The sequence below is a fragment of the Cyprinus carpio genome, chromosome B22, assembly GCF_018340385.1.
Source record: "Cyprinus carpio isolate SPL01 chromosome B22, ASM1834038v1, whole genome shotgun sequence".
Lineage (NCBI taxonomy): Eukaryota > Metazoa > Chordata > Actinopteri > Cypriniformes > Cyprinidae > Cyprinus > Cyprinus carpio.
In genome coordinates, this window is record NC_056618.1 from 34,506,238 (window position 1) to 34,767,244 (window position 261,007).

Genomic DNA, 261,007 nt, shown 5'->3' on the forward strand with positions numbered 1-261,007 from the left:
ATTCCTTAGATGAACTGAAGATAAAATACTTAAATCTCTCAGATTTGATTAAACAACGCACAGCAATTACCAGCTCAAATTACTAACAGATTGACTTATTTCTGTCACAAGTATAAGAAGTTTAATGAGAATTACACCAGTTTAGATGCAATGTTATTGTAAAATGCTATTATTTATTTATTATTATTTGTTTGAGATCACCATCATGGAGATCAGGGTTTGCTTCAGCTGGGCTCTTGACCCTCGTCTTTTGTTGAGGTGCTTCTTCTGCAGCAATTGCAGTTTTTTTTTTCAGAAAACCTTTCTGCATTGATAAAATGGATGAACATGCCTGGCTTAATAACAGTCAAACGACTGCATTAAAGTGACTTAACTCAACTGATGTCAAAATACATTCAAACAAGTCGAATAATTAAAATAAATTGAAATACTGTTGTTGTCTTTCACGTGCCGAATGTTGATGTTTAGCAGCACATAAATATTGCTGTTAACGTTTGGTTAAAACATTTTTTTGTGTCATTTATAAGACATCAACATTTGGCTTATGAAACACAACAATGGTGACATGATTCATGCCAGCATACAACACACATTCATGGCTCCCAGCATGCATTGCTGCATTTTTATTTATTTATTTTTTATTTTTTTATTGTCACCATTGTTGTGGATTGTATGACAACAATACAAAATACAGCGTTTTATTGTAATCGTGTTACTATAATCACAGTAGCACTGCTGTATAAACACAGTACTTTATTGTATTAAAAAAGCAGCACATTATCTGTGTTACTTGATATATATTCATGGCAATTAGTTGCCAAGAATTACTTGTAAAAAATTACAATACATTTTTAACAGTGTAATTATTATTTATTTTCTTTTGGGGTATTTTTTTGTGATGGAAATAAAAAATGCTGTGTAATATATTTATTAGGACATATTGTGTCAAATATATCTTTACCCTTGAAAAGCACAATGCAGTTTTTTTTCTGTGTTATATAGTTTTGGTGTCTACACATTGAAGTAACCCCAGAGGATATTACAATAAATATTAATAAATACTAAGAAATACTTCAGTTGTTCTCAGACTAAATTAACCACTGCAACAATTTATCCCATGGTCATGCCATTTCCATAGAAAATACATTTGTTGTTTATGATAATCAGTTTATTGCCAAAGCATGACATTTCAGGATACAAGCAACAGTATCCAGCAATATCAATATCTTTTTGCTTATTTGAAGGGGACATGTCTTCCCTTTTCATTCTTTTACTGTTACACCTGTCGTAATAAACAAACAAACACAAACATGTTTGGTGTCTACTGAGAAGCATCACAAGATACTCTGTGGTTCTCCAGCATGTCTACTCCCTTGAGTTGGCTCTCCTTCTCCTGCAGATCAAGATGGTTTGACCAGTTCTGCAATTTTTTTTCTTGCCAAGTCAACATGGCTTCTTTATTCGCGCTTAGAAGTCTGACGTCCGTGTCACGGCTTCGTGTCCAAACACTCTATCAGATACCGCGAGAAGCAACAAAGGTGCTAATATACACTCACATTGGTTTGAGGGTCATCTGAGCTACCCGAAAACCAGCTTCATCTTGTACAAGGAAATCCACCAGTAAAACACAAATGGTGAAAAATCCTAACCTTTAACTCCATATCGAAATAGATGGTAGTAAGATGATGATATTAATATAAATAAATAAATATAAAAATTATTTGTGTTTGGGACACTTTTGAGCATAGAGACTGTAGTGTACACCGTAAGTTTGAAAACGTTTAGCTTAAATGATTAATATGAATAAACAGTGCTAATAAATGGCTGCCGAGGTAGTATTCTTAAGTGAAGCTGGCGGTTGAGTCTTGGACCGGGAAACAAGCGCTTCCTAAGCGTCATCACTTAACAACTGGATTCTTAGATGTCTAAAAAAGAATAAGATGTTGACATTACTTAAATTCCTGGGAAACTGCACCCTTATTTGACACAAAAATAACACTCTGGATTCTGATAGGGAAGGTGCACAGTAAGTAAAAAGTTTGAAGTACCTCCTAATGCAGGGGGTGTCCAATCTTGCTCCTGGGTGTATCTCAGCAGCACACCTGACTAGAAATTTCTAGTAGAGGTCTGCAATGGGGCCCACGACCTGCTGGTGTAATCGAGCTGGGCTCCAGAGCTAATCTCCTTTTATTGTGCCCATATACCGCAGAGCACGCACTGGGCTATTGTATGCGAAAAACTGTTATATTGATCATATTATAAATATTATAGGCTACATAAGCCTATCGATACACAAAACATACATGCGCGCATTAGCATACAGGTGATTGAGGCAGCTTTAAGAGAGAAAATGCATATTTATGTATTTTATAAAATTTGTTATAAAGAGTTTTGGTTAAAAGAGTTTTTGTTTTTTAATAGTAATTTAAAGCTTTCTATCAATATATTTAGCAACACTGTGAGGCTAGTATTCACTGAGATTCAGTCAATCATTGTGAAGCGCTCCTGGCCGAAATTACAGAAAGCATCCTGTAGGCCTATGTATCCTTTATTTTATAAAAGCACAACATTTTGTAAAATAAAAAGTAGACCCTTTACAGTTCAGTGATGTATACTCTTACCTTTATGAGCAAAAATTAAAGCGTCGGTCGCCTATATGTCCTGTAAAGTGCACTTTAGCTCTCTCACAAACGATTAGATATGCATCTAAGCGCACATTTATAGGCTATAGGTTAACCTATACATTTAAACTAACATTGTGATATGCTTGAAGTGTTTTATATCTATAGATTTTATTCTAGGCAAGTTGTGATGATTTGAGAAGGCTAAATTGATCAAACATATGATCAACTCACTGTCTGCCACTTGCCGCTTGGTTATACTTTAAAATAACAAAAACTTATATTTAACAAACAAATAAATGCTCCAAACATTTTCTAAATTAACTTAATAAAAATGAAATATAGCCTAATCACTCTGCATACAAAACTGAACTATTTTAGCTGAAACAGTAGTATAAGCTGTTTTGAGAGAAGGTGGGGAAAAAAAGATCATGGGTCGGATTCGGGCCAAGAATTCTGAAGAGCTGTCGGACCACGGGCCGGACTAGGGCCTGAGCGCCTCGGGCCAGGGCTGGGATAGGGCCTATAGATCGATATTTGATGCATCTCAGCTTATCACAAACATGGAAGCATAATGCCAGGGTTTGTTCATGATGCACAAATATATGAGTCATTGAGCTGAAAGTATGAATTATGCCACTTTACTCATGACTGTGTTTATATTCTAAAATTAAAACACAGTTGCTTGATTATTGAAGAATAAAGGCTAACTGCCCTCTCTGATTATTTTTTCCTGACACTGCACACAATTACAATTTAATCAAACCTACAGCACAACAGATGAAGGCCAGGTTTGATCCTGAACCCATTAGACCACAGAGAAGGCAGAGATAAAATTTCATAATTAAGACCTCAACATTAGGAACATTTTGCTTATAATTTTATTTTTATATCCTCAAGAGGAAAAACACAAATTAATATTCATGAGGTGAGAATATGAGGTTGTATTCACGAGTTCTCGGTCAAATTTCAGCAAATTTGTTCGTAGGAACGGATTTCGGGATTCATTTATTCTCTTTATAAACAGCGCAGTTATTTACGAACGGTTCGCGAATCGGTTCGATTGAATCACTTAAAAAGAACGACTCGTTAGCGAGTCGCCCACTGAACTGGAAACGGAGCACGTGATTCAGCGCCGCCTGTCGACCGACCGCAGATCACATCTGCTCCACATTTTTCTTCTTCTGAAGCGAAGCTCCGCCTCTGACCATCGCAAATCTGTGTATGTGAGAGATGAGCAGCAGCAGAAAGCCGTCCGGACCGTGTGCATGAGAAGTGAGGTCCTCGACCATCGCAGTCCAGCTTGAGCGTCGGTTCGGTGATGGCCGCGGCTGTGGAGAGAGGAGGGGTCAGGGTTCATGAACCCGGGCGTCGGTGCACCCGCTCCCGCACCCGCCGCCGCTGCGCCCGGAGGATCAGCCATGGCCGGAGCTGGGGGCTCGGGCTCGGGTGCGGCGGGTTTGGGTCCCATCATGCCTGTGCCTATGAATTTATTTGCAACGTGGGAGATTGACCGCTCATCTCCAAGCTGTGTTCCCAGGTACATCAAACCTAATGCTATAGTATATGTGTGTAAATAAAGCTTCAGGACACTAATGTATTTCTTTGCGTGCATGCTTTTCTGTGCATGCAACATGGGCTTTAACTTGCACATGTTATGCTGAAGGAGGACAAAACAAAAACTCGTGCATTCAGTGTTGTGATGGTGATGTGTTATGACACATATAAACATTAATATATGTTCATTTCATGCACATTTATGTTGGCAAGTGTCTCTATAAACACATGAAACATCAATAGTTGACCCGATTAATGTGCATGTTTTGTAAAGCGGGTCACAACAGATCAGATTCATGCAATGTTGTGATGCTGGAAAACATAATATTTGAATACATAATGACATGTGTCAGAGTGTTTATAAAGGTGCTTTTCTTGTGTGTTTAGTTTGGTTTATATACACAGAAAATCACAATCACACAACATGTTTTGGGTGTCATATATAACACACCCACTAAAGTTAAAAAGCATGGCAAAGACATGGCAGTGTGTTTTGGATCATGCTTAGTTTAGATGCCCTGAAAATTGACTTTCAAAACCTGTGATCAGCAACTATAGGAATGGTTTTTTAGTGCCTCATTTCAATATCTTTCTTCAGATATATGCCATCAACATGTCATTTAGTCTCATCGTAGTGCATTAATATAATTTAAGTGCAACTTTGATGAAAATTTGTATTGTTTTGTTTTCAAAATGATAATGGAGCATGTTTTTTAAGAGCCTGTGTTAATTGCATGGAAGCCTTTTAAGTCTGAAGCAATCTGTGCTCTCCAAAAGCCCTTTTGTATTCATTACAGTTAAATCAATGCAAATTTGTGCTTGTTATAATGACCATGAGTGTCATTTGTTTGTAAAAAGATGCATATGCATATTTGAATGAAGTTAGTCACCATTATTATCAGTTTTCAGTCATTCAGTTTTCAAGTACGATTCTATTGTCAGTTTTTAACAGTTATAAATGCTGCATTACATGATTATAGCTGTTGTTGACTATGTAGAAAGCCAGCATATCTCTTAGGTTTTGATAAAATCACTTTTGGCATTCTTGACTTGTTTGTAAGAGCATCAATATTTACAATATCAGTATGCTATTCCATTTTCTCTTTACCCAGTGAATTCATGATGCTTTTTGTCCAAATGACCCAAACCACATCCTGTATTATGAATTTAAACCCAGTTCTTCAGGGAACATCACCATAACAGAGAAGTTAAAAGATTGGCATGATGCTTTGCACATTCAAGGCTATTAGGTGATTCTGTCAAAAACCTCATTTGAGCATTACATTGACATTGGTCATTGAAAAACCTGTTAATGGACCAATTCTCTCTATTAACTAGATGCTTATATTAGCATGCATATTACTAGCATATTGGCTGTTTATTAGTACTTTTATATTACATACACATATTAATGCCTTAATCTGCATTACCATATTTTAGCTCCCTTAATCCACCTCATACCTAAACTTAACAACTACCTTACTATTAATAAGAGGCATATTAGCTTACCGAGGGAAAAGTCAGAGTGATACATGTGATACATCAAGACAGTGATGTAATTGTAACGTCAGTATCACCAAACATAAACTTTTATACAAAAATCTGCTCATGGATGCTCATTTGTCAATACAGTGTTTCATTTGTACTGAAATGAATTAAGCCACTTAATGAATTTGCTTAATTATGCTTTGTGTCAAATATTTATGTAGTAATTGTGCATTTGTATATTTGCAACATTTTTTATTTAAATATGTTGCATGTGTGGATGTGTGCCACCTCTCTGTTGTTGTTTTTTTCTGTTATTTGGATGATGGTTCAGTACAGCGAGTAACTGTCGTACTAAAAGCAAACCTTGGTGGCACATTAAGCTCCACAGAGAGATCCGTGAAAGCTCGTGGGACCAGATTAATCAGTTCGGCCCAGATGTGTCTCGATGGCTTTGGTAATAAGAACAGGATGCTGCCTGAGACTCAGGGATGTCCCTCAGTGATTCACAGCTCCAGATCTGACGCTGCGGGCATCCCTCGAGTCCCTCTCAAAGAAAGGGCAAATGTGAATTCGGCTCAAATGCCAAAGCTGTTTGCTTCATTTGTTCTGCTTTTTACAAATGCAAGATTTTGAGAAGTGAATATGGTAACATTATTTTACGGTGACATAATTACATGTAGTTACTATAGTAATAACAGTAAATTATGCATAAATACAAGCAAATTTTGAGAAGTGATATGGTAACATTGTTTATTTACATGTTGATTAATATTTAATTACACTGTAACATGTTAATTTGTGGCCACAATATCTTTTTTCCCCTGAATCGGTTTGAGCTGTTCTCATCTTCTCAGCTTTCTCAAAGCTGCTATAAGATTTTTAAGGAACTTGTTTACTGGAATTGAATTAGATCCATAATCTTTAAATTCATGTGTCAATACAATGTGTGTCAATACAATTATATATATATATATATATATATATATATAAGTGTCAATACAATTATATATAAATTCTTATTTTTTCCCCACTATATTACACTAAACCTTAAGATCATTGTATTAAAGTGACCCTATTATGGGTTATGAAAGGTTCATATTTTTGTTTGGGAGTCCCCAACAACAGGTTGACATGCATGCAAGTTCAAAAAACACTTTCATTGTCTTATAATATGCATTTATTTTTACCTTACTTGTTCCAACCACTCCCAGATGCATCACTCACCGATTAATTTTTTCCAAACCCCTTGCTTTGCGTGGCTAATCTGCGCGTGATTGGTCCTGATTGGTTTCATTTCATCATGCCTGTAATGCCTGATAAAGCAGCGTTTGTGAGCACAGTGCTGCTTTGTGTACAGGATTACTGGGGAAACAGCTATTTTTACCGCTCCAAAAGCGGCACCTAGGGGCAAAGAATGAATTTGCATTTTCATTCAGACCAAGTTTTCCCGGTTCGCGTGGGAAAATAAGTTAAATTACATTATGTTCAGGGTCATATTTAACCTTAAAACAATTTTGAGCCATCGGAAATACTGTTGCTTGGATGTTTTCTTTGAAATTGTGTGACTTTTTCCTTTAGTGTTGTAAAATTAGCTGCATTAGCTGAGGTGTTGTGGAATGTGCGTACTGTCAGACCTGTGTTCCTGTTTTGTTTTGTTTTGCTCCCCATGTGCTCCCGTGGACCCAGTTTCCCCGCGGTTTGATTGTGTTCATTTGGTTCAGGTGTGTCTGCCTAGCATCCTCGCTTAGTCTTGTGTATATATTGTGGGTGTCTGTCTGGTTTCACACTTAATTATTTGTTCTGGATCGGGGCCAATTACCATCGCACCGTCGACCTCCCAGACACCACTGGACTGAGCTGGAGGGAAGGTATCCTCCGGTGTCTGGAGAGTGTCCGGTCCCGATCCAGAACCAGCTCTCCTCCTCCGGTGTCTGGAACTGGCCTTCTCCTCTCGTGTTAAAGCCCGCCGGCTGCTCCAATTTCAAGCCCGCAGGCGGATTCACTCCCAAGTCCTATTATGACAACAGCTATCTTCTTCACCTCAGCCCAAAAGAGGAGAAGGAGGAGGAAGAGACTGTTGTCAACCCTGATCCTCTCTCCTGAGTCCGCTCCAGAATGCTGTCTAGAGTCCAATCCAGAATGGTCGCCAGAGCTCAACAGGGAGCCCACTCACATCACAGAGCTTAACAGGGAGCCCACTCATGTCACAGAGCTCCACTGCCAGCCCACCCAGTCCACTGTGCTCAACAAGGCGTCCAACCTGAGTCCAACTTGAGTCTCCTGATTCTCCTTCGCATCCATTGGTTCCATCCAGCTCTCCTTCATCTCCTGAGTCCCCTTCATCTCCGTTGGTCCCATCCAGCCCTCCTTCGGTCTCCTGTTCCCACATCTGGCCCAGGGAGGGCCTCAGATCCCGAGTATAGCCCGGAGAAGGCTCCTGTCCCCACATTCAGCCCAGAGAGGGCTATTGTTATCACATCTGGCCCAGAGAGGGCCTCAGATCCTGAGTATAGCCCAGAGAGGGCTCCTGTCCCCACGTCCAGTCAAAAGAGGGCTGTTGTTCCCACGTCCGGCCCAGGGAGGGCCTCAGATCCCAAGTATAGCCCAGAGAGGGCTCCTGTTTCCACATCAAGCCCAGAGAGGGCTCCTGTCCCCACGTCTAGCCCAGAGAGGGCTTTTGTTCCCACATCTGGCCCAGAGAGGGCCTCAGATTCTGAGTCTAGCCCAGGGAGGGCTCCTGTTTCTGAGTCCAACTCAGAGAGGTCTTCGGTTCCCGAGTGCAGCCCAGAGAGGGCTTCAGTCCCCAAGAAAATTTTGGGGGCTAGAGCATCGTCGTCCGTTGGCCTGCGCCATGGTTCCACGGGGGTGGCCACCACGCCATGGTTCCCCCTGTACTGCCAGCCCATGCACCTGGCACCCCTGAATTTCCTGCTCTGCCATGACACCCTGAACTGCCTGATCTGCCATGGGTCCCGGAACTTTCACTACCACCCTGGAGGCCTCCCATCCCATAAAAGCCTGTCCCTAGAGGCCTCCAGAGTGCCCACCCCTTCCCTCTGGAAGTTAAGTAGGCGAGGAGGCCAGCCTTCTGGGAGGGGGGAGGTAATGTCAGACCACTGTGTTCTTGTTTTGTTGTGATTTGCTCCCCTATGTGCTCCCCTGTGACCCAGTTTCTCCGTGTTTGATTGTGTTCATTTGGTTCAGGTGTGTATCCTCATTTAGTCTTGTGTATATATTGTGGTGTCTGTTCCTGGTTTCTTGGTCTGGTGAACGTCTTTCTTGTCCGTTTATGGTGCTACATGTGTGTTCCTGCCTGCCCTGTGTTACCCTTCTGTGGATTAATAAAGACTGTTCTTCGTGAATTCTCCTACGTCTCCACACTCCTTCGTTCCTCACAGTAGCAACCGTGACATGTACGAAATGTCTGTAGCGATTGTGAATTAGCGGCACCTGTGAATGCAGGTGCACAGACCCAAAATTAAAAAAAAATTATTTAGTCATGTCAGTTTCTCAATTGTTTTATATGGGTAATTATGCATTTATTAGATGTGTTTTTATTTGAGGAAATGTACACTGCATTGAAGGCACACATTTTTAACAATTCTTGAATGTGAATTTTGCTGGGAATCTAACCCATTATCTTGGCAATAATAATAATAAATAATTAAAAATTAATAAATAAAAATAACATTAAAATAAAATAATTTAAGTTTTAAATAATAATAAAAAAAATACAGTACAGTTTATAATATTCACATTTTGTGAAAAACTATTGTTTTAAAAAGTGTTTGAATTTAATCTGGTTAATGAAGAAGCAGTTTAACGTGTGCTGTCAGAGTTACTTCAGTCACAAACGAATGCTATTGTCATTGCGGTGCAGTGTTTCTAATCATGTCTTGTATCATGATGTTTAGTGCTTCATAAAATAGTCAGCAGTACCCAGTCCCAGTCTCTAGAAGGACACTCAGCTGCTGTATAGGGTGTACAAATGACGCAGGGCAGCTGGAAGTGATTTATTGATTCCTCCCCCTCCTTCCCTCATGTCCCCCCGCTTAAGACAAATTAGTGTAAACCCAACCAGGCATAGATCAGGCTGCTGTAATTAAACGTGGCTTCCAATCAGTTCATGCAGCCAGTAGCATGTCAGTTATTCATGCTCGTTCATTGGGCTTTAATTGGTGTGGGACTCCATGCAGGGTCATTATTTCTGATGAAACGCCAGCTGATGTCGGCAAGGTACATGACGCACTCTTTCCCAGAGATCCATCACGGTGGAAATGTATCACTGTACCTCTTGAAAAACCATTGGTTTCTATTTTGCAAGGGTCCCTCAGGGAAATTAGCTGCACATTTCAGGCCTATTTTTCTTGGTTAAAACCACTGATACACACTGAAAGGGACCCGGGGCATCAGTAAATGTCAGAGGGAAATGGCTCAGTGTTTCTTTCATCCGTACATGAATGTCTGTAAGTTATTGAAATATAGAAAACATCATCTTTTGTGTTCTGCAGAAGGAAGAGAGAAAGTCATACAGGCTTTAGACATGATGTTAAATGATGGGAAAAAATGTTCATTTTTGGGTGAATTATCTTGGGCTGCTACTGCTGATAATTGTTTTCTTGTTGAATACGCTTATAGATTATTTTTTAGTCATCATTGATAGGAACTAGAATTGCACAAAAACATGCATAAATGGCTGTAGATGCTTAGCTTAAATATATAGGCAAGCCAGTCTTTTATCACAGATTTAAAGGAACTTATTAGTTTCCAAAGCTTGCTTAGCATCGGATCTGTGATTAAGCCTGCTGGTTTCCTCATATTGGATGGTTTGATGTCTTTTTCACTGTACTCTTTTTTTAAAGAGAGGTCACCTCGGTATCTGTTGGCTCAACGGGAGGTATTTTTAATTAATTTCGAGTGCCTCAGGACCCCTGCTGTGTTATTTTGCTGCGTTTCTTTTCTAGGGTTGCACTTCGATACCAAGTAGCTAGTTAAAGCCAAACATTCTTAGATTAAAATGCCTACAGCTAAACTTCTCTCTTCCTTTAATGACACGTAATGAGAAGTGTTTCCTAAACCTGTTGTCCAACGAAAGAGAACACTATAACGTAGGGCTGCGGCAATTAATCGTAAAAACGGTTTTGATTTCGACGATTCATTTCAACGATTATGAAAATACAATAATCGAGATAAAACGACATTAAGTGCCCCATTCTGCCCATTTTTGTAGCGCTGCGTTTTTGTTCCTCATTAAAAGCCCAATTTCCCATGCAAATCAGTGCAATCATGTAACATGACTTTTTGTAAAATGGGACGTTAGCTTGATTTATCGAAGCATATTTATATTCATGTTTTTAAAAGCGTGAAAGAGAACTTGGCGCTTGCCCTCAGGAAGAGATATGCGCTCAGAGACGGAACTGAACGCGGACATGTAAAGTCATCTTTTAGCTCAAGGTGCACGCTTAAATGGACAAATGCACGCAAAAATGTGTCGAAATGCTGCTTTAGTAATTAATCATGTATACCTTCTTCAGTCATGTAATAAATTAACGTAAAGAGTTGAGAATGAAAATATGCGTGTGATTGTTATTTGTATTTTGTGTAGGTCTTATATTGAAGTGGGCAGCGGGATATTTTCCTGCTGCGACTTTGTCCTTATTAATCAAACAACTAAAGACAAATTCACACACTGCTCTTGAGTGAAGGATTTTTGTAGCTTTAAGAAACAAAAAGTTTAATTCTTACAGTGAAGACTATGCTGTTTTATTTTACATTTGATTATTAATTTCTGTAGTAGGCTGTAAACTGCTTGAGACTTGCATACAAAAAAAACATTAAAGCACAGTTTGTTTCATTTGTATCTTTTTATTCTATTGTATTTGTCCTTTGCTTTTTTTTTATTACTGACAGTTTAATTATTTTCAATAATTTTAGGACTTTTTGTTTGTCTGTTTGAAATTCCGCTGGTCTCTACAATGTAGATGTCATAGCAACCTTATTTACAGGAAATACATATTTGATATGTATAGCTATCTTTAAATAAATCACTCATATAAAGTTTTGGTATTTTGTCCTCATAATAATTAATAGTGGTTATTATTTTTTTTGTAATAGTGCAGCCCTACTCTAATGTTTTTACTCCACAACTGCTTCCTTTTGTGATCTGATGTGGCTTCTTGTCACAGAATGAGGCAGAAAATATGTTCTATACTGTAAAAAGCATATGGTAAAAAGACTATGTCGATTGGCGATGGATGATAAATATACTTAATTATGATGAAAATACCAAAGATGGCTTGAATAACACAGATAAACTATACATTGTTGCTGTCGAGTGTTTATTGTCTTTGTTTTGATCATTCAAAACATTTATATCTTCTGTTTACTCAGTTACAGCGATAGCAATGTCTTTGTCCATATTAGGGATTTCTTGAGTCCTATTCCTTCTGTGAAGCATACGTGGAGTTTCTGGGTGAGGGCGCTCTCTGGTGTCCAGTATGAATGAAGCATTAATTAAATGTGTTTACAGAAATGGACGTGAAAAAGTGACGTGACATACAGCCAAGTATGGTGACCCATACTCAGAATTGGTGCATTTAACCCATCCAAAGTGCACACACACAGCAGTGAACAGCACACCGGTATGAGTCTGGAATTTATCATTTATGCTGGCAAGGCCCGAGAACTAGCAGTTGGGGGTTCGGGTGTCTTTGCTCAGGAACACCTCAGTCGTGGTATTGCGGCCGGACTGAACCCACAACCTTAGGGGTTAGGAGAGTCAAACTCTCTAACCATTAGCCCATGACTTCCCCATAGTGCTCAATAATGGGCAATCCATCCTATTTTGGGGTATTTATTTTATTTATTTATTTTTTAAGTATAAGCTCAGGCACCGTTTAGGCACTGGTACCATTTTAAAAGTATCGATTTGGCACCGGTATCATAAAAAACCCAACGATACCTTAACGCTTACTCTTCCCTCATCAAGCTCAGACAGCTGTAGAGCAGCCATCACTGGATAATGCTGATATGCTGGTGTATGTTTCTGATGAATTTTGGCATGTTCTGCCTTGGAATTGAGATAAAGCAGCATTTGTTTCTGATGTCCTGCTAAAAAATCATATGGTCCAATGTATTAAGGCAGACATATATCACATTACAACCAGAACAACACCTCTTGATAAGACAGCAGAGTCATTATATTTTTATGCATTTACTACCTGGTTAGTGAAGTTACCCAGTGAAAAATGATTTTCATATTATGGGGGAAAGTAAATTGTTTAGGTACTTTTAAATTTGCAGTATTTGTCAAAATGTATATGGTTTTCTCAAGTGAAAAATATGTTTTACAATGCAATTTTACAGGTATAAAAAACATAATCATATCATATTACATTTTGGCATAACTATTGTTAGTAATGTACATGGGGGTGTTTTAGAAGTTGTAATTTTTGTTGTTTAGTTCATATTTATTGCTATTATTTTAGTTATTTAGATATTTGTAGTGCGTTTATTTACCACGATGGTGTTTTTGTACTTGTGTGTATGACTTTGAATGAATACTGCTTATGTTTTTAAGTGATCAGGCCACTTTATAATGAACTCTAAGAATTCTGCCCCATGTGTTATCATGGTGGTTAGCGCAGTAGCCTACATTTTAAACTTAAAAAGCCTATCTTGAAGTTTGTTTAAGTAGATTTCATGAGGGTTTTCAATTACATTACTGCGTGATTGCTAGGGTGCTGTGAGTGTTTGCTAGGGCATTTTTAGGTAGTTTCTGGTGTATTATTGGTGACAGTAACTTAGCAAGACTGTTCTCACAAAGTGTTTTCAGGCCATTGCTATATATTGTTGCTAGGGTGATCGAAGTAATTTATAAGGAGACTGAGATGTGAAAACAACACTAGTTTAGATAAATAGGTTTTACAATCTTGTCCTTTCATATGACTTACTGAGTGAAATCAAAAGAGACACAGTGTGTGTGTCTCTGGGGGGCAGCAGGTTGTGCTCATGTGTTTTGTAGGGTCCTGGTGTTTTCATGCTGCATGCATCGAGGCTGCAGAGATTGTGGGCTGATGTGGTGAGGAATTAACTGCGTTTGTTCTCTTCCCCTCCTTTTGTTCTTTTCCTGTGTCTGAATGCATGAAGGCATGGTATGCATGTACACTACTGTTCAAAGAAGCTTGGGGTTAGTAGATTTTTTTATTATTAATTTTTGAAAGAAATTAATATTTTAATCAGCTAGGATGTGTGTTAAATTGTTAAAAAATTATAAAGAAAAAAAAAAATATTTTTATTCATCTAAGAATTTAAAACTCTTCTGTTTGGTCAGAAAAATGTTTAATGCTTTTCTAAGTAATGTGAGTTAAGTGAATCAAACTCCTTCCTTTTTTTCAAGTAACTACATTTTGTTTTTTAATTTACAAGAAACTAAGTGTGAGTTTAACTTTCAAAATGAGAGTTAAATTACAAAGTAATACAAATTCTGATGATGAAAAAAGGAAACACCTGAAACATTCAGCAGCACAACTGTTTTCAACATTGATAATAATCATAAAAAGTTTCTTAAGCAGTATATTAAAATGATTTCCTGAAGATCATGTGACACTGAAGACTGGAGTAATGATGCTGAATATTCAGGTGCACATCACAGAAATAAGTTACACTTTAACACATATTTACATAGAAAATAGTTATTTAATATTATTTTAAAATATTACTTTTCATTGGTATTTTCAGTATCAAATAAATATAGCCTTGGTGAACATGACAGACTTTCAAAAAAATTGTAAAAATCTTACCGATGACCTCAAACTTTTTTAAATAGTAGTGTAGGATGTGGAATGCATTTAAGTTTTTCTATATGGGTTTGAAAATTTGGTAACTTACTTTTAGATTTCAGGGGAACAACACTATTTACCATTAACTAGTTGCTAGTTAACTATATTGGCTGTTTCATTAGTACTTATAAAAGGACATATCAATGCCTTATTATGCATGAGCATATTCTATATCCCTTAATCCCCTACACAACAACTAAACATAATTACTTACAAAAACTAGCTATACTTTACTATCAATAACCAGCAAATAAGTAGTTTTATTGATGGAAAACTTAATAGTAACTACTCTGTGCCCAAATCTAAAAGTGTTGCAAACTTTTTAATACATAAACATTTTCAAGAATCAGTTTAAAACCTAGTGACAAAAAATGCCAAAATTATTAAATATTTTTAAGAGATTTTTTTTTTTTTTTTGTTGTTGTGTATGCATGTTTCTGCATGCTAGTCTGACCAAATGACATTTTTGGTTGCTGTTGGTCTCACCTACATTTACTTGGTTTGGTTTGGCAGTGAAGCAGTTTTGTTTTTTAGAAATAATACTAAACGATAACGCCAACCTACTTCTTAAAAAAGGCGTATTTTATTTAAGCACATTTTCTTCATTGTGATATCAGAGCGGCGATAATAGACTTATGGTTTGAAGTAATACTGGCCAAATATATTGCATTTATGGTAAAACTGAAATATACTTTATAATTCCCATTGAAACTTGTAAATTGATGAATTTGCAATTTTGAAGCACAATGCAAAAAATATATTAACTTTAAAAGTAATATTGAAAAACACAATACATTATATTAGTCCTACACATCAAAATGTATGAAAGTAGAACTTTTTAATTTGGCGTGTATTATTTAAAAAAAGGCAAATACAGTTTTTTTAGAATATCGTTATAAGATTCTGAAGCACACTACACAGTGCTCATTCAATATTTAATTACACTTCTTTTTTCACAAGGTCCAAAACAGAGTTACAGTGAAAGCAGGATTTGTCCCATCAGTCAAGACATTTCCTTCAGGAAGAAATTACCACCACTTTCATCTCTCCCACCTTCTCTCCTCCCTTTCATCTGCTTCTCTCTCTTCCTCCCTTTATCTATCAGGAGTCACTCAGGAAGATATAGCACAGGTTTCTCTCTGAATCTACTCCTCCGCAAGTAGTGGAAAATTACCCACTTGAGCCCCCAGGGCATCGCTGAAAGCTGAGGCTGACCAATTAGCAGGGAGAAACAGCCCGGCGTGACAGTCCTGAACTTTGATAATTTGCAGTAAAGTTACAGATCACTGTGAAAAAAAACAATCCAAAAATATTATGCTTTATAATTAGGGCTGATTCAGGCTGAAGTATGAGAACATTACTGAGGCTTACTTCAGCAAACACCTCTAAAAATACAATATTATAGCCATTCTTGATAGTCCTACACTGAATACATAATTCTTGTCAAACAGGTAAGACAGGCCGGTTTGTATTATGAACTTAATTTGAGCATTCTGCCATGTTTTTTCTGAGTGCTTTTATTAACACTTTGTGGAATATTTTTAACTGGTTTCCTTTATTATTGACATGTTGTGAGAATGTGTGTGTGTGTGTGTGTGTGTGTGTGTGTGTGTGTGTGTGTGTGTGTGTGTGTGTGTGTGTGTGTGTGTGAGAGAGAGAGAAGTGTGTGTGTGTGAAGCATTCTTAGTTTTCCATAAGAAGAGTTTCCTCTTCAGGAAAGAGGCTCCCATGTAAGCCACTTCCCTGTGACTGTTCAAAGCCATCCCAGCAGTAGTTTATATATTTATTAATACACGATAATTAAGTCAGTGGTGAGAGCGGTGAGATTTAGCACTTAACAGACGATTTTATTCAAAAAACAACACATCTGAACAATAAAAACAGAATCCAAATCCCCTCGCTGAAAGCGACACGTTGCTAAAGTGTTCTGCTAAAGTCAAATCCACTGCATTAAAGCATTAGATAGATAACATAGGAGCTTATCTGCATGGACAGTTAAAGTGACAGTGGAGTCACTGCAGTAGCGTATCGGGAGGGCTGAGATAAGAGCAGAAACTAATGCATCATTCAGTAGCCTGATGGTCTGAGGCACAAATGCTGGATGAGTTACACACTGGAAGTCAGGTTTAGGATATGAATAATGACGTTTCCTTTAGAAAAGCACCACCAGTAACAAGCGAGGAGCACACAGATACATTCCTGTGACTCAAAGAGTAGGTGTCACAATCTGCCGCTACTGTGAAGGGAGCGAGGAGGCGTAGGGGAATTCTTGGAACAGTCTTTATTAAACCAAAGGAAAGCACACGTAGCAGAGGGGATAGAGCCGAACAATACCGGAGCTGGACATTGGAAAAACACAGGGCTTAAGAAACAAGGAACCAATGGGACACACCTGAAATCAATGAACATAATTGACACGAGGGAGAAACTGGGTCATGGAGAGAACATGGGGAGAAAAACACAAGACACGGGAACACAGGACTGACATTGAGGACATGTATGTTTGAATGCAGATCAAGTCACTCTGGATAAAAGCCTCAAAATGCACATCATATAAAATGCATAATAATAAATGATGATAAAAATATGTTGTCAATAATACTATGCATAATGTAAATGTAATAATAATAATAAATGTGTATAATGTTTGTAAATATTAATACACATCAGATGAAAAGGTGGTACATCAGCATGTAAAAGTTAAATTTCTATGAAATTTGATTTACCAAATGCATAAGTCAAATGTATAATAATAATAATAATAATAATAATAATAAATAACAACAACGCTTATATTCTTATTGTTACTATACACACACACTTATATTGTTATTTTTTATTATAATGTATGACAGCACATTGAGATTATTCATAATTATCAAATTATGAAGATGGTACTCAATTTGTACTCAAATTGTATGTTATTATAGTAATAATAACATAATACAACAATCATTATTTAAATTACAATACATTATTTTGGTATTTTTTATATAATATTATAGTATTTGTTAATATTTGTATACGTGTGTGTGTCAAATGTCAACACAAATATAGCAAAACCAGTCAATTTTGACTTTATTGGAAATTTTATACTTTTACCCATGAAAAAACAAGCTAATGTATAATAATGCAGAAGAAATTACAAGTGTTTTGAAAAATGTTGAAAATGCCTGTAGTTTAGTATGAGGGGTAGGTTTATGTCTACTTTATGGTAAGGTGCTAGAAAATACAGTTTGTAAAATAGACCCATTGCGCCTATGGAGAATGACCCAATAAAACATGGAAACGGAGGTGTGTGTGTGTGTGTGAGTGGTGTGTGCTGTGTACGATGTGTTTGAAGGAATTATATTTTATCTACACGCGACAGAGAGATCAATACCAAGAGAGCAATACCCTCCAATACCATTCCAGACTGCACTGAAAAACACAAACGACCGATGCCGTGAGATCCATGAAGATCACCATCACCATCTGTGTCACAGCAAACAGATACCTGTGTGTGTGTGTGTGTGAGGAGGAGATGAGAGAGAGAGAGAGAGAGAGCCATCACCTGGCATCCTAACACTACAGAGCGAGTGAGCTGCTCTGAAAGGAGGAAGCTGTATGGCTGTGGGACTGGGAGGGATTAAAGAGATATTAATAAAAGCAGGCGTTAATTGTTTATGAGCCGGACCGGAGTGTGAAGTGAGGTGCATTTAACACCATGCACTGATCAATAGGAGATGTACACGGGCGGCTTTTACTGCATTATCTTCCCCTTGGTTCATTCGAGCAGAATATTGTTGCTGTTCCTCTCTAATGACCATTGTGAATCTATTCAAAAGTAACATGACAGGACTGTCAAGTCAAAGTCAAGTCCACTTTATTTAATAGCGCTTAAACAAAAAAGATGGGTTGTGCAAAAGAAACGGAAACAACATTAATTAGAAAAAAAGTGTGTCAATAATGAAAAATGACAAGGTTTAAAGGACAGTTCATCATTAACTTAAGTAGATTGTCATCATTCAAAGCTCAGTCGTTTAATAGTATCTGGTGGCAATCTTTGCAATCAACGCGTCAACGATACCGCTGTAAAATGAAAAGTGTCCCCAACTAAGCACAACAGCGGCGACAGCGGCAAGGAACCAAACTCAATCGGTGACAGAATGGAGGGAAAAAAACCGTAGGTAGAAACAGGCCAGTCGGCTACCTCATGTCGTTTCAAACCTGTAAGATCTCTGTTCATTTTCAGAATTTAAGATATTTTCATGGGGAAATTCAGAGTTAAGTCTCTGACTAATTTCAACAAGGGCATCGCGCGTAGAGAGCTTACACAAAGTGTTTTAGAAGTGTGTGGCACAAGGAACATTAGAAATTAATCCAGATGCAGTCAGATTATCACACTTTCTCTCAGTGTCAGAGCGAAAACCATAGCTCCATTAGCCATGGATAAACCTTTCACACTTTTGGAAACCCACTCCCCCCTAGCTTGGTAGCTTCCTATGAAAAACTCCTGTATGGTTTCCAGCACCCACACCAAATGCCTTATCTTAATGTGGCACGCACACGAGAAGACAACCGGCTCTCTTTAGGTGATTAAAATGTTATATTCACGGCGCAACACACAGTCAGAGCCCTGCCACGACTGAAAAAATAAGAAAACTACAACAAACCTTTAGGGAGCCATTCATTTTAAGAGACCAGAACGGAGGCTAGTCGTTTTAAGATTTTAACCGTTCCCTTTAATCAGAACCCACTGATTTACCTAGTCTTGTGCATCATTGATCAATTTCAAAAGTAATTGAGGTTGTTTATGTATGACTGGATGTTAAGAGGGAACATACATTGCGATAGCGCACAGCACAATGTTTTTATTTAGAATTTCACCGCTGAAGGGTCAGTGGCATATGCGAGAGAAGGGACTGTTCCATGGAACAATACATGTGGTTGTTAGTTTTCCCAGCACTTAGTTATTGTTCTAGAAATCATGGATTCGTTGCTAGGACTAAGTGGTAAGGGGCCAATATATTTGGGTAAGCAGATCGTGTTTGAGCTTTATATGGAGTTGATATTGTTCAGCATTTCCCGTGGCATGCACGTGCCCTCAGATTGATCACGGTAGTAGTCTGTGGGATGAGTAACTGCTGAACGTGCAGACAGAGAGGGTACGCTTCTGCCACTATTACTATGCCGTGCTAGAATTGCACAGCCAACAAGTGTTAAACACATTACTGATGAAATTCACTATCCATCATAGCATCAGAGGACCAGAAGAGCATGTGTGATTTGTCTGCACAATTTGCAGTTTATTCAATACAAATGTTGGATGGAGGTCTAGACACTCTAGAGCGGGTTGTTTTTTCTGGGTAGGCCGTGTTCATTATGCATGTAAGCGCCGTAGGAATGTCTGGGTCATTGTAGCTTTGAGAGTGCTACGGCAGAGGTATGCACCTAGACAAAAACCCGTAGGCTGTTATGATGCTCCAAAGCCGTGGGCGCTCAAACGTGCGGACTAATCATGCCAAGGGAGGGGTGTTTACGCAAGCAGAAGAGCATCATTCATTGGGCACGGTACTATTGACTCAGTTAAAGTTGCTGCGCAACTATCACCGATAGGCACGGGAATGTGAAGTAGTGGCATCGTTATTGGGTGCGGTGTGTTTGTATAGGTTAGAAAGGAAAGAAAAGATCTGAAAAATTTTGTAATCTAGAGATTTATACTGCCATTGGCCCGTGATTCTAGGACGATTTTACAATTGTAAGGAAATGCCAAGTGGCAAGGAAGATGCGAACCCCACCACAACACCCCTCTTCAACCGGCCACTCTTTGCATTGTAATGGCAAGTAGTGGACAGGCTACTGAAGGTCTGTTAACACCAACCACAAAAATGTTCACATGAAAATCGGTTCAATTTTCTATGCACACAGAATCACTGTGTAAAAAAAGCAGATGGACAGGAATGAAAAAGCATATTTCCCTGTAGGTGGCGCCTTAGAAAAGCATGAAAATGATACGACCCCATGTTACCCTGAGGTACACAATTTGAAGTGTTTAAAATTTCTTGCATTGAGCAGACCCTTTATCCAAAGCGACTTTACAGGCATTTCAGGCTATCAATTTTTACACTTCACTGTCCAGGGAATCGAACCACCAACCTTGCGCTTCATAACGCCATATATGTAGCTCACCTTCTTGAGACTACATGGAGCACTCAATTACAATTAAAATGGTAAATCCAACAACGAGAAGACATTATTACGTTTACTCTTTGGAGTAAGCTATGGGGTATTACGGGTATTTTTTCATTCAATGTGTTCAGTTGGCAGGCGTTCCTTTTTACTAGTAGATTATGATCAAAAATAGTTTCAAAGTAAATCCTTTTCAAAATTTTTCAAAAGAAAGTTTTTTCAGTGTATACAAAATAGTGTGAAATTTTCCATTTTCACACTCTTGTCACGGACAATAAAAAAATCAAATCAAATCAATTTTTTTTTGTTTACAAACAGCCGTTCAGATTTATGTATTCAAACAAAGTATCATAAAAACTGTTTTCACAAAAAAGAATAAATAAAACACAAGAATTATAAAAAAAAAAAAAATAATAATAATAATAATATTGATTTTTTAGAATCGTAAAATGGTCCCAAATACCTAAATACAAAAAATAGCAAAACTCATTTTTAAAATGCCAATTTTTTAGCAGCTGGCTTTCTAATTTCCAATTAGAATATAAGAAAACAGAAATGAGTTGGGTTTGGTCGTGAATAGGATGATTAGTTCAGTCGCCCCGTCTTAAGTTCTTACTGGAGCTATGTAGTAGCTGGTCATTACGCGTGTTGGTCTTCTGTCCTGCTAATGTGATTTCCTTAGTGTACACGCCAGAGGAAAGGCCTAATCAAAAATCTCTGCATATTACAGCCATTCACTCACTTTGGGGAACAGACACGACTTGAGTGTTAGATTTTGAAAGGTCAGTCTGGGTTGTCATAGATTGGCATTACTAGACAGCCTGGGTTCCTGACGTTTATTTACCAAGATAGTATTCATTATATTTTTATGTAAAAAAAGTGTTCGGGTGGGGCAGGCAAGGGGGGTTGTCGTTGCGGGGACTAGTAAGGAGGAGCAAAAAAGGTGCAAAGGAAAGCCAAGGCGTGGGCAGGGGGAGACCAAAGGGGGCGAAGGGGCCAGGTGGCAGCACAGGTTGCCGTCGACAAGAGAAAGCAAACAGGGAGTGGAGGGGGGGTCAAACAGCCCTGGGCAGAGTGTAGGTAGCAAAGGAGCAGCCAAAACAGGGGAAAGGGGGGGAACGAGAGGCAGCGTCCAAGGCGGATAGCTGGTGTAGAAACAAAAGCAAAAAAAAAAAAAAAAAAGGAAAAAAAAAAGCAGAATAAAGAATACTGAGGGATGGGAGAAAAGCGGGAAAGCTCCCAAGGACCGAAAGAAAAATAGGCAACAACGCATGGAAAGGCCAGGGGGAGGGGGGCAGCTGGCGGGAGAAGGGCATGATGAGCATAGAAGAACAGAAAGGGAGGGGGGTGGTCCGGGGAAGAAGAGGAGTGCAGGGGCGCCCCAGCGTCAGGTGAGGGAGCGCAGGTAGAGCCTGGGCCATTACGCGGGTTGGTCGGCGGTCCGGCTAAGGGGAGGTCCTTAGGGGGCAGCCAGAGGCGGCCCTAAAAAATCGCGGCTAAGTCCAGCCGTCACCAGCCCACTTGGGAAAAGACCACGACCTTGAGTGTGCTGGTTTGAAGGTCAGTCGCGGGGCATACGATGCGGCTCAGCCTGGTTCCTGACGTGTGGATTTCCCATGATTGGTTAGTATGGTGGAATGGTAAAAAGATGTTTTGTTAAAGAGTTGTAGCAACAACTAAACCATAAACTAAATGAATCAAATCCAACTCAGGATGTGAAAATCGTAAAAAGGAAGGCAAAGGTACATAGAGGTGGCTCATTGGGCTCGTTATCTATGAGCTGACAAAACTACAATCCCATAAATCATTGTGAAGGACTAAAACGGAGGGTCTAATCTGAGTGTAAAGAGATGTTGAATAGTTGCATCATTGCGTGCATGTGAGCCTTAGCGGGTGTGGTAAGTGATGTGTGTGTCATGATTATCGCTCTGTTTCGGCTCTGACTTTATGCGAGATACTCTTCCGATTATGGGGTAATGTATTTATCCCCCACCCTCTCGAATGCCACTCTTACACACAATGTTAAAAAAATTGAAAGACTGACTTTTTAATTCCCAGTCTACTTTGAGTCTTTTCTTTAAATGAGTTTAATGATATCTTAAAAATAACACCGCGTATGAGAAAATACTGGGAATTTTACTTTGGAAACCAAATGAATTTTTAGATGAGGTCATGGTTGGTCAAGTGAGAAGAAGTCCCACATTAATGGGTAATCCCACAGATTCACACATTTAAAGCGTAAACAGTAGTTTAAGCTCTTAAAATGATTGTGGTGCCAAAATAGTCGCATTGTGCCAGCCGATGTGATTTCTTTAGTATCCATTAAATGAACGTTATGTTTTACTCGCTCAGCACGTCCAGGGTTCTTCTGCTTGACGGAAGTTCGCAATGATTTCTTTAAAAAAATTATTAGAGAACATATACCATTTCCTTGCTAAGATAGTATCTAATCAGGAACCACTTTGTCCACATAGAAGAAACCTTTTTTTGTGAATGGAATGTTAAAGGTTTCCGCACGGGAAAACCAGTGCCGTAATAAAGAAGCTGTTAACATATTGTGTCTGCAATGTAAGCACAAAAAACAACTCCCAAACAAAAAAAAAACTGTTCGCATAAACGTCACCAAGTCCATACTTCATGCTCAAGAGCTCACACTAGCACCATACATATCACACTTTGACGATATCTTATTGCAATAATCTATGTTTGTGATAGTCTTTCATTTGGCTACATTTTGCTGCACAAACCCTGCCAGTTGGCCTAGCTTTGGCGCCGTATCCGTTTTTATAAGCAGGGTTTATGACAGGATTCACACAGCGAACATTAATTTTCTCATGTGTCAGCAAAGCGAGCGGCTTCTGCCCCCATCGCTTTGTAAAATAATACCTTGTCCAAAGCAACTTGCGCCCCCCCCTGCAACCTCCCACAGCCTTCAGCCCACAACTTTAGCGATAGGCCCATAATTCACTTTCCTGTGGCACTAATCACCGCCACACGCAACCAGAGGCCACAAGGTGGTTTTGACGGCCAGATACAGATTCGTGTCGTTTGTAAGCTGTAATCATGCTCTCAATCTGTATTCTTCACATGCGTCCAACTCTTAAGGTGCTGCCGAGATTACGTTCACTACTCCCTCTACGCGTCCTCTTGTAGACGGAACAGATACTCTCCTAAAACACACCACACACACACACTCGCCTCCCTCTGAAACGGTAGAGCTTTTGACTTGTTTGTCAGGCAGGGTGTACAGACTAATACTCAGTCGTCATGTTGTCGGCGGGCCGTGTTATTAAGATCTTCAGCTGCGGCTATTTTACTCTGCCATGACAGATTTGGTACCAATCATAACAATCCTCTGATTCGCTTGTCGCCGAATTATTTCAGAAGAGTATCACTCATTTAATTACTATTATGGCTGCTGTGTGTCTGTGTGTGTGTGATGTGTGTCAGATTCGGTGACTGAAGGCAGTGCTGCTGCCTTGCCATCTGGCCTGATGAACCCTACTGCGAGCCAAAACACCATCTCTTTTAAGCTTATTACAGTCGGGAATGCATCCGCGGAGACAACCTGCTGTTCCGCTTGTCATAGCCCCAAGAGTCTGCGCTGAGATTAGCACGCCGCCTCCCCGAACACAGAAAATGAAACCCCGCACCGAAGCGCTGTAGGAGTCTATCACACTATTGCGGCTAATGTAGGCTACTGCAGCCTGCCTCTAAATGGGTTTGCTTCTGGACCCCTCCATGACCCAGAGCTATGAATGAGGGATTCATGTTGCATGGTTTTACCATTTAACTTCTTAAGTGTCTATTATACAGTCCTGTGGTATGGTCTTTACTCGCCGGTGAAGTGAATTAATTGTGATTAAATCAAAAGTACCAATAAAATGAATTTAAAGGATGAAATTACTCATTATATTTTAAGTGTATCACATTTTTGTCGTTATTATGAGCGTCTATTATACGGATTTTCCATTATTGTTGCTTTGTATTATATTTTTATGTTATGCCTAATGGGTGTTAATCCACGGCGCGTTATATCAGGCGTACCTTGTTTGTTACTTGAAATAAAATAAACCTTATAATAAACTAGCTATAACGCGCTTAATTTAGTTTAACTTTAATGCCCCACTAGAATAACTATTACTCATAATGAATAATAATAACTAATATATACATAAAAAAGTAATTAACTAATAAAAAATTACAGAAGCCACACTCAACAATATTATTTGTAACCAAAAATATAAAATATAACGATAAAAACTAATTCAAACTATTTAATTAAAAAAATAGTATATATATAGTACATACCATAATCAAAACAAAAAAAACCTTTTTTTGTATCAATAAATTAAAAAGGCAATACAACAGAGTACTTCTCATGATATACAATACCATTCAAGTTTCGCGCGGGCATGTTAGTTTTCTCGTTTTGTGAAAGATAAGAAATTACTAAATTTTTTATTTTAACAAGGGCGCCATTAAAAATTTAGCCGAAAAAATGACAGTCAAGAAATCGTATAATGCTTACAAATAGCTTAACTTATTTCAAATAAATGTTTGTTCTGGAACCATTTTATTTTACTTTAATCACACACTCGTTGTTTCCTTTTTTAACCATTGCATAATTTAATCATGAAATGTTTCTTGCATCACCACAATCAGCATATTAGAATGATTTCTGAAGGCGAATCCACTGTTGTACTCTCTGCAGCCTTTTTTTTAGAATGCACTTATTTCAATACTGCTAAAGCCTAGCTTGCCTTGACTGAGCTAATCTAATGTTTGTATAAAAAGCTCCTGTAATAAAAAAAAATGCTGACGTTACTTGCATTTGCACTGAAGAGCCCGGTCGAGCCAGAGCAAGACTGCCCCCAAACATGATCTAGCATCCATGTGCCATCAGTTGCGATGTACTTAACTATATGCTTTCTTACACCACTGCTTATTTTAGCCCCGTTGTGTTTATTTTGATCTATAGAGATGGAGAGCCCCCACAGCAATATATTTACATATTCCATCTAAGATAATTCCAGCCAATTATGGCGCGTGGGCTTGGGCTGTCCGCTAACAGTAAACCACTTACTACAGGTACTATCACCAACTTCCTTTTCTATCCCTAAACAGCGGAAGGTTCTCAAACCTGCCCTCCTGCTAGGCAGGGTCACTGTCCCTTGCAGAGTTTAGCTAGCTTCAGCCCTAATTAGAACACACCTAATACCAGCATAATCAAAGAGCTCTTTTAGACGTACCCTTCCGCTCTTAAACTTGCACTGTGTCAAGACTAAAATCTACAAAGATGCTCTGCCCCCCCTCCCCAGCAAATAGCCGATTGGACAACCCTTTGCTCTAGAAAGAGTTGCCGTTAGTATATCAGGATTAATGCAATTCATGGAAGCGAAGAGTGTGCCCCTCTTGTCTAGGTACGTTCACATTGCTCTGACATGTTGCCTGCAATCATATATTTTATCGTCCTTGCTATTACGGGTCAGCAGGTAGATGATGCTCGCCCATGTTTTTGCGGCTGGCTCAGATGGTATTGACTGGGCATGTTGGTCGCATGAGGAGATGCCGCCGCCTCCATCAGCACCAGCCGCGCAGGTCCAGGTGTCTTATGTAAGACCGTGACACTGGCATCCTGAGTAGACTGCAGCCAAAACAGTGAATGCGCCGCTGTTTGTGCTTTCTCATGATCTCTGGCATTGAATGTTTGGGCGTGTCCAAGGGGTCTTTTCATGCCACAGGGCCTTTCAATGACCAGCGCTGAATTTGCTTCAGTCCGGGCGTGGTTTGTGGTTCTTGAGCTGACCCCGCATAAACGTTTCTCTGTGCCTGCTTCCAGTCGAGCCATGAATGAAGAGCATGAGAGGTTGATTGGGACTACAGACAGAGTTTCATATCCAGTTAAAGGGGTCACTTTATGGAAAACCTTGATGATGTCCTTGATATTTACACATATTCACAGAGGTGACTCTACACTGGAAAAAAATGTATGATTTACTTTCAAACAATTGTCACTGAGAAATTGCTAGTAAATTTCACAGTTGCTGTGCAACGTGGTCATGAAAAGTTATAGTTTTTATCGTTTTTTTAAGTTTTTTGGTGTTGTGGCAAGTAATCTTAAGCCATTAAAATGCAATCAGCAGGGAAAGAAAACAATTTTTTTCTGAGAGACGTGAGATGCGCCATTGAGTTATTTTTGCTGCTTTATAATCCTTGAATGGTTAAATAGCAGCTTGCACACCATTTTGAAAAAAGAATCCTCAAAGAAAAGCACAGTAAGTCTTCAAGCAAATGGCTGAGAACAAAAACGTGTAACAGTATAAGCAGCTCTTAAAGTGACAGCAGTCTAATATTCCTGCTGTCCGTCATTCATGTTAAATAAATAACAAAAGAGAGAAAATTTCACTGCTCAGTGTGTTTGTGATTTTTAAAATAAAAAATAGGTCCAGAAACAAATAGATATTTCCTTTAGTTATTTTCATAGTTAATTGTGCCCGTTAAAATGTACAAGCTTTTGTTATTTTCTCAGTTAATTTTACTGCTCTGTGGTGTTTTTTCTTCAATTTAATTGCACAATGCACATTAGGTCTGATTGCAGAACAGTAATTTAATCATAACTATAATTATATAGGTAAACCACTTGTTGTACATAAATCTTTTAACAGCAATGAACTGACTTTTAAGTCACATTTTTGTCATCTGAAATGTGCTAATGAAATTATATGTACACACATTTGTAGGTTAAGAATGAGAGAGACACTGGAGGCCTAGTGCTTCTTCTACAGGCTGCTAGTTTTAACTTTCCTTCAAATAAAGTCGTACAAGCTTGAATGTTTAAACTACTTGTTCTTTTATAATGAAATGGCCACCAATATATTTTATTTTATATTTGCGATTTAGTTTGTGCTAAAAAAAAAAAAAAACTTTATTATTAAAACTTTTAGATTTACTGCTCATTTCACAGGTGAAGGGGTTAACCAATCATAACAGGGCTCATTTACCTAAAAGGTCTTAACAGGTCTCAAAAACAACCCGTTTTAACTCTAAGTTCCACAAAGAGCATTGAAATCCTAATGCAAAAAATTATGGCAAAAGAAAAAAAAAGAGTGATGTATTTTCAGATCGCCTCATTAGATGGGAGTCATACAGGACAGATAAATCGGTGTGTGCGTGGTGTATGGGTGTTGTGAATCTCAGGAATGAGCTAATTGACAGACCTCATGGTCTCCGTCGCAATGGAATGTGTAAGGTGAAGATAATCTCCAGGGATGAAAGTGTTCAGACTGGGTGGTATTGATGACGTTCAGAAGGCTCCTTTCAGTATACAGGTGCCTAAAACTTTTCAGACTTCTGAAATACATGGTTTGTCATTTCAGATTTAACAGAAAACATTGAAGTGTAGCCATGCGGGAAAAACATTTTGATATTAATGTAAACAGATGATTTCAGTCTAAACACACTACATTTTGTAGCCACTTGAAGGGCCATGATGAATTGTGTAGGGCACAGCTTCCTGTCCCTAGCCAAAAGGCAGCTATTGAGTTCCAAGGATCAACACTCAGGACACCAGGAGTAGTATTAGCTCCCAAGAAGACCATAGAATGAGTTCATACTCCTGCGTTAACGTCCCTGAATTCCACCACACATATAGGGGGCCGCCAGACAGTTGTTTGCTTGAGCTAGAAACACACCTTTGAGGTCAAGTGAGGTCTACCATTGGTCAGACAACCAGGAAGGCCCTTCACCCCAAACTCACTTCACGTTGTTGTCGATTAGATGACATCATGTCACTGTCTAAATAAAAAGATGCAATGTTTTGAAAGCATCATAGGTAGTACCATATTCTTCAGATGTACTTTGTCCATTGTCTGGTTCTATTTTCTCTCCAGAAGTGAACAAAACTGATAGAAATGTCTACCTAATTGTTTTTGAAAAAAAAAAAACAAGAGTGGCGTGTAAACTCTGCGGGTCTCAAGTAGATTATTTGTTGCGGTTTTAATCTCTTTCTCTGTTTCTTTTCACATGTGAAACAATAGGCCATGCGTACGTTGTTGGCATCTTGTGGACAAAGACAATTATCGCCAAACAAAAAAAAAACCAAGGAGGTAAACGCTACACTGTAAAGTAATGTGCCCAAAATATACGTAAGTTTTCATGCTACTTGCTTAATGTATGTTTCTGAATATACATCCTTCCAAAGTAAAGTTTATTTGATAGCTTGTTTGAACACAGTTTTTTTTTCGGCTCAACACAAGGACAATTAGAAAAGGGGTTTTTTTTTATCTTTGTCAAAGTGTCTGCGCTATTTCTCTCCAGAATTTATGGGCAATAAAAAGTTGTTGAATCGTGCTAATCACATTTGCACATAGTTACTCATCAGTGGGCAGGCGTCTATTTAGTGTGTTTATAATTGTTGTTGTTCCATACTATTACCTTTTTTCAATTAGTGACAATTCAGTGGCTGCCACCTTGTGGAACAAACACTTAAAAGAAAAATCAAGGTCCAGATAGAAAAACCAAAAAAAGTGCATACAAGTGCTAAAAACTAGTGCAATTCAAAGCTGAGTAATCGACGATTAATCACGACTGTCTAAAATAACAAGTGTGTGTTTACATAAGTTATAGGGGTGGTGTACCTGTGTAATATTTATTATGTATTATATGAAATTACAATAAACAAACAATGCTCCTGCATGTATATTTGAGAAAAAAATGTAGTATGTTCTTCAAATATTTTAATAATAATATTAATTTTATGAATATAAACTATAGTGTGAAATATGTAAATGCACATATATTGTTTTCAAAATACTAAATATGTGTGTGATAATTCATATTAATATATCTTAACATAATAAATACACAAAGTACACACATATATACTGTATATGTGAAACAAAATGTTTTATTTTGGGAGCGATTAAGCTTTGAACCTCACTAGGTAAAAACCTATAAGTATATTTTGGGCTTTACTTTTGCAAAAGGCTTTACACTTTTTAACTGGCAAAAACGGTTTTAAAATATAGATCCTGCCTTTTATGTTCTGTTTAGTGTCATGGCTTTATGTAACAAAGATTGATTTATTTTTGCCACCTCTTTGCCTCCCATTGACATCTCAAATATGCTAAATGCATTGATTGCTGACCTTGTAATACATCGACACATGAGCTTTTGATAGGCGCAAGCACTGTTAATGTTTTGTTTATTTACAGTGGTTTTTGCACAAATTTTGGAGCATCTACATTTTAAAGGTCATGTGAGCAGCCCTCACAACTAAAACCAGATTGAAGCAGATAATTCATAACTGGGGACTAATTTACTCATGTGCGAGACTTGTGACTCGGGCACCAAATAATCCCTTTCTGTCTCTATCTGTCTGTCTCTAAGTTGTGCAGCCTGACGCTAAAGAAGCTAATCGTACTGAAAGAGCTGGACCGTGAACTCAGTTCTGTTGTTATCGCTGTCAAGCTACAGGTAAAATGACACCGTTACTATGTTACTTCTGTGTATGTTCTGGTCTGTCGAAGGTGGAGTGTGTCGCTCAGTGTTTGATATCACGCAGGTTTAGAGCTTTACACAAGGCACTGTGGTAACTGTGAGCTGTTGCCAAGGCGACAGCTTGCTCAGTGGGAAGATAGGATTGAACGCAATAAGATGGCATGGGGGGGGGGCTGAAGAGGTGCATTGTGGGATATACTGAGGGGGTAATTTCAGAGCACTTGGAGGCCCTTAGCATTCCACATAGGTCGCTTTAGTCACACGGTTTGTGTTTGGTATTTTTATAAAGCTTTAACTGTTTAAAAAGAGAAATATTTGTAGCCTACTTCTATCTTATATATATATATTACTAAATATAAATTTTTGTAGGGAAATGGCAAAAAAATGCCAGACTCAAAGCTCAGAATTGTTTTTCAAAAAACTGCAGCGCAGAACTCGTCCTAATAAACAGTTTCCCAAGCCGACTTGCTACTATTTTTTGGCACAGCGTCTTAAAAACATGGTTCATACCATGTCCATCTAGTGCATTTACACACACCGAAAAACTATGGAAAAAGTTGTGCATTGGAATGGAAAAATGCATTCTGTGTGATAAACATTTTAATTTGAATGAACGCCTGTTAATGCATCTGTTCTGACTGACATTGGCATTTGCATGCCGTATCTGCAACAGATTTCCAATCTGGTGTCCCAATCTTTTTCCATTGCATTGTGAATTTTTTTTTTTTTTAAAGGTGTCATATGATGCGGTTTCAAGTTTTCCTTTCTCTTTGGAGTGTTACAAGCTCTTGGTGCATAAAGAAGATCTGTGAAATTGCAAAGACTAAAGTCTCAAAACCAAAGAGATATTCTTTATCAAAGTTAAGACTCTGCCAGGCTCCCTGAAACGGCTCGTTCTAACACGCCCCCACATCTCTACGTCACTGTGTGGAAATATTTGCGTAAAGCCGCCCAAAGTGTTCACGCAAAGAAAGAAGCCGTGGTTTCAGTAGCACAGTTAGTGTTGAAGCAGCATGTCAGGGAGATACTGTGTGTATCTAGGAGAAAGCAAAAGCACTTTATTTGGCCTTCAGAAAGTATATGCATTTAGGAATCTTTAAGATTATTTACAACAGAACAGCAGTGCATTTTATGGACGACCGTTTCGTGAACCTTGGAGAGGAGGTGATTCTGACTTTGCTACGACAATCTGGCGCTTCTGAATCAGCTACTGGAAGTATGTTATTAGTTTAAGTATTTGCTACTGACTGTTCAAATGTGGAGTTTTGCGCAGCATGTGTGTGTGTGTGTGTGTGTGTGTGTGAGAGAGAGAGAGAGAGAGAGAGAGGGTCACACAGTGGAGTCAGCTGTCTTAAACGTCCGTGGCTTGTGTACTACAAACACATAGGAGCTTGATCACTGTTTCTGCACGTGACTCTTCCCCTTTCGGGCTTTTACTGATGGTAAAACTAAGAACATTATTAACTTTTATTACATTTATTTTGAAAGATAAAGCTTGTGTTACATTTCCGACGAGTGCTTGCGGTGTTTGGCCAATCACAATGCACCAAGTACACCCGGCTGCAGCCTGCAGATCGTGGCGGGGCTGCATCTGGGGCGGGGCTACACGTGTCGCCCCGCCCCTTACCTACTCTGATTGGTTCGATCTTCTTCATAGACATACATGATAGGAAATGTGTGTGTGTTAGTGTAGGACAGAGTATGTTGTTTAAAAAGCTAAAAACGCTATGCAGTTTTACAAAGCCTTCATTATAATGCAGAGAAGAAAAAAAAAAAAAACATTAGCCTGTAACTCGCCATGTCCCTCAAATGATTGTTTTGCTAAATTAAGCTGATCTTTAGGCTAACAGACGAACAACCCACTAATTTTAATAAATGAATTGGGTTGATTATCCACAGTGAGAGGATCAGGTCTTCAGATAGAAGAATTAATTATGAATTAAATCATTTTTGAAAATTTGATTATTTCATATCATCAGAGTATGAGAAAGGAAATGAAAAGGATGTATCAGTATTGTTTTAATTTTATTGTTATAATTATCTGTCATGCAGTTGATAAATGACACCGCAGTAGTCTGCTGTGTGCCATTTACATTTTTATGAAACTTTAATTTTCTTTACTTCATCACATAAGCATAGACTTTTCCTCCCCTTTATTTCAGGAAAATATGCTGCTCCTCATTCTTTTAAAGTGAAGAAATTGAGAAACTTTTATTTCTACCGGTAAACTTTTATTTCTGTTTTATTTCTACTATGTGTTTTTTGAACATTAAAGCATGTCAACATATTCTGTTACCCTAAATACACAAAATAATGATCTTTAAAAAAGCATCATATGACCCCTTTAAAGTTTTTGTTGACATGATCATAACTGCAAATGAAAAAAAAAATTATCAACAAACCTGAACAGTCAAGAAAATTAAGAGTTTTTTTAGGGTCATTTTCTATTTTGATATTATTGTAAATTATTATGGTCATGAAATGTTAATTCACAGTTAAGCATGATGATATACTTTAATCTTTCCTCACAGCATGGATATGATCTTACATGTCCAAAGATATAATAATTGCATGTATTTGCACATTAACTTTAACTATCGAGGTAGTATTTGTTGTACTGCTTTTAATTTATGCGAAGTTGAATAAAAATCACTGTATTGCTACATTGTGTAACAGAAATGAGAATATAATGAGAATCACATTTGAGAATAAAAATCAAGTGTAAAAAACATGTGCAATACAGTAATGAGAGTTTAGGGAGGGAATGTGCTTAACTCTGATGAAAATAATGTCACTGAGTGTTAGTGATATTTAAAGATTTTCTTACACCGTTAGATTTCATTCCCAACAGGAAGTGATTCTGTCACTCATCTTGTGAGGATTAGAACACATCCTCTTAGGTAACATGAAGTGCACTTGTTTCGCCCACTCCTCTCTTCCAGATGGAAGGTTTTAAACAGGTTTACAGTGTGCTCATCAGACACTGAAAATAAAGGTTGTGTTATACTCCCAAAGCGGCGCCTCAGCGATTAAAATCATGGCTGTTCTTCAGAAGGATAGAAGATGGGTTTCTGACAGATATCTCATTATTTCTCCTCGTCTGCTCACTGAAGTGTCCACTTTGAACACCGAACCATTCACAGCTAGTCTGCAGGCCGGACACAAGCAGCCTGAGCATGCATTTGCTTTTATTCAGAGCTTGTTAGTGCAGTCTCTTTGTTTGGAGCTCAAGAAACAGAAGGCTTAAATGTGCTTCTGCAGAGAAACCTTGATGGATGTATTCTGTGGTTTCCAGAGACCTTCTTCACATCATGCTCGTAGTTGGACAGTAGCCTTCCAAATTGACACTACTGAAAAATCACTTCCAGTATTTGTTAATTTGCACATCTTTTGTATTTAATTTATGTGCATTCGACTGTATTACTGTCCAAAACAGCAGGCGGCAGGCTATCTGAACCAGAAAGAAACAACAATCCGTAATTTTGTTTAAATAAATGCAGCCTTGCTGAGCAAAAGAGACTCCACACTTGAATGTAGCTGTTGGCCACTCTGCCAGTGTTTAGTTTAGATATGTGCATTAGACATTAAAACCCCTTATCAGTCAACCAGTAGTGATTATCTGTTTGTGTGTATGTGCATGCATTTCAGGTGAGCTGGCAGATGAATGTTAAAGCAGGCGTCTCTGTTGTCTAGTTAGTATGACAGCTCATATCCGTGACTGGCCTCTCAGATGTGCCTGCAAGAGGTTTGCACCGAAGCGAAACGGACAGAAACAAGGAACACAAATTATTCAACTCGTTCAGTATGACTGAGTCATTTTCTCTCTTGTTTAATGCTTTCACTGACAAACCATACAGACGACATTTCAATTTACAAGTAGAAGAGACTGCGTGGGATTTATTTTCAAACTTTGCTTCAACATTTGACTTGATTTGCTTGAGGGTGCATCAGAAGTTTCTTCTGTGATATTTACTGAATGCACGTGTTTGTAAAAGACAGAGATCAGACAGATGTCTTTCCGTGTCTTCAGGGCTCAAAACGCATCCTGAGGTCGAATGAGTACATTCTCCCACCCAGCGGCCTGATGGAAACAGACCTGGAGCTCACCTTTTCCTTACAGGTACATCTGTCTTCTTATACTGTATGTGTGTAACTGAACATATGCTGTGAAGCATTATAGTTTCATTTATTAACAGAAGTTTTAGTACTCTTTGCATGGAGTGTTCACTTCATTACCCTTTGTTTCTTCCGAGAACTCTCTATGTTTTTCCTCGGTTTGGGTCAGATATCCGGCATTTATAGCTGACACTTTAAGAGTTGCTTTGACAGGAAGTATGAGTGAAGATTTCATCAAATAAAGTGTGTGTGCTAGCGTTGTCACGATGTTGCTGATAAAAATGATGAAATCTCAAGCAACAATACGCTCAAATCACTGTTCTGTTGTACTTCCTTTCTTTAGTACCCACATTTCCTGAAGAGAGATGCCAACCGGCTGCAGATCATGCTTCAAAGGAGGAAACGCTATAAAAACAGAACTATTCTGGGCTACAAGACGCTGGCCGTTGGTGTTATTAATATGGCTGAGGTACGGCAAATCAATCACACAACCCTGGTGCCCAGTTCATTGAAGCTTTTGCCAGACTGACCTCTTTATTTCACCTTATCCAGTTGCAAAGCAGTTCATACTCACAGCTTTCATGTAAAGTCAATATGTCAACTTTGTTCTCTCACATCACACATTAAAGGAGCCATATGCATTGATATCATGGTGATGGATTGGCTATTTTTGCCACAAGTGTTGGGGAAAGTTATTTTTTAAAAGTAATGCATTATAATATTGTGTTACTCCCTCAAACAAACCTTTCAGCAAACTGTTTTTTTGTGCAAGTGAAATGAATAAATGCATGTTCACATTTAGTCTAGAACTACAGCAAGCCATCATGTACACACAGCACACACAACGCCTCTGCATTTATTATATATATATATCATAATTGTCGATTATTCTCTTGAAATTGTAATTGCGATTATTAATTATGATTATCACAATTACACTGAATGATGTTTATTCCATTGTTTGATGCAACTGCATGCCATATTTTTATATGAAAATAAGCTGAAAACGCTCTAACTGAAAAACTTTGTGCTTTTCTCTAGTATTAAGCCTCAAATGTCAACTATAAATTGGATTGGTTTCTTTAAATCATAAAAAAAGGTAAAAAAATATGAATGGTATTATAATGTTATACTAAAACTAAAATTAAAATAATGGGAAAAACCATTAAGATAACATGTAGAAAGAAAAAAACGCATCTTAAGCATGCAGAATAACATAAGTGGACTATGAACGATTAATTGCCACTGTGAACTATTACGTAATTGTGGCATCCATAATTGTAATCGTGATTAGAAATTTGATTGATTGTGCAGCCTTATTATACATTATATATTCTTGATTATAATTTTAACTTTATTGTGTTATTCAATAGTATTTTCAAGTTAATACATGTTGAAGGTACTAAATGACAACTTTGCAGTCACATTTTTTAATTGCATTTGTAATGACAAAGCAGTGATTGCGAAGTTTGAGAAAGTAGCTGTTCTAAAACTCATTAGAGTGCAAATATGGTTGAGTTTTCTGAAGTATTAGGTGGCTATTCATTGCTAAAAGTATGAAATGAATGTAAAAATGTCATTCTCTTTTGTATTTGTAAGTGTTTCTCCATTTGGGGTCACTCATGTTAATAATGATTAGAATGCTGGAACACTTAATGACTAATATGTCTTGTTCTTTTGTTTCGAGACAATTATTCTTAAAAAGGTCTAGTGTATAGGAGTGTTGGGGGCCTTTATGTGAGCGTGGACCTACTTGTGCATTTTATTCAGCTATTTAGCTTTCTGTCAAGGCCTGCAATCAATCACGGCAGTTTCACCCCCGCAAATTCCAAATTCCTCTCTGCCGAGATTCCAGCGATAATCATATTCAATAGAGACTCAAACACAGAAAACACTGAACATAGGGGGACAGTTCATCTGTCCAAGAGGTCGATTGGGAATGCAACCTTGAATGGACAAAAAACTGAGGCTTTCAGATGGAGCTCATGAGCTGGAGTTAAGCTGAAAGGACAAGAAGGCGTCTGAAGAATTCTGACTCTTTTGTCCATGTGTTACTTATTTCTGAATGTTTATGTTTAAAGGTGATGCAGCACCCGACAGATGGAGGCCAGATTTTAGGTCTCCATAGTAATGTGAAGGAAGCACCGATGCGTGCAGCAGAGCTGAGTGTTTACTCACTGTCGAGTCAACCTATTGACCCAGAGGACGGCAGTGGTCAGCCAGAGACAAAGGCCAAAGCTTCAGGTGATTCACACAAATGTATCAATATATTACAAAAATGTGTTCACATTTAATGCAAAGTGCTCTCATGAAAATCTAGTTGGTGCAGGCTGATTGGTTTCTTTGAGCCAATGAGCTTGCTGCTCAATATTTAAATACTCGGCTAGTGCTTGCTGTAGCAGTCACAGTGTGCTTCAGATACCCTCCACCTCCCCCAGCTCCACCTGTATAAATCTGCTATGGGATAATTTAATGTATGTTATATATGGGGATTATTTTACTTGCTCTGCTGCAGCACATAGAAAATCTATTTCAAGCCCTAACACATTAACATTGCCATGTATATTACCATACTAAACTCTCAGAGAGTTGTCTTGACAGAACTGTTGTTGGACGAATTTCTGTGTGCAGTCCAGTCATTTGAATAGGAATCCACACATATGCGAATCACGTTAGGCTGTGCATCATACATCGCTACAGTACTTGTACAATGTACTTTTTTGCCTTCGAAATTTCACAAAGGTAACAACATCTAAATGGCAAGGAGGGGAATGCATACAGGAAAAATCTTTAACCACTACACTAAACCACCCCATATACCCAGTTGTCCTTGCAATTGCATAACTGTACAGACCACAATATTCCATCAGTGATTGGGTTTGTTTTTGTACAGTCATTACATTGACTTGAAAGATACTAATGGGCAGTTTGAGTGCATTAAGCTGCAATAAAGATAAAAAGTCCCCCGGAAACACTCTGTACCACAAAACATCCTCCCATCCATCATCTCAGAGCATATACAAAGAAAAAGTGACTGATGCTGCGGTACATTAAAAGGGAAAGTAGCTTCAGCAGCTCAAGTGTTCTCAAATTGGAGGAATAAAATTGCTACATGTTTTGAATGAATCATTTCAATGCTTTGTGTTTTTTTCTTTTGGATGTCAGATGGTACTGAATGCCAGAGACTTTTGCTGCATTAAAATGTCAAGTACCGTAGGGTCATTAAATGTCTCTTTCTCTTTTAGACCGTTCTCCAGATATGGATAACTATTCTGAAGATGACGATGATAGTTATTCGTCAGAGCAAGAGGCGAGTGATGACGCTGTTCAAGGCCAGGTCAGGAGTTCTCACCAACATGTCTTTAATATATCTTGCTCTAAAAAAAATAATAATTTCAAATTGGTAATTCCCTGTTTTCTGCTATGACAGTGCCAATCTGTCAATATCTTTGGTCTTATTGGTGTTAGTTTTCGCATATGGGTTAACCTTTAAACAGTACTGCATTGGGAGAATTTACCTAAAAAAGAATTCCGTCCACTGATAGCATTGGTTAATGGCTGATTAAACTAGATTTTGGGTAGTAAGGGATTAAGAAGCTGGTTTTTGCAATGTGTGGTTAATTTAATATTTTGCCCCATTTCTTTAGAAAAGGATCTCTACCTATCAAAAGCATCAGATTTCTTGAAATTCTGTTTTAGGACCTTTATGATGAGGATGATGATGTTCAGCGGAAGCCGAAAAAATCTAGGAGAAAAATGATCAGAACCATATCTATGACCCGGGTATGTACACATATACTCGCTCTGCATTTGTCCTGGGGGCCAGAAACAAACATCTGAGTACTTGCAGAAAGTAATAGGACTCATAATCGAGCTCTGGGGAACACCATTTGTAAAACATCTTTGTATACCAGAGAATACAGTTTTGCTAACTGACATAATAACAGTGCCAATAGCTGATATGATTCAATTGTTATATACTATATCACTGTAATATAATCCACCCTGTTCTCTGTTTGTTTCTGCATGCAGGCATGTTATCACTGCAGTACAGTTAGATGACCCTGCCTGTTATCATAGATTAATTGTCTTGATACAAGTCACTTCAGGCAGCTACCTGATAGAAACATAGATAAGTTGGCTTTGTGTCCAAAAGGTGGTGTTGGGTTCAGTGTTATCTAGTTCACAGAAGGTCATAGAAGGTGATGTTCTAATCCTCTTAAGCAAAGCTCACCATCAGGAACACAAATGTTAACCCAGGATCAATGTGTAAACTAGAGCGACACTAATATACATTTCCTTACACTTTTCTGAAGCACATTTTTAACGTGTCTGACTACTACTGTATGTACTAGCATTTAAAGTTAGTTATATGATACAGTGCACTAATTGTGTACATACATGATATTACACTGTAATTATATTTACAAAATACCTGCATTTAATTACATCTATAATTAATTAAGTTACATCCATAATTGCACTGTAGACTTTACCCCTACTCTTAAAATTAACTATACCTGCCCATAATTGCAATTGTTAGCAGCAAGATTGTTTAGCAATGCAACATAAGTTTGTTTTACCTAACAATTTACAATTAACAAGTTAAAGATGCCTAATAAAAAGTTGGTTTATGCCATTTATTTTTCCATTTAGTCTTTTGTTTTTTCCCTATTTTACTGTCTCAACTAAAACGCATGCCAAAAAGTACAATAATTTTACTGTTTTATGTACCATACTTTTTTCTACTGTTATTATAACATATAGTATATAGTATAGCATTGAACAGTTGCATTTTAGAAGTTCTTGATGACACATTCTCTCAATTTCTTTATAGCAACCCAATTTCAAGCAGAAGTTTGTTGCTCTCCTGAAGAGATTCAAAGTATCTGATGAGGTGAGAATTTTTTTTGTCTTTCATAAATCACAACAGAGAGAATTACATGTTTGCCTGAAGTTCTATACTCTCCGCTCTCTATTTTGCTGTCCTGTGATTTGTCATCACAAAATCACTTCAGCCATGAAATTCAACCTTTATAAAAACAGCCCTGGGACTTGGCAATGATTGATATTGTGGCTGAAATGTGAGAGGAGCTTTGATTTTTGCAGTGTAAGATATGATGTATATCACTTCTAAAACTAAACTTACTGCTTTGCTCTGAGAGGACAAGTTATGGGGTCATGACTTAGGACATACATGTTTCTAGAGCCTGCAGGCAAGATTTAAGTAGCTTTGTGGTCTCATTGTTAGAGTCTAAGCTTGTTAGTTGATAGCTGTTTGACTTTTTGGCTTCCTTGTCCGCTTGCCTTGGCTGCCACATTCCGTTATCCAAACCCTACAGGAAATGATCCAGATTTATTTGGCAATCAGTCCAGCAACTTCCTGATTCAGGGTGATGACACAGATTTGTTACATTGGCAGGCTGTTCCCATGAGTAGCATTGCCAACATGGGCTTGTCAATGCAATAGCTCACTTTGGGTGTGTCTCAAATATGTAGTGTATTTCAAAACACCTGTGACATCAACCTCTGATTGACATTTGAAAAAATGACTTCACTTTTGGGGATTTCCAACAGCAGTTAAATCACAGCTTTCCGGTTACTTTTTTTTTTGTTGAGAAAACATTGACCATAAACACCTGTGACATCAACCTGCTGCGGGGGCTGCAGCCCCCCCCGTCATAGCATCAGCCCCCCCTGGTGGGGGGCTGTGGACTAACCTAATATTGTACTTAAAAACGTGAAAAAAATACAAATAAAAAAATAAAAAACCAGACATAACAATGTGTTTAATGTGGGATTAAGATATAGTGTATAAGATATAAAACTAATGATTAATTATTTTAATATTTCGTTGATAAAAGACTAACCTAGCCTCCTCAGGAATGCTTCCGTCACCGTCAGAATAATGGCTTCCGTCAGAATAATGGGCGTTTACTAGCCGCTCTCAAGCGCACGACCGCATGCATAATTTTGCCACAAAGAACCGGCTGAAGAAATGATTATGAATTTGTCAAAAATAGCAAGGAGACATTTAATTGTTTATTATTATAAAATGGTGTTTTCTGTGTCGCTGCAAAGACGATGCGGACTCGCCATGAACGCCAGAGAGAAATGCACATTTCATATGGATTAGGCCTACATATTCAGAGAGTAGCCTATTTATTTTTCGTTTTGAATATTTTCGTTTAAAAGTAGACATTTTTAAGCTTTTTATAATAGATAGCCTATATTTCTCAAAACTGTCTGTGAGGCACAAGCTGAGTTTCTGCGCCCTCCAGTTCACGTGCAATACAAGTGATGTGCCGGCACCTTATTACATTGTCTGCTAATATATTTGCTTGTTTATTAAATACAGGCAATGGGTTGATAAAATATTGATCAAAATTAAGATACAATTTATACAAAACGAAAATCTTTTAAATAGAGTCTTTCTACAAAACAAAACTCAATAAAGTGGTCAAAATCATGTCTTACCCACTCCATGTCTCATAGGCTATTGCGCATGATGTATCATATCTTTCTCATGCTGCATGCTCACTTTCATAATAAACATTGATTAAAAATAAATAAAAAAAAATGTACATTAGCCTATAATATTTTAAACAAATATGAAACCAAATATGTTTTCTTTAATGGCTACAACACATAGCCTAAACAGTACAGAGATTTTTTTTTTTTAATTTTTTAATTTATTTATTTTTATTAAACATCAAAGTACAGGTACATCAGGTACAATTTTTGTGTATAAAAACAGTAACAATCACGCCAGGGGAGAAGACTAGTAGAGAAATTTCATGTCGTCAGTCACAACATAATGACGTCACATATTTTCCAACCCAGCCCTCAGCCCCCCCCGCATGAAACAGCTTCCAGCGCGCCTGTTGACCATCGTTCATAGCAATACAAAACATACTATAACATTAATTTGATGAGTAAAATCAATCTTTGGTGTTTTGCTGGTTTAAGTTGGTTTAGCTGGTCTCCTGTCCTGGCCAAGTTAGTGTTACGCTTTTTTAAGAAGGGATAGTGGAGCAAAACAATGGTAAAAAAGTCTGTTTGTGGGCTGGCACATTTTAAATCAGTGTCCACTTATAAAGGACGGATCCAGCTGTGAACACAATGCAGCACTTAAGATGTAAAAAGAGTGAAATTTGTTTATTTTATTACCTTGAAAAAGAAGTACAATAGTGTAAATTCTTATAAATTCTCATTATTAGGATGATCATTCATATGCCCCCTTTACTTTCAGACTATTCCTTATCCTCTTTCTGTCTGTTGTTTACTTTTACACAATGAACTTCTTTCTGTCTTTTAGTCTCAGCTGCCTTAGGAGATGCATTTTATGGTATGAATGGGTCATTACTGGTGATTGTACTGTCCTGTGAAAATTCTTTCTAAGAAAGATTGCACTGAAAGCCTGGTTTTTCAGCACATGCTGACTTTTTAAAATGGGCAAATCACGCTCAAGTCACATTTTACTAAAAAAAACAAAACAAATAAACGTATTTATTATAGTAATTTGTCATTAACTATAATATAAAATAATGTAATGTTTTGGCATAAATTAAAGGCAGTAGATCATATACTACAATTAAAAAACAACCAACAACAAAAAAAAACTTTATTTTTTAATTACGGCAATGATCAATTAAAAAACAAACAAAAAAAAAATTGTCATGAAGTCAGTTTGGTTTAAAATGTGACCTGATCATGTTCTTGTGAGATTTACTTACATTTCATACATATCTACAATTGATTTATATTTTGCTGGCTCTAAAAGGTCTTGGACTCAGACCCGGTTGATCAGACGCAGGAGGTTGAAGATTTGGATCTTCTGTATGACAGTCTAGAGGTTTATAACCAGAGCGACAGTGGCCCAGAGATGGAGGACAACGAGAGTCTTCTCAGCACTCCCAAACCCAAATTAAAGTAAGAGTCGTGAGTCATAGCGCTAGTCTGATGCATATTACACACAAAAATGGCAAGCCATTTTCAAAATCACATCAGATTGGTTGGCTTAAAGCAATTTGCTTGCTTTTTGTCAGTCCACTGGGAAATAAAGTCATGCAAAATTCCCTGGCTGTTATAAAGAAGACTTCTAAGGAAGAAATGGTGCATTTGACAAAGTTGCAAATTTCATGTAATTAAATCTTTGACAGATATTCAGAGTTTAGTTGGAGACAATTAGTAGCAAGCAAACTAGATATCCTTGTGGATATATTTCACTATGTTAAGTTCTGTAAGTTATTTCAACTTTCCCTTTTTTCCTTGGCCGTTCCTACTTCTAGATGCTCTACTCTTATTGATAATCGTCCACTGTCTTGTTGACTCTTAGTCAAAGTAAACGACTTCCAGTTGCTCTGTCTTTGCAAATCGCTGCCAGTGTAAACACCTCTTAAAGAATACTGAGGACAACTTAACTGATACTGGATCGTTGACCATGAAATCCAATTCTTGGCTCTAAGACTTAACGTGTGCATGTTTTCCACTCAAGCCATTCTTTGAGGGAATGTCTCACTCCAGCTCACAGACGGAGATCGGCAGTTTGCACAGTCAGAAGAGCCAACCGAGAGAGCCAACCTCCACTGTACGTCTGACATTTTCAATACTTGTATTATCAGTATTATTCTGCCTAGAAAAAAAGCAAACATAGAGCATGTCAATGTTGGTTGTATATTGTATATTTAATATAAATTTTCATCATTTTTCCCTTATAAATGTAAGCAAAGTCAGGTCAAACTCATCTGTCACAGTACAGATCATAATCATAAATCATAAATCAGTTTTGACAAAATGAGATGAGAAATTCACTCCCCTATAAAATAAAGTACACAGTCTTGTTTTCCTCTAATTTTCAAGTACTTTTTGCATCAAATCTAAGCTTGTCGTGTTGTGATTGATCTCAGAACTGCTTTGTTTGGTTAATTTCTTGCAACTCTTCATTAAAGATTTTTGTTGCATCCCCTACCCTTGTAGAAAAGAAGTGCACTTAATTGTGCACTTGTAATGTACTTCAAATCTTCAACGTATATATTTTCACATATAATATTAATGATATAAAAGGCCACTTGAGTGTACTTTTAGAGAGTACACTTTCAAGGACTGTTTCTTAACACTCAGTGACAAATGATTTAAGAATCGTTGTTTTAATAATCTTTAAAGAAGCACACTTATTCTGATGTGTTGTCTAACATGCTATAGCACATGTAAAACACTTGATTATAATTTGAACTGTAATGTGTTATTCAATATTATGTTTTAGCATTAATATAATTTAAATGTACTAAACTGCAACATAATTTTTACAAATGTGTAATTAAATTATTTTTTAAAAACATGACATGACAGTTTTGCATAGAAATGACAAAGTATATTTTTGTTCACCATAAATATTTGTCAGTACATTCAGCATCACTTTAACTATATTTCACTGTCAATAGAATTATGAAATTACATTTAAGATTAAGCTACAAAGAAATTACATATAAATATTAAGATTACTTAAGTCCTACATAAGTGGGCCAAAAAAGTACTCCAAAGTTCAACTAATTAAATTTAATATAATTTTAAGCTATAAAACATTCTTATTTAATTGCAATTAGCATGCACTTAAGTGCCAGAAAACATTGCATTCAGTTCATGCTTAAGTTCTTTTAAAATATATTGCTTCTAATATAAGTAATAGTGTACTTCTCTTTCAGAAGGGTCTGGAGGTAATGGGAAAATACTTGCAGAACCAAAGCATGAACCCTATGCTCACTACTGTGCTTTGTTTCTGTGCATGTATGTGTGTTTCAGGGTGGCGATCTGTTAACAGTGGATAAAAACAGGGTAATGGGTGGCAGAAATCCGGATGACCCTACAGTGGTGGACTCGGCAGCTGGGGTCAGTGACAATTTCTGCATTTCTATGTAACATACAGCAATTTTTACACAGCTCTCTGAAATACTGTAGAAGATTGATAACTGTATAGATATATAGGTGATGTAGTTTATTTACTTTTTTTTATTCTCTTGATTACTATTGGTTCTTTCTGTCCCTATCAGTTCACATCTGTTTAAAGGGAAGAGTAACAGTGTGTGAGTGTTTAAATGTGTTTACTGCCCAGCATCACCACAATAACAGCCCTAATGAGGCACTTTTAGAGAGATGGGAGGAGAGAGAGACAGAGCCAACAAATACAGTGCATCCATGAGGGACTTTAAAATGTTGTGCAGTAGGGTACATGTTATATTATTCTGTGTAGCTGGGATAGAATTAAAAGATGGGTCACAAATTAGAAGTACAAATCGAGGATTTGTAAAGAAGAATGTCGGAGGTTTTCAATATAAACCAAGAGGAGACTGGTTTTCCTTTGCTGTTTACAAAACTTGGTTCTTGCGAGACTAGCATATTCTCACTGGAGTTTACGCTACACCTTTGTCCTACATAATCCACTGAAACGGCACTCTCTCGTGAAAACTAGAGATTACTTTTTGTAAAGTTTAAATATGAATTTTTGTTTGCCGCATCAGTTCATTTCAGAAGGCCTTTATTAACTCCCTGGAAACTATGGAGCACTTTTTATGATGGATGGATGCACTTTTTTGGGCTTCAAATTTTCAACAGCCATTCACTGGCATTATAATGCTTGGAAGAGCCAGGACATTATTTAAATATAACTTTGATTGTATTCATCTTAAAGAATAAAGTCATATACACCCAGGATGGCTTGAGGGTGATTAAATAACCGGGTAATTTTAATTTTTGGGTGAACTATCAATGTAAGTATCAAAAGTAAAAAGACAAAAGCAGACATGTCCATATTCAAGGATTTCAGTGTTTTAAAACAGTACTTTTTACAGAAGAATTACTTCACAAATAATGGACAGTCATGACCTAAATATGACTTTTATTTACTCCATCAGTCACGTGCATGTTCAAGCTATCTTAGACATTTTGGCCAGTAAATGAGTTGTTGACTGAACAACAATTTCAGTCAGATCAGTCTGATATGGAAATGAATCGCTTACTGTGATCTGTGAACCAATTTTTCAGGTTCATTTGAAAGAATCAGAAAGAATCAACATCTCAGAAGGGGTGAGTTCTCCAGTTCAAAATAATGAGGAATGGTATGTTTTTATGAAATAAAGTGAAAAAAATATTATGCTTTGGAATGTAGAGAAGCAAACGTTTCCCAAAATAAAAATAAAAGCACAGATACTTGAAAAATTTACTTAAGGTAACAAAGTATAAATCCGCAGTCCACTGGTTAACAATAACAACACTACTAATGAATATTAAACTTAAGCATCTAGCTCGTAGATTTCAGATTCATATCTATAGACTGGAATATCATATTGTAAGACTTGGGCCAGTAAGCAACCACTTAGCAATCATTTAGCACACCCTAGCAACCACTCAGAACTCCCTAGAGTTGTGATGTCAAGTTTCATGCAACCAATCAGCGGTCACATTTTCTTCAAACAAGAGAAAAATCCATTTTATGTTTAGTAGAAGATGCTCTTCATAAGGGCCATCCTGTTTTTATTGTTTTTGTGCGCTGACTGTTGATAATTCAAGGCTGTGGTCTGTGTCGCACACTTAATCAGTCCTAACAGTATCTAGTGTGTTGAAGTCACACACACACACACACACACACACACACACTCTCTCTTTCAGACACATCCACATCGCAATTCTGCTTTGTGGCTAAGTGGCCGTTGCCACAGCAACATGAGAATTTTCACGGCCGCGCGAGCCCTTGAAGAGAGTGATACATGTTCCCGCCTGATGTTTATGTCTCCATGCAGGAGCTGGTGGAGGACGAGGCGGGTGGCGGCGTGGCATCATGTGAAGCCAGCATGAGCTGGGACATGAGCGCGGAGAAATTAGCAGGAACAGTGGGCAAACTCTGCAAGGCTGAGTCGCAGACTCTCATGTCGCCTAGGTAACACACGCGACCTTCTATTCTTGTCTTCCTGTTTTTACTTTCCATCTGTTTCTGTTGCAACCTCCCACTCTCAAAGTCCTTTTTTTTTCTGTCTGAACTTAATTAACTTAACTTGTCTTGAATTTAATAATAGACCTAGCAGATGTTCTTACATCTGGGTGTTTCTTTAACTACAGAGGGCAAATGTTTAGTGCAAAAACAGTGCAATAAAAATTTTAATGTGAATAAACTGGTGGTAATGCATCTGTCCCTATGGACAGGTTTTATTTTGGCATGTTTTTTCCATTGCACTGTGAAAAACTCTGGCCAACCAATAAGCTTTGCACTTTTGGTCACATGCCCATGTTAATTTCATCAGCGAAGACTATGACCCTGTCCCAAATGGCACCCTAAACCTTCACGGTCTTCCTCTGAGTCCACACTTTCGTTACGTAATGGCGCTTTGACTGTCGGGTAGAAGTCTGCTGCAGAGCTCGCCCCGGAGCGGGCTCAGCAGAGGTGCGTATCAAGGGCGCAAAGGGGGCGCACGCGAGCACTAATTTTGAATGCTAAAATGATTAATGGGACACCCTACGGTCTCGTGGACTTAACGGACATGCGCACATGGCAGCCATTGTAAGTCCGCAAGACCGAAAGTGCACATGAAGTGTTCCATTTGGGACAGGGCATATGACGAAAAATGTTCGTTGACAAGCTTTTTTTTTCATGACGAAAATGAGACGACAATAAGGTCAATAAACGGTAACTATGACAATCTCAACATGCAATATAATTGATGATAAAAACTAGACTAAATTGTAATTAAAAAAATATTTTTTTGTTTTGTCAAAAAATGAGGAGGCAAATATTGCGGACTGCTGTGTAACCGTGTAACCATTATACAGCATGATGAAAAAATGCTCTTGATTTGACACAGGACCAAGACTAAGACTAAATTAATGCTGCCAAAATTAACACTACAAGTCCAGAAATGCTACAGTTGCATAAAACTATGATTTGGTTGACGCTCACGAACAGACTCTATTGTTAAATAGAATTTGAAGCTTGCTCTGTCTTGTCTTCCTGTGATAAGTTAATGTCAAACAAAGTTGTGCAATGTTTTGCATCCCAGAGATGTTTCTGCTTTAATGTAAGCACCACCTATTGTCAGAGACTGACAATGCATTTGCATTCATTTTTTTTTATGCACTGGTCTGAACAGACGCATCATAAAATTGAAAATCTGGTCAAATGTTTGTGCTGAACATCATTCATGCTGGTGGCAGTAGGCCTTTACTGAACAGTAAAATTAACAGATTACAACTTTTTCTCACATATATATTTATAGATGCCATTATAATTTTTCCTTAGATTTTATTGTTTTACCATTGCCTCTCTGTAAAACATGAAATCCGTAAAACATGAAAATCTATCATAAAAAAATATAAGCCAAACAATAGACAAACTTTATTTAGATAAAACTTTCCACAAATTGCAACTGCAGTTTTGTCACCCCAACCAACAGTTTTGCCCTAATAAAATTTTATATCGAATGAACCGGTGGCAGTTTATCTGTTTAGACTAACACCCGTATTTGCATGCCAACAATTTACAAATAACTTTTGTTTCGCCCTGCAAAAAACTCTGAGCATCCAGTAAGACTGGCACTTTTGGTCACATGCCCAGAGCTGGTGCTGTTGCATAAAACTACAATTTTGCCCTGAAAATTGGAAAGTCACAAAATGAAACTGAAGTAGCAAAACATCTTTTCTTCAATATTGTGATGTACATCAGAGTGAAATGGATATTGGAAAAACAGGACGGGGACTTTGTTCTATTCATCAGTTGTTGATTGAATGGATATGGATCAAATCCGAGATTGCAGACAGTTGTTGAAAGGAATGGGTTTTAAGTAAACTAAAGTCTGGTGCAGAATATGTCACCACAGAGAAGTCTGTAGATCGAATGCAGTCACATTCACGATAAGATTAATATCATGCATTTACCAAATAAAGTAAATGTTTATTTCATGCCGACTTGAAACCAGCGAGTGTGAAAAGAATGTTTTAAGAGAGTTTATTTTCTAAAACTCCACAGGACTGAAAGTGCTCAGTTGAAGAAACGCCCATCTGTTATATTTCTCTAGTGGTCCATCACAACATCAAATCGTCTGTTCTTCCATGCAGTTTTCTAGTTGGTTGTTCTCACAGGCCTCTACTAGACGGCATATGTGTGTGTTTGCAATGGCTAATGAGCTCATTAAGACTCAGTCCCCGAGCGATGGGCTCACAGATACTTTAGGAAATGTGGAACGCAGTCGTGCATCACGGACTCGCCTCTTTTTAGCTTCTTTCTGTGGTGCCTTGGGAGGCAGAAGATGCCACAAATTGTGATGCACGATCAACTCTGTTATTATAGTGCTACAGATCTTAGTTCAGACTGAAATAACAACTGTGAAGTGTTCTTCATCTGAGCTGAATATTGTATATTTATATCCAATCCAGTGGGTCAAGACTCCATCTAGAACCAGCTACAATGTTTTAAAGCAGACCTTTGCGTGCAGCAGGTTTTAGCTTGGTTTTCCAGCTTGACAAAAATGTCTTGCGGGAACTATAATAACTAAAAACAGCAATGCTAATATGTCTTTCTCCTTGTTGGGTGGCCAGTAAAACAGACAGTAAGCTGCAGCGGCGTCCGCGCAGCACATCCATGAAGGACAGACAGAACTCTAAAGCTCAGAGCGATCGCACCAGCAGCATCGAGAGCGAGACCTCGCCAGACTCCAGGCTCATCACACAGGTTTGTGTAAGTGTGTGTTTGTGTCTGCCGGGATAAGAATTAAGGAAATACTGATAGACTGATTTGTGTACACGAGTGCTCATTTTCTGACCTGACGTGCTTTCTGTCGCAGGTCCCGAGGAAATCAGTGTACGATCAACTCAACCAGATCCTGAACTCTGACGAACATCTGCCGGAGAATATCATTCTCATCAACACTACAGACTGGCAGGGACAGGTGTGTTTTTAACACTGCTTTTCACACTGTGTCTCTGTCTAGTTTTCCAATAAAAGTACTAAAACATCCTAAAACAACATAAAATGTAATTGAGAATCAAAACCGTGTAATGAGAGAACACTTTTCAGAGAATTTATCTTGTATTACGTAACTTTTTTCTTACCGTTTTGGCAAATAATGTCTTGTTTTAACCGTAAACCTTGCTAGATTTTGGTACATTTGGTACATTATTTTCCTATTATGTTTTGTAATGTTTCTTCTCAAGAAAGCATATAATTTTGATGTTTTGCGAATATGTTTCAATATTTTTAGTGGACAATGAAAATGACCAATTAAAGTAAAAAAATATGTTTTTTTTGTGTGTGTATTTTAGTTATTTCATAAAAAGGTGCTTTTGTAAAATCAAGTTTAAAGATTTTTAGCAACTTCTGTAATCAAGTAAGTAAATTATTTATCATGCAAGTTAGTGGATTAGTGTTTATTAGTATTCTACAATGTGGATACAATGATGACTTCAAAACAGTAACAGTGCAGTAAGAGGGTTATAATTATAAAAAGAAAAGAGGAGACTTGTCCTTGATTTACTTGTCTCAGAGTTCACTTGATTTATTAAATAGTACATTATTTTAATAAGAGATGGTTATTATGGTAACAGGATTGACGCATTAACCTGGGCATATGAACTGTTTTTATCACTTGTCTTGTCTGTTTGGATTTATGTGTCCTTCCCTGAGGCTGATGTGTCCCGCAGGGATAGCCATTACGTACATCCCAGTCCTCATTACTTGTTTTCATTCACTTTAGTCTCTTTAGCATTCGCACTAATTCCCTCGTGCTGTTTTTTGAACTGTGAACTCTGTTTCTGTGGCAGTATATGAATGAGATTCTTCAGGAGCACAAGCAGCCTATTGTGTCCACCGTCTCCCCCGCAGACGTTCAGGCCGCCTTCAACACCATCGTCACCAGGATTCAACGATTGTAAGCCTCACTGTGCACTCACCACACACAAATACATGTCTGTGAGAACTTGAGCATGATATTTCGCATCTCTCTCATTTTGGTCATTGTGTCAGCTGCAACTGCAATGCACAAACACCACCCACCATTAAAGTGGCAGTGGCCGGCGACCAGAGTTACCTCAGCACGGTCCTTCGCTGCTTTGTGGAGCAGCTCGCCAACAAGACGCCCGATTGGTTAAGCTACATTCGGTTTCTAGTCATTCCTGTCGGTAAGCAGAATAAAGTATCTGAAGCACGTCCCAATAATTATCTCTCAAAATATCTTCATTTATTTGTTTTATTTTTATATATATATAGTAAAATATGCTAATTACAATGGGTTTTATAGCTGTTTTTCATATGTGACCTGTGCTGGCAAAATGAGTCAGAATGCGCTACTAATTCTAAAACAGATAGTTCCGGTCCTTGATTCTGATTGGTTGAGCCACGTTCGAAGCTGTTACACTACAAACATACACCTTTGTTTACTTCTGTGTGTTGCTCGGCAACCACTTTTTTTGGAACCACAACTTTTTCTGAGGAACTACATTGTTTGGTGGAAGAATACTGTTTTTATTAATATCATTACACTTTATTTGCTCGGTTTCATTATTTTGGGAAAGCTTACTAAATTTATGGAATAACCGTTTTATAAAACAATAAGCCCCAAGAAGCTGTGGTTTACAGTGAATTTATAACAGCTAAACAAACAGCTATAACAACGCCCCTTAGCTGTTATAAATTCACTGTATACCACGGCTTCACGGGGCTTATTTCCTATTTTAATATAGCAATAATACTTATTTTGAGCTACAGGCAAAAAAAGGTTAAAAATTTTGGTCGAATTTGAGGCTTTCACAAAAAATGAGTTAATTAGGCCCTTATCTAGCAATCCCAATGCTCCAAAGAGTAATTAAACATCTAAAAGTATCTTAATTTGTACGCTTTCTGAGAGGAGTTTTCTTCTCGCGCAGATTGACATCTGAAGGGCACACGATCTGCATAAATATACACAAATACACAGAATTACAGTAGTCACGCAGACATAATCTGTGATGTCTTAAGTGAACGTTTGGGGAACTGTTGGGGAAAAACATCGGATGTGTAGCATTATATCAGATCCGTGCAGTACACTATGTCTTAATGTCTTAATGTTACAATGTTAATCAGACAATTAAAGAGTGAAAATCCCGCTGCTCTTGATTTTGCTTTTGTAGTTTTAATAATCAGTTTGTAATGAACACAAGTGATTTACTTTTTGTTTCTCGTACATGAATGTTTTTGTTTAGATGTAAACGGAAAAAAGTAATACTCTATACACTTGTTTCTTTCTTATATTGTTCTCTTTTTTAGATTGTGCTATATTGTCACCATATTTGGTGTTTAGTGAGTGTTTATTTTGGACTTTGGTCCGATGTGAAAGACAGCTACTTAATTCTGCGGTATTTCTTCAATGTGAGCAAAATGTACTTTGTTTTTGATCAGGCTGTCATCCACTGGCTAAGTACATCTCAACATTTGACAACAAGTTCAATAACATCTTCATGGACGCCGGATGGAGGGACGTGTTCGGGAGGCTAGAAGCTCCTAATTCAGGTTAGCGAGTCTGCTAATATGGGCTCTTCACATGATTTCTTTGTTATCTGATTTGATGCTGGTTCTTAATCTGTGCGATGTTTAAAAATGTCTACAGATAATATTGATGTGGCCGGACGTGTCTCGCAGTATCTGGCTGGAGCCAGCCTCTCCCACCAGTTCCCTATTTCTGAAGCAATGCTCACCTATAAACAAAAAAGGTATGGTCTCGTGATATGTGTGCATGGAAATATGTAATTAATGATGTGGCGTGCGTCAGTTATGCTTAAATGTAGTGTATGTTTGTTCACCATCTGGCCAAAACACAGTTGAATAAAGTGTGTCCTAATCCAAGAAGTCTAAAGGGTTAATCTTACCATATTTGCCAACATGTCCAAGCCATATTTTACCCCAAATTCAAAAGAAAAATATATTAAATGATATTTCAGTTAAAGAAAATTAAGGTGTTTTTTTAGAACAATTCTTTATTACAGTAAAGAATGTACTATGTACTGAAAATCATCACTGACAATTACAAAAAAAATTACAATTGTGCAGATACACTGCAGCAATGAGGATTTAGGCAATACATAATGGACCTTAAATGCAAAACCATCTTTGTTTTAATGCAAAATATAAATTCTTATTCGTTTTGTTTTTGGGGTGAAATTTTTGTTTTTGACAAGGACATGTTTTATGAGATTATATCAATATCGGCAATTAGTCCATAAAGTAGATCGAACAATCAGTTGCACTTGCATTTTCTTTTTTTTAATTATGTCACTCGTTTGTTTTATCTGGTTTTATTTTGTCATTGAGACGTGGACGTGTGTTGGGGATGGCGCAGTAACGGTTATGCTTTGGTCTTTTGTTTTTGCCTTCAAGAAGAGAAGTTTGTATTTTGATTTTTACATCAGGTACCTAATCATGTGTTTGGGTTGACGTTTTAATGTTTGCTGTGGTTTAAATCACTCATGCTCTCAGTGTGTTAACCTCACACACACCTGTCTGCGTGACTGCTAGTTTTTGCTCACTGTGTGTTTTTCGTGTTCATAATCCAGTCTTTTTGTGTCTTTAACTGATTCAGTTTGGTTTGAGTTTAACAGGTTTGGAGAAAAGAGATGGGGACGAACTTTGAAAAGAGACGAGTGAACTAGGGTGGTTATAAATGTGGTTGTTGCTTGTGTCCAAAACGTTGGCTAAATGCCTTCTTATTAGAACAGGTTTTCGAATGATTTGGGAATAAAGGAACAGAGAATCCTGTTTTACCACTAGCAGACTGTGCTAAATTAGTCAATATCCAAATATTGGATGAATATCAAAGTACACGCACACACTGACTGGAACATAAATCTGTGATAGTCTAAAGAAGGAAGGAAGAAGGAACCAATTATCACTTTGAAGCAGAACAAAATAGAGAAAGATGAAGGGAGATATAGAGAGAGGGGCCCAGGGGTACAGAACGTGATAAAACACCTATAGAGAGGCAACCAAGAGAAATGAATGAAGTGAGAATGGACAGCAGAGATTGTTACGCCGCAGGTGTGTCATCAGACCACATTAAAATATCAACAATAACTCCAACCCATCATTTTACAGTTGCATTAGCTGACGCATCAGAGCAGAGACTAAAATAAACATTAAACAGTGTTCAGAACCCAGTTTATTTCTGAAATGTTGTGCATGACATGTTCTAAGTGAAATATGACATTCAGCCAGGAAAATAAATGTTGATTTCACTCACTGAGAATTGATTAGATGTGCTTGAACTCGCATTTTACAATTTAGTTTATGCCCTTTGGCCAAGCAAATCGAAACTTATTTTTATGTATGAGCAGTTTTATGTTTGAGCAGTTTGCTGAAATCAAAGTCATGTGGTGTGACCAACTAAACATGCATGGAAAAAATTAAACAAAAAATAACACAGGAAAACATGTTATAGAGAGACTGACTTTTTATTCAGGTCAATAAATCTCTTAAAATACCAAATAATTATTAGTTAAATGAATATGATGTCTTGTGGTGCTACTCTACACTAATTTAATATTTAATAGTAATTCATCATTTTAAAACGACACTTTTTAAAAAGAAAAAAGTTATGATTAAGTTGTATTTAATGTATAAGGAAAATGTTCTTAAATATTTAAACTTTTCTTAAAAAAAAAAGCAAAGAACCTGGCACAATTTTTTTAAAATAGGAAACTCTGATGGTGTGTGCATACCAAAAGCAAGTGAATATTTGCATCGCGTTATCGCTCTAGATTACTCGTGAGATTTTTTACGTGTCACTTGTGCAAATTAAAACATCTCGTAATGCTCTCCTCCATTTTCTGATCCAACCAGACTTGTCAGTAAGCTCTTCGCAGATTGACTTGTGTGACAGTGCATCATGTTAATTGAGTGACGCGGTTGAGGCATACGTTGCGTGTTCACGGTAATTCAGTTAATTCAGGTAATTTGTGCGAGTAGATTACACACAAAGTCAAATGACTTTATATGTAATCTACGGAGCCCCACACATAACATGCAAGAAAAAATCAATAAATCGTGTGCACGATTTACTAATTCGTTCACTCTATGTACTAAAACGTGCACACGATTACTATTCCGTTCCCCCGATGTGCTAATTCGTTCCCTCGATTTGCTAAATCATGCACACAATTTACTAATTCGTTCTCTTGATTTATAAATCGCGTACACGATTTAGCCTACTATTTTTGCCTGCATGCCATGTGCGGGGCTCCATAGTAATCTACTTGCATGAATAATTTATTTTGCTTTTGGTGTGCTCACACCATTAAAAGACATTAACCCAGCTGGTGGAGTTAAGGTTTAATTTTTTTTACGTTTTATTCGAGACAACTCAAGTAGATGTCTGCAAGCAGAGAGCTTTCTCGGTTGTGATTGGTCATTGTATATGTTGGTCAGACATCCCATCTAAGTAGGTGATTCTTGACCTAAAAAAGCTGCAGTGTGGATCAGACTTTATGCTTATAGTCAAGTCTGGCTTCAGGAGAGGAGTTCAGAATCTTGGAAGTTCCTTGTGTTCTGGTTTCTTGAGTGTTAGAGAGCAGCTTAGGCGCTTGGGAAGAGTCACAGAAGATTAAAAGATTATATAACAATGAGTTCAATAATGAAGCGCCCCCATAGCCTGCGGCCTTACACCCCCGATTGGTGGAGGATGTAAGAAGCTATCCCAGCGTCCTCTCATGGCATGAGCCCTCACACTCACTGTGGCCTCACAGCACTCTGTCCACTAGAGGGCACCACTCTGTGTCACACTATCTGATCTGACACCCCCATTCTCACCCCCCCCCCCCCCCCCACACCCTGACGACTTCACACGCATCTCTCAGACCATCCACCCTCACTGACAGCATAACATTACACGTCCTGCCAGCCCTGTGCTAACCACGCCCTCCTGTTTGACCTCCACAGCCCTGATGAAGACTCCTGCCAGAAGTTCGTCCCATTCATTGGGGTGAGAAATGCTTTCTCTTTCACTTCCTCTCTGTTGTTGTTCTAAAATATCAGCTGCGCTTTACACAGGTATACTTGGTTTTCCATTTACAAAAACATTAGAGGCACATACCCCATGTTTGTTATAGTGAGAAATGTGTTTATATGTATATTTCTTATATTATTTTAATTATAAATAGGATTAATCGCATCCAATATAAAGGTTTTGTGTGTGTACTGTATATATTTATTAAGTATGCATATATATATATATTATATATATATATATATATATATATATACAGACACTTTAAGTATATATTTTGAAAATATTTACATGTATTTACATGTTTATATTCATATAATTTATATTATATATTTAAATATATTATATATTTTTATATTTATATTATATATTTATATTATATATTTAATGTATAAACATTTTTCTTAAATATATACATGCGTGTCTGTATTTATATATACATAATAAATATACACAGTACACACACATATATTGTGTACACAAAAACATTTATTTTTGGATGTGATTAATCGTGATTAATCGCTGACAGCACTAATATATATATATATATATATATATATATATATATATATATATATATAATATATTATAATATAAAATAATATATTAGTATCTAATTTTGCCTACAAACGTTTAGCACCACCAAGTTATCTACTTTTATAAAATGTTGTTTACGTAAGGTTTATTACAGGAAAATAATGAAACCTCTCAAATTTGTATTCAGAGATTTTTTTTTTTTAAGAATTTTTATGTGTGAGGCATTAACAATATGTTCTGCAGTTGTACGTGTAGAAAACAAGATTTTACACAGCCATCATTTGTGAATTTTATGTTAGTTTTTATACCAAATTTGTTAGTTGTAGTGTAGAGAAAATGATGTACCAGTTACTGTATATTGTATATTCTGTATAATGAAATATTTGCAACAGAATTGTGTAAACACAGACTTCAGATATGCTACATACATTATTGTCACACCTTGTCATGATTATTTATGACGTTACACCTATGTATGTATAATGTGTACATATCATTAATGTAATAATATGTACATTTCCAGTTATCTTCTATATAGTTTTTCAAACCAATTTTGTATAAACTTGGATTAACTTTTTTGATCAAGAACAAGATGTAAGAAATCAGTTGTTATGACTAGCGGTTAGTTCCATCATGTTAAAAATGTTTAAGCCTCGAGCATTGCATTGTGGGCTACAGTTTTGTGCACAGTGCTGGATGTACAGTATATTGGGGGTATTCTGTGCATACGAAAAAAATACTACAGAAATGTCATTTAGGATGTGTTTTCTTGCAGTTGGTGAAAGTGGGGATTGTGGAGCACAGCTTATCTACATCAGGTAGGATTTACTTGAGTCAGGAACACAATGAACACAGTAACAGCAGTGAAACATGACTGATGTGTGTGTGTCGTCTGGCAGTGGACTCTGATGATGCGGTGATGGTGGGCAGTGTGAACATGCTCTCCTCACCTCCAGCACAGACAGGAACACCGTACGGGAAAGACGTGACCTCCACCCCTCCGTCATCCCCCTCTGTTTCTGCCAGTCTCTCTGGAGCAGGGTACGAGAAACTGTGCATGTGCTTGTGAAAATGTAGCATAAGAATCCCGATTGGTTTCCCAGACAGCATATCGTAAGCAAATGAGATTGCATGAGTCTAATATGACCATTCATCCCTAAAGTTATTCCAAGACAAAAATGAAGTGTTACCAACTTCAGCGCAACATTATGTAAACCATTTCAATGAGAAATGAGGTTGGAAATAGAAAAGTATCAAACACTGTTGCATTGATAAATCGACGTGAAACCCCTTACTGTACATCTACTGCACACTTGTATCTCAAACATACGTGTATGCAGTTCTCCAGGAACCGGTGGGGAGGTGATGGGTCTTCAGGTGGACTACTGGACGTTACAGGGTGCAGAGAAGAAGAAGGAAGGTGAGAAGAGAGACGTGGGGATTAAGAACACGCTGAAGAGCAACTTCCGCTCGCTGCAGGTTTCCCGAATCCCCAACGGAGGGGAGCCCACACCTCCTCCTGGAATGGCCATGACTGTTGTCATGAAGGAGAAGAACAAGAAAGGTGTGTTAAAATGAGCTGCTGGCTCGTGAAGCGTCGAAAGCGGTTAATTTGTCTGCCATGTGCTGTTACTGCTGCTTCACGTCTGGTTTCCTTCTACTCTCAGTGATTTTCCTGAGCAAGAAGCTAAAAGAGAAGGATGTGGACTCTAAGAGTCAGGTGATAGACAGCATCAGCAGACTCATCTGCACCGCTAAACACCAGCACACCATGCTGAAGGGTAAACCAACACACAGACACAAACCTGCACAACCCCCAGCACATAGTGAAGCTCGTAGTGAGAGTGTCGTTTGTTGGGTGTACTCTACTACCACCCTGTGGTCACTAAATGTGATATTTGTTGTGAAACGTTGCATGGGTCCTTATTGTGGGATGTAACAGGTTTCTTTTATAATAATAGTTTGGCTTGCTTAGTTAGGGACACTTCATTTATAGTGATATCGTTGACTTGATTGCAAATTATTGCACAGATACTATTTAAACTGAACTGAGCTGCATGATGACATCACTGAATTCAATGATGAACTGCCTTTAATTGAAAAATTAGTGTTAATAATGTCATTTTGCATCATTGACACACTATTTTCCTAATTAATGTTGTTCAGTTGCTTTGACACAATCTGTATTGTTAAAAGTGCTATATAAATAAAGGTGACTTGAATTGAATAGTAAAAGTTTGGGATCAGTAAGAGATTTTTAAGACATTAATACTTTTATTCACCAAGGATGCATTAAATTGACCGATAGTGTCTGTAAATATTCTTATAATGTTACTAATAATAAAAATGTTGTTCATTTGAACTTTCTAATCATCAAGACATGGCGAAAAAATATCCCGGTTTCCACAAACATATTAATTACAACTGTTTTTGACATTGATAATTATCAGAAATGTTTCTTAAAGGATTAGTTCACTTTCAAATAAAAATTTCCTGATAATTTACTCACCCCCATGTCATCCAAGATGTTTACGTCTTTCTTTCTTCAGTCGAAAGGAAGGTTTTTGATGAAAACATTCCAGGATTATTCTCCTTATAGTGGACTTCAGTGGCCACCAAACGGTTGAAGGTCAAAATTACAGTTTCAGTGTGGATTTAAGTGGCTATGAAAGGTTTGAGGTTAGGAATTAGGGTTTCAGCTAGCGAAACGATCGACCATTTAAAAAAAAAAAAAAAGTGTATGCTTTATAAAGAGAAATGCTGGCCTTGCACTGCTCTGCGATGTGCATCCACGACACGTACTAACATTGAGAAGGTCACGCTTGGCGCAGAATCTTAATGTCCCCAAAGTCTTTAACAGTAGGCTATATCAAAAGTACTACATGTATATTTCAACATGTATTATTGTTGTGGACTTTTTTGTCAGCCAAACGGTTGAAGGTCAAAATTACAGTTTCATCTGTGTTTGTTTATCAGTCTGGCTATGGCGCCGGCTACAAAAGCAAGAGTTAAATTTAAGGTGATGAGTAATGAATTTGGGCTCAGGTGGTGGTGATGTGTTTCCCATATATTTACTTATTTGTGGCACGCGCCACAATATCAAAATTGACCGATTTTCCAAAAGGCTTCGTTGAATAAACATGAGCACATACTGCATGTTTAAAAATAAAAACGAGGCGCAGGTGTTTTTATATCACTGTATTTCTGAAGGAAGACAATCTTCTAAAATTTTCGATGTCATTTTCATTTCATCTTGCATGTCTGATAAAGCAGCGTTTGTGAGGTCAGCACTGCTTTGTGTACAGCTGTTATTGGGGAAACCTCTGTTTCTTCCGCTTTAAAGCACCTCCTGCCAGCAGAGAATGAATTAGCATTTTCAATAAGTCCATCTGATTTACGCAGTAAAAATATTTTGCTTGTTATCAAAAATAATCAACAATAGAGGGACTATTTAGCTGTTGTTATTGATTCTATTTGAAAGTCTACCTGAAGTTAAGTTAGGGCTACAAAAGCGCGCATGCCAAGTGAATTTTGTTTATGTTGTTGATGTTGAGTAATATTTTTTGTTAAATTGATAATCAGGAATCAGGAAATTTGGTTCAATCCAAAGTTCTGGCTTGAAACTCTAGATGGCGCAGTCCGATAGGTCTAACTCAATCTGACATAATGACATCATTATCACAGGTGCAGCTGATTGGTTGTCTCCTGTATCAGCAGCCAATGAGCTCGCTGCTCAATATTCAAATACTCGGCTAGTGCTCGCTGTAGCAGTTGCAGCATGCTTCAGAAACCCTCCACCTCCCCAGCTCCACCTGTATAGATCTGCAACGGGTTGATCATGTATGCTGTGGGGGTTATTAATATATGTTATATGTGCAGTAGAGGTCGACCGCTATGGGTTTTTCTTTTATGGCCGATATTTAGAAATCAGGGCAGCCAATGGCCGATATATGATGCCAGTTTTTTTTATTCAACGAAGTATAAGCCTTTTGGAAAATCTGTTTGTGGCTGCAGTTTTGATATTGTGACGAGTCGCCACAAATAATTAAATGTTTGGGAAACACTGGACACTGCTACAAGTCAAATGGCCATTGTCATGTACATTGCATGCCAGTCCCTCATGTGACAGAAATATGATTAAACATATTTTGGTAATATTCTACTACTAGATTTGGTAAACTGAAAATCTGGTTTAGATGTGATTGTTGTGTGTTTTTATAGTAATTCTGCATTTGCTGTTAGATATATTTTTGTGTGACTTCTCACAGCAGTCATTTATATCGTCGTCTTTGTCTCTGCAGTGTCCATCGATGGCGTAGAGTGGCACGATGTGAAGTTTTTCCAGCTGGCCGCGCAGTGGCCGACTCACGTGAAACACTTCCCTGTAGGAATCTTCGGCTACAGCAAGCCCATGTGACCTGCTGCTGCTTCTTCAGCACGAGGGGAATTTACGGATGTGGGATAAAACAGACAAATGGATTTTCCTGTGGAAATGGTCAAATTAAAAGCCTGTGTCCTTGACAGAAGTGTTGTCCGTGATGTTACTTGTCATTTTTGTTGCTTTGGCGGTGGAAGGATCACTGGCGTGTTTGAAACAAATGCTGTCTTTTATTTCACGGCAGCTTCAGTTTGCACTTTGTTGGGTTAGAGTTTGTTATTATTATTTCTGTGAAATTTTCCTTGTTGATAATTGTTCTGTGTACAATATTATAGGGTGGGATTTATGAAGTGAGCTTGATTGAATTTGCATTTAAAACGTTTGATAATGCCGTGTTAATATTTACAGGCGGGAAAGGTTAAAGGAATAGTTTGCCCATCTTAGGACGGATTTGTGTGAGGATCAGTTCTCCGTAGCTCTTAAATCTCATTCTGTGCCAGTTTTGATGTCTGTAAGTTGATGATGACAAAAAAAAAATCAGTTTTGGGTGAACTGTTCCTTTAAATGACAAGTGGGAGGGGTTCAGATGCAAGTGGGAGGGGCCACAGAACTGGTGGGAGGAGTTTATGTTACTGTTCATTGAATGATTTTAGCCTAGCTGTGAATTCTAAAGGGCACGTCCTTTAAATTTTAGTAACGTGAATACTTTTAGATTAAGATTAAGGTTATTTAATACAGTACTTTATGATTTCGTTACCTGGATGAATATCAAAGGCGTGTTGACGTGGACTAGCGTGGTGCTTTGGTATTTTGTATGAAGAAGGCAGCTTGTGTGGGTTCAGCCTAAAGTGAGATCTCAGTTTGTAAAATGTTAAATGCTTTAAAAAGCCCTTTAAATCGTTTTATTCCCTCTGTGTGGGGCGATGAGCAGATATTTTCACTTTTTACTCTTTTAACATTTCTACCTGCCATCTCTGATCGTTCACGGTGACCGTGTTACCAGGTGTTTTTAGAAAGGCTGTGTCTTTGTGTTGCATACAGGGTCCAGTTACTGCCGGCTAATAAGGGCTCAAACTACAAGATTGTTGGGATGATAAGAGGACGTCCGGTCCAACTTTTTGTAACTTCTGTGGTGGATCTGTTCATGTTCTTTCGCTCTTCAAAAGTCCTTTTACAAAAATGGCCTGTTTGTAAATACTGAGGGAGGGTGAGGGCTTTACCTGTGGTTGTATCTGTGTGTTCGAATGTGTGTGAGAGAAAAAAGATAATTTTTTCAGTATTAATTTCATTGAGTTTGCTGTTATGGCTTGTGGCGTTATTTTACAGCCAAGCGCAAATATAGTTACAATGCGCATAAAATCGATGTATTCGTGTCTTTCATGAACAGAACTGTTACTGTTCTTTTCATTCTATGTTTTAACCAAGTTTTTGTTTTTTGAGGTGGACTGCTGAGGTTTGTTCAACCATTTCGGGCCTCTGGTTGTTTTTAAGCACTACTTTTAGGGCAACGTGAGAATTTAAATCTTTAAAACCGAGAGAACACTAATATTTGATCTGTCTGTTACAAATAGAAATGCAGACATTTGCACAAACCGTATTTTTAAGTTGGACAGTATTGATTTTGAATGAACCACTGAGGAAAGCTTCTCTGTAACGTGTGTACATAAACGTACAGTATACTGCCATTTCATATCCTTTATACTGGTTTGAATTGTCATACAAATACTAAAATGATTTTAACCATGGCCGCATTGTGATTTTTTAACATTTACTATTTGTTTTTCTATTTCCCTTTTGAAAGGAGTTGAACTCTTTTATAGGCTTTTTTTTGTTTGTTTGTTTGTTTTGTTCAGTTTTGTTTTCAGACATTAATGAAAATAAGAAAGTGAACCGGTGTGTTCTGTTTGTTGAGTGCACAGACGAAAACTTTCTTTTTTTTCAGTATTTGATAAATACTTGCTGGAGGATTGTGCAAATAAATGACATATAATTAAAATAAAAATATGTTTGTGTTGTTTGTTCTGAAACTGAATACATTAAGTTTTTAGATTCAAGTATTTTATTAATTCTAGAAAATCTATCTAGTTTAGATTACTAATACATTATTTAACCTTTTATGGTAAGTATAATGCTAGCTGTTGAGAATTTCACATTAAAGGGATACTTCACCCCAAAATGAAAATTTTGTCATTAATCACTTTGTTCATCTTTGGAACACAATTTAAGATATTTTGGATGAAAACCAGGAGACCTGTGACTGTCCCATAGACTTTTTGTAAGCTAAGAAAACAAAAATAACGACTTTATTCAACAATTCCTTTGTCAACAGTCTCCTCTGTGTCTCTCATTATCACTGTATGCTCTTCTGTATCATCCGCTCCACAAGGATGCGCTGTTTCTACGTGTATTTAGCTTTGATTTGACAAAGGAATTATTGAATAAAGTCGTTATTTTTGTTTTCTTAGCTTACAAAAAGTGTTCCCGTCGCTTCATATAACCCAGATTGCACGTCTGATGGCAGATGGAGTATTCTGACGAACACTTTCATACCTTTTATGGACCTTGACACTGTTATTTATTTGGCAGTCTATGGGACAGTCACAAGCCTCCCGGTTTTCATCCAAAATATCTTAAATTGTGTTCCGAAGATAAACAGAGCTTTTACGGGTTTGGAACAACATGGGGGTAAGTGATTAATGACAACATTTTCATTTTGGGGTGGAGTATCCCTTTAATGTGCATTCAGTAGTATTCTAGCCTAGCGTTAGCATTGCTGTACTTTAAGGTGTTAAACGCAGCACTGCCATCTATCGATGAGAATTATCATAGTTGTTTCTTGAGCTTTATGTGAATTTCACTGATACGGGTGAGTTTTAAAGAGTGGTGCACACAATAAATAATTCCCTTATCTGTCCAACAACCAAAGAAGCCACTTGGGCATCTCTATCCAGTATTTTCTACATTAAATCTTCCCTTGTTGTAAGGATTACCAATGTTTACGCTCATCTTTTTTTCTTTGTAGTTCTTTCTGACTTCTAGCTTTAGACATTTTCAGCTTCCTGATCAAGATAATAACAGTGTATATAGTCCACTGTCTTCATTTTTCACATCACCAAACATTACTAAGAAGATCTTGCTGTGTCTATGTATTATTTTAGGCTGTTTAACGCGCAGTGTTGGGCTCGTTACTCAATAAAATGTTTATATATTACTCATTAGTTACTCCTTTCAAATGTAATATCATTACTTTACCTATTACTCCCAGCCAACAGTGATTAGTACACTACCAAAAAAATGAGAACTGCATCATTTTTGCAGTCTGTGATTTGTTTGTATAGACTCTAGCCTGTGATTCATGAATGTTAATGAATAAAATGAAGAGCACCTACAACTGATTCTTATAGCACATTTATAAATATGTATTTATTTGGTTTCATATGTCATCTGTCAATGTGCCTCTTTGTTGATACTGGAATTCCTGGAGAGAGTTGTCTCCTCACAACAAGAAGCTCCCTGGTTTGAATCCCAGCTGAACCAAAAAGTCTTTCCTTCAGATCTGGTTTCTCTCATAATCCAAAGATGTGTGAATTACAGATGCAAGGGGTGAGTGAAGATTTGTATATTTTCAAGGGCCAAACACACACTTGGCAATTACGAGTGGAAATTACATTGAAATAATAGTCTTTTAATTTAATGCATCCTGAAACAGTATAAATTATGTCTAGAAGAGACCTTAAATTATGTTGAAAACATGTCCACAATGACATTTGAACTAGGTCCCATGAACGTCTACAGCCCTGTTTAAAAATGGCACACATTATGAAAGCAACCCGCACAGACACTTTTTATTTTTATTATGTCTGTATTTAATGTAAGTGTACACCATTCAGATGACTCTCCATGAAACACAATTTTTCTAATGTGTGAAACTTAACACCTGCTAAACATCTTTAAAGTTTTTGACAAAACAGACCCAAAGGGAAAAAAAAATAATGTGAAAGAAAAGGAATGTTTACTTAAAAAAAAAAAAAAAAAATCTTAACAGTTCTTTATTCCTGTTTATTTCTATCCTTACATTTTATTCCTTAATTAAAGTCACGTTTAATGTTATATTTGATACACAAGCACATGAATCTTTATCATGTGTCATCTTGTACTGCATTGTTATTAAAGCAGAGCTCATCCTCACTGTTGAAGCTAAAATGGGACTGATTTTTTAGTCCTTTACATAGAATATAGCCGTGTGTGATTCTTTGGCACACATGAATAATCAGTTTTATCTGTGTTAGGCCTACTGTAGTCATTCAGTAATTCCAGCTGCATCTTATTAAACAATTTCGAATTATGAAATAACTAACCGAAGTTGTGTTATTGATCAAAAAATGGCAGATAATGAAAATGATTCGCTGAAATTCCATTTCAAAACTGATGCACAGAGCTGTCACGTGTCAGCTTTCATATTTGCTCAAACCAGCTTTTAAGTCACGCGCGCTTCTGTGTTCTGCCAACAGATGGCACTAAAATCAAAATAAACTGTGGTCTGACGTCACCCGTCACAATTCTTTTCAGAATTATTTAAATACCTTTCTACTTATGAGTTATATGATATGATAATTGAGTAGCAGTGTGAAGTAATAGTGGCAGGAGCAGAAGACGATAGGAAGCGATGTAAATCTCATTTATGTTTTTCTTCTAATAAAAGATATACTAAACACACTGATTGTTGACTACGTGTAATTCCAGCTCCATGCGGACATGATTTATCTTTAATTAAATTTATCTGTAATTAATCTGATTTTTTTTTTTTCTCGCAAGGCCTAACTTATGAATATTCATTATGTGACGTTTGGCGTTGCTCGGCAATTTTCCTGAAATGTCCAGTGACACAGACTCAATATTCATAACCGAGTCTGTAGGTTACATTGCCAGCTTCCTACCGTCGAAGCGCCACCCACTCACAGCATTTCAGCCAATCAGTAAAGCCCGTCACGCTACCTTATTAATATTAATGAGCCTTCCCTGTAGTAGGATTGGCTGAGCGCAGCCGCAGACACCGGTCCGGTACTCGGTGCTGCTGACCTCTCCTAGTCCGCTTCTGCACATGGGATGTGTTTTCTCTTAGTTTGGCCTTGATTTAATACGGTGTCGGACATTAGAGCAGTGGACGCAGCGGTGATCGTAACAGGTATGTTTTGATATGTTAATGAGCATCTGAGAGGGTCTGTAATGATACACACAGCGTTGAGGTAATCATTGCATTTGCACTGTCATGTTCAGTTTGCATTTACATGTGTGTGTTGTGTAGGGAAATAAGGGCTCTGCGGATTTGTTTAACCGCGGTTTGCTGTGGTAAGTTAGTGAACTAGTAATATCGAGTGTGTTGTGTGATGAGGGCTGTGCTTTCTGTCATAAACTCAGATGATTGTACAGTGACCTACGGACTGTGTCTCACATGCGTCAGCAGTTACACATCATTCAGGACAACACCCCATCCTCCTCACACTCATCCCATACATATACACACCTGGAATACACTAATACAGCAGATCTAATGTGCATACTTTCATACTCAGTGCAGTGCAGCAGAGGTAATGTTTACTGTCTGTGACTACACCCTGTACGCGTAACTTCTGTGAGATCATCACGCAAACACGTCATTTCTGCTGCTTGTGGTGTTCTGACGCGTTCTTTTAGAACCTCTGTCATTACTACAGGAAATAATAATAATAATAAATTCCAGGTAATTAGAAAATGACACATTCTAAACAAGATGCACTGGATACATTATAATATAAACACTCCTAAATATAAATACAATAAATAAAACAACATTTGAATAAAGAGTAAACACTATACAATGATTCTTTATGCATTATACAGTGATATGAACAGCACTGCGATATAAAACATTTATTTCTGAATCAAAATTCAGCTTTGGAAGATGTAAATTTGTTTATTTGAACAAAACCGCTTATTAATATTTGAAAAATGTACGTCTGCCTTTTTACAGTAAAGTGCTGCAACAAACAATGCAGGAGCATACGGAGAAAACATAAAACACACACCCACAAATTACAAAATGACACATTATAATCAAGATACGCCATATATGGTAAATTCAACAAAATTTGAAAGAGTAAACAACAATTTAAATGGCCAAATTCTTTATGTTTTAGGGACATATTATAAACAAGATACACTATATATATTTTTGAAATATTATAAAAAAGTTTAAATGTATATATTCTTTATGTTTTAGGGACATATTATAAACAAGATACACTATATATACACACACATACACACAGAGAGTATATAATTCTATGGATTTAAGATTAGGATTTAAAGCTATATTCTGAGTTGATCTCAGACTGTCTTGTATCTCACGTTTTAGAGCGTTTGTCTGCAGACACGGCCACTCCTCACTTCAGCAAACACTTCATGTCAATAATGCAGTCTAGATAAGAGCCACTTACATGACACGCTCGCTCGCTGTTATTCACAAAAGTCAGCGCTGCACAGAATGCGAAGGTATTAATGTGTGCTGTTTAGTGTCTGGTTGATCTGAAGATGCTCAGTCTGAATTATTCTGAAGTCATTATTAGCGGTGTCTGCAGATTTGAAGTTGCAATGCTTTAATTGTCATTATTTGAGGTGTTTATTGTCGTTTAAGGTAGTTCATATCAGCACTGCAATGAAAGTGCATTTCATGCATATGCATTCATACACTGAAATCAAGTTTCTTGCAAAATGAACTCCAATTAATTCTAATGTAAATTTCACATTTAATCAATGTGCTGCTTGCCTTTTCTTGGTAATTATTTGTGAAATTTACTAGCAATTTTTGAGTCAGAATAGTTCGAAAGTAAATGCTACACCATTTTTCAGTGTAGAATGAGTTAAATATACCTCTATGTGGTGAGCATGTTTTCTAACATGTATTTTTAAATTAAAATTCATTTTGGAAGTGAAACATGCCCTGATATCATAATGAAGAAAAAGCTCTTTACAATAATAATAATAACAAGCAGTTCTAACTTGCAATGAAATAAATACATAAATATTCCAAGAATGCTGCTTATTAATATTTGAAAATTGTTTGTCTGCCTGTTCGCAGTAATTTGGTGCAACCAACGTTCAGAAACATACAGAGAAAGCATAAAACAGGAAATGATATCACATTTCTTTTTTTGTCAAGGTCTCAGAAAATGGGACGTTTTTATGACAAGGCAAGGTTAGTTCACATTATAAAATGTCATGTGGTGCGACTCCCCAGAATCTCATTATATTTATGAATTAAAAATAAAATGTGCAGTCTCGCATATATCCAAGTTGCAGGGAATTTAAGTTTAAACTTTTGTTGAAAATAGAGAAAAAGTATTTTGAAACTGTGTAAGACCAATATGACTACCACTTTGTGTTTTACGTGCAATTTTTCCTTTTGTAATTTTATAAATTCTTATTTGTCATCGACCCGGATACATTTGAAGCGTTCAGGTAAGGACTTGCCTGTACTATGCACATGAATCACATCTAGCTCTAGCCTTTTTATTAAATCCAGAATACTGAGATATTCAGGAAGCACTGACTCCTGATTGGTGAATCACAAAGCTGACTGTAGAGTAATAATGGAATTTTTCTGCATTATGAGAATGAAGACTGTGAAATTAAAATATTGTCACAATGCATCTTCATTTTCTTTATTGTAACATGCAATGTTTACAGAAAACAAGGGCCATTTTTTAGTCATAATTACATAAAACTGAACTAATGCTGTTAGTTGTAATAGCACATCCACCTTGTGTTTTCCATCTCTCAGATTTCATATATCTGAGTTCTATTTCTGTTTCATTGTTGCCATGGATATTGGAGAGGGATGAGCGGTTAGTTCAGTAGAGTATACATGAATACATTCACTTACTCTGAACAGATTTTAAAACACTTGCCAACTTTGTAAATGGTTAAAGAGAAAAACTGGCCATCGTATACAAACGACTGCGGATCACACACTTACAGACTTTCAGGTTGTTCTAAACTCGATGACGAACTCACAACAAATGAATGAAAACAATGTGTGTAACAAAACTGACATATTTGATCTCAGATGACTGGAAATATCTAAAATATCTGTGACCATCATACACTATGCAGTTTCCTGTGAAATCTTTCAACTCCAACTGCCCAAAATCCACTGACTCACTATGACTTTTAGCAGCTATAGCGTTGACTTGTCTTGACTGTAAATTGGGGAAAAAATCTGGACAAAATATGTGTAGTGTTTTCAGCCTTAAATTTTCCAAACTTTAAAGGAGTAGCTCACCCAAAAATGAAAATTTGCTAACAGTGAACACTCTCAGGCCATCCAAGATTAGGATGAGTTTGTTTCTTCATCAGATTTGGAGAAATGTAGCATTACATCACTTGTTCACCGATGGATGCTTTGCAGTGAATGGGTGCCGTCAGAATGAGAGTCCAAACAGCTGATAAAAACATCACAATAATCCATTCGTGAAGCAAAAACCTGCTTGATTGTAAGAAACAAATCCATCAAGATGTTTTAACTTTAAATGGTTGTTTTTGACTATCCATAATAACCCTCCGTCCAGTGTAAAAGTGAGCCATCTCGCCTGAATCAGAAGAAGAATATTTTGCCCAGAAGTGATGGTTGAAAAGTCTTAATGATGGATTTGTTTCTTACAAACACACAGCTTTTTTCTTCTCAAGACATTAACTGATGTCTGCAGTGCTGAGAATTACTTGTGGATTATTGTGATGTTTTTATCAGCTGTTTGGACTCTCATTCTGACGGCACCCATTCATATCCATTGGTGAACAAGTAATGCAATGCTACATTTCTCCAACTCTGATGAAGAAACTGAAGATGAGCCCTTTTTTTTGGGGGGGGGGGGGTGATCAGTTTCTTTTAATGTTGTAGTTTACACAAAAGGCCTCAACAGTGGGGATTTTTATTTCTAACAGCTGTGCCTTGTCTTGGTTGTTCCTTCCTGTTAAATCATTAATAGATGACTAGCAGCAGAGCAAGGTTTAACTTGTAAGTAAATGATTTTCATTGTGGGAATGAACAGGTAAAAGGGATAGTCACATTAATCAATGACATGATTGTGATTGTTTGGATGTTGTGTGTGATTTCATCACACTGTGAAGCCTGTTGAAGCGTTATAGAACATCTGTTTGATGCTGTACATTAATAAATGATTATTAAAAGACAGAAAGGACTACTATCCGTCATGTGATTGGTCAGTGTTTTGGATGCAAGGCTTTATTGATTGAGTGCGATCACATGACCTGCTGGAGGCTGAATGGATGAGTATTACAGCATGAGACTGATGTTGTCCGGGTGAAGTGTAAATGCTTTACACCCAGCAGATTTTAAAACTCAAAGCTACTGTTGGGACAAGTTTGGTCAAACAAGGGATCCAAATAGGGCTGTCACAATCATGAAACTTGGTTGAATTATAGCATGACTGATAATTTATAATTGTTTCCTTTCCACATTTATTTAAGTTGATGTTTAAGATTGATACACAAACATGAAAAGATGCACAATATATTTGTGCCATAACAGCTATATCACAAATTACAATAACAGTACTTCACATTACAAATCTAGATTGTTTTTGCCATCGTCTAATGCTTTAACATGCTCCATTTTCTGTTGCATTATGTTTTCAGTCAGTTGGTCTGTGTTCATGAGTTCCCTTGCTTAGTCAATCATCCTGTTCACCTGTTGTCTGAATAATTATCTCATTAGTTCCCTTACAAGCCCTCAGTTCTCCCTTAGTCTCTGTCTGTTCTTGTTTGTAGATTGTGCTTTTTTCCTAAGTTGTTCCTGTTTCCTGTGCACTTGTGATTAAAAGTATTTCCTTACTTCTCCTTGTTTAGAGAGTTTCTACTTTAATCACATTACATAACAGAAGAACAGACCGAATGCAGCGTTTTTCTTTCTTTTGCTTTGGTCCGTTTTTTTGCTCCTCACCCACGGGCCTGCCCACCATTCAGCTGCTCTGCCTGGAGCAGAAGGACCGTTCGCTGGGGGACCATACCAAGGACTTTTTAGATCTGGCATACATAGCAGTTGTTACTTTGCATTGTGTTTTTTTATGTTAATACATATCTGATCGTGCCAAAGGTTATTTAATTACAGCGTCTCTCTCTCTCTCTCTCTCTCTCTCTCTCTCTCTCTCTCTCTCTCTCTCTATCCTCACTGTGCGGTAAAACACACAACAGACAAGCACTGTTATCTGCAACAATTTCTATTTGGCCTCTCCTCTCTAGTGACATTGCAGGAAAGAGCGTGCACACACTTTACAACACATATACACATTATATATAATATAATACAAAGTGTAAATAATAATAAATATTTATGAAAATCCATGTCATTGTTATATAAAATAATTCAAAACAGCATTACAGTGTTTCTTGGATGCCAATTAACACACCCTCGTGTTAAAACACACAAACAGACAAGCACTGTTATCTGCAACACTTTCTCTTTTGCCTGTTAACCACAAAATATATGTTTAAGTACACCAGGGGGTCAACCACAAAACACAATGATGCAATGTCCATTATATTATTAAACTAGAATATATGTCTTTAGTATGCTTACAAAATATACACATTAATATAGATATAATTATATATACACATCTATATATATATATATATATATATACACCTACACATATCTATCTATTATTTATCAATGTATATCTATCTATTCACATATTATTTAATCGAAATGCTATTTCCACCCACCTCTGAATCTCTTGAGTCTCCTCTGGTTCCACCCAGCTCTGAATCTCCTGAGTCTCCTGTATACATCTGTTGCCTATGATCCAATTGTTTCTGTTTGGGTAAATGGTTCCTTCAGCTCTGCCTTGGTCAATCGTTGACCTTCCTCCACCACCGGATTTCACTCCCCTGGCTTTGCCTTGTCCCTTCATTCCTCTGGCTTAATCGGTTTTATTCTTTTACTCTTTCCACCGTGGTCTTCCGGGTCTCATGAGCCATCAGCTCCACTGTGGGCCTCTGTCATTTCTCTCCAAGGTTCCTTCCATCAAGTAATTGTCACCATGGCTCCTCCCATCTTTGATTCCGCCCTATACCTCATTTTGGCTGACCTCTGGTTCAAGATCTGGCTCCTTCTGCTCCTGGCTTCTCCATGGCTCCTCCCACCCTCCTGTCCCTCATGGACTTATTTATTGGACTTGGTTTTGTTTTGCTCCCCCACCCTCCCTCCTAAGCTGGACTATTTTATGGCACAAGGACGCACCTTCTGGGAGGGGGATCTGATGTAACATGTATACCCACAATAGCCAATGAGAGTGAGCAAGCGTCACTTACCAGATGTTGTGTGCCTCTATAGCTGAAATTTGGTAGCCACAAACATACTACGAAAGCAGAAGACATCACCAGTATTCTTTTTTATGCTTTCTTTTCACTGTGAAACAGCGCGTGATGCATACTGAGAGAGCGCTTTTCATTGTTAATTTTCTTTTATTTGTTTTTTGTTTTTTTCTAGTCACGTTTGATCTCACAAGTCTCCGTGAGATCTCGTGAAATCGTCCCTACAGTCAACAAGTGTGTGGTCTTGTGGTTTGGTCGAATCATCTAGTGTGCGCATTCAAAGAGTTATACGGCTAAAAATTGTTTGAAACTGTCTTCATGTCTGTGGTCTCCCATAGTTTTAAAATCAGTTAAGATTTGAAAATTCCATTCTCATTTGTAGATTGTGTTTTCCTCCTAAATTGTTCCTGTTTCCTGAGCACTTGTGATTAAAAGTATATTTTCTTACTATTCCACATCAAGAGAGTTTCTACATTAACCACATTACGTAAAAAATGCTTAATCGAAAAAAAACTAATAAATTAATAATATTGTTAATGAAGTGTCATCTTTAGCACATCTATACTTGAATAATAATTTTTCATGATGCTGTAGAGTCTGACTTATGATATCCTTTACTTTTTGTATACATTGGAAATTACCTTTTTTATATGTAATGTATGTTTTCCTAGCAATAAATACTGTTTGTCAAATTTTTCTATAAAGGTTTTTTTATATGTAATGTATGTTAGTTTTTTTGACATTTAGGCACACAATAAATACTGTTTGTCAAATTTTTCTATAAAGGTTTAATGCATTGTGATTTAAGTTCACTAATAATGAAGTAAAATGAGATATAATTGAAATAATTCATACGTCATTCCAAACCCTCAATTCTGCACCTTTTCCTTCACAGAGCATGTCCACCATGGTTTACCCACATGAGGAGAGACTAGAGAAGCTGACGCAGGAGGAGATCATCTCCAGCACTAAACTGGTGATTCAGGGTCTGGAAGCTCTCAAGAGCGAGCACAACTCCATCCTGCAGAGTCTGGTGGAGACCATCCAGTGCTTAAAGAAAGATGAGGAGGCCAGTTTGGTTCATGAGAAGTCCAACCTGCTGCGCAAGTCTGTGGAGATGATTGAGCTGGGCCTGGGTGAAGCGCAGGTGAGAGATGATGACAGTACAGGGTGCGAATTTGTAGAAAGTCAGCATCCATTGCTGAACTAGTTAATCATGTAAAAATATTACATTACCTATATTACATATAAGGTGATGATGGCCCTGTCCAACCACCTGAATGCAGTGGAGTCAGAGAAGCAGAAGCTGCGTGCTCAGGTGCGGCGGCTCTGTCAGGAGAACCAGTGGCTGAGAGATGAGCTAGCCAACACCCAGCAAAAGCTCCAGAAGAGCGAACAGAGCGTCGCACAGCTGGAGGAGGAGAAGAAACATCTGGAGTTCATGAACCAGCTCAAGAAATATGATGATGGCGTCTCTCCAGAGGTGAGTGTGTATGGGGTGGATCGTCATACTAGCACAAGAAAAACACCAAATTACATCATGTTGCATTTTTTTTCTTTTGATATCTATTTTTATTTTTTTAAATATTGTAGGAAATAATATATGAAAAGTTTACACTGCAGAAAGAAACTTCATCGTGCTGGTTCTACCTCCAGTGTCATTCTGTGTTATTATTGTTTACTAAACCTAAAACTATAAAAAAATATTATTAATTAACATTTCTCACTTATTGAAATAAAGTAAAAATAAAATAAAATACAAATATTTGATAAAAAACGCCAAAATAAGAAATTTTTCCCTGGCAACTAAGTGATATTAAGCAAATTTAATTTGAAGTACTAAAATTAAATTACTTAAACTAAAATTGAAACAAAAATAAATTAAAGCCATATATATATATATATATATATACTATATATATATATATATATATATATATATATATATATATATATATATATATATATATATATATATATATATATATGACAAGTGTGTGTATAAAATACAAAAGCACAACAACATTTTTTAAAACTTAAACTACAATTAGAAAATAAAAATAATACAATTGAAGCTAAATCAAATATTAATTTAAATTAAATTAAATTAAATTTATGCATTTAGCAGACGCTTTTATCCAAAGCGACTTACAGTGCATTCAGGCTATTGATTTTACCTATCATGTGTTTCCGGGGATCGACCCCCAACCTTGCGCTTGTGAAAGCAATGCTCTACCATTTGAGCTACAGAATCAAATATTAATAAATACTATAGCAGTATATAAATAAAAAAATAACACTGGTGCTATTATTTATTATTCATATTGTTACAGTCCTTTTAAACAAAGTTAACTGTTGTTATTTTTCCCAATATTATTGTTATTACTGTTATACCAAGAATCCAGTATATTTTGTTTATATTCTAGAATATATTTGGAAAATATGCTATAGAGCATATCCATCCATCCATCCATCTATCATTTTCAGTTTTTTTTATTCAGTTTAGTTTCAGTCATTTTGTTGTGTTTTTAGTATTTTTGTTTTCTTTTACAATATATCTATATAGTTTTCAATAATTATCCTTTCAGTTTATTTATTCTTTTATAAAACTTTATTTTATTTAAAGTTTATGGTTTTATTTTTAGATAACTAAAATAAATCTGGTGTATCCCTTGAATTGTTTTGATCTTGAGTTCATTTGAATACATTTAGAAGTCATTTACTAAATTAGAAAACTAAATTACAGTGTTTTTGGTGCAAGAACCCATGACTAACATTCTAAGTGGACTTCTAAATGAATAAAAGAGGAACTTTTCTGGCTTAAATCTCCTCTGCAGCAATAGCCTGTCTTTTCTTGGGAAATGAGCCGTGTCCTTCTTCCTGTAAGTGTAGCCAGCCTTGATTTTTTGTCAGTTTGAACGGATGACTCTGTTTTGCTGGATGGAGATGTTACAAAGAAGATTTTCATTGTTACTGCGTGATGAATTAGTAAATTGTATTCCTTGGCAAACAGAAGGTTCTCTCCTTTACTTCAGTCCAATGTTTTTCATTCTTCTCTTTCTGCATTGGAAGCATTTGAAGACACTCTGTCTGTTCAAATGACAGTTGCCTCCAGCTTGTCATTTATATTTCATGAAAGGATGTTTCATGCAGTTACTGTCTGAATTAATGGAGCCATTAACAGCTCTAAAGACAGTCATGCATGGACAGATGCAGCTGACTCTAGAAATGATTTAATATATAAGACTAATAGTAACAGAGCTGCACAGACTGTATATAAACAACAATCATACTAAATTGAACAAAAAAAAAAAAAAATTCTTTGATTTTGTTTTAGGAAGAGAAAAATAGTGAGACTCCCAGAGATGCCCTGGACGATTTGTTTCCCAATGATGAAGACGACCAGGGTAAGGAAGTGCAAAAATTATACAATAATCACCCTAATTCTGTAAGGATAGCAAAATCCACATTACAACTTGTAGTGTGGACTTGTAGTGCTGTTCACTTTCAGAATTTTTTATTTTATTTTATTGTTTTTCAGCTGATGAATAATTTTTAATTGGATTCAACATAACTTGAACCTGTTACCTTTTAATAGGACATTGATTGCCTTTTTCCTTAACATATATTTTAATTTCTATCATATTAAATTAGGTGTAATTCAAAAGCTTCAATGTGCTCAAAAGTCATCCTGTGGAAACTGTATTTTAAATTGGATGCTGCTTTACCATATTTTTCTAATCTTAAAAAAACTTATCGGTGGAAAGGTCTGATACTCAAGGTTCCATATTTGGCAACAATTTTGTAATAAAAGTGAAACGTGACAGATATGTAATCATTTGTGACAGGAGAAAGCATCAAAACCTAAACAAAATCTCCCAGGAACTTACATTTTTGTGATATCAACTTCAAATTCGGAACTCAGCTTGTTTAGACATATGGCTTTGATTTTCAGAGTCCAATTTATTTTGTAAAATATATGTTTTGTATAAAATGTAAAAAATGTTTGGTGCACTTTCACTTCAGCATTAACCCGCTGAGTATTTTCTTTAAAAAGCGACCAAGCTTTGGTCAGTGTTTTTTTAAATTGCGACTGTGGTTTGGTAAGAGAATTACAACCATTTAAGTTCAGTGCATTTTCACATCTATTGAGGGTGACAGTTAACAGATTTTAAACAGCTCAAGCATCAAAAGAATGCTATGGTCGTTAATATAGTTATCGGTATAGTTGTTCTTGGTGTGAACAGGCGATAATGCTTGTTAGCATTTAGCACTACTGACACTGTGTGACACATTTGATGTGAACTTGGCCGTCTCATTACTTTTGCATGTCCTTTCAGTCCTTTTGCATTGATGTGTGTGGATGCCATGTTGGAGTACTACCCAATAGTCAATGCGGCTCTACGTTACCAAACTGTGGATTTGAGGCTAACCACAAGAATGGCATTTGAGACAGAGCTGGAGAAACCAAACAATTCATATTTTGGATATTAAGACTGTTACTCTCTGTCGCCCCCTTCAGTCTCACACCGTCACAACAGTGCCGCGCTTGCTGCCGCTCAGCAGGGTGGGTATGAGATCCCAGCGCGCCTCAGGACCCTCCATAACCTGGTGATCCAGTACGCCGCTCAGGGCCGCTACGAGGTGGCCGTGCCTCTCTGCAAACAGGCTCTGGAGGACCTGGAGAAAACCTCTGGACACGACCATCCTGATGTGGCCACCATGCTCAACATCCTGGCTCTGGTCTACAGGTGCGTGTGCTTGCTCATGTGTAGGTGCATGTCCTTAATTACTCCACTCCCATGTCATTACAAACTTGTATGTTTATAGTTGCACCAAAAGATATGGAAGCCCGTTTCCACCACTGAATAAAAAATTCAAAAAGGTATTTGCAACTTTTTATCACATGTGTGATGCATCATTAAAATGGTCAACATGGCTATCTTTAAAAGTGGAGCAGATGATACAATCTCGCGACTGTGTGTTATAAATTTTTTCTCAGAATTGTAAGATATAAACTCGTAATTGCCAGTTATAATGTCCTGAGGAAAGTTATAAATTCTGAGGAAAAAAATAAACTATTTTTTACAATTGTGAGTTTACATCATACAATTGTAATGAGGAAAGTTATAAATTCTGAGGATCTCGCACTTAACTTTTTTTATATTTTTATTCAGTGGCGGAAATGGGCTTCCATAGAAAGAGGTTTGCCCACTAGACCTACTGAAATAAGCATCTCAAAATAAGACTTTGTTGCATTTCTTTTTACTCAGGGACCAGAACAAATACAAGGAAGCTGCTCATCTCCTTAATGATGCCCTGTCAATCAGAGAAAAGACCCTGGGCCATGACCACCCAGCTGTAAGTGCAAAAGAACACATATACACACTAAAAACAGGGTGAATATACAGTCGTGCTTGGGATACTATCCACTAGATTTGCTACTAAATGTCTTCCAAGATTCAGTGGCTTGAATGTCTTGCAAACCTCAAATCAAGAAACTAGTTCTACGTATATAGACCTATGGGAATGATGCTTTTCACATAATTGAGTAAAGCCAGGCAATCAGATTTTTTGAGAAAGCTTTAGTTATATGTATGACAAATGGTCCATGAACAGTGCATGGGTGTTCTGTCTGGATCCACACTGCACCCTGTAATAATCAGTGTCCATATTACATGACTAATCTAGGTGGCGGCTACCCTCAACAACCTGGCGGTCCTGTACGGAAAGAGAGGGAAATACAAGGAAGCAGAACCACTGTGCAAGAGAGCCTTGGAGATCAGAGAGAAGGTACTCTCACAAAAAGAATAGTCTTCTGTGACTATTCAGCCATATTGTAATTATATCTCTTTCATTGCTCAGGTGTTGGGGCGGGAGCACCCAGACGTGGCCAAGCAGCTGAATAATCTGGCTCTGCTCTGTCAGAACCAGGGGAAGTATGATGAGGTGGAGTATTATTACTGCAGGGCTCTGGATATCTACGAGAAAAAACTGGGACCTGACGACCCGAATGTGGCCAAGACCAAAAACAACCTGGTGAATATAATCAGCACTCACGTTTGAAGAACAAATCAGACTCATGCATTGTTAAGAGATCTATTTAAAAACATTTGTGACCCTGGAGCACAAAAGCAGTCTTAAGTCTCTGGGTTATATTTGTAGTAATAGCCAACAATACATTGTATGGGTCAAAATTATCCATTTTTCTTTTATGCCAAAAATCATTAGGATATTAAGTAAAGATCATGTTCCATGAAGATATTGTGTAAATTTCCTACCGTAAATATATCAAAACTTAATTTTTGATTAGTAATATGTATTGCTAAGAACCTCATTTGGACAACTTTAAAGGTGATTTTCTCAATATTTCGATTTTTTTTTCACCCTCAGATTCAAGATTTTCAAATATTTTTATTTCAGCCAAATATTGTCATATCCTAACAAACCATACATCAATGGAAAGATTATTTATTTTACAAAATTGACTGGTTTTGTGGTCCAGGGTCACATATTGTACTTCATCTATAACCTTTAATAGAAATAATTGTACACATTCCTTTTTTTAAGGGTATGCCATCATTGTAAAATTGCTTCTTTATTATTTTCCCTGCAGGCTTCATGCTATCTGAAACAGGGCAAGTACAAGGAAGCTGAGATCCTCTACAAAGAGATCCTGACGCGCGCCCACGAGAAAGATTTTGGATCTGTAGATGGTACGATCATTGCTTGATTATGGCTCTTCATGATTCATTAGCTGACAGCCTGCATGCTTTCTCACAGAGGGGATCTATTTTCTTTTTTGGGCAATGCTATGAAACTGAACTGTTGTCATTGCGGAATGATACGTATTGTGACCTCACCAGCCGACCCGTGACTCTCGATATCATGATCTTTCTGCACTCCTGACCTCTGGTTTACTGCCATTCACAGAAATCCAGGAGCAAACACAACTGATAAAACATCCGTAAAACATAGGATTAATACACACTTTAGTTTTGGGACTAAATGTTACATGTATATATGTTTTGCCGTGAAGATGAATTGATTTTCAAATATGGACGCTATATTAGTGAACTGCTTGCCTGTGCCAGGCAAAATATTCAATGTGAATGTCTCAAAAATAAATGCGAAAGCAGAAGTGCACAGAACTTTAGTGTACGAGCAACTGAACAGATGGTTTGTATCTGTGATTTCCCTCTCTTTTACTTGGAAGTTGTACAACTTTCAGGTGACGCTTTATGTTGCGTCATTTGTGACTCTCTTTTATTTTCAAAGTCTCATCCTTTTTTTGTAATTTTATTTTGTGTTCTTTAATATCAGAAAATTGATTATCCCTTCAGAATAGGCCGATTTGTGTGTTGTTTATATGATTTTGTTGATCATTTTAATGTTGATTTCACACTTGACTTAAATAAATCAACTTGATTGATTTCTTCATTTTTCTATATTTTCTGTTCCATATGTTCATGGCAAATTAATTTTGTGCCCTTGACATTTTTCATACATGTTCACCTGAAGGACTATTGGTAAATGACAAAACTTCAAGAATGTAGTTATTGTTAGATCCCATATGTATGAAAGCCCATTTCCGCTACTTAAAAAAAAATTTGCATAATTGCGTAATTTTTATCTTACAATTCTTTTTTCCTCAGAATTGCATGATATAAACTCACAATTACAAGTTATAAAGTCAGAATTGTGTGATATATACACATAGTTATCGCATAACTTGCAATTCAGACTTTTTTTGAGTTTATATCTCACGATTCTGACATTTTTCTTGCAGTTATGAATAATTTTCTCAGAACTGTGAGATAAAAAGTCACAATTGCGAGTTATAAAATCCAATTTTGAGGAAAAAAGGACTGGCTATTGTCTTACAATTGCGAGTTTATATCTTGCAATTCTGACTTTAGAACTTGCAATTATGAATTTATGTCTTGCAATTTTCAGAAAAAAAGTCAGAATTGCGAGTTTTTGTCACACAATTGCGAAAAAAAAATCAGAATTACAAGTTTATTGCACACTATTTCGAAAAGAATTTTTTTTTTTGAGTAATAAAGTCCAATTCTAATGAAAAAGACTGGCCATTTTCTTACAATTTTGAGTTTATATCTTGCAATTCTGACTTCATAACTTGCAATTGCGAATTTATGTCTTGCATTTTTAGAAAAAAGTTTTATCCCACAATTGGGAAAGGAAAGGAGTCAGAATTTCACGTTTATATCACATAATTAGGAAAAAAGTCTGAATTGTAAGACAAAAAGTAGCAATTACCTTTTTTATTTTTATTCAATTGTGGAAACAAGCTTCAATACATAGTGATTTTAACAAGTATAAAAGCTAGCTATGAAACTCCTATAACCTTTGTAACCTAAACCTAAAACTGTAAGAGGAACCCAGTCATATCTAGAAACTAGAATATCATAGAACCACTATTCAGAGTGCCTTAGAAACAGCTTAGCAATTCCCGGGCTAGATTTATATATATATAAAAAGATAAATAAATTAATAAAAATAATTATGCATTTACTGTAGTAACTATGGTATTTGGCAGTTTTTACCATGTTGCATTTTTGTACTGGCTGACTACAGTAGCAGAACTGTTTCTCTGTGTCTGCAGCTGAAAATAAACCCATCTGGATGCACGCTGAGGAAAGACAAGAGAGCAAAGTAGGTTTCAGCCAGCACGTGTGTGTGTGTGTGTGTGTGTGTGTGTGTGTGTGTGTGTGTGTTTGTGTGTGTGTGTGTGTGTGTGTGTGTGTGTGTGCGTGTGTGTGTGTGTGTGTGTGATTGTCGTGTGTGTGAGATGATGTAGTGGTTATGTGGAGTGATGATATGGTTTGTATATATTGTCATTTTGTTGTTTAGATATTTTACTGAAAACAATTCTAGCTTTTTACAAACAGTAACAATATCCAGAGGAAACTAATCCAAACAACTGTGAATAAGGATTGCATTGCAGTCATTTCACAGATTCTCACTGGGGTTTAGCTCGAGTAGGCCACTAGAGAACGGTCACTTTCTTGTCCTTTATGGCTGTTTTGCTGTTCTGATTAGGGTTACTGTCATATTGAAACTCCTGCTAGGTTATCCTCAGTCTGCCAGTGTTTTGTATTTTTCAGTCCTGGCTGAAAATAAATGCCTCAACACAATATTTCTGCCTCTGTATCTTGTTCTTTGGCTGGGTTTCTTTAGACACATTGTCTATAGACTACAAATTAATTCCCTGTGCTTTTCCCCAACCTGTACTGTAAATGTTTTGAAGGGAGGTTGTGGCTGACTGTACCCAGTCTATATGTATTTACAGCAAACACAGTTTCCCTGCCTGGATGATTGACAGCTGAGAAGATTTTGAGACTTCACTGTATGTCTCTGTGTGTTTTCCTTCTCTTCGTTCTCTCAGGGAAAGTTGGCAGATGGGAATCATTATGGGGAATACGGCGGCTGGTACAAAGCCTGCAAGGTGAACAGGTGAGAAAATCAGCTACAATTACCCAAACGTACCTGCCCCACAGCTAAAACAGTTTAAGGGATGTTCTGGAAAGTTGAATACAAGATATGTTAGGACTAAAGATTCATTAACTAACCTCGTCTGTTTCCACTCCTGTCATGACCATGGAGAGCCAGTAAATGGTCATACCTTATGTAAAAGGACATAAGGATATTTTACATATGAAAAGGCTCTTATCATCGTCACGATTAATGGTTATTATATTGTGCTTTACACTTACAGTTTTAAGTTTAAAATCCGCAAATACTTCATAGGCCTTTAAAAAAGGTCAAAACAAGCAAAAAAAGTGTTCTTGAATATTTGTTTAGACTATAATGTACTAAAGTTAAGCATATTTACTCGTCTTACTCACACAAAACTAACTGGACATAGTGATGGAAAAAATATGGCTTGTTATGAAATATTAGGAAAAATTATATTACAATTCTTTGCTTTTGCTCCAAAATTTGTGCGCTCTCTCTCATAAAAGTATTCCGTTCCCCAGGAAATGCTGCGTCTGCTTGGGGAAAAAAAATGCAATAGTCTCTTTTTTGCAAGTGCTGCTACTTTCTTCAGAAAATGCAAACCTAGTCTGAATATTAAGTGTGTTGGGAATTATATGAGACTGTGTTTTTTTCATACACAGCCCCACGGTGAACACCACGCTGAGGAACCTGGGCGCTCTGTACCGTAAGCAGGGGAAAATAGAGGCGGCTGAGACCCTAGAGGAGTGTGCCACGAGGTCCCGCAGACAGGTGCAACATCTGTGAGAATCATAGCAGTGAATGCTGGGACACATGATGTCTTTATAATGTGCGTATGTGTGTGTGTGTGTGTGTGTGTCTGTCAGGGAGCGGCAGTGGATCCTCAGAGAGATGGAGAGAGGCGGAGGAGCACTGTATCCATCTCCAGCGTGAAGTACGACTGCAGCAATGACACTGGAGAAGATGGCAGTGTGGAGTGGAATGGAGTGAGTTAATAATGTCTTTGTCATGTTAAGCTGCTTTAAGTGTACGGAGCCCCTAAGGGGACATGGTGATGAAAAAAATATTAGATGGGAGGAAAAATTATACTCTAATGCTTCTGCATGCTCTCGCAAAAGTATTGCATTTCTCATAGAAACTTTGTATTCTTTGTATTGCAAAATGCAAGCTTACTGCATTCCCCTGAGAAACTTTTGCATGTCTCGTAAAAATTTGCTGTCCCTTACAAATACTGTTGAGTTCCCCAAGAAACTTTGCATTTTTCACAAAACGTGTGTTCTCTTATGAACCGTTCTCTTGCAAAAGTATCGGGTTCCCCCGAGAAATACTGCATTCTCTCGCAAAACATTTGCGTTCTATCTTTTTTGCACAAGTGTTGCGTTCCTGCGAGAAACATTGCGTTCTTTGGCAAAAGTGTCGCGCTCCCTGAGAAACTTTGCATTCTCTCGCACAACATTTGCGTTCTTTGGCAAAAGTGTCGTGCTCCCTGAGAAACTTTGCTTTCTCTCGCAAAACATTTGCGTTCTTTCGCAAAAGTGTGGCCCTTCCTGAGAAACTTTGCCTTTCTCTCGCAAAACATTTTGTTTTGTTTCTGAGAAGTGTCGCGCTCCCTGAGAAACTTTGCATTCTCTCGCAAAACAATTGCGTTCTTTCGCAAAAGTGTCGCGCTCCCTGAGAAACTTTGCATTCTCTCGCACAACATTTGCGTTCTTTCGCAAAAGTGTAGCGCTCCCTGAGAAACTTTGCTTTCTCTCGCAAAACATTTGCGTTCTTTCGCAAAAGTGTCGCGCTCCCTGAGAAACTTTGCATTCTCTCACAAAACATTTGTGTTCTTTTGCAAAATTACATCCACTTTTCTAAAGGGAATACAAACATTTTGTGAGCTAATGCATGCATTTCTTGGTTGAACGCAGACATTATGCGAGAGAACGCAAAAGCATTGAAATGCACCGTCCACCTCATTTTTTTTTACCATCACCCTGTCCTTTTAGTGTCTGTGTAGTAAGTGTTTTTTTGGAATAACACTCCAAACTAAAATGTCCTTGCGATCTGACAGATATCACGTATTCGCCAATCAGAAATAGTCTGTATACCTGTCATTTTTGGGTTGGCTAACATATCTTTGTTTTGAATAGTGGCAAATGGCAAAAGTTAGTATAGTTGGCAAATTGGTGTCAGAGTTAGTACATTGTTGAATTTGCTGACAGCATTACACCATACTTGCATTCTTTCTTAATTGATGATCCTTGTCCTGTTGTAAAATATTCAAAAGTACGGAGTCCCAAGTTTTAAATTTAAGAGGTTACGAATTAAATTGTGGCCACATTGTACTAATTTGTTCCCTCGCTTTAGGGGGGCGATATTTGGTCACAATATCTTGTTTTTGTCATATGCGGAGCTCCATACATCAGTGCATGTTTTTCTCATATGTGACCCTGGAGCACAAAAGCAGTCATAAGTAGCGCAGGTATATTTTGTAGCAATAGCCAACAATACATTGTATGGGTCAAAATTATTGATATTTTTTATGCCAAAAATCATTAGGATATTAAGTAAAGAGCATGTTCCATGAAGATATTTTGTAAATTTCCTACTGTAAATATATCAAAACTTAATTTTTGATTAGTAATATGCATTGCTAAGGACTTTGTATAGACAACTTTAAAGGTGATTTTCTCAATATTTAGATTTTTTTTTTTTTTTTTTTTTTTTTTTTTAAATGTCAAAATTTCAATTTCAAAAAACTGACCCTTATGACTGGTTTTGTGCTCCAGGGTCACATATGTACAGTATGTTCTGTAGATATTATTTGATTAAATATTAAATAGTATTTATATGATTAAATATTCATCATTTGAATGTGTCGTAAACACAGAGTAAAGCTTGAATTGCAAAACAAAATGATTAACGCTTAGACTCCAGGGATACAACAATAATGCTGTTTTCTGGCTGTGGGATTGACTTTTTTTTTTTTTTTTTAATGAGATGGAGACAGCCTGTGGTGCTCAGTGCTGCATTGCAGCCTCTTCAGTGTGCCAAAGTGGCCATAGTCCCCTGCTGATGTCATACCCTGTGTGACATCAGTGATCTGTGGCTCACTAGCGGCAGTCGTTCTCTCCTTACCCACAAACCCTCATCACTGGCACTATCATTACATTACTACACCTATGATTAACAATTACTGCACAGCTATTTTTATATAATGTCTTCTGGACCATATAATTAAACATCTGTGATTATAAAACAGCAGCGAGAGCCAAATCAAGAGTCCAATACAGTCGTATTCCAGAAGATAAAAGTCCATTCATTTTCTCCATATATATTTTTAACTTATAATGTAGAAATCTGCCTACCATGAACTAACATGATGTGTGAAACCAGCTTTTGAAGAAACCAGTGTGACTTGCATTTCATATCCAAAGTGTGTTTAATTATAAATCAACCTTAAAACATTAATATATACTAACAAAACAAATCCTTACAGTGTAAATCAGGTTAAATCTTGAGATACTAACAGATTTGAGTGTATTCATGTGCGTTTATGAACTCCCTCTCTCTCTCTCTTTCTCTCTGTGTGTGTCTCTGACTCTCTTTCTCTGCATTAGGCCTAAGCTCTCCTCATTTTCCTCTGTCTGCTCTTACAACAAATCAGATCTGATGTAAATGGATTGCTCTCTTCCGGGTGGAGTGTGTGTGGAGAGAAGCCCAGCACAGCTTTAACTCTTGCTAAGGCTGATGGGATATCATCTTACATTTCCTGTGTGTTCTCGCTCTCTCTTTCTCTGATTCTTCCAAACACGGACTGATGTTCCTCCTCGTTCTCTGCGATGTCCGTTTTTCTGTCTGCATTGTTAACTGTGCTACACTGATTTATAATCTGTAATATACAACCTCAGTGAGACACACGTGTGAAACTTATGAACAAGCCAAATGAAAAGAAATGAGAAATTAGGTTGTCGTGATAGTTAGGCACACTTCTCCCCCGTAATGTCAAGAAAATTCCCAATATCATTACAGTAATGTAATAAAGATTTTTTAAATGTTCTTGAAAGAAGTCACTTATTCTCACCAAGGCTGCATGTATTTGATCAAAAACACAGTTAAAACAGTGAAATATTATTACAGTTTAAATTAAATGTTTTCTATGTGAACATCTGTTAAACTGTAATTTATTTCTGTGATGCGCAGCTGTATTTTCAGCATCATTACTCCAGTCTTCAGAGTCACATGATCTTCAGAAATCACTCTAATATGACGATTCGCTGCTCAGGAAACATTTCTGATTATTATCAATGTTAAAAACAGTCGTGCTGCTGAATAGTTTTGTGGGAATCACGATATACTTTTCAGGATCCCTCAAAGAATACAAAGTTCAAAAGAACAGCATTTATTTGAAATATAATGTTTTACTTTAAGTCTTTACTGTTGCTTTGATCAATAAAAACCCCTAAACTTTTGACTGGTAGTATAACTACAGAACAAATAATATAAATACTTCAGTATACTGTTATATTAACTTGTGTTATATTTAATGCCTGCAGATTGTTTAGCAGATATTTCTGTTAATGAATACACAGGTGCCTATTGTAATGTTTAATCTTGCAAAAGGGAAAGTGTATATGGAAACACAATAGAGTCCAAAAAAGAGTCTGCTGATGATTTTGCATTCTTTACCAAATTAATACATTTCTTTTATTTCCCAATGATATCATCGTCACAACAATTGAAAGGTTAAATTGGAAAAATTAACATGTATTTCCAGAACAAAGAAAGTTGTATAGTTTTGAAACAATATGAGGGCGAGTAAATGCGAGTAAATTCATGCTAGTGACTTAAAAGTAGTGCAGAATTTTAAAGATCTCTTCTTCATTTTCTTTAATGTTTTCTTAGTTTTACTTTTATATCTTTGTTTTCAGATTTTATGGTCTCCAACTTTTGGACCTTGTTACATAACTCATGTTATAGCACAGTAACCGTTCAGTTTATTTATCTTTATTTTATTCAGACTTTAAAAATACTTGAAATAGGTGTATTATTTGCTGCTCACATTTTTTTTTTCCCACTCATAATCATGTTTAGTTTTAGTTTAAGTGTTTGGTTGGGTATGTGTCAAGTAGGCTAAACTCATTCTTCATTGGCTTTTGTGTTGCCAAAGACATGTGACTTTAAGAAAGGACAAAAGTTCAGACTAATCCTGCTCAGTATGCCAACAGTGAGCTTCTTCAGAAACTGAAGCTATTTTTGCAATTCCGTGTGGTTTTGCTAATGGCATAGAAATTACACACTTCATCTTTCAATGTATTACTGTATGTGTTCACATTCAGGATTGGTGAATAAGTGCGGCTGTAGCAAATTCTTCACTGTAGTCGATTGACTGCAGATTCATGGGATATATATATATATATATATATATATATATATATATATATATATATATATATATATAAATATATATATGACTCTTTCTGTACGCTGATGTATGTCTTCATTAAGCTCGTATGACATCTAACCCAATAAAGGCTTGGAATTAGTGGCCTGGCCTCTGCCTGTGTGCATGAATGTGAATTATGAGTGAATGTTTTATTGGAGGCACACACGGTGACCTAGTTTCTGTCACTGACAGCTTGTGTTTGCCTCAGTTTTCTTCACCATGACAGCACAGATCATGGATGAAAGAAAAAGCGAAGGGTCATTCCAGGTCTCAAGGGCGTATATGTGTGGTTATACATCTCGATGTTATCATGATGTTGGATTTAGCATTTGAGTGAAGACTGTTTGCATCGCTGAACAACTCCAAAACGGCAGTGTGTAGCTCAGATTAGATTTAATGCCAACCCAGTCATATGGATTGGATTTCCACATCGACAATTAAGCAGTAATGCTATAGTTACTTACCCTAGTAAATCTTAGTTGCGTAACCTGAGAGCATGACGTGGTGTTTCTGTGAATACAAACACTTCCTGCCATCTGCTGGTCTCAGAGATACACTGCAATGCTCCAGATCCTTTCCAGTATGAGGTATTTTAACACGTTGGATATCATTGCTAATATGAGAGCTAATATATTGTCTAGGCTGATAACTCAGCCAGGATTCAGAGATTATTAGGCACTCAGTAACCCTGCTGGCCTATAATCATGCACAAATTGACTGATTAACAGAAGTATGAATTCTCCTTAGAGTCAGTTCAAAGATCTACCAAGTAGCAAGTGCTGAAGTGATTTTATACTTAAGTAGGCTGACCCATAGGTTAGCATCACCGTGGTTCCCTCAATAAAAACGCAATAGTATTTTTCCACTGACTTTTGTATTCAGTGTACTTTTAAATTACAATATTCTGTCACTCCATAAAAGTTTTTGTTTACATAATATATTATATGCGTGTGTAATGTGTATATTTATTATGTATATGTAAATACAAACACATGCATGTGTATATATGTTGAAAATATTTACATGTATTTACATGAATATATTTATATTAATATAACTTTTATGTTATATAAATATATTTAATATATAAACAACATATTTTTCTTAAATATATACATGTGTTTGTGTCTATTTATATATACATAATCAATGTACACACATATATTATGTAAAGAAAAACTTTTATTTTGGATTTTATTTTTTAATCGCGATTAATCGTTTGACAGCACTAGTTTTTATGAAAGTAATTTATTTTGTTACTTTTTGCATGACTTTTTGTTACTTGAGCTGGGCTTGCTTGTTTATTTTTAATAACAAAAAACACAAAAGTTCTATTTTTGGTAACTGTAAAGGACCTTTCACACCAAAAGTGAAATTAATAAGCCTCCGGCTGAAGGAAGTTCCTCTGTCTCTGTCAAGTCAAGTCACCTTTATTTATATAGTGCTTTTAACAAAACAGATTGTGTCAAAGCAACTGAACAACATTAATTAGGAAAACAGTGTGTCAATAATGTAAAATGACAGTTAAAGGCAGTTCATCATTGAATTCAGTGATGTCATCATGCAGCTCAGTTCAGTTTAAATAGTATCTGTGCAATCATTTGCAATCAAGTCAACGATGTCGCTGTAAATGAGGTGTCCCTAACTAAGCAAGCCAGAGGTGACAGCGGCAAGGAACCAAAACTCCATCGTTGACAGAATGGAGGAAAAATCTTGGTAGAAACCAGGCTCAGTCGGGGGGCCAGTTCTCCTCTGACCAGACGAAACCAGCAGTTCAATTCCAGGCTGCAGCAAAGTCAGATTGTGCAGAGGACTCTGCACTTTTGCCTGATTTTTCTGAACACAGGACAGGAGATCTGTCAGCGAATAAATGGGAAAACAAAGTTACTTGTGTTACTTATTTGAAAAAAATAATTTTTATATTTTCTTGTAAATTTAAAAGTAATTCATTACTAAACTAGTTACTTGAAGTAAAAAGTAAGTCACGTTACTTGTAATGCGTTACCCACAACACTGTTTATATTGTTGCAGATACTCTGTAACCAGCAAAAGTTCATCAAAATAATCACAAATGAACACAACTTTAGACTAAATTCAGTAAAAACCAATAATAACGAGCAAACTATGAGCAAACTACACCACAGTCAAATGACTTTCACGTCATTATCACTACACTTCTGAAAAAATCAGTTTCTTTATTTAAAAATCTACAATTTGAAAAGTAGGAGTTGAAACCGTGCGTGAGAGTGTGAGTAAAGTGAGTTTACCTGTCTGGCGTGATGACACTTAATGTCACCTTTTAGCAATTGCCAGTTTCAAGACACATAAAAGCTTTTTAAAAATGAAGAGTGGCTGTTACTGTTGTGTTTTATGTTGTAGAATATAACATAAAAATATCTTGAGCTTGTGTTCACCACAGACCTTGTTTCAGGCATTTAAAGGGGTCATATGATGTTGCTACACAGAACATTATACTTTGTGTATTTGGTGTAATGAATTGTGTTCGTGCCATTTAAAGTTAAAAAAAAAACATTATTTTGGACACAGAGATTTAATAATCTTGCAGGCTAGCAGTATGCTGAGCAGTTAAAGAATAAGACACTTTTGTTAATTTGCCATTATATATAATTTAAAAGAAATTAATTGTTGTATTTACGAAGTTAATATGACGTATAAATCAAATGTGTAGGTTTTCTAATTAGGCACTGGATTGAATACCCATAAAAGGCCTCTCAGGCAATGAAATCTCTAGGACCCAAATGTATTTCTTAATCTGTAATCTGTAAAATGGCTTTTGTCTCGTTTACGTCATAGTCGAATGTTTACTGATTGCTCTAAAACCGAAATCTCCAGTGCTAACTCACTGCAAGGCACCAAAAACATACTCATTTTTAAATGATCAGATACTCTCATTCTTTGCAGACACAACTATAATTGGTTGACCCTGAAAAGTAAACACCGTAATGTTTGTTTGAGGATCCTAACAAGCCTAACACAGCTTGAGCATAAATTGAAAAACACACAGCAACAGTTTTAACTCGGGCCTGTGTTTGCGTTCAGGACGGTTCTCTCAGGAGAAGCGGCTCTTTCGGGAAGCTCAGGGAAGTCCTGCGCAGAAGCAGCGAGATGCTGGTGAAGAAAATCCAAGGAACCATGCCACCAGAGCCTCGCAACACAAAGTGAGACACACAAACACAGCGATTCATGACCGTTGAACCCAGCTTTAGCGCCTGATACAGTACAGTGTTGTTCTTTCATGTAAACGAGTTGTTGTTCATCCCTCGCAGCATGAAGAGAGCCGCGTCCCTCGGTTACCTGAACACTAATGGAGATGAGGACGACTCTTTTCAGGTGAGCTGCTGTGTGAGCTCAGGGTTTAATTTGATTTGTTTTAAAGGAGATTAATGGAGTAATGCTGATTTGTCGGTCGTTTCGTCACAGGGTTCGGGAGCAGCGAGGACGCTGAGAAACAGCAGGCCTCTGAGCTCAAGCACAGTGGAGCTGTACAAAAGCACAGACCAATGAAAATGCACGCATGTTCTGACTCATTTCTCACTCGATTTGTAGGCTTTGGTTCATGTGATTTCAATCATGAGCACTTTTGGCTTTACACACTCATATAAATCATGCATGTTTCTTTTTCTTCAAGGAATAGTTCATCCAGAAATGAAAACCTGTTATTTATTCATTCTCATGTGGACCACAAAAAACACATTTAACTAACAGCTCTTTTTCCGTAAAGTAAAAGTGAATGGAAATGGGTGCCTTCAAACTCCAAAAACAACAAAAAGCTCCATAAAACTAACCTACTTGTGCACTAAATCCTTCCTAAGTCATACTGTACAGACCAGAATATGGAAGCTTGTTTCCACCAGGGATTTAAAAAATAAATAAAAAGGGTAATTGCAACTTGCGAATTGGAGTTTATATCTCACAATTCTGAGAATAAAAAATCAGAAATGTGAGATTAAAATTCATTATTCATAAACAACCCTGAACTTCAAGATGTAAGTATGCAGCTTTTGCAACTTTTTTCTCACAAATCTTAGGTTATATCTCACAATTTTGAGAAAAAGACAGAATTGAGTTGAATTGATCAGAATTGCAGGATGAAAAGTCACAATTAATCTTGGCGGGAAAGAAAACAACAACAGTATTGCAAGATGTAAATTCAGAATTCCAAGAAAAAATAAAAATCAAAATTGCAAGAAAAAAAATCATAATTATCCATGGTGGGGGGAAAAAATCTGAAATTTAAGATGTAGCCTAAACATGCAGCTTTTGCAAAAAAAATAAAATAAATAAAAATTCTCGCAAATCTTAGTTTATATCTGACTGTTATGAGAAAAATAGTCAGAATTGCAAGTTGCAAATTCAGAACTGTGAGAAAAGTCAGAATTGGCAGATAAAATTCACCATTGACTTTTGCCTTGTTGTGGACAGAATTATGAGATGTAAATTTAGAATTCCAAGAAAAAAGTCATAATTGCAAGATAAAAAGTCGCAATTAACCTTGGCAAAAAAACAAAACAACAACCTGATTTGTGAGATGTAAATCAGATGTGTGTACGGATCTGAATTATGTAATGAGTGATTTTATCCCCAGTGGGAAAGAGCAGAAATCCACCTGGCTCTTTCTCTCAGGTATTAAATATCCTTTTGACACATATTTAGCAGTGAAATCTGACCTCCGCTGACAAAACCCCACAAGAAACCTGGTGCACGAGCATTGTTCACCCAGAGCTCAAAGAGGTGTCGTGTTCCTCCTGACCTGATTCAGTTTTATTCCAGTCGCTCATTCATTAAGTGATGAATATGTCCTGATTTATAGGTAGAGCCCCTGTGTGTTTCTGTAACTGTGTGTGATGTAATTTTTTTTTACTCTGTTCAAGTTTTAAAGCAACCATCTTGACATTTTTTTCATTGCAAAATTAACATTTGGAATACATATGGAATCTGTATATATGGAATTTGAATATATGTCATTTACGTTTATTGGGTTGATATTTGTACTACACGAACCAAGCTTTACAGTCCACATGTGTAATTGAAAAGCCTGATTCATTGGCGAACAGGAGCTGTTTATATTAAAAAAGCTAGTTCTCCTAAGGTCTGTGGTTTCTAATCATTTCATGCGCCTTTGTCCATGGACTTCTCAGGGTTCTGCTGCTTAGACTTGTTTGTCTAAAGCATATAAGTGTGTTTTAGAGCACTTTTTTTTAGAGAGAGAGAGAGAGAGAGTCATTTGCCTGTTCAAAAAGCAGATACTTGTATGAACTTCCACTGTCTGATTTGGCTTGATTGAAATAAAAGGTTTAAGTGCAATGTCCATTTCATTTCTTTTATGTCAATAGTTAATTTTGCTCATCTTCTGGTCTGGGCAAGGGTAGAGCAATGAAAGTATCCCTTATAACGTCTGACATATGACTTAATCCAAGGCAAAGTTATAAGTAAATAATAAGTGTAACCTCCTATTTAATGCTTCAGATTTAAAAGGCTCAAGAAATAATTGTGGTAATATGGGAAGGTGGAATATTGGAAACAATCGGCGCTCACCTAAATCCCTGAAAACTACTAAAGCCTGGAATACACTACGCGATTTTTGCTCCGATTTTCTGCTGATTTACAGTCTGGGAATCACGTAACGTTAATGTGAAGCTCACAGATCTGATTTTTTAGCTTTGACTTTCTGACTTTGATTCCATCCAGTCGGAGGAGATCAAACATATTTGATATTTTGAACCCATTTTAGAACTGATATTGTTTTATTTGTCACGGGTCTCCTAGCAACAATGCACACATTTCTGTGTGAGTTTGTTGTGTTTGGAACAACTTTAAAGTCTGGTAGTGTATGATGTTAAGTGTGTGATGCCCAGTTTTCATTTGTTACTATTTACAAAATATGATGCCTAAAAACCTGTTCAGATTTTAAAAGGCATCTACTGTATTATGGCCTTAAAAATGCTGTAATATTAATACCAGGCCAGTAGTTGGCGATGTTACAATTTTCTAAAATTTATTTTCACAATTTTCGAAAATTCATGTTTTCGTAGTTTAAACAGAAGATAATGCTATTGTTTTCAAAAAAAACTTGCATTTCGAAAACCCCAAAGTTTGCATTTTCAGACCCGCAAAACACAGCTGACACATAAATAAATAGCCAAAATGCAAAATGTTTTAAAAAAAACTTGCAAAATAAATGCAAAATGTTTTCGTTTTTTTGTTGTGTTGTGTTTTAAGCATCTTCCCTCTCATTAGAGACAGAATGGACTCTTTTCACAAGACTGTGATGCGTGTTTCAATGGTCATCAGCATCGTAAATTCGCGAAAGTTTTTATATTTAATTTTTTTTAATTTATTTACATTATAACACTATACTTTGTATTATATCAACTTTGCATCAAATTACAAAAAAAAAGAAGAGTTAACGCTAATTCAAGGGGGTTTCTAATGCAGCGTATATGGGCAAGAATTTAACATCGTTCTTTCTTCTGACCGCCGTTATCAGTCTCTCTCTATTTATTTCCTTTTTTTTAAAGTCATGAAAACGCTATTGCGGAGTTTTTTTGTTTTTTTTTTTTTTTTTTTTGCTATTTGAGCAAATGGGAATGCAAAAAAAAAAATTAGGCTATTTGTGATTGTCTCCCATTCACAACTTACCCAACTATGATGACTTCTGCTGCTGAAAACCCCCGAAATGTGAAAAAGGGCTATACTAAAATCTATAATGAATTAATTAAATACATTTTGAAAAGTAAAAAAAAAAAAAAAAAAAAAAAAATATTACAAATGTAATCAAATTTCAAGTGATTCAATAATTGAATACAGGTTACCTCATTCATTTGGTCTTGTGATCTCAATGTCTGCCACATTAATCAACCCGCTCTATGAAGAATTAAACAGCTTTTATATAATAGCCATACAGTCTGTACATGATTTAAACCTAATTAAAAAAAAATAACAATTTGTTTATAGCTAAACCTATTTTGAGGAAGAAACTAAGTGCAGAAAATACCCACATCACCATTTAAGTTGCTTTACATTTTTGCTGACTTTAACCACACCCCTTTCTCTAAAACCCCGCCCACATGTCAGCCACTCTTGTCATTCGTGTTGATACAGATGTGTTTGATTTGTCTCGACAACTATTTAAAAGTGTTTTCAAGCGAGTTCAAGCGAACATTGTATGCGTGTTTCCCCAACAACAGAAGAAATAGCTCATGGACGCGGTTAAACATATACAAAAAATGGTGTTTGTAAACGTGGGGCAGCGCATGATAGAGCACTCCTCCGCGCATGCGCAGTGCGACACTGTGCGATCCCCAGCGCTTTAAGCTGTGCGGTGCGTTTGTTGTGTCTGCTGGTAAGTAGGTCATTATTAATTATCATGATAATACGTTGTTTTCAATATAAAGTCCCAGCCCAAACTATCGATATTATATAACGGAAGTGTTAGACGTGTGTAAAATGTGCGCTGGGCGTCTTTAAAGTAATGTTTTCTACATTTCCCTTTACTGAGCAAACCGGGCGCTGGATGTGTATAATAAAGTGCATTGAAGAATGATATAGCGAGGTTCGTGTGCAAATCCATCGCCGCATTTCTCCTCGGTTTTTGGTGCATCTGCAGTCACACGCTGTTGCGTTCGCATCCGTTCAGTCTCGGTTCATGTTTTCACATTATTCGTGTTTTACGCACGCAACACTCACACTGCAGATTGTCTGGATGAAATGACTCAAAACTGCAAAACCACAGTCACATCGAGAAGCTCTCGACGAGGCCTTCTCTCGGCTTCTTATTTATTATGCTTCCTGTTTCTATGATTGCTGCTCGTGTTTATTATCAAAACCTGCTGTGCTTGTGCACTGATGCACCTGCGTGGGTCCAGTCAAATGCATCTGAAGCTGTCGCGAGCTCAATGGATGTATGCATGTGTTATTAGGTCAAAACAATAGAAACACTGTTGGCACTTCCTAGTGGTGCTATCAGTGATTAAGACTGATCATGCACGAGCCTCATGCCATGCCAGTGCTTTTACAGTGCACGCTGTGCTAGTTTCCCCCAGTAATAATAGAAAGGAGAAAAAATATTCATATTAATATGTTGCTATTAATAAGCAGATTAGACTAGATTTTGTTAGTTAATGTTAATATTTACTTGATAGATTTAAAAAACATTTTATTTTGGTGTTTTGACATCATGCTAGATGTCATCTAGATGATTAAAAGTCCTCAAAACAGAAACTTGTATTATTTAGAAGCCTATAATTTATGCTTATGCAAATGAAACATTTTCATGTATATTTGCATTTTGGTTATGTTGTTAAGTTTGGATTCAAGAAAAAAAAAATAAATAAATAAAGGTACACTGTGCTGAGTATTATATCATGTGATAAAATGTTAGATATAACTTTCAATTTCCCATGGAAGCTTGTTTTCACCACATAATTTAAAAAAATGTAATTGCATTTTTTTTATTATTATTATTAATTTTATTTATCACAACTCTGACATGATACCTTGCAATTCAGATTTTTATTTTTTTCTCAGAATTGCAACTTTTTTATATCTATTTTAAGAGCCGCCTAATTTCATGGATGGATCTGTCTGGATCACCATATAATATTTTTTAGAAATATTTTGGTTCTGTATATTTATTTAAATGCACAAAATCATGTTACTTCCACAAAATGCATTTTGTAATTCAGACAGACTCTTTCATCCATAAAACCAGGCCTGGATTGGACACTGAGAGCAGATCGAGTCTGGCAGATTGATGATTTAATACCCTGTTAGTATACAGACAATAAAAACCATTGCTCTGATAAATAATGGTCGGTCTTCAGAGCTTCCCGATTGACTTGCAGCTCCACAGTCCCTCTCCGTGACACTTGTCAGAATGGCTCTGATCTCCATCGAGGACCTCGCCGGACTGGACGATGAGCAGGTGGACGATGACATCACCGACAGCGCCGAGCCAATGGATGAGGAGGAGGAGGACAGGATGTACGCCCACTGGCAGGCGGTGGGAAGGACACACCATGTGTCTGTCCCCAGAGGTGAGGCAGTGCTGACAGAAACACATCTCCATGGAAACTGGCTGATCTAGATCGATGTAAAGCTGCTTTCAGACCAGTGACGTGACTCTGGTTTTTGTGTAGAGATGAGGGGACCCATTCAGGAGATGACGAGGAGGAACCAGACCTCAGAACGAGAGCCAGTGCCTTCTGTCACCGTCTCCAGACACGAGAAGGTAAAATCAGCCCACTTGTGCTGCTCCATGTTCACTGGACATTACAATTAGGAAAATGGCATCACTTCCACTTTGAAATTAATCAGAGATGATCACTAGATTGTTTCACTAGAACAACTGTACGGGTTTCTTTAGGCAGCGGCTATTTGCACTGAAGTGAAAATAACGATAGATGCTATTTACACTGTTAAAATAACAGGATTTTCTATGTTTATACTCATTGCAAATATTGGCAGATATCTGCACCTCAGTATCGTAGTACATTATAAAACAGTATGCAATAATAACATACTGAGCCTCATTTACGAAACAAATGTTCGACAGAAAATTGGGCGCACGGTTGTTTCTACGCAAAACTTTGAATGCATTAACATGGACGTGAGTGGTGGCTACGATCAAATCTCATGTCTGGTCTCAGAAAGTTTTTGAGTTACCTGCACTTGCAAGCAGCATAGTAAATATTAGGGATGCACCGATACACATGGACGTGAGTGGTGGCTACGATCAAATCTCATGTCTTATTTGCACAGCTTTTTTTTTTTTTTACAAATATTGGGTACAGAGACAGAAGAAGAAGAAGATTCATGTTAGATGGCTTCATTTAGCAAACAGATGTTTCCTTCACTTATTTCCAAACTTAATTATAACTGTTAAAATGAATTGTATAAGCTCTTGTTACTTGCACTGTTCATTTTAATGGCGCAGTAGAGCTGCTCCATTGCAGCAGCTCAATACTGTAATCATAAAACATTTTCCTAAAATAATGCATGGAACCATTCATTATTATACGAGTACGTGCATACTTTTTTGGTGATGTAATTTGCGCCATGCGCACTGTACTTTGTGTATATGAATAAAAAACAATTTTAAAGCAAGCTAAACATGCACAGCGTGCACACGTTTGCATTGGTGCAGAATGAGAGAGTCTGCTAGTTTCACATTTGCTTTAATCGTGTATGCTTGATGTTTAAAATAAATTGTTGTTTATAGTGAATGCCCCTATAATTTTTGTTTGTTTTATATTTATGATTTAGTTTCAATCCAAATGCATGCGCTAATGGAATGAACAGCAATCAACAGAAGTACGCGCTCTCTGACACGCTCTCTTTACAGTCAAATAACTGTAGTAACTTGTGCACTGTTTTGCTTGCTTGCTTGCTTGCTTTTGACATATCCGGCCAAACTACAAACTTTCCAGTGATGTCTGTGAGATATTGACTCCACAATCTGTGCAGCCGCGCGCTCAATCCACTCAGCGCGCTCTGATTATCAGCCGGCACACATCCGTGAATATTGAATGTTCAACATTATATTAATTACTTACATGTACTTCATAGACATCCTTAATCATTAATAACTCTATTCTGCTCTCTGTTGTTCTGTTGGCAGTGTTTCTTTTTCTGGACACAGCTCTGTTCACACGCTGTGTTGGTATCAGGACATTTTTATGAGTACAGAAGCGCAGTATCGGGTTCTGTTGGCGTAAATGTAGTGGAATTGTAGAATTGCATTTTGTTCATTTTTATTTTTCTGGCCATCAACCGAGGCTTAGTAGTCGATCGTTAACCAGTAAGATTAGTCTTTTTTTTTTATATTGTTTTATATAGGGCTTTAGCTTTATATGCACAAATAGCAGCTTAAACAAGACCATGAGGATGTAGTCATCGCATCATGCACCTGCAGCACTTCTGTGAACAGAGAAAAACAGAAATTAAGCCTAAAAAAGGAATAAAATAAATTAGGGCTATGTTAGGGCAAACAAGTATAGGCTATGTTCATTTGTGTGACACTCTTAATGCATTTTCTTTATTTTCTTTATATCTTCATGTGGTTAAATCCATCTGATCACAGGCACCTCACGCACACACAAACAACATTAGTTCTAGTGTTGCCTGACATTTCAGCCATTCATCATCAAACTAAAATGCAGTCAACCAAACATAAACGTTACTGTTTATTTAAAAAGGTCTGCTGTAGCACCCAAACAAACATTTTTGCGCATGTGAAGGATTTTAAACAGATATTGGAACATGAGTGAAGTATAAAGCCATGTTTAGGCTACATAATGAATAATAGTTATGCAAACAAATGTTACAAATATGGCAAAAATGGAAACATTAGGATTCTTGTGGTATGAGACAGGCTCGTGAGCCCAGTGCCGTTTCAGTTTTCCTTGACATTTGTATGCTGTTTATAATGAATGCCTAACTTGTTTTATTTTAACATTTTATAACTACTTATTTTTCATTCTTGAACTGTTCTGAATACTGTTAAATTTAATATATTTGTTGTAGAGTGAGGGGAATAAGCTATAATGTTTATATTTAGGCTACCAGTATTTTAATATACATATAAATTATTAATGTGGCCAAATAGTTTGCAACTACAAGTTTAACGGGTGTTTTTGGAGTAAGATCGATTTCTCTTTCATGAGTTACTACTACTTTTTGGCTGGGTTTTGTTTCTCCGTGTCGTAAGCTTTAGGGGCGAGGCTTCTAAACCGGGCTGTTTTTAGGGGCGTGATATTGTGATATTGATTTCACGATTGTTTTCATGCCGCCACATTTGTGATCGTTCGTTCGTTGGTATTGTGAGATTGGCATACGAATGTTTCATGAATCACACATGAACCCTGTCATAAGCTAGTTTGTGCACACATATATGCGCTCGTTTCTACGTTAGATTGATAAATGAAGCCCATTGAGTGTAAATTGAATTTTAATTAAAATGATTAAATGGATGTATTATTTAATTCAAATTATTAAATGTATTGGGACACTAAAGCCCTCCCTACACCTACCCTAATCCTACCTGATACTTAATACAACTTTTCGATTATTTCCTTCATTTTTATGGAAAATAAATGCTTATGTGATATGAGATTTGAAAAGGGAGAAAACAAAGTTGTGTAAAAGGCAGATTCGAACTTGGGTCGATCGCGTCAAAAAGATTTTTGACCTAACAGTGCGCATTATTTTTGTACTTTGAGCACTTTGACTATTACTCAAGAAGCATTGACATATTTAGTTGTTATTTAATGATTTTTACTAAAAAGACTTGTTTAAGTGTAATTGTGTGTGTGTGTTTGTGCAGCTTGGCGAGGTCTTGTACGAGGAGAGAGTGTATCCTGCAGGAAAGTGGGCATGTGTCAGTAAAGCAGACACGCTGTATGAGCAAAGCATCTCCAACGCTTTCATGAAGCTCATGCGCTTCATCTGCAAGGAGAATTCAACAGGTACACTTTTAACCAGCAAACTATCTCAAGTCGTTTCTTTGAGACCCTTGCCTTTTATTGTTTGTTACAATTTAGTTTTCTGTATTTTGTTTAAAACTGGACATAACTTTAAAGCGACTGTATGTAGTGTTGTGTGTCTTACAGTTCACTCTCTTAAATAAATGACTGTCATGATTACAGTGATAGCTGTAGCCTACTCATGCTGCCGTTAAACAATTAGCTTTTTTCTGTGTAATTTCATACCCAACCAACAAACTTTCCCAGTCATAGAACAGACGTTTGGGAAATAAACCGAAGCCATTTGCCTTATTAGAAGTCAGTGGATCATCAGAATGACTTTGAAACTGATATTTCAAGGTAAAAACTTACATACAGTTGTGATTTACATAAAATGTAGACTGGTCAAATCTGAAAAGTGAGACTGATTACCTCTTGGCTAACTGCTTGTTGGTCAAACTAGTTCTTAAGACACAGTTTTATCATAATGGATGTGTTTATGCAACTCTTTCCTGGTATGTCACAAAAGTATTCTCAGGTGTGGTTAATAGATGAGTTTTTCCTCATGATAATAAATGTCACATTTACAGTTGTTTGACCAATTATCGCAGGCGAAATCCATTCATTGCAATAGGAATCCATGCAATCTGGAAATTTGCATGAGGGCAAAAGATTTCTGCATGTGGATTTTGCAGTGGGTCCAATTTGGTCACAGATTTGCCACGTTGACCAGTAGAAAGCTGTTTGGTTTGGAAGTGATGTCAGTTTTAGCTGTGCTTCATACATTCCTACACTGTTGACTGTATAATAATGGACCTTTTTAGCCTGTGCTATTTTACCAAAATCACACCATAAGACTAGAGTTAGTTAAAAATCAGGTGGACTGAACTCCAAAAAAATTTACATTTAAATGAACGGGCTAGAAAAACTATGACTAAAGTGGATTAAAAAAAAAACTGATTTTAATCCACTTTGAGTTCATATTCACACAGAAATTTTGATAATATCATCACACCTTGAATCAAAATCAGGTGGAATAAACTCCAAAAATTGTGAATTTAAATAAATAAGTGCGCTAAAATAACTATCATTAAAGTGGACCAAAAACCGAATCCACTTTGAGTCCAGATTCACACAGTAATTTTGTTAATATCACCACACATTACCATTAGTTGAATCAAAATCAGGTGAACTGAATGCCAAAAAATGTCAATTTAAAGGGGTCATATGATGGGATTTCAAGTTTTTCTTTCTCTTTGGAGTGTTACAAGCTCTTGGTGAATAAAGAAGATCTGTAAAGTTGCAAAGACTAAAGTCTCAAAGTCCAAAAAGATATTCTTTATAAAAGTTGAGAGTCAACCACACCCTCCTAAAACGGCTCATTTAAACACGCCCCCACATCTCTAAATCATAATGTGGGAAGATTTGTATAATGCTGCCCAAATGTTCACGCAAAGAAAGAAGGCGTAACCTTTATTCTGGCTGTTGCCGCCGGCGCCATGTCGTGGAGACGCTGTTTGTTTCGTTGTGAAAGCGAAAATATTAGTTGGTCTTCCAAAAGAGGACAGAACTATAAATCAGTGGTTAAGTTGTATTTACAACACAGTTCCAGAACAGTTCAACCCAAATATTCAGATGTGTGCTGCACATTTTGCGGAGGACAAGGACTGTTTTCTGTGAGAGTAACCTACAATGCTGGTATCTGTTTCTATAAAGTGGGGCAATTCCAAATTTGCAAGGACAGTCTGGAGCTTTACAATGCCGGCACTGAAGTATGTTTACATATTTAAAGAATTTGCCACTGATGATTCAAACGTGAGTTTGGAGCAGTGTAGAGTAGCACTTGTTGTTTGTTGTTTCTCTGATCACAAATGCAGACATGGTTTTATGTTTACGAGGTGCAGTATATGTAACACAATGTGTAAAAAGACAGTATAAGTCATTATAATCAGTAATTATGTCCCCCCTGGATGCAACAAATGCCTCGTTTGTAATGGGTTTTATTATAATTGGCCAATCAGAGCACGCCTCGCTTTTCAGACCGATAAGCTTTGTAAAAATCAGTGTGTTTCAGAAGGCGGGGCATAGAGAAGCAACAATAATGCACAGTATGTGGAAAATAATGTTTTTTGACCCTTAAACCGTATAAACACATTTCATTACACCAAATACACAAAATAATGTTCTTTTTAGCAACGTCGTATGACCCCTTTAAATGAACAGGCTAAAAAACTATGACTAAAGTGGATCAATAAACAGATTTGAATCCACTTTGAGTCCAGATTCACACAGAAATTTTGACAATATCACCTAAACAGGTGGAATAAACTCCAAAGATTGTGAATTTAAATAAATAAGTGGGCTCCAAAGATTTTTAACCAAAGTGTTTAAATAGATTTTTGGGTTTGATTTGTATCAAGATTGTGTGTTTATGCAAAAAAGGGCTTCTTTTGAGTTCATTATGGGTATGAGTTGTGTGTGACCCCTCTTATAGCATGCATAGTTTCTATTACAATATTCATCATGATAATCACAATCATCGTTTCATACAAAACAAGCAGTTTCCCAGTGTGCTCAGTTTAAGCCCTGTGTCTCCAGGACGGTACCTTGGCATGACAGTACCTGTTGTGAATGAGATTACGATGGCAGAAGATGGTACTAACTTCATGAAGGACGTGTTGACGGCATATTATCTGCCCGCTGAGTTCCAGGCCAGACCCCCAGAACCAACCGATCCTGATATCAGAATCGTTCACAGAGACGCGATCCGCGTCATAGCCAGGTACACGACCAGACCAGACCCTTGGAGCCCAGTCTTTTTCATTAGCAGTGCCTGCTCCAGAATGATTATAGTTGAACTTTTCTTCCATTCTAGGGTGTTTAATGGCACCACAACGGAGGAGACCATCTCCCGTCAGATCAGCATCCTCTGGGAGCTTCTGGGCAGCTCCGAGGATGTTCTCCAAGACCGCTACATGGTAGCCGTGTACGAGAATCCCGGCGTACCCCAACGCAGAAATGAGATCTGGTTCATTCGCCGTGGCTCGTGAACCTTTCGCAGCTCGCCTGTTAAGCCAGTGGAGATGTTTGAGTAGCTAAATGTCTCGAAATGAAGGGGCGGAGCTTGTCACAATCAAAACCCATTTATCCTTTTGTATTGTTGTGAGTGTGGTGCAGAAAACATTTATTTTTAATCGGTGAGTAGAGAAACTGCAGCTTATTACACAACTGATACAGATTACACACTAACACTGTATTATAGCCTGCTGCTGATTTCAGGGTCAACACATGGAAGAGATATCAGTGATTGACCTGGCATTATTTTTTAAATCTGTAGTGTGAAGATGATTCATTACGCTTACTGTGTTTTCTGCTTGATTTAAATGTAACACACTACTTGAATTCACTTTCATTGTTCAGTTTGTTTTAGTGCGGAAAATTGTTTTTGCTAGGTTTTCCATCGTGCCCTAACGTGGAGTCGGCAATGACTCGGATATTATGAAATTCACACCTGTGAACCGTAAATCCTTCAGTGATGGCATTTGTAGTTCGTTATTTGCTTTATGTGCTGATAGAGAAACTGGTTCAGTTTTGAGATCTGCAGCTGGTATTAAGGTTCAATACATTTACAGTTATTGAAATTTTAAGTAGTCATTTCAATTTTGTGTTGGAAAACTGTTGTAAATTAAAATATTTTTTGTACTTTGTGTAACAGACTATCAAACCATTTATCAGACAATCATCAGCAAGAGCTTTTCTATCGCTAAAACTCAGAATCTTCTACATTTTTATCGTATGGGCCAATTAAATTATTAGATATTAGTAGAGTATTCCAGTTTAAAGCAGTCATTTGTCACAAAATGGCAGTAGTATGTTTTTTTTTTTGTTTTTTTTACGGGTATGCTTGTTGATCTTGTTTCTTAAGATGGAGTCTTCAAGTCTAGTATATCTAAAAACTGCTTTTTCTCCAAATGAATGGGACCTCTGGCAGAATATCCCCTTGCAGCAGTATTGTATCTGAGCACTATTTGGACTCAAGGATGTAACTGCATTTACTTATCAGTGTAAGTTTTTTGTTGTTGTGTTCTATGTAATATTGTACAAACGTATGTAAATCATCAGCACAACTCTTTAAAGCACTGTTTTGACATTTGATTCCTTGCTTTTGTGACACTGATGGCTTAGGTTGTACTTTTAATTGATGTTTGCCTTGTCGAAGTATTTTAAAACTTGCACACTCCCACTCAAGTCTGTATAATAATACCAATAAACTTAAAAAAAGAAAAAAGTTGTCATATAAATAATTGCTTAACATGCTTTGCAAAAAGTTTAATAATTGTATATAAATAAAAAAAGGGTTTATGTAAATGCTGTTTAATTGTTGTGGAACAACAAGTTTAAAATAATTTATATTTAATTTAATTTGCTACGCTACTTTGCAACAGGACTCTCAATTTTGGCGGGCTGCAATTCCATTTCTCACCACACATTTACACTGAACACATGTGGGGCGCTGTTGAGCTCGACAGGACAGCCCTTAGCCCTGATTTGGAGAGGCACAGAGGAGAGAAATTGTTGAATAAAGTTGTTATTTTTGTTTTCTTCGTGTACAAAAAGTATTCTCGTCGCTTCATAACGTTACGGTTGAATCACTGATGGCTGATGGAGTATTCTGACGATGGTTTTCATACCTTTTCTGGACCTTGACACTGTTATTTATTTGGCAGTCTATGGGACAGTCTCAAGCCTCCCGGTTTTCATCCAAAATATCTTAAATTGTGTTCCGACGACGAACTAAGCTTTTACGGGTTTGGAACGACATGGGGGTAAGTGATTAATGACAATTTTCATTTTGGGGTGGAGTATCCCCCAGTAACATGATATTTAGCTCCTGGAATGTGATTTTTTCCCGGGGGAATCCCACCAAAAAATGGGTATTTTACCCCCAGAAATTTGTATTTTTATGTTTTGCTGTGAAAACCTTGCAACCCTGGCCCCCAGCACTATAGCATTACACATCCTAACGAAGACACGCTAAATATTATGATGTCCTACTCACTTTTTTTTTTTTTTTTTTTTTTTTTTTTTTTTTACTTAAAATGGTCTAGAAACTCTGAAAAAAATATTTTTTGCAGAAACTAAACTGATTACAGTTCTTCATTGAACTTCATTCACCACAGGATGTCTGGTAAGAAGTGTAAAATAGATGTGAAAAGGTGAGTATTAATAAATAAACAGTGATTATTTGCATGCTTTTACAAATGTATGTTAGTTTAATAACTTGACTATTTCAGTCTGTGACCCACCATAATCACCTAATGGATAAAATTATGAAGACATTTGAGAGGGTATTACATAAAGTGCAAGTAGAGAGCACACTTTGCACCCGGATGAACTACTATTTCGGATGAGATTCTGAGGTACACATTTGATGGACATATCCCATGAGGCCATGGGAGAAGAAGATTTGTGAATGCTGTAGGTCATACTACAATGAAAACATGATGAATGTAGTACATTCAGAATACATTCATAGTACACACATTATATAGAACATAGTTTTTATGGTCGCCAAAGTAGTTATAGATTCAAAAGAAGTAGATGCATGTAATCACACACATCATGTAATCAATTACAATTGACAAACAAATGAATTTTTGTCTGCTGATGTTTCATCAGCTGAAAGACTCATTAAACAACAGTACGATCCATTAAACACAACTGTGGTGCTACTCTGACAAAGCTTTATTACTAGACTAGAGGGCATCTGGGTGTGGTGAGACGATAACCAATTACCCTGATGCCACTCGGGACAGCCCTGAGGAGCACGCAGGGAGTTGCAAACCAAATAACTCCAGATCATAAATTCAACAACCTACCCTGTTCAACATTGGGGTAGAAGGATTTTAGGGAATCACTGGAAACTTTCCGATATTTTTTTGAACATTATGTATTTTTAGAGCGGCCAATGTTAACTGTGAAACCAATATATTCTCTTCAGGTTCGTGCATGGAATCTGCAAAAACCTTTGGGTGTCTCTGCACAGGACAATCCAGAACGACTGTCATAATCTACCATCATGTTATTATTCTACCGTCAGGAGAAATATGAAGGCTAAAGCTTTCAGTAAAAGAAAATATATATTCCTGAGCACTACCTGCAGTGGAGTAGATTCTGCACATTCTACACGGTGAGTGATGTCTGAGTCTCAAATAAGCTTTCTCTTGTCAGAGATAAAGGAGTGGATGATCGTAGATCCCCTTGTAGATGACTGTCAGCTTCACTGGTGCAATAGTGAGCAGGTGAGCTGTTAGAAGAACAACAGGGCTCCATTAATTCAAGGTACCCTAGGTAGTGTAGACTAGAATCTATGGTAAACCGTATTAGCCGGATCAGCCTTGGCAACCACATCTGACAAACACTCCCATGCGTGAAGCTGCAGAACCGGGAGCGCCTGTTTTCAATCTCCACACAATCCCAAAGGTGACACCAAAAGTGCAAACTTAGCTTATTCTCTCACGTAATGATCTAGCAAACTAACTCCCATGGTGCTCTGCCTAAAAAACCTGCTCGTTAGTGCTTGTTTGGTACCAGCAGACTGGGACCAGCATAGCCGTGATGGAAGAAATGCAGCTTATCAACTAGTTCCATCATTCTGTTTCAGGAGATATCTTCATGCACTAAGACCGCTTATCTGAGCAGCGAGGAAACAAGTCAGCTGCATGAGTTTTGGACACAGCCTTCATGTAAACATGCAGAAAAAAGGGAGGCTAAATATTGAGCAAGTAGATCTCTATTCATGTGTTTCCATGCTCTCGTTTTATTTATATGACAGCAGTGTTGCCAACTCATTTTCAGGGGAAGTTGCTAAAGGAAGGTTGATTTGTTGTTAAAAGCTGCTAAACGACATTGTGACATCATTACGTAACCACGACGCAAAATTGTCACTACATTTGATAAATAAATTTTAAAAACATCTAATTTTGTCGCTAGGTGCTTTTGGAAGAAAAAGTTGCTATGGTAGTCTGAAAAGTTGCTACATTTAGACAAAATTGCTAAGTTGGCAGCACTGGTTGATGCACAAAGGAAATAGGTTATAAAGATTATATAAAACTAGAAATGAACTAAGCATGCAAAACTAAGCATGAAAAAAAAATCATGTTTTATTTATTTATTATTATTATCTGTTGTGGTGGCTCTGTATGTTGTCACTTTGAGAAAAATCTGAGAAAAAAATATTTGTAAAATGTACCAAACATAAAGTTGAAAACAATGCCGTATGAACCATTCATGTTAAATATTGTCTGAAACATCCACTGAGAGGATTGGGAATTTGAGTCTGGAAAAATATGGAATTTTGACATTTTGAAACTGTGTAGTAACGCTGTGATGGCCATATATGGTAAAACACCTTTTCAGTAGCCAGGTGGTTAATAAAGACAGTTTTAAGTAATAAAATTACAATGAACTACAGTACAATACCACTGATTCCGAGTACACGTGTGCAGCAAACCAATGTCTCTTTCCAACAGAGGGCAGTCGTGCTGAAGAACCAATGTCTTTCTTTTGAGCAACTGTGTTACTTCTGCGGCTGTTTTAAATAACGCTGAATATAATGTTAATACATTGAGTCGCTTGAACTGAGTGAAAGTAGGATGGTCTCCGCTCCCCTTCCTGTGTCCCGGTAGAGCCCACCCACCCGAGAGAGAAACACGACTCCTGCGCTCACACAGACCTCAAACACACGCTCAGAGGGGCTCTTTGTCTCCATTTCGAGGAGATTTCTGCTGGATTCAGCATGGAGCGCCTGACACCTCCAGCCAACCCCACAGCTCCACACTAACGAGCACGCGCTCCCGGAGGACGCGCTTTGAGCGTTTATACGACAAAACCACAAGTGCAATAGATATCTGTACATACATGAACTTTTGAGCCTTTCATTTATACCCGTCGCTGTTATCGACTTCAACCATGGGTTTATGGGCGAGGAGGCACGAGCGCAAACTCACAAACGCCGAGAGTGTTTTCCTAGCGTTCACACTGATCGCCGAAGGTAAGAACGCATCTAATGTGTTACACAGTAACGTTACATGTATGTAGTTTTGCATGGCTAGGAAACTTCACATTCACTTCTCTTCCGAATGCATGAATAGTTTAGACACAGATGCGCGTGAAACTATCAGCCAAGGCGAAGTTTAATTCGAATCTGGATTTTTTGGAGTTTGATGCGAGTTTACACAAACTTTTCAAGTCATTGTGTTAGCAGATGCAAAGCTTAGAGGGAAAAAATGTTCCAGTGTGTTACCACTGAACTAAAGGATACTCGTGTTTTTTTTTTTATATGAATGAATCAATCCACACCCCTTTTCCAGAAACCCAAGTACAGTAAGGGCTGAGGAGGCCTGTAAAATAACACTGGCATAACAGTCTGTAAGAGGAGAACCAGGTCTGTCTTTTTTATCTGTACTAGATAGCAGTGCATACTTGTAGTCGGCTAAGTGAACTTCATGAGGCACATCTATCATTTAGGCAAAACACGAGCTGAATATCAATTGCATCAACTTCGACTCCTTGAATATTAATTAGGTCAAGTCAAGTACAGGTTTATTCAAATATCCACAGCTATGCAGCATGTAATTGAAATTCCAGAGAGAGAGAGAAATAAAAGAGATATGCTGAGTAAATGAAAAGTATGAGTCTTGGTGTATTTATATGTAGAATAATGTTTTACTTGACTTAGCATGGGTTCCTCGGCGACCTCCTCCAGGAGGAACAGTCCCATCTGTGTGGCCTTTAATGAGATATGCGTGGCCTGCGCTGGAGCTTACCTTGAGGGAGTTTTGGGGAGGTGTGGGATGTTAGACACGAAGCTTCTCTTTTGAGGACCGTAAAAAGTGGTACATGATGTTCTGTGGAGTGACCCATGAGCTGAAAGAGTTTTCTGTTTGTGTCTCCTGATTAATTGAGCTCATGAAATGTGGCCACGGGAGTGTTCGTGTCTTTCGTGAAGAAAAAAAAAAAAAGACAATGAGGATATGGTTACGTGTTTTTTTTTTTTTTCTGGAGTTTCTAGATCCTACTGGATTTGTTGTTGATTTTAGATTTTTAGAGTTTAACTTGCATACTTGCTGCTTGCTCAGAACTACAGTTGTAAAAATCTCTTTTTGATGTCCTATAGGGACATTTATGTATTTGGGAATTTTATTAGTTCAACTCGAACTATGCTTTCTAAAAGGTCTACTGATTATTTTTTGCGTAATTTTGGAATTCAGTCAAAAGATCCATTAGGATTCTTCGATTAAACACTCTTAAAACTACAAGTTCCAAATAGGGGTTGATGCCATAGAAGAACCATTTCTGCTTCCTCAAAGAACCTTTACATGAGCATTTCATTTTAATAGTCTAAAGAATCTGTTTTCACTATAAAGAACCTTTTGTGGTTCCACGGTTGTTAAAGGTTCTAAATGGAACCATGGATTCCAATAAAGAACCTTCATTTTTTAAGAGTGAAACAGAAATTCCGATAGCAGTTTTTGACTGATAGAGATAGCTTTGGTCATCGTTGGAGGGAGGGACAGCCTCGGGGCCCATTAAAGAGCCTGCAGCATTTGCATGAAGACTTTAAAGACAAAAGGGTGGAGGGTAGAGACATTTCGCAGGTACTTGAGGGCACTGCTTGATCTCGGGATGAAGGGGACCCATCTCCTGTCTTTCATATGCTAATCACAGACAGTCTGGGAAGAGATATCCCCCGCTATGCAGCGTGAAGGTGTGACTCTGTGACTATCAGGACTATTTGTTTATTCAGTTATGTTTTAGTTGTATCTCAGTTGCTGTGTTGTACTGGAATCTATTTGATTGAATCTTTTTTCCATAAAATATTTGAAATTTTAGTTTTTGTAGTCGTGATCATATTATCATAATCATTTACTTCATGGTCTTTTTAAACGTCACTCCAACAAGAGAAAAGGGAAAACAATGTCTCATAAATTATGAATGAGAGGATTTGAAACCTAGTATTGTAATTTTGTCTGACTAGTCCAGAAGTTTTTGACAGAATCAAGCACAGATCTTTAAGCAAAATGATCTTTATTTGAAAATATTCATAAGATTCTAGTTGTTCTGTAATTTACAGTAGTTCTGGCTCCGTTTGGTAGCCTTTTACCGATACTTACATTAATATTTAAGGCATTTCATAGTCACTTATTATAACGTTGTTTGTTTGTACTTCGTTTCCATTTGCTATAAATGTAGTATTTTGAAGAGTAAACTACTAAAATGATCAGTAGAGCTCAAAATAAACATGCCCTTGCCATATTTCAACACAAAAACAAAAGAGAAAAGAAATTATATTTTGAAAAAAAAAAAGCCAAATTTTGAGGAACATTACAACTTTTGTTTTACAATTAAGAAACTTGTCAAGACAATGTTCCCTTAAATTTGTTATAATCAATAAATTTAAATATAAAACATAATATTAAAAATTCAAATTTTGAGGAACATTACAACTTTTGTTTTTTTTTTTTTTTTTACAATACAGTACATTAGAAAATTTGTTATAATCAAATAAATTTAAATATAAAACATAATATTAAAATTCTACCATTATGTATGATTAATTATTTTATAGTATTTTTATTTTTTTTTTTTTTATTGTTTTTTTTCTTTATGTCATATTTATTAATTTTATTTATTTTTAATTTTTATTTATTTTTTACGTGGAAATAGACATTGTTTTCATGGGACAAAACCATGTGTTTTTTTTAAAGAATGATTATTGTTATCTTCTTCAAGTCCACATCAGGCCAAGATGAATCTGCCGCCTGTCGTCACTTAGCGAATTTGTTTTGTGTTTTTGGAGAGCTATTTTGTTTGATCAAGTAAAAGAGAAGAGCTGAGCTCCACAGGAGACGCGTTGATGGAGACAACAGCTGCTTTTCGGCCGCTGACACTCCTGAGACGCAGCGCTGCCTGTTAGACCATCACAGTATAGCATCTCAAGGCATGCTTTGAATGCAAAATGGTACTATTGTTGAGATCACACGGGTCTTCAGGAAGTTCGCACTCGTTTAAGAGGTGAAGCCTTTTGTGATGTTGCTCATTGTCCTTTGTTTGTAAGTTACTGTGAGGGGGTGAAAAGACACAAGGAGTTATATTTGTTTGCTGTTTAAGCATGTGCACTTATTTCCACATTTATAGAATAATAGTAAAACCATCAACACTATGAAATATCTCCGTTTTTGGACAGAAGTGCTCCCTGCATCACCTTGAATAAACTCAGTGGAGGCCATGTAAAGCATGTCTCAACTGGTTTGGGTCTGATTAAACTTCTCCATATTCCCAGTGTTTGGCGTCTGGCCACATTGAATCGGGGGGGGCAGCTGACAGCGTGCCTGTTTGATCTCTCTCTTAATTAACTTCTGTAACGACAGCCTCTGAGATGCCTTAAAGTCGCTCTCTCTGCTGCCACTCTGAGTTAACATTTACACTACAACGATGTAGTCAAAAACGGAAAAGTTTTTGTGTTTTTAAAAAGTTTCACGTATACACGACTACGTTTTCAAAACGATTCCCGTTTACACATCCGGCCAAAAACACTGTATTACATATGCCAGGCCAGTAGTTGGCGCTGTCACCTTGTTAGTAAACAGAACCTGTAGGGAAGTGACGATCATATGATGCGTCTCTGCTGTTGGTTGTAATATTGGTGAAGTAAATCCACACTTCGCTGAAGAAGCGTTAGCAAACTCTTAAACAGCAACAACAGTACCATGTACTCAGCCATTGTTGTGTATGTTTGTTCGCACTTGCCTTTGAAATTGATACGTACGGCGCATATCTACATACCTAACATGTACTACGCATGTGCATAACGTCACCGTTTTCAAAGATTCCTGTATTGGGTGTTTACACGGAAACGATAACGGTGCCGTTTTCAAAAATTTGCTTTTTCAGTCCCCAAAACGTCGTTGTTGTGTAAACGAACAGACAAAACATATAAAAAGTTTCCAATTTTTGGCAAAAAACGTTGTCGCGTAACCACTAACACTGCAAAATACATAAGTTGTAAATTAAACACAGAGTGTTGGAGTATGTTTTACTAGGATATACCAGTTTTATACTTTAAATTGTCATGTTTAATTCAATGTGTTATTTGCCATTTCTTTGCAGTTGTGAAATTTGCTACCAATTTATAAGTGAAAATTGTTTCCACACGACATTTTTGTGGGTTTAAAATAGCAAATCTGGAGTTTGTGTTTTGTTTGAGCTGTGAAGTTTTAAATGTTAATCACATTTGAGGTATTTAGACTGTTTTTAGTCAAATAGGCTTTTAATTGCTATGTTTTGTTTTTTCTCAATGCAAATGTCCCTTTATTGTGGGGTTGCACATATTATGCAAATTTTACTATGTTGACTGGTTTGACATGCCAAAAGTTAAAAAATTGGAAAAACAATTGGAAAAAAAGAAAATTAAAAATAACTTTTCAAGCTCATTAAACATCTATTGTAAGTGGGTTAAACCCAAAATAGTGGGATAGTTCAACTAAAAATGACAGTTTTGTCCATCCGTTCACCCGAAACCCAATCACGTTGCAGAAGCAGCTGTCTCCTCTACTGTAAACCATTCGAGTCACGGGTTTTGCCAAGTCTTAGCCAGGATTCTCCAATGGTTTTCACAAGCTGTTCTTCAAAACCGTAATTCCATCATCAGGGAAATTTGTTTGACCAAATGCAATTATCTGCTCGTGATGCGTATGGCATATGTGAAAGTTTCCGTAAACTATATACGTAATCCCCTTAAAGTTAAACAAATAAAACTGGTTTTCCTGATCCACAACATATTCATTGCAAGTGTTCTGTGAGTTTGGGTTGGTTTTTGGGTGAAAACGGTCATATTTCATGGCAAGATGTAAAAAAAAAAAAAAGAAAATACACTGCCTGTATTTGCACCCATTACGTTTTTTGCATTATTACAAATCCATGACAATTAATACAATTTCATACTTTTTTTTTTTTTTTTTTTTTTTTTTTTTTTTTTTTTTTTTAAATCTTTGACAATTAATACAATTTCATACCAGGACAGTTAAACAGGTTTTCATGCGGTAATGCAAAAACATGGTAGCACTTTACATTAAAATTCTATATTAGTTAACATTAATGTGTTATCAAACATTAACTAACAATGAAAAATACATTTGTTACAGTATTTATACAGTTTTGTTAACATTAGTTGATAAAAACAGAACTGCTCATTAAATAATATCAACAGACACAACTTAATAATGTATTAGTAAATCTTGAAAATAAGATAAAAAGATAAAGATAAAAAAAAGTAATCTGATTACATCCATTACGTAACGCATTACAAGTTACATAATTAGGTTACTTTTCAAAAAAGTAACTGTAAAGCCTCCCATGTTGAGGCTTTACAGTTGCCAAAAAAAATTAACTTTTAGGATTTTTGTTATTAAAAAACAAATAAGCAAGCCCAGTCCTGGTGACAAAAACGCAACGCAAAAGTAACGTAATGCATTACTTTGTTACTTTTATGGAAAGTAATGCATTACATTACTTTTGTACTTTTATATAATACACACAAAATGTTTTTTTTTTTAATGCTTACGTCAGGTTTTTAGGCCAGAAGTTAAACTGAGGGGTTTGAGTGTGTGTGAAGTTGACTGGTGAATTCTGGCGAGCTCTTGGGAGCGCGAGTGGTTCTTGTTAGTTTTGATAGGAGAATGAGAGTGATTACAAGAAGTGCATGTGCTTTACGTTACATTGGCTGGCCCTTCCCCCATTCTGTATTTAGCTGCATTCCCCTCCTTCACCACAATGCCGCCCAGATGATATTTAATGAGAAAAATGTGTGCATATTCCTCAGATGGTACCATGTGCTGCTTTCTTCCCTCTGATGCACAAATCTTCGAATCATTAATAAACGGGACTTCGGCCTCATTTAGTTCATGTTTAATCCAGAAGTTCGTGTTTAGTTTGACATTCCGCAGGGAAAAGGTTTTGTTTCATCCAAACAATAGCTCTGGAGGTTTGGTTTATTTCACTGTTTGGCTGTTTGTTGTATTGTGTCTCGTGTGTTAAACAAGCTCTGTTTGTGTTAGGGCTCCATGGCGTCTCCTGAAACGCTCGTCAGACGCCCCTGTTGTTTAGAGTTCGAGGGCATCGCTGCAAGTGTGTGAAGCTCTCCTCATGTTCCTGTAATCTCAGAGAATGACTAATTGTATCACATTCCCCTTCTCTTACTGTAAACACGTGGAGGGTCACAGGAGGCTGTGGGACGTCCTGAAGAGATTGCATTGTGCTGTGACCCCCCAGGACGGGATGCATTCCCTGAACGAGTGCTTAGTCATGAACTTGGACTCCAATTAAACACATATGCTCTTCCTTCTCATTTTGTGCATTTGGTTTATTGATGAAGACAAGTTTATATGTTTCTAATGCTGGTCAAGGATTTTGTTTTTCACAAAATATTTTAGCCTTTCTGACACTAAAAATGTAAAAGGCTGTTTTTTTTGCAACTTCTACATGTAAATGGCCTACATTATGATTGGCTAACCTCTTAACAGACTATATGCATGCTTTTTGTAAGGCCTAAATGACACTGCCTCATCATTTTATCTATGTCTGTGGATGTATTCAAGGATACATTACAAATGCAGTTTATATGCACAATGACTTTAATCCTCCTCTTCTGTGATGGCTGTTTTTAGTTTCTAAAGTCAAATCCATTTTGGTATTGTTTTGAGGGGAGTAAAGTCAAAAATGTAGAGTGCGATATAACTATAAATTAAATTTCTAAAAAGAAAAAAAAACTTGGCATGAAATTAAACCTGTATTAGTATATGAGTGAAAAATTAAAATAACTGTTTTATAGTTTATTAATATTTGAAAGTGAAAAAAAAGGAAAGAAATGTGTGCCAAATCAAAGTTCTAACCTAACATGTAGAAACATGAAATATTATATCCTGCAGATCTTTATGACTGTGTGTCAAGGTCAATAAGTGATTGTAATATAAAAATAATGAAAGTTGTTATTTTATATGTAAGTTGATGTTATATTGTATACGTTGTAAAATGTCATGTTTTGTGACTCCCCAATAACATAATGTTATCTATGATAAATAATTCATGACATTTGTAAAACTAATTAACGAAATAAATACTTAAAATAACATTTTAATATTTTAAAATATATTTTAAAGGCAAATAATTATGATCTGTGCACATTTAGGATATAAAGAAATTGTTAATGCTTTTTTATTGGTTACATCACACATTTTTAGAGTCCTTTACATGTAAAACTTTCTTGGAAATGGTCGTTTTTACCCCCCCCCCACCACACCACCCATCATTGCTCATGTAAACACAGAGAAGCCGTGCTTTTCTTCTGCATGCGAAGCCATTGGCCCTGCTAATGATGTAAGGTGTTGGGTTTCCACAAGTGTGGAGGCTCAGTTTGACCTTTCAGACCTCCCGGTGAATAGCAGTGAATGGAGCACAATACAAACTGTGTCACGGCTTTCACCCTCCAGACGCTGTCACTGACATCATAATGAAGAGAGCCTCATTAAAACTAATTCTGGACAGTTCTTCACATTTGTAGATAGCTTGGCGCACTCTTTTAATAATAAGTATTTTAACAACTCTCATGAATAGTTGAAAGAAGTTGTCCATCAAAACATTCTTTTTTTTTTTTTTTTTTTTTTTTTGGTAAATTAAGATTTTAATTCAAAAGATATGAAAATTCACAGATGTAAGTAAAGATTATGGTCATTGACCTGGCCTGCGTTTCCCAAAAGCATCGTAGACCCATTAAAACCAATGGAGCTACTATCAACTTAGGCTTGCGATGCTTTTGGGAAACGCAGCCCTGTTATGAGAAAAGTTTCCTCACTCTAAACTTATTTGTTTGACTTGAAATTGCCTCTTAATATAGTTTGTCCAGCAATTACCGTAAATAATAGCACATAAACAAATTCCTGCCGCGACACTCCCTCAATACCAAATTGGCACGATGGGCACTAATGCCCTGTAATGTAATTCCTCTCTGGCGTCTGGCAGCTCCACCAGCTCAGATGGGATTTTCAGTGGTCTCTTCAGGCTGATTCATTAACCCCACCCAGTCCTTCAGCCATCCGCCTCCATCGTGTTGCACTTCACGATCCTGCAGTGGCACCTGTTCAGCCGTGTCCGAGCACAATATACCACAAACAGCTGCAAAAACAGCTTCCTTCCTGCATGAAATGAGGCTCCCACCTCCTCAATAGATGATGGAGCACCTTGCAAATCTCTGTGTTTTGGAGTCAAAGGCCTGGAGGGGGTAGACGGGATGTTTAAGGGCTAACAGGCATCCATATCTAGTTTCCCTCTGGGAGAGAATCCACTAAACGCCAAATTCCAGTTATGTCTAAAGTTAGATGTTTTTGATGACTACTAAAACGTGCCTTTTTTACCAAGTAGAAACTGCTGTTCTGTGACCATTGATAGTAATATATACGTATAAACGTAATAAATTCTTTCTTGAGTATTGATGGTTCTGATATGGCCTGTTCAAACCAAGGACAATAACTATAAAGATAACGATAAAAACAACAATATTAGCGTCCACATCAGCGAACGATATCGTCTGTTTATTGTAAGTGCATGTTCATCTGCCGCTTTTAATTCTCGAGCTCGTTATAACAGGATTGATTCTGATTGGCTGTCAGTGTTTGTATCGTTCGTCAGCTGGGAAAAATTGTTCTGAAAGTGATTCCAACGATATTGTTTCTCTGTGGATTTATCGTTATAGTTGTGGTGTAGACTTGTGCTGTTTTTTAATATTGAGAAAGATTTTTAGAACTATTTCATTATCGTTATCTTTATAGTTATCGTGCTTGGTGTGAACAGGCCTATAGAGTACTTTTTATTTGTTTATTAGCTGTTATAGGGCCATTATTCGAGGTATAACAACTATCGGCTTGTGGTAGTCCAAATCTGACCACATAAATAGATGGTTATGAATTTGACGTGAGAGTGTGTTGAAAGTAGAGCTGCACGATTAATCAGCAAAAGATTGCGATCAGCTTTTGAAAGTAACTGGCAGTTCAGTTAACCTCTGTGTTGATTATATTGTTTCGCCACTAGGTGGTGACAAGTGACTCTTAAAAAAAACATGTCATTGAATCATTCATTCAAGAGATTCATTCAAAAAACGTTGAATCATTCGTTAATGAAACAAGTGGAGTATTTATGAGTGAGTCATTGAATCATTCATTCAGACCTTTAATTCATTCAAACATTTTTAAATAGACTGCAGCAAATTAACGTTTTGTCACCGCTCTAGTAAATTACATGCTATTTTGTTTAGTTCAGAATTGTGCGAGAATGGTGATCTCTATTTGAAACAAAATCGTGCAACTCTAGTTGATGGCATTTTACCTTTAGGTGAATTGGTTGCGAATTTATTGATTTATTGATGGTTTATTATTTATTATTTATTGTCATTCATACAATCGGTTTACACCCCTCTGAGGTTTAAGTTTAGGGGTGAGGTGGCCCTTTATTATTAACTCAATCATATCATACAAATTCATATGAAGTTACCAACTCGTAAAATAGTTGTTTTCTCTTGGGATTGGGTTGGATAGTACACACACAATGTTTTCTTTTACTCAAATTTTACTTAGTTAAAAATTAAATTTGAGTAAATATGAATATAAAATATAAAATAAATATTTTCATATTGCTATCACTAAATTATTTCATCAGTCTTATTGTGGCCATTGGCCATCGTGATTTCTTTTGGCATCAGCCATTGACAAACTTATTGCTCAATTGCATTTAATTTTATCTTACATCTAAAGGTGTAGAGACATTTTATCAAATTTCACCAAACTAATTTCACATTGGAAGTAACTTCAGTCAGTAATTTTGCCTGGCGGCAAAATATGTCCCCAGGCAGATTTGGCAAATGGTTTAACTTGGTCATGCAAATGCTCTGCATAGTCTTCTATAGCTGTGCCTACAATGAAAACTCGTTGGTCCAAAATCCTGCTTTGTATAAAATGTAAAATATGGTTTAATTCACTGTAATGCATCTGATAATATTTTTGCTTTAGTGTCAGCAAAAAAAGTAATTGAAAAGTCTAATACATTATCTCATAAAGTCCATTTCCTGCCCCTGTTATTTTGCGTGGGTCGATCCTCAGCACTCAGGTTTCCACGTGGGCCGGTCTCATGGTCTCAGATCAGATTAACAACCCAATCAAACAGCTTGTGTTTTAAGAGGACAGGTGGAGTTCATCAGTAGTCTCTTCATGCGTCCCTGCTCCCCATCACTCCTCTGCTTTACGGTCTCAACATCTGTGGGTGGCACAGTGTGTGGGGCAAGTCTACAGTTACAGTACAGTCTGAGTCCAACACCCCAGTGGGCTTTGTTTCATATGTAGAGCTAATGAATCAAGGGCTCTTTCAAACTCATCCTCCCTAGCATACCGGCTGTTACACCAAGTACACAGAGCTGGGTAGGAACTGATTACAAGTAATCTGGATTACGTAGTCAGATTACAAAAATCAGGTTCTAGTAATTAGAGTATATTACATTTTATAATGCTCATAATCAGATTACAGTTACTTTTTATGTATTACATGATTACATATTATTCACACAGTGGCAGTAAATCATTCAGAATTATTTTATCTCTTTTAAATTTCACTCTCTAAAAATCCAATTGTTTATCACACCATTTAGCTTCAACTATATTCACAATACAGAATGGTTATGTAAATACATCTGGAAACCATCCTTCTGAAGAAGCACCTCTCAAGCAAGTAGACCATTTATGAAACAAATATTTGTTCAAACACTGACATGGTGGTAAAAGTAGTTATTTTTTTTTTTTTTTAGTTTTTTTTAGTTTTTTTTGATGTTGTTATTTTATTAAGCCCAGTGTGGGAAGCCCTGGTGTAATGTAATGTTTAATGCAATTTGATGTCGATATATATAAAAAAAATGGAATACATTTTTTCTCTTTGATTTTTTTAAATATAAGTATGGTATGCGTAATGGTAATTTTAAAACAAGTTTGATAAAAAGTCATCACAAGTTTGATAAAAGTAGTCAGAATACATTACCTAAATTGATTAATTTCGATTACGTTACTAAATACAGTTTCCATCACGTAATCTGTAATCAGTAATGGGCTACAATTTGTAAATAATCTACCCAGTGTTAAAACACAGAATTGGAGCCAGATTTACTAACAACTTGCGCCAGAGCAAACGTCTTTTGGCGTTAAAATAGTACTGTCAGGAGGTTTTACTAAAGACGCACAATGACGAATTAGCACTGAAAAGGCGTGGACATGGTTATTTTGCGCTAACACATTGTTGAATATACATTTGTAGGAGTTTCCATTTCAGATGCAAAATTTATGGAGGAGAGTATTCAAATGAATCACGTAACGTGATTTACTAACATTTGCGCTCGTCAAATTACTGGTATTTGCGCAATTATTTAACACCCAAAAAAGCATGTCTTGAAGCAGGTGGTGATTAGTGCTGCTCTTGGTAGATTGCACTGGTCATTATGGAATTGATCTGCTGCGTCTGTGTTCTTTAATGTAGACATTGTTAGTAAATCACTCGCATAATTTTCCCTCCCATCTGCGCTTTTATGGGATTGCGATCTAACGCTAATTTGCCCTGTTTCGTAAATCTGGCCCTTGGCGTCTAATAGGGACATGCAGCTCCTCCAGAATACTTGATTGTAACGATGAATGGCGGCATTCTGCTTAACTGTGTAATTGACAGGTTTATTTTGTGTTAATGACTGGCTGACTGTACATTATCCCTCACTTGTTTAATGGAAAAGCCGTCATGACTCTGATTCAGGCTGATTAGTGGTTTCCAGATTTTCCAGCGGCGGATGAGTTCGACCGCAGACGCGCCTTATAAACTTCTGCTCGGAGATGATCGCCTGCCATCAAAGGCCCATTGTGACGGTGGTGAGCTCGGCCCTCACAAAAATGAACCGTGGTTTTAATATAGTAAATGTGTAGTAATGTTTTTTCAGTGGATTTCTTACCATTTAACCACAGTTTAACTACAAATAACATGGTTAAACTATGGTCAGTGTAGCAAAAAAATGGTTAATTTGTGGTTACCATGGTTTAATAACCATGTTTAGTTGGTTATTTGTAGTAAAGGAAGATTTGAGACAAGATTTTGTTTCCTTAGGTAGTGTGTGTTTTATATCTACAAAGCAATGTCAGAAACCGTCATACAGACTGTTGCAGCCAGATGTTTTGGTGTCCATGCCGTATCTTGAGGTTTGCGTGTTGAAAGAAGCCAGGTTGAACAGAGTTTGATAGTGTTGGGGCACAACCCTTGCTCTTTGGAGAGGTTTTGTGAGCAAGCCTAGTATGTACACACAGTTTATATGTTCTTCAGCCAATCAGGTTCCTCTCCTGGTTCTCTGCTGGTTTGTTAGTTGTAGAGAGGCCATGAATGGCATCTTTGTCCCAAAAAACTCAAATTCCTCCACAGGAATCCAGGAAGTGGAGAACAGCTTCAGCTAGGTTAGTGCTCCTGCCCCAAAGCATCCTGCTCTCATCAGGGCCAATGAAAGTCATGTGGGTATTGGCATTTTGGCTTTTGAGAACTTTAATAACTCCGCGAACAAGCACAGCATGGATTAATTGATGTATTTAAAACATTGAACACCCTGGTTAGTCTCATTTGAACATGCATTGATGCCTATTACCACTACAAAGTACTGTTAGTTCTTATTCTGATATAATGTCAAACAACTATGTTCTTCATTTTTCAGCTTTCTCTCATCAAGAAACCTCCTCTACCCATTTTTAGTTTGGCTGATTTGATTATTTATACTTACCTGAATAATGTAGTGTTGTCAGTTCCATCTAACATTTTTAAACCCTGGGCATTGCAGGCATTACTCTGTGACACCAAACTATGTAAACTTGAGCTAAATTTGTGCTTGAGTAGCCATAAAATGCAAATAAAGTAACAATATATATATATATATTTTTTTTTAGAATTATTGCAATAAACTAAAATGGCATAAAGCTCACTTCAAGGGAAATATTATGCTTTACGAATATGCACTAGTATAATATAGTACACACTGGTGAATATGCTGCCTGATTTGGCCAAAAAATTCTATTGCAATTATTGTGTCATATTTATTATGATTTATACTGTGATTAATATATTTTTGCTTAGATATTCAGTCTAAAATTTTTATGGGCTAATCAACCTGGACGTAATAATAACAAATGATTACATTTCTTCTTTATTTTACAGTATACTAATCATCATAAGCTAAATTAGATTAAATGTTCAGAAGTTATTGTATAAAAATGGCATTTTAGTTAAAGTTTTAGACATTTTCTGTGAGTCTATTGTGGTTTGTAGATATAGTGTATTTTTCCATTGTTTTAACCAAGCGCTTTCTTGTAATCTGCATTTGGAGTTTCTTTTCCTGCATTATTTAAAGCTTTTGATTGTGGTTGGTCACGGTCAGTGGGATTGTGTAGTGATGGTCAGTGCAGCTGTGTGGTCAGTGTTGAGTGGCGAGTTAATTCTGCCTTATGGTCATATGGGAGCTAACAGACAAGGTCTTCTGGTCACGCAGAGCCGCGGAGAGATTGTTTCTCTGACCCAAGCCTGAGATGGGAAAATGTGCACAGGGAGAGATATACATCTGTGTTTATTTGTGTAGTTGTGTTAGTGGTTTCTGTGTCTGTGTATTGGTGAGGGTTTGTGGCAGGACTGACCCGCTACGGATGGAGGAACATATTGCCCAGCTGTTCTTTGCTTTGTCCCGCAGTTTGTAAAATCAAACGACAACTGAGCTTATAAATGTATTTAAAGTAGATGAGGTGAGAAGTTGCATTGGTATGAATGTTAAAACTAGTGCTATTAAACGATTAATTGCGATTAATCACATCCAAAATAAAAGTTTTTGTTTACATAATATATGTGTGTGCACTGTGTATATTAATAACATGTATATAAATAAACACATGCATGTTTATATTTAAGAAAAATTTTATGTACAGTACACACACATATGTTATGTAAACAAAAACTTTTATTTTGGATGCGATTAATCGCGATTAATCGTTTGACAGCACTAAGCATAGCCTTATACACAACATGTAAGGAAAAAAAATCATGACGTCTTCAATGAATGCTTTTAAATCCTCAGGTACACTTAAGTTGTAACTGAGGGAAAAGATGAAATCGTCAATGTTAATGAATGTCATGAATGCGTCTTCAATGTTTGATTTTATTGAGTTCAGGATATCTCTTTATTAGTTTGTATTGTGTTAGTTGTTTATATTTTTTAGTGTATTTTGTGTTTGTTGTTAAGGTTTGTAGAAGATTTTAGCCTTTATGATTAAGGTCTGAAGAAGCTGACAGAGTTTGATGTTCACGGATAAAGCTCTTGTATCCTGGAGACTTGCATGTACAAACATGATTCTGCTTTCCATAGTCCTCTGAATACAGATGTAATGAGTGCTGTCTGCGTGAGGAGAAACAATGATACGGGCGGGGCTGGTTTGCATATAACATTCGGTGATATTAGCTTATGGCAAGAGTTCTGTGGGAACGCATTCTTTGCATGGGTAATCCTAACCGCATAAGAAAACACAAAAGTAGTCAGAAGATTTCTTTGTCATGGGTAAAGACTACAAATAGCTTGCTTGTAATGTTGTTTTGCTGGTAGATTACTTACAAATTGTAGTTCGACACTGATTCCAAATTACATGACAAAAATTGTCGTTAGTAACGTAATCTATTAATTTCACATTTGAGGTAATATGATCAGACTACTTTTTGATGACTTTTTGACCTAACTCGTTATTCACATTGCTTTAAAAAGGATAATCTTGTACCATATCGATTAAAAATGCAAAGAAAAATAAAATGTTACGATCTTTGTTATTAACAATGTGAAGTGCATTAAAAACTGGGGTTCATGAAGTAACCGTAGGGGGGTTTGTAAGTTTAATGACACGCTAAGAGTTAACTCATAAGAATATAAAATGAAAATAAATTATTTTAAAATAACTCAACGAAAATGAAACACTCAATCAAAATGAAAAAATTTGAACTGTTTGTTTACCTGCATGTCATGTGACCATTAAGAGCACCATGAACATGCAAAAGTGTTTCTAAATAATTAACTTTTCACATTAAAATCCCAGAAGACTGACTGAGAAAAAAAGTTTGGGAATCCCTGAACTACATGTAAACAAGAAACAACATGCGTAGAAGGCATTGAAATGCATGGTTAAATAACCCAGTGCTGACCTGATAATCCAAATAAAAATGAATGTGTTCATGAGTAGTTGATGCAATGTGGAGAAAACGCTTCTTAAAACTGAACTTATTTTGTGCATCCAGTAGTCAGATGCTGTGTGGCCTCTCAATTTTCTGCGTAATCGTAGCCACATGACTTTTTGTGTGAACACCCACAAAACCGGAAGACTTTTTCAATAATAATAATATAAACATAAATGATAGTCTATTTTAGAAAGGACATTTTAAAACCACAATTTAAAATAATTTATTGCTATTGTGTGAATATGTAATTATCTAATCAATAAAAAAGTACCTGTAGTCTGATTACAAGTATTTTAAAATGTAATTTAATCTAATAACAAGTACTTTATTTTAGGAATCTGATTATGTAATCCAGATTACACGTTATCAGTTACTACCCAGCTCTGCTGATTGGTGAGGAAGCTAAGGTGGTGGCAAGACATAAAATTTAGCAGCATTTTGAATATTGTAATAATTACATTATGCATAGCCTACTTGGCCTCATGTATAACCTACTGACACGGGTACAGGTGGAGATGACAGACATGTAGAAACGGTTTCATAGGTTGATGTGACGTTGACATCATGTCAGAGTGAATTAAAGAGAGGTTATCTAGCTCCTGACAGGTGCAACCTTCCTTCACCCCCTCAAACATCAGCTACATTCATGAAAGATCTCTGTATGGTTCAAACTTCAGTCACTCATCGCAGCTGTTTATTGAATATGTTTTACTCCGCTTCGCAGGGGATCCGGGCTTCATTTCCCCATTCCCAGTGCATGCTGGTCCTCTCCCAGCACGAGCTGTGCTCGCTGGAGCGGGACTGGCTACTGTCTGTCTGTCTGAATGGGAAGAGCTTCGCTCTGCGGGGTAGAAAATAGCCAGAGGCGCCAGAGATTAGACCCTGGAGACGCCTGTCATTCACAGGGCTGCCTCTTTTTTTTTTTTGTCTAGAAGTAAAAGTTGGCACATTGGAAGAATGCTGTTTTTACAGGAGTGATATAAAACCATCAGTTGTGTTTAAAGATCATTACTGGTCTCTCAGCTTTTGTCAGCCAGCAAGCATGAACTTTACTATTGCTCATAGTCAGATTAGGGAGTTAAACAAACTAGGGAAGGGACTATATAGCCAATTTCGAAATATTGCAAGCCGAAAAAAAAATCAGAATAATGACGAAAGTTGAGGAATCTTTATATCCTCTGTCAATATGATAAAAGATAAAATGTCTTTTTAATAATCAATATCTCCCTATTGCTTCCTTCTGTTTCGAGAATAAAATAGAGGAGATAATCTCTATCATTTGTGCAACAGTTGCCTTCAAACACAGTTCCGTTATATAAAAAAGGCTGTAGACAGTGATCATAGTTCCTTACGAATTAGTGGTTTAGTTCAGACTCTGAATCATTCACTGAATCATCAGTTCACAACTGACTCCCAGTCAGTTTTCGGTGGTGTCCGATTCGAAATAACTCAGGAAGTTAGTATCCTTCAGGTTATATGAGCTGTGCACTCAATGCACTTGTGCTTTTGAACTGCCATTTCTGTTCAGTGATTCTGTAGAAAGTTGTTTGGCGACAAAATGTTTCATACAGTTTTATTGCTTGTCCTGCAAATGATCAGCCTCAGTGTAGTCAATTATTTTTAAAGGTTTATTTGTTTGTGATAGGCCTGGGCAATATGTCAAAAATATCTGAGAACATTTTCAATAAAATCTGATTACATCATCTAAAACCTGTAGTCCCCCACTAAAACATTAACCACCCAATAGAAACATCCTGGCATCTATCCACATCATCATGGAATTGATCTATCAATCATTTAGAGCACCATAGCAAGCACATATGAACTTCAACTTAATACAAAAAACCTCATTAGCCACACTGGAACATCCTGGTAATCCACTGTACCCTAGCATGTTTTCTTCACGTAGTAAAAATTGAATAATTACATGTATTGAGAATAAATGAGCTAAGGTAATGTTAAATGTAAAAGCCCACACTTTGAGCTTCATGGTGCATGTTCATACAGGTATTCAAACAGTTGCCTCGCATGCTTTCCTTCAGTAAACTCTGCATTCCAGTAGTATACAACTTAGGTGCTTATTACACACCATAGCCACACTTTGATCTGAAATGAGGCCAGGGCCAATGGTTTTACTCAAATACATAATGCTTAAGGTTATCGTTTGGGTCAGAGAGACTGGTCAGTATTAAAAGTCTTGTCTAGTCTAGCCCAGCTGGCCCTGTCTGTCTGCACACCTGGGCGTCTGGCCTTGAAGTTCCAGCTGGATGAAAACAAAGAACGAACTGAGAGTCTGAGGGAGGCGTGAGGGGGGTGTTCTGCTTTTTCTCAAAGCTACATTCCTTCACCTGCGTTTCAGCATCTTGCTAATCAACATCACAAGTTGTCCGTCTGGACCTGCAAGCGCTGGCACCGATCTGCTAGATTAGTTATTTAGGTTATCTTTCCTCATGCCTGTGCTTTGTTTTCTTCTCCTGATAGTGACCCTGGTGCAAGCTGCCTCGTTCTCTTTCACCAAGGAGCCAAAATCCCAGGATGCCCTGCATGGGCGCAGTGCCATGCTGCGGTGCGAAGTAAACGACCCTCAAGGTGTCGTCTACTCCTGGAAACACAACGGAGAGACGGTCACCAATTCGGAGAGACGATTTCTGGAAGGGGGCAACCTGAAATTCACTGCCATTGACAGGACGCTTGACTCGGGAAACTTCCAGTGCTTTGCTTCAAAGAACAGCACTGGTGAAGAATCCCACACCGGCGAGGCTTCCTTCAATATCAAATGTGAGTGTAACACTCAATATATCCATTCTTAAAGGGTTTGTTCACCCAAAAATGAAAATTAGCCATACCTAGGTGTATATGACTTTCTTCTTTCAGACGAATCCAGTTGAAGTTATATTAAAAATTATCCTTGCTCTTCCAAGCATTATCATTGCGGAGGGTGTTTTTGTACAACAGTCCAAAAGACGTCAAATAAAGCGCATGCATCCATAATAAAAACCTCCGGGGCTGAATAAAGGCCTCCTGTAGGAAATCCATGCATTTTTGTAAGAAAAACATCTTAATATCGTAAAAATACCTTTAAATATCGTAGGACGTATGTGCAGTGCACGCAAATCTCTGAGAAAAGCTAGTCTCGCGAGTTTGTTTACAGGAACAAAGAAAGCAAAGTTTCCTTGCTTTATTAACCAGTCTCCTCTTGGCTTATATTGAAATCCTGTGACGTTTTTCTTTACAGATCCTTGGTTTGTTCTTCTAATTCATAACCGGCATTTTGTTTTGTTCTCACTCTGCGTTTGTCACTAATCATGCAACGTTTCAAATACGAATATTTTTCTGACAAAAATGCATGGATTTGCTACAGGAGGCCTTTCTTTATTCACCCCCCGGAGCCCTGTGAGGCACGTTTTATTATGGATGCACACTTTATTTGACGTGTTTTGGACTGTTGTACAGAAAGACCCTCCCACTGCAATGATAGAGCTTAGAAGAGCCAGGACAATTTTTAATATAACTCCGACTGGATTCGTCTGAAAGAAGAAAGATATATACACCTAGGATGCATTTTTGGTTGAACTAACCCTTTAACAAGTTAGTCAAACTCTCTCTTGCAAATGCGTGTAAAAACCCATGTGAACCATTGGCCCTTCCTAGCCATCCCACATCATCCCCTTTGCGACTGCAGCAAGCTAAACAACGCCCGCGTGAGAGAAGGTTATTTTGAGCCAGCAAGTGGAAGCCAGACAAAGCGCCCCTTTATGCCCAATGCCAAGATTAATTGGTTGAAATGCAGCGTCCGGCTGCTTGTGTCAGATAACAAGTAAGGTCAACTGAATGTAGAGGCCTGTTTTCGTGGCGGGCGCAAAGCATGACCAGATGGTGTGAATGGGGCAGTTTGTTTTTGATAATGAGCTCCGAGAGTTTGGACAAGGGTTTTAGCCATCCTCTGATCATCAAGCTGTTAGTCTTTAATGTGTCTTCTCTTACAGGGTTGGAAAGTGGCATGGTGAGCCTGAAGACTCCAGAATCAGAGGCAGAGATTCAGAGCTCCTCGCAAGTAGTGCTACGATGCAACATAGAGGGACACCCACGGTGAGGAACTGCATGTCTTACAGCGGAAACATGCTGTGGATGCGAGCGCATTTAGCGACACCAACTCAATTTCCCATGCATTTCGTAATGCAGAGCAAGTACTCATTGCCTTCTTGTAAAGGTCCAGTTATTCTTAATTTTCAGCATTCTGCAACATCTAGCAGAATATAGTATATTCTAGATTAAGGCCGTCCAATCCTGCTCCTGGAGGGCCAACATCCTGCAGTTTAGTTCCAACCAGCTCCAGCACACTTTCTAGAAAATCTATAGACCTGAATTAGCTTGTTCAGGAGCGTGTGGCCCTCTAGAAACAGGTTTGCCTAATCCTTCTGCTTCTGTCCATTTCTGCTACTGACTGGTCACTATTAAACACCATTAAACACAACTAAATAAGCTAATCAAGGTCTTCCAGAATACTATAACAGGGTTGGTTACCACTGATCTGGAGAAACTTCTGGTCCAGTTTTCTCAGCTTTTATAACCCTGCTCTTGACTCGATCTACAGGCCAACCAATCGCTGGCACAAAGATGGAACGGCACTATCAGAGAAGAGCTACAAAATCAACAACAAAGACAGGACGCTTACACTGCCGAGCGCCAGTCCTGACGACAACGGGGTCTACTACTGCTGTGCGAAAAATGCAGTGGGCCACGTCTGCAGCAATGACAACTTCACCCTCAACATCATAGGTGTGTGTGTGTTTCTCTTTGTGTGTTTGGATGTATTGTTGAACCACAGGTACTTTTTTGCAAGGATGCACCGAATGTTCGGCAACCGAATTGCATGTATTCAAACAGCGCTGCACAAGTGTTTAAAGTTGGACGCGAGGAAAATCTGAAACAGTGATACTCGTTAGTTGCTCAGTAACATTTTTACGAAGTTTTGCATGTGACATTGTGATACGTGCAACACACATCTTCCCAAATTCGTAATGAGAATCATTTATAAATCTGCTGTTTTCAACAAAATGAAGCACTGAGGTCTTCCTGCAGGTTTCCGCAAAAACAACAGCTCCATCAACATTCATAAATGTTAGTATTGTAATTTTACTGTTGTTCTGTAAAATAAAATAAAATAAAGAGTAAGACAAGTCTGGCTTCGGCCAAGAATTGTCATTTCGGTGCATCCCTACATTTTTGTTTCTTTGAGAATCTGTCATTTAACTCTTATGTTCCTGTTAAGTAATAAATGGTCTCTCTATCTCTCTCTGTAGATAAGAGTTTCCCTCAACCGGTGGTGAAGCCAGAAGATTTGATAGTCATAAAGAACGAAGAAGCACTTTTCCACTGTCAGTTCACGGCCGAACCGCAGCCTACCGTTGAGTGGTACTATGAGACCGAGCTGGTGGCCAACAAGAGCCGGTACTACTCTTTAATTCAGTCTGAGTGCACTTAGAAGAAAGCTGTGCACTTCTTTATAAAGTTTGAAAGAGTTCTTATATGCTTTTGCACAATTTCAATATTGCAACGTTAGAATCATGTAACTTCTCTGAGGACTGGAAGAGAACCGTTGGATTTTGGAAGTAAAAATTCCAGGGGCACACATCCCCCAGGTGAATCTTTACCCTGCGAATGAGCACACATTTTACCATTTACCCCTGTCTTTCCTACAGCATCTTCATTCTGAGCAATGGATCCCTCTTGATCACTCAGGTAAAGCAGCGAAACACAGGCCAGTATAAATGTGTGGCTCGAGGGCCCCATGGCCCCCCGGTAACTCTTGAGGCCTCGCTGCAAATTGCAGGTAACAATCTCAGATCTATACATGTGCAGTTAGACATGCAGTGATTAGTTTAGGTACCAATTCTCACTCTTATTTAGTTGCTTATTAGCATGCCTTAATTGGCATATTGGCTTATTTATTAATACTTATAAAGCATATATTCTGCATGACCATATTCTACATCCCTAATCCTTCCCAATACCTAAACTTAACAACTTAACTATTAATAAGTAGCGAATTAGGAGTTTATTGAGGCAAAAGTCATAGTAAATGGTTTGTTAATAGCGAGAATTGTACATTAAAATGACCAACTTTTTAAATTATTATTTTTTTATTTAAATGACATGCAACTAATTTCTTGTCCTGTGATTTATTTATTTAAATGTGCAATAAATTACTGTATTAAAGTATGAAATCGTTAAGCTTGGAATCGGACTCAGAATTGTACAATTCCCTGCTATTTAATTTTTATATTATTTAAATTGTTTGTTTTTAGTTTGAAATAAATTACTGTATTGTATTAATACTGGTGAACTTTGAGTTCCTGGTGAATGGTAACTCCAGAGCGATTATCTGCAGCTTCAATCACGGTGTGTTTACGGCACCTGTCTGGGTGCTTTTACAGGACAGAGCGGCTTACACAGCTCAGATGTCGTGGTCTTCAGTGAAGAAAGGACTGTTTGGAGCCCTTCTCTGATACCTCACGTTACATGTGTCCGTGCTTTGCTCTCAAACCTGTTTCTTGTCACTCTTTCTCCTCAGAAATCGAGGAAATGATGCCTAAACAGTCCCGGGTGTTCACCGCAGACTCTCTGGAGCGGGTGACGTGTCGAGCGCCCCATGGACTCCCCGAGCCAGAGGTTTGGTGGGAGCACGCGGGACAGCGAGTCCCAGCCGAGGGCAGAGTGCGTCAGATGGGACTAGAGCTGATCTTCAGCCCCACTCGTGGTGAAGACTCAGGAACCTACACCTGTTTTGCACAAAATAAGGCGGGACAGAAGAAACAAGAGTTGACCGTCACCGTGGCAAGTAAGTCTTAAGTCAGAAACATTGCCAAATGTGCATAATGCGCATAAAAGGGTATCAGAGCTTCCTTCAAATGTGATTAGGCTAACTAATTTTCTCAGCTTTTTGGAGTGTAGCTGTGCCTTAAAGGGATTTCTGTCCCGAGTTTGCACTAATACAGCATTAGGCTGCATTTACATTACACGAGCCAGTTCCAGTTTTCCATTTGTGTCTGCCGTGTAAGTGGACAGATCGGATATTCCCCTGTCAATGTGAGTCGTTAATCATTAAAAAAAGTGTTGGTTGCGAATGACGTCAACTCAGGTGGACAGTCAGTACACAGTGTTGCCAAGTCTGCAGTTTTCCTGTGGAACTGGGCTACTTTTGCACTGTTATGTAGTTAAAGAGATCGCTTCTCCGCACTATTGCAAAGGAGGAGGACCATGTAGAAACTTGATTGGGTTAGACTTAGGCTATAGCAATTGGGCTGGGTTTGCTTTGCATATCTGGCAACCTGTCAGTACATCTACTCTGGGTATTGGGTTGCCAAGTGCATAGTATAAATTGCTTTGGATATATGGATTGGTGTGGGTTTGTTTTGTATGTCTAGTCATCAAAAAAAAATTATAATCAACAAATCAAAATTGGGCTTCCTGTTTGGACGGGACTAGTTTTACAGGGGGTCGTTAGAGAAATTTGTGTTTCACGGACATACTTCGCGATTTTAATCCCGTCCGAATTGGTACTTGAAAATCGCAAACATCAGGTGATAAGAATCGAAACTCAAGCGTCGTTTAGAAAACTAGTCCTGTCCGAATAGGGCTTAAGAATGCAACGTGTGACATATTTCAGAACGCAACAACACTAAAAGACTAGCTTGTGTTCCCAGAAGCGTTTAATTTGCTTACTCCAATAGCAAACTGTCCTCTATTGAATATCGCACATTCCAGCAATTATACTTCATTATGACCAATACTGTCTTATGAATTAAAGTCCTGTAGGTGATCTATAACACTAAGACAGAAAGTCTCTCAGTGTGACACAACAGGACCTTTCAGGACTTTAAATGCATTACTATTCTCAGTCGGACAACTTGCCTTGGAGACTCGTCGGCTGAAGTAACCATTTTTTTTTTTTTTAGCTGAGTTGAACGATTGGATATGTTAACATAAGTGTGAAAAAGGCAACACCTGCTCATAAAGGGTTTGTTGTTGCACCCAAGTGTTATGTACTCTATACTCTATGCACACAGCCTCATTTTTTTTAAGCTGATTTGTGCATTGATTTTTTTCCACTAATTAGTTTGTCCACAAGGTGGCAGCACTCGCCCGTGCCGCTGTTTCACAATCGAGAAACAAATGAAAGATGGAACAACAGCAATAGCAAACGAATTGAGATGCAACAACAAAAGATGCCCTCATCGACAAGTGCTTGCATGAAGGGGTTCAGAGATGCACACAACTCCGTTTTAAAAGAGTACAAAGGCATTTTTATTTTAGAAATGACACTGGACAAAGATAAAACTTTCTAGTCAACATGTGTCGATATCAGAAACCTAAAGTGTTTCCCATTTTGTGTGATGCTCAGCCGACTGTCCGTGGGCATGACTCCTGAGGCTGAGACAACATTATTACCATGTTAAATATTTGAGAAATGTCCTAAAACATGCTAGCAAAGTGTAAAATTAAGCTAGTAATGTGCTAAAACATGCTAGCAGTGTGTAAAATCAAGCTAGTAATGCTATAAAACATGCTAGCAGTGTGTACAATCAAGTTAGTAAAGATATAAAACATGTTAGCAACATCCCAAAACATGCTAGCAGTGTGTAAAATCAAGTTTGTAACGCTGTAAAACATTAGCAACATCCTATCAAGCTAGTAACAATCAAGCTAGTAAGCTAGTAATGCTAAAAAACATGCTAGCAGTGTGTACAATCAAGTTAGTAAAGATATAAAACATGATTAGCAACATCCCAAAACATGCTAGCAGTGTGTAAAATCAAGTTTGTAATGTGCTTAAACATGCTAGCAGTGTGTAAAATCAAGCTAGTAACACAATAAAACATGCTAGCAGTGTGTAAAATCAAGTTAGTAATGCTATAAAACATGTTAGCAACATCCCAAAACATGCTAGCAGTGTGTAAAATCAAGTTTGTAACGCTGTAAAACATTAGCAACATCCTAAAACATGCTAGCAAAGTGTAAAATCAAGCTAGTAATGCTATAAAACATGCTAGCAGTGTGTACAATCAAGTTATTAAAGCTATAAAACATGCTAGCAGTGTGTAAAATCAAGTTAGTAATGCTATAAAACATGTTAGCAACATCCTAAAACGTGCTAGCAAAGTGTAAAATCATGCTAGCAATGTGCTAAAACATGCTAGCAGTGTGTAAAATCAAGCTAGTAATGCTATAAAACATGTTAGCAGTGTATAAAATCAAGCTAGTAATGCTATAAAACATGCTAGCAGTGTGTACAGTCAAGCTAGTAATGCTATAAAACATGTTAGCAACATCCTAAAATGTGCTAGCAGAGTGTACAATTATCTAGCAACGTTATAAAACAGTCCGCTTTAGATTGGTTTTAATCACTGCACAAAAAATTTACGCAATCTTTATCTAATTCTGATTGGGTGAGCGTGGAACCGGCCCCTCTGTTAAACTGTAATGTCTTTTAAACTGTTGTCCATTATAACTGCTGTGATCCTAAACAATTGCTCTGTGTGTCCAGCCAAACCGGAGTGGATCCAGAAACCCGTGGACAGTCAGCTGGAGGAGGGGCGCGCTGGATACCTGCACTGCCACGCACGCGCCACACCTGAACCCCAGGTCACATGGTACCGCAACATGCAGCCAATCAGCGCGGAGGTGAGTGGGACGGTGATGTCATGCCGTTATCATATTCGTAACACAATCTCTAACCGCATCCTGAGGCGAGAGGCATCTTTTCATGTCTCTGAAAACAAGGATGTGGTGAGTTTTCCACTGGAGAAAGATGATCCTCTGCTGCACAGTCGATCATGAAGGAAACATCAATGTAGTAATTATGTTGTCTCACACACACTTGCCGTCCTAAATGGTATTTGAAAATAGAATTAGTATGTCCCAAATCATAGTATGTTGAGAAAGATTCCCACATGGTCTACTAGAGTTTAAAATTTGAAGTGCATATCGATGCGCACTCTAACGGCTAATATTGCCCACAACACATTGTGCAGCGGACAAGGATTCGATTAGTACTACAAACACGCATAAAAAGTGTTTTAAAAAACTACAAACATGGCGGAAATGCGAGACCGATGCACAGGCAGAGAAAGGGGTTTGAGTGCTAAATAATCAATGTCTAACCTGATTAAAAATATTTATTTAATGTTATGCACGTTATATTTCATCTGCAGCAACATTGTGAACTTTTATAATGATACGTTTGGTCATTAACTTTTAAATGCATCATGCAAACATATGAAGAGAGTTCTCGGCATGATAGACCCGTGATGATCAACGTGCCTCTTCATTTATCTCCAGTACGGTCGGAAATTAAATTAAACGAAATGTGGATTTTGTTTACTGTGATAAGATGATTGACAGGGCAGTTTAAACAGTGACAGAATTAGGGCTGTCAGAATGGCTGAAAAACTAAATTCAAATTTTGTAATGAAATATTATCAATATTCGAATTTAAAAGGTATAATGTCAGTTATGGGGGGAAAAGCTTTTGGCTTCTCTTTTGAGGCCACAAGAGGGTGCATCGACCAAAATATTACTAATGCACGTTTCTTCAAAACAATAAAATAACACAACTACCTTTAAAAAAAAAAAAGTGCATCATGTTTAAAATAATGTTTATAAACCATATATAATTAAGTTGCTTAAACAATTAGAAACAGAACAGCATCATGCATGTATGCATAATTTAATATAAAGGACCAAAAACCAATCACAAACAGTACCTACTTTTTTCATTTAAAAACATGAGATGCAGTGGGATGGGGAAAACCCACCATAAAGTCTCGGGATGATTTTTTTAAAGTTACACTTACATTGAATTTCCATGGGCTTCTAAACACAAGCTTGCCTACTATTCTGTTACACACTCAAAAGTATGTACTTCTTCTTCACAGGACATACTATATGTAGGCGAACTGGGACACAGCAACTCTCTCTCTTTTTTTGTACAGGATGTTCGCTTCAAACTCTTCTCCAATGGAACTTTGCGTATAAATAACGTGGAGGTGTACGACGGCCACCTGTACAGCTGTGAGAGCAAAACGGAGGCGGGAAAACTTAACGCCCAGGCGCGGGTGTATGTTCTTGGTGAGGAACATTTCTTGTGCTGTTTTATTTCTAAATTTGACTGTTGTTTTGTAGTGGGTTTTTCGATGGCTGAGGCCATTGTCTGGATGTCAAGGCGGCTGATGTAATGCCTGTATATAAAAGCCACTCAAGGCTGTGTGTTACAGAGCACGTCTCACCAGCATTCACTATTGTGATATCTATTTCAGAGCGTCTGAAGTTCACGCCGACGCCGCAGGCCTACCAGTGCCTGGAGCTCAATAAGGAAGGAAATCTGCAGTGTTCAGCCAAGGGCCGACAGACCCCGACCATCCGCTGGATCAAGACAGGTCTGGCAGAGAAGACTGACTACCACTGAGAATTGTGCATTGCAACTTAAATGTCCCTTAACAACTTCTGTAGTCCCAGGCCTTTGAGCCTTTTAAAAAAAACACGTGGAAGCTTTAAAAATCACAAGTGGATTATTACCAATATATTTTAGCTCACAGAATAAAACATGAAAATATCTTATAAAAGAGCTTGTGTTAACCACAAACCTTTATTTCAGGCATGGAACCGAAACGTACATAAATCCTATTGAGCTTATAAATGACTGCAACTTGTTTATGAACTTTGCATTGTGTGATTGAAAATGAAAACATCTGGCACTGGATAAAGTACGCGAGTTCCCACGTAGTGAATGTGTGTCTGTCTGGCGCTCCTGCAGACGGCAGTGATATCCCTGCGTGGGTGGAGCAGAGGAGCGGCACGCTGCACTTCACCACAGTGACACGGGCGGACGCCGGGAACTACACCTGCCTCGCCTCCAACAGCCAGCAGGGAGAGATCCGAGCCGTCGTCCAGCTCACCGTCGCAGGTACTGGGCCAAAAGTGTGTCTGATGGGTTTGCTTGACCCACATGGACATGAGACAGTTATGAATGGTTTGAGTAAACTAATTCATACATTTCAGTTTCACTGAAAACGTCCCTTGATCTTTCTGTCTCTGCATTTCTTTTCTTTCTCCGCACATTCTTTAGTGTATGTGGCGTTTAAGCTCAAGCCGGAGAATACCACAGTATATCAGGGACACACCGCAGTACTTCACTGTCAGGCCACTGGAGACCCTCCTCCCTTCATCCAGTGGAAGAAAAAGGACAAATTTCTGGAGGCAGACAAGAGCAGGTAAAGCTGAATTACCACAAATACCACCATTCCAACTCTGTTGAGTTCAGATTGAAGTGGTTTCATTGGAAGATTTGAAGATTTCAAGAATCTCCTTGTTTTATTTCTCATTCAGATTCCAGAAGATGCCCAACGGCTCTCTGGTGGTTCATGACGTCAGCATGGAGGATACAGGAAGCTACACCTGCATTGCAGGAAACAGCTGTAACATTGCACACACTTCGGCAGAGCTCTACGTTGTTGGTGAGTCTGATACCATATTATTTTCTTACCCTCTTCTTATTTTCTGGATGGAAGTCTTTTTCAGCCCCTTAAGTTGGATTGTTAAATTTGGCCACTGATTAAGGAGCGTCTCGTAAATCATGTCAGATTTGTGGTTTATTTCATACCCTTTGGCACCACCAACCATTACATGTATATTTACAGACATACACATACATGTTAAAGGGCTCATTGTGAGCAATATATCAGTGTGTGTTAAAATATTTTTCCAAATTGTCCACATATTAGATTTATTTTTCAACCCCTCTCATTCAACAATTTTGGTGTGTAATCTCCATGCTTCACTATACAATCAATTTATTAAGCATAATGGTTAATTGAGGTTTCACTTTAGAATGTGTAAAAAAAAAAATGCAAACCCTAAACTTGAACTTATGGTGCTTTTCCACTGCATGGTACAGTTCACTTTTGAGAGGTTTTCCACTGAGTACAGTACCTGGTACTTTTTTTTTAGTACCACCTCGGTTGAGGTTCCAGGTGAACCGTACCATTACCAAAGCGTGACGTGTAAACTCTGCTGATCACGGATTGGCCAGAGAGAATCATCACTACCTTCATCACTGAACTTGCGACACAAACACAAAAGAACTGCTAGATTTAAATCAGCACAGCCAGCGAAGGATCGAATGCAACTGTTTTGAACAAGTGCACCTTTTTTAAACAACCAAAAAGTTTCATTGTCTGTTGAGGGAGTACAGACGTTCCTTTTGTTGATAGCAGATGAGCGGATCCAGCGAGAGATTGATGGGGCGACGCGGAATGAAAAAGTTTTTTTTAGGAGTCATGGCAAGTAGAGGCGGCGCAGCTATAATGACGTGAATATTCCCGCCCACTCTAAAGAGATTTACTAAACTGCAGTGGAAACGCAAACTGAGCCGTGCTGAGTCATACTACGCAGTGGAAAAGCGCCATTAGTTGAAAACATACTTTTCAAACTTCTCCTACAGCATTCTGTTGGCTATTCCCCCATTTTGGTCACATTACATTGAGACTTTCACTGTCAAAAAGTTATTAAAAACTGTTTTTTGTTTTAAAATGATCAAAAATCACAAAATGTTAAATGCTTTATATGTTTAATAATTAAACTCGTAACTCACTTAAATGAACTTTAATGGCAACTTTTAAGGTCAGTCATATTGCCTGTATACCATTTTGAATTTGGTCAAAAATGTACTTTTTGGAATTTCTCCAGCACATAATATTCCAAACTGTTTTTCTGTAACACTTCAACAAATTTGACCATGAAGACACCACACATTAAGTAATGGTGCAAAGGAAGTTAAATTGGTCACATTAGCAATATTTTGATATGTCTGTTGACAATAATGTAACAGTGTAGTGTCACTTTCGAACCAGTTTCAATGCGCCAAATCCACATGAATAGTTTTTTGCACTTCTAATTCCATCGTCCCCATGTCAATGAGTTTTTGGTTAAATGCTTAAAAATAAGGTCTCTGGTTGACACAAGCTCAAGATAGTGACGATAGACACAGTTTGGCCAAATGGGACAACAGTGGTTGTTGAACTTTGCTTAAAAAATTCATGAAAGGTTTATTTGAAGATTATCAGGATGAACAAAACATGTAAGAATCATAAACTTTTGTCGGTCACACAGCTTATTTTCTGCAATTTATCCAAAAGCCAATGGAAAAATACTATTGGCTTTTTTCAAAGGAACCTGGGTGATGCTAATTTCATAGTTGGCCTACAAAAATGCATTATCCCTGCAGTGCTCTGAGACCACTTCCTGCGGTCCTTTTATCCTTCAGGTCTACATTACACTACCTGCCACTGCTGTTTTTTGAGCTGTGTACTCACAGCCGCGTTTATCCCATTTTTGCACTATATGGTTCTTTGAAACCTGATATATGCTGCAATACAGTTTCAAAGTTCACCCTAAACCAATTTTGACCCATTTCGGAGTATCAACTCAATTTCCACATTAAGCTGAATTATGAATGCTTTGAGTCTAGCGGCGTGTTGACTTCAGAGAAAGGAGAGGCACATCAAATTGTGTTTCGGTGCAAATCCTAATTAGATCCTAGTTAGATCCTAATTGAATCTTCATGCCAGCTTGTCATTTGATTCCTATAAGGAGCCTATTTTGGGATCAAAAGGGATGCCGGAATGAAACCGCTCTTTCTAAAAACCCTGGTGTTTAACATATGCATTCTGTGTGTGGTTGTCCACAGAGAAACCAGTTCAGCACTCGTTAGCAGATGATGAAAAGGCCCCTTACAAAATGATCCAGACTATTGGTCTGTCAGTGGGGGCGGCCGTGGCCTACATCATCATCGTGCTGGGCCTCATGTTTTACTGCAAGCAGAGGCGCAATGCCAAGAGACTCCAGAAGGGGGAGGACGGAGACGAGCGAGAGGTGGAATGTCTCAATGGTGTGTGCTGTTATCTTTTGCTAGCATGCAATTGTGAAAAAACAGAGCCAGTTCTCTGATCCAGTTCTCTGATTGACACATAGGAGACGTCCAACAGAACGGCCACACCACAGCAGAGATCCAGGAGGAGGTGGCGCTCACCAACATGGCTGCCAGCGGGATCAACAAACGCCACAGCAGTCACGACAAGCTCCACTTCCCCCGAAACAACCTGCACACCATTACCACACTGGGTACAGCAATAAACTAGCAAAAATAGAGACCTGCGGACTGGTTTACAACTGGCATTTACATCTCAAAGAGAAACGAATATATCTACTCTGTTTCTCCTCATGTAGGTAAAGGAGAGTTTGGTGAAGTGCTGCTGGCCAAAGCGAAGGGCGCTGAGGATGAGGAGGAGACGGTGGTGCTGGTGAAGAGTCTGCAGACACGTGATGAGCAGATGCAGTTGGATTTCCGTCGCGAGTGTGACATGTTTGCTAAGCTCAGCCATGCTAACGTCGCTCGTCTGCTGGGTATCTGTAGAGAAGTGGAGCCGCACTACATGATAATGGAGTACACTGATATGGTAACATCAGCTCACTGCATCATATCTGTATGTCTGTATGTCTGTCTGTCTTTCTGTCTATCTATCTATCTTCTGTCGGTCTGTCTATCTTCTGTCTGTCTGTTTGTCTATCTTCTGTCTGTCTGTCTGTCTATCTTCTGTCTGTATCTTCTGTCTTCTGTCTGTCTATCTTCTGTCTGTCTGTCTATCTTCTGTTTGTATGTCTGTCTATCTATCTATCTTCTATCTGTCTGTCTGTCTATATTCTGTCCGTCTGTCTATGTCTATCATCTGTCTTCTGTCTGTCTGTCTGTCTGTCTATTGTCTGTCTGTCTATCTATCTATCTTCAGCCTTTCTATCAGTCAGTCTGTCTATCTGTCAGTTATCTATCTTCTAACTGTGTATCTATATTTTGTTTGTCTGTCTGTCTATCTTCTGTCTGTCTGTCTGTCTGTCTACCTTCTGTCTGTGTTTGTCTATCTTCTGTCTGTGTCTATCTTCTGTCTGCCTGTTTTTCTATCTTCTGTCTGTCTGTCTGTCTGTCTGTCTGTCTATCTTCTGTCTGTCTGTCTGTCTATCTTCTGTCTGTCTGTCTCTGTCTGTCTATCTTCTGTCTGTCTGTCTGTCTGTCTGTCTGTCTGTCTGTCTTCTGTCTGTCTGTCTTCTGTCTGTCTATCTATCTTCTGTCTGTCTGTCTTCTGTTTGTATGTATGTCTGTCTGTCTGTCTATCTTCTGTCTGTCTGTCTGTCTGTCTGTCTGTCTGTTTTTTTTTTTTTTTTTTTTTTTTTTTTCTGTCTGTCTTGTATGTCTTTTTGTGTGTTTGTGTGTGTATGTCTGTCTGTCTATCTTCTGTCTGTCTGTCTGTCTGTCTGTCTGTCTGTCTGTCTATCTTCTGTCTGTCTGTCTGTCTATCTTCTGTCTGTCTATCTATCTTCTCTCTGTCTGTCTGTCTGTCTGTCTTCTGTCTGTCTGTCTTCTGTTTGTATGTCTGTCTGTCTGTCTATCTATCTTCTATCTGTCTATATTCTGTCCGTCTGTCTATCTGTCTATCATCTGTCTCTGTCTCCTGTCTGTCTGTCTTTCTGTCTGTCTGTCTATATTCTGTCTGTCTATCTTTTTTGTTTATCTATCTTCTATCTATCTTCTGTCTGTCTTTCTTCTGTCCGTCTATCAGTCAGTCTGTCTATCTGTCTGTCTGTTATCTATCTTCTAACTGTGTATCTATATTTTGTTTGTCTGTCTGTCTGTCTATCTTCTGTCTGTCTTTCTTCTGTCTGTCTGTCTTTCTTCTGTCTGTCTGTCTGTCTGTCTATCTTCTGTCTGTCTGTCTATCTTCTGTCCGTCTGTCTATCTTCTGTCTGTCTATCTTCTGTCTGTCTGTCTGTCGGTCTATATTCTGTCTATCTGTCTATCATCTGTCTCTGTCTGTCTGTCTGTCTATATTCTGTCTGTCTATCTTTTTTCTGTTTATCTATCTTCTATCTATCTTCTGTCTGTCTGTCTATCTGTCTTCTGTCTGTCTGTCTGTCTGTCTGTCTATCTTCTGTCCGTCTGTCTATCAGTCAGTCTGTCTATCTGTCTATCTGTCTTCTGACTGTGTATCTATATTTTGTTTGTCTGTCTGTCTGTGTATCTTCTGTCTGTCTTTCTTCTGTCTGTCTATCTTTCTTCTGTCTGTCTGTCTATCTTTTTTTCTGTTTATCTATCTTCTATCTGTATGTCTTTCTTCTGTCTGTCTGTCTGTCTGTCTGTCTCTTTTTTTCTGTTTATCTATCTTCTGTCTATCTTCTGTCTGTCTATCTTCTGTCTGTTTGTCTATTTTCTGTCTGTCTATCTATCTATCTATCTATCTTCTCTCTGTCTGTCTGTCTGTCTATTTTCTGTCAGTCTGTCTATCTGTCTGTTATCTATCTTCTGACTGTGTATCTATATTTTGTTTGTCTGTCTGTCTGTCTGTCTGTCTGTCTGTCTGTCTGTCTGTCTGTCTATCTTCTGTCTGTCTGTCTGTCTGTCTATCTTCTGTCTGTATGTCTGTCTGTCTGTCTATCTTCTGTCTGTCTGTCTTCTGTCTATCTATCACACTAAGAAACACTAAGGGCCTTTTATCCCCGATAGCATCACAGTAATGTGCTCCTGTGGCATATGATTTCATTCTAGTTGTATTTTGAAGTGCTAATTGAAATATTGTGTCCTGAGCTGTGTTTCTTCACACTTGCTCTTGTCTCATTTTGCTGTATTTTATTTTCAGGGTGATCTGAAGCAATACCTGAGAGTGTCCAAGAGCAAAGACGAGAAAGTCAAAGTCCAGCCGCTCAGCACCAAGCAGAAGGTAGTAAATAACTGTCTCCAGTCTCTCTTATATACAACGTATGTACATAAACACGCGTCAGGACAAACCGCACTCACTCTCTGCCGTCTGCCCGCAGGTGTCGGTGTGTCTGCAGGTGGCTCGAGGCATGGAGCACCTGTCCAACCAGCGCTTCGTCCACAAAGACCTGGCTGCACGCAACTGCCTGATCTCCTCCAAACGACAGATCAAAGTGTCTGCTCTGGGCCTTAGCAAAGACGTCTACAACAGGTACAGCCAAACACACATTCTACAACATTTGCTTTTTATTAAAGCAATTAAATTTACTAGCATGTCCTAATCCACGTTTAGAGCCAAAGCCTTTGATTTATAAAATGAGGAATGAAAAGAACGTTCTCTGAAGTCATCTTTTCCTATGCAAACGCTTCCTGTAGTGATTGTTCACAGGCTTGTGAAAGTTCTTCTCTTATTATCGCGCACACTGCTTCCCCCTTGCGGTGACGAAGTCGTCATTGTTTCTTCTCTGTGTGTGTGTAGCGAGTACTACCATTATCGCCAGTCCTGGATTCCTCTGCGTTGGCTCCCATCTGAAGCCGTCTTTGACGACGATTTCTCCACCAAGACGGACGTGTGGTCATTTGGAGTGCTCATGTGGGAGGTCTTCAGCTTTGGGGAGCTGCCTTACGCCGAGCTCACGGAAGACAAAGTTCTAGAAGGTGCGTCTCACATAAAGTCAAGTGGGTTATGTATTGACATGTAGGGGTGTAACAGTACAGCAGGGGGAAAAACTGAACAATAAACAGTGGTTTACTGAACAAATTGCTCTTTCTTTAAACTAATTCAATTATAGTTAAAATCTTGTGATAAAAATCTACCACAGCTTATGCTCTAAAAGAGAGCCCTTTTATATTACTATAAGGTTACAGTTAACAACAGAGCCCAAACTTAAATTTAATGGAGTGTCTATTTACACTAAGTTCAAATAGCCCACCTTGTTGGCAGAGGCTATTTACACTAACTCCGCCCACCAACGTGTGATTGGGCTACTCAAGATGCGCGATCGTCTAACAATGTTAACAACAGCTCCAGTGGTGTAGATGTTAAAGTGTGTACCGTAGTCTTTTTTTAACGTGACCAACCCGAGTTCGAATCCACCTTTTGCCGAACTTTTCAAATCTCATATCACATCGGAAAGGCATTTTTTTTTTTTCAATAAAAATTATGGACATAATCAAAAAGTTGAAAATAAAAGTATCGGGTAGAGGTAGGGAGGGATTTATTATCCCCATAAGGTTGCATCCATTTAATAATTAGAATTAAAATTATAATTTACACTCTGTGTTATTATTGCATACTGTTTTATAATGTATTACAATACTGAGGTGCAGATAATTGCCACTATTTGCTTTAAAATAGGATTTTCTGCTATTTTAACATAGTGTAAATTGAATCTAAAGCTATTTGCTTATTTAATTACTGTTTATTCTTAAATATAATAATCAACACTCAACTTAAAAAATTGTATGCAAACGTAAATTGCACACAATGCAGTTTACTGAACTTCTTAACTTGTTGTTGAAATAAATTGATTTACATAGTGGCTGGCATAACGTGTTTAATAACAGATTTACTTAAACATACATTAAATAATTAAGACATCACTAAAAGGTCAAATATAATGAGTATAGTCTAATATTTGGCGAAATGCTCTTCTCTAGACCTCATTTCTCTAGCGAAGCTGTGTATTGGTTTTAACTGCCTATAACTGAAAATTGAGTGTTTACTGTTGTCATTTTGCATTATAGACACATTATTTTCCTATTTAATACTGTAAAGTTGCTTTGACAATCTTTATTGTTAAAAGCGCTATATAAATAAAGGTGCCTTGACTTGACTATTGCCGCCTTCTCACGATTGAAACACTGATTGAGTGATTACATGAGGCATGAGATGTTCATTCATGTTTATTTCACGTTAAGACTAGAATCAAAGCTGTTAGAACTGAGGCCTTTATACAGTGAGCTGTCGCGCCACAACGAAGAAAACCAAAATGCCATTTACTGGAAAAAAAGGACATCATTTGAAAGATGAGAATTTGTTTCTTATCAAAAGTAACAATATATAGAACTGGAAGTTTCCATGCAGTGGTTAAAACAATGCTGTATTTTCGGTATGAATGTGTGTCCTGTTACACCCCTAATGACTTATGGTTATGGTTTCTTCCTAATGTTGTTTATTTGTGTCTCCACAGCTCTGCAGGAAGGGAAGCTGAAGTTGTCTCCTCCTCAGGGGTGTCCGTCTCGGGTCTTCAAGCTGATGGTGCGCTGTTGGGCCGCCAGCCCCAAAGACAGACTGTCTTTCAGCGACATCTGCGCCGCCCTCAACGATCTGCCCTCTGAAAGTAAAGTGTGAGAGAACCGGATCGTCCTGCAAGCCGTGGTTCAAAACCCTCCATCCTAAACCTTCAGATTCAAGCATCTTGCCTCAAGAACAAAAGGACTTGGAATTTGATATGTCACACCATTTCTTCCATATGTTTAATGAAATGTTTTAGAAGGCTCCTCAAGCATTTGGTTCTTAATGGGGTTTGTACCAAAAGCTGCCCTATCACTTCTCACTTTGAGTCTGCCCACTCAAAACGATGAAATGTAGTAAAATAAAGTGCGTTTGTGATACCAAACCATGCACTGACCAATTTTATATTTCAGAAGGATTGTCCCGGGAGCCTCTTAATTTATTTAAAAGGTCCTGTTTGTTCAATGTACAGAAAGGTACTGTTTATATGACGTTTTTATTATGTTTATGACCTTTTTATATAATTCAGAAGTACTCATAGAAACAGACTGGCGAGAAAACTGTTTATAAGACGACTTTTTCATTGTTTTTCAAATTTCAAGTGCCTGTAAAATGAAGGATGCCTTGATTTTAGTATGCTGTATGTTACAACTCGGAAAGCCTTGAATGTTTTTTTTTTTTTATACATTTATAGTGTTTTATTGCTTAGTGAGAGTTCAGTGTTTTATCTTGTATTTGCTTACCCACACGTTACATATCGGTTTCTATAAAAATTCAGAGCTATTCTTGACTCTGGGGAAAAAAACGCTTCTGTCACATACTCTGCTGTTGCAATAAAATTTCACTTTTTAACAAAGCTTGTTTGATTTCGTGTTTTGTAAATGTAAAAAACAAAATGTAGAAAAAGTAAGTTGCCTTGTACACTGGAGCAGTCTTTTAGTTAGTGATGGCCAGTTTTGGGTGAATTGGACAGCAGTCATTATCGTAAAGACTACTGTTCTTCAAACACTAAACTACCATGATTTATCAGTTTTGGATGTCTTAACAAAGCATATCATTTCACAGAATGCTTGTACTAAACATTACTGAACACAACTTATTCTACACATGCACAAACTAGATATTAACAAAAGATAAATACAATTTATACAACAAAAAGACAATTGCAAGGATGAGTTTCACATTCTGTCCAGCCCCTGTATTTGGCCATGCAAAATTAGCTGTATTCTGACAGACAGACAATAAATAAATAATTTTAGTATAGTATTAGTATAGTATAGTATGTTTAGGTGATGTTTCGCTCTGGCGGTGTGGAGGATGGTTAACAGGAACAACTGTGACATCTCATAACCTATTGATTATATCCCCAACATCAAATGGAAATGAATCCTTTAGATACAGACGCTTAGGCTTTAATTTGAATGTGGTTTATCAAATAAAATCCCTGAAGCTTTTAACGAGCTGGTGTTAGGAACGCAGTACTGTTTTAAATCCATTAGGTGGAGATGTAAGTCAAATATAGCGAGCTTCTTATTTTAAGAGACATTTTCAAGAGCAGTGCGCGCTCCCCAAACACGACACAGTGTCGAAATAAAGCACTGATTGAGCTCGTCATGACAAAGCATTTGCAAAGATCTGCAATTATTATAATAAAACTATTTTTTTTTAATCAAGTGCACAGGTATTTTGAGCAATATAGACGAATAGAGTTATTATTTTTGCTCAGAATTCTATCATCGTCCTCCCCCTCTCTCTGTCTCTCTCTCTCTCTCTCTGTGTGTGTGTGTTTCTATCAGGGTGGATCAATGCATGCATGAGCCTGAGCTCCACACACACACACCCGCTCGCTCTGTCCGCGCATCCGCAGCGTCGCGTCGCTCCGTCTCTCTCTCTCTCTCTCGCGCGCGGCTGACGCGGGCCGCTCCTGGATATGTGCATGTTGTAGGAAAGCCGCCGCCGCATCGCAGGTCGAAGGCCAGGAGACATGCCGGTGTGACGGGACCGGAGATCGGTATCTTCCGCGCTATCTTCGCTAAGCCCGGCTCCGCTGTACCGAGCGCCGGTGCTGGGGCGAGCGGCCTGTAAACACAAGATGTCGACCCGAACGCCATTGCCCACCGTTAACGAGCGCGACGCCGAGAATGTAAGTCAATGATACACCGCATCACGACGCATTAACATTCACGCGTTTGTTCTCGCTTGCGGGTTTCTTGTGGTTTCGTTGACGCGGACACGAGCTTTTAATGGTTTAACGAGCCGGATTGGTTGAGCATGTACTCGTTTTGTCTTCTGAGGTTTGATAACAGTGTCCAGTGTTGATTTGAAGTCATTATTAGGGTTATATTTGTTTGTGTAACTGTGTAGTTTGCTCAGGACCGCTTCCCTGTCCTGTGTTAATCAATGCAACGCACTGATGATCTGATCATCATCATATCAGATTGATTTCTCATCATCAGACCCACTGCAAGCTCATGCTTCAGCGTCCCGGCACCAGATTTCTCACCGTTTACATGTAACTACATTATAATTAATATGTGACCCTGGACCACAAAATCAGAGGGTCATTTTTTTTAAATTGAGATTTATACATCATCTGAAAGCTGAATAAATAAGCTTTCCATTGATGTGTGGTTTGTTAGGATAGGGCAATATTTGGCTGAGATTTGAAAATCTGGAATTTGAGGGAGCAAAAAAAAATCTAAATATTGAGAAAATCGCCTTTTAAGGTTTCCAAATGAAGTTCTTAGCAATGCATATTACTAATCAAAAATTAAGTTTTGATATAAATGTTAATGGAACATGATGATTAATATCCTAATGACTTTTGGCATTTAAAATGGATAATTTTGACCCATACAATGTAATTCTGGTTATTGCTATATACCCGTGCTACTTAAGTGCTCCAGGGTCACATATATAATAAGCTCAGTAGGCCTACTTTAGAGTTTATCAAATGGGGTTTTCAGTGATATTCTTAACACAAATGAATAACAGAAAATTGGATGTAGAAAATCAAATGCTAGAATGAAATGCAGTTATTTTATATGGTATTTATCCACTGAAAAAGCTGTTGGCACAAGGGGAAATAACACTAATACTTTACCCATATTTTACTCCCCTTCATGTTGTTCCCGCCTTCACACGGCGTCTTCACGGCGTTTATAGCGATTTGGATTTTAGCGTGAATTTGGACCAGTCAGATTTGACCGTGGGTGGGGCTACTAGGTGCAACGCCACAGAACTTGACGACAGTAATGTCCTGTTGCTTTCCTCAGCTGTTTAGGACAAGTTAAGAAGGAAGAGATAAGAGTTTTTATTGCTTTATCACTTCTGGTTCGGATGTAATCTGCTGTTTAGCTTTCTGTGAAACACGAAAGCGGAATTCCGAAACGAAAATTTGTGCACTACTCTATGCATTTTCATTTAGACCACTTGCTATTTTTCTGATAAATACCAGTAAGTTACTGAAGAAAGCCGGTGTGTTATGCTCCTGTGGGTTTGATGTCATCTCAGGTTATCGGCCTGCAGAGCTCTGCTTATGTAAAGGACTCCTGAAATCCTCCAGTGATGCGGCAGGACACTCCGGATCAGGTCTGCGGCCTGTGGGAGAGTCTTTATGACTTGCTGATAGTGGTCACAGAGGGGCTGTTGACTCGATCATGTAATTACAGGCCGTGATTAATGAAATGCTCAGAGGTCGTCTGGGTGTGTGACGTGGGTCATTAATGTAAGTAATTTATGCTGCATCAGTGGAGGAAACATCTAGAGATTGCGGTCATTGGCTCTGTACATCTCACCATGTCAGCACTGCTATCGCAATTCAATTAAAAGAGTTGTGTGTAATTGCTGATCATGGTTTTCAGTGAAGGATTCCTACACTTTCACATTTTTGCCTCCTCAGTTTTGAATATTTAAATTGGATGTCTTTTGCATAGCCACTAAACGTGTTTTACACTGCTTGCACTGTAACGTCCTGCAGTATGTGAAAGGATCTGGGAATTTTAAACTGTGATTTCCAATTTGCAAAGTTAATAAAATCTCATAAAATAAAAATACGTGATGACAGAATTTTCATTTCTCAGTGAATTGTTTCTTTAAATACATTCTAGGTGTTGCAGTCTCCCGAGTTTGCATGCAGTGTGCTCATGATATGAGTTCTGCAAACCTAAAGAAGAAGAGTTTGAAATTGTCATTAGATGTTGATTCGTATTTATTGCTCGGTTTGCGTTCACTCTTGTCTGTTGTCATTGGGCTTGAAGTCGCAGACGGGTTGATGTGTGGAAAAGAGGAAGGCGTGTTGTAAAGCACTGTTTGCTGCAGTGTGTCCTGGCAGAGGTCAAAGGGTTTTGGATATCAGTGCACTCCTCTCTGTTATAATCAATGCAGCTGTCAAACTGTAAGGCGCTCTCACCTCCTCCTTCACAGCTGCCTCACTGTCTGTGTGTGAACAGCAGCACAGGAAGTCCAAGTGGTCCCAATAATTGAAGAACGGGGCTGCAAGGAGTAGTTGTTTTGGTAATTAACCAGTATTATTTGAATTGCTTGAACAGTTACTTGACTTTTTGGTCAGTTAATGCAATAATTTATAATCAGCTATTCTCAGCTCTTGAGGTCAACTTTCCTGCAGAGATTAGCTCCGACCCTGATCAAACACATCTGAACAAGCTAATCGAGGTGAGGGAGGTTGTGTTTGTTTTAGGTTTGGATTAGAGGTGATTAGTTTGGTAAAGGTTGTATGTAGATTGTTCGAGGTGTATTTCACCTTGGAATGAAAATTCTGTCATTAATTACTCACCTTCAAGTCGTTCCAAACCCGTAAGACCTTCGTTCATCTTCAGAACACGGATTAAGATATTTTTGATGAAATCCGAGAGCTCTCTGACCCTCCCATAGACAGCAACACAACTGAAATGTTCCCAGGTCCAGAAACGTAGCAAGGACATCGATAAAATCAGTGGATCAACTTCAGTTTTGCGAAGCTAAGAGAATACTTTTTGTGCACAAAGAAAATAAAAATAACGACTTTATTCAACAATTCTTCTCCCTCGAGTTACTTTCTTCTGCCATTTAGTAAGTATGCATGCACATGCATGATTTACCCTAAGCGTAAACAACGCTGATTACGCTGACTACGTTCTTGGGTACTCTCCAAAATGGCAGAAGACGTTACTCGGGGGTGAAGAATTGTTAAATAAATAATTTTTGTTTTCATTGTGCACAAAAAATATTGGAACGACATGAGGGTGAGTAATTATTGATAGAATTTTCATTTTGGGGTGAACTATCCCTTTAAAGTGGACACAGATGCGTCAATGCTGATAATCTCTTCTTATCGACTTTAATTGTTTGTTTAAGAACAAATCAAAAGCCAGTGGTGTGACCTTTGCTTTTAGGTCGCAGGCCATGGATAAACTATGTTCTGTAACTATTCCTATATCTTAACACTGCACTACTAGATTGATGAGAAAGTTCGGACCAGGATCCTGAAGTCAAAAATATACTCGACACAAATTCATTAAAGGGTTAGTTCACCCAAAACTGAAAATTCTGTCAGAAGAAATTATTGAATAAAGTCAATGCTTTTGTTTTCTTCGTGCACAAAAATCATTCTCGTTGCATTCATAAAATTACGGTTGAACCACTTTCATTTTCCACTGTGGTGCTGATTACAGAGCTCTTTGGAATGCAATACAAATGCTTCAGTTGCTTTGGTAACGCAAGTGTAATATAAACAGCGCTATGAACAATGTGTTTTTGGGACTCCTTTTTTATCTGATATTTACTTCGTTCAATAATAGAAAAAAGCACAACTCTTGAAGTGAAAAATAATTTTTTTAATAAAACTTATTATTTTGGTGGCACTCAAGTGTGCGAAAGAATATTACTTTCTTGTCACTATGAATATAGCGATACAACTTCACTGAAAGGGCTTTAGCATGTTGTGCTTTATCAGGCGTTACTTTACACTAGCATGGATGGACATTAGTATCCAAATACTCAAAATTTACAGATTGATTTGGACGATAGTGAGTTATGTGACCGACTTAATTTAAAATTCAGTAGAAATTATACACAACGGTATCCCACACTCTTTTGATTTATGGGTTGTAGAGCCGTAACTAACTATTATTTTGATAGATTATATTAATTGATTTCTTCAGTTAATCAGATTTGTTTGAATAGCATTGACAGCAGCATTGGTTGTCTCCTCCACCAAGTTTAAAGTTTATGGCCCACCCAACTCAGAAACTCTGGCATCAAAATTATCATTATTGTATTATTATTATTATTATTATTATTATTATGAGTTTCCCAGTAGTAAACACGACTTGAGAAGCATTCACGTCAAATTTCTGATAAGGAAACTCGTATTTATGATAATTCCGATAGCATGTGATGGTAGCATAAGAATAAGGGATTGTAGGAAAACACTGTGCTCGATACATTTTCCCCTTCAAGCCAAACTTACGTTTTTAGAGGGCAAAGTTTAAATCCTGTCTGGATAGCGAATACGTTTTCAACTACCTTTGGAAGCATTCAAAAGTAGACAAGCTAAAAAAATTTGACCCCATTCACACATCCACTTGTGATCGGTTTGACAAAAACACATATTAATTATTGATTATTTTCAGTTTTATGGATAGTTGTTGCTACCCTATGGTTAACTAACTTGTGATGCTATAGCTCCCCTTGTGGCCTCCCTGAGAATGCAATTCATGCTTGCAAGTGTGTAAACTTTACTGTCACATTTCAGAAAGCAGCCATGCATGAAATCGAGCCTGCTAGAAGTGTTTTTTTCCATTTGTGTACTTGCTTATAGTATGTTTCGACAACAGAGTATGGAAGTGAAAGTGATGCAGGGATCGAACAGAGCCATCACCATCAAAGCGAACGTGAGTCAGGGTGTTTTAGAGCGTTCTTGCAGATGCACATTGGAAGGCTTTCACTTTTACAACAGTTGCATAACAGTGGAAAGGCTGCAAGAGAAGGGAGTGCTTTTAAAGAGGCAAGTGTGTGTGTGTGTGTGGTTTTTTAGGGGTGTTTTTGCTGAGATAGTAGGTTGTGGGTATGTTTTTGTCCAGGCAGTTTGTTCATTGTCATGCTAAAGCAGGAATGCCGATGCTGCTGTGTCATGAAAGTCTGGAAAACTGCAGCTGTTTCATCTCATCTGTGTTCTTTTTGAGGGTTCACTATTTATCTGTGGCTTCTGATCAGATTTGAGCTGTGTTCCGAAACCAAGCCTGCGTTTTTTTGAGACGCAGTGCAGCAGAATGGAACTGAGTGCAGGTCTTTTTAAGAGTTTTAACTTCTTTTACGTGACATGGTGACTTAATGAAGTGATCATGGTGTGAGATGAGTAACAACAGTCAAAATAATGATGATCTTGAACCGAACTTAACTGACTGATTAGAGCTGAATGATGATGCCGTGGCAAATACAATATTAGGTCAATATATTTGGATAAAATATTTAATTGGTACTACTTGTATCAGTGTTCATATTTAACCAACATTGGGGTCATAATTTGCAGAAATTTTTTTATATAGGCTAGTTTTTTTTTAAGGTTTTGGGAATTCAAACTACTTGCATTGTGATTAAAAAGGTAAAATTATTGAATTAATTTATTTTTGCTTTTGACTTAACCACATGACTTTTTTGGTGGACAAGTTAGTTTTCTTTTTAAATAAGCAGTAAAGCCAGTTTTGTTAAAATATTATAATATTATTTGGTCTAATTTAAAGGGGTCATGTGATGATGCTAAAAATAACATTATTTTGTGTATTTGGTGTAATGCAATGTTCACGCTGTTTAAGGTTCAAAAAACACATTATTTTCCACATACTGTACATTATTGTCGCTCCTCTATGCCCCGCCTTCTGAAAAGCTTGGTGTGTTCTGATTGGCCAGCTATCCAGTGCATTGTGATTGGCTGAATAACTGAAGCGTGTGACACCCTTACCATATTTGGAAACACACAGCGTCTCCATGACATGCCGGCAGCGGCAACAATACTACAGCGAGGAAAAAAGTTATGTCTTCTCTCTTTGCGTATACATATGGACGGTGTTTTGCAAATCTTTCAACACAGTGATGTAGATTTGTGGGGGCATGTTTTAGGAAGGCGTGGTTCAGTCTTAACTTTTAGAAAGAATAGACTATTTCTTTGGGTTTGAGACTTTAATCTTTGCGACTTTGTGGATCTTCTATATGCACCGACAGCTTGTAACCCTCCAAAGACAAAATGGAAAACATATGACATATGGCGTCATATGACGGTTTAATTGAAATATAGGGTGATATTGTATTTTTTTGGGATTTGGGTTTAAGTGTTTATTTTGTTGTTGTAAGTTTAACGCGTTAATTAGTTTTGAAGAAGTTAATGGACTGGCCCTGCCCCCAGACCTGTACATTTCCTACAGTTTACTGTTGACAAATATGATGCAGGGCAACAACTCCATAAATGCAATTATGCCCTAAAATGTCTGTATGAGTTTTTGTCTCATATTGATATCATAAGTGATATCACACGAGCAGCGAGAGCAATATCACACGACTGCTGTTTTTTTTGTATTGAATGGGTGGAGTTGTGATGTTATGTTAAGGTTAAGTTTATGTGAATTTGTTAATATTATAGTGTAATATTTTAAACACAATATTGTGTTTTTGCTCAGTTTTGCCAACAAAAATATTACCTATAAAGCCACAGCAGAACTGTTGTGCGTCTCCGTGGGCCGTCAAATCAAATAAATAAAAGACTCATAAAAACATTTACCCCCATCTGCTGGCAGTTTTAGTTAGTTTCTTATTTAGAGTATCATTTCATTTTAAAAAAGGGGAAAAGGGGGGAAAAAACTTTGAAGGGATAATTAAAGGGATATTTATCCATAAAAACTTAAATTATGTAATAATTTACTCATAAATGACTTACTTTACATAATAGAAGGTATTTTGAAGACTTTTGGTGGTTAGGGTTATAAAGCTGTTTTGGTTTTAGAGGGTTTTTTGACTTACATTGCATGAACGAAAAAAACTGAGATGTTTCTCAAATTATCTTCTTTTTCGTGCCAGTTTACGTTGGGCCGTTTTAACCTAAACGTTTGTGTATTAAAGTTTATGTTGAGTCAAATAAAATATTTCTTTCTAAAGATACTATTTGTAATGTCTACTTAATACTTTCTCATTTAACACAAAAATAGCTTTAAAAAAAAAATAGCATTTTCACAGCCAAATGTAATTTGTGATTAATTAATCATGTAATTCACATCATGTAATTATGACAGCCCCAGTACATATATAGTGCAATCGTAAGTTTATATGTGTGTGTGAGTATATAGAAACGCATGACTGCATTAATAATTCAGAAGCAGTATTTTACAGAATTATTCAGTTTTGCCTGTATAGTCTTCTTTGAGTGCATAATCTGCTCCTGGGCAGCATTGGGTATCATGTGTTTGGATCATTCGATACCTCGCTGAGTCACCAGTTACACTGAATGCTGATTGTCAAGGCCTGGATTGGGCTTTCTGCCATTGTGCCATAAACGCTAGATAATGTGGATCCCAGTTTCGTTTCTTGAGGCTTCAGGAGTGACTTGTTCAGTAAATCACACGCTCTGAATGCGCGTTGTGTGGCAAGTTTTAGGAGTCCAGCCAGATTTGTTGAAAATTTGATGTTTGCTCAGGAAGATCACAGGGATGACACCAGCTCTGCTGACTGAAAATTGTCATATTTCAGTTATTAGCGGCCAGATTCCTCTGTGGCACGAGGTTGTGTTTCTTCAGAGCTCCGCGTGCGTGTTCTAATAGCTTCTTTGTTGAGTAAAAATGTGCTTCAGCTTTTTGTAATACTGAATTCTGCTTGCATTGATATCAAAAATAGTTTTCTGTTCAAGGCAAGGCATCACTAACACAACTCCCCAGTTGTCCTTGTTTAGGGGAGACGTGACCTTATTTGACTGCTAAGCTAGAAAATAACTGTCCATAAGAGAAAGTTGTCTTGACTCCCAGGAATGGCATGTGGTGGCAGCCAGCATGCATGTAGAAAAGAAAAAAACTCAAAGCAGGAAATGATATCATGGAGAGGACCCAGAAGACCCGCAAGATTGTGTGTCAAGATCAATAAGTCTCTTAAAGATAATTTGATCTTTTATGAAAAGGAAAGGTTATACAATGTCATGTGGTGCAATTCCCTGAAAGCCTAATGATATTCATGAATTAAAAAACTTTATAACTTGAAAATATAGCTAAAGTCTTAACTTTGAAAATGTTTGTATTTATAGTAAAAAAATAATAATAATAGTGCTTTTTCCTTGAAATTAAATTGAAACTTTTCTAGAAAAGGGCGTAATTGCAATTTTTTTTAAAATGAAAAATAAGTAGAATAATGTGGAAATCATACCAAAGAAAATGGACTTTGTCCTCTCAGTTAGAAATAAAAATTGTCTAGAAAAGAAGAGTAATTCGGTACTGAAATTCAGTAAAGTTTTACTAAATTCCAAGCTTTTATGCTTTTAAACCCCTCCATAATGCTGGACTCATAGACCATCATTACTGTAAACAAGGATGAGTTCAAATTAATGCCACAAATGCTGCTGATAAAGCTTAACATGCATTGAACACGTGACTTTCATGCCCTTAAACTAACCTTCACTGGAGGCAGTAAGACGGCGTATTGACCAGGGTGAATGGAGGAGATCTTTACTGGGTTACTTTAATGTCGTTGTGTGCGGTGAGGAACACTAGAGGAGACACAGTAATAGTAAGACCTCTAGAGAAGGTGTTTTCTCTAGTGTTAAAGCGACGCACATTGTTCCATTTATGTGTCATCGTGTTATAAAGCAAAGGTCACGCTCAGTTCACCAGAGTCTCAGGACTTTACTGTACAATGACTCAGCAGTTATTCACAACAGGCTCTTCCATTCACTGAGTTCTGGACACAACCTCGGTTCAGTTCAGTCAGTTTGTCTCGAAAGTAAGAACATTGTGCTTCTAGTCAGGGAAATGTGCTCTGTAGTTTTTGTAGTTTTTGTTAGGGATGGCTGAGAGACTCTTAAAGTTAATGAATTGGGGTGTGTAAAGTTTTAAAGCCAGTTTGAATGTCAGCATGGAAATGAAAATTCACAGAGTTTGCAAATACATTATTGTGAACAATTCATCCATGTGTATGTTTCAGATTTTAGTGTTTAATCAAAAATAGGTGAGATCTGTCACTATGAACATTTCATTGTGATATCAAATGAAAACCGGTACAAAATTTTGAACCCGTTAATATCTTAACTATTCATACTGGTTTGTAGAAAGTTAACGTGATTGTCGTAAAACGCGGTCTACTGTTGCTAAACTTCAGGATGCGCTTGGTATAAAAAAAAAGTTATTAAATGCACATTGGGCCTTAAAAGAGAACTTAATTCCATTCTCACATGCTGTTCTTTGTTCTCTTGTCTTCACCAGTTGCTTCAGGACTTTTTTCTTACATTAGTTAGTGTAGTATTAGTGTAATTTTGCTGTGGGACTGGTGTTTAGCATTATGAAATGTAGTATCCGCATCTTAAAGACCTCTTATTAGCCAGCTGTACATACATTTATCTGCGTTATTATGCAGAGAAACCTTGCAGCGCAAGCTATAACACAGGTTTCCTTATTCTTTCACTGTATTTCATTAAATATAAAGATATACATTTTTATCTTAACTATGTATTATTTATGGATCATTATAATCATGTTAATATTAAACGTTTTCATCGTTTACACACAATTATAACGCCACCGGAGTTTGTTCTTTGTGTGTACATGTGGTTTCAGTTGTTCCTACATTTATTTGTAAATTTAGCATGAATTTTAGCATAGAAAAATGATGAATCATGATTTGTTCATTAAAACGTTTGTATATAGACTTCTTTGCACAAGCGCTAGCGCTGGGCGATATTCCCAAAATCTTGTGTCGCGATATGAGGAATATCATTTCATGATAATGTTATCATGAATTAGTTGTTTTTGCTTTAAGTAAGGTCTCTGATATAATTATTCATATATTTATCTTTTTTTTTTTTTTTTGAAATTTCATAATTCTCATCACAAAAAAATACTAGCTAAAATGAAAAAAAAAAAGCTCACTGAAGACGAGTAAACAGTCAGCAATTAAATAAGAATAAGATTATAATTACAAGCAATAGGACAAAAAATACTGCAGTAAAACAAATAAATAAGAAACGCCACATACATTTTATAAAGTAATCAAATATATAAAAACATTGCATATTCTTCACTGTGTGAATTAAATGTTTGGAGACATTACTATTAATGTTTTTGAAAGAAGTTTCTTCTGCTCATCAAGCCTGCATTTATTTGATCAAAAATACAGAAAAAACAGTAATATTGTGATATATTATTACAATTTAAAATAATTGTTTTTAAATTTATTATACTTTAAATTATCATTTATTTCTGTGATGCAAAGCTGAATTTTTAGGATCATTATCACATGATCCTTTAGAAATCATTCTAATATGATGATTCATTATCAAAGTTGGAAACAGTTCTGCTGCTTAATATTTTTTTCAGAACATGTGATACTTTTTTAGGATACTTTGATGAATAAAAAGTAAAAAAAAAAAAAAAGAAGCTATGTTTTTAAAATAATAAATATTTTGTAATAACAATATACACTACTGGTCAGTAATTTGGGGTCAGTAAATTTTTTTTCTTTCTTTTTTTTTTTTAAATAAAATCAATACTTTTATTCAGCAAGGATGTGTTAAATTGATAAAAAGTGATAGTAAAGAAAATATTTTATTAGAATATATATTATTAGATTTTTATTTATTTATTTTGAATAAATGCAGTTCTTTTTAACCTTTTATTCATCAAATATATTAGACAGCAGAACTGTTTCCAACACTCATAATAAATCAGAATATTAGAATGATTTCTAAATGATCATGTGATAGACTGGATGTTACATGTGACACTGAAGGCTGGAGTAATGATGCTGAAAATTCAGCTTTGCATCACAGGAATAAATTATTTTTTTAAAGTATATTCAAATAGAAAACTATTATTTTAAGCTGTAATAATATTTCACAATATTACTGTTTTTTTCTGTATTTTTGAACAAATAAATGCAGGATTGATGAGCAGAAGAGTAATGTAAAATAGTAATGTTTCCAAACTTTTGACCTGTACTGTGTATATATATATATATATATATATATATATATATATATATATATATATATATATATATATATATATATATATATATATATATATATATATATACCTTCTTATTTAAGTTACAAAAGTGATTTAGTCAAGAACAGTGGGAGATTTTCTCTCTTTTGTTGTTTGATTAACATGAATGATGGACAGCTGTAATATTAGACTGCTGTCACTTTAAGAGCTGCCCGGATCCAATATACTGTTTCACGTTTTGACACGTACAAGTGTGTGTTTTTAACCATTTAAAGCCTATAAAGCAGCAAAAATAGCTCTGTTGAATACTCCTGCACTCTGAGCACCGTCTCTCAGACAGCGCGCACATATACCGAAATGAGTTCTCTTTCGCTGCTGATTGCATTTCAAGTTTTCGTAACAACGTAGCACAGCAATGTCACGTCAGCGTGTAACTGTGATAGAGACTAGGCGAAAATCTCTACCGATCGATTAATTTCTACCAGTTAAGTGTCTACCGGTATATCGCCCATCACTAACTCGTTTAATGAACAAGTCCCGTTATTTTACTGCTAAGGATTCAACGTTACCTGCTGTGCTGTACGCTGCATGCATTACACATAATGGCTTTGTTTTTTAGTTATGTCAATACAGTGGTTGGTGAGCTGAATGGTTTGAAAAGTCATTAAAAATGTATAAAACCAGCAGTTTTTTTGTTGTTCTCATTCTGAAAATATAAATAATTCACAGACCAGTCATATGTAAGCTTGTGTAAGCACTCTGTTTCTTCTTTCATAATAAGCAAAAAAGCAAGTCATAATAAGCAAAAAAGCAAGTAATAAGTAAGTCAAATAGTATTTACTGGATACGGGAAGTCATTTTCAACAAGGCTTTTCCATTCTTATGTAGCTTAAAACCAATCATATTCTTGTGGAGCTTAAAACCAATCATATTGTTTCATGACGTTCAAAATGAGGGGTTTTATGATGGCCAAAACAGATCAGATTTCGCAGTGTAGACACAGTCTCAGGTACATGAAGCTTCACGGTAGGGGTCCCAGCGCTCCACTGGTAATGGATTCTGTTGTAAGTGCTCTCTGTGGTTCAGGCTGAAGGTCTTCGCTCAGTTTCCACTTTGTCCAGTAGCTTCTGTATATTGACCGCCAGATTTTTACTGTGGTCTAGCTAAAGTTAACTAGCTCCAGTGCTTTCATCACATTGATGTCATTGTTTGACTGAGCTCAAAAAGGGCTGGAGCAACAACAGAACTAGGGAAGCAAAGGCCTTGAGGGAGTCTTTTACTGTGACACATTTCATTCACATAGGACTAATTGTGTGTGTGTGTGTGTGTGTGTGTGTGTGTGTGTGTGTGTTCAGAAACAGCCCGACTGGGTGAAATAGAATGCAGGGGTCTTGAAAAACTTTTAAAAGTTAAAACATTTTTAACGTCATGTGTTATCATGAAAAAATGCTCATGGCGTGAGATGCTGAAAAACATAGGGACAGAATAACAGCCAGACCCATCTGAATGTCTACAGATTCCTACAATTTAAATGTTTTACTGTAATTCTCTTTTTATTTTTTTTTGAAGGTGATGAGTTCAAACGTTCTGCTTAAATGGATGATAGCATGATTGTTATTCTTTAAAGGGGATTAATTTCATGGCTCCGGGGTCTTCTGATTGGTCCACTGTTTTTGAATTGACATTGTTGAGTGGCGCTGCGTGTAAAAGTTGATATTCGTTTAACTTAAAATCGGAGCACTCATGTGCAAGATGCTGCAAAAGATACAAGATGCGAATGCAATGGACATAGACATCCGTCTAGCGCCTGTTTACATAGAAAAGCAATTTAAAATTAGTGCATTAGTATAGAAGAATGTGTTCTGAGAGTACAAGTATAATACAAGTTACACCAGAATGTAATTCTAATGGAATGTTTTAAAAAAAAAAAGTTTTTATTATATTACACATTTTTGTTTGGCACAAATTTTATTTTATATCTATTTTAAACAAATATGTATTACTCACTCACCATTTAAAAGTGAATGCAGTCTGCCCTGTTATGGTCCAACCTGTTGTTTCAATGTTTTTTCATGTTGTTATGAGGTGTTGTAACTTGATTTTGTAATGCAGTTTTTGTAGACTAAAAAAGTAATTAAATAAAAAAATTTAAAAAAATATACATGCATATATTTACATTTGATTTGATGACTTTAAAATTCCACAATTGAAATTAGATGTTATTTAAATAATTTCAAATATCATATGTCAATGTTATTTTTAATAATAGTTTAATTATATATATATATATATATATATTGGAAATTTTTTTGTTTTTAAGTGTTCTGTGAAGGATTATGTTTTGCTTGTAAGGAGAATGTTTTAATTTTTGTAAGGCTTTACTGAACATATGTTTAAGTGTGATTGCATTTATTTTAAAATAATAAATAATTAAATAGTTTTTTTGAAAAACTTGTTACACTGCAAGATTCTGTTTTTGTGTACATGTAATTTGAATTGACCGCCCTTTCCTTCTGTCTCTCAGCTCACGTCTGTCGATGGCTACACGGACACACCAGCACCACCCACAAAATCAGCGAGTCGACAGAGTCTCCCTCGCTGCCGCAACTCAGTGGCGTCCATCACAGACGAACAACCTCACATCGGGAACTACAGACTCCTCAAAACCATCGGCAAAGGGAACTTTGCTAAAGTCAAACTTGCCCGCCATGTTTTAACAGGAAGAGAGGTGAGCAGACACATATTTATTGTTATATATATACTGGTGTTTTCAAACGATTAATCGCGATTAATCGCATCCAAAATAAGTGTTTGTTTACATAATATACGTGTGTGCACTGTGTATATTTATTATGTATATAAATACACACACATACAGTATATATTTAGAAAATATTGACATGTATTTACATGTATATATTTATAATCATATGATTTATATTATATATAAATTTTTAAATATATAAACATAGCATATTTTTCTGAAATTTTTTTATTATTTTGTGTTTTTTTATATTTAAATATTTAATTGAATGTGTGTGTATTCATATATTATGTTAGCAAAAACTTTATTTTGCGGATGCGATTAATCACGATTAATCGTTTAAAAATGCTAATATATACAGTAATAATGCTGACACTTTTGCTACATTATCGTATTTGGAGGACAGAAATCATTTGAAATTGTCTTGACACTTCATTTTTCATAGATACATATTGTGATTATTTTAAAAATAAAACTTTCAAATAATAACACCGCAGTCCTTAGGAATGGATGTAGATTCAAAGCCAAAGAAATTGGTGTGTAAGTGGTACAGACTATGCGTTTCCATTTACAAACATAACTCAGAAAGCATATCACATTATACATTTATCCTGTTTAACTCTTGACTCTCGGTTCTCCCTCATTCAGGGAAGCGGAAGAGATTCTTTTGAGTTTTAAAATAAAGACACTTACCTAGTGCTGGAAACAGCATGCGTTATTTAACAGCCTGTACGTCAGAACACGCTCCAGAGAAACTCCAGATTATGTAAGAAATTGAGCCGTTTTGCTCTGACGCGGGGAGGCATGATGATGCAGATGCCCCATAGCCTTTAGATATTTAGATAGGAATCTATAAATATACACATTTCACAGTTACACTATATTTCTTTTTCAGGTAGCGGTGAAGATCATTGATAAAACACAGCTCAACCCCACAAGTCTACAAAAGGTGAGACCTCAGTGCCTTGAGACGGTTTAATGTTATTTTGCAGTGTTAAATCTTAAACATGTTAAAAATGTCTCATTTTCTTTGAGCAAATACATGTTTGTGACGTTCTTTGCACCCTGTTGCCTATGTTTTAAGATATATAGGCCTACAAGCACATTAGAAATCTGGGTTTTGAAGCTCACATTAGTTGTGAGATTTTTTTAGGGGTGCACGATAAATATCGGCCGATAATTAATGCACATCTTTAATTACGCTGGATTTGCGCAGCTTGTCAGTTAACAACGGCTCTGTGCAGTAACAGCTGCTCTATGTGAAATCATGCACCTGATGGAATTTACCGCTGATTAGAGAAACAGCTGACGAGAAGCGCATTGATTATCGGCCGATATTTAGCTATCTAAAATCAATTAATTATTTAATCCTGTAAATCTTTTGTGCTCTAAACTCTCAGTAAGGTTGCATTTCATGTGCATTTGACCAAGGGTTTTTAAGATATCTGTTTGATCACAAAAAATGTGGTCGTTATAGTACAGCTGAACTAAGTGTACTCAAACAGAAACAGAGGACACAAGGTGTGTTTATCCATAGATTGTTATAATATCTGTATCTGTGCAGTTCTTTATCATAAATACAGGGAGGGAGCAATCGGTTTCCAGTTTATGTTATTGTAAAGTTTTCGCTGTGTTCACCCCTTATCACACAACAGCTGTTTCCTCCAGCGAAAATCTAGCTCTTAATACATATGAACACATACTTTATAAAACAATCATGTGGCTATTTTCATTTGAAAATTTCATATTTAATATGAAAATTTTTTAATTGAATTTTTTATTATTAAAGTTTTTAAAGTGAATGTTTAATGAATGTGGTAGACATATGTATATATGTATATATACATGTATATATTTTTTAAATATATTAAATGTTCTTTAATGTTAACCTTTGTTTTATTAAATTTTATTTTTTTTTTGGCTCCATTTTTTAAAAGTATCGGTTCAGGCACCGTTATGGCACCAGTACCATCGATTTGGCACCGGTATCGTAAAAAACCCAATCGATACCCAACCCTATCCAACATAAATATCTGCTGAACTGCTTGATAATAGCAGTCAATATAGGGCTTGCCTTTTTGTCTTGGAGCAGAAAATGTCAGAGTGGCTGTTTCTTGGCTTTTATAAGCAGCGATGACCTTAAAGAGAATGCCGCAGCCTCCCGTGATGAGATCAGAGCTCATGCAAGAGGAGAAATCCTCAGTCTTAGAGTCCACTGAACATTTTAAAGCAATATTCACGTCCATTCTCTCCTTGCAGTACAGTCAGTGATTTCCAAAATCCCAAAGCTATCATAAAATGACGTTAGCCGATGACTGGCTCCCTCAGAGGGTCATTTTCAGTGTTGAGCGGTGGGATATTTGTAGAAGCGTGACATTTTCTTCATACCGTTTCCATTAGTGGGGTTACTGTTAAAGAACCCATTAAACGCCTTGGCGAGCATAGATTTCATAGATTTAAGATAAAATTTTGAGAACCGCTGACCTAATGGATTTGCGAAAATGCTTTGCGGAAAGAATACGAATAATTTTCCCCATCTCCCATCGTTCATTAAGAGCAGCTGAGGGTTTTGGATTTCCAAGCGAGTCTTGAATAAATTCCCTAAGGTTTATAAAGGCGCGGTCCTAAACAAGACATCACTAACATTTGATGAAGGGTTATTAATGAAGGGATTGCACTGGCATCAGTTGGCTTCAAAACGACTTTCAAGGGCGTCAGAATGACGTTTGGCATTCGCTGTCCATGCTTTAACACCTCTCTGTTAAATAACGTCATTTTTGTTATTTTATATATTGATGTAGCTCAACTGGAAGACCATGACGAAGGTCATGTGACCGTTTCCCAGAAAACACATTAATTAGATTTTGTTTTGGATAAGTATCTTCCAAATGAATGAATGTATGTGAAGTTTTGTTTCCGTACAGTCATCTCATTTGAATATTTTAACGAGGCTTGTCCTCCATTGTTTGACTGAGTGTGCACATTGGCATTGCGTGAACAGATGGACAGCGAGGTTGTCAGTGAAACCTGTGCTGATCACTGTTACCTCACGTTTCGACAGCAAGATTAATGACTTCATGGTGAGGCACACACACACACACACGATGTCAGAGTTTGTCTGTAAATGTGGTTGGTTTGCCTCCTCCCCCAACAGGGAACGTCCAGGTACTTTATCACATTGTTAATCGCCTGGCGTCATAAGTGAATTCTCTTCCAGTACATTTATTCATCCAGTATTTCAGTATTCAACAATGAAAATAACAGCTGCATGCTGGCTCTGCTGGAATCTTACCCAGCACAGAACAATCAGGGTTTTTTCCTCAGTTGTGGAAACCTCTGCATGCAGTTAATTGCTATCGGCTAACCTCCGCGCGGCCGAGAGCATTCCACACGCTCTGAGTCATTGCACTTTTATGAGCTCCTACTATACAACCAGCGTTTGTTGGCTTCTCAAATGCATTCCCATTTTGAATAATTAGTAAGCCCAATCTGATGACTTTTGTGTTTTCTGTGCTGATTTTGGAGGGAATAACTACAGCTAGAGTTCTTTTATTGGTAGCTGAAAATATAATAAAATTAGTCAAAATCTTGTCTAATAATAATTTAATGAAGGGGACATGGCATGATTAGTATATTTCATATTATTTGAAACCTGAGGCAATTTTTGAAAAATATTAGACGGAATTTCAAACTTTTATTCATGTATAATTATATTGATGTTCATTTGTTTTTACCAAACACCACACAGTGACAATTTTAGATGCAAAAGATGTATTTGCCAAACAACTATTGCTGGAAATGTTATTAAATTAACTCTCTATAAAATTGTATTTTATTTAAATTATTAAGGTAACATTCCTATTCAGGATATAGTAGCAGTAATATGTCTTCGGTGAAATTTTGTATTCCTCAAACACACACACTCTTTCGTACAATTCATAACTCTGCCACAAGGGCGGCCACATTAGCAAAATTTTAGTGAAATATCGCAGGCAAAAAGGTCTATCATCTGCTGAATTCTTATTAGAGTAGCGATGTATGAAGCACAGCTCAAACAAAAGTCATCTTCAAACCAAGCAGCTTTCTTTTGGTCAACAAAGCAAAGTCATGTGACCAACTTGAACCCAATTCACGTCAGAAATCTTTCGTAAAATTCCTGATTCTGTGCATTCTGACTAGATTCTAGTCTTAGGACCCACTACAGGAAATGACACGCTTGTCAGTGTGTGACTGGAATGTCGCTGTGGTTGTTTTTAGAAATATGGCTGTAAAAATAGAAGCTCGGGCTCCTCTGCTGATTATTTACCAGAGCAGACTGCCAAGAAAAAACACAGCTTCTCTCTTTTTTTCCCTTGATTTCCCTTTTTCTGCCTTCTTTGTGTTTGCCTCCAACTGTTCAGAGGACAGTGAGGACACATTCCACGGGACAGAGAGAGGTCAGAGGTCATCGCTGCTGTGCTCATAAGATCTTTTACAACCTTTAATATGTATTGTTTATTAGAGAAGAAAATAATTAGTTTGTCTCGTTTGTGCCGCTATAATACGTGCACTTTTTTGCACATGCTGTTTTAATTGCACAGTTACATCCATCATTAAATTAGTCTTCTGAAAATGTGATCACTTTTTACTTTTAAACTAATAAATTCTAATTAAAACTATATATATATATATATATATATATATATATATATATATATATATATATATATATATATATATATATAGTGAAATACTATTTGCATACTGTTTATTCTCATTATGCAAAATAGTAAGACATAAAGGGCATGCCTTAAAGAAAAGGGGTAAAAAATAGTTTTAAATTAAATTAAGCAAATTAATTTTGCCTCCATATTTCAAACTCTGTTATAATAATTTAAAATGTTATTTGTTGATTGAAGACAAAAAATGACGGTTGCAAGTATCTCAGTTGCAAGTCATTAAGATATGACTATATTATCTATAGATTAAGCATCTTTTTTTTTTTTTTTTTTTTTGCCTTAATCAACAAATTTTGAATACGGTTGAATAGTTCAGCTTGGTGAATTCAGTCAACACTGCAATTCGTGTAAAAATTGAGAACATAAGATAAGGTCCAAATGAGACTGGGATTGATGTAGTTAAAACATCTACTTGTTTCACGTTTGATAATAATTTATATCTACATATCCAATAGTTCCTACTCCAAAGAACACGAGGTTTTTGCATTTTATTACTTTTTAAAAAAGTACAAATAGAAAGTGACAAAACATCCTCATCTTATCGAGACGGTCTTAAAAAAATGCTATTGAGTCTAATATGTAAAAACGTCCCATTCCTGGAGAGGCGCACCACTGAACAAAGGCGTTCTCGGACGGCTTTGTCGTGAGAATAATTGATCTGTCAGTCTGTATTGTTGTATCTTTCGGGGACGTGGTTGATGGGGCACTCTACCTTTTTCAGCTTTTCGCCGCTCTGCTCTCCTCAGCGCTCATCACTTTCACTCTCGATGTGTGGGTGATTTGTGCTAATAGGATACAGATTTCTTCTTATTACATTTAAAAGCAATAAAGGGACAAATTGTGTGCACTTTAGAGTGAGAACTGTTACATACTACACACTATTATCAAGCATAATTGTAGAAAAATGCATTAATTGTGAACATTTATTTTATTACTATTAATAGAAATATTAAAAACGGAATATTAGCAACATTATTGTAGAGGTCAGTAAAATAATCATGAGAAATAATAGGAATTTTACATTTTTCCAGTTACTTCAAACCAAGATTTGATCTTAAAGGAGCAATCGCTTAATTAAAAAGAAGTGGACAGTCATGTGACTTGCAAGCCTGCTACCCATTTTTATTTTATTTTATTTTTTAAACGTTTATTATAATAAAATAACATGCATACAAATCAGCAGTTTAAACTGTTAAAAATACTTTTAAGAATTTAAAAAGCCTCATGAAATATATACAAAATTAAAATTGGTCAATTTTTCCGTCTGCTGCTGCTGTTTTCTCATTTGAATGCATGCAGTCTATATTTTGGTGAATTCTGTCTCCCGTGCCGTTGCAGTCACGTGTCACGGTTCGGTCTGCTTGACGACATGCAGCTGGCTGGATGTGCTCGTTCATTCATGCGGCACTCATTCACAGAAGACGGCCTCCTGTTGTTTTGACTGAATAAAGAGGATCTGTGAGAGGTGTTGGTGTGCGTGGCAGCGTTTTAGAATGAAGAGACACTGGGGGAGGAACCTGGAGCAGTTACCCTTCAGGCCGCTGCGCTGCTAGCTTTTGTCAGAGACTCTCAGAGGCAGACTTCTGACTGTGGATTATTTTGGCCAAGAACCGCCCGTTTAGACAGTGAGACTCTGATTGACACGTGAAGCAAGCAACCACAGTTTGTTTTAGTTTTTTTTTCATTTACTGCTGGGTAAATGTGAAAACAGATATATCCAGGAGAGAAGTATGGTATATGTGCTCATGAATATTTGATTTTCTTGCTGCTAAGTGCTTCTTGAATATGTTTCTGAATCAATGCCATGAATCTTGCAAACTTTGGCAAAGTGACAAGTTCTTCCTCAAAAGTGCTTATTTTAGCAACCTGGTGCCTTCAAAATGCAGCTTTATAACACAACTCTTGCCATTTTGCGGTGTGGATGCAACAAACTATTTGAGTTCATTTTTAAAGCATTTTCAAGCACTTTAAAATTACACTTTTTACTCCACTATATTTCATGGAAACATATTGTTAATGTGTCTGATTCATGAACGAGCTGGTTTTTACAATGAACCTTTTAAATCTGTTCACAAATCACACTGAACATTTGTGAATTGGACTGATTCACAATTGTTCATGTCTGACAAAATAATCAAGAACCAGGAGGACCTTTGTGTTTTTTGCACGACTGATGGTGCAAGAAATATGTTTATTGCTTAAAAATACAATTTTTCCATGGTAAGTTTTTGTTACTGGCTGAATCTATGCAAAGTATTGGTCAAATATTAAAATGTTACAATTCAGAGTCAGCATATGCAGGTAACCGTACATAAAAGATGGTTTTCTCTAATGCTTTTTGTCTCTCTTTTCACCCACAGCTCTTTCGTGAAGTGAGGATTATGAAGGTCTTAAATCATCCTAATATAGGTAAGACATCATGCTAAAATTAATTTTAAATAAAGATCACTAGACCATCTTCTGCCCTTTTATTTATGTATGAAATCCTCTTATGTATTTAAAGTAAATAAAGTCATAATTTGAGCCATATAATGAAATGAGCTGTTTGCTGAAAATGGTGTAAATGAACTCAGTTATGATTGGCTAACATAATCAACTGGGAAATGCTGAGTTTGAGCAGGAAATAGTTTAAATGTCCTCTTTTTGTTGCCTACATTAAATTAGGGGAAGTTCAATTAAATGAAATTAAAGAACCTTATGAACGCATTTAAAAAAGCTGTATCAAATCAAATTTGTCATTTAAGAATTGTAAAAAAGTAAGTTTTTTAAAACATTAATTTTAATATTATAATTTAAATATTATATTGTATATTCGCAGTGTGTTGGGTAAGTTACTCAAAAATGTAAATCAGTTTTATTTTTTCCTTAATTCCATTTTTTTTTTTTTTTTTCAAGTTACGGTTTTTCCAGTTTCAATTTTTCAGGACAAATGAATACTGTTTGTTTTTTTTTTTTTTTTTTTATGACTGGATTCTGGATAATTAATCACGTTTATATATATATATATATATATATATATATATATATATATATATATATATATATATATATATATATATATATATATATATATATATATACTTTTTTTATTTTTTTTATTATAGTATTTATTAAATTATTGAAATGTTCTGAACTAGCTTTTAGTCTAGTCTAAATTTAAGTTTTAGTAATTTTGTGCTTTTGTCATATTTTAAAATAGTTTTTATTTATTATTATTATTTTTCTAATTAGCTTTCATTTATTTTTAAAAGTTTTAGTTAACTATAACAACACTGGTGTGAGGCTCCAAACTGACCCTCATATCACCTGATCAAGCCTGGAGCTGTTTAGACCTGCTAACGGGAAATGATGAGCTTGTTTTAATACACAGCTCAGTTTCATCCGGGACATGGCACTTTCCCTATCTTTTCTCTCACTCCAGTTTTATGAGATGTTAACTGGATTATTTATATTCCTAATGGAAGAGAATCACAGGAGAGTCATTCAGATGGACTGCTTTAGCGCGATCAGCTCTACACGACCGATGTCTGACCAGCTCAGCTCTTTTGTGCCTCTCTAAACGGCACAAGACTCTGTTTTCACTTCTCTATCGATTAGCATGACTGGCTGTTTCTGGCGTGCCCTTCCTGAGGCCGCACGCGTGTCACCGCTGGCTTCTGATTGGCTGAGGCTGAGCTGGATTTTAGATTAATCAGACTAAAAGCTGTGATTACCCACCTATCCCTGACATTTTTTTCTCTCATCTTTCCTAACACACACACACACTGCATGTTAAAGACTGCATGCAAGAAGCAGTCAGACGTTATTAGCGTCCATCCACAGAGAGTAAGTTGAATTACAGAAGCTCTTCACATACAGAGTACACAATGAAATGGAAACAAACAGGAAGCCTGTGTGTGGGACATCTTGCGTTCATTTCATCTCCATAACAAGCATCCCTGATGTGTTGTTTGTCCATATCATGGATGAGTTCCTGAGAGATTCAAGCACAGATCAGATCTGTCGCCATTGTGGTATGGGGCTAAAATAGCGTCAAAAATGATTGTATTTACAAAATATGATTTGCGAATATGTAACAAAATTTATATCCACAAAATATGATTCAAACCACAGTTCATAAATGCACAAGTATGATTGCAAGTTTTTGAATCATATTTTGTTTGATAATTTTGATACCGTTTTAGCTCCATATTGTTCTAAAAAATCATGAGCTGCCCACTCTTGTGAATAAATGTGTTTTATTGTTTTGAATGTCAGTCACACTGTATCTGTTTCTTTCTCTCTTCCAGTTAAATTATTTGAAGTAATCGAAACAGAGAAGACACTTTATTTAATAATGGAGTATGCAAGTGGAGGTGAGTGTGATGGACGGGTGAGATTCATATTTAATATCACCATTAGCGCACGTCATGACACGCATCTCTGAATGTCTCTGTTTATATGTCAGGTGAAGTGTTTGACTACTTAGTCGCTCATGGGAGGATGAAGGAAAAGGAAGCCAGAGCAAAGTTTCGACAGGTGAGACACACACATACTATACACACATCTGAACCAGAATCATTGAAAATCTGCTGAGATTTAAATCAACTATCCAGCTGACATTGTGACTATTGACTATTGAGATCAAAAATACATTTTTAAAAGTAAACTGAAACTTCAAATCATTATTGTATTAGGTAACCGGCATTAATGACACATTTAGAAAGAAAAAAAAAGTAAGAAAGAAAGAATTATAATAGTCATGTCATGATCGATAAATACACTGGGGGCATCTTCCTCCTCTGTTACCTTTAATAAATGTTGATTCATTTTAATACGGTTTAGTACCAAGCTCATGCACACCCTCTAGTGGTGATATTACACTACAGTGTTTGTCAAGTTTGCCTCTGATCAGCTGTTCATGTGACAACTGTAAACGAACAGACATCAGTTTGAGTGTAATTAAACCCCCTGCTGCGCTGCAGTAATTAATTGGCCATTTTCCTTCGTGCTTTGCTAATTAATGCGAATGAAACCCCTAGACTGCAGTTCACTGCGGGAGGTGATTAGTGAGACTATAAGACCCCAGTCTGTCTTGCTCTCAGCTACAGTGACATAAAGACATGTTACAGTGTCTGTCTAGCACATAACAACACATGCTGGATTTGCAGATTTTCTCAGCTTCGATTTACAGATAAACAAAAGAGCAGGTTTGTGGAATGATGTAGTATTTGTCATGCTGATATGACTTTGTATGTGACTACAGATTGTGTCTGCAGTGCAATATTGCCATCAGAAGAGAATAGTCCACAGGGATCTCAAGGTGAGACACACACACACACACCGCATTTAAGGCTGTTGTATAGATCTGCTCACCTTTAGTGATTTGTGTTTCATTGATTTCTAATGAGCGTGCACTACATTTCTTTGTGCTTCTCTCTGTAAGGCTGAAAACTTGCTGCTAGATGCGGACATGAATATAAAGATAGCGGACTTTGGGTTCAGTAACGAGTTCATCATCGGTAGTAAGCTGGACACGTTCTGTGGCAGTCCTCCGTACGCGGCTCCCGAGCTCTTCCAGGGGAAGAAGTACGACGGGCCAGAGGTGGACGTCTGGAGTCTGGGGGTCATCCTCTACACGCTTGTCAGCGGCTCACTTCCCTTTGACGGACAGAATTTGAAGGTCATTTCTTGTTATATTGAAGATCACTGAAGGCCTATTTACAGCAAAAACGATGCGACAAAATTAATCAAAAGGATGCAAATCACTGTTAAAAGCCTTTAATGGTATTGTGTTCTATTCACACTCTATTCTGATTTTTTTTCTTTTCACATGCATACATAAACACATACTGTCGTTCTAAGGTATGGGGTTAGTAAGAATGTTATTTGAAAGACAATAATAGTCTTATTAAACAAATGTGCATTAACTTGATCAAAAGTGACATTGTTACATATCATTTCTAATCTTAAGAAATGCTGTTCTTTTGTTCTTTCTATTAATTAAGGAAATTTGAAAAAAAAGACTGTTTCCACAAAAAATAATGATAGGTTAATGATGATAATAAAATAATCAGAACGGTTTCTCTATATTTTAAATTTAAATGCTTTAACCCTGGAGCAACATACAAAACTACCAAATTTTGCTTGATCGCAATGTTTATTCGCAATCGCAAAGTTTAATCGCAACATATAATCATTGGAGTTAATAGTATTCACCGTCTGTTTGATTTCGTGTGATTTGTAACTAACTGCATGATTCTTATGGTGTGCAAACACTAAACGCGAAGGGGATATTTGCATCGCGTTACTCGTTCTAGGTTACTCGCAGGATTTTTTTGCTTCACTTGTGCGAATAAAAAATAAATAAATTCTGGTACAACAAGATGGGTCTTTTCTGATTGGCTTGCGCGATGACTCATCATGCAAATTTTCCGCTCGAGTTCAAATTTTGCACAGAAGACACGATTGAGCCGTATGTTGCGCAATCGCATCGCCTGGCACGAATTTGCGTCTGTTCGCGTCTTTGCATTGACTTTGTATGTAATCTACTTTTTAATTCAACTAATTTAATTTAAATCTACTAATTTAATTAGCTTTTGGTGTGAACACAACATAACTGTACATTCCTGCCATAGTCACCACTAATAACCTAAAAATAATGTAGAAACTTAAAAAGTTATGTAATTTTGTTTTTTTCTGTAGAGATTTTTTTCGTTGATTTGTATATACAAATAAAATTGAATTGAATAAATATTTAAAAATCCTAAAACTGCTTCTAAAATATTTGGGGGTTTCTGATTTTTAATGTATCCTTAGACATATAAAATACCTATAAGCCGTAAATATGTTCCCAGTACAGCACAACTAACCTCCCAACATTAGTTTAAATGTGTAATTTCTATTTTGTGACCTTTTGTGTGCCATATAAAATTGTCAAATTTGCTTGCTACTAACAACTTATGGTGACATTTCTAGCTGGATGAATGACCATCACCTTCAGCTCAACCTTACTAAGACTGAACTGCTGGTGGTTCCAGCTAACCCATCGTTTCATCACAACTTCTCTATACAGCTGGGTTCGTCAACCATAACTCCTTCCAGGACAGCCAGAAACCTAGGAGTTGTGATGGATCATCAGTTAAGCTTCACAGACCATATTGCTACAACGACCCGCTCCTGTAGATTTGCCTTATTCAACATTAGGAAGATTAGACCCTTCCTGTCAGAGCAATCCACCCAACTTCTTGTCCAAGCTCTTGTTCTCTCCAGACTGGACTATTGTAATGCTCTCCTGGCGGGCCTTCCTGCATGTACTATCAAGCCTCTACAACTGATCCAGAATGCAGCAGCGAGGGTTGTCTTCAATGAGCCAAAAACAGCCCATGTTACTCCTCTCCTCATCAGGTTACACTGGCTACCAGTAGCCGCTCGCATCAAATTCAAGGTACTGATGCTTGCCTACAAAACGACCACTGGCACGGCGCCAACTTACCTAAACTCACTAGTTCAATCTTATGCACCCTCCAGAAGTTTGCGCTCTGCAAGTGAACGACGCCTTGTGTTGCCATCCCAAAGAGGTTCAAAATCACTCTCACGGACTTTTTCCTGGACTGCTCCCAGCTGGTGGAATGACCTCCCGATCTCAATTCGAACAGCTGAGTCTTTACTCATTTTCAAAAAACATCTAAAGACTCATCTTTTTCGCCTCCACTTAACCAACTAATGCTAGTACTTACCTTTTCTTTTCTAAAAAAAAAAAAAAAAACCCCTGGCTACGTGTTCTGTACTACACTAACTGAGACTTGTCATAGCACTTGTATACCGTTGTTGTTCTCGTTGATCTGATTGTTTCTACTGTTCTCATTTGTAAGTCGCTTTGGATAAAAGCGTCTGCTAAATGATTAAATGTAAATGTAAATGTTTTTTTTGTGACCTTTTGTGTGCCATATAAAATTGTCAAATTTGCTTGCTAGTTTGGTTAGTTGGTAATTTATGCATTTTTTGTTAAGTGAAAAACACCCTATTAGGAGTGTCATTGCAGTGTGAATTTTTACCGTTGGTGTGAAGAGGTAATAGTGATGCTTGCTTTAAAGGGGTCATATGATGCGATTTAAATTTTTTCTTTCTCTTTGGAGTGTTACAAGCTCTTGGTACATAAAGAAGATCTGTAAAGTTGCAAAGACCAAAGTCTCAAATCCAAGAGATATTCTCCTAAAACGGCTTGTTCTAACACGCCCCCACATGTCTACATCACTATGTGGGAAGAATTGCATAACACTGGCCAAATGTTCACGCAAAGAAAGAAGGTGTAACTTTGATTCTCGCTGTTGCCGCCGCCGCCATGTCGTGGAGACGCTGTTTCGATGTGAAAGCGGAAATGCTTTGTTTGGCCTTCCAAAAGAGGACACAACTAGAAATCAGTGGTTAAGTCGTGTTTACAACACTGTTCCAGAACAGTTCAACACAAATATTTGGTGCGCAGCACATTTTATGGAGGACTGTTTCCTGATCCTGGGAGAGAAGACTACAATGCGGCTGTAAGTATGTTTACATTTGTAAAGAATGTTCTACTGATGATTCGAACGCCAGTTTTGAGCAGCGGTTCTCAATTCCAGTCCTCGTGCCCCCCTGCTCTGCACTTTTTGTATGTTTCTCTTACTGCTTCAGACGTTTGTTCTATTCGAACGTAAGTGCCCTGCGAAGTGGACATCAGGGGCGTAACATTTCCGTCACACGCTTGAGGCATTCAGCCAATCACAACGCACTGGATAGCTGGCCAATCAGTGCTCAGACTGATGAGGTTTTGTTAAAAACGACGTGTTTCAGAAAGGAGAAACAATAAATTACAGTATGTGGAAAATAATGTGTTTTTTGAACCTTAAACCGTATAGACACATTTCATTACACCAAATACACAAAATAATGTTTTTTTAGCAGCATCATATGACCCCTTTAAAGTCTGCCAAAGCAAAAAACTGTTCCACTGCTCCATTTTAGGCTTATGTTTTTATGTAGTTTACCTAAATATAAAAAACAGCAAGTTTCCCTGAAAGCATATTGTTCTGGCTGTATGTGCTGTATTTGGTCCTCACTCTGAATGTTGGTCCACACAGGAGCTGCGAGAGAGAGTTTTGCGAGGGAAGTATCGTATACCCTTCTACATGTCCACAGACTGTGAAAACCTTCTGAAGAAGCTGCTGGTGCTTAATCCAGGCAAACGTGGAAGTCTAGAGGTGAGACTGATAAACACTTCACCCACCCGTATGAATTTTGAAAAGAACTATAGAAAAATATACTTTTCTGTGAAACACAAAATGAGATGTCTAATGCTCTTTTCCATACAACGAAAGCATACTGTGAACATACTTTATTCCAAGTCTTTTAAAAGCTGATAGATATTCGATATTAATCCTCTAGCTATCGCAGTATAAACCAAATGGAGCATGCAGATTCACCTCTGTTATATCTACAGCCTCTGCGCTTTCTTGTTTAATATTTAAATAGTCTAGTTGAGTGTTTGCTGTGGGGCTGGGTTACAGAACAGTTCCTCGACACCCTCCTCCTCCCCAGCACCACCTGTCTAGATCTGCTATGGAGGATATTATGTTTTCTACTTTGTGCAGTAGCTTGTCTTGCATGCTCACAGCAACATGGCCATGCATGTCTTGGTGGTAGTGTCCCAATACTGCCAATTCTAACATCTTGACAAATATTAATATTTGATACTACTTTTAATTTTAGAGATATATATACAGTAATCTAGATTTTTGACAGTATCCATTAACATGCTAAACCTGATAACTGATTAAATGCTTATAGTAAATAAATATACATTCATATGCAAAGGTGTAATTTAACGTCTGTCAATGTCTCACAGCAAATCATGGAGGACCGCTGGATGAATGTAGGTCACGAGGAAGAGGAACTGAAGCCCTACACAGAACCTGAGCCAGACATCAGCGACAACAAACGGATAGGTTTGCACCTTCCCTGACCCTTCTGTCTTTCTCTCTTTATTGCCCTCTAAGGCATCTTTTAAAATAATGATTAAAATTCAAGGTATTATGTCTTTATCATACACTACATGGCCAAAAGTATGTGCGCTTATGCAGGGATCACATACAATGAGAAAGAAATTCTGTGTGTATTATCACATCTCTTTTTTTTTTTTCAGAGCTGATGATAACTATGGGTTTCCCTAAAGATGAGATCACAGAAGCGTTAGTAGGGCAGAAGTATGATGAGGTCATGGCCACATATCTTCTGCTGGGCAGGAAACCTCCAGAGGTGTTAATTAAATAATTAACCAAAACTTCAGTCATAATTACTGAATGCTCACATCCACTTCAGTGTATTCTGTGCAGTGCTACGTTACCATCATTAAGATTCTATTATAGTTTTTATCAATATTTAGAATCAATTTTTACTTTAAAATTTAATTTAAAATTTATTCAAATTTTAGTAATTCTGTTTTGTTTTTAATCAATTTTAGTTTTTAATTTTTTAAATGTCTGTTGTTTCATTTGTTTTATTTCATTTTATTACATCAGAAATTTTGCCCTTGTGTAGCTAGCTGAAATGAAAAAGTTTTAGTCAACTATAATAACCTTGATCTTGTTTTAGTTTGAAGGAAGCGATTCGCTGTCCACCACAAACCTGTGTCAAAGGTCACGACCCAGCAGCGACCTGAACAACAGCTCTACGCAGTCACCCGCACACTCCAAAGTCCTGCGCAGTATCTCGGCCACGCAGAAACAGCGCCGATTCAGCGACCACGGTACTACACACACAGAACATTTCAGTTCATTCTACATAACACACTTATTTAGCCCAAAAAAACATGATCACTTATCTAACAATTAATTTGCTGATGATGTTTTTTTAAGAAACAGTTGTTGGCTCATTTTGGATATGTAGTCTACATAAAGAACGTGGAATGCATAGGTTTTATATTAAAAATAGTGCTTGGCAACGATTAATCACATCCAAAACAAAAGTTTTTGTTTATATAATATATGTATGTGTACGATGTATACTTATTATGTTTAAACTGTATAAAGACTTACACATACAGTACATATGGAAAAATATATGTGTGTGTGTATATATATATATATATATATATATATATATATATATATATATATATATATATATATATATATATATATATATATATATATATAAATATATACATACATTTATACAAACATTTTTCTTAAATTTATACATGCATGTGTGTGTATTTATATATATATATATTATGTACACAAAAACATTAATTTTGGATACAATTAATTGCGATTTAATTGATTATTGTTTTATAATTGTCTAGCACTAATTTTTAGGTCAGGGGTAAAACTTGCTGGGGTTTCCGAGAACATTTTAATGTAAAAGTCACCCAAAAATTAAAATTCTCATGTTGTTCCAAGCCTGTATGAGTTTCTTTCTTCTGTGGAATGTTAAAGGAGGATATTTTGAAGAATGTTGGTAACCAAACAGTTTCAAATCCAATTGGCTTCCATGCGTTTTTTGTCCATACTATGGAAGTCAATGGCACCTGGAAACCTGTTTGGTTACCAGCATTCTTTAAAATAACTTTCAACAGTTCCACAGAAGATCATACCAGTTTGAACACTCAGCCTCAAAACAAGTTCCCATATTTTTTTAAAAGAACTTATGATCTATATATCTAATGTATTAGACCCGGATATGATGTTTCCATTTGAAACTGTTCATGGATGTTGTTCTGAGCATGAATCTGGTTCTGTGCAGTCGCTCCGTCCATACCTCCGGCCGTCTCCTACACCAAACGCTCTCAGGCCAACAGTGTGGAGGGAGAGAAGAAGGAAGAGGGCAAGGTGCCCTCCTCCAGCTCTAAAGGAGACATGGCCACCTCTCCTCTGGTGGCCCAGGAACGCAGGAAGTCCTCCACAGCTTCAGGGGTGAGAGGTCACGTGCCACAGATGCAGGACACAAATACATATGACTAACAGTAGACTAACAGTGTGTTTGTGTGAACAGAATAGCGCTGCTGGATCGATGACGAGGAGAAATACATATGTTTGTGAGAGATCCAGTACAGAGCGGTACTCAGCTGTACCCAACGGCAAAGACAGCAGGTGAGCAGACTCACTTTTAACACTGACCAATAAGACGTGAGATCCTGGGTCATGTATTCATTCCAGAGCAGGTGTGTAAAAACCAAAAGAAGGGCATTTCACACAAAGTTTTTTTTGCATATGTGTGGTTTCAGTTATTCATGCATGTTTGAATGTGATTTAAAAATACATATATTAAGAACAAGTACGAAGGTTACTGATGGATCATGATTTTTGTGTGAAAATATACATGCAAAGATTGCACACACAAATTTGCATGTGCAAATATTACACTTGCAGTTGTGATTTGTACTGAATGTCAGCACAGTCTTTCTTGTGAGGTCTTGTTTAATTAGAATAATTTTTCTTTCAGGGTTGTTATAGTTAACTAAAACCATTCAAATACATTTGAGTCACTTGAAATAAAATAAACTTTAAAACATTTAACATTAGTATTTCAGCTTATTGTTAAATTCAACATATCCCAGTTTCATTTAGTTTAAAGTAAATGTACTAAAATAAATTAAAACTAATTGAAAACATGAATAAAAATTGTATTCATATCTTGATGCTAAAATAAATCTTTTGTAGCATGTAATTATATACTTTCGGGTGGCTCAGTTTTACATATTTTATAGTGCTGCCATTTTTTGTTTACATACTATATGTGTGTGTACTGTGTATATTTATTATGTATATATAAATACACATACACCATTTAAATTAAAAAAAATGTATATATATATTTATAGTCATATAATTTAATTTATATATAAATATATTTAATATACAAACAACATATTCACAACTTAAGTCGTGGCCTAATGGTTAGAGAGTTTGTCTCCTAACCCTAAGGTTGTGGGTTCGAGTCTTGGGCCAGCAATACCACGACTGAGGTGCCCTTGAGCAAGACACCGAACCCCCAACTGCTCCCCGGGCGCCGCAGCATAAATGATACCCACTGCTCCGGGTGTGTGTTCACGGTGTGTGTGTGTTCACTGCTGTGTGTGTGCACTTTGAATGGGTTAAAGGGGTCATATGATGCTGCTAAAAAGAACATTATTTTGTGTATCTGGTGTAATGAAATGTGTTTATGTGGTTTAGGGTTGTAACGCTCAGCCCAGCCCAGCTCTCCTTTAAATGCAGAGCACGAATTCTGAGTATGGGTCACCATACTTGGCTGTATGTCATGTCACTTTTTTAACTTTTAAACAAAAACATATTTTGGATGCAATTGTTTGACAGCACTAATATTTTACCATGATTTCGCAGGATTCCCCCAGATTCAGTACAGACAATACTGAAAAAAGGCCTGGTCTTGGGTTTTATTTTACATTAAAATCTGCAAAATTGCTTGCAATTTGTGTTGCATTTGGTGTCATAGAGACATAAATATTTGTTTAGCTCTCAAAGAACAGTTCAGTAGTCACATATGATCTCAATATTGATGTTTGCCAATGTTTCCATTTTTCTGGCTCATTTATGTCTCTTTCTCGTGGTCTTTCTGTCTCAGTTTGACAGAGATGTCTGCCTCGGCGAGTGCATCTTCCTCCGTGTCTCCAGGAGCGTCCTCCGCACCGACGTCCACTCGGCCGCGTCATGTGAAGTCCATGTCCGCCTCAGGCCACCCCACCAAGTCTCCGCTGCCGCCCATCGAGGACAACGCTGAATTCAAGGGGTGAGAGATGTATTTTAGTGTTTCAGAGACAGTGGTATTTTAGGATCATTGAAAGACTATTATAGGGGTTGTTGTTTTTTTTTAGGGGTTGTTCATTTTCTCGAAAGACTTACAAGACATAAGTATTCATACCCTTATCTGGGACAGTTGAAATTTAGCTCAGGAGCATTCATATTGCTTGTAGATGTTACTACACTTCAAGTGAAGTTAACCTGTGGCAAATTCCCTTGAATGGGTATGATTTGGAAAGGCACACACGTCTTAATAAAAGGTCTAACAGCTGATAATGCATATCAGAGAAAAAAAACAAGCCCTGAGATCCAAAGAAATGCCTGTAGAGCTCAGAAAAAGGTTTGCGTCAAGCCACACATCTGGGGAAGAGTTCAGAAATATTTCTGCTTCATTGAAGGGTCACAGAAGCATGTAGTCTCTGTTACCCTTAATGGAAGAAGTTTGAAACAACCAGTACTCTTCCTAGAGCTGGCCTCCTGGACAAACTGAACAACTGATGGAGAAGGGCTTCAGTTAGTGTGGTGGCCAAGAAGATGACGGTCACTCTACTTGAGCTCCATGATCATATGTGGAGATAGGACAAATCTACAGAAGGACAAACATCTCTGCAACACTCCACCAATCTGGGTTTTATGGCGGTGTGGCAAGACTCAATCCACTCTTCAGTGAAAACACATGAAAACACACTTGGAATTTACAAAAAAGCACCTAAAGGACCCTCAGACTGTGAGAAACAAGATTCTCTGGTCTGATGAACCTCAATTCCAAACATCATGTTTGAAGGAAACCAGCTCTGCTCATCACCTGAAGAGTAGCTTCCTAAAAGCAAAGTGTGCTGGTAGCAGTCTCATGCTGTGGGACTGTTTTTCGGCGGCAGGGACTGAGGGACATGTCAGAGTAGAAGAAAAGCTCAATCCACCAAAATATAGATATGACCTTAACGAAAACACAGTCCAGAGCGTTCAGAAGCTCAGACTGGGCAGAAGGTTTACCTTCCAACAGGACAGTGACCCTAAACACACAGCAAGAGTGGCTTATAGATGACTCTGTGAATGTCTTTGAGTGGCCCATCCAGAGCCTGGGATTGAACCCAGTCAAATATTTCTGGAGAAACCTGAAAATGTGTGTCTGTCCCCATCCCACCTGACAGAGCTTGAGAGGTGAAGAGAAGAGGAGAAGAATGGCTGATAACTGCCAAATGCTGATGAGCAAAGCTTGTCGCCTAAAACAAAAAAAGATTTGAGGCTGTAAAGGTGCTTCAGCTAAATATTTAGTTAAGGGTATGAATACTTATGCAATGTACTTATTTCAGTTTTTTATTTTTAATAAATTTACGAAATTGTGACAATTCTGTTTTTTGCTTTGTCAGTATGGTGTATGGGGTGCAGATTGATGTGAGAAAAAAAAAAGTAATTTAAAGCAGTTTAACATAAGGCAGCAATGAAGAAAAAAATGAAGGGGTATGAATACTTTCGCAAGGCACTGTGTATGTATATATGTATTATATTATATTAAATCAGTGTTTATCTGTCAGCAGCTCTGGCTCCAGGGCTCCGTCCACGTCTCCGTCAGCTCACAGCATCAGCAGCATGACTCCGGATCGGACCCGTTTTCCTCGGGGCACCTCCAGCCGCAGCACCTTCCACGGGGCGCAGCTCAGAGACCGCCGCAGCGCCACATACAACGGCCCTCCCGCGTCGCCCTCGCTGTCCCACGACACGGGCGCTCTCGCCCAGGCCCGCAGGGGAACCTCGTCCGGATTCATCGGCAAGCTCACCTCCAAGTTTGTGCGGAGGTCAGTCTCTAGATCCATCACTGCTTTACAGTCTCCTGAGGTTTGTGTGGAAGTCAGGTCAGGATTCAGCAGAATGGCCTGCAGTACTGTAAACGGCCAAAGCTTCGAAAAACTCAAACACAGGTCAGCAATGATGGATTACAGTACTGCTCAAACCTTCAGAATAATTATGAAGGAGTCTCTCATGCTCACCAAGACTGCATTTATTTGATCAAAAATACAGTAAAAATAGGAATACTGTGAAATATTCTTATTATAATTTAATATAATAGTTATCTGTTTTTATATATTTTAAAATACAGTTTATTCCTTTGATGACAACGATGAATTTTCAGCATCATTACTCCAGTGTCACATGATCTTCAGAAATTTGTTGATTTGGTGTTTAATTGTTATTAATTATTACTGGTGCTCAGATATTAAATAATGGTTCTTATTATTATCAATGTTGAAAACTGTTTTTCTGCTTTTTGTAGAAACTGTGATACATTTTATTTTTCTAGAATTCTTGGATGAATAGAAAGATTCAAGAGAAAATCGTTTATTTAAAATAGAATTGTTTTGTATTATTTTGAATGTCTTTAATGTCAGTTTTGAGCAGCTTAATGCTGGATAAACTTAAAAATCTTTTTTTCTTATTTTTTTTAATCTTACCTAAAACTTAAGTAGTGTATCACAAAAAAAAAAAAAAAAAAAAAAAACATTTTTAACATTGATAATAAAAAGAAATGTTTTTTGAGCAGCACATCAGCATATTTTCATAGCTTTAGTAATATTTCGCAATATGACTGTTTTTACTGTATTTTTGATCAAATAAATGTGGCTTTGATGCGAAAGACTTATTTAAAAACATCTTACTGCCCCCAAAACTTTGTTGTGTATAAGTTTACAAGTTATGCATTTAATGCGTTGTTTTAATAGTGTTTTTTTTAGAATTCAGATCTTCTCATGTAAGTTAGAAGTATATTAATTCTTTAAATGGCATCACCCTGAGGTGCCCTTGGAAGTTTGCTGAGGGCCGCTAGTGGACCCCTGATTGAGTACCACTTCTTTACACTGTTTACAAACCATCAGCACAGGATATCTCCCTTTAACAGCTAAAGCCCTACACTGCGGTGTGTGTGTGTGGAAGGGAGAGAGTCTCACACACACACACACACACACACACACACACTCGCGCTCAGTGCTGAGCCTGCATTGACTCTTGAGTGTGCTGCAGACAGTGAAGGACACTGTGTAAAGTGAGCTGATCAGGCAGCTGGCTGCATCTGAAATCAACATCACTCTCAGACCTGCCCCCTACTGTCTGTTTGCAGTTTCATTTGGTGCTACTAATGCAGGAATTACACATTTAAAGGAATAGTTCACAAAAAATTTAAATTAGCTGAATATGTACTTAGTCTCAAGCCATCCAAGATGTAGATGAGTTTGTTTCTTCATCAGATTTGGAGAAATGTAGCATTGCATCACTTGCTCACAGATGGATGCTCTGCAGTGAATGGGTGCCGTCAGAATGAGAGTCCAAACAGCTGATAAAAACATCACAATAATCCTCTCCAGTCCATCACATGTAATTCAAATTTTTGTGTTTGTAAGAAACAAATCCATCAAGATGTTTTAACTTCAGCACATTGTTTCTGGAAGTCCATAATCCATAATAGCACTTTTACCAGTGAAAAAGTGATCTGGTCTGAATCAGAGAAAGAGAGAAAATCTGCACTGTTTACAATCAAAATCAGTCCAAAACAGCTCTAGACAAATATGTGGGTGGATTTTGATGTGAGGGACAACGGGAGATTGATTTTTCACTGGATGAAGCATTATTATGGACTTTTGGTCAGAAGCGACAAGTTAAAAACATCTTAATGATGGATTTGCTTCAGCTTTTGTCTTCTCCAGATGTTAACTGATGGACTGGAGTGCTGTGAATTATTGTGATGTTTTTATCAGATGTTTGGACTCTCATTCTGACGGCACCCATTCACTACAGAGGATTCATTGCTGAGATAGTGATGCAATGCCACATTTCTCCTACTCTGATGAAGAAACAAACTAATAATTTAAGTTTTTAATAAATCCATAGTGTATTTATAGATAAATGAATCTCCCATAATAAAGTATGTAAGGTCATTTTCACTTTCGTTCGTGTGTTCTTCAGCTTTCATGGCTGGGTCCAGGCTTTGGTTCTGAACATGCTGTGATTGTTTGTGTGTTTGTGTTGTAGAACTCTGTCTTTCAGAACAGCGAGGTAGGGGACGATAGTTTGACGTGTATCCCATCTGACTTACGTATGGAAATGTGTCCTCACACCCTACTCCTCAGAAATAGACTCCTGTCGAGCCGTGTGTTTCTTACTAATGATCTGTGCATCCGTCACCTCTGTCAGTGTTTGCACGGCCTGATGATGATGACACCTCCCCACCTCAGACTTTACCTGTGGAGACTGCTGGTGTTTAGCTGTAGTCTGGTTGAATGCTGATGGTCTGCAGTGGTCCTGTTCTTGCCCCCCTTCCTCCATTCAGAATAAATCTGTGCTCAGATGAGCGTTTATCAGTTGCCACTGTCCACCACCAATCAAAATCACTGTTAGGCAGTTTTTGTCTTCTGTTATGCAGCCAGAATGATGAAATAAAGAAATAAGAGGCCATTCCTTACAGTGATTTTACTAGAGTTAAGAGATGTTCACAGGTGCACACGAAGCAGACCCCTGAACTATGGTAAAATCACTGTAACATAGCAAATGGTTTCTTGCTTTTATTAAAATAAATAAATAAATAAATGCAATATGATGAAACCATCAACAGCCGTATGTATTGGTCCGTTCACATCAAGATCAATAACTATAAAGGTAAAGTTTTAATAATTGTCAGAATGATGTCTACTGTTACGATATTGTTGGAATCATTGATTTTTTTTTTTCACAAGCAAGTTGAGCGCAAACCCCGCCTTCAGCTAATTCTAAAGATTCTGATTGGTCATCACAGTATTGATTGACTAAATAATGCTGAAACAAATACTAACCCCAGCATTAACCATAACCATAAAGTTTTAATAATCATTATAAGAGAATAGTGATGTCTGCACTATATTTATAATGATAACCACCGAGAAACAACGTCATTGGAATTATTTTTAGAGGATATTTTTTTCCCACAAACCAGTTCAGCGCAAACCCCGCCTCCAGCTGATTCTGAAGTTCATTGGCAATGTTATTCACTGTGCGGATTGCCAACAGAACACTGAAACAAATACCAACCCCTAACCTTAAAGGTAGGGTAGGCGATTTCGGAGAGGTCAGCATTGAAAGCACAAGATCCCACCCTCCCTGCAAAATCACTCTCCAAAGCCACGCCTCCAAAACACATGCACGGGCAGATCAGAGACAAACCAGCGACACTTTGAGAGTCAGCGCTGGTGGAGGATTGAATGCAGCGCTGTCAGATTACCTCGTGTCTCACCGGTGACAAAACATTGTGGTACAGAGTGCTTAATATTACAATAATAATGGATGTGAAGAGATTTTCAACCAGCATACCAAAAAAATGTTTTTGAACCAAATCACCGACGCTGCCTTTAAGCTGAACCTCAGTGTAGTGTTGGGAAGACGTCCTGATAGATAGCATTACTGTTTGCCATGATCAGAATTCAAAGGCTGCATCCTTTGAGGGACATAGACTTTGAAGGCTGTGAAGGTCGGACCGACCGTTAATGTATGGGATGGTCTAGGATTGATTTTGTTATCTAGCAACTGTGGCAGCTGCAGTTGACAAGCGGCAGTAATGTTTATACTGGGCTATTTCTGAAAGAGATATTCTTTCAGGGTTCACAACCTGCCTAAATATATTCACCTTGGTGCATTTCTGTACATGAGTAAAAAAAATTTTTTTTATCTTACATTTGTGAATTTGTATCGTTAGACAGCATTCATCGCACCATGGTGACACAATCTGCTTTTGAAGGATGCACCCTCTGAATTGGGACTTAGTTATTGAGATGGCCAGTAAAATCGGCTTTGGTTTGAGTTTGTGCTGAACTGGTTTGGGAAAAATAGTTTGAAAACTTTACATCCCATCAAAGTCCACCAGACTTAAAAGCACTCAAGCATTTAAAATGGCACATATAATAAACAGCACTTTATAATTTGTTGGTGTGAACGCTAATACGGTTATCGTTAGTGTTATCGTTCTTGGTGTGAACAGGACTAAACTATAAGCAGTTTACGATTGCCTAGAAACTGTTGTCTTGTTACTATTAGAAATGCAGGCTTGTGCTAATCTGTGGTTTAGAGTTTAGCTGTCCACTGTTTTCTCAATATGACCTCTGATATTTCCCAAGGGTACCCAGTGAAGGAGAGTCCCACGGTCGGGCGTACAGTTTGAGGTGAGGTTTTTATAGATCCTCTGTCTTGTGTGAGATCGTGGCTTGTGGGGTATTTGTTGCTGCCCCTTCAGGTCAGTCGACAAGAGTCTGTGTGGATTTAAAGGGTTCAGATAACCAATGTACTGTATTTGTGTGAGATTGTTTTTTTTTTTGGTGTATTTTGCATGTTTTGTAATCATTAAGAGCCATCTTCTGTCTTTCTAACACAGGTTTCAACCCTCTAAACATCCTTGCTCATTTCACAGTCCATTTAAAATAGGATGCACTGATACGGAGATATATTAAAGGGATACTCCATCCCAAAATGAACATTTTGTCATTATTCACTCATGTCGTTTCATACCCATAAAAGCTTTGTTCGTCTTCGGAACACAATTTAAGATATTTTGGATGAAAACCGGGAGGCTTGTGACTGTCCCATAGACTGCCAAATAAATAACAGTGTCAAGGTCCAGGAAAGTATGAAAAGCATCGTCAGAATAGTCCATCAGCCATCAGTGATTCAACCATAATGTTATGAAGCGATGAGAATACTTTTTGTACACAAAGAAAACAAAAAATGACTTTATTCAACAATTCCTCTCCTCTGTGTCTCTTCAAATCAGCGTAGCACCATTTTGGCAATTCTGAGCAGTACGATAACTTTAGCGTACAAACCAACATGCAATAAAATTTGTTTATTTTAAGTGCGCACTCAGAGGCGCACAGTAGTGAAGTATTTTTACTCTGCTTTAAAAGTGCATTTTTCAAGTGTCTGTACTTCATCAGTGTTTTTCTTTAGAAAACTTTTACTTCTAAACATTCCGAAGCATAATATTATACTTTTTACTGCACTACATTTCATATTAAATATCATTTAATACTTAATTACATTAGAAATCTAGGACTTTCTTTAAGTATAAATAATTCAAAGTTTTACTTGAGTACAAGAAAGTACTACTTTTTTAATGTTAAAGTGTTAAAGGTAAAAAAAAAAAATTATGAAATATAGTGCAGTAAAAAAAGTACGACATTATGCTTTGGAATGTAGTGAAGTAAAAGTTTTCTGAATAAAAACGCACTGATAAAGTACAGATACTTTTCAGATTTACTTAAGTAAAAGTACTTCACTGCTGTCCACGTCCCGCGGACTGATTGGCTGTCAATGTTTTTTATTATTCATTAGTTGGAAAAATCGTTCTGAAAGTAATTCCAACATTATTGTTCTATTTAGTTGTTATCGTTATAGCTATAATGTGAACACTGCTATTCTGATAGAATTAGAGTGATTATTAAAACTTTATTTACTTTCATTTATTATGAAATCATAATACTAACTATATTAGTGTACAAACCAGCTTTGATAGTATTGTTTATTAAGTGAACACTGAAGTTTTGGCACAGTAAGTGCTGAATACATTTAAAAGATGGATTCTAATTCGCTGTCATCGTTTTAATTGCTAGAAAAACAATCGGAAAATCGTTCTAAAAAGTGATTTCAACAGTATTGTTAATCTGTGTCGCTACCGCTATAGCTGTAGTGTGGATTACACTATTCTCATTAAACGATTATTAAAAATTTATAGTTATCATCCTTGGTGTGAACAGCCGTTAAAGACCTGTTCACAACTATAGCGATAACCATAACAATACAAGTGTCTATTTACACTAAATAGCCCGACTTGTTGGCAGAAGCTATTTACACTAACTCCGCCCACTAACGTGTGATTGGGCTGCTGATTGGGTGTAGGTGGTATTGCACGTACTGTGGTCTTTTTGACACGATCGACCCAAGTTTGAATCCACCTTCTGCCAAAGTTTTTTTTTTTTTTTAACCTCTTAAAATAAAGCTAAAAGTCTGCACTTCAATCAGATTTATTGTAGTGGCGTAAAAAAGCAAAAGCACAAAAACTCAGAATACTTCCGGACCCAACTGTAGTTATTTGCACTTAGTGCAAATAGCTGCCTCCAATAACAACAACTTTATTAGTGCATAAAACAATGCTCTATAATGTGTTGTTAGTACTAATAGCTGTAGTACTATTCTCATAGAATTAGAGTGATTATTAAAGCTTTACCTTTATTGTTATTGTCCTTGGTGTAAACAGCCTTAACTCACAGCCATGTTTCTGATCTGTGATGAGAGTCAATCTGACATTCTGAACTCTTCTGTGTTGCTCGTCAGGAGCGGATCCGGAGAACCCAAGGAGGAAGGCCGTGACTCGAAGCCCAGATCGCTGCGCTTCACCTGGAGCATGAAGACCACCTCGTCCATGGAGCCGGGAGACATGATGAGAGAAATCCGCAAGGTGCTGGATGCCAACAACTGCGACTACGAGCAGCGCGAGCGCTTCTTGCTCTTCTGCGTGCACGGCGACGCACGGCAGGACAGTCTCGTCCAATGGGAGATGGAGGTGTGCAAACTGCCCCGCCTGTCGCTCAACGGCGTGCGCTTCAAACGCATATCCGGGACGTCCATGGCCTTCAAGAACATCGCTTCCAAAATTGCCAATGAGCTCAAGCTGTAAGCAAACGGTTCGAAAAAATCTATAGGGAACACAAAAAAAGGAATCTCGCCAGGACCATTTTGAGTTACTGCTTCTGTAAGCTACTGCTGTAATGTGTAGTGGAGAAAAAATATGAATGCAAAACGATGAAAAGAGAAAAACCACCCCTAGCCTGATCTTCATGACCTCTCGCATATACGCCTGGTTAAAACAACCATCTTGCAATAATATCGAAACCCCTTCAGGGTCGGCAGGACAGAGATCTGTCGAGAGAATTATCGCAACAGACTTGAACCGACTTTTTCCACATGTACAGTTAAGATATAGAATGTTTTTGTTGTATTGAATTGATGATAGAGTTGTATAATACAAGACTTTCAGCCTACTTATGTGGAGGTGTTGTATAGTCACTATTGAGCTCTGTACAGAAGAATTTTTTTGTTTGTTTTGTAATTGTTTTTTTGTTTGTTTTTTTCATTGATTGTTTTTTTAGATTTTGAGACCACTCAGTTTTAACAGTTGTTTTATAACTTATCAGCATTTGTTTTTAAAGGGACAGTTGATCCAACGATGGACGGTCTGTCATTTTAATGTGCTCACAAGCCTGTATGTTGTTGTTTGTTTTCATGGAAGTAGAACATTTTGAAGAATTATGCAGCTTTGTCTGACTAATAAGCGCCAAAAATTATAAAACAGCATAATAATAATCCACACAATGCAATTTACAGTATGTGGAATAGCCATGAGTTACACTTTGTGTAACAATTCAAATGTGCATTTTTGTTTTTAAGTTAAATAACAGCGTACATGGCAGGACACAATAATGACAGAAGTTTAATTTTGGATGAATTATCTTTTTAATTCAGAGTGAGAATTAGATGTGATCGTAACATCAGAATTAACGAGCAAGTGTTTTGTAGTGCAGGCGGTGTGTTTCCCAGATGCAATCCCAGAAATTAGTGAACGAACGTCAACGTTAACATTCCATACAGAAAATACTAACATCGTGGAGCTGTAGTGCAGAAATCCTGCAGTGTGTTTGGAGCAACACTGAGCCGTGTGTTTTCCTTTGAAATCCGGAAACAAGAAAAGCTTCGACTGTAACTCCACGACTTTTATTTATTAAGCCATTTTATGCCTTCCTCTTTTATTAACTGTAGAAATTCATCCAGAGAATGCATGACTTTTTTTTTTTTTTTGTAAACTGTTATTTGTTTTGTAATAAGTGGTGATGATGATGATGATGATGGTGAAGATGGGTTACGACCACTCATTCTGGTACGTTCTACTTGTTATTTTGTACTGAAGTATCGAAGGTTAAATGTGCAATGCTGTCTATGTTGTATTACTGTTATGCTGACTAAAGAGGTTGTGGCTGTACACTTTTAAGGGAAGATGAGGTCAAGTTTGAGAAAAAGGATTAGTGACTAAAAATATTAAAGGGTAAAGCTGTGATTAAAGCTCCGAGAGGCATTGAATGTTCGAATGTCGACTGTGATGTTCCATTTTGTGACGGTACATTTTAAATTTTTTGTTTTTTTAAAGGCTGTATGGATGAAACAGTTTGGATGGGAAGCAAGCTGAAGGCTGAGGACCTCCAAAAAAATGCAATTAAACTCTTCAACACATTTCATCCTTCCACACACTCTTCCCATTTATTCTCTGGACATAATACTGTACATTTTTTGTGGAAAAATCCCTTGGGCCACCGTGGTTCAGTCCCACTGGAGCACATTAAAGCTTACTTGAAATGAGTCTTTGAACTAAAATGTCTTGTGTCCTTTTTTGAAATATATCGCATACAAATGGGTTGTTTTGATAACCAACTGAAATAAACATTGTGGTCTTCTGTTTTGCAGATGATCATATAAGCTTAGGATATAGTAAATACTGCTGACAGTGAAATGAGTCTAACTCAAATGCAGTGAAAATCCAAAATGTAATTTTCAGTTCGATGAATTGTCTAGGTCATATAGGGTTAAATATTATCTAGACGTTTCTTCATGAGATTCACCAAACAACTAGCATCAACAACATTTTACAAACATCAAGAAAAGCTTGTTGCAAAGTCCCTTTTTCATCAAAGTGTTGATCAGAACGGAAGACTTTTCTCTAGAGCAATGGTATTTTGGTTCTTTCTAAAACAAAAAGCTTCACTTCTGAGCAGGTACCAGATCATCTATGCCACCATTGTTTTCCAGTCTTTTCTCCATTCGGATGAGAAGTTTGACCCCATCCACTACTAGCTGGGTCAGCTCCACTTCATTAAAACCAATGGTCTGCAGGTTGCTGATTTTGTAGATGCCAGGACAGCCTGCACATTAAATACAAACAATGCAACACTGAGTTTGTGCAGAGTAGCAACTAAAAGAAGTTAGTTTCCTTTGATGAACAAAAGGAAATACAGAAAATCTAGCAGTGGCAGCTACAATATAATTTATGCGTGGCAAATTAAAATGTTATTTGTCCTTGCTGTCAACCATTTTGAGGATTTGATTTAACAATCTTGGGGTGAAGATCATCCGAGCAGAATTTGGTTAATGTGTTAAATTTGGAGAAGGAATAGCATAAAGTATAAGTTTTTTTATGAAAATGTTTTGAAAAGTTATTAGCTATGTCAAAAATTGGACTGTTGGTGGCACTAGAAAATATAAGAGACACCCTAAAATTGCCACTAGGAAAGTTGGACCACCATCAGTGTTTTACATGTGCTATAATTCTTCCATGGCAGAAGAAAAATAAAGCTGTATCCAAAATCGCATGCTCTCTGAATAAGTACCTCTTTTAAATATATACTTAACTGTTAAAGAAAAGTGTGGTTAATATAGTATGCATGTGTGTAGTGCGAGTTTAATCAGGACGTACTACATCCATCATGTTGTCACTGTAATGTGACCTACAGCATCAGCTGTACTCATTTCCTGTGGCCTAATCGGAAGTCATTTTTACCTACTGGTTTTTGAATACCTTCTAATCTATATATTACTACTATTATATTTGGATGCAGCCTAATTACATTTTTATGTTAAACTGTGGCTGATGTCCTGCTTGATTTTACACTACAGATCCTCTAATGAGTTTTGCCATACCAGTTGCTTCCATCTGAAGTCGTAGTCTGTCCAGGATGTCGTCCAGGCGTTTGTTCTCGGCGAGATGCAGCAGATTCACTGTGACGCTTGCCTTCAGGCCTGTGCCGACCTCTGCAGGTGAGCTGACCACCCAGCCCAAGTGAGGCTTCCAGATAAATGGATGTCTCAGTTTCTTATATAGTGTCTCCAGCTATAAAAAACATGTTTTAGATTGTTATTGTGTGCAGGATATATAGCATATATTTATGGCATGCCTCAGGGTTCAATACTAAGACCGTTTTTCTTCACTAAAAATATAAATCAATATGATATTGTATGAGGTAGTCAGTCAAAATTAACCTTCAGCACATTGATGCAGATCGTTTTAAATGCCTCTTGTAAACAGGCATCACTTCTGTAAGAAACCAGTTTCACATGGTCTTCCATGTTCACCCAAATAGCCAGGGTCCCGTCCTCACTTAACCTAATTGCAAGGCAAAAACATACTGTAAATGGCTCTGATGCAAGCAAACACAACCGTGAATTATGAACTCTAACCAACCACAGGGCCCTTGCATCGGGCCAGTCACGAGCCACACCGATCTTTATCAAAGACAATGGTGGAGAGTCCATCACAACCCTGCGACCTTCACTCTCATGGCTGAGTTCATCTATGGAGTAAAGCTTTCCAGGCAGATCCTCGCCCAGCTGCTCTAAAACTATAAAACAAGTTATATTAGCATACAATATATCCATCTAATTAGACCCGTGATCAACTGCAGTACCTGTTTTGGCCAGTGTGAAGAGCTGTCTGCGCTCTCCTCTGCTGCAGTGTGTAGGGAAGCAGTAGTCCTCAATGCTGCGGCCTGCAGTCACCTCACAACTCATAGCATATGCTTGATCAAAGTCATCACCACCCTACACACATAAACACACATTTTACACATCTATACCATGCTACTGCAGATTTTGCTCTATTCTACAGATCTCGTCACTATGTATTACAATCACAACTTTACACTGAGAGGAAAACGAGAGACTAAATGAAGTGTCAGAGGTTATTCCTAAAACTAAAATGTAACACTTACTGTCAGTTTGGTGCGATTAAAATCTGAAAATCTCGAGATGTGAAATTGAGTCTAACATGTCCATTTGGTCTCAATTTAATCTCATTTTTTAGATGAGGTGTTGTCATTAGATTTTTTAATTTTTTTTACCTTCAGGTTGTCATAATTGAAGTCGCTCTCTTGAACAATGTCAGTGGTGACCTTGTAGCCATGGTAAGACTCGATAATACGGTCAAAGAAGTCACAGAACAGGATATATGACTGAGCATCCCCTGCTAAACAGCCCACTGCTCTCGCTCCTGTGGGCTGACCTGTCAGACAAAGTCAGACTAGAGTTTACCAACACAAAAATGATTCAGATTTGTTTATGGTTCATATCTGATTTCTTATTCAGAAAGAAAGGTGTGGCTCTAACCTAAAAGTTCACTCAGCCATCAAAAAGTTAATTCACAACCTTTTCTTACACAAACTTAGTATGACAAAAAATGTGTAACTTAAAAAGTCTGTCAGCCTTTCCCCCCAGGGACCCCCAACCCAGAGTATTAAAAAAATAAATATAAAATATTATACGTATAAAAATGTTAATTAATAATATAATTAAATATAATTCATATATATTTTTAAACACATTATTTAAATATCAGAAAGTGGGCCCCTTGTAGTACCTTTATAGAACACCAGGGGTCCACAGATACATAGAAACTTCTGATGTGCTTTCTGTGTGTGTGTGTGTGTGAGAGAGAGAGAGAGAGAAAGAGAGTGTGTGTGTGTGTGTGTTTGGTCCTGGTTAACCCTACCTTATAGGGACAAAATGTTCCCACAAAGATGCCAATATCCGGATTCCTTGTCCTTGTGGGGACATTTTTTTGGTCCCCATGAGGAAACAAGTTTATGAATCATACAAAATGAAGTTTTTTGAAAATCTAAAGATACAGAAAGGTTTCTGTGAGGGGTAGGTTTAGGTGTAGGGTTGGTGTAGTTGGGCGACAGAAAAAGGATTGCACAGTTTAAAAACCATTACACCTTTGGAATAAACCCCTAAATCATGGAAACCCAACGTGTGTGTGTGTGTGTGTGTGTGTGTGTGTGTGTGTGTGTGTGTGTGTGTGTGTGTGTGTGTGTGTGTGTGTGTGTGTGTGTGTGTGTGTGTGTGTGGATTAGTCAATTTTGTTACCAAATGCCCCCAGAGGGAAAGTAAAACTTGAAACCTGAATGAATGCAGTCCCCTGGAAAAAGTAAGTGCACTTTCTTTGTACTAAATGTGCACCTAAATTTTAGAAGTATATTTTGAAAGATGATACTTGCATATAATATTAATGAAATAAAAGGCCACTTAAGATTGCTTAAAGAGAGATGCTTTCTTGACTGAATCTTAATGTACTTTTAAAACGTGCACTTTATAATAATGTCAAATTTAAACTTACTTTAAAGTACATTTTAATTCATTAGGTTTTGTCAAAAGCAGTCCAAAATTCTAATAATTGCATTTAATATACATTTAAACTACAATAAATTTTCATCTAATTGCAATTAACAATCTATTAAGCGTCAGAAAAAAAAATACATTCGGTTCACACATAAGTTCATTCTTTAATAAAGATATTATTTATGTAAGAATTGCTCATTTTTAAAGTATGCTAATGTGTAGGCCTACTTCTTTTTCACAAGGGTTCCCATGACGAAGATGACTTAATAAACATGACTGTCTTCAGATGTATTAGATATATTCCCCTCGTCAAGGGCAGTGGGTGTACATTCATTCAGAGAAGTGATAGTTTCATTCTTCTGCAGTCTGCAGCCGTGTAACTGTAACTGTTCACTGGAGATTATGACTCAGTCTATAAATTAACAGTTTGTGTAAGATGCGTGAGAATGAAATTTCGATACGTCATACTGCCAAATACACACACACACACACACACACACAAAAATAACTCACCCGGATCCTCAAGTCCGGGGCGTATGATATCATCAAAAATGACCCCGCTTTCAGTTGCCCGGTTGAACTGTCGCGTGTACATGTGCAGGCTGAGGATCCGGCCCATCAGGGTGTAGTTTCTGTCCAGGTTTGGGAACTCGTCTTTAGGGGAGCCTCTCTTCAGATTAAACCTGCTCATTGGGTCACGGGGGAGTAAACTCTAGGCGAAAGACAACCGATATCAGGCACCTTGATATCGATTTGATGTCAAATGTTAGTCAATTTAATCAGTCAAATTTTTGACATCAGTTTGATATGCATATTTGACCTGCTTTTTGATGTCAATAATATCATTTAATTAATAAAGAATTATATATTGAAGACTTATCTTTTCGGTGCAGTCAGAGTTATTTTTTTAGACTCCAAACTGGACAACTTTTTTTTTTTTTTTTTATCATGATCAAATTATAATATTGTAAATATTTTATTTTAGTTAAAAGTTTTAGTAATTTTGTGTATTTGATACTTAAAAAAATACATCTATATATGTTTAATTTATGTATTATTTAGGTTTTAGTTGTTGTAGGACATTAAGTTTTTAAATGCCTTTTTTTTTTTAAACAATACACAAAAAACAACAGTATTTAATTAAATATTATAATCATGATGTGAACAGTGTTCATTGTGCATTAGAAATGTTCCTTCCTGTTTTTAACCAAACTATGTCTCAAACTTGCCAAGAATGGTCAAGGTTGTACAGCGGGATCCATTCGAGATCACTGAACAATGCAACTGCCTGGCAGCTCTCTTTTTTTTTTTTTTGTCCATGAACAGAGAAGAGTACGGGACTTTCCACTAGCTGAGTGTAAATGGGTTTGGTGTACTTGTGAAGGGGAATACCTCCAGCACAGGCCTGTATTTTGACTCCTTTGGGTGCTCAGTAGGTGCTGAAACAGAAATCAGACATGAGACGTGAAGTCTCCAATACCTCTACACTAACACCAAACAAAACAGGTTCTGATGTTCAGTCCATCGCCACATGCAATGGCATTTCATGCATCCAAAATGTGACACTTACGCTTAATCATCCACATTTTTTCTCGTTTCCACATCTTGAGCTTTCTTTTGTTTGTTTTTTTCCTGAAAACGCTTGCACACACGGACACAGACCCACTCCAGCCGACAACAGCTAGACGTAGCTGTGGACGAAATAGCTATGAATAGCCAGAGGAGCTCATCGTCATATGAGCGGCTATTGTCCCATCATTCACCACACAAAGCACGAGCACCCATACCAGTGTCATGTTACCTGCCTGTAATAATGTACCTATTTATACAGCTGTGTCAGTGTCATACTTCACGTTGAAGCTTGAGGGTTGGGAACAAACACATAGTTTAGGTCTGTACATTACTGGGGACAAAACCAGGGTTTTTTAAATTGGTTCAAGTGAAGAAATTTGTGGGATTTTACATTGGTAATAGATCTGAAGATTACATGTTTTGAGAGGAAAATGCATGTGTGTTAATGTGATCTAAGTGTCAATTATGATCTTTCGAAAATGTGATTGCTTTTCATTTAATCACCACAGCTGCAAACATTACAGGTGTAACTTTACTGATAAAAATAAATGTACAATAAGTGGTGGCCAAAATCATTAGAACACTAGTATTTTCACCAACTAAAAATGGTTTTAAGTCAGTTATTTCTATCTTTTGCTGTAGCGTGTCAGAAGGGAATATCAGGTTATATTTCCAAACATTCATTTTGCCATTAATTGTAATAATCCAGTGAGATTTTTGCCTGACAACAGCCAGTGCTCCACACAGTGATCTGATACCTTGTATTTAGCATGCTGATATTCAGTTTCAACAGTGTTTAGCATAAACACGTTAATAGCAGTTTTAAGCTACGGTGTCCTTTTTAGTTGCTAATGTAGGTGGTTCTTATTAACTATTGTATAACAGGTGAAATAACATTGAAATAACTTTAACATGTAAACACCTTCTGTAAAGATTAAAAATATCAGAGCCAGTTGTTGGGGTGGGCTCTTACAGCTTTGACCACTAAGCTTCAGAAAAAACAAAAAACTGAGGATAGCATCGATCAGGCGTCAAGACACAGTGTTTGAAATGATTTTCTTTATTGACTAGAAATGGGGATAGATTTAAAAAGCATTAAAACATGACCCAGGTCTTTATGAGACAACATGTTGCAGGCAAGTGTGCTATGATCTGCACCACTCACTCCAACAAGACAAAGACCATTAAGCAGATCTTGGCTAGAAATAATCATTATCATAAATGGTTATGTTTTAGGACCGATACTGTTCTCGTGTGCAGAATTTTGTTCATTCACATCCAAACTGAAATTTCATAAATATGGCACATAAGCGCAATACATTCAATGAAAATGAATGAAATCTGTGCATGTAAACATAAAAACCAGTGATACTACAACAAACGTCTTCAAGCGGGTATTAAATGACACTCCAGTGAATCCTGGACACTGTTTTGGGACAATTAGTTTTCCTCATAGGCTACAAGTCCTCTAATCCAGTTGTGTCCACCTTTACTTTGATGAACAGTGTGTCGTCTCTCACATAAACGGCATTTCGGGGGGCCTCCAGATCGCCTTGGGATATGAATCTCGGGAAACCTGTGGCCACATTAGCATCAGATGTTGGCCGATGGAAGCTATCGCTGTTGGTATCGGGGGTGAAAGTGTTGCTCACGTGGTTCCTCGAGCCGCTTTGGTCCAGCAGTGTTAAGGTTATGTTCTGTCTGAACGGCCACGGTAGGAGCGAGTCGAAGTCTCCGCGCATTATCGTGATGTAGAGCGACAGGTGAGTGCCTCTCCCTGAGTTGTACCCGCCGAGGTAAGCCCGCACACTTAGCTTGTAGCCGCTACGGCTGGTGTAGAAAGGGGTCGAGTTGAGCGGGGTGCCGGCCTCTTTCTGGTGCCAGTAGTCACGCACTTTCCAGATGAGCTTCCCGTCAAAGGAAGTGGATTCCAGCTGGCGGAAACGCTGCTCGTTACACTGCAGCTGCTCCACGTGGATGTCTAACAAGCGGGTGTGACGCTGACACGTCTGCTCTAACGCACCTGAAGGACACAAACACACACAGTTCTACTGGTCTACTGGTTCTAAGGTCTGTACTTTAAACATACTCAACTATTAAAGGTGCGGTATTTTATCTAATGAAAGAGTGCATTTCTTATCTTTGTGGTTTTGAAATCATGAAAAGCTAAACATTGTAGGAGCGTGGCCCTCCAGGAGCAAGATTGGACTCCTGGCCCAGTTCTTGCATTACTGCGATGACAACAAACATCGATACTCCATGGACAACATTAGCCTTCAAATGTTTTGGCCAGTAAAACCATGTGTTATTCAAATAGGTAACAAAAAACACTGAAAGTCTACCTAATTTGTTCAGCAAGGCAGGTCTCTTCAAACTGTTGCGCTACAAAAAGACTACCCTGTTGAACAAACCAGCATATGCTGGTTAGGTATGTTTTGAAGCATAGTAGCTGGTTTGAGCTGGTTTAAGTGATTATGTTGCTCTATCTGGAACTGTTTTGCATTGTTTTTTATCATACCTTAGCAAAAGAACATTTGTAGTATATATTAATAATACCTTCTTGTCTAAATATTACAAGTTATCATGTGGGGTTCCTCAGGGATCAATTTTAGGACCATCGCTTTTTAATCTTTATATGTTACTTTTCAGTCACATTATCAGGAGGCATGGTACAGTGTATCTTTTTTCATAGTTACAGTATGCTGACGACACACAGTTGTATGTAGCCGTGTCTCCTAATGATCCTGTTCAACTTGATTCTCTTGTAAATTGCATCCAAGACATAGAACTGGATGTCACAAAACTCAACCAAGATAAAACTGAAGTTTTGATTATTGGATCAAAAGTGCAGGGAGAGAAATTGATCCCTAAACTAAATATACTAGGATTAAATCCAAGTTAAGTGGGGAAAAAATTAGGAGTTGTCTTTGATTTGGAATTTAACTTTAAAGCTCATGGTACATAATATTACGAAAACAGCATTTTAAATCTGAAGAAAATTGTCAAAGTAAGGCCATTTCTCTCTTTGAGCTATACAGAAAAAAATAATGCATGGATTTATAACTAATAGGCTTGACTACTGTAATGTCCTCCTTTCAGGTCAACCAAAGAATACAATTAATCAACTACAACTAATACAACATTTTGCTGTTAGAATATTGACAAAAGCCTAAAAGACAGATCACATTACACCTGTATTGAAGTCATTACATTGGTTATAAAAGGCAGTATAAGGCATTGCACTGATTTACTTCAGACTATCTTTCAAAAATGCATACAGTATGTGAACCCAGAAGGACAGATTATTTTCTTCTAACTGTACCTCATAGTAGAACTAGAACATCTGGTGATGCTGCTTTTAGCCGCTATGCTCCTCGTCTCTGGAACAACCCTCCAGAGGACATAAGATGCGCTAAAAATAATAATAATATAAATCTAAATGAAAAACTTTTTTTTTAGTCTTGTCCTTCCTGTAATGTCCTATAAAATCATTGTATATTTAATATTTAGTTTTTCCTTCATTTTAATGTTTCATATTTTAATTATATATATTTTTAAATTTTGTTCTTGTATTTTAATGGGTTTATTTCATATTTGGTGTACTCCATTGTTTAAGTATTTGGTTCCTTTTTTGCTTGTAAAGACTCTGAACTGCATTAACTTGTTTGGAAAAGTGCTATATAATTAAGTATTTGCAGGATTTTGCTTACTATACCAACTCATGACCAACTAAGGACCAGATTGAACCAGCTCCAACCAGCTGCCATGCTTCAAAACATACCTAACTAGCATATGCTGTTTTTTTCAACAGAGTAGTTGACCCAAAGAGAATCCTGGCTCTAGAAGACTGTTTACACTACCATCCTGCAGAGTTTAGCTCCAACCCCGATCAAACAAAAAGATGTTCAGGATTGAATACAACAGCCAGGGGTGTTGGAACTCAAATCTGCAGGAAGACAGTCCTCTAATTGCAGGGTGGGACATCCGTAGTTTGCGCTAATGTCAACTAAAGCTTTCCATGCAACAAGGCTAGGACATTTAATTATCCATCCATCCATTTCCAAACTGCAGGTCATGTAGGGTCATGGGGTTGTTGGAGCCTGTCCCAGCATCACATGGGTGACTCACACCGATGGGCAATTTACAATTCACCCGTCCTGCATGACGTCTTTGGATTGTTTTCCCCTGAGGAACCAGGGACCTTCATGCACCTCTGTCAAGGTCATGCATCTTGGAACCCAACAGCGCAACTAAACCCAAACTTAATGTTATTAAATATGTTTGCATTGTTCATTTTGAGGTTCACCCATCCTGTCCAGAAGGTCACTTCAAGTAAACTGTCTCAACATTCAAGTGGCCCATCAGACTTGACTTACCCAGGTGTTCCCTGAGGCTTTCAGTGACGGCCACCTGCTGTCTGAGGGAGTCCAGCGATGCCCGAAGGCTCGGGAGCTCTTCGCTCAGTTCAGAGCCCAGAACGCCCCGCAGATCCCTCAGTTCACGCTGAACGCTGCAGATCCGCACTCGCTGCTCCTCCACAGACCTCTGCCACACAAACACAACTAACTAGACTAACTAGTGGACCAATCTCTGTGCACACCATCTGAAATACTGCTTTAATCATTGCTTGGGCCAAAGTCTGTCATCAAAATGATTCCTTGAAGAACTGTCTCACACGATTGCATTCACGAATATCAGGCATCCAAATGCAACAGTGTTTGTTATTGTGTTTCGCAAGTCATTTAATATGTAGGAAAAAGAGCTACGCTGACTTCCCCGGTTGCAGAAACTCACATTTTATTATTGATATTTTGTACCAATTCCCCAGGAAGTGAGGTTTTTGATCTCTTGAACACATGAGATGAAAATAGCGCTTTATGCGCAAATGTTTTATGCAGTATTCCAATTTTTATACGCTGTAATAACCACATAAATAATTGCAATAACACATTATTGTACAATGAATGGTGAGGATTCTCTGAATAACATTAGAGTGAAAACTGCTGCAGCTATAGAATCAGAAACAAGTCGACTGTTGCTTGGTGTTGTGAGGGTTTACGAGAATTTGGGAAGACATTGTTTTGAAAATTACAGAGCAATTCGCTTTTTTTGGTTCTGTTTTTTTGTATTTAACACAGGGTTTCTTTACCTGTAAGGTAGTAAGAGTGTTGTCACACAGAGTGATATCCCGGTCCAGATTACTGAACACAAGATTTTTGTCCTTCAGCGCTCCCTGCTGAACAAACATATCCTGCTGCAGCTGCTCCACCTACAACCATTTGTGTGTTACATACAACAAACTTAACGGGATGTTTTATGATTCATCATTTCTCCATGATTTTACACTGACTGCTCGTTTCATACCTGTTTCTCAAGTTTGGTGTTGCTTTCCAGAACGAGCCGCACATGGGAACTGAACTCTGAGTTTTCGTGAACTTGCACTTTCCCTCTTTTCCCCTGGAAGAAAGACAGAGTTCAGAGGCTAAGATCTGAAAACCTGTCACAGCTCCAGACAAACGGAAACATTTACTGAACTGCAACACATTAATAAAAAGACGCTTTCACTCGCTTTAGTGTGAAATCATAAGGTTTCCTTACTCTGAATGTGCAGCCGTAGCTTTTATAAATGCAGTCAGTCTCCACTTCGAGACACTCGTCAGCATGAGCTTGCAGCTGCAAATGAGGATCAACAGGCTAATTAAAATACCTGGCTATTAATGGAGGCCCTGTGTAGATGGAAAGAAGTTTCTGTGGGAGTTACTTCTGTGAGGGAACATAAAAGTTTTGCGAGAGAATGCAACGTTACAGAACACTGATTCTGAGTTAATGTGAAAGCATTGAAGTAGAATTTCCAGTGTCATAATTCTTCCATCTTCGTGGCTCCTTAAGTGCTCCATATTAATCTAAAGAGAGCAATTAGATGCATATTCATGAAGTATCTGACTGTGCCACACCTTGTGTCTTTTGATCATCTGAAGACACTTGTTGGGACACGGGATTTCTATTTCCAGGCATGAGGTCTTCTGATGGACCTGTCATAGTTCAGAGGCGAGATCAGAAACAAGCAGAGCTCAGATGACTGTACTGTATGCAGTATTGAGAGAGGGACGCGTCCTGACCAGCAGCTGAGACGCGGGGAACGACTGTCGGCAGTGATGGCAGGACTCCAGGCGGAAGGAGCAGACGTTCCTCTGATGCTCCAGCAGGTTTCTGCGTAACACAGTGTCGCTGCACCCTACATTTGAACATCGAATCCGCTCATACTGGCATGCTTTTAGATGATCCTGAGAAAGAGAGGTAGTGTGCTGTTATTCCGGATGATGGATACGGACACGTAACTTCCAGCATATTATGTCACGTTTTGTTTTTCACCTGAAGGTCACATAGGGTAACCCTCTGTGTGCAGTCTGGGGCGTTGGTGCAGTAGATCTCTAAGTTTAGCAGTTCCCGTTTGCAGCAGTTGTCTTGAAAAATCTGCAAGCATTGGAATTGCCATTCAGTGGAAAACAAAGCTAAGTGCACACAAATATGCATTTAAAACGGTAATATTCTCACCTCCTCTGGCTTTATAGGAATGCTGTCTAAGGGACATTTCGAACTTCCCCCATTTTCACTGCAAAGAGGAAATCATTATTATAATATGCACTGTTTGTCTTTGCTGATATGCAACAGCTTTGTTGAATTGATTGGGCGAATGAGTTTTTCTTACATGTACGCCCTCACGCACCGAGCGCAGAAGATGTGCCCGCAGCCCGTCTGGTGAGGGTTCAGGACGATCCCGCCGCAGGACGGGCAGATGAACTGCTGCTCTAAGCGCAACACGAAGCGCAGCGTGCGATTGGTCAGAAGGGCTTCCAGCTCCCATGACCTCATGAGCTCGGAGTTCTGCCGGGACAAGCCGGGACACTCGTTCTCCTCTGCGGCCATGGAAACCTGCCGAAATCACAGGGACACAGCGACAGATATGCAATTCTGTTTCAGGCTCCTCTTTTGCTTTAACATCATTGAAGTTGATCTACTAAATCAAAATCCTCTAATAACAGCTGGGACTGATATTACAAAGAAGCAATACGGGCTAAAGTAAGCATTTATATAATTCTTGTTGTGCTCCAAGTTTAACATACGTGACCCTGGAGCACAAAAGCAGTCATAAGAAGCAATAGCCAAAAATACATTGTATGGGTCAAAATTATCAATTTTGCATTTTTGCCAAAAACAATTAGGATATTAAGTAAAGATCATGTTCCATGAAGATATTTTGTAAATTTCCTACCGTGAATATATGAAAACTTCATTTTTGATTAGTTATGTGCATTGCTAAGAACTTCATTTGGACAACTTTAAAGATGATTTTCTCAATATTTAGATTTTTTTGCACCCTCAGATTCCAGATTTTCAAAAGTTGTATCTCAAACAAATATTGTCATATCCTAACAAACCATACATCAATGGAAGGCTTATTTATTTCAGATGATGTATAAATCTCAATACTTAAGACTGGTTTTGTGGTCCTGGGTCACATATTTTAATGCATATTTGCTTGGATTCACAATTTCACATATTGTATTACGAAATAATACAAATAACTGGTTATCAGAAAGATAACAAAATACACAAACACACACACGTTTTCAAATTTATTCAAAAATTATGCTTATAATAATATTTAATATAATATTAACTTAATGTTATAATTGTTGATTTAAAAGTTTAAATTATATTAAGATGGAGTGAATTTTGAATAGTTTGGATGACAGTTTTTGATAAAACTTCTGACATGAGTTTAAAAATGTCCTTCCGAGTGTTTCTTCATTGTTTCCTTATTCGAAATGTTTCAAACCAAACGTGTTTTCTCAGGAAAAATGTTTTAACTGGTAATCAGTTTAGTGTTACAACATCGCGTGAACTAAAGATAGTTCCTTTTCCTATTTAGCTCATACAGCAGTCATTTTTGATGTTTATAATCTTAATTTGTATATTTTTTTTGTAGTTTTGTCACGAGCAACCCTGTCTGATAAAAAAAGTAAAAAAAAAATAAATAAAAAAAAAAATTTTTATTTCCATCCTGTTCATTTTCTTGTAAGCAATTATTTTAAGCACTTAAGCAAGTAACCTTTATGCAAGCAATACATTTATATTATAAAAATAATAAGCAAACAAACAACGACAACAAAATAATAATAATAATAATACATTAAAAGGTTGAAGCATCTGAGCTTGACACGGGCATATTTCCAAAAGTCTGATAAACCTTATATATATATTTATATATATATATATAGGAAGACTTCCTTTTACTTTCAGATCAAATAAACTCCATGTTCGGTTAATAAATGCACTATGCGATCTAAAATGAATTAATTTTAATAACCTGTGTGTTAAGTTGTAACATAGCAAGGAGGTGTTTCGAGGCTGACAGACACAGTGTTTAATTTGACTTTCGGTTTGAGCGCTCCAAGGTGTAGAAATGTGAATAAATATCCATTCTGCACCCTTTTCAGTGATTAACTGTTAGTGCGGTTGACATTTAACGTCTTCCCTATCCATATACACAACAAAATAGAATAAAGTGATAATAAAGGAGACTTTAATTTGTCACTGCGTAGTTAAAACCCGATTATGACCAGTTTACAGTAACAGAATGGACGCATTAATCAGCGGACGCTACTTTAGTTTTAAGAGCACACTGCGGGCTGTTCCTATGTGTGTGTGTGTGTGTGTGAGAGAGAGAGAGAGCAAACACATGGGGAATCCCCAGAGCAACAACATGACACTGTGAATCTACACTCAACTCTATATGAAGTGCGCGCATTCAGCATCCCGAAAACACAGTCAGCAGCTCAGGTCACCATCTAGTCCGCGTTTTAACATGTACTTTCGCTTTACACTATCAGCTATAAAACTCGCTGTATTTAGCTCAGAATGCATGGGTTTACTTACCTGAGGGCTGATGGCGTTAATAGCCCATTCTGACAAGTTAATCCTCCTGATATTTAATATTTGACAGCTACGCGTCTCAACCCGCAGTGCCGATGCACGCAGCACGTCCCTCTTATTTCAGGCGCGCCGCCACGCGATTAACGCGAGCGGAAAACGGAACGACCAATCCTACTACGGTGAAGGCCTCGGCTCATGAATATTAATTACGTAGCGTCACAACAACAGGCTAATGAATATTCATGAAGGAGCCTTGGCTATAGTAGGTTTTGTAATGTCTTGAGCGGAAAGTGCACTGCAGGAAGTTTCTGTAAACGAGTAAGAGAAACTAAATTTAATACTCCATAAATAGCACTCGAATGCATCTTTCAACTAAAAGTTTAAAGAAACCGTTTAACAAACACTCCAGTGTGTGTAAGTGCTTGCTAGATGGAATGAAAAGGAAATTAGAGTCTGTGTTCAAACGTGTTTTAATGTTTCCATACGACACTTCACATATGAACATGCTTTAGGCACAACTTTAGAGAAGAGACTTTTCATTATTTTACATATAATGCCACCACCACACTCTGAGCTGCCTACAACCCGTTCTTTAAAAATGCAATTAGTTTGCATTTAAAAAATAAAAAACCTAGCTTAAAAATAAGAGAACGCGCTTAATGTCGCCAAAAAACTGTGTATTGTTTGAGACATTAAGCGCTTTTTAATATGCAGCCGATCTGTATAGAGTAGAAACAGCACTTTTTCTGCTGAAGTAAGCATTAAAATTATTTTCTAAATTATTAACAAATCTAGTTAAGACCTCAAAAAATAACCTCTAAGGAACTACCAAGAAATCTAGATAAATCATGATTAATCATGTTTACACAGTGACTGTCTGCATGCACAAGAATATTCCAGCATTAATTAAAGATTGGTCATTATACAGTTTACAAAAAAAAAAAAAAAAAAAGTGTTATAAATTTACGTTCTTGTGTAATTTTAATAACATCAATGAAAAATTAGTTGCTTAAATTACTGAAAACAAATGGCAAGATCATCACCATTATTTCCAGAACAGGATAAAGGGGAAAGAATGTACATTAGTTTATTCAGATAATGCTCATTTCATGTATACAGTAATATTCAGAGCCGTGGATTATGTAAACATCCTTCAGAATACAGGTTTGGCCAGAATATAGAGCTTAATTGGAAAACCATGATCTGATCAACTGTTCAGGATCCCGCACTTTTTATGTGGTGGAAGAAGGGTAACGCTACATGCATACTCTGATTAAACAGCACACCACTAATCAAAGCTTAATGCCTGGTGGGAAAGTGTTCACACTTTTCTGCAAGTCAAACAGGTTTATAAACAAACCCGGTTCAATTCTAACAGATGAGGCGGAAAATAAGTGTTTTATACTCAAAACGGACTGAAGTTTTATCCATGAAAAAAGGTATGACAGTAGGAATTTTTCTATGGTTTCAATTAAGTATGAGATTATATTTTCTTGTTAAGAGCACTTTGATGGCAAGAGAATTTGGACAGGTGATTTTCTGTCAGTCTGTAGCACCAAATATTAAAATATGAAACACATAATAATCAACCACAGACACAGATGAACAACAAAATGACATGCAAGACCCTTTTAAAGAGGTTTGCCGTTACATCATAGATACTAAAGAACAACAAGAAAAAGTGCTGAGATAGAACACAATATTTTAAAGACTTAAAGCGATAGTTCACCCAAAAATGGATCCTATTCACCCTCAAGCCATCCTAGGTGTACACGACTGTCTTCTTTCAGATGAGTACCATCAGAGTTATATTTAAAGAAAGTCCTGGCTCTTTCAAGTTTTATAATGGAAGTGAATGGCTGTTGAGATTTTGAAGCGCAATAAAGTGTGTTTATCCTTCATAAAAAGTGCTTCACGCGGCTCCGTCAGCTTAATAAAGGCCTTCTGCGCTTCAAAATCTCAACAACCATTCACTTCCATTATAAAACTTGAAAGAGCCAGCACTTTCTTTAAATATAACTCCGATGATACTCATCTGAAAGAAGACAGTTGTGTACACCTAGGAAGGCTTGAGGGCGAGTAAATCATGGGGTGATTTTTATCTTTGGGTGAACCGTCGTGTTTAAAGTACAATGTTACAACATGATTACAAAATCTAAAATAAAATAAAAATTCAGTTCAAATAAATAGAAAGTTACGTAACTAATATATACAGTTTAAAACAATCATTTTTTTCCTAGTATTCACAACGAGAACTGCTAACCAATTATCACCTTCATCAGCAATGTCACAAATATAACACACATCAGTGCAGAGAGGAGGAGGAGGGCGTCTCGGACTGGATGCCCACCAGAGTGGGCGGCTGCTGGCCCGGCGCCGGAACAGGGGCTGTGGGGCGGGGGTTGAGGCGCGGGGGGAGGGGGTTGGAGGGCCGGATGAGCGGCGGAGGCTGGTTCAGGGCGGGACGGGGCTGAAGGAAGCGGGCTTGCTGCTGCAGAGGCGGAGGCTGACGGTGTAGCGCCGGAGTGGCAGGAAGAGATGGGCGCAGAAGAGGTGGAGGCTGGTTGAGAGAGGTGGAGCTGCTGGAGGCTGTTAGAGACGCTGATGTAGCTACAGGAGACGGACCGGAGGCTGGGGTCACCTGACCCTGATGAAGAAAGAAAGGTGAAGACAACTTAACACTGGTTTCATTTTTTACTACTTTCTTTAAATGGAGTGTTTACTATTGTCCTTTTGCATTATTGACACACTATTGTCCTATTTAATACTGTAAAGCAGCTTTGAAACAATCTGTATTGTTAAAAGTGCTATATAAATATTTTAAAATATTTTTTTTTTTCCAAAAATAGTTGCAAAAACGTTCACACTTAGGATATCGTACATGTGTCTTCACTAAACATTTCACATTGAACAAGCACAAAAGAAAAACTTTTACATTAATACTATTCAAGCTGAACTCACTGGACTGAAGTAGCTGAAGTTTACTTGATTAGCCATACTTTTTTTTTATGTTAAAATGCATTAAATATGATACAACAGGCTTTTGAGAAACATCCATTTGTACGTGTCTCATCGTCATTGTATTGCACTGCATTATGTTTCGTCCCGCACAATAAAAACTACACAGCTTTGATCATAAAACTAAGCATTAAGTATAATCTTACTAAGGTTTTATTGGGAGATACAGAGTGACAACTGATATTTGTATCACTGTAAGTAGTCTGCTAAACTGTGTGCTCACACAGGAGCGATTAAAAGCAGTGGCTTCTTACACAGAATAAGGCACGCAACATATGGCCGTAGGGGTGTGTTTATTAGTCACGTTGAATCAGTGAAAGCTGTTCAATCTTCTGTTTATTAAGCTAGCGCTATAGGATGCATGTTTACTTTGGGCTACACAGCCAATTATTATTATTATTTTTTTTTACATTTTGTCTACAGATTCAATGTTTTATTTTTAAAAAATCTGACTATTACATTATATGAGAGGCTTCACAGTTTTAACCCTTACCTCTTCCTCTTCCTCATCCGTGCTCTTTCCTGAGGAGATGTTGCTGTTCTTCCCGTCCTCACCCGAGTTGGCACCGTCTCCGTTGGGAGTGTGAGTTCCCTGCTCGGCCTCCCATTCCTGAAGCACCTCGTCCAAGTTAAAGCGACGCCGATAGTTCACAAAGAAATTCTTCACCTGCCCCACCGTTTTATTCCCAATCACATCAGCAATAGCCTGGAAGTCCTTCCCGTATTTTCGTACCCCTAGTTAAATGAGGCAAAAGATGCTGCGAGTCACATTTGGTATAATAACAGGTACAAAACTGACGCCTTTAACCATTTACTTACCTTGAACTGCCAAAAGCTGCTCATCTGTTGTCCAGCGGGCATTAATTTTTTGGGTGCACTAGAATAAAATGTAACATTTAGCAAAATGACGATATGCAGATGTGTAAAGTGCACATGAGAACAAGTGCAAGCAGACATTAGTCACCTCAGGCAGTCTGAATTCATCAATTCCATCTTCAATCTTCTGTTTAAGTCCACTGTTTAACTGCTTGGCATTTTGAACCTAGAAAACCAGGCAAACTTGTGAGGAAGAAAGAACATTAAGAATAGCGATGCTCATTTCGGTCATTTCTCCTAACCGACAACTGGTGGTTATTAACAGATTATTAACCGTTAAGATTATTTTAATTCAGAATTAGAAAGGATAGGTGTCAAGTGTATTTTTACTTAATAAATATACAAAATGAAAAAAAAAGTAGGCTAGTATGCACAGTTTCGGTTTATTTTTGTGCTGCACGAAAGGAAACCAAGACGGCAGAAAGCGGCATCCAATTTTTCCTTATTTTACAAAAGCACAACGCTTTGTTTTTATTAGTAATGTACACAAATAAAAGCAAACCGTGTACAGTTTCGATTATCTCTATGGCTAGTAGTAGTTGTTTCCATTAGTGATTGCACCGGCGCTGCATGTGTACACACAGTTAAGCATAGCTAAGTTGACAAGTTGCAGCCTGTTCATTATCATAATAAAATAGTCAGTCAAACATATGGAAAGAAAACAAAACACATTGCTCAATTTAATTGAACTGTGCCTTTAAGGATTATCACCGCACCGCCGTGATGTTATGCCAAATACAATTTGTTTTACATGGATGTTTGCATGTGAGTGAAGTACAAAACCAGGTTTACAAAAATAATATTTTGGCATTCAAATACACCACGAATACAGGAATATTTGGATTTGTGTCGAATGAGAGACCCAACGTTGGTTTCAGTTCGGCTTTAGTCTAAATGAATTCATTTTGGCTTGTCGTTTATATAGTGTAGCTTCTTATATTTCCCATTCTAGCTCTTTTCTGAATACTGTTTAACTGAAAAGATAAGTTGTGGAGCGAAGGGAACTAAAAATAGCCCAGCCTTGCTATGTTTATAATGCTTATCCCTATTTCTGAATGTTATAATAAAAATGACACTTATACTCGACTTCTCTCAAAAACGCAAATTTATTTTCTACACGTAAAGTATTTTAACCATGCAGCAAATGTTTTCAAATATTTGATAAATTACTGAAATAAATGAGTTTTAAACCATTTAACACTGTATTAATCAGTCAATTCTTACTGCCAGTTCACGGTTAACTGGTTTAAATCAGCATCCCTAATTAAGAACATTAGATAATGATCTTCAAAGGCTTACACTGACATTAATTCGAAAAGGAATTTTTTTTTTTTTTGACCCTCTTGGAGATTCCTGGCCATACCTGTCGTTTCAGGGACACCAGCTCCATGTCGAGTTGACGCAGGACAGAGTTAGCGGCGCTGGAGCTGCAGGAGACGGCCACCACATCCTCCTGTGTGAGGTACATGCCTTTGGGCGGGCGGCACTTGGACCGCTGGCTGTGGTGACGGTGCTGCAGGGTCTGGTGCTCTCTCCGTCCCAGTGCAATTTTGGAGCTCAGCGTCTGAGGCTCTGCATGAGTCTGTCAGGGGAAAAACAAATCACTGCATTGAGACACTGGAAAAAGATTAAACAAAGGACTCAACAGACATCTTTAACATGCTTCTGAATATTTGAAATAATGTGATTACCTCCTTCTTCGCCTCTTTCGTCGGGTCGTAATCACTGTCGTTGGTCTCAATGGGGTTGGCGTCTTCCATCTCTTCCTCACTATTATGTCAAAAGCAAAAACAGAAACACTTACAACTTGAATCAACTCATAAATGAGCTCAAAGATCAAATGGATAAGTGACCTTTCATCTGGATTATTCCGGTTTGCCAGCTTTCGCGCTTGTCGGTCCATTAGACTCGTCCGGGATCGTGTTTTTTTCCATGAATAATAGTACTTCACAAGACTGGATATGGATTTGTCCGGCAACTGCAATCAATAATCAAATTCAAGAATTAGAGTGTAGTGTATAAAATATGAAATTGTAATTAAAGATGGTTGTGAAGTATCAACGACTCCAACAGGGAAAATCTCACACAATCTCACCAAAATAAAACAACATTAATAAAAAATTAAAAAAAGCTATTTTTTTTAGCAATAAAATGTTTTTGAAGTTAATACTGTTAAATATAAAAGTTTAAATAACTGTTTTGCATTTAAATACTTTTCTCTGATGATAAAGCTGTATTTTTAGGAAACCACAATGCTTTTTTGAGGGTTCTTCAATGAATAGAAAGCAGAAACTGCATAAGAGTAACGTTTAAAAGCACAGCATTTATTCGAAAGAGAAATCTTTTGCAAATCAGCATATTAGAATGATTTCTGCAGGATCGTGTGACACTGAAGACTGGAATAAAGGTGCAGTCACACTACACTTTTCGTTCCTTTGACCTGCATTCATACGCCGAAATGCAAGTTTAAGAGAAGTTTCAAATTTCACTGCGCTCCTAAGTTTAAGTTGGGGGAAATCTGACCTGCTAATTCATATCACGTGAAACAGTGTGACCAATAGATCAATACGACCCTCGCCGCTGAATTAAAACATGCATTTAAAACTGCAGTGTGGCAGGAAAGTGGATAGATTGTGCTTTTACATTTTGTCTCAAAATTCAGCTTTGCATCACACAAATAAATGTAACTTTCAAGTATACTTAGATAGAAAAGCTATTTTAAGTTGTAAAAATATATTTCACAGTATTATGATTTCTACATAACAGAGTTGCATTAATAAGCTACATTTTAAAATGTATTGAAAAGGACAACAAGTCTTTTAAATTGTAATATATTAATATTCTTTACGTTAACTCTAATTAAATAAATTCAACCTAGCTGAGCATAAGATAACTCTTACATTAACATAAAAACAAAACTTAATTATTCCGAACTTTTGTCCAGTATTGTATGCAAGTGTACTTTAATTTCACATTGTAATATTAATAATAATAATTAACATGATTATTATAAATGCAAAAACTTTATTCTAATGGTAAGGTTTTTATGGATCATGGCAGTATTTATAGTACTGTCTTTTCATTTAAATTAGCGTGAATTAAAAATTAAATGCATTCAAGTAACTTACTGTAATTTTACAGAACAGTTACCGTATTACAATAACAAGAACATAATGAAAATTATTTAACACTAAATGCATTACAATAGTAAAAAAACAAATAATTATAATAATTCTGCATTATGGTTATGCGAAACTGTTGGTAAATTTTCACAATGCATTGCACTAAAGGATTATTTCTCATTTCTCTTTCTGGTTTTGGGATTATATGTGACCTGGACACATTTATAATGAGATTAAGCCTCTTAGTCTGAAGACATGTCATTGTTACCTCAGCAATGCTAGCAGTGAGGACTCACCATCTGCTGGATCCGATGGAAGCTCTTCCCATGAAAACTGAACGCTTGTTCAAACAGCACCTTGTCCTCCACCGTCCACTCATCTGGGAAGGGGGTGAAGTTGGGCAGATCAGCAAGGGACTTCTCGATGTTGTGTTTATGCCAGAAGAGCATGCCGAGAGCCTGTGGAGCACAGAAGACATCCATGCATTAGTTAACACTGACAACAACGACATCTTTGAGGACTGTGTGCTCGTGACTCACCTGCTCAACATTGTATCCATGCTTTTCTTTTGCAATGGCAATGTACTCATCCACTGAAAAGAAAAAATTATAATAATACACACGTACACGATAATGCATGATGCTGTCACAATGAAAAATATAATGTACAAAAAAATAAAAGGAAATGCCCAAATACTTACATTTAGAGTCAACTATTGTGTGATACGGAGACCAAACCAACATGCCGCCGTTGTCTTTATCGCTGTATTTTGTGGAGCCTACAAAATTACAATACAAAGAGAATGCATTAAAAGTGTCCAAAAAACTTGTAATGTTATTAACAGATTTTTAAGATTTAAAACTACACTGTTATTTAAAATTTCACTGTTAATTTGATAAGATTTACATTGTTTGTATTAACAATATTTATAAAAATAAAAAAATTTGCGAATTCACAATTAAATAGTAATTTAAAGGCATTTTCACTTAGTCCTGAATAGCACACAAAACTGCTATTTTATCGCTTTTTAAAATAACACGCATTTTTATAGTAAATAATCAGTATTTTTACACATTATTAAACATGTCCTCTGTTTAAACTGTTGATTTATAAACGATTAAAAATCAAGATTAAACTGTGACTCTTGTGTAAGTTGCTGGGTAACAATATTAGCTGAAGAGTGGCTAAGCGAGAAAGCTAACAACTTTTCACAAATAGCTTTTCATGAGCATGTAATCATACACTAACATTAAAAACAGATTTAAAATAACAACACTGTCCACTCGGCACCCCAAATCTTTGAAAACACGATTAAAATACTGATTTATGCGCAAATTGTTCGGCGCGATAGGTGTACCGAGGCTACCACCGTCAGTCAGGTTCTTAAAGGCGGAATGCAGTGCTTTTTCCTACCTGGATCAAACTCGGGAATATTTGCTTGATAATCCGACCCCACGCGCATGCCCACATCTGAAAACAAGAATAATGTGTGACGTTTCGAATTTATTAAGCGATTTTGCTTTTCATATAAATACATAAACAACCTCCGCAAGGGTGTTCGAGGCTATACCGTGCTCGTCGTCGCTGCCGCTCTCGTCCGAAAAATGTCCATTCGAGGCATTCGACGGGCTTTTCGTCCCATTTGAGCGACCTTTCCCCAGATATTCCGACCCTTTGTCCATCATTCCCGGCATAGTGGCGATACGCTTGAAAATTCTGAGCAAAAATGAAATATGTCAACACTACAGCATTTGCTCTCTGTCCAGTGGCTCTGCGCAGCTGCGCACTCTGGTATCCCTCCGCTGCATTGCTCTCGTGTTTCCTTAGCTTCGCTGTCTGTCTCTCCATCCTTAACATCTGTTGCGTGTTTTCACAAAATGTTCAACGTAAATGAGCAGGTCTGCGTGATTTTTTTCTTCGTTTTAACGATCAACACAAGTGTCCGGACCTAGTTTTCCTCGCGGAAGGAACTATTACGCATGTAAACAAAGGGGAAACGCGGCTCTTGTGTGCGCCACTGTTGCATCACTTCTTTCCACGCATGTTTTCATGTTTTCCTTTCAAAATGTCAAAATATGTTTATTTTGTGCATTACATTGATTGATAAACCGAGCAGAAAAGGTTTATCTCGTATTAAATATTAGCTATGCTTAATGATTAGCATTTTTTTTTTTTGCTGAGTAGCTATTTATATATATATATATATATATATATATATATATATATATATATATATATATATATATATATATATATATATATATATATATATATATAAACGCTTCTCTTAGTAATCTAGAATTGTATTTTTATTTATTTTTTAATCATAGTCTTCATGATTTACAAGTTACACTTAACGTAAACCTGACATAAGAGTGTTTATATTCATAATTACACAAGGATCTAGTTCTTCCTTTGGTTTCAATAAACTTAGATAATCAGATGAGTATTATTTCGCACACTATGACATTCATGATTTGCTGAAATCAGTGGTATGTGGTAGACTTCTGTCTTGAACAGGCAAAATCTCTTGTCTGGTTTAGTACACTAGCCTATAGGCAATTTTATGCCAATTAAAAGGTACACATAATATGCACTACCATAATTTTCATATTCATAATTTTTTCAACTCATCTCCTGCCTTCAAGTGGAAAATATTGCTGATTGATAAGGCATGGTGTGTCTGATGTTGAACACACGTTAGTCAGTTATACACAAAACAGCTGAAAACAATCACTGGAGATGTTTGGGTCTCAAATAATTAACTAAAAATACTTTGAAATGTAAATGATATTGAGAAATATCTGAATAATATTGAAACTTAAAATAAACAACAAACAAAAAAGTAATTCCACATGAAATTGTTCACTTCTTTCTTTCTGAAAAGCTACTAAGAAGTTGCTTTAAACCACATCAGACCTGATTTCACTCCGAAATTTAATACAGCTAATCTATAGAGTAGATAACAGATTTTCTGTTCTGTGGTTTGTGAATAAGTGCTGTGACTCATGAGGATGAGAGGTTATTCTGAGAACTGAATGAGACTGAGAGGTGGAAGCCGAAAGATGTGCCCTCTGGTGTCTAAAGCAAGTAAACACAGTCGCCTCAGAGTCAAACTAGTTTGGCAGAATCTTTGGCCAGAGGCACTTGACAAGTGCACAGCTCATGGAAAGAAATAACAGGACTTTAGGCTATATGCAAAGACACAGAAACAGCTTACACTGGAAAAGAAGGGGTTTTGAGACTTGATCTGATGTAAGTGTTACAGAACCGCAAGCACTTCATTCAGTTGAGCTGCTGCGATTTATGGAGGGAAGCAGAGGGAAAACTGAAAAGGAGTTTAAACATATCTCTCTCCATATTCAGTCTAGATTAATAGAGAGTGTGTGTGAGAGTTGCGAGTGCCTTCTCAAATACTTGAAAAAGACAATGTGAGCTGGCCATTGCTCAGGCACAGCTTGGCTCATCACTGAGACCCCAACAATACAAGACTCTCAGAAAGGGTCATGGAGCAGAAGAAAGCTCTAACAGTTCTGTAACCTGACAAAAAGACCAGACGTTCGGCTCTAACATCACAGGACAAGGATGTTCTTGAAGCTGTGAACACAGAACTGAGCTCTCTTGGAGCTCCTAAACACCATCGGTGGCAACTATTTAGGCTCGTGATGCTTTTGGGAAACACAGCCCAGAGCAGAATGTTAAATTCAGAACAGAATAGAATGTTAACTTTAATTTCAGAACATAACGGCATTATAACTTAAGGGAATTACTTCAGAACAAAACAGAATAGAATGTTAATTTCAGAATGGAAGAGAGAGAAATGTTAATTTCAGATCAGAACATATTGTTATATTTGAAAGAATTTTAACTCCAGAATAGAACAGAACATTAATCTCTAAATAGAACAGGACCGAAAATGAACTCCAGAATGGAAAAGAATGTTATAACTTAAGAACAAAATATTAATTTCAGAACGTTAAGAACAGAACTTTCACATTAGAACAAAACAGAACGGTTTCAGAATAGAAGAGAATGTTATTATCAGAAAAGAACAGAGATGAATGTTAATTTAATTTAACAACAGAGCAGATACCTTCAGAACAGAACATTTACAGAAGAATAGAAAAAATTGAATTTTAATTTCAGAACGTTAAGAACAGAAGATTCACATTAGTACAAAACAGAATAGATAGAATGTTAATTTCAGAATGGAAGAGAGAGAAATGTTAATATCAGATCAGAACATATTGTTATATTTTAAATAGGACAGAAAATAATTTTAACTCCAGAATAGAATAGAACAGAACATTCATCTCTAAATAGAACAGGAGTGAAAATGAACTCCAGAACGGAAAAGAATGTTATAACTTCAGAACAGAATATTAATTTCAGAACGTTAAGAACAGAACATTCACATTAGAACAAAACAGAACGGGTTCAGAACAGAAGAGAATGTTATTATCAGAAAAGAACAGAACAGAGATGGATGTTAATTTAATAACAGAGCAGATACCTTCAGAACAGAACGTTTACAAGAATTAAAAAAACAATAGAATGTTAATTTCAGAACAGAAGAGGGATGAATGTTAATCGCTAACAGAATAGAGATGAATGTTCAGACTTTAATGAAGGCCCATCCTCGAGAGAAACGGCGCGAGACTGACTCGTATAGTATGCATGTAGTAGCTACTCACAGCAGTACGCAGTGTGCAGCACGCGCTCATCACACCTTGATCCGCAGCACCTGCGGCCCCTCAAAGGTCCCGCCCCCTCGCGTGCCACCGTTCAATCGCGAGCGACAGACTCGCCACGGAGCTCCGTGATTGGCTCAATCAGATGCCAGTTTATTTAGAGTCGCCGTTTCCCGCCATCGCCCCCCTTAACGCGCGAGCACGCTCATCAGCATACGCCATTAATTTATAAACCGAATTAAGGTAAGAAAGACGATTTATTTCACTCGTTTTTAGATGTGCTGTGTTTGTTGTGTCACTTTGTAAGAACTTGTAGTAATTGGTGTTCTGGTAGTTAGTGTTCATGATGTGTACAGCCTCATTATTATATTTCTATAATTAAGGTTACTGAGTGAGCGCGCGCGGTTTCTGTGGAAAGCGAATTGTTTGCGAACTATTTCAGTTCGCTGGTTAAACTTATAACGTCGTAATAAGTCCATTTACCGACGTACACTAGTCTAAAGTTAGTCGTATTTGCATGTGTAGTAGTGTATTCTTTTTACCCGAGTTTTTTTTCTTGTAAGTTTTATTTGCGTACAATAGAATTAAGTTTGCGTTTGTTTAGAGTTTGCATGCGAGCGTCTTCCCGTTGACGCGTGTTAAGCGGATTCGCCGGTGACCTCTGACCTCGCAGGCCGTGAGTAGTTCGCAGTCCACGTGATTGAGATTTGGAAACCGTCCGTCTGCCTTTGTGTGTTTGCTCAAATAATCATTCACAATGTTAAGGAATATCACTTTCTGGTTGCCTGAGATTTTCCAGTATGTTTTTTTTTAATGCAGGTCAGTGTATGTATTAATGTTAAACTAGTTTAAATTAACTTGGCGTAGATCCGCCAGTGACGCATCATCGTGTCTTTTAATATACATTTTAAACATCTGTTATGTACAAACATTGCAGCATGTCTGCTCCAACTGTGAGTGCTCATAGGTGTCATCAGTACTGGTGTGCCTTCATGTTTGTGTGTTAAATGTGAGGAGGCAGACACCTCTCTTATCTGACACACCTGTTTCAGGACAGAGTCTCTGCTGATGAGTTGAATCAGGTGTGTTTGATTAGGGAAACATCGGAGGCTGTCTTTACATGCATGCATATAGATGAGCTTTAATAGATGCAACTTTTAAAATGACTAAACTTAAGTTTTCCCTTTGAGCTCTGTGTGAAACTATATAAATTAAATTCGGTTGATCTTAACCAGGTTGGCTTTATCGGTTTGTCAACTCAAAACTTCCTCTCCACCTCTGAGTTTGTTCATCTCGCTTCGTGCCACAGGTTTAGAAAACACTGCTCTGAAGTACTGTAGCACTGTGCATGTGAATACACACTTGATTTTAAGAGACCTGAAATTTAAGCAAACAAACTGACTTAAAATTGGGTGCATCTCTAAAATTGAGTATAATATTTAATACATTTATATGTACCAAGAGAGTAAAACGTTGTAAACCACAATATTTTCACTGAATTATTTTAGTGCCACAGGCACTTCTGACTTATTTTTCTTCAAATTAATAATTTAAATAGTTTCTCAGAAAGTAGTTTTTTGGACCGGTGTTTAAATCGGCGCTTTCTCATGGTTTCTCAAACACACATATTTGCTTTTGTTTCTTTATAAAATGTAATGTGTTTTAATATGTAAGTGCTATTGAAACAGGATTGTGAGAATTGTAGTGTTCTAATAGTACTTAAGTCTCTCAAGGATGTTTAATAGTGAATATTGAGCATCACCCTGCGCTTATTCAAACGGAGTCGCTGCTGTCGAGCTGGAGAAAGAAACCGCCATACATTTTGAGGATGTTTTGAGCTTTTGAATCTTTCAACAGCAGGATAATGCAATAATTATTTGTTTCTCATGATGAATAATTTCAGTTGAGCTAAGTGTATAGCTCTTTTAAATCCAGTGTATCCACCATATAGAGCCAGTGAATTGTGAGTGTAAATGCATTTAAGGGAATGACATTTTAATACCTTCATTTACTCACCTTCACATCATTTCAAACCCGTGTGACTTCCTTGGAGTCATACAGGTTTGGATCAAAGTGAGGATGATTGATTAAAGACGTTTGTTCATTTCTGGGTGAAATACGCCCAACACCTAAATCTGAGTCTCAGCTCATGACTCCACTTACTCTTCTCCTCTGAGCTCCTTCTGGACTCTGTAGTTTGGTGATCACTTGATTACTGGTTCTGTGGGTCATTTCTCACAGCGACGGCTCCATGTGATGCACACTCTTTGGTGGCCGGGGTCTATGCACAAGTGCTATTAATGGGGCTGGCCCGATACCACTTTTTTAGAACCGATCCAATACCAGAAATTCTGAGTATCTGCTGATACCGATCCTATACAGCGCATTTATTTTTTTTTTAAATCAGTGTAGCATTACTTTACCTCAATGTGTTGACCTGATCATCACGCTTTTGTGTGTTAAACACTAGGGCTGTAGCGCTACACTAATCTCACGATACGATACACGATATTCAGCTCACGATACAATATATATCACACTATTCAGCCAATGATATGATTCAATATAATTCGATACGATTCTATATAATTCGATATGCTTACATCATTTTCTGATAGATTTAAAGGGGACAGAGTGATTTTGGTGCCATCTTGTGAGTGTTTCATTTACTTGGATTGAATTAATTGAAATGAAAACTCAAAAAACATCAGACAGCTTGCAAAATAAAATTAATCAAAGATGTGTTGAGAAAATTTGTTCCATTTATTGAACCAGTGCAAACTGTAGCTTACAAGCCTTTGAAAAGTAAATAAAGTGCAACATTGCAATTTGCAATTAACAATGGAGAGTTAAAGTGCAAAAGTGGCCTGTTCTGAACAGTTTCTTTGACAGTTTTTTAGCTTGACACTGAACATGAGGTAGCCAGTCTAGCCGCCAGGTAAGTAAACATAGTAGTACCATGGCTTCTCCAAAACATCAAATAATTCAAGTCACTAAGAACATTTAGCTTAAAACTTAGCTAAGTATTTTAAGGCCTGTAAGCCTTGGTGAGGTGTTCGCGGGTTGGAATAGGATAGCGGGGCTCCATCGCGTTCACCATGCGCCTAAAGCCGGGGTTTTCCACCACTGAATACGGTCTAAAATCCTGACAAATAAAGTAGGCAATGGACTCTGTAATTTTCTGCGACCTTGGTGAAGCAGATGGAAACTTGTGGGAACAACCGCCATCGATGTCCAGCGTAGTTTGTTTTGGGTCACGCGGCCGCTGCTGCTTTGGGTCCTCCGTAAGCATAAACTTGTCCAGGTGGTGACGTTTTAGGTGTGCTCGTAAATTTGTGGTATTGCCGGAATATTTAACGTTAGTGCCACATAGCTTACAAACCGCGACGCTTTTATCGAAGTCGTTGCTTTTTTTTAAAACCAAAGTGCTCCCACACATCAGCTTTTAAGCAGGCGGGTGCCGGATTTATATTCGCCGCCATTCTCTGAATATCCTCACTCTGACTTGGTAAACAGGAAGAGGTAGACGTCTGTGTAAAGTACGGGTAACTTGCTCTACAGCAACACTAGCGGTTGGCTGACCAAATTGCTCTTCCTGCAACGCGAACGGGCTAAAAAAATCGATACTCACGGCTAAAAAATCGATACTTACTTTGGGGAGGAAAAAATCGATTTATATCGCAGAATTGATAAAATCACCCAGCCCTAGTAGGAACGCTGTATAATCCTAGAGAGAGTTTTGTCGTCTTGACTGTCGTAACTGAATGCGACACACAGTTTGAATGCTGAATGGAGGATGTCTGTCAGCCGCAGCGGAGAGAAGAGTTTACTTGAACTTGAATTTAATGACTTAAATATTCATCTGTACCTCACATTAAACTATGGAATGGTCTCGGAACACTTGAAATATAGTGCATGAAAACATTATGGTTGCCTTCTAATGTTTTTGTTCCTTTCATGGGGCTTAACAATAATAGAGAATAGTATACGCACAGTATCTGATTTGGATCGGTCTCATCTGACTGATACCCGATCCAGCAGGAAGTGGTAGTATCGGCGCGATGCTGATGCTGAATATCGCATCGGCACCCCCCTAGCTATTAAATACACTATTTTAAAGATAACTGATTATCAAATGGGAAGCTTGTTACAAATAATGTTTGGTGATGCTTTTATATGTGCATAAACTGAAAAAGATTTATCTTAAATGTCAGTTCAAATGGTATCACAGTTAATTGGAATTTTTTTTTTCCTATGCCATTTCTGGGGATAGATCATGTTTACTTCTCTTTGCAATACTTTTTATTTTTATTTTTTAACTTTCTGTCTTCAAAAACGTCTTCCACTTCCACTTTTGTGGTACCAACTTCGGCCACCAGGTGCCTCTATAGCATGAAATTTAAAAGGGGTCATATGATGTTGCTAAGAAGAACATTATTTTGTGTATAAAATGTTTATGCGGTTTAAGGTTCAAAAAACACATTATTTTCCACATACTGTACATTGTTTCTCCTCTATGACCCGCCTTCTGAAAGGTTTTTTTTTTTTTTTTTTTTTTTTTTTTTTTTACAAAGCTCATCGTTCTGAAAAGCAAGGTGTGCTCTGATTGGCCAGCTATCCAGTGCTTTGTGATTGGCCGAATACCTCAAGCATGTGATGGAAATGTTATGCCCCTTAACAAACTGTGATTTGCGTCTCCCGGTGTTTTAACAAATAATGCTACCTATCAGATTATGCTACCAACACTGTATGTATCCTACTGTAAGGGTAGGTTTAGGCTTGGGGTAGGTCAGCGGTTCTCAATTCCGGTCCTTGCACCCCCCTGCTCTGAACATTTTGTATGTTTCTTTTATCGCTTCAGTTCTATGAATGTTCCGAAGTGAGGTAAACTTCAACAGATTTCCCCTGCTCAGGGAGTAGGGAGCAATGGACACTGTGTAGGGACCGTGTCAATGGGAACCCAGTTCATGCACGGAGCTCACTTCTAACGAGCTGATTATCTGAATCAGGTGTTAACAAAGAGAGACGTGCAAAATATGTAGAGCTGGGGGGCGAGGACTGGAATTGAGAACCGCTGGATTAGGTGTACATGTTAATAAAGGATTTTGCTTCCGAATTATACAACCATCTGTTTTAATGTGAGGTATCAAAATCTGACAGAGTAGCACAAATCGTCAGAACACTGGCGGGATGAGGCAAAACCAATAAAGCCCATTACAAACGAGGCATTTGTTGTATCCAGTGGGGACATAATTGCGCATTATAAGGACTTGTACTGTGTTTTTATGCATTGCGTTGTGTTGTGTTGCGTATCGCGCCGCGTAAACACAAAACCATGTCTGCATTTGTGATCGGAGAAACAAAAAAAACAAGAACTACTCTCTACACTACTCAAATCTCTAATGTGGAGAAAAAGAGATAATTTACACGCTCAAAGCATTGTTGCATTTTTATATATATATTTTTTTATGTGTAGAAATATAAATATTTTTATGTATGTGAGTATTTTTGTATGTATTTTTATAGTGTTATATATATATATAAAGTTTAACAGTGTTTCCCATTCAATTTTAAACTCAAAGTGATGTATTATATATATATATATATATATATATATATATATATGATTTTGTAATTTTGTGTGCATTTTATTTATTTTTAGATTTTGGTATTTTGTTTGTGCTCATTTTTTGTAATTGGATTGTGAGTTGAAGTTATTTAGATTTTTTAGAATTTATCTTGGTGTTTCCATCCAGTGTTTTTTTTTTTAAAGCGATATACCAAAATGCACATAAATAGGTGGATGAAAACATAGCTATTGACAGCATAGATGCTTGGCTCCCATTTTTCATATCTATCCCAAATCAACATTTAACACACACACACACACACACAAAAAAAAAACGATGAGTGTTTGAAATTACATGTGATTGGAATCTGGTTATGGATTTAACCTCGTCCATCTCTGTGTCTGTTTTAAAGCGTGCAGAATGTAAATGATCGTTGTTGCCAGGAACACACATTGGTTGGTTTCTTACCTCCATAATATTCATTCAGAGTTGTGGCCTAATGGTTAGAGAGTCGGACTCGCAATCCAAAGGTTGTGAGTTCGAGTCTCGGGAATCTCGGGAAATGTAGGTGCGGGGAGTGAATGTACAGCGCTCCCTCCAAATTCAATACCACGACTGAGGTGCTCTTGAGGCACCGAACCCCCAACTGCTCCCCGGGCGCCGCAGCATAAATGATGCCCACTGCTCCGGGGCTGTGTTCACGGTGTGTGTGTGTTCACGGTGTGTGTGTGTTCACGGTGTGTGTGTGTTCACTGCTGTGTGTGTGCACTTTGGATGGGTTAAATGCGGAGCACAAATTAGGCCACGACTTCCCCACATCTTGTTGTTGGATGTAATAATGAACATAACAGTCATTTACTCTGACATATGAGCCGCTGAAGACGCAGTGGATTACTTTTGTTTCTGAAGGGAATGTGCCCCCTGAATTGCCTAAATGCCTTTGTTCGCACAAATCATTCGTGATCCAGCTTCATCTACAGAAGAATGAGTGTAGAGGGGTTTTTATCAATCTTTGCAAATCACTACTAATAATATGCTAGTTAGCAAGTGTCACAATGAATGCAGCTAAGGTTTACAGTCTCTCAAAGAACGTCTCTCTCCCCACGGAAGAGAGGGGCGGGGTCAGCAGAACTCATTAGCATTTAAAGAGACATGCACTGAAACGGGTTTCTGTGGGCAGAGCTGATTTTGGCAAGTTAAAAGGGTGTTGTTTTACACTACCATTGAGAAATTTTAACCAAAGTATGTTATAGACTTTTCATTAAGACCCTAAAGAATCATAACTTGAAGAAAATGGGCATCCAATGACCCCTTTAAAATTGCTAAACATTTTTGTGCTAAAACATTGCAGGTATGTAGAGGATTGAGTGAGCTGCCGGCCTCACCATTACTCAGGAGTGTGTGTGAGTCGCAGTGCTTCCCTAAGTAGGGAGCTGATGGTGGAGCAGTGTGCGCGTGTAAGTGACTGACTCTGATGTGCTCTTGTTTGCAGACGTCCTCTCCAGCCGTCATGGCAGTCAGGCTCTGTGATGTGGCTTCTCTTCTGAGAAGTGGCTCGTGGGCAGCCGAGCCGTGGACTGGGGTTTGTGGGATTTTTTTTTTTTTCTTCTTTCATCACTTTCAGTCCAGTGTTACAGTGTCACACATCCTAGAGCTGTGCTGATTTTGGGTATTGCAGGACAACTGTCAACTGAGCAAATATCAGGCCAAAAGTGCCGTCACAACCAAAGCATCCATCAGAATAATTGTAGGGTGTAGTGTGTGATTAATTTTAGGATGTGTGCTGATCTGACAGTAGCATGAGTGAATTTTTTATTTTTTCTATTCCCGTTTGATAGTTTTTTCTGGCGTTTTCTACAAATAGAGTACTATATATCAGGGGTTTTCAAACTTTTTGGAGTGATCCCCATTGTATGTGTTTTTTTTTTTTTTTTTTTTATTTTTAAACCATATTTTCCAGAAAATAAGTGGCACTAGGTCAGGAAAAAACACATTAGTTGCATCAGCTTGTAAGTGGCGTTTTATTACATTCAAGGACATATGGGCGGCCAAATGCACTGAAAGTGGGACAATGTTACAGAGCTCGATCGCTGATCAACTAATAAATATGGTTAAAACGCTAAGCACTATAACCACATGACATTCACAAAGGAGCGATTCATGTATTTGGGTAGATTTTGAGGCATATTACCTTGAAAAATGAAAGTAACCCACAGTGTCCTCAGCAGCGCAAATATTGGGAGAAAATTAAGACTCTTATGTTCAGTCTTACAAACAAACACAGAGCATCGGGATTGCTTGCGAGGCATTGTTGATGTTACAGTAATCAAAAAGTAATCTAGTAGCTTTGTAAACTTATGGTTGAACCCCGTTATGTCACATGTATTATTTTACCGATCTCCTTGCTACGTTTCTGACCTTGATCGTGGTAATTACGTTGCTGTCTATTGAAGAATCAGAGAGCTCTCGGATTTCATCTAAAATATTTTAATTTGTGTTCCGAAGATGAACGGAGGTCTTACGGTTTTAGAATGACACGAGTAATTAATGACAGAATTTTCCTTTTTGGGTGAACTATCCCTTTAAGTGTTAATGAAATGCATGTAAGTGACTGAAATTAGATTATATTCCAGTTCTGATCACAGATAGCCTGGGAATACACAAGATTTGTATTTTAAAGAGAACCAGTTCTAAGGAAGAATAATTTACTTTTTGGGTTAAAAACAATTTATTTATATGAAATTCGAATGGTTTGAAAATTAGAGAGAATACAGAAATTAAAATCTACTTGTAATGCTAATACTCACTACATATAAGGTCATGCAATACTGATGTTAACATTAACAATTTGAGAAAGTATAACAATAATAATAATTTGCATGGTTTGTAGGGCTGAATGATTAATTGCATTTACATTATTCTACATGCGGAAATGTTTAAAAGCGTATAAATGAACGTACTTCAAAACGGCACATTGAAATTACTCAAGCAGTAACAGTGTTATGGTGCATTTCATTACTGAAGACTTCGACCTTAAAATGATATATATAATAAGGTAATATTCTTATTTAAACATTTACATTTAATCATTTAGCAGATGCTTTTATCCAAAGTGACTTACAAATGAGAACAATAGAAGCAATCAGACCAACGAGAGAACAACAACAGTATACAAGTGCCGTGACAAGTCTCAGTTAGTCTAGCACAGAGCTCGTAGTAAGGTTTTTTTTTTTCAAGAATAGGATAGACATGAAAAGAAATGATAAGTGCTAGTATTAATTGGTCAAGTGCTGGCGAAAAAGATGAGTCATTAGATGTTTTTTGAAAATGAGTAAAGACTTGGATGTTCGAATTGAGATCGGGAGGTCATTCCACCAGCTGAGCACAGTCCAGGAAAAAGTCCGTGAGAGTGATTTTGAACCTCTTTGGGATGGCACCACAAGGCGCCGTTCACTTGCAGAATGCAACCTTCTGAAGGGCGCATAAGTTTGAACTAGTGAGTTTAGGTATGTTGGTGCCGTGCCAGTGGTCGTCTTGTAGGCTGGCATCAGTACCTTGAATTTGATGCGAGCGGCTACTGGTAGCCAGTGTAACCTGATGAGGAGAGGAGTAACGTGAGCTGTTTTTGGCTCATTGAAGACAACCCTCGCTGCTGCATTCTGGATCAGTTGTAGAGACTTGATAGTACATGCAGGAAGGGCTGCCAGGAGAGCATTACAATAGTCCAGTCTGGAGAGAACAAGAGCTTGGACAAGAAGTTGGGTGGATTGCTCTGACAGGAAGGGTCTGATCTTCCTAATGTTGTATAAGGCAAATCTGCAGGACCGGGTCATTGTAGCAATATGGTCTGTTAAGCTTAACTGATGATCCATCACAACTCCTAGGTTTCTGGCTGTCCTGGAAGGAGTTATGGTTGACGAACCCAGCTGTATAGAGTAGTTTTGATGAAACGATGGGTTAGCTGGAACCATCAGCAGTTCTGTCTTAGTAAGGTTGAGCTGAAGGTAATGGTCATTTATCCAGCTTGAAATGTCACTCAGACAGACTGCAATGCGATCAGCTACTGTCGGATCATCTGGTTGGAATGAGAAGTAGAGTTGAGTGTCATCAGCATAGCAGTGATAGGAAAAGCCATGCTTCTGAATGACAGATCCTAATGACGTCATGTAGATGGAGAAGAGAAGCGGTCCAAGTACTGAGCCTTGAGGAACCCCAGTAGCAAGAAGTTGTGACTTAGAAACTTCACCCCTTCAAGACACCCTGAAGGATCTATCTGAGAGGTAGGACTTGAACCACAGGAGTGCGGTTCCAGAGATGCCCATCTTTCTGAGGGTGGATAGGAGAATCTGGGGATTAACGGTGTCAAAAGCAGCAGACAGGTCCAGCAAGATGATTACTGAGGATTTGGAAGCTGCTCTTGCCAGTCGCAGGGCTTCAGTAACGGAGAGCAGGGCAGTTTCAGTTGAGTGGCCGCTTTTGAAGCCAGATTGGTTGTCGTCCAGGAGGTTGTTCTGTACAAGAAACATAGAGAGCTGGTTGAACACAGCTCGTTCAAGTGTCTTTGCAATGAATGGAAGAAGGGATACCGGTCTGTAGTTTTCTAGAAGTGCTGGATTTAGAGATGGTTTCTTAAGCAGGAACTGTACCAGAGTGAAGAGAGCTGTTGATAATGTGAGTAAGTGAAGGTATTACTGAAGAAGAAATCGCTTGAAGGAGGTGAGTGGGGATCGGATCAAGTGGGCAAGTAGTAGGATGACTGGACAGGATAAGTTTGGAAACGTCCGTCTCTGAGAGTGGAGAGAAGGAGGAGAGAGTGTGTGTATTAGTCGTTATAAAGTTATCATCCGTCTGGGGTGTGGAGAATTGGTCACTGGTGGTTCTTGTCTTATTTGTGAAGAAAACTGCAAAGTCGTCGGCTGTAATAGTTGATGAAGGAGGAGGTGGAGGCGGACTAAGAAGAGAAAGTTTTGAAAAGTGTGCGAGATTCGGAACAGTTGTTAATTTTGTTGTGGTAGTATGATGTTTTAGCAGTGAAGACATTTGCAGAGAAGGAAGAGAGGAGTGACTGATACACACTGAGGTCGGTAGAGTTTCTTGATTTATGCCATTTCCTCTCTGCAGCCCTGAGTTTAGAGCGATGTTCACGGAGAACATCGGACAGCCAGGGGACAGATGGGGTGGTGCGTGCTAGTTTGGATGACAGTGGGCAAAAGTTGTCCAAGCAAGAGGTCAGAGTGGAGCAAAGAGTGTCAGTAGCACTGTTCGTGTACAGAGCTGAAAACTGAGCGAGTGAAGATGAAACCACAGAGGATAGGTGAGATGGAAAGAGTGAGCGTAGGTTCCGTCGAAAGGTGATCTGTGGAGGAGCATGTGCCGTTTCAGGAGTAAGTGCTAGGTTAGCAGTTATGAGGAAGTGGTCTGAGGTGTGCAGTGGAGCAACTAAAGTGTTGTCCATGGAGCAACAGCGCGTGTAGATGAGGTCCAGTTGGTTGCCTGATTTGTGAGTCGCTGTAGTAGAGACTCGCTTGAGGTCAAATGAGGTCAAGCAGAGTGTTGAAGTCAGCAGCCTGGGGTTAATATAGGTGGATGTTGAAGTCACCAAGCAGTACCAGAGGAGTACCATCTTCAGGAAGGTTTGATAGTAACAATCCAACTCCTCCAAGAAGCTTCCCAGTTGACCTGGGGGATGATAAACGACCACAAAGTGGATGTTAACAGGGTGGGTTATAGTATGTGATTCAAATGAACCGTTACCTGTAAGAGATGGTTGAAGATTAATTTTCCATTCTTTTGAGATGAGGAAACCAGTACCTCCACCCCTCCCGGTTGTACGAGGGGTGTGGGAACAGGTAAAATTAGTGGAGAGGGCTGCGAGAGTGGTAGTGTCTTCAGGTTTGAAGTGTCTTCAGGTTTAAAGTCTGTCTAAAGTTAACAGTGTTTAAAAAGTGCTGTCCACATGTTTATATATGTTTATTCCAGTGACTAGGAATTACCTAAAGTAGAGTGGAAAAGCAACATATTTGTTTTTATATTTCTGCAATCTACTTTAGTTTGTGTGATTTGTTACTGACTTTCATATTAATGTTAACATCAGGCTTATTTGTGAGTGCTTTATGTTGTCATAATTATTACATGCTTCCAAGGTTGGAAGTTCAACAAATCAGTCAATATACTACTGTGACTGTAGTTTTATAAAAATGTCATTTGTATCAATTCATGCCTGATTTATTCATAACACACAGGCCTGGCCTACAGAAAAAAAAAAGTTTAATCTAATATTGTGTTGATCATACTATACAATAATTTATAGCTTGTCTTTGTTGAATAATATAGAACATAAAGATAATTAAATTGCAATATTGATAAAAAAAAAAAAAATCTAAATTGGAATATTTTGGTTCAGTCCTAGTTTGATGTGATAGACTTTACCACCGTTGGTAGCAGGGCTGGGTATCGTTAAAAAATGTTCAATACTGATACCTTGACTTTTATACCGGTTCCTGAACGATACTTTTTTCGATACCAATTTTATTAAATCAATTTAACTAGATTACATTATCTCAAAAGAATTTTTTTTTTACATCAGTTTATTGACGTTTATACTGACTTGGAGCGTGAATCCGTATTCAGAAAGGCACGGAAAACAAATAATGTTTGGTAATGGTTGCCTTTTACATTACAGTACTTAAATTTTCTCATACCTATCGTACGTTTGAATTTTATCAGTTCCGATTCTGCTTATCTATTCTGATTCTTTTCGATTCCCAGTTTCGATTCCAATGTGATTAAATATCAAACATTTATCCTGTGTCTCGTTTTTGCAAACCATTTATTGGTGCTGAATACCATGAACATAAATCGACAGGCTACATAAAAACTGAACTCTTTAAGAGCTGTTTGTGTGCAAAATAGAACTGCATGATTCTGGATAAATTTAGTTTTTTTTTTTTTTTTTTTTTTTTTTTCAAAATGAAGTTGTGGTTCTCATGATTCTGCAGAAAAAACATTAGACAACTAAACAAAATCACATGTAATTTATGAATTAATAATTAAAAGACTCACTCAATGTACAATGTACAAATGATTCATGTATATTTTACGGCATTAGTTTTTTTCCTTTAGAAAATTTGGCAAGTGCTGTACCTGATATGTATCCAAAATAATCTGCATTGAATCGAATTGTTAATCGAATCGAATCATAAGTTTGCGAATGAGAATAGAGTCGAATCGTGACATTTGTATCAAAACCCAGCCCTAGATATTATACTTGGCATTTTTGGCTTCTGATCGCAAATGTACACAATCTTTGGAGCGTTTAGATTAGTGAGCAAGGTCCTGGCAGATCGCTAGGTCCGGTCCTCACAGATGAAGAAAAAAAAAGTGCATAGGAATCGATATATTTAATTTGACTAAGTCAACAACTTACCACATAAACAGAGTTAGTAGAGATGACTGAGAACGTTGGCGAATGATTTGCAGATCCTGAGCACCACTGACAAACATCTAATCTTGTGAAATGTGTGGCAAGTACTGCCGCTCCATAGTAAGAGTAGGTCCGATCGCGAATCTCGAAAGTGAAGCTAAAAAGCGATTCAAAAGCAGTTTCAATGCCAGGCATAATAGCGTCTCTCTGATGCCCACAATTATATAGAGTATAATTACCCAATGATGAAACTGCGAGAGAATGTATTGAAATACATTTTTCCTCCCATCTCATATTTATTCCATTTAGGGGTTCCATAGTACGCTACACGTCATTTTCTTACGGGGGAAGGGGGGGAATCACGATGCCGGCTCAACATTGTGATATCTATCGTCTATCGGCCCAACCCTATTTTGAATCCAGTTTTTCTTTGTAAAAGGCAAGAAGTTTTATCATACCATCATAACATCTTAGTTGATAATTCAGTATACTTTATTTTTGACAAAACATCCCAGTGTTTCGGTCGTGACTGCACATTTTCAGTAGTGATAGTAATGCTTTGGTATCAACTAGGCATGGGCCGGTATGAGATTTTGATGGTATGATAACCTTAAGCAAAAATATCATGGTATTGTTGTTACAGCTCTGAAATGTGTTATTTTTAAATGACTGGGTAAAAAATAATAATAATTCCCGCTGGACACAATATATTTTGTTTTTGAGCAACATACAGAATATTCGAAACAGTAGAATTTAATTTTTTAATTTTTTTTCTTTGATTTGTTTCCTAAAAAGAAAAAAAATAAACTGACATCTTTATTCTAAATCTGTAATTAGTTATTTAATTTTAATTATATAATTCATATACATATCATTTATATAGTTTCATATCATTTAGTTATATAATAATAATCATACACATAATTTGATTTAATAATAACCCAATTTGAAGCAAAAACAGAACAAGCTTTGTGAAATTATACCACATAAACTTTTCAGAAGACTGTCAGCTCCCCTCAGAAACACATTCATATAAACCCCCAAATCAATATTGAGGATTTTCTTCCAATAGTTCGTGCATCATGAACAGTGAGTGATCTGCCTGCTGCAGTATTTTTCTCTGTGCATCCGTCTTCAGCGTCTCTGACCTGCATTAACGGGCGTTAACAGACTTCATATTTTCACATAGCCTAAATGACATTTTGGAAAGTGATTGCATTGCAACGCAGTTTGTGCAAGTCCAGAACAGAGAGTTGCAATAAGGCAAAAAATGGGCGGTTGCCGATCGCGTAAAGGCCAAAGTACATTTCGGCCGTCCGCGCACCGTCGGCATTAAGTTATTTTCGTCATCAATAGGGCTCGCAGACAGCTGCGCACCCCGTGGTATTGTGTATGTGTCGAGCTCATCCATCCGCACTTATCTGCGGTTCAGTACACTTTTGAAAGCTGTGCGGACGGAAAGGAACGCTGAATGTGAAGTGTACCTTCTTAAGTTCAGCACATCCTACACACACGTGACTGACCACTCGCTCGCACCAACAGGAGGAGGAGGGGTCAGTGTTACTCTCTACACTGCACTCAGCCTGAGGGATTCCTACTCTTTCAGTCTCTGAGGAGAAATGGAAAACAGTGCATACCACAGGAACGGTAAAATGGAAAATATTAGTGGTTTTGAAACCGTGACATTTTCAAATTGCGGTATACCTTGAATCCGGTAATTGGCCCATGCCTAGTATCAACCACATCACATTACAGAATTTTAAACTCTCATAATAAAACACTACTAATACATACTGAAATACACACACACACACACACACACAAAAAAAATATAATATAATCCTTATATTAGGATTATGTGTTTCCTTTTGTCATTACCGAAACGATGACATGTTTCGGTAGTGACAATTCTATGGGATAACACCCAAAAAAACAAAGATGTCACTACAGATGAATCTGATTTTAAACCACAAGAAGAAACGAATGAGATCTCAGTTCATTACTGATGCGCTGTTCTTGCACACACCTGAAGTGTGCATGAGACGTGTTTCAGACAGTGCCCGGATACTGTTGATTCCTTACATACACTTACAATTGTCAAAAAGGCATTTTAGGATTTTTAGTCAAGACCAAGAAAATTGTGTATTTTCTTGTTTATCTGAAAAGTCATGCGACCCGTCATTAAAAAAAACCCCACAATGCATACTAATAGAGACCAGCCGATCTGTGTGAATATTTTAAAAAATGTAACTGTCTGTGGTCTAAAAATGTTGGTGACCCCTGGTATAAGTCACTTTGGAGTATAAAGCATAGCATGATTCAGATTCAGCGACTTGTAGTCTGGAAAATATGGTACAGCAAATTATTTTATGGACCCCTTGGCGATGGGTCATAGACCCCAGTTTGAAAACCCCTGATAAATAGTATATCAACAGAGTGATACACTACTGCACAATGAGTCAAATTTGTTGTTCCAAGTATCAATGAAAGGATGTGAAATGAGCAGGTGAGGTTCGCAAATATGCAACCTTGTTCCCAAAATTATGGCCCTTTTTCAATACGTATTTCAAACATAAAGAAAAAGTCTAATTTGAACAAGATAAAATTAATCAAGCTGTCACTATTGGTCTAAGTAAACTTGTGCTTAACTATTACTAGAGAGACACTGCACACATACAGGTAATACAATCACACAATATCTTTCTCTCTATTAATTCATTCAAATACATGCTATCCTTTCAAACTACTTTGTCTCTGTGTGTGATTTAAAGTGTACAGAATGCTAGATCTAAAGAATTGTTGCCAAAATTACTGGTTTCTTGACTCTGTGGTGTTCATTCAAATAATCATATAAACAACCACTGTTCATATAAACGAGCACTGACTGCGATCAGCTCGGTGGCCATATGGGACCTGTAATGCAAATTACTTTTATGAACGGATTCTGTTTAGTGAATCAAAAACACTGATTTTTTTTTTTTTTTTTTTTTTAAATCGTTTATGAATCAAATCATTTGATTTCATTTAAATTCACCTTTTCCTAATGTACCACACCATAATTCTCTTAATAATTTGTGGAACTATCAGAGAGAATTGCTTTCATGTGCAAGCAGAATAGAGATTATTATTATTATTATTACTGATATATGACTGTGTTCTACATTCTAAATCTGAAGTGTTCCCGTTTACATCTATAGCAGGTGATCGCTGCCATGGAGACGCAGCTGTCCAACGGGCCGAGCTGTACCTCCAGCAACGGTCCCAACAGCGTCTCTAACAACTGCACGTCACCTGTGGAGATGCCCAACGGCACGGAGGACAGTAAAACCAACCTGATCGTGAACTACCTGCCACAGAACATGACGCAGGAGGAGCTCAAGAGTCTGTTCGGCAGCATCGGAGAGATCGAGTCCTGCAAACTTGTGCGGGACAAAATCACTGGTATTCATGGCTGTCTCTAATGATTTTTGACCAATAGGGCTTTTATGATTGATTGATATTGATGATGTTAGAGAGCAGAGTGGCCAGTGGCCGGTATTTAAAGCTGATAATATCACGCTGTTAAACTTGAGGATAGTTAAAAATATATAATAATAATGCTGCAACTAAATTAACGTATTTGCAGAATTAGAAATACATAATTTGAAAATGAATCAAAAGGAAAAAATATATAAATACAGTTAGGGGTATATGAGTAATTTTATTTCACAGTAATGATATATATATATCACAATATAGTTAATTTCCCTTTAAATAAGGTCGGTCTTTTTGAATAAGAATGCTCATAAATGCTCACCTGTGTGTTTAGGTCAGAGTCTGGGTTATGGCTTTGTGAACTATGTAGAGCCCAAAGATGCAGATAAAGCCATCAACACTTTAAATGGTCTCCGACTGCAGACTAAAACTATCAAGGTAAGGTCTGTCTGAAGTGAGGCTGCTGTCAGAGCCACTGCTCTTGTGTGTTGACGTGTGCTGAGTCTGTGTTTGTGAGTAGGTGTCGTTTGCTCGGCCGAGTTCGGCCTCCATTCGTGACGCAAACCTGTATGTGAGCGGTCTTCCTAAAACCATGACCCAGAAAGAGCTGGAGCAGCTCTTCTCTCAGTACGGCCGCATCATCACCTCCAGGATCCTCGTGGATCAGGTCACAGGTGAGATCTTGTATATTAAAACAACGGCCACTAGGGCTGTCAGAATGGCCGGAAAACTACATTTGAATTTTGTACTTGAATATTATCAAGATTCGAATTTAAAATGCATAATTTCAGCTAGGGTGAAGAAACGATTTTGGCTTCTCTCCTGAGGCCACAAGAGGGCGCATCGAGCAAAATATTACTAATGCACGTTTATTCAAAGCAATAAAATAACTTGACTATCTCTGAAAAAGTGCATAATGTTTAAAATAATGTTTATAAACCAATTATAATTAATAAAGTTGCTTAAACAACCATAAACAAAACCGCATCATGTATTAGGGATATGGCAATATCAGATTTCCATGGTGCGAATAATTGATAATGCTTTTATCACGGTATACGGTGTTATCACGATATTGAAATTTAGTTGCAAAAAAGTGTTGTCATGATACAGTATAACAGATTTAATAGCTTTTTTCTTATAACCAAAATAACCGAACATTTAAATAAAATGAAGCAATATACAAAAGTGTATAGAGTTAAAAAAATGTACACTGATTAAAGGGCAAAAGACCAATAGGTATCACTTTACAATAAGACCTCATTAGTTAACATTAGATAATGCATTAACATTCACAATGAGCAATAGCTACATAACAGAAGATATTAATCTTGTCTAAAAAATACAACTCTTAGTTTATGTTAGCTCATTAACACAGTTGCAACTTTTGATTTTAACAATGTGCTATTAAATATTGTAAGTAACTAAGATTAATGAATGTTTAGAAGAATTTTTCATCGACAGTTTGTTTACTAATGTTAATGAAGCCCTAATGTAAAATGTGAACGAACAATTAAAAATCAAAACATTTTCAAACAATATCTAGGGCATTTTGTAGTCCAGATTAAAATGTAAAAATGTTTGAAAACAAATAGCCTATTAAGTCTAAATATTTAAAGTATTTGGCGCTGTGATGAACACTATAGCGAATACACAAGTATGAATGACTCTTTAAATTATTTAAACATGTTTCAGAAACAAAGTAGCACAGCTGCTTCGTTTCCAGGGTAACGGCTGCATTTCTGCTGTTCAGCGCCATCTGCTGTCAGAGAGTGAATGTGCGCTTTATCCAGAGCGTCTCTCATGCTTTACATCAGAGAGTCTTTGATGCAGCATACAGCGGTGTCGTGTATTGTGACCAGTTGATGGGAAACGTGTTCTTAAAATGCATTTAAAAATCGGAATAATTTGTAATAATTATCTGCATTTTGAAGTGCCCACGAGAACAATGTCATGCATATTCATTAGGGATGCACGATCATGATTTTTCTTGGCCGATACCGATTTTTTTACAAGCAAACTGGCCGATTCCGATACCGATTTCCGAATTTTTTTTTTTTATCTTTAAGCAACAAAGAAGAAAGAAGTAAAGTATTCATTAACAAGATGTTTATTTGGTATTTAATAGGCCAAACTGGCTTTTGGCTATTGAAAACCATAAAACCGTAACCATCTGAAATTAACGGCAGTGGCTGCACAGTAAGTAGCCTACATTCAATACAAACATAGATGGTACAGACATCAGCATTTAGCTTTTTGTTTTTGAATTGGGTTGAAACTACATAGAACTGGCCTTAATGAAAAGATTAACTGTAGCCATGTGAAATTAAAGGCAACAACTGCATAGTTCTACAGTCCACAACAACACAATCAACACACATTCAATAAGATGTTTCTTAATCAGCATTCAGTATTTTTAGTTTTTAAATTTGGTTTTAAATAATTAAAAAAAGGTCTTTACCAGTGAGACTAAATAAAAGTATGCTATGTAATAAATTATTCCAAAATGTTAAAATCAAATAATGTTGGTGGTAATAACAAAGATGCAAAGTGGTTCATTCGTCCAATTAAAAAAAAAAAAAAAAAAAAAAATTAAAAAAATAGAGTAATGATTCACATTTTTTTTTTTTTTTACTGGAGCCAATGAAAAATAAATTACTGTCTCAAGTAAAAAAAAATATAGATGTGATTCATTACCCTAAAATGTTTTAATTGGATGAATGAAACAGTTTTTTTTTTCAGTGATTTTTAAATCAATTTAAGTTGATGTAATTTTTAAGGTAAAATAAAAATAATCATCCTATACAGAACTGAACGTTTACTTCTGGCTTTTCAACGTGTACAAAAAAAAAAAAATTTGAGTCCTTTTCGTTTCTCATCCAACCAACACGCGAGAAGTTGAGCTGAACATCCCTTCACTGTCTGAGCTTGTGCTGGTAGCGGACAGGTACAGTACGCTCGCGCAACTTCAGTGCGTGTAGGAAATGGGCTCTTATTTTGTGCGCCAGTACACCAACAGCTGTTCACTTCCTGCTATCTGTGCCTCAGACATGTAACTCTGCACTTCCAGTGTCTGAACGACTGCCCGTGTCCTGCGCACAGATTTCGAAATACTTCCACACAAATGACATGATAGCGAATGATTACAATGTAGTCTGTGCACGCAGGCGCACTTCCGGAAAAATCGGCCGATTGCTGATCGCGTATTTTAAGCAAAAACCGTCCGGTTCCGATTTATGGCCGGTCAACCGGTGCATCCCTAATATTCATTATCGTGGGAAGTTCGGAATAGTTTGTTGTAATTATTTTTATTTTTAGTTGCATATGAGAACAATGTCATGCATATTCATTATCGTGGCATATCACAAAAACATGAAATGCAGTGGGATGGGGGGGGGACGCCATAAAGTCTCAATGTATTTTGTTAAAAGTTAAACTTACATTAGTTTTACATGGCTTTCTCTTTTGTGCGAGACGCGAGTGCAACGGTGATAGATGTCCCTCTAGAAAATGCAAAAAATATGTGTTCTGATATAATCTTTTTCCGCAATATTTGTAATGAACAACCCAGCAGCGCTGCATCTAGTGGGTTCAGCTGGACAGGATAACACATACATTATAATGCAACGACACTTACATCTTCATCCCATCTCGTGCGCCGCTGATAAGGTGTTTGTTTTTTTGTTTTTTGCAAAAAAAAATATTTTTGCCTTCGAATGTTGATTATTTTCAATTTTTTTGATTTTGGATGTTGATTATTTTTGATTCGTTGAATGAATTTTTTGGCATAAACCAAAATGAAAGCTTTAATTTATACAAAAACCAGATCATGGTCTTGTCAGATTTATAGTTTTTTTTTTTTTGTGGTGTTCAGGAGTGTCCAGAGGTGTGGGCTTCATTCGATTTGACCGGCGTGTTGAGGCTGAGGAGGCGATTAAAGGTCTGAACGGACAGAAGCCACCAGGTGCCACCGAGCCAATCACGGTGAAGTTTGCCAACAACCCCAGTCAGAAGAGCAGCCAGGCGCTGCTGTCCCACCTGTACCAGTCACCCAACAGACGTTACCCAGGACCGCTGGCGCAGCAGGCCCAGAGATTCAGGTACCCGCTGACACACACTCACTGCGCTGGAGCTGACCTTGACTCGAGTGTGGTTTCACTGTGTGTGTGTGTGTTTCAGGCTGGATAATCTGCTCAACATGGCATATGGAGTCAAGAGGTATGTTAATCTGAGCTGCTGCTTGTGGGAAGTCTATTAAAGCAATGAGTTTGTGATTTTTAGATATGGCAGGGCTCCAGACTAACTATACTTTTATAGTATCGTGCATTTAAAGATCATAAAATCCACAGGTATACCATGGCAGGAAGCAACAATATTGATTCTAGCTGCTATTTTTAAAATCCACAGGTATACCATGGCAGGAAGCAACAATATTGATTCTAGATGATATTTTCACAGTTGTATAATACATTGAGATGATGTGAAATACCAGTAAATACAGCGATAACCTAATGAACATTATAAACATGTATTTTACAACTCTAAATGTAACAACATTTAGAACATTAGTGAAAAATAATATAAAACAGTAGCATTTACACTTGACCCTCCATCACTTGCACTCTCTATTCGTTTTCTAACTGCTTGTTTAAAAAAAAAAAAAAAAAATTATATAATCTCTTTCTGTTCTATCTACATTTTCTTTCTGTGTATGTTTTTTTTTTTATTGTGTATGTAATTTGACAGTAGTTTGGAAAGTTTGTTAAATTTATTGGATTTCTTTGTTTTGTGATATCAGGACATAATAAAAAAACAACCTGGTCCTTGGCAGGTCTTCAAATTTGGAGAAAAAAACCTCAGATCAACATCATCACGTTACATATCACACCGTTATTTAATTAACATTAAGCCAAAATGGAAAACCCATGTGTGACAAAGTTAGGACACCCTGTGATTCAACTGCTTGTGTTTTCTGTATGACTTTATCAGTCTCTCGCATCGTTCTGGAAGAATTTTGTCCCACTCTTCTTTACAATGTTGCTCCAGTGTATTGAGGTTTGAGGGCATTTGTTTATGCAGTTTTCACCACGTGATTTGAGTCAGGAGACTGGACTGGACTATTGTAACCCCTTGATTCTTTTATTTTCAGCCGTTCTGTTGTAGATTTGCTGCTGTGCTTGGGATCATTGTGCTGTTGCTTCACCCAAGCTTTAGCTGTCGGACAGATGTCCTCACATTTAACTCTAGAATACTTTGGGATACAGAGAAGTTCACGGTGGATTCAGTGATTCAATGACCAGCCCATAATCTTGAGTCCTCCACCAGCATGTGTGACTTCTGTTATGAGGTGTTTGTGCTGATATGCTCTTTAGGTTTTCACCAAACGTGCTTTTGTGCATTATGGCCAAACATCTCCACTTTGGTCTTGTCTGTTCAAAGGACGTTGTTCTAGAAGTGTTCTGGTTTGTTTAGGTGAAACTTTGCAAACCATAAGCTTTCATTTGCAGACAGTTAAAGTTATTTGATTAGCAGTGCCTGAACGTTACTTACCCTCTTAATTTTTATGTTAACAGTACGGCTGTCCTCACTTTGTCACAAATGGCATTTCCATTTTGGCTTTATTTTTGTTAAATAATGGCACGGTGCAGTAGTCGTGTTGTTCAACTGAGGTTTTATTTTCCCAGTTGTAAAACCTGTCGAGAACAAAAACAAACAAACAGGAGCTCTGGTATCTTCTTAACCCGCAGTGCTTAGTCATAGCCAATACAGCATCAATTTTTTTCTAGATTTTTTTATATATATATTATATATATATATATATATATATATATATATATATATATATATATATATATATATATATATAGAATATATATATAGATATATATAAAAAAATCTAGAAAAGTTGATATATATTATTAAGTATATATATATTTTAAAATGTTTGCTGCAATGTTAAACAATGCTACTTGTATAAACATTGCATTTTGAGAGGGGAAAAAAAATAGGCTAAGTTGCGTATATAATGTAGGCTAAAATGTCGGTAAAGTAAAATGTTTAGAAACATTATAAACAGCTAAAGTTCTCTTCTCTCCACAACAAATGCTTTAAAGTTAAGGTGATTTAAATCGTTTAGGCTATTTAAACGTCTAGCCAAATAATAATTAATTAAAGGTGAAACTGATGCCTATCTCTCTTATACAGCATGAATCCAAATGTCTCCACAACAAATGTGGCAACTGGATGCTTAAATATTTTTTTTGTAGCATATTGGGATTTGTACTTCAATTGTAGCTGGATGCTAAAACGTACCATTGTACAACGGAGCAGTGTTACTTTTTATGTTTCTTTAACTGTTGTTTATTTTGGTAGTTGGTGTGATGTGGTGTTTCTGTTTGTGTTTGGTTGTGTGGTGTTGTGTGGTTGTACCAATGCTGATTGTACAACGGAGCAAAATAAATATAACTATAAAAAATAAATAAAACTGTAACAATGCTGTTTGGTTATACAGCATTTGCCGTCTTGTTTTCCTTCCGTGAACTTTGGATCACGTCAGTCTTGTCCGAAACTTAGCACATTTCTTTCTTCGTTTTGTTAATCTGTCAATTAGGGATGTCAGCGATTAATCGATGATGCAATCGATTAAAGCAATCGTGGTCGATTAACCTGTTTGATTCTGGGCTGCGTGCAGCTCGTGTGCAAAACACATGCGAGTGGCTGTGAGTGACGGTATATACACGCATCAACATTCATTCATAATGTACAAATTAAGCTTTTAATGTGATTTAAACTTTAAAAGTACCATCAAAATAGAAACAACACAAAGTTATTCAACATGGAAAGCAATAGAAATTAAAGTGAGAGAGAGAGTTTATCGATCATGGAAATGATCGAAAATTGACATCCCTACTGTCAATGATTTAAGTGAAATATATTTCATGTATAGGCCTATATATTCCTTTTTATGTAAGCCTATAGTTTTATTTGTTTTCTCCGTTCACAGAAGCGCTGCAGGTGCGTGTGATCTGTTTAATTCATCTTACACTATCATCGGATAAAAGTGCATCACAGAAGCGCTGCAGGTGCGTGTGATCTGTTTACCTACGACAGCGTCACATTTGCAGGCCATACTACTTCAATTCCTGATCACTTGACAGCAAATTTCAAATATTAGAGTTAAATGGAACGATAAAATAACGTTATTAACCAGTTAATGCCCATTTTCAAATATGTTCGCAACTATAAAATTAGATTTTAGTGTCTGGTTCTGTTTGTCAAAATTTCATTTGTTTTCGGTTTTCATTTTTGTTCTTTGAACCGCTTCAGAGCCCTGGTTTCGACTGCTTATACGTCCTTATTTGTAAGTCGCTTTGGATAAAAGCGTCTGCTAAATGACTAAATGTAAATGCATTCATTATAAATTACACAGTATTAGAAATACTAAGTTCAAACAAGTTTAAAGTCAAACTGAAACAACCGGCAGATAGGAAATGTGCTATACAAATTATAATAATAAAATTATACAAATCTTGAGCTCTTGAATCTCTCATTCAACACAAAGCCAAATGTGTTCACTTTGTGCATGTTTTGCAGGCTTGACCTTAATTACATTGACACATTTCTGTGGAATGTAAATTTCAGCATCAGGGTTTTTCTGGTTTAAAATAAAGTGGTGGTGGTGGTACCATCCTGATGATGTGCACACATTGTATCCACCCTTTAATTGCCAGAAACAAACACTTTTTACATGCAACATATTTTAGGTGCTCTAATAAGTAGATAATTGAAGAAAGCTATAATTAAGTTACATGTTACAAAAACAAACCTGTTGAACATTAAATACAACATAACTGCCAAAAGGGGCCCTTTTTATAAGATTAATACTATGATTACTCAAATCTCACTTTAGACCACTATCGAGTGTTTATTGACTTAATGTGGACTTTTTAAAATAAGTTATTTGTGGTCTTTTATATTAAGATAATTGCTTCGCATTTCTAATGTAAACATTAATTATTATGAAAATACCCACCCAAAAATCACATACAGACTATATACTATCATAATAATGTTTATTTGGTTTTTTTTATTTTTTGGAATTTTTTGTGTGTTTTTTGTGGGAGGAGGTGTGGGGGTGTATTTTTTTGTTGTCTATAAGAGGTGTCTGAAATTGTAAATTTTAAGACAATATCTCCGTTTGCATTGAACTTTAAGCTTCGTAACTTTGCAGATATTGTTTATGCTCAAACAGCAACATTACACACTGATGTTAAAAAAGTGAAATCACAATCAACCACACCTTTAAGACAAATTATAAATGAAAACCGCCTCAAATTCTCTATGCAGGAAAAACCCTGAGTTTAAGATGTCAGAATTTGAAAATATTCTGGAAATACATTTTCTATAAAACTGGTATTTATGAAAAACACAAACAAATAAATAAATACACTTCCATAGCTTCATAAATACTTATTTGTGTCCTAATTCAAAATATGCATTCATTAATATACATTAATATATAGCTTTCAGTATGAATGTAACACATTTCTGGCTAAATACTGTGATTTCTGGATTGAAAAGCATAATACACAAATGATTTCTCTGGTTTTCAGCATCAGTTCTGTTAAGCATGTCAGTGCAGTTTTTCTCACTAAACTAGTTTAATTACAGAGATACTTTCGGTTTGTAATGGAGACTAATGAACTAATCACTAAACAATTACTCACATTTTCGAAAATCTGTGTGCAGATTGAGACTCCATCACTTTTTATAATCACTGAATCCATCACTACAGATCAGCCTGAGCTAAATGTCATAAATGATCCATTCTAGACTGTGCATTAACACTAATTTACACTGTCTTTATCTACATTTTTTTTTTTTTCTTGAAATAAATATTAATATATTTAAAAAGTAAATAAAAACATATATTGTGTATTTTTGTTTATATATAACGGGTATGTTACACACTACTGAGGGAAACAAGTATGGATGCTTGGCCGTGTACTTGTTTAGAAAATAGCCTTTATTGCCGTTTTAACTGAAATAGTTTTTGTGTCTGTTTCTGGCAGTAGATTCTCACCCATGACCATTGACGGGGTCACCAGCCTGGCAGGCATCAACCTCCCGGGTCACGCCGGCACAGGCTGGTGCATTTTTGTGTATAATCTGGCGCCGGATGCTGACGAGAACATCCTCTGGCAGATGTTTGGCCCGTTTGGTGCGGTGACTAATGTAAAGGTCATTCGAGACTTCAACACAAACAAGTGCAAAGGATTTGGCTTCGTGACCATGACAAACTACGACGAGGCTGCTGTAGCAATCGCCAGTTTGAATGGGTACCGGCTCGGCGACCGGGTTTTACAGGTCTCCTTCAAGACAAACAAAACACACAAGGCCTGATTGTGTGACATTATGCAAACATGACTTTACATAGATGACAGAAAATATTTCATGTGTTTTTTTTTTTGTTTTGTTTTTTTTTTCTTAAAATATTTTATGTTTTAAAACATGCGTTTAAAGATTTAAGTAGAATAACAGCCGACTGTTTAAGTTTGTTTATTTTGATGTATAATGTTGAAGGTGACCTCCATGAGGCTGAGATGGAGAGCTTTCCCGTGTCGGTGTTCCCATCTCTCCTCATGAGCGTCTGCGGTGCAGTCCACTGCATGTGAGTGCATGAATCTTTAGTTGAACTTTTTCAGTTTTCTTTGCGCTAATGACTATCTTTATGTTGAATATTTAAATAAGTATAAAACGAGATGTACATGTTCTTTTCTGTTTGAAATAATTTTGTTATTTTGTTTTTATTGTTCAGTACATCAATAAACATGTTGAAGGGAAGACATTCTGTATTTTGGTTGATGCTAATTTGTTCTTTTTATTGTACCTGCTAGGGCTCCACAATTTGGGAAAAATAGTTAAATTAAAATTGTGATGATGGTAATTTTTATTTAATTAATTCTTTTTTTTTTTTATTACAATCGACTAATCTCTTTTTCAGCTAAATGTTATTTTTGTGGTCACAAAAATAATTGCAGTACTAATGGACTAGAGCATGTAGCGAGATCAGGAGTCATTTAAAAGTGATCTGCCAGCAGTTACGGAATCAAAAACGTGTTATGTCATGTTAAATATGTCATGTAATTTTTGCACCAAAGTTTTATTAACTTAACACCAACACAACTGTTCTTAACAAATAAATACAATTACACATACAGTGGGGAACATATTTATTTGATCCCCTGCTGATTTTGCAAGTTTGCCCACTTACAAAGAAATGAAGGGTCTGTGATTTTTTATTTTTTATTTTTTTTAGGTTTATTTTAATGGATAGAGGCAGAATATCAACCAAAAAATCCAGAAAAAAATACCTTATATAAAGGTTAGAGATTTATTTGCGTTTCAGTGAGTGAATAAGTATTTGATCCCCTACCATCCAGCAAGAATTCTGGCTCCCACAGATTGGTTATGTGCCCATGTGGAACACAGATTAGTCCTGCCACTTTACAAAGTTACTCCTAATGTCAGCTTGTTAGGTGTATAAGACACCTGTCCACACAATCTGTATCTTCCATTCCAACCTCTCCCACCACCATGGACAAGACCAAAGAGCTGTCAAAGGATGTCAGAGACAAGATTGTAGATCTGCACAAGGCTTGAATGGGCTACAAGACCATCAGCAAGAAGCTTGGTGAGAAGGAGACAACTGTTGGTGCGGTTATTCAGAAATGGAAGGAAAAAAAAAAAAACATCAATCAGTCTTGGTCTGGAGTCTCCGTGCAAGATCTCACCTCATGGGGTAAGGATGATCATGAGAAAGATGAGGGATCAGCCCCAAACTACATGGGAGGAGCTTGTTAACAGATCTTAAGGCAGTTGGGACCACAGTCAGAAAGCAAACCATTGGTAAAACACTACGCCACAGTGGACTGAAATTCTGCAGCGCCTGCAAGGTCCACCTGCTCAAAAAGGCACATGTAGAGGCCTGTTTAAAGATTGCCAATGAACATCTAAATGATTTGGAGAAGGCTTGGGACCAAAACTGAGCTCTTTGGCATTAGCCTCAACGTGTTTGGAGGGAGAGAAATAATGATTATGACCCCAAGAACACCATCTCTACAGTCAATCCTCTGCTAATGATACAGGATGATTTCACTGATTGAGGGGCAAATGGATGGGGTCATGTACTGTAAACTATTAGATGAGAACCTTCCCTTTGAAGATGGGTCTTCCGGCATGACAATGACCCGAAACCAGGGCTTAATTTGTGCCGGAACAAGCCGGAGCCAGCACCTCATTTTTGTGGATCTCCCCCTCCTCCAGGGGCGGCGTTTCCATATGGCAAAGTAGAACCCACAATGAAAGATGCTAAAACGTACATATTTTACGAGTTGCACAATTCGTATGAATTTGTACGAATAACCTACACCTAACCCCGCCCCTAAAACTCCCCATCACTGGGGTCTAGACAAATCGTACAAAATCGAGTGAGGTCGTACGAATTGGTCGTGAGATTGTGGTGTTTATTGTTTCGCAGCAGCATGCTGCGTGCAGTCAGCACAGCTGAACAGTTCCTCATTCAAATACATGCAATAGGCTCAAGCTTGCGCAAAGCACCAGCAAAAGTAATTACCATAAATGTGTCGGGGAAACAGTAAGGATATATTTAAATTATTTACTAATAAACTAGTGTTTTCTGAGTCTGTGTCGCAAGGATAAAGTTGCCGATCCTGACTAGCCATCTCATTAGACTCGCCTTTAGAGAGAAGTGCATCTTTAAGGATTATAATTATAATGAAAGTTTTTGTTTTCAATGCGTTTTATTTCATTAAGTAGTCATTTAAAGCTTACTTTAGATATATTTATCATGTCTGTGAGGCATATTTTCGCTTATTTGAGTTTCGGTTCATTTTTGTACTCCTGTTAAAGACAAGACAGGCAGAAAGCACATTGTTTGTTTTCTTTATTTTATAAAAGCACAACATTTTGTTGATATTGTGAGTGCAAACAAATAAAAGACCCTTTACGGTTACGGATGATGTATTACTCAGTCGTAACTTTGTGCAAAAATGACGGTGTATCTACTGAAAAAAATGCAAGTGATCACGCTGGCGTCTCCATGTCCTGAAGCGTCTCCACACAAACTATTGGAAATAGTGCACATTTATCTGGTTCTAACATTTAAATATTGTTGTATGCTTGAACTATTTTATATCTATAGATTTTATTTTAGGCGAGTCGTAATGATTTGAGAAGGCTAAATCGATCAAACATAGGCTCACTGTCTGCCGCTTGGTCATTAATTAAAAAAAAACTAAAACTTATATTTAACGAACAAAAAAAGCTCCAAACGTTTTTCGAAATTGACTTAATAAAAAAACGAAACAATAACTTTGCTATTACATACAAAACTGAATTATTTTAATAGCTGAAACAGTAATATAAGCTGTTTAGGGAGAAGGGGAAAAAAAAGACTGGCTCGGGCTGGTAATTCTGATAAGCTGTCGGACATGGGCCGGGCTAGGGCCTAAATTTGAGGCCCCGGTTGGGCTCTGTGGCAGAGTATAGCAGTTGCCATACCCTAACCCAGTCAGATGTGTCATGAAAAACTATCCAAACTTCATATCCCTATTATAATTCGTTATTATTTTAAATGAGGGTTTTACAAATATTTAACCAATGATAAGTGTTAAAAAGAGCTTGTCAGTAAAACTGTGTAACGCCATTGGATCCTCAAGCTCTCAGCGAAACCTCACCCCACCTCCATTCAGATTTACACGCCACGTCGCAATGCAAGGTTAAACAAATAATTGTTTGTATAGAACAGCATTTTCTTTACTCAAACACTGTCTGTAAAGGCTAATGTTTTTGTGTGTTTGAAGACTGGAGAAGTAGGTTATTTGCCGTCTGGCCATTATACTTTTGTACGTTTTAACTATCCTGTTCATAAGCGCTTAATCATTTATATCATGAGATTTTTTTGGATTGTTTTATTAAAGAAGAAAATGTGTGCACATATAGAGAAAATATAATGTGAAAGTTTTTGTGAGATTTTATTGTGATGTGCTTTTGTCTGATGTGGAGATTTTATTTTGAGACAAAACACAGATCTCCTCATTCACTGGCAAAAACCTTGTTAACTCAATTTGAGCTTGTTTTTCATACAGCCTAATGTTAAGTGCAAGTGTCTGATACTACACCAACACTGACGACGCAGTGTTGTTTAATCATTGACTCCACACCCCCCCCACCCTCTTATTTTAGAGTGTGTCATGAAATTGTTTTATTTGTTAACACCCACAACAGACATCATATGGTGTGTATTTGGTTGCTTAAGCTCAACAAACTACGAAAAATAACTCTTAATAATAATACTCGTGAGGCGGCTTTATACGTGCAAACTTTGTATCTGACTGTGAGGGCACATAATAATACAGCCTTTGGAGCACGCAAGTACCAAATGGCTTAAAACACTTAAAAAGGTGTGCAAATTATTATTTTTTTGTGACCATGCAACAATGACCCGATTAGTCAAGTGACAGTTCTGTCAGCTGTCCCGAAATGCGAGTGAAAGTCTTGTATCGCAGCATGCAGCAAGTAGATGTAGTGCAGACAAGATGCGCTGATGTGAAGCACGCTCTGAGAGAGCTTATGGATTCAAACGCTGGTATCGAATGACTGACTTAATCTTATAGTTTGTGTGGATTTATTTTATTTATTATTCAAACCTACATGCTATGTTGAATAAATGCAGGAATTTCCCTCATTATAAACTTGAAAGCTGTGACAATTATTAAAACCACACAGTCCCCGACCGAAATTGCATGGCATTTCCAGGTTATTCATGACCTTACAGACCCTAAAAGCAACTGATGCATGCTATTAATCACTTAAACTGGTCCACCTATGTGATTACGAGAATGCTCCATTACCGCTCCCTTCTGTAATCACATGCCGGCTCCGTTACCCCGCTTTGTTCCGGGACCTCACAATATACAAATTAAGCACTGCCCGAAACATACCACCAAGGCAACAAAGGATTGGCTTAAGAAGAAGCACTTTATGGTCATGTAGTGACCTAGCCAGTCTCCAGACCTCAGTCCTATAGAAAATCTGTGGAGGGAGCTGAAGCTTCCAGTTGCCAAACAACAGCCAAGAAACTGTCTGTAAAGAGAAGTGGACCAAAATCCCTCCTGAGATGTGTGCATATCTGGTGACCAACTAGTCAATTCAAGTTTATTTATATAGCGCTTTTAACAATACAGATTGTGTCAAAGCAACTATACAGCATTAATTAGGAAAATAGTGTGTCAATAATGCAAAATGACAATAGTAAACAATAATTTTTCAATTAAAGGCCGTTCATTGTGGAATTCAGTGATGTCATCATCCAGCTCGGTTCAGTTTAAATGGTGTCTGTGCAATCAAGTTTTGTGTATGTGTGTGTGTGTGTGTATGTGTGTGTATATTATTTATTTATATATATATATATATATATATATATATATATATATATATATATATATATATATATATATATATATATATATATATATATATATATATATAATATACACACACACAAAGTAAAATAGAAAGCTATTGTTTTTCTTTTATAATAAAATGAGTAGATAAAAAGTAGAATTTAAATGTCATTTATATATACTGAACAAAATTATGAACAACACTTGTTTTTGCCCCCATTTTTCATGAGCTGAACTCAAAGATCTAAGACTTTTTCTATGTACACAAAAGCCTATTTCTCTCAAATATTGTTCACAAATCTGTCTAAATCTGTGTTAATGAGCAATTCTTCTTTGCCGAGATAGTTCATCCACCTGACAGGTGTGACATATCAAGATGCTGATTAGACAGCATGATTATTGCACAGTTAAGTCACCTTTATTTATATAGCACTTAATACAAAACAGATTGTCTCAAAGCAACTGAACAACATTAATTAGGAAAACAGTGTGTCAATAATGCAAAATGACAGTTAAAGGCAGTTCATCATTGAATTCAGTGATGTCATCATGCAGCTCAGTTCAGTGTAAATAGTATCTGTGCAATAATTTTCAATCAAGTCAACGATATCGCTGTAAATGAAGTGTCCCCAACTAAGCAAGCCAGAGGTGACAGCGGCAAGGAACCAAAACTCCATCGGTGACAGAATGGAGAAAAAAACCTTGGGCTCAGTCGGGGGGCCAGTTCTCCTCTGACCAGACGAAACCAGCAGTTCAATTCCAGGCTGCAGCAAAGTCAGATTGTTCAGAAGAATCATCTGTTTCATGTGGTCTTGTCCCGGTGGTCATCTGAGACAAGGTCTTTACAGGGGATCTGTCTCTGGGGCTCTAGTCCTGGTCTCCGCTGTCTTTCAGGGCTGTAGAGGTCCTTTCTAGGTGCTGATCCACCATCTGGTATGGAAACAGGGATACGTTTGTGTGTATGGTGACCTCGGAATAAGAGAGAAACAGACTAATATTAGCGTAGATGCCATTCTTCTAACGATGTAGCAAGTACATTGTGTGTTATGGGAAGTGTTCCCGGTTCCGGTTTACCTAATTAATGCAGCCTAAAAATCCTTAATGGATTTGGATATTAGAAGCGTATTAGTGTGTTATGTGTAAGCCAGGTTAAAGAGATGAGTCTTTAATCTAGATTTAAACTGCAAGAGTGTGTCTGCCTCCCGAACAATGTTAGGTAGGTTATTCCAGAGTTTAGGCGCTAAACAGGAAAAGGATCTGCCACCCGCAGTTGACTTTGATATTCTAGGTATTATCAAATTGCCAGAGTTTTGAGAACACAGCGGACGTGGAGGACTATAATGTAACAAGAGCTTGTTCAAATACTGAGGTGCTAAACCGTTCAGGGCTTTATAAGTAATAAGCAAGATTTTAAAATCTATACAATGTTTGATAGGGAGCCAGTGCAGTGTTGACAGAACTGGGCTAATATGGCATTCTTCCTGGTTCTAGTACGAACTCTAGCTGCTGCATTTTGGACTAGCTGGAGTTTATTTAGCGTGCAGAACAACCACCCAATAAAGCATTACAATAAACTAACCTTGAGGTTATAAACACATGGATTAACATTTCTTCATTTTATATTGAGAGCATAGGCCATAATTTAGATATATTTTTGAGATGGAAAAATGCAGTTTTACAAATGCTAGAAACCTGGCTTTCTAAGGAAAGATTGCTATCAAATAGCACACCTAGGTTCCTAACTGATGACTAAGGCCGGGTTCACACCGCAAGCTGCAGCAGAGCAGAAGCAGCGCGTTCGCAGCAGGTAGGCAGAGCGGAAGCAGCGCGCGGCTGTTTTGCTTTCACACCGGCAGCGGAGGCAGCGCGCAACTGAACAGCGGATTTTGGACAGAGTACTGTCAATTGGTTCCAGTTGAATCAATTTTGTTTTTTTCTTGAAGAGAACAATAATTCTACAATTTCACACATTGGTTTTATGTAGCCAACACATGTTTTCTGCTGAACATTCCAATGTATTAGAGGAAAGTGGCAGGCTAGAACCTAGAACTGTAAGTACTTTGACATATCTTAACATATAATAATATTATTTATATATATATTTATTTTATTGGAGGAATATATATATATATATATATAATCCGAATTATATTTATTATATTAGCTCTTACCTTCATGAAAAACTCTTTTATATGTTGTTACACAGAATATCTGACACATCAAATACATACATTACCCATCATAAAAAGCTTATAGATAGCCTAATTCGTAAATGTATATGGCAAACTTCTTAACAGAGACAATGTAAATGAGCAAACTCTCGAAAATAGAAAAAAAGACACAGATCATAGATGTCTATACTGTAGCTATGTGTGCTAGGCCTATATTAATCTATGCTATTTGCCTATCTATATTGAGTTGTTTGCTCGTGTGCCAGCGAAAGCGTCAAAAACACTATAAAATTATTTACCATCTGCACTAAGAGCTGCTGAACATCCGTTCTTCTCAGGGTTCGAATTACGGGGGAGCTAAGGGGAGCTCGGCTCCCCTGAAAAGGACCTGGGCTCTCCTGAAAGCCTACTTTGAGACATTTAGGGGGAGCTCTAAAACACTGCCCATTTTTTGTGTCGCATATAGATTTTGATTTTCTGTACATTAAGGTTCCTGAAATAAATGATGATATTAAAAATGTGTCAATGTTGTGTGTTTATTCGCTCATTACATTACTATTTCTGAACACTATTTTCCGCTGTGTCTCCTGCTTTGACCATCCATGCGTGGCAGCGCTGCACTGAAATTACTATGTTTACGTCACCACTTGAACTTCTCACTGAGTTGGTATTTGAATGTTAGCTTAACTTCAAGTTCAAGTGTCAAAAAGAAAGCAGCCAAACCTCAGTCAATTTGGATTTACAAAAACAAACGAAGAGGAGTGATGACAGCGCACCAGCAACAACTAGCTTGCCGGTGATACCGCCGCCGCCGCTAAAAGTTGCTGCTATCCTGGGTTTACAGGACGGAAAGCAAAGACAGAAGACCCCAGGCCTCTGTGGTCACTTCTGATTTAAGGTAAGAATCATGGAATTACTTACTTGATCTGTGCGTTTGTGAGGATTGGCCCTAATCCTATTTAATATTGATGTTTTTTTTTTATGATTGTTATGTGAGTTATTCTGTTTTTTTATCATGATTTGCATGATGTAGGCCTAAGCGCGGTTGATTCAGAACCGTGGACAGAGCTGTTTGCCCTAACACTAACAACACTGACTGACGCTTGTGTTTTAAAGTAAACGGTTTAATAAGTAAACAATAGGTTTACTGTAAACCTATTGTTTTAAATGCCCTAACATGCACCAAAAGCGTTAAAGTCAGTCAGGGAGGATCGGAAAATAGGGCTCCCCCGAAAGCCACTTTGTAATTCGAACCCTGGTTCTTCTGCCAATATATAGGCCTCGTTATAAGAATACGACTACTACTACTAATAATAAATAAATCTCTAAGGCTAAACTAGCAGTATAAATATTTAAAGTTGTTTTTGTATTTAGGCCAAAAAGTTTATTTTTGGATAGAACTGTAAGTACTTTGACAGATTTTGTTATATATATTAATAATAAAACTATAGAAAAATATGTGAATTTAAATCTCATACATTTGTAATGTCATTTGCTAAAAACACAGTAGATATCATTAATGCAAATTTTGGGGAAAATTACTTTTTCGTGTCAGTACATGTGTATTTTGCCCATGATCATTGTCACTTTATCTTCTATACATATTTTTAATATTAATTTTCTTTCCTAACATACTCCAGTTCTTGTTAAAACACCTTAGATGTGCTTATTTTGTGCATTTAGAGCACTTTTTGTGTGAAATCATATTTATTTTGTCCATCAAAGGTGTACTTTCACTTTAACTGAGCGTCAGCAGCGCAGCAAAAATAGACCCAGTGCCGAAACGATCGCGGCACTGCTGCTTCTGCTCTGCTCCTGCAACGCTCTGCCACGCAGCCTCTGCGTGCGGTGTGAACGCTCTCATCTGTTAACATAGGCACCGAAAAAAATATGCGCTGCTTCTGCTCTGCTGCCGCTTGCGGTGTGAACCCGGCATAAGAATTGACAGCGCAGCCATCAAGTCTTAGACAGCGTTCTAGGTTATTACATGCAGAGTTTTTAGGTCCTATAATTAACACCTCTGTTTTTTCAGAATTTAGTAGTAAGAAATTACTCGTCATCCAGTTTTTGCATATCGACTATGCATTCCATTTTCAAATTGGTATGTTTCGCTGTGGGTTATAGAAATATAGAGCTGAGTATCATCAGCATAACAGTGAAAGCTAAGACCGTGTTTCCTGATGATATCTCCCAAGGGTAACATGTAAAGCGTGAAGAGTAACGGCCCTAGTACTGGTATTGTGATAGCTATGATACCTCTTCATTTACTGCTACGAATTCATGGCGGTCATATAAGTACGATTTAAACCATGCTGATGCACTTCCATTAATGCCAACAAAGTTTTCTAGTCTATGCAAAAGAATATTGTGGTCAATTGTGTCGAACACAGCACTAAGATCCAATAGCACTAATAGAGAGATACAACCATGATCAGATGATAAGAGCAGGTCATTTGTAACTCTAAGGAGAGCAGTCTCAGTACTATGATATGGTCTAAATCCTGACTGGAAATCCTCACAGATATCATTTTTCTCTAAGAAGGAATATAATTGTGAGGATACTACCTTTTCTAGTATCTTGGACAGAAAAGGGAGATTCGAGATCGGTCTGTAATTAACTAGTTCTTTGGGGTCAAGTCGTGGGTTTTTTTTCGTTAATTTATCCACTGTATTGAATAAATACCTGGGGTTATGTTTGTTTTCTTCCAAAAGAGATGAAAAGTAATCAGATCTAGCAGTTTTTAATGCTTTTCTGTAGGATAGATTACTTTCCCGCCAAGCAATACGAAATACCTCTAGTTTTGTTTTCCTCCAGTTGCGCTCCATTTTCGGGGCTGCTCTCTTTAGGGTGCGAGTGTGCTCATTATACCACGGTGTCAGACTGTTTTCCTTAACCTTCCTTAAGCGTAAAGGAGCAACTGTATTTAATATGCTAGAAAAGAGAGAGTCCATAGTTTGTTACATCAAGTTGTTCTGAGGTTTTGGATATGCTAAGGAATTGGGATACATCAGGAAGATTACTTACAAAGCAGTCTTTTGTGGTAGAAGTGATGGTTCTACCATACTTGTAACAAGGTGTAAAATTTACAGGTTTAGCTATGTGAAGTTTGCACAAAACTAAATAATGATCTGAGATATCATCGCTTGGCTGCATAATTTCCACACCATCAGTTCCATGTGACAGTATTAAATCTTGAGAATGATTTCGACAATGAGTAGGTCCTGAGACGTGTTGTCTAACCCCAATAGAGTTCAGAATGTCTATAAATGCTGATCCCAATGCATCTTTTTCATTATCAACATGGATATTAAAATCACCAACAATTAAAACTACAGTATCTGCAGCCAGCACTAACTCGGATGTAAAATCAGCAAACTCTTCAATAAAGTCTGTATGGTGCCCTGGTGGCCTGTATACAGTAGCCAGTACAAACATCACAGGGGATTTATCATTAACACTTGTTTCTCTGGATATTGTTATATGAAGCACCATTACTTCAAATGAGTTATACTGAGGAATCCTGAAAACATTGTTATAAATTGAAGCAACACCTCCCCCTTTACCTTTTGGACGTGGCTCATGTTTATAACAGTAATCTTGGGGTGTAGACTCATTTAAAATAATGTAATCATCAGGTTTTAGCCAGGTTTCTGTCAAACAGAGCACATCTAGATTATGATCAGTGATAATATCATTTACAAAAAGTGATTTCGTAGAAAGGGACTTGATATTCAATAAGCCAAGCTTTATCATTTGTTTATCCGTATTGCATCTTTTTTTTTATTTGTTGAACCTTAATTAAATTGTTACTCTTAAATTGGTTTGGACGTTTTTTGTTTTTTCTAGTTCGGGGAACAGACACAGTCTCTATAGTGTGATATCTAGGTGAAAGAGTCTCTATGTGCTGAGAAATAACTGATTTCTGTGATGTGAGGCGGCTAATAGATGGTCGGTTTAGCCAGTCTGTCTGCTTCCTGACCTGGGCCCAAGTTAGTCAAGTACAAACTCTAAGACTATGTGCCATATTTCTAAAGAGAAGAGTGGCACCACCCCAGGAGGGATGAAGACCATCTCTTTTCAACAGGTCAGGTCTGCCCCAAAAGTTTGTCCAATTGTCTATGAAACCAATGTTATTCTGCGGGCACCACTTAGACATCCAGCCATTGAGTGATGACAATCTACTATGCATCTCATCACCACAGTAAGCAGGGAGGGGACCAGAGCATATTACAGTGTCTGACATCATGCTTGCAAGTTCACACACCTCTTTAATGTTATTTTTAGTGATCTCCGACTGACGAAGTTGAACATCATTAGCGCCGGCGTGAATAACAATCTTACTGTATTTACGTTTAGCATTAGCCAGCACTTTTAAATTTGTGAAGATGTCAGGCGCTCTGGCTCCCGGTAAACATTGGACTATGGTGGCTGGTGTCTCTATTTTCATGTTCCGTAAAATAGAATTGCCAATAACTAGAGGACTTTCATCAGGTTTCTCAGTGGTGCTTCACTGTGTGTGTGCGAACCTGTTTAATGTTTTGATTGGAACAGAAGAGCGGTGTTTTGTCTCGCGATTATGTCGCCTCACATTCACCCAGTTGCCCTGCTGCAGAGGCACTGTTACCAGAACCGAGCAATGTACAGGACTCCCTAAATTAGTCGCATCCAAAGCCGTATCTAGAGCAGAGTCCTGCACGGGTCCATTTTTGGAGACCCGCTCCTCCCCCGCCTGTACCCGCAAAGTTCAGCACCAGATCCGGCCAGTCTCCTGTGATAATATCAAAATTAAATCTGCACCCGCCCAAACGCGTTAATATTTGGCCCGTTACCCGATCCGTGCCCGCGATAAATCGCACACGCTAAAATCATTCCAATTAAAGTGCTTTATTTTTTATATCGCACTTCTCTCAACATCACATAAGCTTCATGAATGGGCTAATGAAACAGGCTAAAGTGCGCTTTGTTTTGCGCAATTCAAGTAGCCTATCATCGGCACCTTAATAGGCTATGGAACCTGATAACTATACGCAAATAGACCTATTAATGAAAAAAAAAGAACCGAAAAAGAACTGAAAACCAGTCAGTATGTGTTGTGACCACCATTTGTCTCATGCAGTGCAACACATCTCATTCGCATTTAGTTGATCAGGTTGTTGATTGTGGCCTGTGGGATGTTGGTCCACTCCTCTTCAATGGCTGTGCGATATTGCTGGATATTGGCAGGAACTGGAACATGCTGTTGTACAGGTGCATCTCAATAAATTAGAATGTCATGGAAAAGTTCATTTATTTCAGTAATTCAACTCAAATTGTGAAACTTGTGTATTTAAATTCAATGCACACAGACTGAAATAGTTTAAGTCTTTGGTTCTTTTAGCTCACATTTTGGCTCACATTTTATAGCAAAACCCCACCAATTCACTATCTCAACAAATCAGAATATGGTGACATGCCAATCAGCTAATCAACACAAAACACCTGCAAAGGTTTCCTGAGCCTTCAAAATGGTCTCTCAGTTTGGTTCACTAGGCTACACAATCATTGGGAAGACTGCTGATCTGACAGTTGTCCAGAAGACAATCATTGACACCCTTCACAAGGAGGATAAGCCACAAACATTCATTGCCAAAGAAGATGGCTGTTCAACAGAGTGCTGTATCCAAGCATGTTAACGGAAAGTTGATTGGAAGGAAAAAGTGTGGAAGAAAAAGATACACATTCAACCAAGAGAACTGCTGCCTTATAAGGATTGTCAAGCAAAATCGATTCAAGAATTTGAGTGAACTTCACAAGGAATGGACTGAGGTTGGGGTCAAGGCATACAGATGTGTCAAGGAATTTGGCTACAGTTGTCGTATTTATCTTGTTAAGCCACTCCTTAACCACAGACAACGTCAGAAGCTTCTTACCTGGGCTAGAGAGAAGAAGAACTGGACTGTTGCCCAGTGGTCCAAAGTCCTCTTTTCAGATGAGAGCAAGTTTTGTATTTCATTTGGAAACCAAGGTCCTAGAGTTTGGAGGAAGGGTGGAGAAGCTCATAGCCCAAGTTGCTTGAAGTCCAGTGTTAAGTTTCCACAGTCTGTGATGATTTGGGGTGCAATGTAATCTGCTGGTGTTGGTCCATTGTGTTTTTTGAAAGCCAAATTCACTGCACCCGTTTACCAAGAAATTTTGGAGCACTTCATGCTCCCTTCTGCTGACCAGCATTTTGGAGATGCTGATTTCATTTTTCAGCAGGAGTTGGCACCTGCCCATATTGCCAAAAGCACCAAAAGTTGGATAAATGACCATGGTGTTGGTGTGCTTGACTGGCCAGCAAACTCACCAGATCTGAACCCCAAAGAGAATCTATGGGATATTGTCATGAGGAAAATGAGAAACGAAGAGACCAAAAAATGCAGATGAGCTGAAGGCCACTGTCAAAGAAACCTGGGCTTCCATACCACCTCAGTAGTGCCACAAACTGATCACCTCCATGCCACACAGAATTGAGGGAGTAATTAAAGCAAAAGGAGCCCCTACCAGTATACAGTATTGAGTACATGTACAGTAAATGAGCATACTTTCCAGAAGGCCAACAATTCACTAAAATGTTTTTATGAAGTATTCAAATTTGTTGAGATAGTGAATTGGTGGGTTTTTGTTAAATGGGAGCCAAAATCATCACAATTAAAAGAACCAAAGACTTAAACTACTTCAGTCTGTGTGCATTGGATTTATTTAGTACACAAGTTCCACAATTTGAGTTGAATTACTGAAATAAATTAACTTTTCCATGACATTCTAATTTATTGAGATGCACCTATACACTGATCCAGAGCATCCCAAACATGCTCAATGGGTGACATGTCCGGTGAGTATGCTGGTCATGCAAGACCTGGGATGTTTTCAGCTTCCAGGAATTGTGTAAAGATCCTTGTAACATGGGGCTGTGCATTATCATGCTGCAACATGAGGTGATGGTCGTGGATGAATGGCACAACAATGGGCCTCAGGATCTCATCATGGTATCTCTGTGCATTTAAAAATGCCATCAATAAAATGCACCTGTCTCCGTTGTCCATAACATAAGCCTGCCCATACCATAACCCCACCGCCACCATGGGCCACTCGATCCACAACGTTGACATCAGCAAACCGCTCTCCCACATGACACCATACACGCTCTCTGCCATCTGCCCTGTACAGTGAAAACTGGGATTCATCCCTGAAGAGAACGCCCTTTCCAAAGTGTCATCGAATGTGAGCATTTGCCCTCTCAAGTTGGTTACGATGACGAACTGCAGTCAGGTCGAGACCTCAGTGAGGATGACAAGCATGCAGATGAGCTTCTCTGAGACGGTTTCTGACAGTTTGTGCAGAAATTCTTTGGTTATGCAAACCGATTGTTGCAGCAGCTGTCTGGGTGGTTGGTCTCAGACGATCTTGGAGGTGAAGATGCAGGATGTGGAGATCCTGGGCTGGTGTGGTTACACATGGTCTGCGGTTGTGAGGCTGGTTGGATGTACTGCCAAATTCTCTGAAACGCCTTTGGAGACGGCTTATGGAAGAGAAATGAACATTTAATTCACGGGCAACAGCTCTGGTGGACATTCCTGCAGTCAGAATGCCAATTGCACAATCCCTCAAAACTTGCGACATCTGTTGCATTGTGCTGTGTGATAAAACTGCACATTTTAGAGTGGCCTTTTATTGTGGCCAGCCTAGGGCACACCTGTGCAATAATCATGCTACTGTAAGGAATGAAATTATTTCCTTATGAAATGAATTCTTTGTGAAGCCAGACTTTCAGGAACTCTCGCAATGCAAATGCAACAACACAATGGGCTTTGATCTCCTCATGGAGCCAAACAAACAGATAGGAAGATCTGGAAGAAAGACCATTTACTCTTTGTTCCCTTCACCCATCCTTTCTCCCTGGGTACATGGTCCAGGTCACTAAAAGTTGACAGAGAAATGCCAAGAACTCAAGTTACTATTCTTACATTTACTATATCTTCAGGATTCATGATCGTAAACTTTTCATGTTTGGTATCATTTTAAAGGTCTTTGTGCGATTGGTAAATTGGTCTCAATTTCACAGTAGTCACTTGTATTAAAAAAGAGATTGAAAACTTTTGTAGAATTGTGTTCTGCTGTGAAGGGGGTGTGTCCCCCTTTAGGGGTCTTTGAGAATGTTTATCTCCAGCCAGGTGTAACCCTGATGTGATCACGGAAACCTAAAGTATCAAAAGGACTTTTACAGTATGTTTTTACAACTGATTTGAAGATTTATTTGTTGTCTGGTCTGAGTATTTAAGGGAAGTGACAAAACACTACTGCGCAATTCTGTAGCCAGAAAGCCCGTAGTGTGGAGTGTATTTCATATGCTCCATACTATGTATCTTCCTGAAGTCAGGCATACTATTATTTATTCAAAAATGTAATTGTGTTAAACACACTGTGCCTATAGAGCACACTGTATAGTTGTTTGTGCTACTATATGTACACATTGGCTAGTTAAGTTTATTCTCTAAAACACCTGAGTGCTTTGCTATGCATTTTAGACCATGTGTCTTAAATTAGGATAACTGTTACATGTGTGACTATGTTAAATGTTAAAAATTGGCTTCTAATTATTTTCATTATGTAATTGGCATGATACAATTTTACCTGACTGATAATAAATTGTTATATTTGATTTATCCTAAATTCTCCTGAAATCATTGTGACTAGTAAACTGTGAGGAGGCTTTTGTTACCGCAAATCTATGTCCAGGATAGGTCAAACTGAAGGCTCGAGAATGATAGGAGCAGTAGGCAGATCATCGGAGACTTTCTGATTTCTGTCTATCACTGCTGTTAGCAAGTTGTATGGGAAAAGACTAAATAAACTACACATTTGTCATAAGCAAGCAGTAGGCGGCAGGCGAAACATGTATTAGTCTACCTACATCCTCTGACTAACATCAGACTGGCGAGTTTGTGATCGTAAGATCCACGTTAAGCTAGCGTGAGACTTAAAAGAGACATTAGGTCCCCAGTGAACGGATAATTGAAAGTATAGTGAGTCCGGAATAATCAAATATATAAAAAAAATTGATACATAATCAAACTTTGTGATCAGTTTTTAAATAGAAACATTGTCTAAATTCAGTGATCACATGAAATTGGAGTCAGATTGAACACGGAGCTAGAATAAATTTACACAAAATTCTGATAAATTCAGAAGCGCAAGTAAAAGACCGAATACGCATTAAACCTTCGACCAGGCCGCTGGATTCTGCTATTTGGGCTGGCGGATGGATGCTTACACTCTCTAATCAGCATCTTGATTTGCCACACCTGTGAGGTGGATGGATTAACTCGGCAAAGTGCTCACTAACAGATTTAGACAGATTTGTGAATAATATTTGAGAGAAATAGGCCTTTTGTGTACATAGAAAAAGCCTTAGATCTTTGAGCTCAGCTCATGAAAAATGGGGGCAAAAACAAAAGTGTTGCGTTTATAATTTTGTTCAATGTATATTAGTGCTAGAGTTAGAGAGTCAAATAAAGTCAAGTCAAGTCATCTTTATTTATATAGCGCTTTAAACAAAAAAGATTGCGTCAAAGCAACTGAACAACATTAATTAGGAAAGCAGTGTGTCAATAATGCAAAATGACAGTTAAAGGCAGTTCATCATTGAATTCAGTGATGTCATCATGCAGCTCAGTTCAGTTTAAATAGTATCTGTGCAATAATTTGCAATCAAATCAACGATATCTCTGTAAATGAAGTGTCCCCAAATAAAGATGGAACAGATGTGTTTTAGCCAATCCTTGAAGATGGCTAAGGACTCAGCTGCTTGAAATGAGTGGGGCAGGTCATTCCCCTAGGAGGGAACAGTTAATGACAAAGTCTTTGAAAGTAATTTTGTGCCTTTTTGAGATGCCACAATAATGCGTCATTCACTTGCAGAACGCAAGCTTCTAGAGGGCACATAAGTCTGAAACAATGAATTTAAGTAAAGGGGTGCAGAGCCAGTGTTGGTTTTGTACAATTTTGCATTTTGGATTAATTGTAGGTTTGATAGATTGATTATTATTATTTGATTGATTATCCCTCTGCGTGCCACTGTTGGCCCACATGCCATAGATTGCTGACCCTTGGTGCCCGTTCTTCATATGTTGCTAACTCAGCTGGATTTTATTGTGGCGATTTGGCATGAACATTGGCATTGGTTCTTCAAAGTAGGGCTGTAGTACTCGAGTCCGGTCTCGAGACATTTTTCTATCGTCTCGGACTTGTCTCGGACTCGTTGGTGTTTGCACTCGGACATGTCTCGGACTTGGTCATTGGACTCGCAAAATGTTCTCGTTGGTCTCGACCGAGTCCAGCAAAAAAAAAAAAAATTCTGCTTCAAAACAAAACCACATTTGCATGTCGCGACTGAAAACGTGTGGAAAACGCTAGGCGCGCCGCTTTCTCCTTTTTTCCAAAGCACTCTGTAGCCTGCGCTCTATGCTTGCGCTCCAGTGGCGTCTGCTGTTGCTAATCAACCATTACCTGCTCTCCATGAAGACACAGAAGTTTCAGCAAAAAATAAACGGATTTCCAGCACTAAAAATCCCTTGCAGTAGTTCTGCTAATAAATTCATTTTAAAAATTGCTATCCTTGTACAGCTATGATCAGCTGTTTCTCCATCTTGGCTTAGCTTTCAATTTTGTTACACTTGCTGCGTTCTGAAAAGTTTAGATGTTTCTAATTTAATTTTCTACCTGTTAGATTGTGTTTTATTAACGTCTACACCTAGGTAGCCTTAAACTTACCCTTTACAATAATGAAATACTAATTAATGTTGTACAGTAGGGGTTGCAAGACTAATGATTTCTACTAGTCGATTTTTTATTTAAAAAATACTTGAGTTACTCGACTACTCATGGTTCATTCTATTGTAAATGAAAACCCATTAAATAGTTTTTTTTTTAATCAATAAACGCTTATTAATTTATAGCCATAAGCAACAATTACATATGTAAATTTGCAAAACTTTATAATTTTGATATTACATATTTAAATTTTCTTGTAACAGCCAGTATTTGTATCTGTAACAATCACAACATTTTTCATATCTGCATTCGGATACAACGTCGTACAGTTACTTGATAAGACCGTTATGACTTATCTTTTTTTTCATAGTTATCACTGAACAAGTATGTCGTGTTAAACTAAAATAATTATTAATTTCTAAAATAATATTTATCATGCAAGCAGAGAGATGTCATGACAAACGTTTAGTGATCATTTGAACACGACTGAATCCATTCAATGCGCACATTTTCATTACGCAGAACTCTTTAAGCTAGTCTTTTTTTGAACTTCACTAAACAAATGTGCGTGTGCCGCGCAAACCAGCAAAATATAAAGATGCAAACATGTAGGACAAGTAGAAAATGTATCTGTATCTAAGTTGATTATTAGCCTACTCTTGAGAGTGAACTGGTTTGGTTTTTGAGAGACTGAGGCCCGCAACGTGGCTATTTGATTGGTGAGCGCACTGTGCTTATTCCATTCATTCGTTTCATATCGTAGCCTAAGGTTTAAATCATTGCCTTTTAAATATATACAAATAATATAACGTGTATGATGTACTATTATAGGTGAAATTACTCTTGCAAAGCTCTGATTTGAAATCAGTGATTTCTGAGAGATGCAAGGAGAGGCAACAGCAATGCGGTGTTTGATTTGCGCTCTTTTCACTCATAAAGTTTACATTCATTCACTTCACACTCATGACTTTAGAGGTCTGTGTATACTATTGCACTGATCCCCTGGCTCAACTGTTATCTAGCAAACACCGGACTGTGCCAGCTTCAGCCAAATATTCAGGCAGAATTATTCCTTGTCCATTATTCGTTTTTGAAGCCATTATCCGTGCCATTCCGAATAAGGTATTCGGCTTCAAGCACACCCCTAATTATTACATTACATATTTTATTTTTACATGCAACATATATAAGGTCATAGAAAGTAACAGCTCCATGCAATATTGTAATCCTAAAATTCACGTACTTGCAAACTCTTTGTATGCATTATGGTTAATACATGCTTGAGTAGTCGATTGTTTCCGACAGCGCTCGACTAGTCTATGGAAGCCCTAGAACAGTATGACAAAAATTTCGCTGTATTTATGTGCGCATGCCCAGTAAAGCCAAACGTATCCCTTCTAGCCTTAACTGTGCGCATTTGTCATATCCTGAACTTTGCATGTGTGTGTGCTGCGCCAAGGCATCAGTCATTGTAATTTTTGTCCACAGACATAATGTCAGCAAACAGCAGCATTATAAAGTAAATTAAATGTAAATAAAGTATAGTCGTGGCCAAAATTTTTGAGAATTACATAAATATTGGAAATTGGAAAAGTTGCTGCTTAAGTTTTTATAATAGCAATTTGCATATACTCCAGAATGTTATGAAGAGTGATCAGATGAATTGCATAGTCCTTCTTTGCCATGAAAATTAACTTAATCCCAAAAAAAACCTTTCCACTGCATTTCATTGCTGTCATTAAAGGACCTGCTGAGATCATTTCAGTAGTCATCTTGTTAACTCAGGTGAGAATGTTGACGAGCACAAGGCTGGAGATCCTTATGTCAGGCTGATTGGGTTAGAATGGCAGACTTGACATGTTAAAAGGAGGGTGATGCTTGAAATCATTGTTCTTCCATTGTTAACCATGGTGACCTGCAAAGAAACGTGTGCTGCCATCATTGCGTTGCATAAAAATGGCTTCACAGGCAAGGATATTGTGGCTACTAAGATTGCACCTAAATCAACAATTTATAGGTTCATCAAGAACTTCAAGGAAAGAGGTTCAATTCTTGTAAAGAAGGCTTCAGGGCGTCCAAGAAAGTCCAGCAAGTGCCAGGATCTTCTCCTAAAGAGGATTCAGCTGCGGGATCGGAGTGCCACCAGTGCAGAGCTTGCTCAGGAATGGCAGCAGGCAGGTGTGAGCGCATCTGCACGCACAGTGAGGCAAAGAATTTTGGAAGATGGCCTGGTGTCAAGAAGGGCAGCAAAGAAGCCACTTCTCTCCAAAAAAAAACATCAGGGACAGATTGATCTTCTGCAGAAAAAGTATAGTGAATGGACTGCTGAGGACTGGGGCAAAGTCATATTCTCCGATGAAGCCCCTTTCCGATTGTTTGGGGCATCTGGGAAAAAGGCTTGTCCGGGGAAGAAAAGGTGAGCGCTACCATCAGTCCTGTGTCATGCCGACAGTAAAGCATCCTGACACCATTCATGCGTGGGGTTGCTTCTCATCCAAGGGAGTGGGCTCACTCACAATTCTGCCCAAAAACACAGCCATGAATAAAGAATGGTACCAAAACACCCTCCAACAGCAACTTCTTCCAACAACCCAACAACTGTTTGGTGAAGAACAATGCATTTTCCAGCACGATGGAGCACCGTGCCATAAGGCAAAAGTGATAACTAAGTGGCTCGGGGACCAGAATGTTGAAATTTTGGGTCCATGGCCTGGGAACTCCCCAGATCTTAATCCCATTGAGAACTTGTGGTCAATCCTCAAGAGGCGGGTGGACAAACAAAAACCCACTAATTCTGACAAACTCCAAGAAGTTATTATGAAAGAATGGGTTGCTATCAGTCAGGATTTGGCCCAGAAGTTGATTGAGAGCATGCCCAGTCGAATTGCGGAGGTCCTGACAAAGAAGGGCCAACACTGCAAATACTGACTCTTTGCATTAATGTCATGAAATTGTTGATAAAAGCCTTTGAAACGTATGAAGTGCTTGTAATTATATTTCAGTACATCACAGAAACAACTGAAACAAAGATCTAAAAGCAGTTTAGCAGCAAACTTTTTGAAAACTAATATTTATGTAATTCTCAAAACTTTTGGCCACGACTGTACATAAAAATAATTTGACCCTACAGCTCCAAACTCGGTCCTAGAGGGCCAGTGTCCTTTAAAGTTTAGCTCCAACCCTAATTAAACACACTTGAACCAGCTAAATCAAGCTCTTACTAGACACACAAGAAACTTCCAGATAGTGTTAAGGCCAGTTGGAGCTAAACTCTGCAGGGCATTGGCCCTCCAGGATCTAGTTTGGAGACCCCTGTCCTACAGAGTTGTTACTTTGCACATGCTTTTTGATCATTACAAATAATAATGTAAAATGATTTTCTTAGAATAGGAGATATGCTGTCTCTCGCATCACATACATTAGTTAAGTATGTGGTCTTGAAGAGGAACCTTTTTTTTCTCTCTCATTTGGACTTGGACTTGACATGGACTCAAACCTCTTTGGACTCGGTCTTGACTCGGTCTCGACTAGTCCTGGTCTTGGACTTGACTTGGACTCGACAAAGCTGGACTTGACAACGGCTCTACTTCAAAGCTCATCCCGGAGTTGCTGTCATAGCAACAGGTTCGTAAGCTTAACCCTGCTTGGGAGCAGGCTTATTTCATTTAAACAGAATTAGATCACATCTTTTTAAGCAGAAATGATACTTAAAATCTGCTGCTACCACAATAACTTTATTACAAGAGTAACCTA

The 261,007-nt window shown here is 37.4% G+C and overlaps 9 protein-coding genes across 24 annotated transcripts; 6 read left to right on the plus strand and 3 right to left on the minus strand.

Moving 5' to 3' along the window:
- The first annotated feature begins 3,802 nt into the window (after window positions 1-3,802).
- On the plus strand, window positions 3,803-62,213 carry LOC109060697 (phosphofurin acidic cluster sorting protein 2-like). 4 transcript variants are annotated; one of them, XM_042748851.1, is made up of 25 exons: window positions 3,803-4,161; window positions 30,067-30,154; window positions 34,209-34,298; window positions 34,638-34,763; window positions 36,376-36,538; window positions 37,540-37,631; window positions 37,994-38,077; window positions 39,132-39,191; window positions 42,078-42,226; window positions 42,791-42,884; window positions 44,096-44,182; window positions 46,090-46,226; window positions 48,875-49,013; window positions 49,120-49,224; window positions 50,096-50,202; window positions 50,298-50,452; window positions 51,708-51,818; window positions 51,916-52,018; window positions 52,682-52,714; window positions 55,236-55,278; window positions 56,615-56,657; window positions 56,739-56,880; window positions 57,180-57,403; window positions 57,507-57,620; window positions 60,141-62,213. In XM_042748851.1, exons 1-25 carry the CDS (start codon window positions 3,980-3,982, stop codon window positions 60,254-60,256), a joined length of 2,787 nt encoding a protein of 928 aa, XP_042604785.1. In that variant the 5' UTR covers window positions 3,803-3,979; the 3' UTR covers window positions 60,257-62,213. The 4 variants fall into 4 exon arrangements, with proteins under 4 accessions (XP_042604785.1, XP_042604786.1, XP_042604787.1 ...); XM_042748852.1 differs by having other exon boundaries at window positions 48,875-49,007; XM_042748853.1 differs by lacking the exon at window positions 52,682-52,714.
- Window positions 62,214-65,219: 3,006 nt separating this feature from the next.
- LOC109112109 (kinesin light chain 1-like) lies at window positions 65,220-90,698 on the plus strand. Of its 2 annotated transcripts, XM_042748866.1 has the most exons (16): window positions 65,220-65,402; window positions 72,486-72,737; window positions 72,843-73,073; window positions 74,928-74,997; window positions 76,113-76,341; window positions 76,864-76,951; window positions 77,282-77,383; window positions 77,456-77,629; window positions 78,207-78,306; window positions 80,217-80,266; window positions 81,000-81,067; window positions 81,733-81,841; window positions 81,937-82,056; window positions 89,562-89,680; window positions 89,789-89,852; window positions 89,943-90,698. In XM_042748866.1, the coding sequence occupies exons 2-16, from the start codon at window positions 72,489-72,491 to the stop codon at window positions 90,024-90,026; spliced, it is 1,857 nt and encodes a 618-aa protein (XP_042604800.1). In that variant the 5' UTR covers window positions 65,220-65,402; window positions 72,486-72,488; the 3' UTR covers window positions 90,027-90,698. The 2 variants fall into 2 exon arrangements, with proteins under 2 accessions (XP_042604800.1, XP_042604801.1); XM_042748867.1 differs by lacking the exons at window positions 89,562-89,680; window positions 89,789-89,852; window positions 89,943-90,698 and adding an exon at window positions 84,676-86,483.
- Window positions 90,699-93,711: 3,013 nt separating this feature from the next.
- Window positions 93,712-102,107, plus strand: soul4 (heme-binding protein soul4). Of its 2 annotated transcripts, none has more exons than XM_019090630.2 (6): window positions 93,712-93,864; window positions 95,366-95,557; window positions 95,660-95,751; window positions 98,845-98,986; window positions 101,582-101,765; window positions 101,859-102,107. In XM_019090630.2, exons 1-6 carry the CDS (start codon window positions 93,798-93,800, stop codon window positions 102,031-102,033), a joined length of 852 nt encoding a protein of 283 aa, XP_018946175.1. In that variant the 5' UTR covers window positions 93,712-93,797; the 3' UTR covers window positions 102,034-102,107. The 2 variants fall into 2 exon arrangements, with proteins under 2 accessions (XP_018946175.1, XP_018946176.1); XM_019090631.2 differs by having other exon boundaries at window positions 93,714-93,864; window positions 95,345-95,557.
- Window positions 102,108-106,556: 4,449 nt separating this feature from the next.
- Window positions 106,557-143,311, plus strand: LOC109047599 (inactive tyrosine-protein kinase 7-like). The gene is made up of 20 exons (XM_042748849.1): window positions 106,557-107,036; window positions 124,838-125,134; window positions 126,343-126,445; window positions 126,951-127,135; window positions 127,660-127,807; window positions 128,059-128,189; window positions 128,931-129,197; window positions 131,904-132,040; window positions 133,351-133,486; window positions 133,675-133,794; window positions 134,172-134,321; window positions 134,484-134,628; window positions 134,744-134,871; window positions 137,103-137,303; window positions 137,387-137,536; window positions 137,642-137,871; window positions 140,101-140,181; window positions 140,279-140,430; window positions 140,698-140,876; window positions 142,412-143,311. The coding sequence occupies exons 1-20, from the start codon at window positions 106,955-106,957 to the stop codon at window positions 142,570-142,572; spliced, it is 3,183 nt and encodes a 1,060-aa protein (XP_042604783.1). The 5' UTR covers window positions 106,557-106,954; the 3' UTR covers window positions 142,573-143,311.
- Window positions 143,312-144,219: 908 nt separating this feature from the next.
- LOC109047365 (serine/threonine-protein kinase MARK1-like) lies at window positions 144,220-185,877 on the plus strand. 4 transcript variants are annotated; one of them, XM_042748860.1, is made up of 18 exons: window positions 144,222-144,598; window positions 158,170-158,373; window positions 159,305-159,358; window positions 165,488-165,536; window positions 167,417-167,482; window positions 167,575-167,645; window positions 168,373-168,429; window positions 168,553-168,789; window positions 172,223-172,342; window positions 172,987-173,086; window positions 173,284-173,396; window positions 173,733-173,886; window positions 174,885-175,054; window positions 175,134-175,231; window positions 176,724-176,888; window positions 178,435-178,695; window positions 183,031-183,075; window positions 185,240-185,877. In XM_042748860.1, exons 1-18 carry the CDS (start codon window positions 144,548-144,550, stop codon window positions 185,580-185,582), a joined length of 2,358 nt encoding a protein of 785 aa, XP_042604794.1. In that variant the 5' UTR covers window positions 144,222-144,547; the 3' UTR covers window positions 185,583-185,877. The 4 variants fall into 4 exon arrangements, with proteins under 4 accessions (XP_042604797.1, XP_042604794.1, XP_042604798.1 ...); XM_042748862.1 differs by having other exon boundaries at window positions 144,224-144,598; window positions 178,438-178,695; XM_042748863.1 differs by lacking the exon at window positions 183,031-183,075 and having other exon boundaries at window positions 144,220-144,598.
- Window positions 185,878-187,086: 1,209 nt separating this feature from the next.
- Window positions 187,087-192,894, minus strand: zgc:172076. Its single transcript, XM_019065079.2, has 9 exons — window positions 192,693-192,894; window positions 192,515-192,561; window positions 191,636-191,834; window positions 189,847-190,007; window positions 189,415-189,547; window positions 189,192-189,348; window positions 188,990-189,113; window positions 188,651-188,840; window positions 187,087-187,875 (listed from the first exon to the last, which is right to left on the minus strand). Exons 1-9 carry the CDS (start codon window positions 192,724-192,726, stop codon window positions 187,715-187,717), a joined length of 1,206 nt encoding a protein of 401 aa, XP_018920624.1. The 5' UTR covers window positions 192,727-192,894; the 3' UTR covers window positions 187,087-187,714.
- Window positions 192,895-193,738: 844 nt separating this feature from the next.
- Window positions 193,739-201,784, minus strand: LOC109047368 (TNF receptor-associated factor 5-like). Its single transcript, XM_019065078.2, has 11 exons — window positions 201,635-201,784; window positions 199,404-199,627; window positions 199,250-199,307; window positions 199,067-199,168; window positions 198,814-198,978; window positions 198,649-198,726; window positions 198,293-198,367; window positions 198,059-198,151; window positions 197,844-197,963; window positions 197,071-197,239; window positions 193,739-194,717 (listed from the first exon to the last, which is right to left on the minus strand). Exons 2-11 carry the CDS (start codon window positions 199,619-199,621, stop codon window positions 194,152-194,154), a joined length of 1,644 nt encoding a protein of 547 aa, XP_018920623.1. The 5' UTR covers window positions 199,622-199,627; window positions 201,635-201,784; the 3' UTR covers window positions 193,739-194,151.
- A 299-nt stretch (window positions 201,785-202,083) lies between these two features.
- Window positions 202,084-210,480, minus strand: rcor3 (REST corepressor 3). Of its 2 annotated transcripts, none has more exons than XM_042748869.1 (12): window positions 210,192-210,480; window positions 210,061-210,117; window positions 209,348-209,425; window positions 209,187-209,239; window positions 208,944-209,105; window positions 207,379-207,503; window positions 207,217-207,295; window positions 206,889-207,107; window positions 205,614-205,691; window positions 205,469-205,526; window positions 205,143-205,384; window positions 202,084-204,278 (listed from the first exon to the last, which is right to left on the minus strand). In XM_042748869.1, exons 2-12 carry the CDS (start codon window positions 210,107-210,109, stop codon window positions 203,937-203,939), a joined length of 1,485 nt encoding a protein of 494 aa, XP_042604803.1. In that variant the 5' UTR covers window positions 210,110-210,117; window positions 210,192-210,480; the 3' UTR covers window positions 202,084-203,936. The 2 variants fall into 2 exon arrangements, with proteins under 2 accessions (XP_042604803.1, XP_042604805.1); XM_042748871.1 differs by having other exon boundaries at window positions 210,218-210,472.
- Window positions 210,481-213,433: 2,953 nt separating this feature from the next.
- Window positions 213,434-239,648, plus strand: elavl2 (ELAV like neuron-specific RNA binding protein 2). Of its 7 annotated transcripts, none has more exons than XM_042748885.1 (8): window positions 213,444-213,581; window positions 220,401-220,490; window positions 229,532-229,772; window positions 230,140-230,243; window positions 230,326-230,479; window positions 233,680-233,905; window positions 233,985-234,023; window positions 238,880-239,648. In XM_042748885.1, exons 2-8 carry the CDS (start codon window positions 220,419-220,421, stop codon window positions 239,205-239,207), a joined length of 1,164 nt encoding a protein of 387 aa, XP_042604819.1. In that variant the 5' UTR covers window positions 213,444-213,581; window positions 220,401-220,418; the 3' UTR covers window positions 239,208-239,648. The 7 variants fall into 7 exon arrangements, with proteins under 7 accessions (XP_018920633.1, XP_042604819.1, XP_042604817.1 ...); XM_042748883.1 differs by having other exon boundaries at window positions 213,446-213,581; window positions 238,877-239,648; XM_019065086.2 differs by having other exon boundaries at window positions 213,447-213,581; window positions 229,529-229,772.
- Window positions 239,649-261,007: the final 21,359 nt, after the last annotated feature.

Excerpts from the sequence above, each read along its gene's own strand:
- LOC109060697 (XM_042748851.1), top strand. The coding sequence starts at position 3,980 with ATGAACCCGGGCGTCGGTGCACCCGCTCCCGCACCCGCCGCCGCTGCG. Across the intron at positions 50,453-51,707 it reads GTTTCTAGTCATTCCTGTCG|GCTGTCATCCACTGGCTAAG; the intron begins GTAAGCAGAATA and ends GTTTTTGATCAG. Across the intron at positions 56,881-57,179 it reads GCCAGTCTCTCTGGAGCAGG|TTCTCCAGGAACCGGTGGGG; the intron begins GTACGAGAAACT and ends ACGTGTATGCAG.
- LOC109112109 (XM_042748866.1), top strand. The coding sequence starts at position 72,489 with ATGTCCACCATGGTTTACCCACATGAGGAGAGACTAGAGAAGCTGACG. Across the intron at positions 80,267-80,999 it reads AGGAAAGACAAGAGAGCAAA|GGAAAGTTGGCAGATGGGAA; the intron begins GTAGGTTTCAGC and ends TCGTTCTCTCAG. Across the intron at positions 81,068-81,732 it reads AAAGCCTGCAAGGTGAACAG|CCCCACGGTGAACACCACGC; the intron begins GTGAGAAAATCA and ends TTTCATACACAG.
- soul4 (XM_019090630.2), top strand. The coding sequence starts at position 93,798 with ATGCGCAGTGCGACACTGTGCGATCCCCAGCGCTTTAAGCTGTGCGGT. Across the intron at positions 95,752-98,844 it reads CCGTCTCCAGACACGAGAAG|CTTGGCGAGGTCTTGTACGA; the intron begins GTAAAATCAGCC and ends GTGTTTGTGCAG. Across the intron at positions 101,766-101,858 it reads GCGATCCGCGTCATAGCCAG|GGTGTTTAATGGCACCACAA; the intron begins GTACACGACCAG and ends CTTCCATTCTAG.
- LOC109047599 (XM_042748849.1), top strand. The coding sequence starts at position 106,955 with ATGGGTTTATGGGCGAGGAGGCACGAGCGCAAACTCACAAACGCCGAG. Across the intron at positions 133,795-134,171 it reads CATCCGCTGGATCAAGACAG|ACGGCAGTGATATCCCTGCG; the intron begins GTCTGGCAGAGA and ends GCGCTCCTGCAG. Across the intron at positions 137,304-137,386 it reads AGAGGTGGAATGTCTCAATG|GAGACGTCCAACAGAACGGC; the intron begins GTGTGTGCTGTT and ends ATTGACACATAG.
- LOC109047365 (XM_042748860.1), top strand. The coding sequence starts at position 144,548 with ATGTCGACCCGAACGCCATTGCCCACCGTTAACGAGCGCGACGCCGAG. Across the intron at positions 165,537-167,416 it reads CTTAAATCATCCTAATATAG|TTAAATTATTTGAAGTAATC; the intron begins GTAAGACATCAT and ends TCTCTCTTCCAG. Across the intron at positions 167,483-167,574 it reads AATGGAGTATGCAAGTGGAG|GTGAAGTGTTTGACTACTTA; the intron begins GTGAGTGTGATG and ends TTTATATGTCAG.
- zgc:172076 (XM_019065079.2), bottom strand. The coding sequence starts at position 192,726 with ATGTGGAAACGAGAAAAAATGTGGATGATTAAGC. Across the intron at positions 190,008-191,635 it reads CCCCGGACTTGAGGATCCGG|GTCAGCCCACAGGAGCGAGA; the intron begins GTGAGTTATTTT and ends TTTGTCTGACAG. Across the intron at positions 189,349-189,414 it reads CTTCACACTGGCCAAAACAG|TTTTAGAGCAGCTGGGCGAG; the intron begins GTACTGCAGTTG and ends CTTGTTTTATAG.
- LOC109047368 (XM_019065078.2), bottom strand. The coding sequence starts at position 199,621 with ATGGCCGCAGAGGAGAACGAGTGTCCCGGCTTGTCCCGGCAGAACTCC. Across the intron at positions 197,240-197,843 it reads ACACTCTTACTACCTTACAG|AGGTCTGTGGAGGAGCAGCG; the intron begins GTAAAGAAACCC and ends TTTGTGTGGCAG. Across the intron at positions 194,718-197,070 it reads AAGCCTCAGGGAACACCTGG|GTGCGTTAGAGCAGACGTGT; the intron begins GTAAGTCAAGTC and ends TGTGTCCTTCAG.
- rcor3 (XM_042748871.1), bottom strand. The coding sequence starts at position 210,341 with ATGCCGGGAATGATGGACAAAGGGTCGGAATATCTGGGGAAAGGTCGC. Across the intron at positions 210,118-210,217 it reads CGGCAGCGACGACGAGCACG|ATGTGGGCATGCGCGTGGGG; the intron begins GTATAGCCTCGA and ends TCTTGTTTTCAG. Across the intron at positions 209,240-209,347 it reads CACAATAGTTGACTCTAAAT|TGGATGAGTACATTGCCATT; the intron begins GTAAGTATTTGG and ends TTTTCTTTTCAG.
- elavl2 (XM_019065083.2), top strand. The coding sequence starts at position 220,419 with ATGGCAGTCAGGCTCTGTGATGTGGCTTCTCTTCTGAGAAGTGGCTCG. Across the intron at positions 220,491-229,528 it reads CAGCCGAGCCGTGGACTGGG|CAGGTGATCGCTGCCATGGA; the intron begins GTTTGTGGGATT and ends TTACATCTATAG. Across the intron at positions 230,244-230,325 it reads TGCAGACTAAAACTATCAAG|GTGTCGTTTGCTCGGCCGAG; the intron begins GTAAGGTCTGTC and ends GTTTGTGAGTAG.